This window comes from Pinus tabuliformis, chromosome 2_2, assembly GCF_031772625.1.
Source record: "Pinus tabuliformis cultivar Carrire ecotype Pingquan chromosome 2_2, CPIR1, whole genome shotgun sequence".
Classification (NCBI taxonomy): Eukaryota; Viridiplantae; Streptophyta; class Pinopsida; order Pinales; family Pinaceae; genus Pinus; species Pinus tabuliformis.
Window position 1 is genome coordinate 1,272,236,406 of NC_142300.1, and position 288,358 is coordinate 1,272,524,763.

A 288,358-nucleotide genomic window follows, 5' to 3' on the forward strand; every position below is an offset into this window, starting at 1 on the left:
TAGAGCTAAGAAAGTTCATATCATTTTTGGCATTTCCTGTGCTTCGCCTCTAAGTTTACCAAACCCCCAGGTTGACAATTAAGTGTTGAGGAGTCTGCTTAACTGTAAGTCCTGCAACCAACATTTTGGCATCTTTTCCGGGGAGGCGATTTGAAATTGGTAGGAACTTTCCATTTTATGCAATAGGAGTAAGTCTGCTATTATTTTTTTTGCAGTATACTTCTATTTTTTTAAGGATTTTATGAATCCTGATTTTTTATTCTTTGCAACAATTGACAGATTATTTTCTTTGCAACATTTGAAATTTTTTTTTTGGGTTTGATTTTTAAAATGAATGCCTAAAAGAGGTAGGGGTTTGAAGCTCAATAAGGGCTGATGAATCACTGAAAAATCTAAAAAATCTTCCAATATTGGACCTTCTTTTGCAGGTAGAAAGTCCAAGAATACGCAGACTCATCACGCTAGAACAGTCCACTTGGATTCTGGAAACAGTGATTCAGGTGTGACACAACCCAAGAAGGGGAAGAAGGAGGATAACGGTGATCAGAAAGTCCAATTAAGAAATAGTCAACCTTCATCTTCTAGAAGTGTGTTGGCTTATACGGGTTTGACTCAGGTTCAGAGATGATTTAGCTAAGCAAATCCCGGTACTACTGGCCCTTTCGGCAATAGTCCGCAGAGCACAAACTGAGGTATCACCCGAAGTAGTATGGGAGGGTGATAGAACCAAGTTTCTGCACCCTAGAGATGTCTGATGGTTTTCTTGGTGGTCTGTGGTTTGACACTGTGTGCACGTCGCTACGCGCATCTATCAGTCCCTTGCAGCCTGCAATGCTGCCTTCGCGCAACCCTGCACAAGGCGTGATCCGTGTTATTACCCAAGTTCCTTACTATTAACCCGTTATTTCCTGATTACTTAACTTATCAATTATACTTAACAGTGTTCAGTATTCATATAAGTGCGTGCGATAAGAAAAACATTATAAATGCATAGAAAGTAATACAAAAGCATATACACAGTATTTGGAATCAAACTTCTCTTTATTATTCTTCTTCTTAGGTTACAAACTCGACTCCTCCCTATGCACTCAGTTGCAAGGGTCTGCGCACTCAGCTACAGAGCCTCTTCCTACTACTATGACCCAAGACACTTAGACTTCTTCTCTATCCGCTACTAGATCATTACATCAATCCATCGATTCCTATCCTTACAACTTAGAGCCTCGCTCTTATTTATACAATCCCATGGTCCACAGACCATGGGTAGGCTGACATGACATTACATTACATTACAAAACTTAGGGCGGACAACCCTATGACTCAACATACATTTCGTGCTCCGCGCCCACAATTCGCAGAGTCTTACAACATTATTTGACCAAAACTTGGGCTTTGAGCCCCAAAACATGTTGTGGGGGGATTCCATGCCCAATATGCCCCCAACACAAACATCGTGACTCACCCTTGAGTCACTCTGTCGGTGCAGCAATCTTGGCACAGAGTCCCTCCAACTGGTCCTGAACTACTCGGACGTCTGCAACGCACTACTCTGCGATTTGATGGACCTGCTTCATGCACTCTTCCGAAGCCTTTTTGTCAGGAGAAAATCCCTACCTTAGCACATAAATCCCCTGCATATGTGTGAGCTTACCTTTGATATCTGCCGTGATAGTGAAGGCCTTGTCAATCCATGGCTGGACGCACACTTTAAGAACTGCCTCTTTCTGTCGCACCGCATCCACCTGCTCCTTCAGTGCCTTAGCTTGATGCATCTTCGCAAGTTGTTGAGTGAGGACTATTATCTGTGCAGTTCCTCGAACACTATCATACTACTCCTAAAGTTTGCGTGCCTCTGTTTCCAAGCGTTGTATGTTGAGGTCCTCCTGCAAAGATGTGAGGACCGCAAACGCTTGTTCCAACATACCGGTACAGTCTTGTACTGCATCTCCAATTTATTCCAACCATGTTTGGATAGCACTAGCGCCCTATTCTCTGACTTCCAGGGGAGTGGAGAGCTGCGCCTTTAACCGCAGCTCGACGATTTGAAGATTCAGCTCTAGTTGAACCTTTGTCATTTCTGCTCTAGCTTCAGGATGTCGGTCGCCAACCTATGGATCCGCTCTGCTGCTGGTAGATCTGTTGGGATGGCCAACTCTGGGATGCATTTGCAAGCATTTTCTACCACCTGTTCCAACTACTAAGTCTGTGATACTAGTTCATCATGCTGCAGACTGAGTTGTTTGATGTTTATCTTTTGCTCACTTAGAACCTGTATCACACGGCCCTCCCTGGTGCAGATTTCTATTATTATTCCATCCTACAGTTGGTATAGTGTTTCTCACAAAAGGGCAGCCAAATTGAGGCCAAGTCCTTTGATCCTTCCAACTGCAACTCTGTCGATCTCATTTGCTGCTACTAGCGCTCCTTCCGGTAACACTATGGTATTGGCCATCCTTGTGCGTAGCATCTGTTATGCTGCTGATGTATGTGCTGTGACGAAGGTGGACAAGGTACCTTCCTGCAGGGGCCACACCTGTAGTTACTGCAGCTGTGCCCTTAGGGCCCCCAAAACAGTTTGTTGCTCTATCATAATTTCCTTGAGCGCTTCCTTGGTGACATCGTGAACCATCTCATTGATGTTGTAGAGGTCTCCTTCAGTTAATGTGATCAGGTTGATGGCCAACTTCGAGGCCTTGACCTTTTTCCATGGACCCAATCTCTCTGGGATGCATGGCCATTTGAGTTGGTTCAAAGTGGTTCCTGGGTCCACACCCTCTTCTGCAAGGTCTATGTCCTCTGCCTCCTGTCCTACAAACACTTCTTGGCCCTCCTTTGCCTACGTTGTTGCAGCCTCTGCTGTTTGCGTCGTTGCTGCTGCTTCAGAGGCCTCTGCTGTCTGCACTGCTGATGTTGCTTCGACGACCTTCTTTTTCTCCACAGATGCCTGTGCTACTTCGGGGGCTACCCTGACCTCGGCTGCCACTTTTTCGTTGCCCCTTTTCTCAGCCAGTTGGGTGACGCGTAGCTTGGCATCGTCCTTCCTTTTCTGTGCTGCTTTCTTCTACAATTTCACCAAATCCAGGGTGCACCACTCAAGAGGCCATGTCTTTAACACTGTAAAGATCATGTCGTCAGTGGCTATGAATGGGAGCTTTGTCCACTGCTGCGCCGGATCCTTTCACACCCTGATGTAAATATTGTGCATGTCTGCCTTGAAGTCTGCAAAACTCTGCAGACTGTTGTGCACTATGGGGGATAGGTGTGGCCTCCTATTAATCCACATCCAGATGCTCGCCTCCATGAGCACCCAGAAAATATTTGTATCGTGAATCCACTTCACATCCTTGGTAGCCTAGAGTGAAGCATACTTCACAGCCTCTAGTATGCCACGCTCAATGGTTGGGAACTGACTGTCCTCTGGCAGTTCTCCCGCTACCTACAAGATGGACAAGAGCAACCATGCGTAGTGGAAGGTATTACCCTACTCCTGGGCCTCCTTGTAGTTGAGCAGAAATTCTTCGCAGAGGAACTCGGCCCAGTTGAACTGGACCCCTTCCAAAAATTGTTCGACCAATACAACTACTGGCGCTGGTACTTCATCGCCGCGACATTTTTTCATTACTTTATTGGCCAGGAGTTGGGTGGCCACGCACACCCCTTTATCCTTGATATTTCTTATGATGTAACCCCTCTTTTTCTTCTCGAGCTTATATTTTTTCTTCAAGGCTTCCATGAGAGCCAAATCGCCACCTTTTCCTGCTATTGTCATGGGGTCCTTTCCCTTATGAGGAAGTTGAGAAATTCTGTGGATGAGATCTGCCATGATGGGAATAGGCTCCTCCAGCCATAAGTGCCAATCATGCACCAGACAAAGTAGTTGCCTGATGACGAAAATGGTGATAGGCGTGCAGTGAAAGTGTGGTATCCATAGCAAATGAAGCAACCTAGCTTTCTCCACACCACACAACCATTTTCGCGGTTGTAATGTGATCATTGGCCCCTTCATATTTTGTTTCATTAGGCTCTCCATCTCTAAGTGTGGGAACTTCTCGCTATCCATGAGGTCCCAGTCTTCAAATTTCAAGGTAGGCACATGTCCTAGGAGTGGACCCTCAAAGGTAATTCCATTGGGGAGGAGTGGGGTCTGGAGTGCACTCTTCATTGCATCCAGATCCTTTGGTACCTTAGCTTTCCCTTTTCACAGAGGGACATACTCGGGCAATTTTGCTGCAGAGTGCATCGGTTGGATGTCCACCTCCATGTCTTCTTCTTCCTCTACCTCGGCAATCAGAGCCTGTAAGTCCTCCTCCTCTTCATCTATCTCAATGGTGATAGCCTTGCCCTTTTCCTCCATTGATAGCTTACCGAACCACGGATTCCTCGGGGACATGCAGACTGGTCCCATTGCCTGCTTATATTTTTTCAGTCTTGGCGTTCGAGGTGATTTCGGGATTTCTGGCACAACCCCAGTATCTTCAGGAACATCGTGTACCATATGGGTCGGCACGGCCTCGCCGGTGGTTCCTTCTTCAAAGACCAAACCTCCCCTAGTATTCGTCGTCTTGTCTGTATTGTATGTGGTTTTTTGTGAACTTAGGGGCTCGAATATTGCTTGGCGCTCAACACTTTGTGCTCTATTCAACCACTCAAGTCTTAAGTGAACAAGTGTTTTCTCGTGGCTAGCCCCTGGACTTTCATAGAATTTAAATTCGACCATTCCCCCCAATTTTGGGCCATCAATGCTCTCTTGGCTACAGATTTTCCAAAATCTTGCCCATAACTGCTATCTTAACTGTCCGCCGCTCGGTCCATTTCGCCTCAAACCGGACATCCCATCATGAACAGTGATACCAATGGTCACTTCCCAGCCTGCCTGCATGGCAGCGCAACCCTCTGTGCATGGGTGCGAACCTTGTGACATGATGACTTTGCGCGCACCTCCCCTATCGCGCAGCTCCCAAGTAGATTCTTTTATAGCCCCGCGCTCCCTTTCAACTGCCTACAACGCTGAGACTGTTCTTTCTACGACTAGTCAAGTGGTCACACCACCCGTGTGGGGCTCCATTTTGCCCCTCAGGATAGTCTGTCAAAAACCCTTAGTTGTCTTCGTGAAAATCAGCGTCGCGCGCTCTACTGTTTGTAGTGTGCTTTCCTGATTACTGTGTTTGGTGATATATAGTCCTAGCCATGGCAACAGACTAATCAATTCTTGGCGATAGTCTTCTAATTCATTAGTATGATCATTCACAGCATGCCTTGCCATCCTTGGTTTATCAACAATACATGCTTGCTTGATCTCTTTTTCCAGCCTCTTGACCTTTGCGTCCATCAAAATGCCTTTCTTCCTTAGTCGTACTCGGTCTTTTTCGAGTTCGTGAAGTCTAAGGTTCCCTTGCTAAATGGATTCCTCAAGCCTTATGTGTTCTACCTCACGTAGTTGTGTGATTTCTTCGTCCTGGGCTGTGCACACTATCACACCTACAGATTCTCTTATGTGTGGATTCATCATTGCATGCCCCTCAAAAATTCCTACCCTATTCCTCAACCTTAGAATTGTTTTCGTGGTCAGGGTTTTGTACATGGTCCTATAGGCCCATCGAACCACTAGTATGCATAGGTCCCAATCAATACGTTTCACCTAGTGAACCCTGTTCAACACTTTGCACACCCAGTCAAATGCTTCTCCATTGATAGTCCTTAGCACGCTTCGCCTCTCCTGTTGCTGCGTTTTGTTCCAATTCTCCATTCGGGGAGTGGTGTGTGCTTGTGTAGGCTGCATGTCATATGTCTGTACCCATCAGGAAAGGTGGGTGCGCAATTTGTTCTGCCCCTAGCAACGACTCTCATCCTTAGCTAGGGTTTTCCAAATCGTAGGCACATCATCTTCTTGCATCTGCGCCAATCCTCAAAACTTCTGTAATGTGTACCCCACCATCTTGTAGGTGTCACGCGCAGTGCCCATTTCAGAGCATCAAACCACTGTGGTTCTAGTACGGCGCTTCCAAATTTGTTCACAAATTCATCCACCGTTGTCAACCCATCATACATAGGAAGATCCCTTGCCTCTGTTGTCACGCAACACAGTGATCTAACCATCATGTTGCAATTAAGTGTTGTTACTTCGTGCAGCCAATTGTGCCAGCGCTCTATTTCTTCATCTAAATTTGAAGTGCAGGATCTTATCCTACCATATGCAGTCGGGTTTAACCAATCTTGTTTGCGTGCAGTTATCTTGTAGATGCAATCGAGATCGTCATCACTATCATCGTTGCACGCCGATTCAGTGTATCGTGCTCCTTCAGTTGGATCTAGCAGTACTACTATGCATAGTGACATGTTCTCAAAAATCATTTTGCACTTCTTCAGATTTATGACTCCATTCATATCGGTGGCCCAGTATATTCCTAGTAGCAAGGGATAGGTATTGCTGTCATCAACAATCTCTATCACTTCAAAATTTGCCTACACGCTCACACCTTCAATATCCACTCTTACCCCTTGCAATCTTCCCATGGGCAAGAACTTTGGTTGATTCACCATTCACAACTGAATAGGAGACCATTGTTGCACGGGTCTTCCCATGTGTTCCCATGTTTGTTTCGGTAGTACATTCACGTACGATCCGAGATCCAGGATTACCTTATTCATTTCATACTCGCCAATTTGCGCAGTCAACCTCATTTCCCTTCCTATGCGCAAGGCATGCTTTCCAACTTTCCAGACCATGCGCGGTTCTCCTGACCCCGTGCACCTAGTGATAAGTTCTTGTAGTCCTTTTATTGCCTTGCTATCGCGTAGCAGTTTCATGCATGTCTCCAAAAAGGTAGTGAGCATTGAAGGATCCATCCTTGGTTCTAGTTGATCCTTACTACCTGAAGTGGAGGCCTCCATGAAGTTCTTCTTAGCTTCCATGAATGTCTCCTTCACGCGTTCTAAATCAAATTCGGGTTCCTTTGTAGGAGCCTTGTGAATCCATGCACTTTCTTTTGACTTCTTACCTTTATCATCACTAGTGGTCATACCACTCCTGAGAACTATGTTTACATTCGGATCTTCTTTGCGTGGCTCAGATCTCATCATCTACAAATTCTAAGTCGGAGGAGGCTAGAGTACCCCTTTTTCGTGCAGCCTCACTATCAATTTAGGGTAGTCTTTTGCCTCATGATCAAATTGAGTGCAATACAAACATGATGTCCTTGTTAGGTTTGTACAATCATGGGCATAACAAATTAGTTGTCCACGATCCCTTCCTAGTCCCATTCAACCTCGACCTTGTCCGCGCCCCTGAAATCCAATGTGCGCCATTCCTACATTTGGGTTGAGGGCTCGTGTTTCAGTTTGCACCCTGTAGCAGGAGTCTAATCCATCATTAGTTCGTATCTTTTGCAAGTGCATTCATCATGGCCAACTGACCTGCAAAAATTACAAAACAATTGTTGGGACGTCTGTGTATACTTCTGCAATAGATGACAATTATCCGTAGTGTGTTTTCCTCCTATCTGACAGATTGTGCACCATAGTGTAGGTGCCGCCCTTGGTTTTGCCTGTGCCTTAGGTCTTAACGGCATCGGCCCTCCTCCCGCCAAGTAATTCGCGAACACTGGACAATGGTCCTTGTCATGCCCCTAGCCTTTGCATTTTATGCACAATACCTCCTCGCGGGCCTCTGGTCGAGGTGTCCTATCTTGCTTCAAACTCTGCATCTCCAAACACAGCTTTTGTAGTTGCGTGTGGATTTGTTAGACTCCTAGACCAGGGTCTTGTATAGGAATCTCATGCAATCTCATTGCCATCTCTAAAGCTTCGGCCTTGGCAGAAAGATTTTGTTGTGACATCGCCATCCCTAAATGCGGTGTTAGTGACGCTACAAACCATGCACAGTGTTGTCCATCCGTCAAAGTCATATTGGCTTCACGAATCATACTCTTCAATCTTTGGTCCAAATCCTAAGGGGTCTTGCCTAGGAGCATCGCGATCTCCTTAAACCCGATAATTGATTATGTCTCTGACTTTGGCTTGCTAAATTCCCTATTTAGCGCGGTCTGGATTTCTACAATTCCTGCATTTGGATGGTCATTAGAATGCTTAATGTACCATGTTAATGCACGATCCTGCAACACGCTTACCAGTGTAGCCTTCTTGATATTGTCATCCATGACTCCTTGTGCTTCCCATACCACCCTTACCACAAACTAGAATTGGTCCGGATCTTCATTCCCTACTCCTATGAATACCGGTAGTTTGATCGCACTTGCCATACTGAACTAGGGTGGTGGCAGAGGTGGGGTGGGTGGAGATGGAGGTGTGGAGGGTGAGATGGGTGGCGATGTAGGTGGAGGTAGTAAGCACGGAATTTGTTGCCTTAATAGACTAACCGCGCTTCTCGGAGAAACTCTCACAAGCTCTTCCTCGCTTTCCCACGAGGGTGAAATTAATGGACTGGTTTCTAATTCTTCACTACCTCTGCTTCTGTAGATCTTCCCACTTCGATTAGTCCCAAACATTAATTTATTTTCATAACCCACCTTTCACAGAATAACATCTTAATCCAAGTGCTCAAAGATTTAATATACTTACCTTGCGGTCTGATCCAAATGGGATCCTAGAACACTCTCTATGTTTTCATGAACTCTTTAAAAATCATGCCAAATATTAAAAGTCTTATAAAGATCAAGCTACCAGAAGGAATCCTCAGATAGTTGCAATGGCGATCAATGTGGATCAATGAGGGTTGTCGATCTAGTGCGCAGAGCGGTGGACCGTGGTAACGCGTGTTGAAACCAACTAGCAAATGCAGGGGAAAATTTAAGCAGCGCAGGTAGTTTCCGATATGCGATTAGCAACAAGTCACTAATCGCATATCACAAGGAAAACCTCTTAGTGAAGAGAAGCCTCGAGCACCCTGACACAAAATAATTATAAAATGCGGAAAATATTGTTTTGGTTCTGTCGGAGTGGGATTCCACAAAACCCGCAGAATATCAGAGGGACTTGAAGCAGTAAGCGGTTTAGACCGAGTTCTGCCCGATGCCACACAACGATCACCATGTATCCCAAGGAAGAGAGAGAGAACCGCTCACATCGGACGGGTAAACATCATGTTACTTAGCCACCCGATATGAATGATGACTGTCAGATCTGGGGCCCCCAAATCAACGGCGGAGACGCGTTCCGATGGATGACCGGATTTGACAAGGTTATGAAGCGAGGTCACATAGGATTTGAAGTCCAATATGGATGATGCATTGGCAAAAGGTCATGTTTCGTGGGCATTCTTGGAGTTAATGGAAAAAACGGTCGTTTCAAATATGTCCAAGAGAACTGACACTCATCCGTTATGAACTAGGTGGCCACCTCCCTATGAGGCGTTATACAGTGACTGATTATGTAGGACAGAGGGATTCAAATGGACAGAGGCAGGGGAACCAGAAAGCTAGGAAGCAGAAATGAATAGTCAGGAAGTATATTAGCTTTAAAGCCACAAACTGGCAGAGAGAGAAAAAAGTTAAGAGCAGTAAGCAGTAAGCTGAAAGTAGAGAGAAGAAGTCGAGCTAACCTATAGAAGAAAAGGCAGCATCGAGCCAGAGTTAAGACAGAGATAGAGAGAGTCAAAGAGTCTGTTGGTTGAAGGGAAAGTACCCCTAGGGTCCTTTGGGCTAAGACTCTACCAGACTGAAAATTGCTTATTCAAAGAAACACACACACAGCCATCATCTTTACTTTTAAGCAAATTCTAATGTTAAGGGTACGTACCTAAGGTCCTACGTTCGAGAAGGCCTTTAGGGTCCAAACCCTTCTTGGAGTTCCCTTCTTCTTCCTTTGACCTGCAAGACAAACAAATCAAAGAACACAACAGTACATGTACAAATACTTATGTATAAACCATCTTTATGCTATAAAGTTAGTTATAAAAATCTTTAAGTAACCACTTGCATAAGAATTCAAAACAAGAATCTCATAAGCATAAAGAAAGATTGTTTCGGGAACAAAGACGTGTTTCTTTATATATAAAGGCAAATAAAGTACATATAACAAAAAGATATCACCTGAACACCTTCAGCAGGCTCCAAGCAAAGCTTCTTCCCGGATTCGTTCCAGCCTCAAGCCTCCAACAAGAGCTCCTTCCAAGTCTTACTCAATGATGATATCAAGGATGAATGATCACCAATACACATGGAAACAAGGGTTTCCTATGCAAAATGGGGGAAGTGCAGAAAGCACCAAGGACTTCAGACCTGGTCTAAGGGGAAAATCTCAGCATAATAATCTTGCTCTCTTTTCTCTCTCCCTTAGGCCTTCCCTTTGATGTCTTTTTATACCATCTCCAAAGTAGTTTTTTAGTTAGGAGTTGGTTGGGAACAGTTGGGCCACGGGCACTAACAGGTGATCAGTAGGTAAAACCTGCGATCTCTGCCCGAAAATAAGGAATTATTAATTTTTTTAAGTGTTTTAATACATACATGCGGGTTGGGTATACACAGACCCACGTGTACATGCGTTTAACTCAGGGCAATGTCGCGTATAGGGAATAAAACACTGTTTTTTAAATTTTAGGACTAGGTCTGGAAGGAGGGGTTGCCCTAGGCCATGAGTGCAGCATCAAAATCCATAAGAGTGAGATTTGGAGCTATAACATCTGGATCTTCTAGTTTGGATGTGGTTCCCTGTCAAAGGGATGGTAGTGGATGGCATCTTGTCATTTCCTTCAGATTGGTAATTTTCTGTTTTCCCCTTTTTCTGCATAAAAAGGGTAATTATTGGTCATCTTACGTTGCACATAAATCTTCTAGATTTTATCGTAATCTCTTGTCATATACCTTGTTCATGATGTAAAGAGGTTATGAGTTTTAAAGAAAAGATGAAAAAATAAATGATAATAACATACCTTATCTAGTGCTGAATAAGGGGGTGTTATTGTTTAACCCACATACACACCAAGGCATTGGATGTTTCTCTTAGATTCCCCTTATTTTGTTTGAAGTTGGTTAACATTAGCATCAAGTTGAAACTAATCATCATGATATTCCTCTTCTCAATAACATCTACTAGCTTTTCCATATACATGAGATAGAGTTAGAGGGTCACCTCATATGTAGAAGCCCCATTTATTATGAGATTCAAGGGACATTATATTTTCTCTATCAAGATTTGGATGGTTCATTGTCTACATTCTTTCAATACATGTCTAGCTCTTTTTATGAGGGGGGTCCTTGGATTTAGATCTTTATATAAGGCCTTATGTGCCATTACCCATTTGAACTCTTTTAAGTGGGTCACCTCCTTCCATGTTTCCTTGCCTAATTAGGGCCAAAATTGACAAACCAAGATTAAAACTTCTTCAACTATCAAATTGGTGAGGTCTCATACCTCATCTTGGCCCTTAATGTTACATATCTCTTCAAAGAGACTTTGAGGATTTCCCATTGAAAATTGTAGGTTGGATGTCTTAAGACATATTACCCCACTTTATATATGGGTTTTTAGAGGAAATTTATAAATTTTCATTGTCATCTTAGCCTCTGAGATTATTGTAACTCATGGATTTATCATTGGTTTGATGACACCTTTCCTTGGCTATCTAGGACCCTAGGTGTAGGAAGAGGTTGCTTTAGCTACTACATTTATCTTGATATGTATGATCCATGTGTATATGATATATTCAATGTTCATTATTTTTGTTGTGATCACTTAAATAATCTATTCTAACTCTTGATGGTTCGGCTATAAGCTCTAAGTTCAATTATCCTATGGTGTTTCCTAGTTGTACTCAAATAAGTGTGTCATCTTGATGATTTGGGAATATACTGTTTCCCAACTGAAAAAAAAAAAAAGACCTCCATGGGGAATACAGTGCATGTGTGAAAACACGTTGGCCTGTTAACATGCTTCTGAATTACGCAAAAGTTCCAAGAAACATTGGTACACCATACATCACTAACCCTGATAGCGGGGCTGTGGAGCCACTTCTCGCTCCTCAAAGAAAAGGATAGAGACTCTCAAGGCTATGTTGGAGGAGCCAAGGTGAAAACCCCTTCACATGTACAAATGAGGGGTATATATAGTGTTATAGCTCCAAATCTCACTCTTATGGTTTGTGATGCTGCACTCATGGCCTAGGGCAACCCCTCCTTCCAGACCTGGTCACAAATTTAAAAAACAGTGTTTTATCCATTATACGTGACATTGCCCTGAGTTAAACACGTGTATACGCGGGTAGGCATATACCCAACCCGCGTATATGTATTAAAACACTTAAAAATATATATAAAAATCCTTAATTTCGGGTAGAGATCGCGGGTTTTACCTGCTGATCACCTGTTAGTGCATGTGGCCCAACTGTTCCCAACCAACTCCCAACTAAAAAACTACTTTGGGAGAAGTATAAAAAGGCTTCAACGGGAAGGCCTAAAGGAGGAGCGAAGAGAGAGAAAGGTTATTATGCTGAGATTTTTCCCTGACCAGGTCTGAAGATTCTTGTGCCTCCTGCACTTCCCCCATTTGTACATGAAACCTTTGTTTCCTTGTGTGTTGATGTTCATCCACTACTTGTGACATCATGGAAGGAGTTTGTTAAAGGCTTGAGGTTGGACGAATCCGGAAGAAAGCTTTGCTTGGAGCCTGCGAAAGGACGACTCAGGTGAAATTATTCCTTTTCTGTACTTTATTTGTCTATAATAAAAGAAACACATGTCTTAGTTCCTGATATAAATCTTCTTCAAGTTTATGATATTCATGTTAGAATTCATATGTGAATGGTTGTTTAAATTTCATAACTAACTACCTTTCTTTATAATATGAAGATGGTTTCTTTATAAGGTTTTGTCCATATACTGTTGTGCTCTCTTGAATTGGTTGTTTTGCAGATCAAAGGAGAAAAAAGGGAACTCCAAGAAGGGTTTGGACCCTAAAGGACCTTCTCAAACGTAGGACCTCAGGTACATCCCTTATCATAGAATTTTCTTATAATAGCATAATGGCTGTGTGAATGTGTGTTTCTCTGTATAGACAACTTTCAGTCTGCTAGGGTTTCAACCCAAAAACCCTAGGGGAACCTTTCCCTTAACATATAGCCAAGGATGAGACTGACCCTTATGACTGTTTAACTTCCCTCATGACTATTTGACTTATATGACTCTTCAACTTTATACGTGGGTCTCATGGGCTTCCACATCACATTAAAATGATTACAATAGTATGGCCCACAATAGTGATGTGGCCGAGATGACTCATGACATGAATCGACACAACAATTGTTATGGCACCATTTACTACTCTTGGTAGATCTGATGCTTTGATTATGGCCTAGGGCGACCCTTCCTTCCAGACTTGGTCCAAAATCTAAAAAACAGTGTTTTATCCCCTATATGCTACTTTGCCTTGTGATAAAAGCATGTACATGTGGGTCAGCATATATCCAACCCGCATACATATGTTAAAACACTTAAAAAAATAAATTTCCTTAACTTTGGGTGTAGTTCACGGGTTTTACCTGTTACTCACCTCCTATTGCCCATGGCCCAACTATTTCCCAATTGAAAAAACTAATAAATGAACCTCCATTGTCAGAAAAAATTTCTCGAGGAACATTGAATTTAATAAAAATTTCACTAAATAGAAAATCAACAACAACTTTCTTAGTGGCAAAAGAAACAGCATTATCCCTACCCATTTAGTAACAAAATCAATGCAAACCAATATATGCTTTTCATTTAAAGATGCGGGGTTTATGGGTCCTACAAAGTCAATAGCCCATTTTTCAAAGGGCTCAATCATAACTTGAGGAAATAAAGGAATTTCATTGGCTTGAACAAGTTGACCCATCTGTTGGCAACAATCATAACACCTAACATATCTCTTCGCATCCTTAAACAAAGAAGGCCAAAAATAGTCAGTGCATAAAATTTTATATCTTGTTCATTTATTAGTGAAGTGGCCACCGCAAGGTTCATCATGGGCATATTTTAAGATATCAAACATTTCTTCCTCTCTCACACATCTACGAATAACAAGAACTGGCCCAGTGTAAAATAGGCCTCCCTGTATCCAAGAATACAAAGCAATTTTCTGAATGATATCCCACTTTTCACAAGCGAATAAGTGAGGTGGTGTTTTTCCAGTGACTAAATAGTTAGCTACATCAGCAAACCATAGGGATTTTGCTGACATAGCAAAAATATGCTCGTCAAGGAAATCATCATCAACGGGAATTACTTCACCAGGATTATTTCATCTAGAAAGATAATCAGAAACAACATTAGACTTTCCTGGTCTATCAATAATTGTAACATTGAATTCCTGGAATAAAAGTAGCCACCTAGTCACTCTACCTCTAGTTAAAGGTTTATTCATTAGATATTTTATAGCAGAATAATCAGTATGCACATAAACTTCATATCCTGTAATGTAATGTTTGAATTTATTAATAGCAAAAATAATGGCTAAAAAATCTTTCTCAGTCACTCTATAGTTAAATTCGACAAGTGACAAATTTTTACTGATGTAATAAATAGCATAGGATTGTTTATTCTCCTCTTGTCCTAAAGCTGTGCCAATGGTAGTGTTTGAGGCATCAGAGGAAATGTGAAATGGCAGGGACTAGTTTGGTCCTCTCAAAACTAGTGCATGTACTAATTTTTCCTTTGATGTCTCAAACGATTGTTGGAAAGCTATGGACCAGGAGAATTCACTATCCTTAGCTAATAATAAAAAAGGGGGGTAGAAATCTTTGAAAAATTCTCAATGAATCTCCGGTAATAACTAGCATGTCCTAAGAAGCCTCTCACTTCCCTTTGCGTTTTGGTTGCAGGCAGACAAAAAATAACTTCAACTTTAGCTGGGCCCACCTATATACCTTTTTCAGAAACCAAATGACCAAGAACAACTCCTTCTTTACACATTAATCTACATTTTTTATCACTCAAATCAAGATGAGCCTCTTGGCAACGTAAAAGCACTTTTTCAAGATTTTTAAGAGCTTCATCAAATAAGTTACCAAACATAGAAAAATCATCCATATAAATCTCAACACATTCAATATCAGCAAAAATAGCCAGCACAGCCCTCTGAAAGATGGCGGGTGCATTGCACAACCCGAAAGGAAGCACTCGATAAGAAAATGTACCCCAAGGGCATGTAAAGGTAGTTTTGTCTTGATCTAAGGGTGTGATCTAGATTTGGTTATACCCACTAAAGCCATCTAAAAATGAAAAGTCCTTTTTACCTGCAAGGGTATCTAGCACTTGATCGATGAAAGGAAGGGGAAAGTAATCCTTAAGAGTGGATTTTTTAAATTCTCGGTAATCAATGCAAATATGCCATCTCCCATCTTTCTTAGGGACTATCACTAATGGAGAGACCCATTAACTGTCAGAAATGGGATAGATGAAATTAGCATCTAAGAGTTTTTGTAATTCCTCTTTAACAATATCTCTTAGCATGGGATTCATTCGTCTCTGGGGTTGTCGGACAAGTTAGGCTCCCTCTTGAATATAGATATGATGAGTACAAGTCTCAAGAGGAATGCCTTTCATGTCTTCGTAACTCCAAGCGAATGCATCCAGGTGATCTTGCAACAAGGTAACAAGATGCTCTTGCTAAGATGAATCCAGGTCTGAGCTAATGTGTAGAGATTTTCCTAGACTAATTTCAACAAGAGTGGTCTTGGGCTCAAGAGTATAGGAAGATGATGCTATAGTATGGGATGAGGAAGGCTGGGAATCAGAATTTTCTTGAAAATCTAGACTAAAGATCTGATGAAGTGTGTCAAAGTTAGGCATAATGTCTAAATTGTTTAATAAATATCATAATTCAACCTCTTGGGTAGACTCGGTATGATGATGAATCAAAGAAAAAAATCGGGTCTCCTCATCACTACTGTCATAATCTAACCATAAAGTGTCCTTGAGTTCCAAAATAGATCTAGAAGTTGGATATAAGGTGACCTTTATCCTAGAGTCTCCATGTGAAATGTACATATCATCGGAGCGACATGCAATATAAGCATCGATCGTGGCAAGCCTTGGTCATCCCGATTATTGCAGGTGAGATCACCCTAGGGTCTTAGTTTGAAAACCCCAATAGAGCGGATGGAAAACAATAGCAAGAAATGCTCAAGCAATCAACCTAAATGCTTATTCTATTGAACTGTGCAAGGGTGTCCTTACCTAGAGGTCCTACGTTTGAGTAGATCCCACAGGGTGCAAACCCTCAGCTTCTCCTAATTTCATTGAAACCTGAAAATTATTCAAATGAAACATATACAATAGTAGAAACATAAAGCATGTTCATGATATTAAATTTAGATCATATAAATGAATGAACAATTATGCATCAATATAAGATTCATAAACAAATTACAACATAAATCAATGCATAAACATGTTTAATATTGGGAACTGAACAACATTTGTTTATTGAAGTAAGCTATAGGCAAGGTGGAGAAATACGACCTGAGTCCTTCTCTGGCTCCAAGCGGAACTGTCCTCTAGATTGTCCTTTCCCGACCTCAGCAATATTCCTCCATCACCAACATAAGGATATCTCAAGAAAGATTAAGGATATCTCCAACAAGGAAACAAGGGTTTCCTAAAACTTTGGGGAGTGCAAGAGGCATACGGATTTCGTCAGACTCGATCAAGGATAATCTCACTATAGTATCAATATCTCATATCGTCTCCCTTAAGGCCTTCCCATGGAGGTTTATTTATACTTCTCCAAATTAGTTTTTTCAATTGGGAAATAGTTGGGCCACGAGGTATAGGAGGTGAGTAATAGGTAAAACCTGTGAACTCCGCCCGAAATTAAGATATATATATTTTTAAAGTGTTTTAACACATGTACGTAGGTTGCGTATATGTTGACCCGCGTGTACATGCTTTTATCATAGGGAAAAGTAGCGTATAGGGAATAAAACATTTTTTTTTAGATTTTTTGACCAAGTCTAGAAGGAAGGGTTGCCCTATGCCATAATCAAAGCATCAGATCTACCAAGAGTGGTAAATGGTGCTATAATAGAAGGGGTACATGATGGGCGAAGTGTATTAAGTGTATAGATGGAATAATGTTGAGACCGAGGAGGAGTTCACTAGAATTTAGCCTGCCAAGCCAGCGAAAGAGATCAAAAAGAAAATGTTGTCTGAGGCGGGCATACCCATGCTTAGATATAGTAAAGCATGTCCACATGTCAAGTACAAAAGCAAATCCAATATGTATACAATTATAAAGGGAATGAAAAATACATAATGGATCATCTGATCATAATCAAGAAAGTACATGTCTGAATATCACACATAAAGAGCTGATCAATGATGCTGAAATATGAAGTTGATCACTGAAATCAAGAAATTGATCCAAATAGTACCAAGTCAACATGGTGGAATAAATGGTACTACATCGCAACTTGGGTGCCAACATATAGGATGTTGCTATAAGGAACTATAACATATAAGGTGGATGGTGTCAACTAGCAGAAATAGGAGCAACTGACAAGTGAACCAAGACATGCTGATGCAAACCCAAGGTATTCACCAACCGTTGTGGTACATTTCTACACAATGGGAATAAATGAGCTAAAGTCGACCATGTGAGAAATGTTTTGATTAGCAGTCATTGATGTATACTGTTAACAAATGTGAGGCTACTCACCGATAATGATAATGAGAGTCAAGGCACCCAGTACAATCTAACAAGTGCGAATAAATGAGTTGTAGTTGAACACTTGGAAGAATCTATCAATGAGGAGACAATGATGTTTTCCCACTGTCGATAGTGAAGGAATTTGCCACTGATGATTGCAAACCCTAAGGTACTGCCAAATGGACTATAGATCTCTTTCCCAGAGAAATGCACTGAAGTTGATGGGAAAAGATATGCTAGAAAAGGAATTAAGGCATCCTTCATCAATCTAGCACGAGTGTAACTTGTAGGTCAATAATGTGGAACGAATCAGACAAACAAATATGTAGTAACCCAACTGAAGCACATTTTTGGTGTACACAAGATGTAATTAGCGCACAATAAAAACCCTATGACTAACCAATAATGAAAGCTGACACAGAGGCGAGGAATCCACCAATAGGGTCAAATGGAAACCAAGGTATCCGAATGTGTGATAATGAAAGCTGATGTCAAACACAAGGGAAACCACTCAGTCAAAGACCCATGATACTGATCGATGTTGAGCATAAGGTAACCTATCAATAATGAAAATAGGGCTAGGGTGCGGCTCTAGATCTGCCCTCAGAGCAATTTGTCATAGTCGATAAGAGCAAGACCTGCTAGCAAGAAGTCAATGGAGACCTTCTCAAACTGGCACGAGCAAAGGACCAATATAGCTGATGTGATAACGAACATGACGCTGACAATTAGGGATGGCTGACTAAAAAATAGGTCAAGAGACACCGCAAAGAGGCCGACTCAGGTTTACTTCCCTTGAACAAAAGCACGACTCAACTGTGACTACATGGCAACATATGATAACTTTGTATAAGTTTTTCATGCAGGAGGCATAAGAAAACTCTCCATATGATTGGAAGAGATAACCAATCGGAGGAGTACTAACTCAATGACAAGGTTAAGGCTCTCCTAAGTCAAACTAAAGCCCATCCCAATGGAGGAAATACTTACTTTTGAGTGCTTTGTTCAAGGGCGACACAACTGACTCTAGCTGCCATCAAATATGGAAATAATGTCCCATTCCCGCTCTTTTTTGGGATATATATAATTTTTTTGTATTTTTCTTTTATATGAAGCCTAAAAAAAGAATAAAATAATGCTATTGTATATTGTAAAGAACAAGTGTCGAAAAAGGAGATAATATCGTTCCTAGGAGGGGAACATTCCTATGTGTAATGCAATGTGGCGAAAACTGGTCAATGACACTCAAAGGAATGTTCTTTCCACGGGTAAAAGGGGATGTCAAGTTGCAGAGGCTAAGTGATTGCAAGGTTGATTTTGTAGAAGACATGGTTGAAAAGTGGCTTAAACACAAGTCCAAGTGAAGCTGGCTCAAGGACAAAAGGTGCAAATAGTAAATATGCAATGCAGTAGTACAACTCAACACAAAGGAGCCTCTAGGGTATAAGGCTAGAAAATAGCACAGAAGAACGAGAATGAGTCTTCAATGCACAAGTCATGGTGAGACTAAAGAGGACTCCCGAAACTGCTCAATGTAGCAGCATGGGCAACAAATGTCAGTGAGGATCTAACAAAGATGCCCATGTAAAGGTTGGCTCTACCATCGCGTCATGATTTTAAGGTCGGCAAGTGAAAATGGTTTATGAATCAAGATATGATGGGGTGGACCCTATGGAAAAAAATATTGCAATATGGAGGCTAGGATACACAATGCAGCAAAGAGTGGTATTCCCAAAACCTATATGCTAGTAAGAAAACGATACTTGCCATGACGAGTCTGTGGTCATGGGACCAAAGTGATTTCTCTAAGAAGTCTCCAACATTTCCTGTAAAAATAACCCATTCTTGACACTCCAAACCAAAAGATCAAAAATTCCATAAGATAAAAATCAACTTTTGAAAAAATAATTTTTATTTTTCAACCTATATAAGAACTTTTGGACTCACATTTTTGTCATTTGTGTTTTGAGAAAGGATCCATGGAGAAAAAATCAAACAAACTTCCTCCATCAAATTCAATGTTCAAATTGCTCCAAAACTTCCAAGTAACCCTTTAATCATGATTTTAATCATTTTTGATACTTTTTAGATGTTTTTCCATAATTTTGACTGTAGGAAAATATGTTAAAAATTTCAACTCTGCGTACACGTGGGTTGAATACAGGTAACCTCGTATATAAGGGCCCTACACACAACTGTGTAAAAAGGGAACCCACATGTGCACGAGTAAAATATTTTAAACACGAAATTAATGACTTGAAGCATATTCTTTGGGCAGGATGACAATTACCTTGTGTGAAAGGGAGCACAGTGCCATTGATAACCAAGTGATGGAAGATCAAAATGCCTTAGATGCTTTGAGAGGTTGTGGTTTGTTAAAATTCTTTAAAATGCCAAACATGAAGGTGAATACTTGATTGCTTGAGTTGTTGATTCATTACTGGAGTGCAGAGGATGATGCATTCATGATTGATCAGATGCCCCTAAGGATTGAGATAGAAGATATTTACTTCATTACTAGTCTTTCTTGAAGGGGAGAGATAGTGCATTCTACTGGCAGGATGAGAGGTAGTCTCAGTGTAGAAGACTATGTCCACATATACTGTCCTGGTCATCCTGAAAAGGTTGGAAGTTAGATTCCAATCAAGCATGTAGAGAGTTTATCCTTGAAAATCCTACTATTTACCATTGCCAGGGTAAACGGTTCTGTTGCTTTACATCAGGCTTCACATGTATCCATGAGCCTAGTAGTGGAATGTCTCACTACTGTGTTTGATTGGTGCACACCTCTGCTGACCAACATGAAGAACCAACTCACCTCCATACAGAAGGGTCAGACAAAGAATTTTGAATATGGAACTATCTTATGCTCGTTCTTCTTTGAGAAAGTACCTAGGCTTCGACCCAAGGTATTATCGACCATCAGTAGCCTAAGGGATCCACGGATGGGCAGATGGGTTGACTTGATGAAATGCCTAGGGGGTGGTGAGGTCCCCAGGACGACTTTTGATGATGAGTTTTTCCTTTGGTGGGATCAATAGGTCATTGTAGTTGATGACTACCCCTATGCTGGAATGGATTTCTAGGGAGATTTGGATCTAGTATTGCCACCAGATGTAGCATGGGGTGCCATAGGTATAAATGATTTTTTAATTTTTTAATTTTTAAGATTTTTTTGGATTTTCAATATAAATGAATTAAAAATATTTTTTATGAGACAAGACACTTACAAAATATATTGATCATGTTTCAGATGTGGGACCAGTGAGACCTGGTGGATTTCCTCGACATAGGTCATGGAAGAGATACCGAAGGGGTTGCAGCTGAGACTGAGAGATTTCTCCATGTAGTTCAGAGGAAATTAATGAGACTAACTCGCCAAGCACCCATGATTTCCATAGAGGACTTACTAGAGGAGATGCAGCATTGCGTGGTAGGAGTACCATGGGACTAGGTGTGACTATTTCGACGTGTTGCCAATGTCATTGTTTATTTTCTAGCAGCTAATCTTGAGCCAAATAGATAGATGATCAGATATTTTTATGATTAGACATGATGATGGGCATAAGCCCAAATTTTGTAGGGCATTTTGTCTCGAATTTTTGTATATTATTTTGGACGTAAACACTCTATCTATATATAGAGATTTTATGATGATCATATATACAAATGATATTTTGATTATTTTTTATGTTTTTTAATTTGATGAATGATTTATATGCCAATCCAAAGCTTGATTAGCAATAGAATATGCTAAGGAATTTTATGATCGTGGAATGTGAACAAATGTGATATAACCAAATGATCATTGCAACAATTACATTCTCAAGGCAACACAAATAGGGATCTCGTACCCGATAAATGTTATTCAACTAAGATACCACTAGATGTGAATCTAAATAAACCATTAACGAATCAATATCAAGAGATATTGCTTCAGATAGAAAATTAATAACAACAGTATATTTGGCAATATTATTCAAAGCAGGACCGATACATACTCCTCTTGAAACCATCAACTGGCTTGATGGATAATAAATCACCCACGCCGCGGAAGCAAGGTTTCGGGTATGCCTACTCTCACCATTGCTGAACCCTAAATATATTGAATCATCCATCAATACCTTCCAAAGCAGATCAAAAACATCGACATCACTAAAACTGATAGATATATATGCATAAACATACAATATATACAAACAAGCAAGTGCTCGACTGAAGCCTAAGCAAAGTACTTCTTAAGGTAGAGCCCATTTCTGGTCTCCGCCAACTTGTTTCCTTCAAATTCAATCAATTCATATGCTCCATTTTTTAAAATTGGCTTGACAATAAAGAGACCGTACCACATATACTTAAACTTTCCTACCCACAAGGTGTCTTTGTCTTGATCATAGACTAGGACAAGGTCACCTTTAGAAAAATTTCTAGGATGTACAGCTTTATGGTATTGAGTTTTTAACCTATTTTTATGGGCTTCGTTTATTGTGGAAGCATCTCGACGTTGCTCATCAAGATGCTCCAAATGAATGAGGTACTCTTCGAGACTAGAAGTCTCTAGAAGAAGTTCAACAACTAGTTTAAGAGAAGGAATTTCACATTCAACAGGAAAGATAGATTCCAACTCGTAAACCAGTTGAAAGGGAGTAAAGCCAGTGGCAATCTTAACTGACATCCCATATGCCAAAAGTGTCGGATACAACATGATGTGCCAATTGTATCTAGTTCTGTTAATCGTCCTTTACAGGATGATTTTAAGGGATTTGTTCACGACTTCAACCTGCCCATTGGCCTGAGGATAATATGGAGATGAATTCTCCTGCTGGAAACCCAACTTGAGAGCCAATTCGGACATCAGTTGATTTTGGAAATGAATTCCATGGTCAGTGACAATCTCTTTAGGGATAACAAACCAAGAAATAACTTGATTTAAGAGAAACAAGGCCATTGTTTCACTGTCATTCTTAAAAGTAGACATGGCTTTAGCCCACTTCGTAAATTAGTCTACGGCCACAATGATATACTTGTGATTTCCTGCTGAAGGTGGATTACAAGTAGTAAAATCAATACCCCACTTCATGAAAGGATTGACATTAATAACATGGAAAATAGGAGCTAGATGTGCGCGTATTTTCTGAGTATAGACCTGACAAGGATGGATTCTTTTGACTGCCCCAATACAATATTTGAAGATCGAATGCCAAAAGTAGCCTAATCACATTTTTTTTTGGGTTGTTGCAAGCCCAGATAGATGACCGCCACAAGCTCCACTGTAGCAATCATTAAGAACTAACTCAGCTTCTTCCAAGGTTAAACAACGCCTAAGGATTGAATCAATCCTGCGACGATACAATGTGTCACCTATAATAACATAATTCTTAGCAAGGTGATGCAACTTTCTACACTCGTCCTTGGAAAAAGTAGGTGGAAAATTTGAAGTCTGGAGATATATAATGATATCCCCATACCAAGGATCTTGTGTGGAAATAAGAAATAAATGTTCATCAGGAAAGCTTTCCTCATGTATAATTTCTTCATCACAAGGCAGCTCTGATATCAACTCCACAAATACTAAAGATTTCTTAGACTTAGCTGACATGAATTCGAGATTGAATTCTTGCAAAATGACAATCCATCTATTATATTTGCCCCCAATCACTTGCCTACTGAGAACAAACTGAAATGGATTGACGACTGCTAAGACAAACATTTTTTGAAGCAGAATGTAATGCCAAAGCCGCTAGACAACATGGATGGCTGCCAAAGCTAATTTCTCAATGGGAGAATAGCGCAGTTCAAGACCTACCAAGCCTCAACTTAGATAGTAGATTACATGCTCACATAAGGCATCATCTTCCTGAACTAGAACCATACCTATGGTTGATTTTGCTGCAACGAGATACAAGAGGAAATATCTACTATAATCAGGTGGACTCAACAATGGGGCAGAGGTTAATTATTTTTTCAAAGCATCAAAAGATCATTGCGTGAAATCATCCCATACAAACGGGACCCCTTTCTTAAGAAAATGCATAAATCCTTTTGTGATCTCGACATAATTGGCTATAAATCTCCTCAAGAAATTTGCTTTTCCTTGGAGACTTTGAAGTTTACATATGGAAGACGGGGAGGAAACTAAAGTATTGCCTCAACCTTCAAGGGATCTACACAAATCCCCTCCATTGACATGATAAATCCTAACAACCAACCAGATGTGACTGCAAAAACACACTTATTCGGATTCAATCAGATTTTATAAAAATTACCACTCAAATATCAATTGAAGATGCTTAGGATGATCAATTCTCTTTCGAGAACGAGCAGCTAAATCATTCAGATATGCTTCGATAACGTGCTTCATGTCGTGAAAAGCATAAGACATGACCCGTTGAAAGGTGGCTCCCGCATTTTTGAGGCCAAAAGGAATCTTTTTGTATGCAAACATACCCTACGGACAAATAAAGGTTGTCTTGTGCTGATCTTCTAGATGAATAGTAATTTGATTATAACCAGAGAATCTGTCCATGAATGAAAAAATTGCATTACCTGCACATTCAACAATAAAGGGTGTGGGGTAATTGTCTTTCGAACAAGCCTTATTTAGGTCCCTAAAGTCAATGCATACTCAAATCGTTCCTTGCTTTTTGTCAATGGGGACTGGATTAGAGACCCACTCAGTTAAAGGAACGAGGTATATGAAACCCACCTTTAGCAACTTATCGACTTTAGCTTTGATAGCTGCTACTTTTCAAGGATTAACTGGTCTGAGTTTTTGACGAATAGGTTTAGCATTTTTGTATGTCTTGATCTCATGTTGGACTATAGATGGATCTATTCCAGGCATTTCCTCATAAGACCAAGTGAACACATCACGAAATGCTTTGAAGAGATTGGTATAAGTTTTAATTTCTTCAGGGGAATAGTTAGCTCCAATGAAAAAAATTTCAATTATGTTAGTATTCCTAGAGATGTTCACCGGTACAATTTGTGAGATAAAAGACATGTTACCTTCAGTAGAAAACTGTGCTGGGGCCAAAGGATTTAAAACTGTATGAACATCACTAGTAGAAGGACTGGACAAACTCGACTCAATTTCTTGCAAATGAGGGAGGAAATATGAATGATGATGTAGGTCATCCCATGGTCTATCAACACCCATCATTGCTTCTAGAATTTCTTCCTCAGATGGTAAGATAATATCTAAGCAATCCTAAGCCGAAGTTGAATTGAGGGTCCAGGTCAGAGCCACATCTCCATCTAACTCTTATGGTGAGAAAGGAGTAGGATGGGAGTCTGCAGAGTTAACAATAGAATGATAAGAAATTTCTACTGTAGACATAGGACATTCCATTCCACCTACCTACACTCCATCTAATGTGGTGGTAGATGAGGGTAAAGGCCAAGGGTTCAAAAAATAATGAGTTCAAAAAAACTCTCTTTGAGAAGGTCCCTTGGAGGATAAAATAGCATTGATTCTAGCTATAGGAGAAGGAAGATCAAAAGTACCCATTAAGGAAGAGTACATTCCAACTCCTAAATTCTCTATAGGTTGCTTGGGATTATCCACTAATGGAACAATAGACTTAAAAGATGCATGGGAGTCACCCAGAGAATAATCCATTTGATCAACTTTTATGATCCTCCCTTCATGAGGAAAACAAAGGATGTGAAATAATGATGATACTATGGTATCCATCTCATAAAGCCAATTCCTTCCTAAAAGGAGGTTGTAATCCAGATTGGAATCAACTATTTCTACCTCAATATTTATCCCATTTCCCCCAACACGGATGGGAAAGGCTGGAATAATCCCGTGCGGCCTATGAGAATGTCCATCAAATGCCGTCAATAGAGTAGGTGAAGGAACAACTTGAGGTGATCCAATGGCCTTCCAACATGACATGGACATCACACGTGTGGAAGCTCCCTCATCTATAACAGTTTGAAAGATGTTCGTCTTTCTATTTGTGGACTTTATCTGGAAATCCATATGATGCGGGAGTCTCTTTTTGACATTTGACATATCAAAAGTAAGCACAAGATAATTTTTTTGGTCTAATACTCCAATTTCCCAGAGTAATGCACTCCTCTAAGCAAGGCATGACTAGAGTACCTCTAATGCTGACATAGTACAAGCACTCTGAGCTAGATCTTCTACAATCAAGTAGCTCTGGGCTGCCCTAGAATTAGGGTTAATGGTCCAGCACTTTGTGGAGCCTTTCAGCATCCAAGGTATAGACTCAACAGAGGGCCTCTCAATATGGAGCAGCTCTGAAGCATCGAAAGTAGACTTAGCCTTAGATGATTCTGATTCACCGTAATCATGCAATCGTGTAGCAACGTCAATATGTGAACTCATAATGTAGACATTTGATGAATGATCCCCTTCTTGATTGCCCCCTGCGAGGGTACCAGTATTAGAGTTTGAACCAGCAAGTAGTTTCTGCCCTTAGGGAAAAGGGTTAGTGAGGATAGCTTGGGAGATAGAGGACCCCTGCTGCACTAATAAGCACTGAGCGCCTTGGATCTTAGGGTAGAAATGAGTCAAATGATCTCCATTGCATAACTTGCATGGAAATTTTAATTTTTTCTTGGACTCTTTCCTACCCTCTCTGGCATCATTTCCGGGTTTGTTTGCCTTACCCTTCCCATCCTGGATCTTTTTCTTACCTTGTCATTTCTTTTTCCAATTATATTGTTGGTTTCCTTTGGGGTTAGAAGTTTGGATGACGTTTATAGACGTAGGTTGGGAAGGTGTAGATACAGATGATGATGCCTGCATAGAAGAAGCAGTTTGTAAAGACAACTGTTGCAATTGATTCAACAGGTTAGCCGTGTTAGAATCAATTGATCTGACTAACCTGTTGGCATGGAGACCCATCTTTGGTTTTACTATATCCCCCTTGGATCTAGGAGCATCAGGTAGAATTTTTTGAAGAACCCCAGACTGAGAATATATAAGTTCCAACTACTGGGCTCTGAAAATAGCTTGTTTTTTGGTGAAAACACGGAGAGAGACACGTCCTTAGAGATCTCAAGTTGTAACGATTTAAGAAACCATTCAAGAATGAATTCTTGTGGAATATTGGATTTAATGAGCCTCTTCCTCCTCCTCCATTCCTTGATATGATCCAAAATGTGAGTTGCCTGATCCTGATGGAAATTAGCCAAAATCTCAGTTCTAGCATCATATCGGACAGGAAATTGAAAATGGTTAAAAAATATACTAGCCAAATCACCAAAAGAAGTGAAGGTGCCCCCCCAAAAGTTCTATGTACCACTTAGCCACATTCACAGTTAGGGTACATTAAAATAATCTCAACCTGATTGAATTGTCTATCAGGGAGTTTGACGAACACCATAAGTGGAAAGTGGTTACATGGTCACCTAGATCTTCACTAGTTTTCCCTTCAAATTTAGGTATATCTGAGGGAAGTTTGGTTGGGACCAGAGGCCAAACTGGGTTATACCTAATCAGATCATTAGTCAATTTAGAAAGATCTGGCAAGTTTAACGTTGCTAGAAAAGGTAGTCGCGAAGGACCCTGAGGATTCCACCCAGTGTGGGCGGAACTCCCAACGTTATGAAAAGAATGGCCTGTATTTGTAAAGGCACCAAGTTTCCTAAAGTAACTCGTAGACCCAACTGAACCATAAGGAGCTCCTTGTGGTCCAGAAAAAATTGGAGTTTGACCAACTCCTACCGAAAAACTTTCGTAACTAGTAAAGTTTCCCCCTAGAGAAGTGTTAAAAGGAGAAGAGAGCCCTTGGTAAGGGTTCCATGCATTAGAATAGGGAGAAAATTTATGGAATGAACTGACAGAAGAATACAACATATTCCCTTGTTGGTCGAAATAAGATTGATTCCCGGCTCCTAACTCACTAACCACAGGGTTTTTCCAACCTTGAAATGGATTATAACTTTGACCCATAAAGGAAAAAGGTATTGATCCCGAAGATGGGTTGGAGTGTGGTATATGACCACCCCTAAACAGGAAACCTTGAAAATAAGTTGATCCACTTGCCATGGATGTGGAGGCAGCTGATGGAATACTTGATGAAACTGAAGGAGTCGCATTGGTCGGCATTCCAAAAGGGAAAAAGCTAATGCCAGAGGCAATAGCTTGAGAACTTCCACTCAAAGATGCAATGGAATTAGAACCAAATATAGCAGTTCTAGGAGTAAGGGAAGGTATATAAATTGTTCCTCCTCCTTGTACGGAAACCAGAGTTTCCATACTCATAGCACTTGTCATGGATGTCATACTTCCAGCAGTGTTCATCAAAGGAAAAGATCGATATAAACCAGGGCTGGAAGGCATGTTGGTTGGAGTCCCGATGTATAATAAATCGTCTAGATGATCAGGAGGAAGAGGAGAATTATGAGTCAATATAGACTCAGGGAGCTCCTTGACTTCAATAACGTCTTCTGACTGGAAGATGACTTGAGAAAGAACTGGAGTGTTTCTCTCCAACTCTCTACTTGTACCTGGTCTATCCTGTGAATTAATAACTCCAATTGGAGGATCAATCTCTGATGTGCCTGCTACCACTGATTGAAAACCATTGGTAGAATTTCTCCTATGCCTCCGAGGAGAAGGCTCAAGACTTGTATGTGAAAGCCCATGGAGTCTCCTAGATTGACAAGCCGGCTGATTAACCACTTTGAATTATTTTTAGGAAATCTACTTAAAGAATAAAAAAAAAATTGTAAAGTTAGGCCAACTAGTAGCAAAGAGAACTCTCTAAAAGTCCCTAAAGATACAGACAATCAAACTACTTTCAAGTATTTCTGCTCCGGGTGATTAGGACCAGACACCAAAATACAAGAAAGCCAAAATCAAGGGCCTTCCGAAAATAGTCTGGGGTAATTATGCCCTAGGCCTACTAGTGAAGGTATCAGAAGCAGTTACACTAACCTCCAGACAACAGCCTTTTCTGGTGCAAGCACCCAAGCTTTGCAAGGGTACCCTCCAGAAGTACTGTTGAATGTGATGCAACGTCAGCCTCAAGTGCCACGGGATTCCCCTCCGCAGCCACCTATGCGATCCATAGGAAAGGAAACTATGGATACCAACTCATATCAAAAGTTGGGTGGAACAGTCGTGAGGTAGGATCCAACAAGTAGGAGAGGAGGTATCTCTCTTCCTTGTCTTCACTCTCCCTCGTGCTTAACTCCCAGTCACGGAGCTTTCCTGGTCTTTCTAACGATATTGGATTTCGCTCATTATTCAACTTCTAAGTTTTATAATTTGAGCGGCCTTGGAGAGTTAACTCTCCACTCACCTATTCCAAGGCCCTAATGAACCTAAACTTGTTAGTGTTTGTTAATGACAAAAAATAAAATTTCTAGTTCATTTTATTAAATTACTTGATTTTATATAGTTGTTCTTTAAGTCAGGGGGAATTACGAGAGTGAAACTGATGATGTTTTATGACGCAAAAGAAACCAATAGAAAAATAACTATATGCATGCATTTATTTTCTTTGATGAAGAGTGATTTCTACTTGGGTTCTATGAAAACCTATATGTAAGCAAAATATTTTTCTTTTCTTTTCTGAAACAATCCACACACACCCAAAATCTAAAAAGACTAAGAATTCTTAAGATGCAAACTAACCTAATGCAAGTTAAAATGATGATGCAAGATCCTAAACAACACTCATAAGCAAATGTGGTTCTTTATAGAGTCAATTAAGTCAATCTTGGTAATGAAGAGGGAAAAAATTAAAAACAAATCTCTCTCCAAAGAAAGCAGAACAAATTGCAAAAGAAACCAATTGCTTCACAACAACAAAACAAAAGAAATTGTAAACCAAAAGCTTGGAAAAAGAAAAACAAAAGCAATGTTTTTGTGTTTTTTTCTTTTAAGGAAACAAAAGCAACTTTTTGAGGTCTCAAAAGCACTACTAAAATTTGAAAGATCAAGAAATAAGCACAAGGAGTCTTTAAATCTTGCAAGTTATAAAACTCATTAATAAATGAAACTTGAAACAAGAGAGACTACAAACTTGCACAAACTGATCCTGAGCAGTAGTGAAAGACTTCGGCATACCGATAAAATGTCTAGAAAGAAAAACTTTCAAAACTGCCAAAAAGGACTCTCAAAAAAGCACAAAAAGCAAGTAGGCCAATCAAACAAGGAAAATCAAAGCAAGGCAACTTGAAATTCAGGCTGCAAACGAAATCAAAACCAATTTCTTTTTCTGGAAAACCATAACATCCAAGAACCTAAAATAGAATTCTTGAACCCAAGACACAAACCAAAAACTTGCTTAAGAAGCAATCCTAGGCCAACTAGGCTTTTCAGTGAGGAGATTTTGAAAAAGAAAGCTTGCAGTAAAACTGAGTTCTCCAGACAATAGATGACCATACAACAACATAAATCACCAGGCAGGAGACCTAACTGGGCAAAGAGATTTGAAAAAACAATTCAAAAAATTGTATATGCGACTGTGTAAAGACACAGAAGCGTGCACATGCATTTCTAATACAAGAAACTCGCGTATACGTGAGTCTGCTTGAGGAAACCTGCATGTATACACGATTGTAATCCAAGAAAACAACATATACAAAGCTCAATTAGGAAAAAACAAAAATCAAGGTCTGATAAAAAAGATCAGACTTGATGCCTAGGACACTATTGAATCAAACAACACTGTAAAAGCAAGCAATCAAGAAAATGAACCCTGATTGAGAATAAACAACCCAAACCAGGAATAACAAGAATGTTATCCCCAGTGGAGTCACCAATTTTATTGCAGGTGAGATCACCCTAGGGTCTTGGGTTGAAAACCCCAACAGAGCGGATGGAAAACAACAGTAAGAAATGCTCAAGCAATCAACCTAAATGCTTATTCTACTGAATTGTGCAAGAGTGTCCTTACCCAAAGGTCCTATGTTTGAGTAGATCCCACAGGGTGCAAACCCTTAGCTTCTCCTAATGTCTTTGAAACTTGAAAATTATTCAAATGAAACATATACAACAGTAGAAACATAAATCATGTTCATGATATTAACTTTAGATCATATAAATGAATGAACAATTACGCATCAATATAAGATTCATAAACGAATTACAACATAAATCAATGCATAAAGATGTTTAATATTGGGAGCTGAACAACATTTCTTTATTGAAGTAAGCTACAAGTAAGGTGGAGAAATATGACCTGAGTCCTTCTCCGGCTCCAAGCGGAACCGTCCTCTAGATCCGTCCTTTCCCGGCCTCAGCAATCTTCCTCCATCACCAACACAAGGATATCTCAAGAAAGATGAAGGATATCTCCAACAAGGAAACAAGGGTTTCCTGAAATTTTTGGGGAGTGCAAGAGGCACAGGGATTTCATCAGATTCGATCAGGGATAATCTCACTATAGTATCAATATCTCATATCTTCTCCCTTAAGGCCTTCCCATGGAGGTTTATTTATACTTCTCCAAATTAGTTTTTTCAGTTGGGAAATAGTTGGGACATGGCGTATAGGAGGTGAGTAACAGGTAAAACCTATGAACTCTTCCTAAAGTTAAGGAAATTTACTTTTTGTAAGTGTTTTAACACATGTACGGGGGTTGGGTATATGTTGACCCGCGTGTACATGCATTTATCATAGGTATAAGTAGCTTATAGGGAATAAAACACTGTTTTTTAGGTTTTGGACCAAGTTTGGAAGGGATGGTTTCCCTAGGCCATAATCAGAGCATTAGATCTACCAAGAGTAGTAAATGGTGCTATAACGCCGACATCAAAGGATGTCCTCCCACTGGATTCTTTGGTTGAAGCACAATGAAATCTGCGGGGTATTCCCATGAATCTATAAAGACAACAACATCAGCCAATACTCCGTCAGACTTGATTTTAGATCTATCTGCAAGTTCAAGCACAGTGGGTGTAGGACAAATATGGTTGAGCCCAAGTTGTTCCATGATTTTCCTGGTCATAACATTGATGGCCGCCCCTGGATCTATTAATACATTAGAGACAAGGATATCACCTATCTGGAAAGAAACAACTGGGTTTCCAGGATATGTATATTTCTCCATTGATACGCATTCTCTCATTAACTCAACTGCTCTACCAACAAACTGAATCGTTCGAGGTTCTACTCTCTTCCTCCCTAGCTTTTTAAGACATAACTCCCTAATGATGTTTGTGTAGATGGGAATTTCTCTAATAGCCTGGAGTAAAGGAACATTTATGCAAATATTCCTTAACTCTGAAGCCAAAGTGGACTCAAGGTCACTCTTCTCCATAGCCAACCTCTCTGGATAGGGAGGCTGGTTTGAAGAAGATGGTGAATCTGAAGGTACAGGAATGGGCTAAATGGTGACATTGTTTTTTGAATGATCAAGAGTTGCCTCCTCATTTTTCTCCTTAATGATCACCATGGGTTGTTTTTGTTTTTCTGGTTTAACTACCCTTCCTGATCTCAATTGAAGCTCATTTATCCCAACTAGCAAGGTTTGATAGGTAGGAGAAGGGGACAGTCCAACCGAGTGAATCAGTTGTACTACCTTATTATTAGGATTCAGTACCAGTTGAGCAGGTAGTTGAGGTGGTCTAAATGGTGGTGGAAAAGGAAATGGTGGCATTGGTTGACTCTGCTGAGGTAGAGAGGGAAAAGATGGTTGTGACATATGGTGTGGTGCATATGAAGGAGGATAAGATGGCATCTGCGTAGGATAGGAATGATATGAATGTTTTGGCCCTCTCCATCCTTGTTGCCAAGTTTGAGAGGAATTTCCATGGTGAAAATGGTTTTCGTGTTGCCAATGTTGAGAGTGATTATTATTATTATGATAGGAATATGGAGGTGCATTATAACCATAAAAATGTGGTTCAGGAACCATACCTGCACTTACCTGTGGCTAGTTCCTTCATGCTCCCATGGCATGTAATGGCTTAGGTTTAGAACACTCTCCTTCAAATGCATCTTTCAATCCAGGTATGGAGGGGCATTCCTTGATGGCATGGTTCTTTGCACAGATCACACATTTATTAGCACTCTTTATATCAGCGAGACACTCTCTTAAATGATGCTTTTTCCTACATTTTGGACAAAAAATAGACAACGACTCTTATTCGTTTTCTAGTTTTTTGTGAAATTTCAAATATTCTATTTGTTTGCTAACAATATTCATTATTTCAATTTTCATATTTTCCATTTTATTCTCCAAGCCAACAATCATAGCATCTATAGATCTTACTTTTTAAATTTTGCTTCGACCTCCTCTAGTGGATCTATATTGATTTCGTGAGAACTTCCTGCACAAGTCACAAATTTGTTCAAAAATTTTCTGATAATGATCTCCTTATCCTAACAAATTCAAATTATGTCTAGAATCCTCAGTAAGCCCTCGTAGGAACAAGGTTCCAATGGTACTTAAATCAAATTTGTGTTTGGACCTTTGGAGTATATACAAAATTCTCTCTAAGTAGTCCTCAAAAGTATCATCATCACCTTGTATAATGGTGAATATCTCGTCTCACATTTCTATAGTTTTACAATATTCCTGATATTAATTAAAAAACACTCGCTTCATTTTCTCCCAAGAACTTATAGTTTTTCCTCCTAGTCCCATGAACTAGCGCAACGCTGAATTGTTGAGAGTTGTAGGAAAAAATTTTAATTTATGGGCATCTGAAGAACAATCATAACTCCTACATAGTATATCAAACTCAAAAACGAATGAATCTGGGTCTTCATGCACCTTACCATGAAAATGTGGAAGAGCTGAGGGTGAAATATTCTTCATTTGCACATTCTCTTCAAAATTCACTATTGGAAATCCAAAAGTAGACTACTCTTCATTTACCTAATTCTCGTCAGTCCCCTCTGCATGCTATTCATGATCATCCATTGTTTTTCCTCCATTTGGACCACTTTGTTGGGCATGGAATCCCCCCATAGCATGTTTTGGGGCTCAAAGCCCAAGTTTTGGTCAAATAATGTTGTAAGACTCTGCGAATTGCGGGCGCAAAGCGCAAAGTGTATGTTGAGTCATAGGGTTGTCCTCCCTAAGTTTTGTAATGTAATAAAATGTCATGTCGGCCTACCCATGGTCCGCGAACCAAGGGATTGTATAAATAAGAGTGAGGCTCTAAGTTGTAAGGATAGGAATCGATGGATTGATGTAATGATCTAGTAGTGGATAGAGAATAAGTCTAAGTGTCTTGGGTTGTAGTAGTAGGAAAAGGCTCTGTAGCTGAGTGCACAAAGGCCAAGTAGAGTCCACAGCTGAGTGCACGGACCCCTGCAGCTAAGTACACAAGGCGGAGTCAAGTATGTAACCCAAGAAGAAGAATAATAAAGAGAAGTTTGATTCCAAATACTGTGTATCTACTTTTGTATTACTTTCTATGCATTTATATTGTTTTTCTTATCATGCGCACTTATATGAATACTGAACATTGTTAAGTATAATTGATAAGTTAAGTAATCGGGTAATAATGGGTTAATAGTAAGGAACTTGGGTAATAACATGAATTGCACCTTGAGAAGGGCTGCGCGAAGGCAACATCGTAGGCTGCGAGGGACCGATAGATGCGTGTAGCAATATGTGCGCAGGGTCAAACCGCGGACCACCAAGAAAACCATTAGACATCTCTAGGGTGCAGAAACCTGGTTCTAGCACCCTCCCATACTACTTTGGGTGAGATCTCAGTCCACACTCCATGAACTGTTACCGAAAGGGCCAGTAGTACCGGGATTTGTTTGGCTAAATCATCTCTGAACTTGGATCAGGCCCATATAAGCCAACAAATGGTTCCATTGTCAAGACCAGTATCTACATAAAGGATTTCTAATGTCGTGGAATCCAACAAAGAAAGAAATTGAAGGGTGGTTGGACAAGAAGATTCACGAGTTCGCGGCGCAGGAAAACAGGAATCCACGAGTATCTAAGGAACAGTGGTTGGAGCGCTACTTATATATGGAAATCCACGAAATTTTCTTTGCATCCTTTCCTTTTGAGCTGTATGAGTGGATCGCGAAGCTAGTCGACAGTCAGGGAAGGTGTAGGATCGACAAGCCAATCATGTGGACTCCAGAATTAGTGCGTAGACTAGAAGTGTCAGGAGATAAGATCGTGCGAGCTATGGACCATTGGCTCGATCGAATTATAGGAGGATTTATCACTGAGTTCACGGTAGATACGATCATCAGCTACAATGAGGTAGAATGATGCTTCCTCAAGGGACCATGATCTGAATTGATCTAAGACAATTAATAAGGCATTAAAAACTCATGTGCATGGATGTGCCTATGTTAGTTTATGCAACGAATCGATAAGATTGCGAAATACAGAGGCAATGAAGCAGTTAAAGAAAACATAACAGGCAAACATATAAACACAACAAGTTTAATAAGGAGTTCACCCAATACTCCTTGGCTATGTCTTCTGGTGCAGCCTTTAGTGGTGGCCTCTCTATTATGTTTTCAAAGTAGAGTTTTTACAACAGTGAGATCAATTTGAGTCTCACTCAGCAAATACAAATCAGTAAGACTGTACTTGGATTCCCCAAGTCCCTGGAGTACACAGACTCTCCTCACTAAACTCTTGACCTCTATTGGTCACAGTAGTATGAGCCCAATCTGAGACTCATACATGACAGGCATTACAGAGGAGTGCACTTGAACCTCTCAAGCCTTCTCTAGAGTGCACAGACTCTCTGACTCTCTCTGTCTCTGTCTTAACTCTGGCTCAATGCTGCCTTTTCTTTTGTAGGTCAGCTCGGCTTCTTCTCTCTACTTTCAGCTTACTGCCTACTTCTCTTCGCTTACTGCTCTTAGCTTTTTTTCTCTCTTTTTCAGTTTGTGGCTTTAAATCCAATCTGCTTCCTAACTGTTCATTTCCACTTCCCAGCTTTCCGATTCCCCTGCCTCTGTCTGTTTGAATCCCTCTATCCTGCATAATCAGTCACTATATAACACCTCACAGGGAGGTGGCCACCTAGTTCATAACGGATGAGTGTCAGTTCTCTTGGACATATTTGAAATGACTGTTTTTTCTGTTAACTCCAAGAATGCCTGTGAAACACGACCTTTTGCCAACGGATCATCCATATCAGACTTCAAATCCTATGTGACCTCACTTCATAACCTTGTCAAATCCGGTCATCCATAAAAACGCATCTCCGTTGTTGATCTGGGAGCCCCAGATCCGATGGTCATCATTCATATCAGGCGGCTAAGTAACATGACGTTTACCTGTTCGATGTGAGTGGTTCTCTCTCTCTCCTCCCCAGGACACATGGCGATCACTATGTGGCATCGTGTGGATCACGGTCTAAACTATTTACCGCTCGAAGCCCCTCCGATATTCTGCCAGTTTTGTGGAATCCCACTCCGATGGAACCGAAACAATATTTTTTGCATTTTATAATTATTTCGGGTCTGGGTGCTCGGGGCTTCTCTTCACTGAGAGGTTTTCCCTGTGATATGCGATTAGCGACTTGTCGAAAACTACCTCCACTGCTTAAATTTGTCCCTACATTTGCTAGTTGGTGTCAGCGCGCATTACCATGGTCCGCCACTCTACGCGCTAGATCGACAACCCTCGTTGATCCGTGTTGATCGCCATTGCAACTATCTTAGGATTCCTTCCGATAGCTTGATCTTTATGAAACTTTTAATCTTTGGCATGACTTTTAAAGAGTTCATGAAAACTTATAGAGCGTTCTAGGATCCCATTTGGATCACGCCTTCCCACTGAAAAAGCTTTTGGACCACCAGAAGTTAATTTTTAAGCATCAATAAAGTGAGGATATAGATTCCTCGCTTGCCCAATTTCTATCCATCTTGCACTGCTTGGTTTTGAACCTTTGAGCCCAATCCTGAGGTACTCAACATCCCCTCTGCACGTAGTTCTCACCTTCCTATCCAGAATTGTATCTTCCTGCAATTCATTGAGATATTCAGGCAACAGATCATCAATAGAAGGAAATTGACTCTGCTCTTTGGGATCTTCAATCAATGAAGGTTCAAATAGTCTCAAGATTTTTGCATTAACTATTGAATAGATGTGCATGTAAGCTGGAAAATCAAGGAAAAAAGCATTCTCACCAATTTTCTCAAGTATCTTGAAAGGTCCATACCTTATTGGCTTCAACTTCTTACCTTCACCTTGCATTCTGTCTTTGCTAATATACAGCCAGACTTGATCACCAACTTGGAAACTATGCTCAATTCAATGCTTATCATGCCTTGCCATGTACTTGGCTTGGCTCTTTTCCAGTTGTTCCTATACTACCTGATGAATCTCTTGGATTAGTTCAATGAACTTGGTTTCCTTGTCCACATTACTGTGTCCATCAACCGTTATGTCTTTACCAAAGACAAAATCCAAGGGAGACCTTGGTATGAAACCAAAACAGGTCTCAAAAGGAGATCTTTGTGTAGAAGAATGTTTAGCTCGACTGTAAGTGTAGAATTTTCTCTGCAAATCAGCTAGCTCACTGATATCATGTAGAAATTTCACCTGCAGATCCAACTGATATATGCAATGTACTAAAGCATAATACTAGATCTACATCTACCATAAACTTTGCCGAAGCTTAATCAAACATGAGCAACATCAAGCATGAACACATATAACTGATAAGAAGGAATCAACACACATAATAGAGAATATATCACTAGGGAAAGCACCAGCATAAAACCCCAACACTGTATTATCAATCAAGTGGAGATCCTCAACAACATACAAAAAGAATCAACTCAATAGCTATCCTGCTCTCTCTATAATCAGAAGATGAAAATCATGGACTACCTAGGCCTCAGTATATAGGCTGTAAATTGGCCTAATCATACCTGCTGTCACCTCAGGTCCAACTACGTAGTCATAGAAGAAAATAGATTCCTTTCTCATGCAAGGAATACTTACTAGAAATATCCTAGCATCTGATAGTACACTGTCCCTCATCTGATCTCAACTGGGTCTTTGTCTGAACTGCCATGCATCAGTTATTCATAAGAGAATACTTAGTTATATGAAAATAATAGTTGTCACATGCATGCAAGCATTAACAAACTATATCTCATTATTTTAACAACTTGTTAAAATAATCTAACTGGACTTGACTAAGTTAAACTAAGTCTACTGATCCTCTCAATATAGAACCAAACCTTATCTCCTTTAATCAAGGGATAAATTCCTAAATCAAGAGATAAAATAATTGCATGATCTCACAAAGACTTCAAGTTTAATTTTCCATAACTAATTAACTCATGGAGATTAATTAATTAATATTTTAAACTGCCGGTAAGACCAAATTAGTTTTTACTTCCTATAGTTAGACCAGGGACTGCTAAAAATAGGAAGGGACCCATAAATGCTATTTTTAGAAGTTTTTATTTTTAGCAGTTTCACATCTCACCCAAGGTGGCCAAAATGCTCATTGGCCAAACTGCTATTTTTAGCAGATCTATTTTTAGCACTTTCTAAATTTAGCATTTCTTGTTGCACATTTTTCAACACTCCCTCTCAACAAGAAAGGCTTCCTCTCGAACCCAATATTGTAACTCTGGAATGTTCTACATGTAACACATCTACCAAGTGTGGTTGCTCCAGAAACACTCGGAACAAAAAATCTCCCAACTGACCACTATGTTGGGCTAGAACATACTCTGATGCTGAAGCTCTACCTGTTGCTGACAAGTACTCCCTCTCCGACCTTTGCGCTACTGCAACATCTCCATGCATCTTGCATCATTGCACCCTTCTTTGTGCTACCCTGCACTATGCAACACACTTGTGCCTCTTGCATTGCTGCAGCCTGCATGCTCTGTGCTGTCCTGGGATTCCTTGCACTGTAGCTCTCTCTACCACTCCATATGCATCTGTCTCTACCCAATTAGTCAGTTCCTGCTACTCCACATCGGGGCTCCAGTAGCAAGGTCTCATCCAAGAGGTTGGGTACCTCAAGGATCCTGCCCCTCTTCCTTAGGATGGTCACTCTATATCGCCCCACCCGCATGTGATCCCTCTGCCCACCTGGCTCAAAGTTTCCCCCTACTGGAGGTCTCTGCATGAGTAGATGTCTTTGCTCGATCTCCTCTCAGCTTCCCCTATTGTGGCTACTCCACAACCTCCTGAAGCTGCTGCACTAATCGTGACTCCTCCACAATCTTCAAAGACTTCTTTTGGCATTGCATGTTGAGAGGTAACATACCCTCCCTCTCAACCACCAAGTCTCCATCAGTTGCCTTGCTACTCAAGGTTTTGCATGCATCTTGAATCTCAAGAGCATACAGGTTCTTGACTCGTGAACCAATCTTCTTCACATGTCTAGTGATGATGTGTCTAAGGAAAACCTTTCCCTTACTGAAGACTACATCATAGCCTCTATCTTCTAGCATCGCGATCGACACCAAGTTTCTCTTCAATCCTGGTACATACTTGACATCAGTCAAGGTAAGGTGAGCTCCATGCTCCCTCTGAAAAATAATCGTGCCTACGCCTAAGACAATATACTTCTCATCATTACCCATCACTATGAATATCTGGAGTTCTTTCTCCGCCAAAGTACTTAACAAACCCTTGTTGTTGGTCATGTGGAAAAAAGCTCCACTATCAAGAAACCAACCACTTCCCACCATGGATGAAACCATGCATGCGAAGAGTGTGAAATTCAACTCAAACTGTGAAGCAAGTGCCTCACCTTCAAATCCTTCCCCGGATCCCTTCTTGGATTTCCTTTGTGGACAATTTGCAGCATAATGGCCCACCTCATGACAACGAAAGCATTGCACTTTCGATCTGTCAACCTTCTTCCCACCATTGGAAGAACTGGATTTGGAAAGAGAAACCTTCTCCTTCCCCTTCTTTGCCTTACTCGCTAAGGCACAGTTCTCCTCATCCCCCATGGATGAAGAACCGTCTCTAGTGCTTTGTCTGATCTCCTCCTGCATCAAATTCGACCATAGTCGTTCCAAATCTGGCAGTTTCTCCCTTCCATTAACCGAGTCTTGGTAGCCATGCCAGCTCTTGGGAAGGCCAAGGAGTGCTAGACTCACCATATCATCATCAACTGTCATGATCCCTACACTTGCAAGCTCATCCCTGCATGTGATGAGCTTGGTCAGATACATAGAGATTGTCTTATCCTTTTTACACTTGATCTTTTGAAGTTTGTCCTTCAGTGCTAGCTTCCTCTGATCACTGCTATTCTGATATAAATCTTTCAATTTTTTCCAAATTGCAAACAGAGTCTCCTTCCCATGGAGACTTGAGACAATGTGATCTCGCACTCCCTCCAAGAGAATTCTCCTTGCTCTAGCCACACACTTCTTCCATTTCGCCAGTTGAGTAGCATCAGTAGGCTTAGGGACTTCTTGATCAATGAAGTCCTTAAGGCCGTTATCTTCTAATACTTCCTCCATGCGATCCTTCCAAGCTATATAGTTTGAGCTACCATCAAGGGCATACTCAAGCCTTAAACCATAGAATGCCATCAGTGAAATAGATGTGATAAGAACTTGAGATCTATATCCCGAATAATAAACTTCGAATTCCTTCTTGTATATTGTTCTTCCTTGATCACCTGTGCTCTGATACCATGTAGAATTTTCTCTACAAATCAGCTAGCTCACTGATATCATGTAGAAATTTCACCTGCAGATCCAACTGTTATATGCAATGTACTAAAGCATAATACTAGATCTACATCTACCATAAACTTAGCGGAAGCTTAATCAAACATGAGAAACATCAAGCATGAACACATATAACTGATAAGAAGGAATCAACACACATAACAGAGAATATATCATTGGGGAAAGAACTAGCATAAAACCCCAACACTGTATCATCAATCAAGTGGAGATCCTCAACAACATACAAAAAGAATCAGCTCAATAGCTATCCTGCTCTCTCTGTAATCAGAAGATGAAAATCATGGACTACCTAGGCCTCAATATATAGGCTATAAATTGGCCTAACCATACCTGTTGTTACACTAAAATTTGTCACCATGACTATCTACAGTTAGTATGGCTCCATCAACTGTCATATTATCCTCCTTGGCAAGTCTCATACCTCTGCTCCTCATGTCAAACTCCAAGAAAGAGAGAAAGTCTTTAAAAATCTATATAACTCTGGGTACGCAGATTCTCTTAGCCTTACCTACGTGTACGCACCTCAAGTTCACAATACCTGCATACTTGTACACTCTGTCTGTAAAGGGGTGGGTGCATACTCCTGTAAAGGTCAAAAGGCGCAAGTTTTACTCCAAAAACGTTACTTGTGGTCGATTCTAGAGCATTCTAGAAGTTTGTTTGACGTGTATTGAGCGCCTCCAGATGGTTCATGTATCCCTATGAAAGAGGAACTTATCCCATCAAGAAGGGAGCTATCCCATTCAAAGAGGGGCTTATCCCATTGATGGTGGACCTGATTAACTTCCTCTAAAGCACTATAAATATGGGCATTGGGCCAGAAGGAGAGGAGGTTGAAAGCTGAACATTCCTAAGGGTAGATGCTGCTGGAATTAGGACTCCCTTATAGAGCTTGAGAGGAGAGATTCCCATCCTTTCTTAGCTTCATTTGGAAGTGGGTGAGCTAATCAAAGTAAAGGAGAACTCTTGCTGGACCATGGGAGGGACCTGCACAACACCAAGGCACTGGTTGTAATGGTTTCTTTTGTTTCCACTTAATACAATTAAGCTCATTTTTCTCAACAAGTTGTTATACATAATTTGTTTCATATACTCCTTGGTCTTTATGATGAATATGTTTTATTTTATGAGTTATTCAGGTGCTATGTAATCGTTTGCTTGTTATTGAATGCAGGTTTCGAAGAGAAGGAGGAGCTCATCTGGATCGGAGAGGCTGGACTGCTACAAACAGCGTGGAACTAAAAGTATGTTTTGAACACCTGATTACTTGTATTCTAAATGCATATTTAGGGAAAGATAGTGTTTAATTGTCTTGTTTGTCACTAGAAAGCCTTAGCTTCTAGGGAGGTCGGTTTTGTCCGCAAAATTGACTCTTTCCGCATGACAAAATGGCGACTCCGCTGGGGAATCCATGGATTTGATTGATTTCTCTTTTGTTTGATACTTTGATTTGAGAAAAGTCGATTTCTTTCTGGTTTTTGGCTGATTGACTGTGAATTTGGGTGGAATAGCTTAGGGTTAAGTTAGTTTTTTATTTTTCTTGGTTTTGCTAGCAGTACGCACCCTCTGAGTTAAGCACAGTGCGTACTTGTACGCACTGCAGCTTTGTACACAGAGCGTACACGCACCTGTGCAAACAGGTTGCCTGCGTACCCTGTCAAAAGTTGAGAAAATTTCAATTTTTCCTTTTTGCCTCTTAGATTTTGTTTATAATTTGTTTTTCCTGCCCAGATCCACTGGTTACCTGTCAGAAGTCTTCATCTAAGCTTGTTTCATTAGTATCAAGGGTTTTAGTGAAATTCATAGAAGTTCTAGCCCTAGGGTTTGATTTTTGCATTGGTCCTGTAGTGACTTTGGCTTTAGAAGTTGTAAAACCTTGGATATCCCTGGTCTTTTCAGTCTTCTTAGGAGTCGGACCTTTCATAAAATCCACCTGTGTGAGAAACCTACCTTTGTGTTGTCTCTTTGCGGAATTTCGACAAAGCTTGTTTGTTAAAGCTGTGAATTTCATTCTTAAGAAAAAGAACAAAAGATTTTGATTTTTGTTTTTGACTGGTTTATGATTCTGCATGAACTAGTCCTTTGTTGAATTGTAACTGAGTAAAACATCCTGGAATTATACTTTGTAGGCTTTTGCCTCATTAGGTTTGCTTTTAGGTAAATTTCTCATTAGATTTTCTTTTAGGTGAAATTGATTTGATTGTCATAGATTTTTAAATTTAATTTTTGTTAAGTAGTTTTACATGCTTTGTTAATATAGGAAAAAATACAAAAAAAAAAAAAAAAATCTCTTTTGAAGAAAAGTTTGTTTTAGTAGCATTTGAAGTCTTTGAAAAGAGAAAGGAATTTTCGTGAAATAATTAGTGGTCATGTGTTGTATGCTTTGGAAAAGATAAAGAGATTGTTTCTTTGATTTTCATTGCCAAGAAAGTTGTCTTTATATCAATTTTGCATTCTACAATTCTCTTAGCTAAGGAATTCATTGAAAAAAGAAAAATAGTATAAATCATCCTAGGTGCATCTTTTTAGTGGATTTGAGTCGAGTCTACACACCATCAGTTTCATCTCCACTACCTTTTGTCCTAAAGAAAAGCCATAAAAATTAACGCTTAAAGTAAAATCAACTTAGTAACTTTTTATTTACTAGGGCTCTGAAACACCAATATAGATCAGGCTAGTGTCTTGGAGTAGGAGAGTAATTAACTCTCCAAGACAGCAAAACCAAACAAGTAGCTCATCTTGTGGTAGGATAAATCCAGCTGTTACATTTATGCTCTGGGAAAGCTCCTCTTAAAGGAGAAGCACGAGACCGTGTCCGAACCAGTGAGGGGATCAATCCTCCTTCATTGGGAAAGACGCCAGATACGCACGTACTACAAATGGTAAACCTCGGATTATTGTCGAGGAGCCTGGGGTCACTTGTTGGTAAACCTTGGATTATTGTCAAGGAGCCGGCAAGGGGATTGAGCTTGTTACTCTGCCCTTGCGTGCTATCGGGTCGTAGACTGTTCCCCCTGGTATATTTGTTGTTGTTGGTGACCTTAGTGACCATTATCTTTAGGATTCTACCCAAGGTGATGGTGGAGGGAAAATCCCACTGTACCTGGAGCAGACATCGGCTAGACTCACTTGGATTTTCCGGGGGGTTCACTTCACTCAAGATGGTTAAAGTGGAGGACCTTGTGCCGGTCTATTCATTAAGTAGGTTGCCGGGGTAACTGTTCCACCCACCACTTCTGTACTGAATTCGGCGATGTTGGAATTCATCACCAACTAGTGTTTTCGGTCCGGAAGGCTACTGTTTGTGTATGGTTTGATGCCCTAGATTCTTTAGGCGTGTGATTCGAATTTGTTTGGTTCTTTAGAGACTTTAGGCGGTTTGCTTTGAGATTTTACTTTGTTTGCGTGTGCAGTAGTTAAAAGTTTTTAACTGTGGCTGAATTACCGAGACAGTCCCGTAGACTTCGGGGCCAGTCTCCTAAGATTGTAACCGTGGCTGATTTGTTGAGGAAGTCCCGTAGACTTCGGGGCCAACCTCCTGAAGACGTCCCGGGTCATTACGAAGGTTTGAAAGTCCTTGTAACTCCTAGTGGCAGTAAAGTAGGTTCACCTGAAGAAGGAGAGTCTTCGTTGGTAGTCCATCCAGATTACCAAGGTCTAGAAACAGGTTATAATCCTGAAGCTATTGCAGTGTCTGAGCTTGCTAGTAGTTTTTCATCTACTAGTGATATAGGCGAAGAACCTGAGATATCTGAACCTGTTACTCCAACTTCTAGTGCTCCTGATTCACCTAGGGTAGAAAGAGTCATCACCGAAAATCTTCCTTCTGGTTTGATAGCTATTGAAGAACTTGCTCCAGAAGAAGAAATAGGCGTCCCTATCCCTGAAGATCAACCTACTATTGATCTAAGGGAGCGTGAATCCATTTTTTACAGTCCTCCTAGAAGTACTACTTGGTATCTTTCGTTAACTAATTATTTGGACAACTCAGGGTCAAGTTTTTCTCCACCTCGTACTCCTTATCCACCTGGAGCTATTTATACTCCTGTAAATATGTCTGGTCAGTCGTCTATGTTTACTCAATCGCCTGAATCTTTTTTGTACGGCGGTCCTTCTGTTCCCTCTAGGTATCAGTCACTTTCTGGTACTTTTGCGGGAGCATCTCCTCAACCCATTGAACATGGGTTATTAACTGGAAACAATGGTAATAAACCGTTGGGTGTAGGAGACATTTACATGATGTCAGGTTCAATTCCCAGTTCTCAACCTCAAGGTGGCCAGTTACCGCCTGGGGGGCAGCCTCAATTAACGCCCGGGGGCAACCTCAAGGTACACAAATTGCATCTGGGGGGAAACCTCAAGGACAGTATGTACCCGTGGTGCAATACATTCCTCAAGGTCAACCCCAGCCTCAATATGTACCCCAAGGTCAACCTCAGTATCAATTTATACCTCAAGGTCAACCCCAGTATCAGTACTTACCTCAAGGGTATCTACCCCAAGGTCAGTACTTGAGTCAAGGTTATCAACCACCCCAAGGTCAATCTTATGTTCAAGGTACGGGAAATGTACCTTTCAATTATCAATCCTACCCTCAATCCAGTTATGGATCTCAATATCCTCAACCTGTTATGGGTCAATACATTGGAATGAACATAGTGTGGGATCCATCGCAAGTTCAACAGGTATTGCAGCCAAGTGTACAGTTGTCATCTCAAACTGGACAACCCTTAGTTTCTGGTTCACCCCAGCAACCAGTCCAGTCTAATATTCAAACTTCTGTAACTTCGGTAGTTACTCAGTCACCCATTGCACCTAGTACTCCATCTCAAATGACTGCTGCAACTACCGCAACATCTGTTCAGTCTACCGCACTTACTTCTGGAGTATCGACAGCTCCGGTTTCTACTGTCTCTGTAACTACTCCTCAGACATCTTTACCATTGTCTGGATCCACGATTCAAACTACGGTTCAGATGCGTGTAGGACAACCTGGTTTTAGTACGGTTGTCACTAGTCAACCACAATTCGCTTATCAACCGTACCAGGGACAGTACCAATACGGGCCTACTGTCCAGCAGCCAGTTTACCAGTATCAATCGTATCCTGGGTACACTTATCAACAACCTCAACAACCCTAGTACGGTCCGGTTAATCCTGGTTTTCCGGGAGGATACAATATCCCAAACGCGATTCCTATTCCCAGTTATCCTGGATATCCTCCTCCTGGGACTGGTCTTGTGACCCAGAGTTTTAGGGATCCTAATCAGCAATTACCGTTTATCGCAACTTTGGATTTACCAGACTTGTCGCGCCTAACGAATGATCTAATAAATTATCTTCCGTTTTGGCCGCCAATGCCAAATAAGTTGCCCAGTGACATACCCAAGTTCGAAGGTAAGTCTGGAGAGGACCCGTCGAATCATGTGATGACTTACCACCTCTGGTGTGCCTCTAATTCCATCTCGGATGATTCGATCTGCTTACGTCTTTTCCAGCGTACTCTCATTGATCTTGCGGCCAAGTGGTACATTGAGCTACCACGGGCCTCTTTTTATAATTTTAGCCAGTTAGGTACCTCGTTCTTAACACATTTTCAGTTGCCGGTCAGATATGATAATGGCACGGAGTTACTAACTTCATTAAAACAATCGACGTCTACTTATATTTCCGATCATATTCATGAATGGAGACGTCGAAGACGATTAGTGAAAGTTTTTATCCCAGACCAAATCTTAGCTGAATGGTTTGTTAAATCATTGTTACCGAAGATTACTAAAGACGTAGCTAAGGCCAGAGTAGTTACTGAGGAGCAAGTGATTGCTCAAGCACAGTACCTTGACTTGGTTTACACTCAGTCAGGTACGTTACACGAAAAGATCCCAGATCTTCCTAAGTCAAATCAAATCGTTGCTGCTCCTTCGGGGTCTCATGCCGTTGATGGCATGATTGGTACGGTGAATACTAAAAGCAAGAAGAAATCCTCAAAGAATTCTTTGCCTATTATAACCTTACCAGACTCCCCGACAGGAGAATCTTCTGCTGAAGTTTCCGCTGATATTCACGCTGTAGAGTCATCTACGGCTAAATCAAAATCCGGTGGAAAAAAGAAAGGTAAGAAGAAGAATAAAGCAGACAAAACTCCAAAGGAGAAAACAGAAAAGTCGGAAACCAATGACGAAAAGTGCAAACCTCGATATCCTTGTCTTATTTGTGAAGAGGATCATTTTACAAGAGATTGCCCTCATCGGGCCGAAGTTGTGAAAATCGTCAAGGGTTCCCCAACTCCTGCTGTTTTGAAAGATCCATTTCCAAAGCAGGAGAGTAAGATGATAGGTTCTTCCTCGAGTGCCAGCGAAGAACCCATATTGATGATGTCTCATGTAAGGATTGCAACTCGATCGCAAGATTATGGTAGTAAGAGTCCTGTTGATGGCAAAGAAGCAGAATCTTCTCATTCTAATCCATCAACCTCAGCTCCCGGTTCCGATCCACTACAGATCGAGAAACCTAACCCGGACTTAGTAATCAAACCGCCCGCCAAGGGTGTACTTCGAAGGTCTGCTTTCAATCCACATGCGAGAGCGGCCCAGAATTACAACATTATTGAGGATTTAGTTGTTTCACCCTCGGCAATGTCGGCTTTGGAAGTGCTACAATCATGCCCAACACAACGCAAGTTACTTTTGTCGGCTATAGGAGCTGTTGATGTTCAGGACTCGAACCTAATAATCTTTGATCTAGAAAATAGTACACCGCGTTTACCTCATCAGATGGCTTTCCAGATCCCAGTGATAGTCAAAAACAGGCCTATTCATCGGACTGTAATTGATGAGGGAGCTTCCACGTGTATTATGTCAATACAGTGCTGGAGATCGCTTGGTTCTCCTTCACTAAATCAATCCCCGACAATTCTTAAGGCCTTTGATGGCCGTGGGTTTCATCCGTTTGGAATTCTACAGGATTTACCTATAGGGGTTGAAGGAAAAATCGTTAGTCTAGATGTGGAGGTGGTTGATGCCCCTCTAGACTACAACCTTCTCTTGGGTCGAAGTTGGTCTTACGCTATGACAGCGGTCGTTTCATCGGTCTTCAGAGTAATAAAGTTTCCACATAATGGCAAGATCGTAACCATAGACCAGCTGGCTTACTTTTCATCCGACCCAGCCTCTTCAGAGAGTATCCAGCATGTCGGTAAAACGACTATCCCTTATAAGGATGTTGGAGTAGGATTAGTTAAAGATGCCGATTTACTGGGAACTTTTCCTTTTCCTCCAATCAACGCCGTGTCTTCATTTGCATCTATTCATATGATTACTTCAGACACCATTGTTTATGACGATCCTTGGATCGTTCCTTCTGAATCTGAGATAGACTCATTTGGTGATGCTATGCCTTTGAGTCCATATGAAATTGCTTATGAAGCCGTGCAGTCTTTTACCGACCCGAGTTCAACCAAAATCGACCAAATGAATGTGGTCCGTGAGGAATCACTTTTCACGTCAACCTCAGAGTTAATAGCGTTTCCCGAAGTTGTGTCATCTAATGAACAACTTTGTGAAGTCCTGTGTGTAGACGATTTACCATGGGAAGATCTCCATCACAGATCTTCGTTTTTACCTGAGGATGATCATTTTGAAAATGATTTTTCATCAATCTTTACAGCTGAATATGTCAAAGAAGCTCAGAGTCCAATGAAACATCCTGATTCAGAGCTGAATTTGGGAAATATTTCTCGCACTATTCCAATTGACATTTCAGTCAAGCCCGGAATTGTTGAGCACATTCATATAGGTGCCTCGTGTTCAGATGACGAAATTCAGACATACAAGGCCCTATTTCAAGAATTCTGCGACGTGTTTGCCTGGTCCTATGAGGAAATGCCAGGAATTGATCTCGCGATTGTTGTCCATGAGATCAAGACTTACCCGGACGCTAAACCCGTCCGGCAACGTTTGCGTCAGATTCACCCACGAAAAGCGGCTGCAATTAAAGCAGAAGTTGAGAAGCTGTTGAAAGCAGGTTTCATTTATCCGATCTCGTTAACGGATTGGGTATCGAATATTGTTCCGGTTAACAAAAAACAAGGAACAATAAGAATATGTATCGACTATAGGGATATCAATCGAGCTTGTCCCAAGGACAACTACCCAACACCCTATATCGATCAAATAATTGACGATTGTGCCGGCAGTGAAATATTTTCCTTTATGGACAGTTTTTTCGGTTACAATCAAATCAACATTCTACCTGCCGATCAACCAAAAACGGCTTTCATTTGTCCATGGGGGACATTTTCTTATTGCAAATTACCTTTTGGACTTAAAAATGCCAGAGCCACTTTTCAAAGGGCGATGTCTTATGCGTTTCATGACATCAAGCACATTGTGCAACTGTATCTTGATGATTTGCCCGCTCACTCCTTACATCGAGCTGATCACCTTGTCCATTTACGAGAAATTTTCATGAGGTGTAGGCATTATCGTATACGGTTGAACCCACACAAATGTGTCTTCTACATAGAAGTGGGACGATTGCTGGGATTTGTAGTTTCAAAAGCAGGCATACGCGTCGATCCCTCGAAGGTAGAAGCTATCATCAAATTACCTCCTCCTTCGAGTCTTCGCCAACTCCAAAGTTTGTAGGGGAAAGCAAACTTTTTACGCCGATTCATTCCTAACTACGCCGAGATTACAAAGGGTTTTACCTGGTTGTTGAAACAGAACGCTCAATTCTCTTGGGATGAGATAGCTCAGAAATCTTTCGATGCGCTCAAGCACGCGTTGACCCATGCACCGTTGCTGCATCCTCCCAACTACAACCAGGATTACTTTTTGTACCTCGCCGCTGCTCATTCCACCATTGGAATGGTCTTAGTTCAGGAAGACGAATTCGGAACAGAACATGTGATATATTACCTTAGTCGGATGTTAAATCCAACTGAGCTAAAATACTCACATGTGGAGAAATTGGCACTGGCAGCCGTTCAAGCTGTCCAGCGTTTTCGTCACTACATTTTACTCCGTAAAACTACAGTCATTTCGGATTGCAACCCTATGATCTACATTTTGACTAAACAATTGCTAGGGGGCAAGTACTCTAAATGGATCGTTATCCTACAAGAGTTCGACTTGGAATTTGAGAAATATAAGTCTAAGAAATCCTTAGTTTTTGCAGAGTTAATGTGTGACTTCCCGCATGCTGACACAAAAACTGTGGCAGAGGAACCCATTACAGACGAATCTTTGTTTCTCATCAGCACTTTAGATCCGTGGTATGGGGATATAATCGTCTATCTCCAAACCCAATCCTTTCAGCCCGAAGTTTCAAAGTCGGAACGTCGGAAAATTCGATTCCAGTCCCAACAGTACAAAATTATTGGAGATACTCTTTATCGCCATGGGGCAGACTTGGTTTTCTAACGTTGCTTAACTCACGAAGAAGCTGAAAGGGTTTTGAATGACTGTCACTTTGGAGCGTGTGGCGGTCATATGTCTGGGTATGCCACAGCCCAAAAGATATTGCGCGCTGGCTACTTCTGGCCGTCCTTGTTTAAATACTGTATTACTGCGGTCCGGAAATGCCACAACTGTCAAGTGTTTGATCGCAAGATGCGCGCACCACCTGCTCCTCTCCACCCTATAATTGCCGTTGGTCCTTTTGCCAAATGGGGTATCAATTTTATTACATGTAACCCTCACTCGGCCGGGGGGCATGCGTATATCATTCTTGCGGTTGATTATTTTACTAAGTGGGCCGAGGCGATGCCTACATTCGAGGCAGACAGCAAGACAGCTGCAATTTTCATATTCAATCACATTATTGCTAGGTTTGGTGTCCCACAAGCGATAATCACTAACCATGGGCGCCATTTTCGAAACGTTATGATGACAGAACTTACAGGCCAGCTTGGTTTGCGTCACGATAGCTCAACTCCTTATTATCCACAAGCGAATGGTCTGGTTGAGTCCATCAACAAAGTTTTAGTTATCATGATCTGACGAATCATTGGTATTCATCGGTCGAATTGACACAACATGTTATTTTCCGCGCTTTGGGCGTACCGAACCTCAGTGAAAACATCAACAGGGTTCACTCCTTTCCAACTAGTTTATGGTTTGGAAGTTGTGCTGCCCATTGAATGCGAAATCCCGTCACTTCAAATGGTTGTCGAATTACTTCCAGCTACTTCCGAAGAGGAGAAGCATTTATTATACTTAGCTCAATTAGATGAGACTCGACGTGATGCTGCATTGGCAATCGAGACTCACGCAAAACGTATGAAAGCTCAGTATGATCGGAATGTGACCCCTCGAAATTTTTCGGAAGGAGACCTAGTGCTATTACATGATCAAGCTAACGATAAATTACGTGCTAGAAAATTCGTTCCTATGTGGCATGGGCCCTATATTGTCAAGCGAAAGCTAGCAAAAGGGGCCTATGAGCTGGTTGACTTTGACGGGGACTCTTTGGGTAAACCCAGAAATGGACTTTACCTAAAGAGGTATTATGCTTAAATGATGGGTATGGAGATTTTAGTTAGGTCAGGTTTTTCTTTCTAGCTGGTGTGTTTGTTAGTTTAGACAGTGTGCTTAACTTAGAGAGTGTGTTTTTCGTCGTTATTCTGGCTTATCTTGGTTTTACTCTTGATATTGCAGATGTCGACGCCTCTCCAAACGTACATTGGATTCGCTGATGGTGCTTGTCGTAGTACATGGAATATCTCTTCCGCAGCTTGGGTTATCTATTCGCCCTCTGACGAGTTAGTTTCTATGCATGGGGTGAACCTCGGTCAAACAACAAACAACATTGCAGAATACAGTGCAGTGATTGAGTTATTGTCTGAATCTATTTCATTTGGGATTCGGAGTTTGATAGTGAGGTTAGATTCTGAACTCGTTGTATTACAGCTTAATAGAGTCTATGCCATTAGAAATCCAGTGTTATTAAGGTTATTTTTGAGAGTGCGTCTCTTGGAACGTGAATTTGATTACATTGAATATCAGCATATTCCAAGGTCTTTAAATACATTAGCAGATGCAATTGCTTCTCGAATGTTAAATAGACATTTGCGATAATCATACATGTAAATTTAAAAACATTTAATCACACATGTTTAACAAGATAAGCCGGTAATAATGATATATATAAATAGGAGTGTGTCAAAAAATACATCGTCTTCGATCATAGGTTGAAAAACACCTTATGATCGGCAAAAATGATAAGTACAAAAAACCAAAATGTCACATGTGTCTAAAAAAACGACCATCCAATCACTGGTGATGCTCTCTATACGACACCACTGCACGGGCTACCCTACACAAGAACCTTCTAAAAGGTCCTGGGACTCCGACTACATAGCGCTGAAGCCTGATAGGAATATCATCTATAGTAGTCTCTGGTATATCTGCCGTCAAACGCTCTAGGTCTTGTTCCAACTCAGCTAAGGTCTCTGTAGCCTCGTCCTGTGGGACCGGTACCGGTGCAACTAGTTGTCTCCTCTCGAAAGGCCGGAGATTGGCTGGACGCTGTGGGCCTACATCTGCATTTTGAAAATTATTACTGTCAGTTTTGAGACGATATAAAAACAAAAAAATAGATAATTTAAAAACTTGTGAAAAATGAATTACCTGTGTCGTCCCATTGTTCTCCCGGTGGAAGAACCATGTCCGGATCTCCACGAAAATCAACTCCGGCATAAGGAAAATCCTGTATCGAAAAGACCTGGTCCTCTAACCAGTGAAAGTACTCCGGTCTAAATCGGACAACCTCCGTGCCCTCGTCAGGATGACGGGCCATAACCGCAACCCATCGCATCAACTTAGGCTCTCGAGGAAGCCCAACCTCAACAGTGAGATGCTGTGGGATCAGCATCGGAACCCTCTCTAGAGCAAAACTCACAACTAAAGGCCCATAACCAAAAGTCTTTAGTTGCCTGTTTTTTTCCCTAGTCAGTTGGCCCTTTAAATTGGCCAACACAGCATCACACCAGTTGAAAATGGTGCCTCGATAGCAATCAATCGCCATCTGCATCTGGGATCCAGTGGCAATGTGCAAAGCGGCAGCCCCGCAAAGTCTGGTAACTGTAAAGGAAATTACCATAAGTTCAGGTCGGGATATAGTTTTGATCTCTATCCCCTTCTCCTGGTTCTGATTATTGCACCACTCTAGACAGAGACTAGTGATGGACTGGCCACCTGGCCTAGCCCCGTACAGAGTCAATTGTTCGCCCCTCTTGGGCAAACTAGTGAGAAAATAAATGTCTGAGGGCTCTATCTCGAGCTGGTGCCCTCCAATGTAAAAGCACTGATCCTGAACGTTCCACCTTTCAACCAGCCACTCTAGAAAGCGCACCTGGGCCCTCATGCCAGGTATGGCCCAGTATTTGTAAAGACCGCATGCCTTCAAAGCATCAATGGAAGGTTGGTGATTAATGGCGGCCAAATCAACATCTTCGTGTTCTCTCTCGTGCCAATCAAGCATGGTGGGCAATCTACACACCATAAAACATTTGTTAGAGTCCATAAAATTAAAATTTTTTGGTCCATTTTGGAGAAATGGGGGTTTGAAAATCCTCTCCGCGGTGTACGCGGCCCACCTTTAGAGACAGAGCGTATGTATGCAAGTTCTCTTAAGGCAAGCTGTGTACGCCCGGCATTTTCCCAACTGAGAAAATGTCGGGGTACGCAAGTCACCAGTGGAGCACCTGCGTACCCCGAAAAGCGGACCTTGAAACCCCAAAGTCTCCAAAAAAATGAAACTAGGGCCTAAAAACAAATTCTAAACGGATGGAAATGAAGAGGAGGATGTTGTAGAATACCTAATGAGACGGCGTTCAATTTCGACGGTCGGATTCTCCGCAATGTCCACAGGAAGTTTCTTGCCAAAAGCCCTTTTTCTCTCCTCAACAGTAAAATGGTAAAAATGAAATGGTAAAAGCCCTTTTTATAGGTTTTTTGAGTAAATAAATGTTAAATTTGTTTATTTTCCACCGTGAAAAGGTATTTTTCAAAGTATTTTTATCTATCTTTAAATAGGTATGAGTAATGTGTTGGTTTTTGTGCAGGATAAAGGATTTTCAGGGAAAATTGTCATTTTTCACAAACAAAAACATCAGAGTCATCTTTTAAGCCCTTTTCTGACTCCTAAAACATGAAAAGATTGCCGAGTGTTTCTTTTACACTCGTTAAAACGGAATTAAAAGACGGTCCCCTTATAGCCCTTTTCTGACCATAAAAACAACAAAATATTGCCGGATTTTTGTCGTTTCAAATTCGATACTGGAAATAAAACGACGTGTCCTTGATCGCTTTTTACTTTTCAGGTCAGAGACACTAATCATGAAAGTACTCCTTGGTCGTAAAAGATCAAGCGGTTCTCTCAAGTATTATTTTATACTTTTTCGGGCTTGGGAGACACAAATTTATGAAAAAGGTCAACCCTGGAGTCTTCTTAAGTTTTTCAGACTCTCTAAAATTGAAAAACGCCGAGTTTCTCCTATACTGGACTCGTTAAAATTTCACAGTAAAGGACCTGTTCGATTACAAACAGGAACGGACCAATCCTTCTTAGGGTTCGAATCTAAACTAAGTTGGACTCATCCGAAGGATGACCTTATAATCAAGCATATGTTATCCTCCTCAAGCTTGTAAAAAATAAAGAGGTACTTGCCAGAAATGGTGGGGGAAAAGAGAGGAAAATGAGCCTATTTGTTATCCTTTGTCTCAGAAGAAACCTTATCACCACTCTTGAACACGACACTTTTCATTCACCTGGGTTGGGAAATCTTTTGCCTCACAGTTGATCAAACCACATTGAAAGTCTTCAGCCGGGTATTAACTTTGGGTCAATTGTCACCAAGCCATCTGTTGTGTCGTTATGTGTTCAAGAGGTCACTGCAAATAAACCATTCATCTGCAAAATACCCGTCATCCATCTCGACCATCCCTGAGTCAGTCCTTACAGCTACATTTCTTCAACTTGATCTATGATTTCGTGTTGTGGGCTTGCCTGCAATGGGTCGCTTTCTATCGACATCAGCACATTATCTAGAAAGACGACCTAGAAGTCGTCAGTACCTTGAAATCTGCATGCATCAATGGCAGGTTTCTCGCCTTTGACAACAGTTTACATCATTGACTTTCGATCAAAGGATTCCGTGACGTGTTCGACATCAACTCATTCATTCACATCTCATGGATTGTGCTGGGTACTTTGAGAACCATTGACATCACTAGTGGTCTCTCTCACACTTGTTAACAGTTTACATCATCGACTGGTAATCAAGTGGTTTCTACCATGTTTGACATCAACTCATTTATTCGCATGGATAGAATCGTACCATTTCGGGAAGTAGGAATGAAGACCCTGGATCTAGTTTCCACCATCCAGGCTGCGAGGAGTTTTGTATTCATTATACAATAGACTAATCATAAGCAGATGGATGCGTCCATACTGTGTCTACATGAGTCTATGATTATGATGTACTGCGAAATCATTCCTGTATCAGAGCAGTAGTTAGTTTGTTAGTTAAAATTTTCAATCTGAGTATGGGAATGCCTACCTCAGCGATGATATGATCTTATATATGTATTTTGTGTTGAATATTTGCAGGTTCCGACTGGGCTCTCCACAAGATAATCCTTGAAATGATAAAGTACTTCACCCTTCCTAGATGATATGAAACCCTAATCTACTACAGGCTTCACACTTTAGGGGGCAATCTGTTACACTAAAATTTGTCACCATGACTATCTACAGTTAGTATGGCTCCATCAACTGTCATATTATCCTCCTTGGCAAGTCTCATACCTCTGCTCCTCATGTCAAACTCCAAGAAAGAGAGAAAGTCTTTAAAAACCTATACAACTCTGGGTACGCAGATTCTCTTAGCCTTACCTGCGTGTATGCACCTCAAGTTCACAATACCTGCGTACTTGTACGCTCTGTCTGTAAAGGGGTGGGTGCGTACTCCTGTAAAGGTCAAAAGGTGCAAGTTTTACTCCAAAAAAGTTACTTGTGGTCGATTCTAGAGCATTCTAGAAGTTTGTTTGACGTGTATTGAGCGCCTCCAGATGGTTCATGTATCCCTATGAAAGAGGAACTTATCCCATCAAGAGGGGAGCTATCCCATTCAAAGAGGGGCTTATCCCATTGATGGTGGACCTGATTAACTTCCTCTAAAGCACTATAAATACAGGCATTGGGCCAGAAGGAGAGGAGGTTAAAAGCTGAACATTCCTAAGGGTAGATGCTGCTGGAATTAGGACTCCCTTATAGAGCTTGAGAGGAGAGATTCCCATCCTTTCTTAGCTTCATTTGGAAGTGGGTGAGATGATCAAAGTAAAGGAGAACTCTTGCTGGACCTTGGGAGGGACCTGCACAACACCAAGGCACTGGTTGTAATGGTTTCTTTTGTTTCCACTTAATACAATTAAGCTCATTTTTCTCAACAAGTTGTTATACATAATTTGTTTCATATACTCCTTGGTCTTTATGATGAATATGTTTTATTTTATGAGTTATTCAGGTGCTATGTAATCGTTTGCTTGTTAGTGAATGCAGGTTTCGAAGAGAAGGAGGAGCTCATCTGGATCGGAGAGGCTGGACTGCTACAAACAGCGTGGAACTAAAAGTATGTTTTGAACACCTGATTACTTGTATTCTAAATGCATATTTAGGGAAAGATAATGTTTAATTGTCATGTTTGTCACTAGAAAGCCTTAGCTTCTAGGGAGGTCGATTTTGTCCGCAAAATTGACTCTTTCCACATGACACCTGTTGTCACCTCAAGTCCAACTAAGTAGTCATAGAAGAAAATAGATTCTTTCCTCATGCAAGGAATACTTACTAGAAATATCCTAACATCTGATAGTACATTGTCCCTCATCTGATCTCAACTGGGTCTTTGTCTGAACTGCCATGCATCAGTTATTCACGAGAGAATACTCAGTTATTTGAAAATAATAGTTGTCACATGCATGCAAGCATTAACAAACTATACCTCATTATTTCAACAACTTGTTAAAATAATCTAACTGGACTTGACTAAGTTAAACTAAGTCAACTAATCCTCTCAATATAGAACTGAACCTTATCTCCTTTAATCAAGGGATAAATTCCTAAATCAAGAGAGAAAATAATTGCATGATCTCACAAAGACTTCAAGTTTAATTTTCCATAACTAATTAACTCATGGAGATTAATTAATTAATATTTTAAATTTTTGGTAAGACCAAATTGGTTTTTACTTCCTATAGTTAGACCAGGGATTGCTAAAAATAGGAAGGGACCCAGAAATGCTATTTTTAAAAGTTTCTATTTTTAGCAGTTTCACCTCTCACCCAAGGTGGCCAAAATTCTTATTGGCCAAACTGCTATTTTTAGACATGCTATTTTTAGCAAATCTATTTTTAGCACTTTATAAATTTAGCATTTCTTGTTGCACATTTTTCAACAGCAAGCATGTTGCACATAACACAAATTTTCATCCCAAATCTTGGGATGCTTGCTACAATATCATCCAAGCAACTAGATCACTATCTTGTTGACCACCTCTGTTTGGCCATCTATTTGTGGATGAAAGGCTGTGCTCTTCTTCAATCTAGTGTCCATCAATTCCCACGGACTTGACCAAAACTTCTCAACAAATTGGGAATCTTGATCAGATACAATGGAAGTGGGTAATCCAAAATGAACCTATACATGTTGAAAGAACAACTTTGGTTTTTGTTCAGCTGTAATCTATTTTTTACAAGGTATTAAAATACACATTTTGCTGAACCTATCCACAATAACATATAAACAATCATGTCCTTTTCTAGATTTAGGCAGTCCCCCAACAAAGTCCATGGAAATACTTTCCCAAGGATGAGAAGGAACTGGTAGTGGAGTGTACAAGCCTAGCTTTCTATTCCTAGGCTTACTTTTAGCACACATGGTACACCCTCTTATATATCTAGAAATTGTTTCATTCATTTTGGGCCAATAACAAAATCTTTGTAGCTGTGCAACTGTTTTACTTACACCAAAGTGACCTGATATTAGAGAAGTGTGCGCTTCTCGAATTATCTTTACTCTTTCAGTTTGAGGAATGCATAACTTTCTAGAATGATACAAGATTTGGTCCTTAACATGATAATCCAATTCTTCTACTTGTTTGCCATGACTTAAAGTTGCATATACATCTTTAAAATCTATATCTTGAGCATACTGTTCAATGTAGCTTTCATGTAATACTGAATTATGCTTAAGTATAGTGGATGCATTTATGATTGGTCTGGACAACATATCTACAACTTTATTGTGTATTCCCTTTTTATATCTGATGACAAGATGAAACTGTTGTAGAAAACCCATCCACCTATAGTGTCTTGATTGCTGCAACTTAGTTTGTGAGTGTAAATATTGAAGTGGTTGATGATCAGTATGTATAACTGTCTCTTTGCCCATTAAATAATGTTTCCACTTTTTCACACTCTGTACTAATGCATACAATTCTTTATCATATGTGGGATAATTAACTACTGCAGAATTAAATGTCTCAGAATGATAACATGTGAGTTTACCGCGCTGCATCAACACTGCTCCCATGGCATAATCACTCGCATCCATTTCAATCTCAAAGGGTCTTTGAAGATCGGACAGTGCTAGTATTGGTGCTGTACTAATCTTTTCTCTTAAGGTGTCGAAGGCTTTCTTCTATTTGCCTCCCCACTAAAACACCTTGTTCAATCCTGTTAAAGCATGTAAGGGAGCTGCAATCAAGGAAAAGTTAGCAAAAAACTTTCTCCAATACTGTGTTGCTCCTAGGAAGCTTCTAACTTCTGTAGCAGATTTCCGTTTAGTCCAATTTACAATGAATACAACCTTAGGGGGATCTATCTTCAATTAACCACCCCCTACAATATGACCCAAATAATTCAAATATGTTTTGCCAAATTCACACTTTGATAGCTTAACATAAAGATTTTCTCTTTTTAAAACATGTAGAGTCTGCTTTACATGCTTCAAATGTTCTTCCCCGTGTTTTACTAAATACAAGAATGTCATCTAGATATACAATGAAAAAATCATCAATAAATGGCTTGAGTACATCATTCATTACTCTCATGAAAGTAGCAGGAGCATTAGTTAAGCCAAAAGGCATAACAAACCACTCATACAATCCCTGCTTTGTTTTGAAAGCAGTCTTCCATGCATCTTGCTCTACAACTCTAACCTAATGGTAGCCACTATGCAAGTCCAACTTGGAAAAGTAAACAACTTCTTTCAACTGATCTAATAGATCATCTATGCGAGGAAAGGGATAACGATTTTTTATCGTTATCTTATTCCGTGCTCGGTAATCAATGCACATTCTCCATGAGCCATCTTTCTTTCTCACCAAGACAATTGGAGACCCACATGGCAATGTGCTAGGTCTTATAAACCTTTTCTCGAGCAGCTCCTGTACCTACTTCTTGATTTCTGCATTCTCTAAAGCGGACAACCTGTACATTCCGATGTTAGGCAATGGAGCATCTTGCTGCAAATTAATATCATGTACTATTTCCTTTTTGGGTGGCAGACCTTTAGGTTCTTGAAATAATATATCATATTCTGAAACAAATTTTTCTAAATTAGCTTGTTGTTTAGCATTACAGCCTTCAAATACATTGGTTTTAGCAAGTTTCTTTTCCTTTACAACCATTAGTAAAAATTGTTTACATGAATTTACAATTCTTTTCATCTGCCCTGAGTTTATGAGAGTATAATTATTCTTGAGTTTATGAGCCCTTACAATATATTCAATTCCATCTTTAATGAGTTGATACTTTTTTTTCAGCTCTATAGAAAATGGCTTTTCTATCATACAAGTAAGGACTTCCTAAAACAATTCCAAATATATCCAAGGGAACAATATCTATCTCAACCTCATCTACAAATGCTGACCCAAAAGAAAACCTACGCTTACATTGTCTAGTCACTTGTACCTTTGCTTTATCACATAACCAACCCAATGGATATGGCTTCTTGTGAGGTGTGGTTAGTAACCCCAGTTTCTTTACAATTGCTTCAGAAATTAAGTTTACTTGTGAGCCGCTATCAAACAAAGTATCAATCTTTTGGTGCTTGGAAATAACTCTAATATGAAAAAGCTCATGTCTTTTCCTCTCATTTTCTTCATTATTAGTAGATTGTGCAGAATTACTAGTAGATGCTTCAGAATTTTTACCTTTTATACCTGTGGCTGTGATTGTTGTTTCATCCCCTAAGTCTGACCCCAAATCCTTCTGAATAGCTGCAGCAGTCTTCTTCTTTCTGGCATCGTACTTCTTGGGTTTCAGCTCCGGATGCAGAATCCTATAGTGTTCATCATCATGCCCATCCTTCTTGCAGTGAATGCATGAAGGTTTGGTATTTTGTACAACATTTCCCTTCCTCTCTTTCCATTTCTGCTTTCTCTTTTCCTTGTTCTTGTTTGCAATGGGTTTTGATGATCCCCCAACTTCTGGGTTCACATTCTTGCCTCTAGCCTCTAGATGTGTAACCTGAATAGATACCTCATCTATGCTAGTGGGATTAAACATGAGAATGGTATGTCTCAAATAACGGTATGTCTCAAATAACTATGTAGACCACCTATATACTTTAGCAAAGTTTCAGGTGAGTCTAAAGAAATTCCTAGAATCAAAGCTCTTTTTCTAGATTATTGGGTGTAACTTTGTACACTTTGCCCTTTCAATTGGTGAAGAGTTTGCCAACTCATCATAGCTTGCTGCATATAAGCTAGTTGATAGATTTTTTTTTTAATTGCATAAACAAAGTCATTCCAGGTAGAAAGAATTTTACCATGCTTCTTCAAATTAGCTTGTGTCCTGCCTTCCCACCATACCAGGGCAGTGCCTCCGAGGCGTAGGCTAGCCAGCTGAATCTTTCTCCTTTCTGAATGGATGTTTTGCACTCTACAATATACATCAATCTGTCTAATCTAGTTATCTAGCTTTTCTACATTCAATTCTCCATCATAAACTGGAAAATCAAACTTCACATCTAATTTAATCAAAGAAGGTTTCTTCTTTTTCTTTTCAAGGCTTTCTTTATGTGAAGAAGATGATGATGAAGGTGATGATGGGGGAGATGGTGGAGAGGGCTTCTCTTCCTTTCCTTTGCCTTCTGGGTAGGCAACTAGAAGAGGTTCTTCTACTCCTTTATCTTGTTTGGAGGTTGATGACTCTTCACCTCTACCTCTCTTAAATTCACTATACATTTCTTCTACCATGGCTCTCATGGTCATGAAACTGTCCATGAACTAGGAGTCTGATTCCAAGGGACATTCTTCTGACATTTTCCTCTTAGGATAGACTCTTCCAATTTCTGGGTTAGCTTCAACCAACTCTCCTAATTTAAGCTTTGATCTAGTTATCATTCACAAATAGTCCAGCACAAGTTTGTCTAACCTTAGCAACCTAAAGCTTTGATACCACTTGATTTGAATTGATCTAAGACAATTAATAAGGTATTAGAGACTCATGTGCATGGATGTGCCTATGTTATTTTATGCAATGGATAGATAAGATTGCAAAATACACAGGCAATGAAGCACTTAAAGAAAACATAACAGGAAAACATATAAATGCAACAAGTTTAATAAGGAGTTCACCTAATACTCCTGGGCTACGTCTTATGGTCCAACCTTCAGTGGTGGCCTCTCTATTATGTTTTCAAAGCATAGTTTTTACAACAGTGAGCTCAATTTGAGTCTCACTTAGTAGATACAAATTAGTAAGACTGTACTTGGATTCCCCAAGTCTCTAGAGTACACAGACTCTCCTCACTGAACTCTTGACCTCTATTGGTCACAGTAGTATGAGCCCAATCTGAGACTCATACATGACAGGCATTACAGAGGAGTGCGCTTGAGCCTCTCAAGCCTTCTCTGGAGTGCACAGATGTTATAGCTCCAAATCTCACTCTTATGGTTTGTGATGCTGCACTCATGGCCTAGGGCAACCCCTCCTTCCAGACCTGGTCCTAAAATTTAAAAAACAGTGTTTTATTCCCTATACGTGACATTGCCCTGAGTTAAACGCGTGTACACGCGGGTCTGTGTATACCCAACCCGCGTGTATGTATTAAAACACTTAAAAAAATTAATAATTCCTTATTTTCGGGCGAAGATCGCGGGTTTTACCTGTTGATCACCTATTAGTGCCCGTGGCCCAACTGTTCCCAACCAACTCCTAACTAAAAAACTACTTTGGAGATGGTATAAAAAGACATCAAAGGGAAGGCCTAAGGGAGAGAGAAAAGAGAGCAAGATTATTATGCTGAGATTTTCCCCTTAGACCAGGTCTGAAGTCCTTTGTGCTTTTTGCACTTCCCCCATTTTGCATAGGAAACCCTTGTTTCCATGTGTATTGGTGATCATTCATCCTTGATATCATCATTGAGTAAGACTTGGAAGGAGCTCTTGTTGGAGGCTTGAGGCTGGAACGAATCCGGGAGGAAGCTTTGCTTGGAGCCTGCTGAAGGTGTTCAGGTGATATCTTTCCGTTATATGTACTTTATTTGCCTTTATATATAAAGAAACATGTCTTTGTTCCCGAAACAATCTTTCTTTATGCTTATGAGATTCTTGTTTTGAATTCTTATGCAAGTGGTTACTTAAAGATTTTTATAACTAACTTTATAGCATAAAGATGGTTTATACATAAGTATTTGTACATGTACTGTTATGTTCTTTGATTTGTTTATCTTGCAGGTCAAAGGAAGAAGAAGGGAACTCCAAGAAGGGTTTGGACCCTAAAGGCCTTCTCGAACGTAGGACCTTAGGTACGTACCCTTAACATTAGAATTTGCTTAAAAGTAAAGATGATGGCTGTGTGTGTGTTTCTTTGAATAAGCAATTTTCAGTCTGGTAGAGTCTTAGCCCAAAGGACCCTAGGGGTACTTTCCCTTCAACCAGAATTGGCGACTCCGCTGGGGACAACACTCTTGTTGTTCCTAGTTTGGGTAGTCTTCAAGCCAATCAAGGCTCATCCCCTCTGTTTGTTGGCTCTGACTGTCTGATCTGTTCTTGAACTCTAAGCTTTTTCAGTTTTTTCAGTCTGTAATTTTTATTTTTCTTGAAAATCTTCAGACACGCTGTTTTCCTGGATTACAGAAGCATATATATGCAAGTTGTACTAAGTGAACCCGCGTATACGCGAGTTTCCTCAGTTACAGTCGCGTGTACACGCATTCTGCACATCACTGCAGGCGCGTATATTACATAATTTTCAAGATTTATAAATTTTGTTTTTGCTGAATGTTTGTCTGGTGGTTTGGGTCAGTTTCAAGCAGTCAATTTCAGTAACAGTCCTCTGTTTAACAGGGGGCATCTTGTTCTAAACTCTCTCTAGTTATAAGGAGTATTAGTCTTGTTTTCGTTGATTGCAAGCGTCATTGATCTTTGACACACAAGATTTCTGGTTAAGAATCTTGACTGCTCTGTTTTGGCAGAGTAGGAAGATTGGATTTCAAGCTTTGTGTTCATTTTTGTTTTGATGACCCTTTTGTTTGCTTAACGAAACCATTTTTGTGACCATTTGCTCCTTTGTTTCGGGAAAAGTTGTTTGTTGCCATTTTCTTGAAACTTGTCTTTTGATCTTTTGAACTTTCATTGCTGCTTTGATTGTCATGAGCGATTTCAAACGCATTTATTTTTGTTGGGTTTTCATCATTTGAAAGGTGTCAATTCACAAAAGTGTTTGGTTGCCTATTCATCAATCATTGGTGTCAGTATTTTTGAGAGCATTCTTTGAAAAAATACTTTTTGGTTTGATTGAAAGAAAATCTTTTGAAAGTTTTGAGTTTCGCTTTCTTGGACTTGCTTTTCATTTGATTTCCTTTTTTGCGAAGTGAAAGTGCTTTGTTTTTATCTTAAAACTTGTTTTTATTGTTTGGATGAAATGATTGGTAACACATCATCTTCTATCTAAGCATTTTAGTGGCAAGACAAAATTTGGTAAAGCAGCAACTTTCCTTCTTTGTTTTTAGAAGTAGTCTTTAAATCTTGCATCCACATATAGTTCTTGCATTAGGATAGATTTGCATCTCTTTTTAGGCATATTTAGTTTTGTTAGTTTTTGTGACTGTGGAGTTTGAAAAGAAAAAGAAAATTTGTTTATATTAGAAGTACCTCTGAACCTCATAGAAATTGCTCTTCATCGAAAACAAAAAGTGCATGTGCATGTAGCTAAGTTTTATTAATTTCTTTTGCGTCCATAAAAACACCACAAGTTTCATCACCATTACCTTGTGACTTAAAGAACAGCCTAATAAAATCAAGCGCTAAAGTAAAATCCACTAGAACTTTTTTGTTTTAGTCAGTTACACCAACAAGTTTAGGATTTTAGGGCCTTGGATTAGGCGAGTGGAGAGTTAACTCTCCAAGGCCACATAAAACGTCAAACATAAGAGTCTGATTAACGAGAGTAAATCCAATAGCGTTAGGAAGACCAGGAAAGCTCCGGATCTGGGAGTAAAGCACGAGGGTCTGTGAAGACAGGGAAGAGAGATACCCCCTCTCCTACTTGTCCAAACTTACCTCACGACTGTTCCGCCTGGCTTCTGCGACGAGTTGGTACCCATAGTTGCCTCTCCTAGGGATCTGCATAGGTGGCTGCGGAGGGGAATCTCGTGGCACCTGAGGTCGACGTTGCATCACTCTCGACAATACTACTGGAGGGCACCCTTGCGAAGCTTGGGGGCTTGCACCGGCGCAGGCTGTTGTTAGGAGGTCAGCGTAACTTCCTCTGATACCTTCGCTGATAGGACTGGGCCCTCATCATCCCAGACTATCTTCGGAAGGCCCTTTGATTCACTTTCTCGTATTTTGGTGTCCGGTCCTAATCACCCGGAGCGGAAATACGTGGAAGTTGTTTGACTGGCTGTATCTTTAGGGACTTTATAGTGTGTGCTCTGTGCTCCTAGTTGGCCTGGCTTTTAATTTTTTGAGTCTTTAGTTAGATCATAACAAAAATTCAAAGTGGCTGACCGATCTCCAAGACGGTCTCGAAGACTTCGTGGTCTCTCGCCACCTAGTTTAGAGCCTTCTCCTAGAAGGCGCAAAGGAAATACTACCGGTGGGGTCCATCCCACGCCGATTGACGCATCGGGGATTGATCCTCCTCTCGGGGACATTAGCGGCCAAGCAAGGCCTGGCACTTCTGAGCAAGAGAGGGACACTCCAGTCCTTTCTCGAGTTCACTTTCAAGCGGAGAATAACGTAGAGGTAGAAGAATTCTCAGAGTCGTTAGGGGCTCCAAATTCTCCACTACCATCTAGTTATCCAGACGTATTGCAATACGTTGGGCCTCCGTTACATAGACCATCGAGTCCAGGTTACGCTACGCGCTTACCATTTATAATCACTACTGGAAGCATGGCTTCTACGAGTGCTGCGACTATGCAAACCCCAACATCGGTGCAAGGGGGAGGAACCATTTCCATCCCCTCCGCTTCCTTGTTCGGATCTTTTGCTAGCACATCTTTAATAGGGTCTACCTCCATTCCGTCCACGAGTGGAAATGCCCAAACCAATGCTTTTGGTACTGGTTCCTTCCTTTTTGGCACCCAATCACAGGGTATTCCATCGGTTCCGTTTAGTGCCGCTACGTCCATGATGGGCGGATCGGCTTCATTCCAGGGTTTTCCTTTCGGAAGTGGTCATATACCACATTCCAACCCGACGGTAGGATCTATGCCTTTTTCTTCAGTAGGACAAAGCAGCAATCCTTTCCAAGGTTGGAATAACCCTGGGGTTAGTAGTGCGGGAACTGGGAATCCATTTACCAGCCAACAAGGGAGTAGGCCGTACTCCACGGTTAGCATGTTTCAAAGTATCCCTCCCCTTGCTTCGGCTTGGAATCCGTATCAGGGGTTATCAACTCCTTACCATTCTTTAGGGGGAAACTTTGCGGGCTATGGAGGTTATACGGCAGGAGTTGGTCAAACTCTGAATTTTACTGGACCACAAGGCTTGCCTTTTGGTTCAGCCCGTTCTACTGGTCACTTCGGGCAGCCTGGTGCCTCCCAAATCCTAGGACAATCTTTTCAGAACTTTGGGAGTTCTGCCCAGTCTGGGTGGAATCCCCTAGGTCCTCCTAGGCTTCCATTTCTGGCAATGTTAAACTTGCCAGATCTTACTAAGCTAACAAATGATCCTATCAGATACAATCCGGCCTGGCCTCCGGTCCCAACCAAACTCCCTTCGGATATACCGAAATTCGAAGGGAAAAGTGGTGAAGATCCGGGTGATCATGTAACCACATTCCATTTGTGGTGCTCATCCAACTCCCTCATCGAGGATTCGATTAGGTTGAGACTCTTTTAGCGCACCTTGACTGGTAATGCGGCTAAATGGTATATAGAGTTGCTAGGGGGCAGCTTTACATCATTCGCTGACTTAGCCAATATCTTCTTAAATCACTTCCAGTTGCCTGTCCGCTATGATGCCGGAACTGAACTTCTGGCCACCTTTCGTCAGGATAAGGCAACCCACATTTCTGATCACATTCAGGAATGGAGATGGAGAAAGAGGCTCATCAAAGCCGAAATCCCTCCAGAGTACCGTCTAGAGTGGTTTTTGAAGTCTTTGCAACCTGAGATCTCCAAGGATGTCTCCATGTCTGGGGTCTATTCTGAGGAGCAAGCCATTTTCAGGGCCCAGCAATTGGAATTGATCTACTCTCAGTCTGGGATCCTACAAAAGTACTTGCCAGATGCTCCTAGATCTAAGGTTGATTTAGCTAAGCCAAAGCCAGGTCCGCACGCGGACGGTATCGTTGGGTCAGTAGACACATCTACAGTGAACTTGTTGAATCAATTGCAGCAGTTGTCATTACAAACTGCTTCTAACAACCAAGTCACATTGTCTAATCCTCCCGCTTCCCAAACTTCTTCAATTAACGCCGTCCAATCTGATAACCCCAAAGGAAATCAAAATTCCAATGGGAAAAAGAAAGGATGTGGTAAGAAAAAGAACTCGGATGGGAAGCCCGATGCAAATAAATCCGGCAACAACGCTGGTGGTGGTAAAGGTGAGTCGAGAAAGAAAGTTAAGTTTCCTTGCAAGTTATGCACTGGGGACCATCTAACTCATCTCTGCCCTAGAATTGAAGACGCTCAGCGCTTGTTAGGACAGCAAGGGACTTCTAGTTCGCAAGCTGTGTTAACTAACCCGTTTCCCCAAGGGCAGCAACTTCTTGCTGGCGCGAATTCGAATAATGGGACCTCCTTAGGGGGCAACCAGGAAGGGGAAAAAGCATCAAATGTTTTTATGATGGGTTCAAATGTCCATGTGACTACTCGGTCACGTGATTATGGTGAAGCCGAAACATCTAAGGATAAAACTGTTCCCGGAGGTAATGACCTTCATATTGAGCGGCCCCCTGTTGAGACTATACCTAGGATACCGAAAGGTTCCGCCAAACGCGCGACGATTAACCCTAATGCTAGGGCCACCCAAAATTACTCCATTGTGGAGGATTTGGCTCAAAGCCCATGTGCTATGTCCGCTTTGGAAGTTCTCCAGTCGTGTCCGTCTCAGAGAAGTGCCTTACTCTCCGCCATTGGAGCAGTCGATCCAACTAACTCTTTAGTGCTTTCTTTTGACATGTCAAATGTCAAAAAGAGACTCCCTCATCATATGGCTTTTCAGATAAAGTCTACATACCGGAAAATCAATATTTTTTGCATCATTATAGATGAAGGAGCTTCCACATGTGTCATGTCCATGTCATGTTGGAAGGCTATCGGTTCAACTTTGGCTGTTCCTTCACCAACCACCTTGACTGCATTTGATGGTCATTCTCACAAGCCGCATGGGATTATCCCAGCCTTCCCTATATGTGTTGGAGGGAAGGTCGTTAATATCGAAGTTGAAGTCGTAGATGCTAACCTAGACTATAATCTCCTATTAGGAAGGAACTGGGTGTACGAGATGGAAGCCCTCGTGTCGACTCTGTTTCGTGTCATTTGCTTTCCTCATGAGGGGAAAATCGTTAAGGTTGATCAATTGGACTATTCCCCAATCGATCCTCAAGCAAGCTCTGACTCTACTGTTCCTTTGGTGGATAACCCTCGCCCGCCAACTGAGAATTTAGGAGTAGGGATGTATTCCTCATTGATGGGTACGTTGGATCTTCCCTCTCCTTTTGCAAGAATCAATGCTATTTCATCATCCAAGGAGTCTCCTCGAGAAGAGTTCTTCCGAACTCATTATTTTTCTGACCCTTGGACCTTGCCTTCACCTACGACCACATTAGTTGAAGGACAAGTTAATGGAATGGCGTTTCCTATATCTGCAGCTGAGCTTAGATATCAGTCTATCGTAGACTCTGCAGATAACCATTCCACTCCTTTCTCTGAAGAAGAGTTGGATGGTCATGTGGCTCCAGCTTGGAGCTTAGATTCTATTTCTACCTTGGATTGCTTGGATTCAATTTTACCTTCTGAAGAAGCAATCCTTGAAGCAATGATGGGTATAGATCAACCTTAGGAAGACTTACACCATCGTTCGTACTTTCTTCCTCCTTTGCAGGAAGTGGAATCTAGGTTTTCCGAGCTCTGTACTAGTGATGTTGATATGGTATCGAACCCTTTGGCTCCAGCACACATTCACGCCGAAGGTAATATGTCAGTAATTTCAAAAATAATACCCATCAACATCTCTAGGGACCCTAACATCATAGAGAATATCTTCATCGGAATTGAGTGTTCCCCTGAAGAAATTCAAATTTACACCGACCTATTCAAGGAATATCGCGATGTGTTTGCTTGGTCTTATGAGGAAATGCCCGGCATTGATCCTTCTATAGTCCAACATGAGATCAAGACGTACGAAAACGCAAAACCGATTCGTCAAAGGCTTCGGCCGTTTAACCCTAGGAAAGCAGCGGCTATCAAAGCTGAGGTTGAGAAGCTGCTAAGGGCGGGTTTTATATACCCTGTTCCTCTTATGGATTGGGTTTCTAATCCAGTCCCTGTGGACAAAAAGCAAGGAACAATCCGAGTATGCATTGATTTTAGGGACTTAAACAAGGCTTGTCCGAAAGACAATTACCCCACGCCATTCATTGATCAGATTATCGACGAGTGTGCGAGTAATGAAATTTTTTCCTTCATGGATGGTTTTTCGGGTTATAATCAAATCTCTATCTGTCCTGAAGACCAACATAAGACAGCCTTCATATGTCCCTGGGGTACCTTTGCATATCGAAAGATGCCTTTTGGTCTTAAAAATGCTGGAGCCACTTTTCAGCGGGCCATGTCATACGCTTTCCACGACATCAAACATGTCATCGAGGCATACTTAGATGATCTCGCTGCTCGCTCTTGAAAGAGAACTGATCATCCTAGTCATCTTCGATTAGTCTTTGAGCGATGTCGTTTCTATAAAATCCGGTTGAATCCCAATAAATGCGTTTTCGTGGTTACATCCGGTCGGCTGTTAGGGTTTATTGTGTCCAATGAAGGGATTCGGGTTGATCCCTTCAAGGTTGAGGCAATAGTTCAGTTGCCTCCCCCGTCCTCAATTCGTCAACTTCAAAGTCTTCAAGGGAAGGCTAATTTCTTAAGACGGTTTATAGCAAACTATGCCGAGATCACTAAAGGGTTCATGCGTTTGCTACGAAAAGGAGTTCCATTTGTGTGGGACGACTTTGTGCAACAATCGTTTGATGCTTTGAAAAAAGCATTAGTCTCTGCCCCGCTTTTGAGTCCACCGGATTATGGTAGAGACTTCCTTTTATATCTCGCTGCAGCAGAATCTACCATTGGTATGGTTCTAGTTCAGGAGGACGATGCTCTTGTCGAGCACGTGATTTATTATTTGAGCCGAGGCTTAATAGGTCCTGAACTCCGCTATTCTCCGATTGAGAAATTGGCCTTGGCAGCTGTCCATGCTGTCCAGAGGCTCCGTCATTATATTTTGCTACGCAAAACTTTTGTCTTAGCGGCGGTCAATCCATTTCAATTTGTCCTCAGTAGGTGAGTGATTGGGGGAAAATATAATAGATGGATAGTCATTTTACAAGATTTCGATCTCGAGTTCTTGTCCGCCAAATCTAAGAAATCTATGGTCTTCGCGGAGCTAATTTCTGAGCTTCCTTGTGGAGAGGATATTGTTTATGAGGAAAGTTTACCCGACGAACATATATTCCTCATCTCTTCACAAGACCCTTGGTATGGAGATATCATTGTTTATCTCCAAACTTCGAAGTTTCCCTCTACTTTCTCCAAGGATGAACGTCACAAATTACGTCACCTGGCTAAAAACTATGTTATCATTGGTGACACATTATACCGTCGAGGGGTTGATTCAATTCTTCGACGTTGTTTAACCTTAGAGGAAGCAGAGTCTGTTCTTAATGACTACCACAGTGGAGCTTGTGGTGGTCATCTATCAGGGCTTGCTACAGCCCAGCGCATCTTACGTGCCGGCTACTTTTGGCCTTCACTCTTTAAAGACTGTGTGGAAGCGGTCAAACGCTGTCACCCGTGTCAAATTTTTACTCGCAAGATGCGCGCGCATCCAGCTCCCCTTTTTCCCGTTGTCACCGTCGGTCCCTTCACTAAGTGGGGTATTGATTTTACAACTTGTAATCCGCCTTCAGCAGCGAATCACAAGTACATTATCGTGGCTGTAGACTACTTCACGAAGTGGGCTGAGGCCATGCCTACTTATAAGAACGACAGTGACACGGCAGCTTTGTTTCTTTTCAATCAGGTTATCTCAAGATTTGGTATCCCAAGGGAGATTGTCACTGACCATGGCAGTCATTTCCAAAATCAGCTAATGTCCGAATTGGCTCTTAAATTAGGTTTCCGTCAGGAGCATTCGTCCCCTTATTATCCTCAGGCCAATGGACAGGTCGAGGCGGTCAATAAAACTCTCAAGACGATACTCCAACGGACAATCGATAAAAATCGGTCCAATTGGCACATTATGTTGTATTCAACTCTTTGGGCATACCGAACCTCCGTCAAAACGGCTACTGGTTTTACTCCTTTTCAGTTGGTTTACGGGATGGAATCTATCTTTCGGTTGAATGTGAAATCCCATCCCTGAAGTTGGCTGTTGAGCTTCTTCTTGAGACTTCGAGTCTCGAGGAGCGCCTAGTTCATTTGGAACATCTCGATGAGCAGCGTCGAGATGCAGCCATGATGAATGAGGCCCATAAGAAAAGGGTCAAAACTCAGTATGATAAGTCTGTCCGTCCTCGAGTCTTTTCTGAAGGTGACCTTGTCTTGGTCTATGTCCAAGATAAGGATGCCTTGGGGGCAGGCAAATTCAAGCCTATGTGGTACGGTCCTTTCATTATCAAACGAGTTTTAGAAAAAGGATCGTATGAGTTAATTGATTTCGAAGGAAACAAGCTGGCGAAGCCCCGAAATGGGCTCTACCTAAAGAAGTACTTTGCTTAGTTCAGGCTGGGCGATGACTTCTTTGTATTTTATGTATATATTTATACATATATTGTCGAGCGTTTTCTGATATCAGTGCTTTTTGGTCTGCTGTGGCAGGTGCTGATGGATGATTTGGTCTATTTTGGGTTCGCCGATGGTGCTAGTCAGCACACTCGGAATCTTGCTTCCGCAGCTTGGGTACTTTATTACCCAACTGGTCAGTTGATGATATCGAGAGGCGTGTGTATCGGTCCTGCTTCAAACAATATGGCCGAGTATACAGCTGTTATCAATTTGTTATCCGAGGCAATCTCTTATGGGATCGACTCGTTGGTAGTATATCTTGATTCTCAATTGATAGTGTCTCAGTTAAATAACATTTATCGGGTTAGAGATCCATTATTATATCGCCAATATTTAAGAGTGAGGTTGTTGCAAAGATCATTTATTTACATTAATTATTTGCACATTCCAAGATCTCAAAATTGGTTAGCTGATTCTATCGCTAATCAAGCATTAGACTGGCATATCAATAATTCATCATCATAAAATCATGCATCAAAAAGTCAAACTGTATATATATATATATATATATATCGCAAAGCGTCTCGAGTGTACATATGTGTGTCCAAAAATATACAAAATTGGGACTCAAATGCCCATAATCATGTCAGGCATATCTAACGCCTCGGCTCTGGATGAGCAGCTAAATATGTAACTATAGCATTGGCCACGCGCCGAAAGACGCGAACCCAGTCACGTGGCATCCCAACCACATGACGCTGCATATCCGGAGGAAGGTCCTCTATCTCGGCCATCGGTACTCGGCAGCTCAGTCTCGCCAAGTGTCGTTGGACGTTGTTTAAGGTCCGTTCCGTATCCGCAGCCGCCTCTTCGGCTCCTCGGCCACGCCGTCCATGCCGCGGGAATCCATCTGGTCGTACGGGCCCAATGTCTGGAACATGATCATCATATTAGTCATTTGAATCTCATCAAAAATATTTTTCAAAGTTCATCATTATATTTGAAAAATCCAAAAAAAAATCATAAAAATAAAAAATCTTACCAATCTCGCCCCATGCTGCATCCGGTGGTAACGCTAGATCAGGATCTCCTCGGAAATCCAGCCCAGCATAGGGGTAGTCATCTACGGCGATGATCTGCTGCTCCCACCAGGCAAAAAAGTCATCGTCGAATGCATTCCTTGGGACTTCCCCACCCCCCAGACGTTTCATCAAGTCAGCCCACCGGCCCATGCGTGGATCACGTGGACTACTGATGGAAACTGCTACCCTGGGGCGGAGTGCGGGAACCTTCTCGAAGAAGAAAGTGCACAAGATGGTTCCGAACCCAAAGTTCTTGGTCTGTCCCCTCCTGATAGAAGTGAGTTGTTCCTTCATGTTGGCAAGGAGAGGAGTGCACCAGTCAAACACTGTAGTGAGACAGTCCACTGCCACGCTCATGTTTACCCGTGATGCCTGATGTAGTGAGGATGATCCGTTCACTCGAGCTATGGTGAACAAGATTATCCTGAGTGACAAACTCGCCACATGTGGGATAGAGATCTGACTCCCGACCTTTCGATGACCCGGGCAGTAAATCTCTACATAGTCGTCTACACTGAGGCTATTCCGTGTCCTGCCCCGGGAGTGCACTACCTCTCCCCTTGGGGAAAGGCCCGTGATAAAATATATATCTTCCACTTCTACCCTGAGTGGCATCTGATCAATGATGAATGCTTCCTCATCGACATCCCAATAATCAATGAGTCTTTCGAGCAAACGCGTGTTCGCTTTCATATTTGGTAATTTGAAGAATTTTAGCAACCCGCATCCCCGGAGGGAAGCTAATGCCTCATCATTGCCCATAACTTCATTATCCACGGCTGAGTGCTCTCTTTCACGCCATGTGATAGTCATCCTGGAAGAAAAAATCATTTTCATCCGTTAGTTTTGTTTATAAAATTAGTTCGCTGCGCACACGCGGGTTCATATATACACAGCTGCGTGTAGGGCTGTCGTATACGTGAGTTCAATATTGCCAACCCGCGTGTATGCCGCGAAGGAATTTTTTGCAAAAATCCAATGGTAAAACATCAAATAAACTTCCTAAAAACTATCACAATTAATTGCAAGACAAGTTTAGTGCTTACCTAGAAATTTTCGGCAAGTTTGAACGGTTGAATAAGTCACAGGGAAGTTTTCTCCTTTTGCTCCACAATTTTTGCTCTCCAAGTCAAACGGTGAAAATGGTAAGTCCAAAATTTCTTTTTATAAGTTTTGAAAATGCAAAATTTTTTCAAAATTTTATTTTGTTTGGTTTCATGTCACTTTTAACTTGGGAGCTTGGAATGTCGAGATTGGGTTGTTTTTCAGGACATTTTGGACATTTTTCGACGGCTCGAGACGGTTCCATGACTGTTGACCCGTCATGGCAGGTATCGTGTTCTCACTGGCATATAGGTTAGGGACACCATTTTTCCGTTGCATTATGCATACTAGCCTCCATATGACCGATACATCTGCCATAGGGTCGATCCCATCGTGTTATGGTTCGTAAGCCATTTTCGCTCGCCGATTCTTTAAATCATGACACGATGGTAGAGCCATCCCTTTACATGGGCATCGTAGTTAGCACCTCACTGACATTTGTTGCCCATGCTGCTTCGTTTTGAGTAGGCTCGGGAGTCCTCTGTAGTCCCGCCATGACTTATGCGTTGAAGACTCATTCCTCTTTGCTTCTTCACTTCATTCTGGCCTTATACACTAGAGGCTCCTATGTGTGTCGAGTTGTACTTCTGCATTGCATGTTGACCATTTGCACCTTTTGGCCTAGAGCCAGCTTCACTTGGACTCGTGTTTAAGCCAACTTTTGACCATGACATCTGCAAAATCAACCTTGCATACCTTTGACTTCTGCAGCTTGACATACCCAGATCCGTGGAAGGAACATACCTCTGAGTGTCACTGACTAGTTTTCACCTCCCTGCATTGAGCATAGGAACGTTCTTTTCCCAGGAACTAGATCATCTGTTTCACCGACACTCGTTATTTCCACTGTACCATAGCATTCTTTTATTCTTTTTCCGGCTTATCAGAAAAAGACAAAAAAATTAAATATTCCAAAAAAGAGCGGGAACAGGGACATTATTTCCATTTATTGTTGGCAGCTAGAGTCAGTCATGTCGCCCTTGAATAAAGCACTCAAGACAAAGTCTCCTCTGCATGGGTGGGAATTAGTTTGACTTAGGTACGCCATAACCTTGTTATTGAGTCAGTTCTCCCCCGATTGGTTATCTCTTCCAATCATATGGAGGGTTCGTTCGTGCCTCCTGCATGACGAACTTATACAGATTCATCATATGCTGCCACATAGTCACATTGAGTCGTGCTTTTGTTCAAGGGAAGTTAGCCTGAGTCGGCCTTTCTGCGGTGTCTCTTGACTCATTTTTCAGTCGGCCATCCCTGGTTGTCAGTGTCATGTCTATCATCACATCAATTATATTGGTCCTTTACTCGTGCCGGTTTGAGAAGGTCCCCATTGACTTCTTGTTGGCGGGTCTTGTCCTTATCGACGACGACACCTTGCTCTGAGGACAGGCCTAGAGCCGCACCCTGGCCCTATTTTCATTATTGATAGGTCACCTTGTGCTCAGCATCAATCAGTATCATGGGTCTTTGACTGAGTGGTTTCCCTTGTGTTCGACATCAGCATACATTATCACACATTGGGATTCGTGCAGTACCTTGGTTTCCATTTGACCCTATTGGTGGATACCTCGCCTCTGTGTCAGCTTTCATTATTGGTTGGTTCAGAGGGTTTCTGCCATGCGCTAGCCACATCTTGTGTATGCCGGAAACGTACTTCGGTTGGGTTACTACATCTTTTTCGTCCGATTCCTTCCACATTATTGGCCTACGGGTTACACTCGCGCTAGATTGATGGAGGATGCCTTAATGCCTTCCTTCTAGCGGATCTTTCCCTATCGACTCCGACTCATTGCTCTGGGGCAAAGATCTAGAGTCCATTTGGCAGTACCTTGGGGTTTGCAGTCATTAGTGGCAGATTCCTCGCTATCGACAGTGGGAAACCATCATTGTCTCCTGATCGATAGTTTCTTACAGGTGTTCGACTTCAGCTCATCTATTCACACTTGTTAGATTGTACTGGGTACCTTGACGCTCATTATCATTATCGGTGAGTAGTCTCGCGTTTGTTAACGGTATACATCAATGACCGATAATCAAACGATTTCTCACATGGTTGACTTCAGATCATTCATTCCCATGGTGTAGAAATGTACCACGGCGGTCGGTGAAGACCTCAGGTTGTATCAGCATTCATTGGTTCACTTGACAGTTGCTCCTGTTGCTGCTAGTTGATACCACTCCATCTTATATGTTGCAGTCAGTCATGGCGACATTCTATATGCTGGCACCTGAGTTTCCAGTGTAGTACCATCCTATTCCATCATGTCAGTTGGTACCTTTTGGGATCAGTCTTTGATATCAGTGATCCGTTGCATCTTTCAGCATCATTGACAGTCTTATATGTGATATTCAGACATGTACTTGCTCCTTATGATCAGATGATCCATTATGTATCTTCCAGTCATTTATACTTGTATACTTAGTGGATCCGCTTGTACTTGATATGCGGACATGCTTTACTTTTTCTGAGCATGGGTATGCCCGCCTCAGACAGTGTTTCTTTCTGATCTCCTTTTGGTGGCTTGGCAGGCTGAATTCTGGTGCAGTCCTCCTCGGTTTTTCGACAGAGTTCCTTTCCATGTACTTACATAATATATTTCGGCCATCATGTTCCCCTTCTGACCTCATATATTAGGGGGCATCTGTTATAGCTCCAAATCTCACTCTTATGGTTTGTGATGCTGCACTCATGGCCTAGGGCAACCCCTCCTTCCAGACCTGGTCCTAAAATTTAAAAAACAGTGTTTTATTCCCTATACGCGACATTGCCCTGAGTTAAACGCGTGTACACGCGGGTCTGTGTATACCCAACCTGCGTGTATGTATTAAAACACTTAAAAAAATTAATAATTCCTTATTTTCGGGCGGAGATCGCGGGTTTTACCTGCTGATCACCTGTTAGTGCCCGTGGCCCAAATGTTCCCAACCAACTCCTAACTAAAAAACTACTTTGGAGATGGTATAAAAAGACATCAAAGGGAAGGCCTAAGGGAGAGAGAAAAGAGAGCAAGATTATTATGCTGAGATTTTCCCCTTAGACCAGGTCTGAAGTCCTTGGTGCTTTCTGCACTTCCCCCATTTTGCATAGGAAACCCTTGTTTCCATGTGTATTGGTGATCATTCATCCTTGATATCATCATTGAGTAAGACTTGGAAGGAGCTCTTGTTGGAGGCTTGAGGCTAGAACGAATCCGGGAGGAAGCTTTGCTTGGAGCCTGCTGAAGGTGTTCAGGTGATATCTTTCCGTTACATGTACTTTATTTGCCTTTATATATAAAGAAACATGTCTTTGTTCCCGAAACAATCTTTCTTTATGCTTATGAGATTCTTGTTTTGAATTCTTATGCAAGTGGTTACTTAAAGATTTTTATAACTAACTTTATAGCATAAAGATGGTTTATACATAAGTATTTGTACATGTACTGTTGTGTTCTTTGATTTGTTTGTCTTGCAGGTCAAAGGAAGAAGAAGGGAACTCCAAGAAGGGTTTGGACCCTAAAGGCCTTCTCGAACGTAGGACCTTAGGTACGTACCCTTAACATTAGAATTTGCTTAAAAGTAAAGATGATGGCTGTGTGTGTGTTTCTTTGAATAAGCAATTTTCAGTCTGGTAGAGTCTTAGCCCAAAGGACCCTAGGGGTACTTTCCCTTCAACCACCAGACTAGAGCGTACAAACCAGGAAAAGGAAGAGGAGATACCAAATTGGCGCAAGAGAACGAGAAAGTGACTGAGAGCTAACAGTATGGCGAATCCCTCAGGATCCTCTAATCCTGAGGGATCGCTACCTTAACGATTCTCTGTATCATTGATATCTCCGCTCAAGTGATATAAGAAGGGGCAACATTGCTAGCTCGAGGGAGGACTATTGTTGTTTTTATGAAATTCTCCTTTGTACTTGAAACTTTGATCATCGACTCTCTCTAAAGAGCAATTCACTGTAACTCTGTTTTGATGTTTAATATATAAATCTTGTTATCGTTCCATCTTTTATTCTGGAGTAATTATAAGTAGTGCGTCCCTGGAGGCTAAGGGCCTGGCCCTAGTGGATCACTTGCTTCCTGTACCATTAATTCTCAATTTCAAGTCGTGTGTGGTTTGCTTTCTCTTATCTCTTTTGTTCAGTAATCTGTTGTTCCTTATTTCATGTATTAGCTCTGTTATATTTTGATTCCCATTCAAATAGTAAGGTTATTCTCTGTATAAAGATATTATGTGATTTGTCCTGAAGCTATATCGTGTTGCTGTTACATAACATTGATGTTCCTTAACAGATTGTCGTTGTTGTTTGATTATAGAATAACAGTACTATGTATACATGAATCGATATCACTATCTATTTATCTACAGTTTACTTTCAATTGAGATCTCTGTTCATTTGAACTGTTGTTCCACTGTGATTGTAGCTGTTGTTTCTTTATAACTGAGATTATTTATTATTATACCGAAACTCAAATTACTGTTCCTTTAACCTACAAGTGTTGTGTATAGCATTTAGTTTAGTTTGCTATGTATTTACATTTGGTTTAAGTTGTTGTTCCATATTTCATAGCTTCCTTTAATTTGTTGTTCCATTGATGTTTGATGTTTAGATCATTTCTAAGTGGAGATTGTAATTGTTGTTTATTTCGTAAGATTAAGATTTTTTGTTCAATTGAGTGAAATAGATTAATTGCTATTCCATTTCTTGCCATTTGAAATTTCATTTATTTAGTGTGTACAAATGATCTGAAATTGTAGTGAATACTAATAGTTGTTGTCCAGTTCCTAGGTTGATAATATTTTCCTTAATTTGCTTCTCAATTACATCAGTAAAAGGGATGAGTTATCACTACTGCACCCTTGACTGATATGTTGTTGTAGTGAATGATTTAGATCTCAGAGTGCTAAAAGTTTCTTTTTTTGAAAATAGATTTCATTTCAAGCATTCGTTTACTCTTGTATTCAAAAGCACTATACTACTAAGCATTACTCTGAAAAATGACCACCTCAAACTAAGTACACTCTTTGAGATAACAAATCATGCTTGGATTGACAATTAATGTAGGGTAAATAGAGGTGAAAAAGACCCTTTTTACTACTCGACATTTTGGCACTGTTTCTAGGGAAGAGTGTAGCCATTTGTTCTTTTTAGAGTTGTGTAAGTACCTACTAGGAGAGAATTGGGTTTTAAAAACGAATGGTAAGAACTTGCGTACGGAGCATGTAACAACCCTGCTCCTCTGCCCGCTTTCCTGCAGATTTGTTGCTGTTTTTGGGTAGAAATTAGCATTTGATTTGTGCGCATGACTAAGCAAAAAAAGCCTGAAAAGAATCCTAAACCACTACCCAAACCTGAAAAAGCTAAGGGGCTAGTGACCCTTGGCCGATCAACCTTTATAGACGAAATCCTTAAGAAAGTAGAATCTCAGCCTTCAGTAAGACTTAGAAAAGTTGCTTCTAGACAACCTACTAGTTCCCTTCAGGCCACAAGATCACCATCTGTAACCTTGGCTGAGGTGCATAGCCAAACTAAAGAGCAATATTTTCAAGAAATTGAGAATTCTAGCCCAAAATCATTACAAGAAGGGAACCTTAGCAACCTCTGCAAAGGAAGAGGAGAAATAGGGGAAACTGAAGAACCAAGATCTCCTCTTGGGATAATTTAGCCATTAAGAAGCCCAGATAAGGGAAGTGCTGTAAAGATCATCCAAAACGAAGAATCCCCCCAAACATTAAATTAGCAAGGAACTCTCATTATCCCAGATCAAGGAAGTGTTGTTAAGGCCACTCTTGCTCCTTATCGTCAGCCTAGGAATACCCTCCTAGACATCCCAGAAGGTTATTTGCATATATTTGACCAAATGGCCCATAACCAGCCAAACACCTAAACCTTCACGCTGCAATATCCCATTGTAGATACTGCAGCCAATGCATCTATGAAGGCCATACTACTCCAGCACATCCCTACATTCCATGGCCTTTCATCAGAAGATCCGGATGCATTTTTATTTTAATTTGATGTGTTGTGCAGAGGATATGACTATACCACCAATCCCCAAAAACTGAAATTATTTCCCTCTACATTAAAAGGGGCTGCTTTAAGATGGTTTATGGGGTTGGGTGGTGGTGTTATAAATAATTGGGATCAAATGAAAAATGCTTTTCTGAAAAAATATCAGGATTATTGTAGGTCTAGAGAGTTAAAAGATGAAATATTTCAGATGGTAGCTAGACCTAATGAAACATTAGAAGAGTATGTTGAACATTTTTAGTATAATCTTCAAAGATCTCCTTATGCATCATTACCCTTACCTGATAATGTATTAAAAACAACATTAATTAAAGGAATGAAGGAACAATGGATTGAAACACTAAATATTATGGGAAAAGGAGATATTTATCAGGAAAATTTTGCTGACATTATTGATTTATGTATCAGGAGTTCAAGAGGCAGCACAAGACTAAAACTAGTAGAACATGACAAGTTTACAAGAGACAACAAGATCTCTGCAGAAGGAGTAACTCGCGCAAAAATTGGAAATTTATTAGAGAATTTCAAAACTGATATATTGGGGACTCTGACAACATAGTTCAATATTATGCAAGCAAAACAAAAACAAGCAAAGGCAGAGCAAAATCTGGCAATCTTCTGTCCCAGATGCAGAAAGAAACACAGCCACAAAGAGTGTCCATTAGATGCAGTTCAAGTTTGCACCATTTGTACAAAAGACCACTCTATAGAGAGCTGTCCCTCACTTCTTGGTTTGAAAGCAGTATACAAAGAAGCAGAAGAAGAACCAGAACCGGTGTACCTACTTAATCAATGCCGTCAATGGCAGCCACGACAATCAGGTATGTTCCCTGATCCAACTTCTTCTTTTCAGCCTCCGCAATATCATGCTTAGCAATATAATACAATGTGGCAAAATCAACCTCCCTTCCCAAATTGGACACAACAACCATTTGCTTCATCCTCTCCATGGCCGAATCAAACAAGCCAATCTAATTGGCAAAATAATGTGTATCCAACACAATGGTCCCCTCCTACTTCATAGAGTCAAGCCTGGCAGACAAACTGGCAAAGACCGATGAATCAACCATAGGAATCATTCCCTTCCCTCAAACTACACTGCCAGCACTACAAAAAAACACCTAGTCTAATTTAAGACTGCAACTCCCAGCCCAACCCAACCCAAACCCAAATAACAGACCAGTTCAATCTATTCAAATAATTGAAACACCAAAACTAGAAACCGATCTAAGGGAGTGCAATGACCTTCAATTAAGATCTGGGCGCATTATAGAAACAAAGGGAGATAAAACTGTTCAAGTTGAAAATCAGTTACCTATAGAACAACCACCACAAGAAGAGGATGTGATTAGACAGCAAATTCATGATCAATCAACCACATCTTCTCCCCCATTCCCAGAACGACTAATTATGCCACATCCTATAGAACATCTTGATTTTGATATTCTGGGAGAACTTAAGAATTTGTACATAAAAATTCCACTCCTCCAAGCCATCTAAGACATTCCAATATATGCAAAGACCATTAAAGAGCTATGTATAAAAAAACCAAGGAGGAGAATAACAAATAACCCAACATTCCAAGTAGTTGGCACCTTATCTGACTTATTATCAGGACGAGAAACACCTATTAAGTATGAAGACCCAGGAAACCCAATAGTAATAGTACAAATCAATGGACAAACCTTTTCAAATGCCTTAGTTTATTTAGGGGTTGCAATTAATATTTTAACAACCGCCACTTGTCAAAAGCTGGGCATTACATCACTAGAACCAACTTCCACTTTATTAGAACTGGCTGACCAATCAATGGTTAGGCCAGAAGGGACACTACATGATGTCATGGTATCTGTTGATTCCTGGGAGTATCCTGCTGACTTTCTAATAATAAACCCTACAAACCAACTTGATGGACATCCATTGATCTTAGGCAGACCTTGGCTTGCAACCATTGATGCTTATATTGGCTGCTGACAAGGCAGCATGACTATAACTAGAGGGAGTAACATCAAGAATCTAGCCTTATATCCTCCCACCCAGCCAAGTGTCACAATAATAATAGCTAACAAACATCCTGTATCATACCTCACCGAAAATATTAGATCCCCATTAACCATAGAAGATGCCCTCGATTTTAAAGATCAAACAGAGGATGATGTTATTAACAACTTTATTAAGCAGATTGAATCCATATCCCACATACAATGTCACATGATAGAAGCAGCATTTGATAATGAATTAGAAGAATATCCTCTCAAAGACACTCACGATCAAATAATACCTACTACCTCTGTGTCAAATAGAAAAACTGTACAGATTGAGCCAGGAAAAAATTTAAACATTAATGGCAACCTGACTCCCGAACAAGAAGAGAAGCTAATCCAACTACTGAGAAAATACAAAGAAGCATTTGCATGGGATTATCCTGACATGAAAGAAATTGATCCCCAGTTATGTACACACCACATTTACACAGAAAAGGATGCAAGACCTGTTCGCCAACCCCAAAGGAGACTTAACCCTCATCTAAAAGACATTGTAAAAGCTGAATTACAAAAACTTTTAGATGTGAACTTTATTTACCCTATCTCCAATAGAAAATGGGTCTCTCCGCTTGTAGTGGTGCCAAAGAATAATGGAAAGTGGAGGATTTGTGTAGATTACAGAGAACTAAATAAAGAAACACAAAAAGACCACTTTCCCCTTCCATTCATTGACCAAGTATTAGATACTTTAGCAGGAAAGAAATTCTTTTTTCTTGGATGGCTTCAGTGGATACAATCAGATTTAGATTGCCCCTGAAGACCAAGACAAAACTACTTTTACCTGTCCTTGGGGAACATTTGCCTACAGAATTTTACCCTTTGGCCTATGCAATGCCCCTGCCACATTTCAAATGGCTATCCTCAGCATTTTTTTAGATTTAATAAATGAAGTGCTCGAAGTATACATGGATGATTTTACACCATATGGAGATGATTTCGTCCCAGCATTAGACACACTAGAAAGAGTGTTGCAGCCATGCATTGCCACCAGGATCTGTTTGAGCCGTGAAAAATGCTATGTGATGATGACTGAAAGACTTATTCTAGGCCATTATATCTCAGCAGCTAGAATACAGGTAGATCCGGCAAAAATTCAGATAATCTTGTTAATACCTACTCCTACCACACAGACAGAGGTACGCAGTTTTCTTGGCTTTTCTGGTTATTATAGGAGATTTATAGAACATTTTTCTCATATTGCTGCACCTCTATATGCACTGGCAGGAAATGTTGACTTTGTTTGGACAGAAAAATGTGACCGTGCTTTTGAGGATCTAAAAAAGCTCGTGTCAACGACCCAGTACTCAGAGGTCCAAATTGGGACTTGCCATTTCAAATTTCATCAAATGCTTCAGACACAGCTATTGGAGCAGTCCTTGGGCAGGAAGAAGAAAAAAAACCATACGCAATCTATTACATTAGCAAGAATTTGTCTCCTGCTGAGCTAAATTATACCATTACTGAAAAAAGATTTTTTAGCTATGATTCATGCTGTCAATAAATTTAGGCATTATATCATTGGATATCCTGTTTTCTTATATACAGATCACTTTGCCATAAAATATTTAGCAAATAAACCAATCACAAACAGTAGAGTAACCAGATGGCCGATTTTATTGCAGGAATTCGATATCACAATAAAGGACCAACCTGGAAAAGAAAATCCTGTAGCTGACTTTCTCTCACATATGCCAAAACCAGTGGACACAGCAGTGGTCGAAGATCAATTTCCAGATGAACATTTGTTCACTGTTACTATCAAAACACCCTGGTATGCTGATGTTGCAAATTATTTAGCAGTAGGCAAGTTACCAAAACATCTGACTCCCAATGAACGAAAGCAGATTGTCCAGCGTAGTACCCAATTTTCTTGGATTGGGAGCTACCTGTTTCATACAGGGGCAGATATGCACATCAGGAGTTGCGTCCGTGAAGATGAAATTTTTGACATTTTGAAAGCTTGTCACGATGGACCATGTGGCGGACATTTTGCAAATCGGAGAACAAGTCAAAAGGCGCTGCAAATAGGGTATTATTGGCCCACAATCTTCAAAGATGCAAAGAAGTTTGTTCAAGCTTGTGACAACTGCCAAAGAGCAAGATGCCCTGGACAGTCTAACGAAATGCCCCTGAACCCACAGCTAGTCATTGAACTATTCGAACGATGGGCGCTCGATTTTGTTGGTCCAATCAACCCATCATCGAACCAAAAAGCATATATTTTAGTAGCAACAGAATACGTCACCAAATGGGTTGAAGCAGAGGCATTGCCAAGAACTACAGAGGATTTCATTATTCAGTTCCTATTCTACATATTCGTGCGATATGGTCTCACAAGAGACATAATCACGGACAGAGGACCACAGTTTGTTGGTAATAAAATTGTTGCAATATTAAAAGACTATCATATTCAGCATAAAATTACTACTCCATACCACCCACAGGCGAATGGTCAAGTAGAAAGCACGAATAAGGTAATAGAAGCAATACTGAAAAAAACCATTGCGTCACACATACGTGATTAGGCCACAAGATTGCTGAAAGCCTTGTGGGCATATAGAACAACATGGAGAAGCACTACTGGATATTCACCATTGATCCGAATTGGATCCATAGAAAGACTGTCAAGAACCATGACTGAATCAGGTCGAACAAATCTCAAATGAAATCCAAAACAATATCAAAAACACCTAGAACCAGTGGCCATGGCAGCCGACATGGAACGATGAAGACCTCGGTCAAAGCGCGCTGACCGAGGCCCATGGAGACCGCGCAGGAGGCCAAAGTAGCCCCTGGGAGCCCCGGAATGGTTAAAGGGTGAAGTTATTGATGCGCAATTAGCGCTTATCACGCATCGCTAAGCAAACAGGGCCAAAATGGGAATGCTTGAGCACCCAGTTATGTGGGGGAATCGAAGGACCGCAGGTGGGAAAAGGTAAAAGCGCTAAACTACAAAGGTAGGACCCATGCTCTGGAAACCGACGGTTTTGATCGAGGTGCCCTTAAATGGTAAGAGGTTTTGGATAGGAGTAGAGCGATTCCATACACCAATCGATGCATGGCAGGCGGAGGTGAGAGAAAACCGTCGTTAATCACGCGTTATCGGTCAAGCAAGTCAACTGCGCGAAATGTGCATATGGTGTTGGATCTGGAGGGCCCAGATCGGACAGCAGAGATTGCGCTCGATGGAAAGAAGTGGAATCAACAGGGAATTAAGCGGCATTCTAAAGGGATTTGGAATATGTTTGACCGCCACAATGGAGGAAGAACGCATCCATGGCGTAACTGAAGAAATGAACCGACGAAGCATGCTAGCACCATTTAGAGGAGGACAAGTGGCCACTCCCTGAGCGTTCATGATGATGCCGAACATAGGGAACTCCAAGCGCAGCTGCAAAAGGTGAATCGACACAGGCGGAAGAGGAACCGAACAGGCATAGGGATCGAATGGCTAAAGCCATGAACAAAGACAGTCAAATCGAGGGGGAATCAGAATTGAGAAGAATCCAAGCAACCAAGAGAGACAATGAACAGTGAACCCTGAGAGGAGGACTGAACACAGAGAACAGTAAAGCCAACTAGAAGAGACAGAGGGCCGAGCTGACCACAGGCAGCAAGCATCAGAGAGATTGAAGGTTCAAGCCTTCCCATAGAGGAATCTGTCCGGACTGAGCATCACATTTGGTTCTTTCCACTGTAGACCAAGGGTCACAGAGCTGGTAGGAAGAAGAAGAGTCTGTGTACTCTGAGTGGCTTGGGGAATCCAAGAACCACCCTGCCAAGAAAAATCTACTTCAGGAGAACTCGTATTGAGTCCCTGTATTGTAATCTCTCTGCTGAAAGACACAATAAAACAAGGCCACCACTGAAGTTGGACTGGAGACGTAGCCTTGGAGAATAGGGTGAACTCCTTGTTAAAACTGTTTGTGCCTTTGTGTTGCTTACTGTATTTCTCTACTGTCTTTCCATTTTATTTTGTGTGTATTGGCAATCTAATCGATCCGTTGTTTCAATAACACAGAACACACACACCAACGCATGAGTCTGTAATACCTTTAGATCAATAAATCTTTAATTGATGGCACTCATAGGGTGAATATCAGATCAACCATATTAGCTAGTATTTGGGAAGGAACCCATTTTTCCAATAGATTTCGAAATACAGACCTTGAGAACAGCACAAGAAGTCGGTCTAGATTTAAACAAGGCCCAGATGAATAGACTACAGCAGATCAACGAGTTGGATGAAATAAGGCTCTCTGCTCTTCAACATACTATGGTAATCCAACAATAGAGAGCCAAATGGCATGATGCCCTCATCAAAAAGAAAGTCTTTCAAGAAGGAGATTGGGTGCTCCTATAGGATTCCAGGTTACAGGATTTTCCAGGGAAACTTCAGACTCGCTGGCTAGGACCATACGAAATCCAGAAGGTACACAATAATGGCACCATTACTTTAACCACCATCAATGGATCTGGACATACCTTTAAGGCAAACGGCCATCGAGTTCGATTGTACCACAAACCACTCACTCGGGAATCCTTCTACCAGCAACTCTGGGAAGATTCTGACATGCAAATTCTGGCTAAGGAAGCAAACTCTTCCTCACCTCTAGCTCATTAACTAATTTGATTGCTTTTAAATTTTGTACATAATTCTTTTGTGTTCTTTTCTGTACAGATTTCTGCATTTCTGCAATTTTTTCATTTTGCTATTCCTTTCGGATAAAACAACATTTTCACTAGTCTATTGTTCCTTTTCGAAGGAACAACACTTCTGCATTTTTTTGTTCCTTTTCGAAGGCACAGCAACTCCACTATTTTGCTATTCCTTTTTGAAGGAACAACGATTTTTGCATTATGTTGTTCCTTTTCGAAGGCACATCAATTCCACTTTTTTGTTGTTCCTTTCTGAAGGAACAACACTTTCATTTTCTGTTGTTCCTTTTCGAAAGAACAACACTTGTGTTTTTTATTGTTCCTTTCCGAAGGAACAATACTTTCATTTTCTTCTGTTCTTTTCCGAAGGAACAACACTTGCGTTTTTTGCTATTCCTTTCCAAAGGAACAACACTTTCATTTTCTGATGTTCCTTTCCGAAGGAATAACACTTGCATTTTTTGTTGTTCCTTTTCGAAGGAACTACACTTTCATTTTCTGTTGTTCCTTTCCGAAGGAACAGCTCTTGCATTTTTTGCTATTCCTTTTCAAAAGAACAACACTTTTTTTCTATTGTTCCTTTCCGAAGGAACAACACTTTCATTTTTTTCGTTGTTCCTTTCCGAAGGAACAACGTTTTTGCATTTTTTTTTTGTTTGCACTTGTTTTTTTTGCTATTCCATCCTAAAAATAACATTTTTTGAACAACACTTTTTTTCCGTTGTTCCTTTCCGAAGGAACAACACTTTCATTTTTTTCGTTGTTCCTCTCCGAAGGAACAACATTTTCTCATTTTTTTCGTTTGCACTTGTTTTCTTTGCTATTCCATCTTAAACATAACATTTTTTGAGTGCATTTTCTTCTTTGTGTGTTTTACTATTTCAATCATTTTCTAAGTTATGCTCAGCTATACATTCATGCAACGAATACAAAAACTAGAGGATACTGAAATTAGAAAATTACATAAAAATCGTTATCTTTACAAGAAATTGCTCTGAATTGCTAAGAGAAAAGAGGAAAGGACACAACTATTGATCACCTTGCTGTCATTATTCTACTAATATTGATATGATTGTTTATCTTTATCATGATGGTTCTTTCTAAATTCCCATAATCCTCTTTGATCATTATTAATGAATAAGAACAAAGGGTATATTTTTCTATTGAGATGTTAATACTTCTTCCACCATTCCTACTCTTAAGGAGTGCTGAACCACCCTCTGTGTATAAATAGGAAAAGTTCTTTATAAAAGAAAAAAACAAAGAAAATTGTTTATATGATCTGCTAACATGGTTTGTCAAATGAAGGATAGGGGGTCTCATCAAGAGCCATCCTACCATGATCATAAGGAAGAAAGTGAAGTGGCATTCCCATCATGGCCACCACACCAGGGATATGGTCCAAGAGGCACATTAGAAAAATAAAAAGTCCTTGGAACGAGAGGTCTCATCATGAACCGGCCTGCCCACCTTTCACTCCTTCCTGGTGAATGGCATTATGATTTATCTAGTTACCAAGCTAGCATAATGGCCTCCATTCTGAAATTGTACAACACTTTCCTAAGCATACACAAAGGATTATGGTTCCATGGGTGAAATAAACAACTCTATCAAGGTTATGGACACCTATGGGCAACAGAGCTCTGTTGATGGTATTGAAGTCATATTCCTTATACACCAATAGCAATTATAAAACCCTTCTTCTTATATCTTTGTAATGTGTCAAATGAGATTATGTACATAACCCCTCCGAACCTTTAATACATGAAAATCTAATACAATCAATTATGACGACAAAAGTCGATAATGATCACATTGACCTTTTATGCATGTCAGCTGTCCTATCCTCCAATTCTTGCATCATATCACAACATTCTCTTATTTATTAAGCGATTCTATTATACACCTCGATTTAGGCAATCCCCTCATTCTTGTAAACATGGCATCCCTGTGTACGCTGTTCCTTTATGACTCTGTACTATGGCAGCTCAAAACACTGCTCCTTCATTTGACAACCAAGGATGGCCTATCACATTGCAGGGGGGGAGCAAGTGACCTCATAATTTACTGGCGTATGTGTCAGCTTATCATTCAAAGAATTCTCATTCGGGAATGGCAAGGCTTAACGGTATATTGTTTTCCAATTTGCATGGTTTGCTGTTCCGAAGCTATTTCCATGTTATGCTCTACAACAATTAGCAATAATTCAAAATTCGAAGAAGCTTGCCATTTCGTCATTTTCTCTGTGTTTGCTAACAGCTTGAATAGCCTACTATTCCATTGTCATCTCTACGTTTTTTTATAGTGTGCTAAGCATGGGAGGAAGACCAATTCGTAGAGAACCATAGGTGTTGATGGTCTCTGATGCTGCACGAGAAATCCTAACAAGGGTAGGATGGATAGTTTATCTCAATCATCTACAACAATCCAACGAGACAGTGGTAATTGAATTTTTGCAGAACTTGCAAGAACATCACTCCATGGTGAGAGGGAGACAAATAGCTGTCACTGACGACATAATTGCAGAGGTTTCGATATTGCCAGCCACTAGACCTGTGTGGACTCTAAAAAAGGTAAAACTATGAGACGCCATAAAAATCTTCCAAGATGAAGGGAAAAACCTGACTGTATGAGGAAAGAGAGTTCTACTATCAGCCTTGGGAGAGCCGTGGGCGAAATTGGTGAGAATCATTCAGAGCTACATCACTTGTGAATGCAGGAAAGACGTGGTAAGACCATGCCACCTTAAACTTTTAGCCGTGTTAAAACAAAAACGCACTGTGAATTTGCCTGCGTTTTTAAATTCTTTATTACACGATGTTTCCCGAAGCATGAAGAAATCTCACCATGTGAAGTTAGTAGTAAGCCACCATGGGTTGATACGACTGATATTTAGCTATAGTCTTGCTCAGCAACAGAGCGGTTGGGAAGAACTAATTTTCACAATAGACGGGGGACTGGCTTTGCCAGCCCCAAAATGAAAACATGCTGCCAGTACATCAAATAGACCGCTGAAATGAAGGAAATCCATTAGATTGGCATGGATCAGAGGAAGGATGGAAAATTCCCAAGGGAACACCAGCCAACCGGTGGAAATAGATGATTCAGGGAATGAGCAAGCCCCACAATTAGAAGGAGAGGAGAATGAAAAAGAATTGGAGGAAAACGATGAAGGAGAAACAGAGGAAGAGACTGAGCAATCTGTTCGGGAGGAAGAGGAAAAAGAGAAATGTGGTGGAAGCCCATTGCAAAACCCACTGCAAGAAGATGAATTGGCCCAAATTCTAGCCAATATGGGTGAATATGCTCAACCTCTTAGCCCACTAAACCTCCACATCGAAGAAGGACCGAAGGAGCATTCTGCTCATGACAAAAATACATCTGAAGAATTGTGTGAAGAAGAAGAAGAAGAAGAGAATCACTCTGCCCATGATGAAAGTGTATCTGGAGAGAAAAGTGATGAAGATGAAGAAGAGGAATAATCTATTCCTAGCTAGCTAGAATACACTAGAGGAACTCCACGAAGAAGAAGGGGTGGAAGAAGAAGTTACCCAGGAGACAGTAGAGCAAGCTAGGGTTTCTACCACTGAACAACCTAATCAGCAGAACAATGAGGAAGCACCCCAAGAAGAAAATCAGCAAATTGGTCAAGGTGAAGATACAACACTAGAGGTACAAAGCCTAGGCTTGAGTAAACGAATGACTATTCCTTCCAAGAAAATGGAAGAAATCAAAATATTACGAAAGGAACAACAAAGACTGCTTAACGTGATAGCACAACTTCGACAACAAATAAGGGTTTTCAAAATGGGGAAGAAATCAAAAAGGACCTCGGTGGTAAAGCGTGCAACCACCCCGACGAAACCCCTTAAGAAAAAGATTAAGAGGACTTAAGTCCAGCCTGCCATTCAAAACCGAAAGGAACAACATCCGGTTGTTTCCCATGTCGAAATACAAACAGAGAATGTAGCGGCCTGTAATAAGGCAATCCAAACAGAGGCACAATCCTCTAAGGAAACTCAGACCATAAAATGCTATGACAAGAAGACCCAAGTAGATCTTCCACCTACAACTATTATGTTGGAAAAATATCCAAGGACAAAAACTCTGCGAAAATATTTGGCACAAGCCCAGCAAACAATAGAGAAACTCATAGAGCAGACTGTCCCTTGAGAAAAATATGAGAAATTACAACAGCAGCTGAAGGACATTAATGCATCAGAAACTCAGGCCTTTGAAGGATGGCGAAAAGCAGAAGAAAGAGTCACAAAGGTAACTCATAGGCTAGATGTAGTCATCAAACAAATGGATACCTTATGCTCTTTGTATACTGACGTGCTAGCATGTAGAGCACCTGCTAGGAATTACGCTTTGTTTTTAATGGAACAATATTTACAATTGAAAATTAAAGTTGTTAAAGCAAGAGTGCCCATAGAAATAAAAACCATTGATGACTTCATAAACTGTTGTAAGCATTACAGGGTGAAGGTTCAGAGATTATTAAGTGAATTTTATTTGCACAACCTTGTATTAGATGGAGAAACATAGCAGAATCCCAGCCCTTTCGTGGGTGATGTCCAACTGCAGGAATTCATTTCTTTTGGTGTTAATCAAATAAAGTGGCTTAAAGCCTACCATGCCTTTCAAAGACAAGAGAATGGATTAAACTTATGGGTGAGGGCTGAACCTAGAGACCCACTGCAGTTATGGAATAAGCATAGGAACCTAATGAGGACTCCAGGCATGATTGAGGCATTGGGACCTATTCATACAACAATCAATCGGCAAGGGATAGAATAGTTCTTTACCATCAAAGACCTTGCCATTGCAGCTGCCAAATTCCGATATCAGACTTCTAATCTGAACATCCAACACAGGGAACCATTTAATTATGAGAACTTTAAGCTAGCTACTGACCGCTTGGGTCTCTATGGTGACCTTATTTTGAGAGAAGGCCCATCTTGGTTAGGTTGTAGGTTTTGAAGTCTGGTCATTTGGCATCCTACACCAGGATACCAAGCCTTATATGAAATGCTTGAGGGTCAAACAGGACATATTTTTGAGCACCTATCTAGGCATCATGGCTGTAGACCACCTCATGAGATCCCGTCTCCAGCCTATTCCCTCACTTCCTTGCATGTCAATTACAATGTTTTCATGAGGGCATGAAAAAGGGTAAGCAGGGGGGTGCGTTGAGCACTAGAAAAGGTATGTTATTATCATTTATTTTGTCATCTTTTCTTTAAAACTCATAACCTCTTTACATCATGAACTAGGTATATGATAAGAGATTATGATAAAATCTAGAAGATTTATGTGCAACGTAAGATGACTAATAATTACCCTTTTTATGCAGAAAAAGGGGAAAATAGAAAATTACCAATCTGAAGGAAACAACAAGACGCCATCCACTGTTGTCCCTTTGACAGGGAACTGCATCCAAACGAGAAGATCCAAACTGGAGTGTACAAACCAGGAAAAGGAAGAGGAGATACCAAATCGGCGCAAGAGAACGAGAAAGTGACTGAGAGCTAACAGTATGGCGAATCCCTTAGGATCCTCTAATCCCGAGGGATCGCTACCTTAACAATTCTATGTATCATTGATATCTCTGCTCAGCTGCTATAAGAAGGGACAACACTGCTAGCCCGAGGGAGGACTATTGTTGTTTTTATGAAATTCTCCTTTGTACTTAAAACTTTGATCATCAACTCTCTCTAAAGAGTGATTCACTATAACTCTGTTTTGATGTTTAATATATAAATCTTGTTGTCATTCCATCTTTGATTCTGGAGTAATTATAAGCAGTACGTCCCTAGAGGCTAAGGGCCCAGCCCTGGTGGATCACTTGCTTCCTGTACCATTAATTCTCGATTTCGAGTTGTGTGTGGCTTGCTTTCTCTTATCTCTTTTGTTTAGTAATTTGTTGTTCCTTATTTCATGTATTAGCTCTATTATATTTTGATTCCCATTCGAATAGTAAGGTTATTCTCTACATAAAGATGTTATGTAATTTGTCCTGAAGTTATATCGTGTTGTTGTTACATAACATTGTTGTTCCTTAACAGATTGTCGTTGCTGTTCGATTATAGAATAACAGTATTATGTATACATGAATTAGTATCACTATCTATTTATCTATGGTTTACTTTCAATTGAGATCGTTGTTCATTTGAACTATTGTTCCACTGTGATTACAACTGCTATTTCTTTATAACTGGGATTATTTATTATTACGCTGAAACTCATATTACTGTTCTTTTAACCTATAAGTGTTGCGTATAGCATTTAGTTTAGTTTGTTGTCTATTTACATTTGGTTTAAATTGCTATTCCATATTTCATAGTTTCCTTTAATTTGTTGTTCCATTGATGTTTGCTATTTAAATCATTTCTGAGTGGAGATTGCAATTGTTGTTTATTTCATAAGATTAAGCTTTGCTGTTCAATTGAGTGAAATAGATTAATTGCTATTCCATTTCTTGCCATTTGAATTATCATTTCTTTAGTGTGTACAAATGATCTGAAATTGTAGCGAATACTGACACTTGCTCTCCAGTTCACAGGTTGATGATCTTTTCCTTAATTTTCTTCTCAATTAAATCAGTTTACAAAGGGATGAGTTATCACTACTGCACCCTTGACTTATATGTTGCTGTAGTGAATGATTTAGATCTCAGAGTGCTAAAAGTTTCTTTTTTTGAAAATAGATTTCATTTCAAGCATCCGTTTACTCTTCTATTCAAAAGCACTATACTACTAAGCATTACTCTGACAAATGACCGCCTCAGACTGAGTACACTCTTTGAGATAACAAATCGTGCCTGGATTGACAATTAATGTAGGGTAAATATAGGTGAGAAATACCCTTTTTACTACTCGATACCCCTCTCATTTGCATGAAATGTACCTAGCACAAATCCATCTTAGAGTCGAGGCCATGAAAAGATGAAGTCCAAGTAAACTGAATGTAGTGTCTATAAATAACCTCTCTAACAACGTGATGGAAGCATATGATAATAGAATTTACATTGGAGGTGTATATCACTTGAATTGTGTTACAACTTTAATCTCTCCCCCATGAAGATGTGTCATGCTCCTATGTGATGATTCATCAACCTTACTAGAGAACAATCTCATGATGTAAAAGGAAATTAAACACAATTTAACTTTAATAATGTTGCGCATTCAACCCTCGTATCACACTCATTACTAATTTGAGGTTTTTTAAAGTGTTTATGTGGATACTATCATTTTATCTGATCTTATGTACACAATGTTCTACATTGACACAATTGAGTTTTTTAAGCAAACAAAATATTTGTATCAAGGGTTCACTGCTTATGCATTAGGGCTAGAGAGGCCTTTTCTTTATGAGTGATCTATTGATTATCGACTCCTATATGGGAGAGCACTACAAGCTCCATCTCAACATGAAGTGTAGATATTGTGAGCAATTCAGACCAAGGCTTTGCAAATTATCCAGATAGGGGACATTACAAGGGTCATCTTGAATGAGGATAACCAAAAGTTGTTGGTTTCAATCTTCAAGGCAGAACCATGGGAAGCATCAAAGAGCATGGAACAATATAAGGGTTGAAGCTCAAATGGTTTCATGGGACACTTCTATAAATAGCATCAACCAATGGTGAGTAGATATCTTCTTCATTTTCATCCCCTAAACACATCCTTTCTTGCACTAAACCCAAAATAAATGAATCTTGTTGGTTTTGATAAGTGTCATTCAATGTCATTGTGCAATATTTCATATAGGGTCTCGACAAAAATCATTAGCAACCACTTAAAATTCCACTCAAGAAAAATTATCCCATAAGGAAAAATGGGATTTTCTAAAGGGAAGTATAATCCTATAAAACATTGTAATGGTCCAAGAATACATTCAAAGTAGCCAAATAGATGGAAATAGTGGAATGGCCATAAATTTAAAGACAATTTTTTTTTTCTTAAGTTTGGACTCTCTTTCTTATTTCTTTTGCTCCACCCATGCAACTCTTCTCTCAATTATGTAATAAATAAATCTAAATACCTCCCTCATAAAAAGAGCTAGATATGTATTGAAATAATGTAGACAACGACCCATCCAAATCTTGATAAAGACAATAGAACATCCCTTGAATATCATAATAAATGGGGCATCTACAGATGAGGTGATAAACAGATCCTTTCTTGCACTATTACCAAAATAAATGGATCTCATTGGTTTTGATACGTGCCATTTAGTGTCATTGTGAAATATTTCATATAAGGTCTTGACAAAAATTATTAGCAACCATTTGAAAGTTCACTCAAGAAAAATTATCCCATAAGAGAAAAGGGGGTTTCATAAAGGGAAGTATAATACTATAAAACACTGTAATGGTCCAATAATATATTCATAGTAGCCTAAGATGAGTTATAGCCAGTTCTTAGGTGAACATGGCATAGTCTAGTTGTAGTAGTCGTAACTTGGTCAAATTGTTGTAGTCGAGGCAAGACTTGGTTGGGTTCCCAAGTCCCAAAAAAAAGTAAGGGTAGATGTGAGGGCATGATAGCTAAGGAGTGCCAAGGCGTGCCAAGGAATGAAAAGGCTTTCTAACACATGCCAGATAGTGTCAATGCATGTTGAGGAGTGTTAGGGAGTGCCAAAACATCACAAGGGAGAACTAGGTCAAAATGTATGGAAATGAATGAATAAGAGTGTGTGCCAAGGAGTGTCAACGAATTCTAGGTGTCTCAAGGATAAAGTATGCTAGGATAAGGTCAGAATAAGACATGTACGAGGCAAGCCTATGGTTACAATAAGGGCCTAGACAATGTAGTTTCAGACAAATGGATACTTGGGTTAGGCACAATATTGTTTTTCCAATGTCTTGGTTGGGTTCCCAAGTCTCAAAAAAAGTAAATTTGTCTATGAGAGCATGACAACTGGGGAGTACTAAGGTGTTTGAGGGAATGCCATGAGGTACCTGTTTTTAACAAAACTAGTGTCTTTTCGATCTACTAGTACCACTAAGATGGGTAGCTATCTTAGAAACAAACAATCAAAGCAATTTGCGACTTCCTTTATGTATGATAGATAAGAGAGAAGTAAAGGAACCAACCTGGATCTTCCGCTTGACTCCTTGCTTGATTCCTCTCTCCCTTGATAGAGCTTGCACCTCTTCTCCTACTTATCCTGCTCAGTGAATACCTGTAGAGACAAAGTAACAAAACACCATCAAAGCATCTCAATCTATTATATCATAAACAATGCAGAATCAAAAATACATTGAACATACAGTGGCATTCACAAACAACAACATTCACAAATACACGATTGTATGGAGGAAAACTCAAAGAAATTTATTAATAGTAGACCGAAGGCCACCATGTGGCTCCTCCCAATGGCCTAGGCATGACTCAACATAGTGGAGAAAAATTTTGGTTGGAGGTCGAGTCGAACCCACAACCTCTGGCTTACCATCCACAAGTCTTAACCAACTCTACTACCACCATGGTTCTTACCCCATATGCTTTCCGCATTCATTTAAATTTTGACCATGTTGGAGTGGGAAGTTAGGAGGGCCAACCCTCCACATGTGATCACAAAAACACAAACCATGTTGTCACAGTTGCAGTTAACTCCGACGAACAATTCCAAAAACATTAACATTTGTTGTTACCCCATGTGAACGCAATTGCCATAACCTCAAACAGTTAACCACTCCGATGGCTCCGGCTCCAACGGTTAATGCGATATTAACACCGCATGTGAACACTACATCAAAACTGCCAGATGTTAAGGGTTTGGTTAACACTAATCGCGGGGTTATGTTAATTAATACGGGTTTAAAGCTAATAAGCATAGTTAAACACTAGTTAAATCTGAGTTTAGTTTGGCAGAAGTTTTGCGATGCCCCCAATTTTGGGCCTGCCTCCACATTTAGCATGCTAACTGGAGTCATTCCAGATTTAGCAGAACTTTTCTAGGAAAAGACTAACTGAGTCATAGAGAAGGAAATTTTCGACCAAATTGAGCTCAGGAAGAGGTGTTCTTGGCTAATTTGGACATTCTCAACACATTGGTGCAGGTATCAGGAGCCATAGAGATTTGTAAAACAACATTTTTCCATATTTAGCTAATACAGAGGCCCAAGCCATGGAAGTTGGACCAAGGAGATGTAGTCCAGGAGGGGTGAAATCCTTCATCAAAACACTGTGTTAAAGTGTCTCTTTGATGGTTTGATGTACTTTGAATGTCTGTTGTTCAGTATTTGTTTTTGAAGCTATTTTTCTGATGAATGTCATTTTAAACTTAAGGAAATTTACCTGATTACATCCAAAAACAGCTAATGAAACCTCAGTACAAGAAACAATAAGCAAGCATATGTTTAGAAATATGTAATTGATATTAGCATAGTAAAAACTAATCATTCAAAAATAGATCAGTGGCGGGGGAGAGAAAAAGAAACCGAGCAAGTAGAGAGAAAAGGCAGCCAAAGGCAGAGTCAACCAAGTAGGAAATAAGTGGAACTGGCAGTCTAGGTGCAGAGCATAGGATAAAAGGCAGAAGAAAGGATGGGAACGGGTTGGTGATTACTAGATATTGATGAACCAAGTGAGCCAAGAATCAATGCAGCCTTCCTGAGTTGTGAAAGGCGGGTACACCCTTTCTTTATTGGTCTCTGATCTGTGGGTTGGGTCATTCTTGTTGTTGATGATCAGGCTTCGAGCCTTCTATACTTATTTATGTATTTATTTCTATGAAGCATAATGAAAGAGACAGTTTGCACCTATGATGTATTGTTGAGTTCTATACTAGTTCTTTAAAATGTTTAAATATCTATATATATGCTATATGATTTCCTAAGGTAATGTGCGTAGAATAATGTGGTTGGATTACAGTAGGTGCTTGATTGCTATGATTTAAGATCAATTGCAGGTTGTAGTTCCCTTGGTGTCTCATTCTACCCCTTCACACTTCAGTTGCAGCATGCCTTGGTGAGACTCCTTACCCTCTCTGGGTAAGGTGAAAACGTCAACATTGTTCTAGACTACAATGAAGCCTTGTTGGCCCCTTGTACCTAAACCCAGGTCCTCTTCCATATTTCCATTTTCATGCCAACACATGCCAAGTCATGCCAAGCACTAAGGCATGCCAAGATGTGCCAGGTGTTAGGGTTTGATGCCAACACATTCTAGTGAGTGTTAGGGAGTGCCAGGAAACACAAGGGAGCACTAGTTTCAATTGCATGGAAATGAATGAAAAAGAGTGTGTGATAGGGAGTGTTAGCGAGTTCCAAGTGTGCTAAGGGGGGAGTGACAAGGTATGCTAGGTAGTGCCAAGGCATGCTACAGTGCTAGGGAAGCATGCAAAGATGTACCGAGTTCCAAGGTGTGCCAATTATTGCTAAGGAGTGTTAGTGAGTGTTAGGGAAACACAAGGGAGCACTAGGTCAAAATGCATGGAAATGAATGAATAAGAGTGTGTGACAGGGAGTGCAGTGAGTTCTAGGTGTGTTAAGGAGGGATTGACATGGTATGCTAGGCAGTGCTAAGGCATGCTAGAGTGCGAGGGTAGAATCCGACCAAGATGTGCCAGGTGTCAGGGTATGCCAACGCGTTCTAGGAAGTGTTACATAGTGCCATGGAAACACAAGGGACCACTAGGTCAAAATAATGCATGGAAAATTTGAATGAATAAGATTTTGTGACAAGAAGTGTCAGTGAGTTTCAGGTGTGCTGAGGGAGTGACAAGATATTCTTTGCAGTGCTAAGGCATGCTATAGGTCATGGAAATGATATGCCAAGATGTGCCAAGTGGCAGGGTGTGCCAATGCATGCCAGGGAGTGTTAGGGAGTGCCACGGAAACACAAGGGAGTGCTAGTTTCAAATGCATGTAAATGAATGAATAAGAGTATGTGACAGGGAGTGTTAGTGAGTTTTAAGTGTGTTAAGGAGTGAGTGACAAGGTATGCTAGGTAGTGCCAAGTAATGCTAGAGTGCTAGGGTGACATGCCAAGATGTGCTAGGTGTCAAGGAGTGCCATGGAAACACAAGGGATAACTAGCTCAAAATGCATGGAAATGAATGAATAAGAGTGTGTGATAGGGAGTGTCAGTGAGTTTCAGGTGTGTTAAGGAGGGAGTGACAAGGTTATATGCTAGGCAGTGCCAAGGCATGCTAGATATCTAGGGCATGTGAGGGAGTGATAGGGAGTGCCAAAGCATGTCAAGGAATGTAGGGGTGATAGCACTTGCCACATAGTGTCAAGGGATTGTTGGATGTGCCAGGTGTTAAGGCATGGCAAGATGTAAACTATTTTCTCAGTTTTTTTATGGCCATGGTTGGACATGAGCCTTGACATGGTAACTTGTAACTTGTTAATTGGATAAGTTGAAATTATACATGAGTAGCCTAGGATGAGTTATAGTCAGTTATTAGGTGAACAAGGCATAGTCTAGTTGTAGTAATTGTAACTTCGTCAAGTTGTTGTAGTTGAGGCAAGACTTGGTTGGGTTCCCAAGTCCCAAAAAAGGTAAGGGTAGTTGTGAGGGAATTATAGCTAAGGTGTGTCAGGGCGTGCCAAGGAATGAAAAGGCATGCTAACACATGTCAAACATTTTCAATGCATGTTGAGGAATGTTAGGGAGTGTTAGGGCATCACAAGGGAGAACTAGGTCAAAATACATGGAAATGAACAAATACATGTGTGTGCCAAGGAGTGTCAATGAATTCCAGGTGTCTCAAGGACAAAGTGTGTTAGGAGAAGGTCATAATAGGAATTGTAGGAGGAAATCCTATGGTTACAACTATAAGGGGTTGGTCAAAGCTGTTTAAGATAAAGGGAGACTTTGGGTTGGGCACAACATTGTTTTGTTAATGACTTGGTTGGGTTCCCAAGTCGCAAAAATAGTAAAGCTATTTATGAGGGAATTACAATTAGGTAGTGCCAAGGTGTGCCAGGGAATGCCAAGAAGTACTAACACATGCTAGATAATTCCAAGGCATGTTAGGCATGCTAAGACAAGCCAACTTCTAAGGCATTCTAGGATGTGCCAGGTGCCAGCGTGTGGTGTGAATGCATGCTAGGGAGTGTTAGGGTCAAGTGCTAAGGAAACACAAGGAAACACTAGTTTTAAATGCATGGAAATGAAGTGGCAGTGAGTTCCAAGTGTGCTAAGGAGGGACTGAAATTGTATGCTATGTAGCGCCAAGGCATACTAGAGTGATAGGGAAGCATACCAAGATGTGCCAAGTGCCAAGGTGTGTCAATGTGTGCTAAGGAGTGTTAGGGAGTTCCAGGGAAACATAAGGGATAACTACATCAAAATGCATCGAAATGAATGAATAAGAGTGTGCAATAGAGAGTGTTAGCGAGCTCCAAGTGTGCTAAGGAGAGAGTGACATGGTATGCTAGGTTGTGCTAAGTCATGCTACGAGAGAGTGACAGGGCATGCCAAGGAATGAAAAGGCATGCTAACACATGACAGACAATGTCAATCGATGATGAGGAGTGTTAGGGAGTGTCAGGGCAACACAAGGGAGAACTAGGTCAAAATTCTTGGAAATGAACAAATAAGAGTGTGTGCCAAGGAGTGTTAGTGAATTCCAGGTGTCCCAAGGATGAAGTTTTTTAGGAGAAGTTCAAAATAGGACTTGCAAGAGGCAAGCCTATGGTTGTGATAAGGCATGGACAAAGCAATTTCAGAGAAAGGGAGACTTTGGGTTGGGCACAATATTTTTTTGCTAATGAATTGGTTGGGTTCCCAAGTCACAAAAAAGTAAGGTTATCTGTGAGGGCATGACAACTAGGGAGTGCCAAGGTGTTCTAGTGAATGTAAGGTTCCAAAGTCATGGAAAAATGTAATATTGCTAGCTGTGAGGGCATGACTGCCAAGGTGTGTTAGGGAATGCTAGGGCATGCTAACATGTGCTAGATAGTCAAAGGCATGTCAAACAAGCTAAGATGTGCCATGTGCTAAGGCATGTCAAGATGTGAAAGGGTGTGACAATTATGCATGCCAGGGAATATCAAGGCAACAAAAGGGAGGAACAAGTTAAACTACAAGGAAATGAACACATAATAGGGTTAATAAGTTATCAATTTACCTTTTCCATGAGGGGAATGTGATCCAGGTGGATCTTTAGACACAATGGCATGGAAAAGCTCAAAATTAAAAGTGGTATAAAAGCAAGTATATTGACATTAGATTGAAGTGCTCATCGCCCTGATTCCAACAGTGTGAATGGCCCTCCAATCTGAGTCTGGATGATGAAGTTATCACCAAAAGAATCTGCCTTTGTTCCTTTGGAAAATGAGGCATTTTCTCTAAAAAAATTGGTTTTAAGCCTTATAAGGCAAATCACAATTGGAGGAGTCCAAGGGGTGGACCTAAGGCTGGGCGGAAGGAACCCTCGATCAACGACATGCGATATCAACGACTTAAGGCAAGCATCGGTGATCGGAGGAGCAGAAGGCATCGACCCTGCCAATCCGATACGCAAGGTGTGATATCAACGATCGGTGGATCCAAAGGAAAGAAGCCCCGGGCCGTTATAAGGGCCAGACCCAATTTTATATAATTTGAAGTCTGGGTAAAAGGCTTTCAGTCAGGTTTTTCAATGTTTTTGTGTATTATCGCTTTGAGTAGAAAAAGGCCATTTTTGGGGTTTTGTTGCGCCCACCAATCCTTCCATCTAAACGGCTTCTATTCTGAACAATCAACCCCCAATTTAAGTGGAAATTGTAACAAAGAAATGATTATAAAGCCCAATGAATGAAGAAAGTACAGGGGAGAGGATTTTTGGCACATAGTTCGAGGTAGAAGCAGTGCAGGAGGGGTGAAAGTGCATTTGGTCTGAATTGGACAAATCTTATATGTTTTCAGCCCCTCTCAATGCCACGAACGTAGTGGTGCTATCCATTTCTCCATCTTAGTTCTCCATTTCTTAGCCATTTTCCAGAAGGGAGGTATAAGACTCCTTTTATGTAACTGATGATGGTATTCTCTTCTCTTCATGCCATCTAATGAAAGAAGGCTTCCCCATTGATCGATTAGGGCCTGAAGACATAGTCCAAGTTGGACGAACTCCATTATCAAGTCTTGTTGTCTTCCTTTCATGCCTTATGTGTTTCTTCTTCTTATTTAATGTGCACATTAAATTTTTGTGGTTAAGCTACAATTTTCACATGTGATTCTTTTAATACATCTATAAGCAAAAGATCCCTGGATCAAGTGGTATCAGAACTAGTCTTTTTATATGTGAATTGCATGTTTGTATGCTAACAAGAAACAGGCTCCAAAGAGGTGAAGGGGAACTAGAGCCTTTCGATTCCGAAGTAGGGCATGCACATCAAAGGAGAGACATGGCAGAAGACGAGGCTCGTCTTGAAGAGGAAGTAAAATTCCGCAAGACCTTCTATACAATGGCAGATCATGTTGAGAAGCTATTCTCAAGACTTGAAAAACTTGAAAGTGTAGAGAAAAGAACTCCAGAAGGACAAGGTTTAGTACACGGAGATGATGGAGGAGATCCACCTCCTTCTCCTTCCACAAGTGAAAGTTATTCTTCCTCCCATCACCATCATCATAGGAATTCAAGGGATGCACACAAGAAACCTTTCTTTAAATTAGATGTCAAATTTGATCTTCCCATGTTTAATGGTGAAAGTAATGCAGAGAAGCTTAATAATTGGATTAGGCAGATTGAGATCTACTGCAGGATTCGGCAGATCGTGGAGGATGAGGAAATGATTCAACTGGTCTCTCTATGGTTGAGCAGCACCGCTCTCGTCTAGTGGGAGAGCAGATTTCAAAGCAATAAGAATGTGGGTAACCTTATTTCCTCATGGCCTAATTTCATTTCTGCATTAAAGGAAAAATTTTATCCCTTGGGTTACAAGCAGAAAGTATTAATGAATTGGCAGTATTTAAGGCAAGGCAAAGGTCAGGATGTTCAAAGTTTTACAGAGGAGTTTAGAAAGCAAGCACTTAACTTGGGTATTGCACTTGATACACCTGAAGTAGTAACTAAGTATATTGGATCATTACATAGTTACATTAGGAATTCATTATTATTGTTTGAACCTACTACCATTGACTCGGCCAGTGTAAAGGCCATTCATCTGGAAAATAGGGGAACACATGGACAAGATGACCACTCAAAGAGAGCCGCGACAGCTAAGAGAAGGGGAGCAAAGCCCTCTTGCACACATTGTGAGAAAGAGGGGCATGACAAAGAGAATTGCTGGAAGCTGCACCCTGAGCTGAGACCTGAGAGGAATGACAGAAAGGGGAAGCAGAAGGTCATCGCCACCATGCAACAAAGCCCAGATTCCAAGTCAAAGGAAGAAGAGAAGGTCACAGCTACAGGATTAGCATGGGGTAGGCCCACTGACTTGTGGTATGAATCTGGTGATGAGACGAAGTTTGTAGCCTTTGGGATCGCGTTAGGAGGACCCATAGAGTTGGGGTCTGATTTTGGCAATGAATCAAGGATTTCCACCAACATAATGAAAAGGACACTCCCCATAGCAGGATGCCAAGAACATGAGGAGATCAACCACCACACCCAAGTAGAGAATGCTGAGCTAAGGAGGCTTCTACAGGAGGCAAGGGAAGAAAACCAAAAATTATTACGCCAATTGCAATCCAAGGACGCGGCCTTGGAAAAGCTACAACGTAGCCATCTGGAGGTAAAAAGAGATTCTCTGATTTAATATGATTTTCATGATGATGAATTTGCTACCTTTGAAAAATATACTACAGAGATTGGATCCAAACTAATGAAGGAAATGGGATATCAAGGAAAGGGCCTTGGCATCAAAGGCCAAGGCATCATAAACCCCATCAAAGTCAAGGAATTGTTGCGCCATGCAGGACTCGGATACACTAGAAAGGAGCTGGGGGAAAGCTCCAATATAGCTAGTAACCAACCAACGACAGATGATGAAATTCCTTCCTCACAGTCCAGCGATAGCGAAGGCTCCCTGAACACTTATCGAAGGAACACCAGGGGAAAGTGCCCCAAGGCAGCCCCAAAAGTCTAGAGGAGAAAGAATCATTGTAGTCATTGCAACCAAGAGGGGCACCAACAAACCTCGTGTCCGATACTCCATGCTCTGGAAACATCGCTAGAGGAGCCGAAAGGTGAACATGTTCAACAGATAAATCCACCCCATTCACGGTGGTCTGCTTTATTAAGTTGGTTTTTTTGGGGTAGTAGCTTGTTATGGCCACCATTGTAAATCAGTAAATGTAAAAATGATGGTGTGTTTCCCATCACTTCAAAGATGAAACGATGATATTTTGGCCTTTCCTTATTAGTATTTGAGGCATTAATTACTTTTTATGTAATCCTTGGCCAATGAGTGTGTGTGCTATGAACTCTTGGCAAGGAGGGGTTGTTGAGTCATGTGTGGTGTGCATGATTGCAAGAATGTACTAGTTTCGTGTGCAAGTGATTGGAAGTGTGGATTGAAAGAACATGATAATTCTTTTTGGGTCCAAAAGCTCTTTAGTGAGGAGGATTGATCCAGGTGGATCTTTAGACACAATAGCATGGAAAATCTCAAAATTCAAAGTGGCAAAAAAGAAAGTATCTTGACATTAGATCGAAGTGCTCATCGCCCTAATTCCAATGGTGCGAACAACCCTCCAATCCAAGTCCGGATGATGAAGTTATCACCAAAAGACTGTGCCTTTGTTCCTTTGGAAAATGAGGCATTTTCTCTTAAAAAATGGGTTTTAAGCCTTATAAGGAAAATCGCAATCAGAGGAGTCCAAGGGGAGGACCTAAGGTTGGGCGAAAGGAACCCCTAATCAACGACATGTGATATCGGCGACTTAAGGCAGGCATCGACAATTGAAGGAGCAGAAGGCATCGACCCCGCTGAACTGATACGTAAGGTGCGATATCAACGATCGGCGGATTGGCATATTGGCAATCAACATATCAGCGATCGGCGGATTGGCATATCGGCGATCGACATATCAGCGATCGACAGATCGGCATATCGGCTATCGGCAGATTGGCATGTCGGCAATCGACGGATCGGCATATCGGAAATCAGTGAATCCAAAGGAAAGAACCCCTGGGCCGTTATAAGTGTGATATGCTGATGCGATCTACCGATAGCGATCAGCGATTGGTGGTTGGAGGTCCCCTGCTACAATGGCCATGGACAACGTGATATGCTGATAGCGATAAAGGGCCAGACCCAATGGGTTTATAAACCCGATTTATATAATTTGAAGTCCAAGTAAAAGGCTTTCAGTCAGGGTTTTCAATGTTTTTGTGTATTATCACTTTGAGCGGAAAAAGGCCATTTTTGGGGTTTTGTTGTGCCCGCCGATCCTTCCATCTAAACGACTTCTATTCTAAAAAATCGACCCCCAATTTAAGCGTTAATTATAACAAAGCAATGATTATAAAGCCCGATGAATGAAGAAAGTACAGGGGAGAGGATTTTTGGCACGTAGTTCAAGGTAGAAGCAGTGCAGGAGGGGTGAAAGTGCATTTGGTCTGAATTGGACAAATCTTATATGTTTTCAGCCCCTCTCGACGCCATAGATGCAGTGGTGCTATCCATTTCTCCATCTGAGTTCTCCATTTCTCAGCCATTTTCCAGAAGGGAGGTATAAGACTCCTTTTATGTAACTGATGATGGTATTCTCTTCTTTTCATGCCATTTAATGAATGAAGGATTCCCCATTGATCGAGCAGGGCCCGGAGACGTAGTCCAAGTTGGATGAACTCTATTATCAAGTCTTGTTGTCTTCTTTTCATGCCTTATGTGTTTCTTCTTCTTCTTTCATGTGCACAATAAATTTTTGTGGTTAAGCTGCAATTTTCACATGTGATTCTTTTAATACATCTATAAGCAAAAGATCCCTGGATCAGCATGCTAGGCACACCAACACTGCATGCCAATAGGTTTCAAGTTCCAAGTTTCAATGCATTCTAAGTGACAAATCTTACTCTGTTGCTTCTCATCTACTTTCCAATAATTGATCTCAAATAACTTTAATATTAAACCATGGTAAAGCATACCAAGTCATCTCAACGCATGACAAACATGCTAAGACTTGCCAAGTTCCAACACGTTCCAAGTGCCAATGTGTGTCAGGGAGTGTGATGCATGCTATGAAGTGGAAGAGCATGTCGAAGATTGATAAGGTGTGCTAGAGAGTGCCAATGCATGTTGAGGAGTGTTAGGGAGTACTAGGACAACACATGGGAGCACTAGGTCAAAATGCATGGAAGTGAATGAATATGAGGGTGTGTCACGGAGTGTCAATGAGTGCTAGTTGTCATGCCATGGAGGGAGTGACAAGGTATGCTAAGCACGGGAAATGCATGCCAAGGAATATCAAGGCATTTCAAGAAGTGCTATAGTGTGCTAGGTAGTTCTGGGGTGTGCTAACATGTGCCAAATAGTTCCAAGGCATGCCAGGTGCTAAGACATGCTAGGATGTGAAGGGTGCCAGACTATGCCAATATGCGTCAAGGAGTTTCAAGGAAACAAAAGGAATAACCAAGATAAAATGTAAGAAAATGAAAACATAAGAGGGTTAATAAGTCGAGACTTTATATTTTTCAAAAGGGGCATGCTAGGCACACTAATAATATGTTTCAATACATGCCAAGTGCCAATGTGTGCCAAGTACTAATGTTTGTCAATGCAATGTTATGCCAAGGTGTTCGAGGGCATGCTAGGGACTACAGGGCATGCCAACACATGCTAGGGGAGTGCTATGCTATGCTAGGGCATGCCAACATGTTCTTGGGCATCCTACTCATTGCAAGATCTTCTAGGTACAAAGATGTTCCAAGACATGTGAGGTGCCAAGGAATGTTAGTGTACTATTCCAAAGCATGTTAAGGTGTTCCATGAGTGTTGAGGAGTGCTAGGTCTCTCTCATTAATAGAATTGACAAAGCTTGATTATGTATTCAATAATATAGTTCCTATACACACTAGTGGAAGTATATATAAAGGAAATTTGCTAGATAATAAACCTAATAGTGATTAATCATGTGTTGACTCATACAAAAACTATATTCTTTTGACTTGAGGGAAATGATACACACTAATTACTTCTTAAAAAATTGACTGACTATAACCACTATGACCTTGGACAAATAATGAAAAGGACTCCACAACAATGGTCTTAAATCATTATCTTTTGGAAAAAAATATAGTAACAGGTACATAGTGTCATAAAAAACTCATTGGAATGATCAATGATGACGAAAAATTTTTGACCGTCACCAAAAGTAACCAAAAAGAGCATTGGTGAGGGTCAATAAAAGATTGTCACTAGAAGTGTCACCAAAGAGAGAATTAGTGATGGGCCTTTAGTGACCCTCACCAATAGTGTCACCAAAGAGAGAATTAGTGACGGGCCTTTAATGACCCTCACCAAAAGTGTCATTGAAAATGGCTTTGGTGACAAACCTTAAAGGACCATCATTATATACACTTACAACAACATTTTTTTAAGGACCTATTGAGCTAATTTATTGACTAAATTAACACAAGTATTTAATTATCAATCCGGGTTTGTAAAACTTGGAGGAAAATCCACAATATATGGACATCAGATATAATCAAACTTGAAAGACAAGTTTTCAAAAACTAAAGAAGTGCATATTACAAATATAGCCTACACTAACAATTCCAATTCACCTTGCAATGAAGGAAAGCTGAAATGGCTCTTAACTTAAGAGGTCTAATTCTTCCTCAATTATTACTTCATGAATAGAAATTAGAAACCATGAACTCTCAATAGCTTAAGACAGAAAAATCATCAATGAAGGGAGGCTCTTAACTTAAGATACCTTTGGTATTTCCTATCATAATTCATTCACCATAATACTATCAATTGAAGACTGAAAATACATAAGAAAAATTGCTTGCATGTAATCAAGGAAAAACCTAGTTTCAATCCACAAATTTAACAGAAGGAGTGTTCAACTTGAACACCTTGTTATTCCATCTTCCTAAAGTGATGAACAAACTAAGATTCTATAAAATAAATCATCACACATCAGCATAAACCAATCTGAAGCAAAGCAAATAAACAAGTTCTAAGATAACCAAATTATGGAAAATTAAACTAGTCTAACAAAGAAGTGTACTTAGCTTGGAGTGGGGGCCCTCCACCCTTGCTTTGCACACTTGAAGGTTGATATCAGAAGCTGAACCTTCAGTCACATATCCACATTATTGAATAAAAAAATAGCAGTAGAACAAGCTCTTCAAATTAATCTCCAATATTCAAATATCTCAGCATAAAGTTATATAAAAATTACATATCATAAGCCTTCAAAGTCTTGGCTTAAATAGAAGTTTATGAAACAAATTGATCTAAAGTCTCTCTAACAATAATATCTATTCATATCCATCTATCTAAGTCAAATTCATTCAATCCATCCCAAGAAATATGGACAATCCCATGAAATCACAAAACTGCCCTATTTCCTAGGGATTTTCTAGGTGACTAGTCATGTTTGACCAACCTTGACCGGGCCTAATAAAGCTTGTTTTGACCGAACCAAGTGGAATTAGTTCAGTCCTAGTTCCCAAGCTTTCCATTCATGCATCTAGCTCGAGCCCAAGTGTCCTGCAAATATGTCATCCACATAGCTATTATGGGAATTTTTTATTCTGTCCAAAATTGCACTTGAAACTCAATTTTCATAAAAACTTCTAGAAATTGCAAAATTAAAATTAAACACCTGAATATGCATAAAATACATCAAAATGAGATGGATGTGATGGAAAATGGATGGAAAATATAAGGATTAAGTAAGTTTCCTTAAGCAAAAATAGACCAAAACTGAGGGCCAACAAGGACCGTCACCATATGCGACATTGGTGACGAGCCTTAAAGGTCCGTCATAGGCATGACCCTCACCAATGACCTTTTTTCTTGTAGTGCAAGTACCTGCAATCATAAACAGAGGGAAAAAACAAATCAAAGAAAAATATCTATCTACTATAAGAAAATGGAATCGAAAGCATTTATACATATAATCATCACACATAGAGACAATAATATGGGAAAAGGTGTAAACAAATTTATTAAGTAGAAGGAAGAATTACAACCATGAAGTCTAATCCATTGTCACTCTTCCAGCTTGGGTTCCAACCAAAATCACATCAAAAGCACAATACTTCGAGAGTATAACAATACTTGTTTACAATCTCAAACCTCACACCAACAGTATCTCCTTACAATTTCTCAAAGTCTAGCCCCTGATCACTTAAATGAGTGCTCAATTTCTAGGAAAATGATGGTGGTTTGGTCATAAATGAGGGTATTGAATGGCCTTCCAAAATTAGAGTTAGTTTCCACGTTGGAAGGGATGAGAGGATAGGAGGTTACTTAACTCATTCCTCATCCATTTTCGAGTTCATAGGAGATGATAAGTGTGGGAATATTCTAGATGGCTCCAGAAGATAAGAATATTCCTAGAACCCTATGTGAATTTCGCTCAATCTTGCCCAGCATGGGTCAAAGTGGGCCTAATTGCTTTGGAAAGCACCATAACATGGGCCTACCTACACTGAAGCACACTTACCCCTGTCCAAGGCTGCTTTGGTCCTTCAAGGAGGCATTTTTGGAGGGATTCAGGCCAAGAAATTCTCAGGGAAGGAGGCATTCAAAGTGTTGACTTGTCTAGGGCATGTAGTAATTGAATTATGGTTTGATGAGCCCCAATAGTACTGATATGAATAATAGGAGTGACATTTAACCCTCGAGCTCAAGCTGCACAGAATTATAACATAGTAGAAGAATTGGCTCAGTCACCTTCTGCTATGTCGACACTCGAGGTGCTTCAAAATTGTCCCTCCAAAAAGCAGGCTTTGTTGTCAGCAATTGGTGGAATCAATCCAACTAATTCCAATCTTTTGGTTTTCAACCATGTGGGTTATATGCCACAGTTACCAATGCAATTAGCATTGTTGATTCAAGTAAATGCCTTGAATAAACTTGTTCATCGAACCATTGTTGACGAGGGGGCATCTACTTGTATTATGTCTATGAATTGTTGGAAAAAATTTGGCTCACCGCCTTTGTCATGTTCACCAACAACGTTAAAACCTTTTGACGGTCACACATATACACCTTGTGGAATATTGAGTAGTCTGCAAATCGAACTATGAGGAAAAATAGTAACTGTTGAAGTTGAGGTTGTTGACGGACCACTTGACTACAACACTTTGCTAGGAAGACCGTGGGTTTATGCTATGGCTGCTATGGTTTCAATGTACTTTCATAGGATTGCATTCCCTCATAAATGTGGAATCATAGTTATCAACCAACTCGCCTTATTCATCTCCAGTTCACAGGCTACTGGAAGCATTCCATTGGTACACAAACCCTCACTATCTCTTCAAAACATTGGTGTAGGTCTCTTCAAGGATCCTTCCCTAATGGGTACTTTTTCACTACCATCACCATCAAACTTGTCAGAAGTGGCAAAAGTTAAGACTTGCAACATGATATCTTCCACTTCATCTGACTTAAGGAATATTACCAATAGTTCTGAAGTTGATAGTAATAATGACATCATGCCGCTAAGCCCTATTGAGCTTGCATAGCAATCAGTCTTTCTCGATTGTGTGGCAAAACCAAATCCATCTTCACCAATTGTATGGGTAGATCGTTCATTAGAATATGCTGCTTCCTCCAATCCGTTTTCACATATATTTTCTACTAATGAAGGAATCATCCAATCGATGATGACGGAAGAAGAACCATGGGAAGATTATCATCATCGATCCCATCTTCCAGATCACATAGAAGATTAGTCAAATGAACTTAACCACCCTTCAGTTGTTGATTTCCTTTTGAATTTTGTTTTCATAGATACAGTAGATTCCGAGCGAAACTTGTCAAATATCAAAGAAACTATTTCTATCAATATTTCAACCAAACCTAACATTGTAGAAAACATTCATGTTGGAAAATATTGTTCTCCATCAGAACTTGATATTTACCATTCTCTCTTTCGTGAATTCCGAGATATATTTGCATGTTCATATGAGGAGATGCCAAGAATTGACTCTAGCATAGTTGAACATGAAATCAAAATGTATCTTGATCTCAAACCAGTGTGACATCGCCTCCATCCTGTTCATCCAAAGAAGGTTGTTTCCATTAAGACAGAAGTTGAAAAAATTTTGCATGCTGGTTTCATTTACCCTATTCCTCTTGCTGATTGGGTTTCCAATATTGCTCTTGTCTGAAGAAACAAGGGACAATACGAGTGTGCATCGATTATAGGGATGTTAATCAGGCTTGCCCAAAAGACAATTATCCCACTCCCTTTATTAACCAGATTATTGATGAATGTGCTAGATGTGAAATATTCTCATTCATGGATGGTTTTTCTGGCTATAATCAGATCAATATCCACCCAGAGGACCAATCTAAAAGTGCTTTTATTTGTCCATGGGGCACATTTGCTTACAAGAAACTCCCTTTTCATTTGAATAACGTAGGGGAAACATTTTAGAGGGCAATGAATTATGCCTTCCATGACATCAAACATATTGTTCAACCATACATTGATGATTTTCCTGCTCATTCACGAAGGCAGACTAATCACCCGCAGCATTTGAGAGCTATATTTTTATGGTGCCGACACTAAAAAATAAGACTCAATCCACACACGTGTGTTTTTTGTTGGTTCTGGTCATTTTCTTGGATTCATAGTGTCTAAGGAAGGAATTCGACTTGACCCACTTAAGGTTTAGGCAATTCTTCACTTGCCTCCACCTTCAAATCTACTTCAGTTACAGAGACTCCAAGGGGAGGCTAACTTTCTGAGGAGGTTCATTCCCAATTATGTTGAAATGGCTAAAGGATTTACTCATTTATTGAAAAAGGGGATACCCTTCCATTGGGATTACGTTGCGTAAGCTTCCTTTGATGCTCTTAAAGATACCTTGATTAGAGCCTCATTAATGTATTCCCTGAATTATCAAAACGACTACTTCCTGTATCTCACCGTTGCAAATACAACCATTGGAATGGTTTTAGTCCAAGAAGAAGATGGGATTGAACATCCGATATATTATTTGAGCCGCAATCTCGATGATACAGAAGTTAAGCACTCCTACATCGAAAAGTTAGCTCTGGCTACTGTTCAAGTTGTATAGAGATTTTGCCACTACATCCTGCTCTGAAAGACCACTGTCATTTCGGATTGCAACCCTATGACATATATTTTGTCACATCAATTGCTGGGGGGGAAATACTCAAAATGGATAGTCATTTTGTAGGAGTTTGATTTGGAATTCATCAAATCCAAATCAAAGAAATCTCTAGTCTTTGTTGAACTTCTTTACGACCTTCCCTTGAATACCATTGATTCAACATCAGAACCATCAATTATGCATGAGTCTCTGTTCCTAATTACATCATCTGACATGTGGTATGGAAATATACTAATTTATCTCCTAACCCAAACTTTCTGGCCTGATACCTCTCGCTTGCAACAACGACGTATCTGATACCAAGCCAAAGATTATCTTATTATTGGTGACACTCTTTATCGTCGTGGTATCGATATGATTTTACAAAGGTGCCTCACTCATGAGGAAGCCGAGAAATTTTTGAATGATTTCCATTCAGGTGATTGTGGTGGAAACTTATTTGGTTATGCTACCGCATAGAGAATTCTCTGTGTTGGTTACTTCTGGCCTTCCATATTCAAAGATTGCATTATTTCCGTCAAAAGTTGTCATGCATGTCAGATATATGACCGTAAAGCTAGATTACCACCTACACCATTGCATCCTGTCGTTGCTGTTGTACCATTCGCCAAATGGGGCATTAACTTCATGACATGTAACCCCACCTCGGCCAGGGGGAATGGGTATATTATAGTCACCATTGACTATTTCACAAAATGGGCTGAGGCGATGCCAATATTAAACAACAGTGGCAAGACAACTGCACTTTTCTTTTTCAACCATGTGGTTGCCCAGTTTGGTGTACCACAGGCTATAGTTACAGATCATGGGTCACATTTTCACAATCACATGATGCATGAGTTAACTTCCAAATTAGGACTTTCGCATGATAGTTCTACTCCTTATTATCCGCAAGAAAATGGACAAGTTGAGGCCATCAACAAAGTCCTGAAGCGAATGCTTCAAAGAATGATAGGGGTTCATAAACTAAATTGACATTTAATCATGTACGCTGCCTTGTGGGCATATCGAACCTTGGTGAGGAATGCAACTGAATTCACACCCTTTCAATTGGTGTATGGTCTGGAGGCAATCTTGCCAAAACAATGTGAAATTTCATCTCTCAACTCACGATTGACCTATTACTTGACACTTTTGATGAAGAAGCATGTTTCCTAGAACTCATTCATCTAGATGAAACCCATCGTGAAGCCACATTGGCTAATGAAGCACATAAGAAACAAATCATGATGCAATACGACATAAATTTCAAGCCTTGCATTTTCTCGGAAGGAGACTTGGTCTTGCTTTATGATTAAGAGGCTGATAAACTTGGAGCAAGAAAATTTGAACCACTATGGATGGGTCCTTACATTGTCAAGCGTGTTTTGGCAAAAGGTGCCTACGAGTTGGTGGATTATGATGGAATTCCATTGTCCCAGCCCCGAAATGGGCTGTACCTCAAACGTTACTATGCTTAATTGAGTCTAGTAAAATCACTGTATATATGCTTTAATTTCATATGTGTGTATCAATGTAACGAATAAAATATATAAATAATATAAATATAATGTAAAAGATAATAATCATAAATAATAGCTAGTTAAGCTAGTAATTAGGTTGAAGAGGCATGTCTAATAGGACATGACTCTTCATGAAGAGACACTTGCTTGGTATATAAGCAAGCCTCTCGTTCTCATTTGTAAATCATCATTCTTATTCGTATTCACATATTTAATATAATATTTTTATCCTTAATGGATAATTTGATATTCCAAGTCTTTTGGAGTAATTAATTTTAAGAAGGAACTTTGTTCGCTTCATGTGGTATCAAAGCCACGTTGGCTGATCACCAGGCCTTTGGCTATCAACCTATCATCAACTTCGTTGCTGTCATAATTGAAGCGTTTCGCTACATATTGGGAGATTCTCCATTTTTTAGGTCTTTGGCCATTATTTAAAAAAAATAATAAAGAATAAATAAGAAGGGTATATAAAAAGAAAAGAGGAAAGGAAATAATATATTCTGAACAAACAAACAAAAAAATTGAAAAAAAATAAAAAAATATATATATATATATATAAAGGGTTTTACATTATTGATAAAAGTGCATAATAAATATACGCGGGAATCTTTTGAAGTATATTTAAAAAAATTTACGTGGAGAAGCCCGTGGTTTTAGAAACCAATGGTAATTGCCTGTGGTTTTAGAAACCAATGGTAATTGCCTGTGGTTTTAGAAACCATCGGTAAGTTTTACATTTTACGTGGAGAACATTAACCGAGGTTTTTAGAAACAATTGCCCATGGTATTTTAGAAACCAATGGTAATTGCCCGTGGTTTTAGAAACCAGTAGTAAGTTTTACATTTTACATTTTACGTGGAGAACATTAACCGAGGTTTTAGAAACAACCCATGGTAATTGCCCATGGTATTTTAAAAGTGAAAGATATTTTGATAAGCATTGGAGAAAAAAGGTGTGATCTAAATAATTTTAATCGTTCAAATCTAAAGATTGTGACCGTACTAAGAGTCACGTCTCATCCAAATTAGTCACGTCTCATCCAAATTAGTCACGACTCATCCAAATTTTCGAAAAAAAAAAATATTATTATAATTATAAAAAAAAATACTATATAAGCCTTATATAGTTACATATGAAAGGAAAAGTGGGTGCCAAAAAAGTATATATAAATTTTATATAATTATAATTTTATAATATATATAAATTAAAAGTATATAATATATATAATTTATAATTATATATATTAAAAAAAAATTATTATTATATAACATTTTTATTAAAAGAGTGAACAAAAGAAGAAGAAGAAGAAGAGAATATTGGAAATATATATATATATATAAAGGGAGATAAAATAAGTTTAAAAAATAAAAAAATAAAAAAATAAAAAAATAAAATAAAAAATATTTCCATACAAAGTTAAAATGATGAAGGAAGAAAGGTTTTCCTATAATGGTCTTTCAATTACAGATCATAGAGTAATTACACTAAAAGGAAATATCCAAGGAAGAGAAGTTAATGTCGCCATCAACCCAAGCAATGATAAAAATTATATCAACATCAACTTGGCAAATCAACTATTAATTCCAGAGCTAAGCATTAGTGTAAAGAAAAATATTTTTGACCAAAACAAGTATAAAATTAGTGATCTACAAGTGACAATAGGTCATTATGACTACATATCTCAATTTCATGTTGTAAGGACAGATATAAATACTGACATCATACTCGGTCAACCCTGGTTTAAGGATCTGGGTACATTCATGTTAAACATAAAGAAACAAGTTTTGACGTTTCCTTATAAAGGGAAGATGGTCATGTTTCGAGACATAACAAGTAAATCAAAATCAATAAAATCTTCATTAGAAGACCTTAAGGATATCTCAGATTTGATGTTTCAAGATAACGAAAAAACTATATCAAAGAAGCAAAAAGAGCTTGAAGAAGTCATCTGCAGCAGAGACACAGAAATTTCGAGCCTAAGAGGTCACCAGGAAAAGCTACTCGAACAAGTCAAGAAGACTAAAGTCTCAAAGAAGGAACTCAAGGAGCACTTATCAGAACAAGAAGAGGAAACTTTGCGTTTAAAGAACCTTAGTAAAAATTTATTAGAACAAATCAAAGATCTAAAAGATGAAAATTTTAAAATTCAAAACACTGAAAATAAGGTTGATAAATCAGAAATCAAAGAACTTTTACGACTGAAAAACCATAATCAAAGTCTACTCACTCAAATTAAGAAGCTTAAGGATGATAAGAAAGCATTAAAAGATAAGTTGGAACAATTCGCTCAAGAAGAAGCATCAGAATCTCCAGTCGTAGCAGTCCAAGTTGAAAGTAAGGGAACGAATACCGATCCAGTGAATATGACAACTCAAGAAGACAAGCTAGTTGAAGAAACGACACACGTAGATGTTGCAGTTCAGACAATGGACATCCCAGGTGAATGTTCCATAACCAATTCAACAACATCTTCGCCAAAAGAAAATCTAAAAACTCCATATCGACATCCGAATCACGAGAGTAGACCAATCAACCATGCTACGTATCGGTACCATTCAGACCAGAAACAACAAATTGATGTTTCAGAGAATAATGACGTAAAATCAGTCCAGTCTTATGCTAACAAGTCGTTACAAAATTCCAGTGATCAGAATGCTATACAGAAGATTAATCTCGGATGGTCTGATCCCTTCTCAGTGCGACAATTTTGTTTGTCACTAAGAAGATCATATCAGCTTGTATCGACGAAGATGACTGTTCCAAGAGAGAAAAGACTTTCAAAGCCGAAAAAGAGATCAAGCTTTTTTTCATCGACAAGCTTTGAGGACAAAGCTTTTTGAGGAAGGAGGCAATGTAACGAATAAAATATATAAATAATATAAATATAATGTAAAAGATAATAATCATAAATAATAGCTAGTTAAGCTAGTAATTAGGTTGAAGAGGCATGTCTAATAGGACATGACTCTTCATGAAGAGACACTTGCTTGGTATATAAGCAAGCCTCTCGTTCTCATTTGTAAATCATCATTCTTATTCTTATTCACATATTTAATATAATATTTATATCCTTAATGGATAATTTGATATTCCAAGTCTTTTGGAGTAATTAATTTTAAGAAGGAACTTTGTTCGCTTCAATCAATGTGTCTTTAAGAGTTTTCATGTGGTTAAGTAATCTACTTTGCATTTGTTGCAGATGTTGGAATCTTCAAAACCATTTGTTGGTTACACCGATGGTGCTAGTCGCAGTACTCAAAACCTATCTTCTGCAGCATGGGCCATTTTCGCTCCAAGTAGCGAGTTAGAGAGTTTTCAAGGGATTTGTATCGGTCGTTCGACGAACAATATCGCTGAGTATAGCGCATTTATCGAACTTCTCTCTGATGCCATTTTTCACTTGGCATTCGCTGAATCATCATTAGGCTGGATGCACAACTCGTCGTACTGCAACTAACAAAAATTTATACCATCTGAAACCCAACAATTCTTCATATGTTTCTTAGAGTTTGCATTTAAAGACATTTTGAATACATTCAATATCAACATATTTCCATAAACTTTAACACATTAACCGATTCATTAGCAAACTATGTGTTAAACAGACATTTGCGACATATGTAAATGTAAATTTTCAATTCACATCATCAATTGAATAGGATTCCACATAACCATATATATATAAAGACTGTGAAATTAAAATAGATAGATGTTTTAAAAGTTTTTACAAAATTTGTGTCCAAGACACATTTGGTCATCTGACCTAAAAACTTGAAATGGATGCAAAAAACAACCTAAGTAGATCTAGTGATGCTCATGATAATAGGTCACAGCCTAAGCTATCATGCACAAGAGCCACATCCAATGGCCAAGAACACCAATAGTATGGTGATGTAGCCTCATAGGTAACTCCTTGATCCGGACATCTAGAATACTGAGGGTTAATCCCTCTACATGATCTTGCAACTCTTCAAATGTCTCGACCAAATCCAAATCCTGGAGAATTGCTCTCCCAACATTTCTCCACACTAGTCCACTTGCCTCCTGTTGGTGTCTCATAGGTCAAACAATACCCACATCTGCATGCATGAGAATGATTTTATTTTAGTCTTGGAACATCAAAACACAAAAACATGTAGAAACTGAAAATCAAAAAACATTTTGGTCAAAAACAATTTACCTATAGCACCCCATTGAGCACCTACTGGTAAACTCAACTCTGGATCTCCACGTGTCAATTGATACAACTGAATAATGTAGAAGAAAATGTAATCAATGACTGACCAGCATGTCTAGCCATCAATTAAACCCACCTCTGCATCCGTGGATCTCTAGGATCAGCTACACCCAGTGTTACATGCTGGGGTTGCATCAATGGAATTCTCTCTAAGGTAAAAGTGATTAAGAGTGATCCATAGCTAAAATTATTGGTCTTACCACTCTTTACCTTTTTCAGTTGTTCTTTCAGTGAAGAAAGTACTGCCTCACACCAGTTGAATAAAGTTGGCTCAAGACACTCAAGTGCATACTGCATGTATGATCTGTTCGCCAGATGAAGTGTCACAATGCCTACCAACTTTACGATGGTGAAAAGGATTGTTCTCAAAGGCAAATCACAAATATCCTTGATGATTATCTTTCTGTCCTTGCTAGGCTGTGTACTTGGCTGACAAAATTGTCGAACATAGTCCCTCACTGATTCCCCTCCACGGGAGGAACCTGAAAGAGATATGGGGGCACCACGTCTCGACAACCCTGTAAGAAAGTAAACATCATTGATGGTAATCAGGACCACTTTGTCCCTTATATGAAAATCTTGATTTGTTGGATCCCATGCATGAACTAGGAACTGCAATAGTTCTGATTGTTGCCTCATTCTGGACAACCTGAAGTATTTGAGCAACCCACAGTTTTTGAAGGCCTCAATTGTACCCAGATTATTTAGGCCAATCATGTCTTGTTCTTCATGATCTCTTTCTCACCAAGTAATAGACATTATGATCCGATGAAAGCCTAAAATCAAACCATAATATTAGTTAGGATCCTTTTCACGCAAAAAAATGAAGATATTTTGGGCCAAATTGGTGAAACAAGTTTGTGAAACTCGCCGAGTGTAGCCCAGGAAAGGAGACAGTGCACTGCAGTGCAGCAAACCTTCTATCAAGGTGCTCCTAATCTGAAATCACCCCTAGGTGACCTCAGGAAATTAATGAAGGTATTACAGACTCATATGCTAGTGTGTGTGTCTATGTTATCTTGTGCAACGGATCGACAAGATTGCGAAATACACAAACACTTGAAACAATAAGAGATCACAGTAAACAAACATAAACACAACAAAATTTAATAAGGAGTTCACCCAATCCTCCTGGGCTACGTCTCTTGGTCTAGCCTTCAGTGGTGGCCTTTTTATTATGTTTTTAAAGCAAAGTCTTATAATAAGGAGCTCAATCTGAGTCTCACTTGACAAAGGATGAACAGTAGGATGGCACTTGGAATTCCCAAGTCCTTAGAGTTCACAGACTCCCCTTACCGAATTTCAACCTCAATTGGTCTCTGTCTGCTCGATTTTGCCCTTACTCTGATGGTTAGCTCAGCTTCTCTGTCCTCTGTAACTTTGCCTCTCTTTCTGTGTTTCTTGGCCTTCGGCTTCTTCACTGCTTCTCTGCCTCACTGTTCCCCTGCTTCCTGTCAGCTCATGGATTTAAAGCCAGTTCGTTCCTCCGACTGTTTGTTTCTACTTCCAGCTCTCTCGATCACCTACCTCTGTCCACTAGGACTTCACTTCCCTGCGTCATCATCATTGTGTAACACTTCACAAAGAGGTGGCCACCTGTCTCTTTGCGAACTGAGTGTCAGTTCTTCCTGATGGTCCTTTTTTCCATTATTTCCGAGATGCCTACATGAAACAGATCCTTCTATCAATTCATTGGTCAAATCAGACTTCAAATCTTATGTGTCGTAGTTTATTTCTCCCTCGAGTCTGGTCATCCATCAGGTTGAACCTCCGTCGTTGATTTGGAGCCCCCAGATCGTACATTCTTCGCTCCTATCGCACGATTGAGTTGCTCGACCATTACTCCGTGATGTAAGTAGTTTTTCTCTCTCCCTGTCAGACACGCATCACTTGGTGTATGGAATTGCTGGGTCCTCGGCCAAATCTGCCTACCACCTGAAATGCCTCCGATATTCCACCGATTTTGAGCGCGGGACCCACCTTGTCGATTTTAGCGCTTTTCCATGATTTTTTGGTTTCCCTTGTGACCGAGCGCTCGGGGTCTTTCATTCTCGAGGGGTTTTTCCCAATGATGTACTAATCACGTATCAGAAACAACCTCCATTTCCAAATCTTAGCTTCCCAATTGCCATTTTTGCGCCATGAGCGGTCTCCATGGGCCATCGGTCAGTGCGCTTTGACCGAAGGTCCTCATTGCTTCGTGCTGGCTGCAAATTGCCATTTATTCAGAGGTTATTTCTGATAGCTATAAAATTTCTTGAAGTCTGTCATTCATTCTTAACAATCATGGAATTATTTGAGGATCCAATTCGAATCATGACCTTCCCACAAAAAAAGCTTTTGGACCACCAAAATTTGGTTTTCAAGCATCGACTAAGTGAGGATACAACTTTCTCACCTATCCAATCTCTATCCATTTTGCACTGCTTGGCTTTGAACCCCTGAGCCCAATTCTGATGTACTCAACATCTCCCCTGCGCGTTGTTCTCACCTTCCTGTCTAGAACTGTGTCTTCCTACAATTCATTAATATATTCAGGTAACAAGTCATCAATAGAAGGCAATTGATTTTGCTCTTCAGGATCTTCAATTAACGAAGGTTCAAATAGTCTCAAGCTGTCTGCATTGACGACTGATTAGATGTGCATATAAGCTGGCAAGTCAAGGCGAAAAGCATACTCACCAATTTTCTCAAGGATCCTGAAAGGTCCATACCTTATTGGTTTTAGCTTTTTACCTTCACCTTGCATCCTGTCCTTATTGATATACAGCCAGACTTGATCACCAACTTGAAAACTATGCTCCATCTGATGTTTGTCATGCATTGCCTTGTATTTGTCCTGGCTCTTTTCCAACTGTTCCTATACTACCTAATGGATCCCTTGAATTTGTTCAATGAACCTAGTTTCCTTGTCCACATCGCTGTGTCCCTCAACTATTGTGTCCTTACCAAAGATAAAATCCAAGGGAGACCTTGGTGTGAAACCAAAACAGGTCTCAAAAGGAGATCTCTGTGTGGAAGAATGTTTGGCTCAGTTGTAAGCATGCTGCACATAACACAAATTTTCATCCCAAAGCTTGGGATGTTTGCTGCAATATCCCCTAAGCAACTGGATCACTGTCCTATTGATTACTTCTGTCCGACCATCAGTTTGTGGATGGAAAGCTTTTCTTTTCTTTAGTTTGGTGTCCATCAGTTCCCATAGACTTGACCAAAACTTCCCCACAAATCTGGTATCTCGATCAAATATAATGGAAGTGGGTAATCCAAAATGAACCCATACATGTTGAAAGAATAGTTTTGCAGTTTGTTCAGTTGTAATATGTTTATTACAAGGTATCAAGATACACATTTTGCTCAACCTATCCACAACAACATATAGATAATCATGACCCTTCCTAGATTTAGGCAGTCCTCCAACAAAATCCATGGAAACACTTTCCCAAGGATGAGAAGGAACTGGCAATGGAGTGTACAAGCCTAGTTTCCTATTGCTGGGCTTGCTTTTAGCACACATAGTACACCCTCTTACATATCTAGAAACTGTCTTATTCATTTTTGGCCAATAACAAAATCTTTGCAGCTGTGCAACTGTTTTTCTTACCCCAAAGTGACATGATATTAGAGAAGTGTGTGCCTCTTGAATTATCTTTACTCTTTCAGTTTGTGGAATGCATAGCTTCTCACAATGATACAAGATTTGGTCTTTAATATGATAATCCAATTCTTCTACTCATTTGCCTTGACTTAAAGTTGCATATACATCTTTAAAGTCTATATCTTGAGCATATCGTTCAATGTAACTTTCATGTAATACAGAATTATGCTTAAGTATAGTAGATGCATTTATAATGGGTCTAGATAACATATTTGCAACTTTATTATGTATGCCCTTTTTATATTTGATGACTAAATGAAACAGTGGTAGGAACCCCATCCACCTGTAATGTCTTGATTGCTGCAACTTAGTTTGGGAGTGTAGATATTGAAGTGGTTGATGATCAGTATGGATAACTGTTTCTTTTCCCATTAAGTAATGTTTCCACTACTTCACACTCTGTATGAATGCATACAATTCCTTATCATATGTGAGATAGTTAACTACTGCAGAGTTAAACATCTTAGAATGATAACATATGGGTTTACCGTGCTATATCAACACTGCTCCCATGGCATAGTCACTGGCATTTGTTTGGATCTCAAATGGTCTTTGAAGATCTGGCAGTGCTAGTATTGGTGTTGTACTAATCTTTTCTTTCAAGGTGTCAAAGGCTTTCTGCTATTTGCCTCCCCACTAAAACACCTTGTTTAATCCTGTTAAAGCATGTAAGGGAGCTGTAATTAAGGAAAAGTTAGAAATGAACTTTCTCCAATATTGTGCTGCTCCTAAGAAGCTTCTAACTTCTGTAGCAGATTTGGGTTTAGGCCAGTTTACAATGACTACCACCTTAGAGGGATCTATCTTCAATTCACCACCCCCTACTATATGTCCCAAATAATTCAAAGATGTTTTGCCAAATTCACATTTTGAGAGTTTAACATAAAGTTTTTCTCTTTTCAAAACATCTAGTGTCTGCTTAACATGCTTTAAATGTTCTTCCCATGTTTTGCTAAATATAAGAATGTCATCTAGATATACAATAACAAAATCATCAAGAAAAGGTCTGAGCACATCATTCATTATTCTCATGAAAGTAGCAAGAGCATTAGTTAAGCCAAAAGGCATAGCCAGCCACTCATACAATCCCTGCTTTGTTTTGAAAGCAGTCTTCCATGCATCTTGTTCTGCAACTCTGACCTCATGATATCCACTATGAAAGTCTAACTTGGAAAAATAAACAGCTTCCTTTAACTGATCAAATAGATCATCTATGCAAGGAAGGGGATAATGACTTTTGATTGTTATTTTATTCAGTGCTCGGTAATCAATGCACATTCTCCACGAGCCATCTTTCTTTCTCACCAAAATGATTGGTGAACCACATGGTGATGTGCTAGGTCTGATGAACCCCTTCTCGAGCAACTCCTACACCTGCTTCTTGATTTCTAAATTCTCTAAAGTAGACAACCTATACATCACAATGTTAGGCAACGGAGCATCTTGCTACAAATTAATATCATGCACTATTTCCTTTTTGGGTGGCAGACCTTTAGGTTGTTGAAACAAGATATCATAATTTGAAACAACTTTTTCTAAATCATCTTGCTGTTTAGCATCACAACCCTCAAATACATTGGTTTTATTAGGTTTCTTTTCCTTTACAATCATCAGTGAAAATTGTTTTCATGAATTTACAATTCATTTCATCTGCCTTGAGTTTATGAGAGTATAATTATACTTGAGCTTATTAGCTCTTACAAAGTATTTGATTCCATCTTTAATGAGTAGATACTTGTTCTCAACTCTATAGAAAATAGCTTTTCTGTCATACAAGTAAGGACTTCCTAAAACAATTCCACATATATCCAAAGGAATTATATCTAACTCAACCTCATCTACAAATGCTGACCCAAAAGAAAACTTGAGTTTGCATTGTCTAGTCAGTTATAGTTGTGCTTTATCACTTAACCAATCTAATGGGTATGGTTTCTTATGAGGTGTAGTCAGTAATCCAAACTTCTTTACAATTGCTTCAAAAATTAAATTTACTTGTGAGCCACTATCAAACAAAGTATCAATCTTTTGATGTTTGGAAATAACTAGAATATGGAAAATCTCATGTCATTTTCTCTCATTTTCTTCATCAATAGTAGATTGTGCAGAATTACTAGTAGATGCTTCAGAATTCTTACCTTTTATACCTATGACTGCAATGGTTGTTTCATCTCCTGAGTCCGACCCCAAATCTTTCTGAATAGTTGCAACAGTCTTCTTCTTCTTGCCCTCGAACTTCTTAGGTCTCAGCTTCGGATGCAGAATCCAACAGTGCTCATCATCATGCCCATCCTTCTTACAGTGAGTGCATGAAGACTTGCTTTTCTGTGCAGTGTTGGCCTTCCTCTCTTTCCATTTCTATTTTCTTTTCTCTTTGTTCTTGCTTGCAATGGGCTTGGATGATCCTCCAACCTTTGGTTTCCCATTGTTTCCTCTAGCTTCTAGATGCGTAGCTTGAACAGATACCTCATCTATACTAGTGGGATTAAACATGAGGATAGTGTGCCTCATGTAGCTGTGTAGACCACCGATGTATTTCAACAGAGTCTCAGGTGAGTCTAATGAGATTCCTAGAATCAAATCTCTCTTCCTAAATTCTTGGGTGTAACCTTGTACACTTTTCCCTTTCAATTGGTGAAGAGTTTGCCAACTCATCATGGCTTGCTGCATGTAGGCCAGTGGATAGAACTGCTTTTTGATTGCAGAAAAAAATTCACTCCAGAAAAAAAAAGAGTCTTACCATGTCTCTTCATGTCAGCTTGGGTCCTACCTTCCCACCAAACCAAGGCAGTGCCCCCAAAGCGTAGGCTGGCCAGCTGAATCTTGCTCTTGTCTGAGTCAATACTCTACACTCTGCAATAAAAATCAATTTGTTTGATCCAATTGTCCAGCCTTTTTGCATTCAACTCTCCATGATATATTGGTAAATAAAATTTAACATCTAGTTTAATCAAAGATGTCTTATTTTTATGTTCAGGGCTATTAGGAGGCGTGAGAAAGTTTTCTTCTTTCCCTTTGCCTTTTGAGTGGTCATGGAGGAGTGACTCTTCTTCTCCTTTATCTTGTTTGGAGCCTGATGATTCCTCATCTTTATGTTTTCTAAAGTCCTTATACATCTCCTCTACCATGGATCTCATGGCTAGGAAACTATCTATAAATTGAGGGTCTGGGCCCACAGAACCTTCCTCTGACATTGTCTTCTGAGGGTAGACTCTTCCAATTTTAGGATTAGTTTCGACCTAGTCTCCTTCTCCTAATTTGAGCTTTGATCTAGTTAGAATTCAACAGCTAAATCCAACACAAGCTTGTCTAACCTTAACAACCTATAGCTATGATACGACTTGATCTGAAATCACCCCTAGGTGACCATAGGAAATTAAAGAAGGTATTATAGAGTCATATGTTGGTGTGTGTGTCTATGTTATCTTGTGCAACGGATCGATAAGATTGTGAAATACACATACACTTGAAGCAGTAAGAGATCATAGTAAGCAAACATAAACACAACAAAATTTAATAAGGAGTTCACCCAATCCTCCCGGGCTATGTCTCCTGGTCCAGCCTTCAGTGGTGGCCTTTTTATTATGTTTTTAAAGTAGAGTCTGACAATAAGGAGCTCAATCTGAGTCTCACTTGACAGAGGATGAACAGTAGGATGGCACTTGGAATTCACAAGTCCTTAGAGTTCACAGACTCCCCTTACCAAATTTCGACTTCAATTGGTCTCTGTCTACTTGATGCTACCCTTACTCTGATGGTCAGCTCGGCTTCTCTGTCGTCTGCAACTTTGCCTCTCTTTCTATGTTTCTCGGCCTTCGGCTTCTTCACTACTTCTCTGCCTCACTGTCCCCCTGCTTCCTGTTAGCTCGTGGCTTTAAAGCCAGTTCATTCCTCCGACTGTTCATTTATGCTTCCGGCTCTCTGGATCGCCTGCCTTTGTCTGTTGGGACTCCTCTGCCCTACGTCATCATCACTATGTAACGCTTCGTAGAGAGGTGGCCACCTATGTCTTTGCGAATTGAGTGTTAGTTCTTCCTGAACAGTCGTTTTTTCCATTATTTCCCAGATGCCTGTGAAACAGATCCTTCTGTCAATTCATTGGTCAAATCAGACTTCAAATCTTATGTGCTGTAGTTTATTTCTCCCTTGATTCTAGTCATCCATCGGGCTGAACCTCTGCCGTTGATCTGGAGCCCCCAAATCCTATGGTCTTCGCTCCTATTGCACGGTTGAGTTGCTCGACCGTTAGTCCGCGATGTAAGCGGTTTTTCTCTCTCCCTGCCGGACACGCATCACATGGTGTATGGAATCGCTGGGTCCTCAGCCAAATCCACTTACCACCTGAAATTCCTCTGATATTCCCCGATTTTGAGCGCGGGACTCGCCTTGTCGGTTTTAGCGCTTTTCCATGGTTTTCTGGTTTCCCTTGTGACCGAGCGCTTGGGGTCTTTCCTTCTCGAGGGGTTTTGCCCAATGCTAATCACATATCAGAAACAACCTCCATTTCCAGATCTAAGCTTCCCAATTGTCGTTTTTGTGCCATGCGCGGTCTCCATGGGCCAACGGTCAGCACACTTTGACCGAAGGTCCTCGTTACTCTGTGCTAGCTACAAATTGCATTTATTCAGAGGTTATTTCTGATAGCTATAAGATTTCTTGAAGTCTTTCATTCATTCTTAACAATCATGGAATTGTTTGAGGATCCAATTCGAATTAGCTCCCCAGTGCAGTTTTTGACATGGAAGACTGCGCTGATCCCAGGGCGAAATATTCAAACCCCGGGGGCCGTAAAAACCCTAAAAACTTACATGAAATGGTAAAAGAATGACAAGAAAAGAAATAGGAGGGGTATATCTCCTACCTGGTCCAGATGGCACAAGAAATGATCCATAGAATCTCTCACAATCAACTGCTGAAGATCGAGGTAAAAAATAGGGTCAGAGCACAAATTGAATGGTAAATATCAAATGGGGAAAATAACATGGTAAATTCTTGCTTTTATGTTTATTTCATGAGCATTAAATGAGTAAACTTTAGTATTTACCTATTTTTACCAATGAAACAGGTATGTTTAATCCGTTTGGTGTTGCTTTGAACATATTTATAGCTAATGTACTAAATTTTTCATGAACGATCGTGAATTGTACTTTGACCATAGAGCATACTTTTATCTCTTTTTTGAGCTCTATTAAACATCAAAAAAGGAATCCCTAGCGGAGTCACCAATTTGTTATGTGGAATTTTTCATCTACGGATAAACACAATTTCCCTAGGTGGGTAGCTACACCTAGAACAACATATTTAAAGTGCTTAACCTTTTTCTATAGAAGATAAATAAGGCAAGGGACCTACTTGTTATCTTTTGATTTCCCTTTGTCTCCTTTGTTTGGCTCCCATCTCTCCTTCTCAAACAAAATCGCTCGACAAGTAGCTGCAATCATAAACAGAGGACAAAAACCAATCAAAGCAAGAGATCTATCTATTATAAGCAAATGGAATCGAAATCATTTACACATATAATCATCACACATAGAGACAAGAATATGGGAAAAGGTGTAAACAACTATATTAAGTAAAAGGAAGAATTACAACCATGAAGTCTGATCCATTGTCACTCTTCCATCTTGGGTTCCAACCAACATCACATCAAAAGCACAACACTTCGGCAGCATAACAATACTTTTTTACAATCTCAAACCTCACACCAACAATATCTCTTTACAAATTCTCAAATTCCAGCCCCTAATCACTTAGATTAGTGCTTAATTTATATGCAAATGATGGTGGTTTGGTCATAAATGAGGGTATTGAATGGTCTTCCAAACTTAGAGTTAGTTTCCATGGAGGAAGGGATGAGGGGATAGGAGGTTACTTAACTCATTCCTTATCCATTTTCGAGCTCATAGGAGATGATAAGTGTGGGAATATTCTAGATGGCTCCAGAAGATAAGAATATTCCCAGAACCCTATGTGAATTTCCCCCAATCTTGCCCAGGACAGGTCAAAGTGGGCCTAAGTGCTCTAGAAAGCACCTTGACATGGGCCTACCTACACTGAAGCACACTTACCCCTATCCAAGGCTGCGCTGGTCCCTCAAGGAGGCATTTCTGGAGGGATTCGGGCCAAGAAACTCTCAGGGAAGGAGGCATTCAAAATGTTGACTTGTCTACCATGTAGCAACTAAATTAGGGTTTTATGAGCCCCAATAGTATTAATCTGAATGATGGGAGTGATGTGCCCAAATGGATCTATAACACATTGGTACTGCTACAACTACTGCTAACTATACAAAGTTCATTATCACTAGTTGGACTAGGAAGGAGCTCCAACTATGTATGTGGTGGAATTGGGGATGGTTGTGCAAGATAACACCCTAGTTGAGTTTCAAGGAAGAAAATGTCGAAAAGTAATTCTACGAAATCCATTGGTTCATTATGTCTATCCAAGGGAGTGAAAAGGTGTTTCATATATCTCTCTAATTCCACCCGGATCTAATTATTTATGCCCTTATACGGAAGTCATAGATGTGACTAGTCTATGGCAAAGTACCCCTGTAGCTTGCTAGACCAGTCTATGCTCAAGAATACTTTGTATGCTTACAAAATTTCCACAAACATGATGTTGATACATGTTGGAAATAATACTAAGAGGGGGTGTGAATCAATATTTACAGTTCAATAATATTTCATTTCCCAAACAGATTTATATACGCTACTTTAGTGAAGTGAACTTGTGTGTACACGCTACTATGATTAGAGAAACCAACGTATATCCAGAGAACTTAGGATTGAGTCAATTTATCACGTGTAGATCTTTAATCAGTGCTTTAGTAACTTATTATACATTAACTATGTGCAGTAAAGACATAATAAACCATCACACATAAGAAACACACATGAACACCAAGATTTAAGGTGGAAACTCAATATGAGAGAAAAACCACCTACTGCTGTCATCTCTATCTTCCTTTAATATAAAAAAAAATTGTTTACAATCTTGTACTAGTGCAGACTCATACTAGTACGCAGGCACCCACCCACAGAAGGCTACAACCTTCTCTCATTTTCTAGCTTCTAGTGGAAGGGAGCTACAACCCCCTAGCCCTTGCACTAGCCTATGTGTTTACTAGTACATAGGTGTCGGCCTACAGAAGGCTACAACCTTCTCTCTTCCTCCAGGGACCACGTTTCATTAATTTTCAGACTGGATGCTCCTGGTACACAACAATACAAATGAAGGCCTCGTTTCATCAAATTTTCATACTGGACCCATTAGAAACTTTGAAACTCAAACTGCATCAACCAACAATCAATTAATCTGAACAATCGGATCACTATCACCAAAACAATGTGTTGAACCCAAAAACCTGCATCATCATTCAGAACTAACTCCAACCTCAGAAATCATACATTAGAATGCATATGCTACTTTATTGAACCCAACTTGCGTGTATACGCTACTTCCTTTATCCAAACCTACGTATACCTTCAAAACTACTAAAACATAAAACTTTCTTAATCAAGTCTGTACCAACCAGCAATATACTGAACATCTACTGTCAATTTACAGAGCTCTAGATAGGAAGTAGCAGAGATAACCCTTCTCACCTAAATAATCAATCAATTAGACACCAAACTCCTTATGCATTCAGATTTACATCTAGATCTAAGAAGACTTCATTGACACACAACAGTAAAACAATAGAAATGATCAAATAGATCAGTCATTTTTGAAGAATAGCCTTTTCTTTTGTATACGCTACTTGGAAGAGTCGAACCTACATGTATATGCGCCTTTACCGAGGAAAACCAGTGTATAGATCTGCAAATATTAACTCACAACTTCACTGCTATTCTAGACTTTAGACATACCCAGATCATGAAATTTAAAGAATAAAACAAGTGTACGCAATCAGATCTAGCCCAAACAAAATCAGATCATTTAATGATAAGTCATTTCAGGTCTCATGATCCTAATCCAACATTGAATACAAGGTTCACAAAATATTTCATATCATATCACAAACATAGCCCCTGCAACATAAAATATACTTCAAATAGAAATATTTCTGAGAAACCCTTTCACTTGCACACATTGGCCCTTTGATCCTCTCCTCCTTATATAGTTTTTGGCCTATCCTAATACCTCGGACCAAAACCATACTTAGGACCTGTGGTATTCTTGGACAAGATCAAATATTCATTACTCTACTCAATATTGGGGGCTAATACCATGGTATTGACCCTTGGTATTCTTTACTCTTGAATTTCCTTGATTTTCCAATCTATACGCACTTTTCCTCTTGTGAAAGTGTGTGCATACGTATACACTCCTTTTGTTCTGTGAACCTACATGTATACGCTCCTTTGACAAAGTGGACCTGCGTATACATCTTAAACTGCTTTACACCATCCTTTTCCTTCAACTTCTTCATTCTGATTAGTGGACCTTAGTTCCATCTTCCTGTTATTTTGTACCGATACCCTATTAACTTTGAAATGATCTGTTACAGTGTGAGTTGCCTTTTATCAAAAATTGAATTGACTTGTGAGTGAGTTTCCATCAAGGACAACACTTGTATCATAATGCCAACAATCTCCCCCTTTGTACTTGATGGCAACCATGTTGGTGTTGATTACTGCAAGTTGTAGAAACTATTAAAGATAACAAGAAACACCAAAATACTCTCCCCCTTTAACATCAAGGACAAAGGGCAGACCAAGATAACCTCCCCCTTTTATATACATTATGTTGTCCATTCTCCCCCTGCGTACATGCAGAGTCTGCAGAGATATTTTTCAAAAGAATAACATGACTCTATAGCTCAACTAAGTGAGTATGATGTCCCTAAGACCAAAGACTCATACATACATCAATCTCCCAACCAAGTGGGGATACATCAAATTTAACTCATGCAGCCAACCAAGTGGGGATATACCAATTGTTTACACATAATTGAAATATAGGAATTATTACATCATCCTTCCCATGCATAGTGGGGATATAAAATTACATCATATGTCCAATAGGACTCATTCAAAAATAGACTATGACAGATAGAGACATATTACCCCCTAGATATTTTACATGACCTATGCATCAATTGATATGAATATCTGAAACCAGAGCTGAAATCAACAACCATAATGCCAACAATGTAGAATGTTTGTGAAGGCTAATGCTCCCCCTGAACCTGTGCTACCTGTGCATTGTCAACAAAACATTCATCAAGGCATCTTCATCAGTCAGATAAAAAACAATGAACAAAGCATATCGTCAGACTGTAATCATCAATATCAGACTGAGCACCCATATCAGAGTCTAACCCACTATTTTTCTATCAGAAAAACATATATGCTTCTGCAGTCACAGAAACCCATGCATATACATGATTATCCTTCATGACACCCACGTATATGAACCTTCTTTTGAAAAACTAGATTTAACAGCAATATGATGCAACAACTACTCCCAACATTTGTCTGAGATATTCAAATGTTTCTCTGGGAAGTGGTCTAGTGAATATATCAACAACCTGTTCTTTGGAGGGAACATACTCCAATTTAACCTTTTGTTCAAGAACTTGTTCTTGTTGAAAATGGTACTTAATGGTTATGTTCTTTGTCTTGGAGTGCATGACAGGATTTTTCAAAACACTGATGGCACTTGTATTATCACATAGAATGAAGATGGGTGGAGTACATGTGATCTGAATGTCTTGCAATGTTTGAATCATCCAAAGTAGTTGTGTGCAACAAGATGCATTAGCCACATATTCAGATTCAGCTGTAGATAAGGAAATCGAACTTTGTTTCTTGTTGAACCAAGACACTAACCGTGAACCCATATAGAATGCACCTCCACTAGTGCTCTTTCAATCATCAACATTTCATGCTCAATATGCATCTGTATATGCATGAAGAGTAAGATCTGTATCTTTAAGATACCATAGGCCATAGTCTTGAGTTCCTTCAAGATATTTGAATATTCTTTTTACTGCCTGAAGATGTGATTCCTTTAAATTTTCTTGGAACCTTCCAACTATTTCTACTACAATTATGATATTAGGTCTGGTACCTGTTAGATAAAGTAGACTTCCAATCATAGATCTGTAAGTTGGTTGGTTTACTGTTGGTGATTCATCGTTAGAACTGAGACTACATCCTGTTACCATTGGAGTACATACTAGTTTAGAATATTCCATTTCGTACTTCTTTAAGATCTGTTTGACATATTTGGTTTGTGAAAGAAAAATGCCATCTTTTGTTTGCTGTACTTGCAGACCAAGAAAATAGGTAATTTCACCAAGTAAGGACACTTCAAATTCTTGATGCATAACTGAAGCAAAGTTATGACTCATAGATTCTTCATTGTTACCAAATATGATATCATCAACATAAACAACAATAATTAGTAGTTTATCATTTTCAATCTTTGTATATAATTTGTTGTCTGCAGAACCTTTTGTGAAACCTTGTTGTTGTAGATATTTGTCAAGGTGATAATACCAAGCACTTGGAGCCTGTTTCAGACCATAAAGAGCCTTTTTGTGCTTGCATTTAAGTTTTGCATCATTTCCTATAATGAATCCTTCTAGTTGCTCAATATAAACTTGATCCGAATCGGATCCATAGAAGACTGTCAAAGAACCATGACTGTATCAGGTTGAACAAATCTCTAAAGAAATCCAAAACAGTGATCAAAGACACCCTGAACCAGTGGCAATGGCAGCTGACGTGGAACGACGAGGACCTTGGTCAAAGCGAGCTGACCGAGGCTCAAGGAGACCACGCAGGAGGCCAAAGTAGCCCCTGGGAGCCCCAAATTGGGAAACGGAGGTGGATTTTGATGAGTGATTGCCGGGAAAATAGGGCCGAAATGGAGGAAGCCCGAGCACTCGGTCGCATTGTGAACTGGAGGACCACGAGCGGAAAAGGAAAAAGTGCTAAACGTACAAGGCAAGACCCTCACTCTCGAAAACTGGCGGTTTTGATCGGGGCGCCTTTAAACAGTAATAGGTTTTGGATGAGAGCGGAGTGATTCCGTATACCAATCGATGCGTGGCAAGTGGAGGTGAGAGAAAATCTCCGTTGATCGTGCACTATCAGACGAGCAAGTCAACCGCACGAAACATGCGTATGGCGTCAGATCTGGTGGGATCAGATCGGACGGCTAAGATCGTGTTCGATGGAGGAAACGGAATCGACAAGGGAATACACCACGTTTTAGAAGGGATTTGGAATCTGTTTTGACTGCCACGATGGAGGAAAGATTCATCCACGATGTAACTGAAGAAATGAATTAACGAAGTATGATGGCACCGTTTAGAAGAGGACAAGTGGCCACTCCCTAAGCGTTCATGATGACACCGAACCAGGAACTCCAAGTGCAGCTACAGAAGGTGAATCGACAAAGGTGGAAGGGGAACTGAACAGGCATAGAGTTCAAATGGCTAAAGCCATGAATAGAGACAGTCGAATAGAGAGAAGTAAGACAACAAGAGTTGAAAGACGAAGTGGAAGAGTGAAACCAAAGAGGAGGACTGAACACAGAGAACAGTAAAGCAAAGCAGAAGAGGACAGAGGGCTGAGCTAACCAGAAGCAGCATCGAGCACCAGAGGCTTGAGAAATCTGAGTTGTCCCAGAGAAGATCACTCCGCGCTTAGCACCACATTGAGCTCTCCCTTGTAGACCAAAAGGTCACAGAGCTGGTAGGGAGAAGTAGTCTGTGTACTCAAGTGGCTTGGGGAATCCAAGAATCACCTTGCCAAGCATAACCTGCTTTAGGAGAACTCACATTGAGTCCCTATATTGTAATTTCTTTGCTTAAAGGCACAATAAAACAAGGCCACCACTGAAAGCTGGACCAGAGATGTAGCCCTGGAGAATAGGGTGAACTCCTTATTAAAATTGCTTGTGTCTTTATGTTTGCTTACTGTATTTCTCTGTTGTATTTCCATTTTATTGTCTGTGTATTGGAAATCTAATCGATCCATTGCTTCAATAACACAGAACACACACACCAGCACATGAGTCTGTAATACCTTGGTTTAATAAATCTTTAACTTATTTCACTCATAGGGTGAATATCAGATCAAGTGGTATCAGAGCACTAGGTTGTAAGGTTAGACAAGCTTGTGTTGGTTTATTTGTGAATGCTCACAAGATCAAAGCTCAAATTAGGAGAAGGAGAGTTGGTGGAAACTAATCCTAAAATTGGGAAAGTCTATTCTCAGAAGACAATGTCAGAGGAAGGTTCTGTTGGGCCAAACCCTCAACTCATAGAGAGCTTCCTATCTATAAAGTCTATGGTAGAAGAAATGTACAGAGACTTTAGAAAGCAAAAGGTTGAAGATTCATTAGGTTCTAAACAAGAAAAAGAAGAAGATGAGTCTCACTTCCATGACCACTCCAAAGGAAAGGGGAAAGAGGAAAGCTTTCTCACACCTCTTAATAGCCCTGTGCATAATAAGAAGGAATCTTTGATTAAGCTAGATGTTAAATTTGATTTTCCTATATATGATGGAGAGCTAAATGCTGAAAAGTTGGACAAGTGGATTAGACAAATTGATGTGTATTGCAGGGTACAGAACATAAACTCAGACAAGAGTAAGATTCAACTGGAAAGCCTATGCCTAGGAGGCATTGCCTTGGTTTGGTGTGAAGGCAGAACCAAAGCTGATATGAAAAGACATGGTAAGACCATCTCTGTCTAGAGTGACTTTGTTTTTGCAATCAAAAAGCAGTTCTATCCCTTGGCCTACATGCAACAAGCCATGATGAGTTGGCAATATCTTCGACAGTTGAAAGGGCAAAGTGTGCAAGGGTATACTCAAGAGTTCAAAAAGAGAGCATTGATGTTTGGTATCTCATTAGACTCACCAGAGACTCTTTTGAAGTACATTGGTGGTCTACACAGCTACATGATTCATACCATCCTCATTTTTAATCCCACTAGTATAGATGAGGTATCTGTACAAGCTACTCATCTAGAAGCTAGAGGAAAGAATGGAAATCCAGAAGTTGGGGGACCATCCCAACCCACTGTAAGCAAGAGCAAGGAGAAAAGACAACAAAAGTGGAAAGCAAGGAAGGCTAACACTGCACAGAAAGCCAAAGCTTCATGCACTCACTGTAAAAAGGAGGGGCATGATGATGAGCATTGTTGGATTTTGTATCCAGAGCTGAGACCTAAGAAGTCTGAGGGCAAAGTAGCCCCTGGGAGCCCTAGATCGGGAAACAAAGGTGGATTTTGATTACACATCGCTAGGCAAACAGGGCTGAAACGGAGGAAGCCCGAGCACTTGGTCGCATTGGGAATCGAAGGACCACAGGTGGAAAAGGAAAAAGCACTGAATGTACAAGTCAGGACCCACACTCTGGAAAATCGGTGGTTTTGATTAGGGTGCCCTTAAATGGTAAGAGGTTTTGGATGAGAGCAGAGCAATTCCATACAATGATCGACACGTGGCAGGCGAAGGTGAGAGAAAACTACCGTTGATTGCGCGCTATCGGACGAGCAAGTCAACCGCATGAAACGTGCATATGGCGTTGGATATGGAGGGCTCGAATCAGATATCTGAGATCACGCCCGACGGAGGAAGTAGAATCAACAAGGGAATACACCACGTTTTAGAAGGGATTTGGAATCCGTTTTGACTGCCACAATGGAGGAAAGATTCATCCATGATGTAACTAAAGAAATGAATCGACGAAGTATGCTGGCACCATTTAGAAGAGGACAAGTGGCCACTCCCTGAGTGTTCATGATGACACCGAACCAGGAACTCCAAGTGCTGCTGCAGAAGGTGAATTGATAGAGGTGGAAGGGGAACCGAGCAGGCATAGAGTTCGAATGGCTAAAGCCATGAACATAGACAGTCGAATAGAGAGAAGTAAGACAACAAGAGTTGAGGGACGAAGAAGTGGAATAGTGAACCTAAAGAGGAGGACTGAACATAGAGAACAGTAAAGCAAAGCAGAAGAGGACAGAGGGCCGAGCTAACCAAAGGTAGCATCGAGCACCAGAGGCTTGAGAAATCTGAGCCATCCCAGAGAGGATCTGTCTGGGCTGAGCACCACATTGGGCTCTCCCCTGTAGACCAAAAGGTCACAGAGCTGGTAGGGAGAAGAAGTTTGTGTACTCAAGTGGCTTGGGGAATCCAAGAACCACCCTACCATGCATAACCTGCTTCAAGAGAACTCACATTGAGTCCCTGTATTGTAATTTCTCTGCTTAAAGGCACAATAAAACAAGGCCACCACTGAAAGCTAGACCAGAGATGTAGCCCTGGAGAATAGGTTGAACTCCTTATTAAAATTACTTGTGTCTTTATGTTTTCTTACTATATTTCTCTACTGTCTTTCCATTTTATTGTCTGTGTATTGGAAATCTGATCGATCCATTGCTTCAATAACACAGAACACACACACTAGCACATGAGTCTGTAATACCTTGGTTTAATAAATCTTTAACTTATGTCACTCATAGGGTGAATATCAAATCAAAACTTCTTCTTCTAAATCTCCATTAAAAAAGGCTAATTTTACATCCATTTTATATACTTCAAATTTTCAAAAACTAGAAAGAACAAGAAACATTCTTCTAGCTTCAAGTCTGGCAACAAGTGCAAAAGTTTTTTCAAAACCTATACCTTCTTGTTGAGCATACCCTTTACAAACAAGTCTTACCTTGTTTCTAATAACCTCTCCATTTTCATTCAACTTATTCTTAAATATCCACTTTGTTCCTATAACATTTTTATCATGAGGTCTAGGAACTAATTCCCAAGTATCATTCTTTTCAATTTGGTCAAGTTCTTCATCCATGGCCTTAACCCAACATTCATCTTTGCTAGCTTCATTTACATTTTGTGGTTCTATGGAGGATAGTAATGCAAGATAACTTGAGGTCCCTGTAAGAGTTCTTCTTGTCTGTACTCCAAACCCTTTTTCTCCTAGAATTTGAGATTTTGGATGATTCTTTTGAACATACCTGGATGGAGTTTTTTCCCTGTCTATTGTATCTTCTTCTGGTGCTTCATTGGTTTCTTCCTCTATATCATTTTGATTTGATACAGGAAAGCATTCACCATCTTCCTCATTGTCATAATCCTCTGTTGATTTCATGTGTTCCAGATTTCTGCATGCTTCATCAATTACAACGTCAATGCATTCAACAATTTTTCGAAGTATTTTATTATAACATTTGTATCCTTTACTTCTAGATGAATAACCAAGAAGAATTCCTTCGTTTTTTCTGGGTTCAAACTCACCAATTTTTTCATCAGTCCTTTTGATGAAACATTTGCTTCTAAAAACTCTGAAGTGTTTTACAGTAGGAGGCTTACGATACCAAAGTTCATATGGAGTTTGATCGCTATTTACTTGAACATTCGCTTTGTTGAGAATAGTCACGATGGAAAATGCAACTTCACCCCAGAAGGTTGCAGGTGTTCCAGATTCATCAAACATAGCTCGATCCATTTTTTGAACTGTTCTGTTCATTCTTTCCACTATGCCATTTTGGTGAGGAGTTCTAGAAAATGAGAACTTCATTTTTATTCCATGTCATTCACAAAAATCAAAGAATTCATCTGATATGAATTCTCCCCCTCGATCAGATCTGAGACATTTGATTTTTCTATCTGATTCATTTTCAACTAAAGCTTTGAAGGCTTTAAGCTTTTCAAATGCTTCATCTTTATGCCTTAGTAGACCTGTCTGACACATTCTAGAAAAATCATCAATGAATAAAATAAAGTATTCTTCTCCACGAGGTGGCTTTTTCCGTATTGGTCCACATAAATCAATATGGATGAGTTCAAGAGACTTACTTTTTGATCATTCTTTTTCAATGAAATGAACTCTGGTTTTCTTACTGAATTGACATGGTGTGCATATGGTATTTTCTTGAATTCTAATATCTGGAAGATCATGGAGCGCCTTGAGCCTGCATGCTTTTCTTATTTGAGAAAATCTTAGATGCCCTAATCTTCTATGCCATAACCAATTTTCATCTGTTTTTCTTATATATAATTTTTGTTGTCCTCATTTGAGTATGTATAAATTGTTTTGAGTTCTTGTACCTTTGATTACAGTTTTTCCTGTATCAAGCTCACAAACTACACATCCATTTGATCGAAACTCCACTTCATTTCCTTGATCACACATTTGACTGACACTCAACAAGTTATGCTTTAAGCCATCTACATACATGACATTTCCATCTTTAACCTTTTCTTTCAATAAAATAGAACCTTTACCTTTAATGACAATTGGTGTGTCATTTCCAAATGAGACATTCTTTTCCTTTTCTAAAGAATAATATGAATGAAGTTTCTATTTATCACCTGTCATGTGTTTGGAGCATTCACTGTCGATGTACCACTGATTCTCTTGTCCTTCTACATATAGAGCTATGCCACATATTTCTGATTGAGATTCCTTCTTTCTCCATATCTTGGAATTTGATGATGTTTGCTCCTTCTGAAGTGTTGGCTGAAATTTTCTCCTGCATTCAAATTCTTCATCACCAAAGTTGTTACAAAACAAACATTCTATTTCATCTTCAAGAGGAGAAAAGTTATTATAGGAAATTTCCTTGATTCTTATTACACTCCTTTGATTTTGTGCTTCTCTAGTCATGATGCTTTTGTAAGCAACACCTTGAGCAACCTTATGTCCAAAGTTATGGCATGAAAAACATTGTCCATTAAAGAAGTTTCTACGATCATAGAATCTTTTGGCATTGTTTACCTATTGGTTGATGCTTCTATTGATGTTAACCCTTGGAGTAAATTGAGCATGATTTACCTGATGAGTACTTTTAGGCTTTTGCCGACGATTGACATATTTTTCACTGGTCTTTGCTGCATCAAGACAACTTCTGGTGGAGGCTGACGACTTTTCAGATTGGGATGATTGTTCAGTATATCCAAGACATGTCTTTATAAGAGGAGAACGCCGAACTTTGATGATTTCATTTAAAGTATTTGATCCTTTAGAAAATCTAAGATTAAAATATCTTGTCTTCTCAAGTTCTTTTCTTAGACCCACAACTTCGCATTCTAGTTTTTCATTGTGTTTTTCTCTTTCAGTGAGTTGATGTGTCAATGTATCTATGATCATATTCTTTTCTTCTAAACAAATTTTGAGTTTTGTGATTTCCTAAAGGAAGTCTTCCTCTTCTAAGGCATCCAAAAATTCATCATTGTCATAAGCCATGAGTATTTTATAATCTTGTTCATTTTCATCTTCATCACTATTAGATAAAACATCACTATCTTCATGAGTATAGTAACTCCTTCTATTAACAACATGTTTTCTGTTGTCTTTTGCATATTCATTTCTCTTTTCATATTTATCTTTATGAGGACATTTGGTAGCATAATGGCCAACTCTACCACAAGCAAAGCATTTGAATGGTAGCTTACCTTTGAAGCTTCTAGAACCCCGTTGAAGCTTCTTGACAAAATTTATCTCATCTTCTTCTTCTGAAATGTATCTTGGTTCATTGTGCTCTTCCTTTTCTTTTCCCCTTACTGAAGTTGTTGGAATTATGATACAAGTGTTGTCCTTGATGGCAACTCACTCACAGGTTAGTTCATTTTTGATGAAAAGCAACCCATAGTGTAACTGGTCCATTCAGATGTAACAGGGCATTGGTACAGAAGAATACGAAGATGGAACTAAATTCTACTAATTAGAATCGAGTTGAAGGTAAAGAATGGCGAAAAGTAGTTTAATATGTTTATGCAAGTCCACTTAGTCAAAACAATGTATACATGCTGGTTCACAGAACAAAAATCGCATATACGTATGCACGCACTTTCACAAGAAGAAAGGCACGTACATATTGGAAAATCAAGGAAATTCAAGAGGAGACAATACCAGGGGTCAATACTATGGTATTAGCCCACAATATTGAGTGGAGTAACGATTATTTGATCCCATCCAAGAATACCATGGGTCCTAAGTGGTTTTGGTCCAAGGTATTAAGAAAAGCCTAAAACTATATAAGGAGGAGAAGATCATAAGGCCAGAGTGTGCAAGTGAAAAGGGTTTCCAAGGAATAATTCTATCTAAAGTATATTTTATGTTGCATGGCCTATGTTGGTGATTTGATCTAAAATATTGTGTGCACCTTGAATTCAATGTTGGATCAAGATCATGAGACCTAAAATGACTTATCATTGAATGCTTTGATATTGGTTGGGCTAGATCTGATTTTGTACACCTGTTTTATTCTTTAAATGTCATGATTTGGGTTTGTCTGAATTCCAAAATAGCAACGAAGTTACGAGTTAATATTTGTATATCTATACACCGGTTCATCTCAGTAAAAGTGCATGTACATGCAATTTCTACTCTTCCAAGTAGCATATACAGAAGAAAAGCCTATTCTTCAGATCTGACTGATCTATCTGATCAGTTCTATTGTTTTACTGTTGTCTGTCAATGAAGTCTTCTTAGATCTGAATGTAATATTGAATGCATAAGGATTTTGATATCTGATTCATTGATTGTATAACTGAGAAGGGTGAACTCTGCTACTTTCTGTGTAAAGCTCTGTAAATTGACAGTAGATGTTCAGTGTATTGCTGGTTGGTACAAACTTGATTCAAATGTTTTATGTTTCAGTAGTTTTGAAGGTATACACAGGTTTGATTAAAGGATGTAGCATATACACACAGGTTGGGTTTAGTAAAGTAGCATATACATTCTGATGTATGATTTTTGAGGTTATAGTTGGTTCTGAATGATGATGTAGGTTTCTGGGTTCATCACAGTTTTCTAGTGACAATGATCTGATTGTTTAGATTAATTGATTGTTGGTTGATGCAGTTTGAGTTTCAAAGTTTTTGATGGGTCCAATATGAGAATTTGATGAAACGAGGCCTTCATGTTATTTTTGTGTCCCAGGAGCATCTAGTCTGAAAATTTATGAAATGTGGTCCCTGGAAGAAGAGAGAAGGTCATAGCCTTCTGTAGGCCAAGGCCTACATACTAGTAAACTCATTGGCTAGTACAAGAGCTAGGGGGTTGCAGCTCCCTTCCAGTAGAACATGGAAAAGGAGAGAAGGTTGTAGCCTTCTACAGGTGGGTTCCTTCATGCTGGTATGAGTCTGCACCAGTGCAAGATTGTAAACAGATTTTCTTATTATTAAAAGAAGATAGAGACGACAATAGTAGGTGGTTTTCACCCACATTGGGTTTCCACCTTAAATCTTAGAGTTCATGTGTGTTTCTTATGTGTGATGGTTTATTATGTTTTTATTGCACTGTTTAATAAGTTACTGATGCAGTGGTTAAAGATCAACACATGATAAATTAACTAAATCACAATATCTCTAGTTATACGCTGGTTTCTCTAATCATAGTAGCGTGTACATGCTAGATCACTTCATAGAAGTAGCGTATATAAATATGTTAGGGAAATGAAAAATTATTGATCTGATAATATTGATTCACCCCCCCTCTCAGTATTATTTCCAACAATTGGTATCATACCAGGTCCTTCAAAAGAAGCTTGATCACTTGAAGGAATATCTTTCAAGATGAATAATTGCAAAGGCATGGGATCCATCAAACCACCAATCTTCAATGAGAGCAACTTAGTATATTGGAAAGTAAGAACCAGAGCCTATCTACAATCACTTGGAGCCGATGTTTGGGAAATTGTGGAAGGAGGATATCAATTTCCAGCAGTAATTCCTACAGACTCTGCAAGTAAGAATTTATATAAAACCAATGCCAAAGCTATCAATACGTTATTTGGAAGTCTGTCAGAATCAAAATTTGTCAAATTCATGCAGCTCAATACAACCAAAGAGATATGGGACAAAATCATTCAAAGCCACGAAGGATACTCTCAGGTAAAACGTGCTAAGCTTCAAACTCTCAGAATTCAGTATGAAACTATTAAGATGCATAGTGATGAGAGTGTTGCTAGTTATTTTTTAAGTATAGATGAGATTGTTAACTGTATGAAGAATCTGGGTGAAGAGATAAAGGTAGCTACTTTAGTTGAGAAAATTTTGAGATCTTTTTCTTCTAAATTTGAGTCAAAAGTGTCTACCATAGAATAAAAACAGGATCCTCAAACTATTACTATGACTCAACTCCATGGAATCCTAACTACCTTTGAAATTAGAAAAGGAGGTCCATCAAATATGAGAGAAGCCACTTTTAAATCGTCAGCAAAGGGAAAATAAAAGTAAGTGCAAAATGAATCAGAACAAATTTCAAAAGAAGAAGATGAGGTAAACTTTATCAAGAAGCTTCAACGGGATTCCGGAAGATTCAGAGGTAAGCTACCTTTCAAATGCTTTACTTGTGGTAGAGTCGGCCATTATGCTGCCAAATGTCCTTATAAAAATAAATATGAAAAGGAAAGGAATATGCAAGAGGAAACAGAAAACAGGTTGTCAATAGGAGTTACCATACGCATGAAGATAGTGATGGCTTATCTAATAGTGATGAAGATGAAACTAACCAAGAATATAGACTACTCATGGCTTATGACAATGATGATTTTTTAGATGCCTTAGAAGAAGAAGAATTTCTTGAAGAAATCACTAAACTCATAATCTATTTAGAAGAAAATAATATGATCATTGATACGTTGACACACCAACTCACTGAAAGAGAAAAACACAATGAAAGTCTAGAATGTAAAATTGTGGGTCTAAGAGATTTTGAGAAGACAAAATCTCTTAATATTAGATTTTCTAAAGGATCTGAAACTTTAAATGAAATCATCAAAGTTCATCTTTCTCCTCTGATAAACATGGGTCTTGGATATACTGAAGAATCATCTCAACCACAGAAGTCATCAACCTCTACTAGAAGCTATCTTGATGCAGCAAAGACCAGTGAACAATATGTAGATCACCAGCAAAGGCCTAAAATTACTCATCAGGTAAATCATACCCAATTTACTCTAAGGATGAATATCAGTAGAAGCTTCAACCAACAGGTAAACAATGCTAAAAGATTCTATATCGTAAAAACTCCTTTAATGGGAAATGTTTTTCATGTCATAACTTTGGGCATAGGGCTGCTCAATGTGGTGCTTACAAAACCATCATGACTAGAGAAGCATGAAGGAGTGTAACAGGAATCAAAAAAAGTTCCTATAATAGCTTTTCTCCTCTTGAAAATGAAGTAGAATGTTCGATTTGTAACAACTTTGGTAATGAAGAATCTAAATGCAAGAGAAAATTTCGGCCATCACTTCAAATGGATAAAACATCATTAAATCCCAATATATGGAGAAAGAAGGAATCTAAATCAGATTGATGTGGCATAGCTCTGTATGCAGAAGGGCAAGAAAATCAGTGGTACTGATCCGAGTTTACTCAACTCCCAGATTTAACCAAGATCTTTTGCTTTCGTGATGTTGTTAAAATTGCATTTAAAAGAGCATAAAGGAACACATATGCATGTTATAAATAACAGGGAACATGACAATAATCGGCAACATAAAACACAAGATGTTGATAATGAATTTCGTCCAGGAGGGACTAAGTCTCCGGGCCCCGGTGTCAAGGTGGTGTAGGCCACTGCATTAAGTGCTGGAAAGAGTGATAATGTACATGAATGTGTTTTCTCTATCATGCAAGGAATATTCCCTCACACAGGAGTGGCTCCATGAGATGTTCCTCTGCAATAACTCTCCTTCACAAAAGGACTCCTATCAGCGTGACATAATTTCACGTATGTTAATAATGAGCATCCCGCCAACATGGCATCAAAGGGATCTCAATTCAAACATATATGGTGACACATGAGTATCCCATCAACATGACGACAAAGGGATCTCAATCAAAACATGACAATAAGTATAAGAACAAAACAAAATCCCACATCAAACATCAAACAGGGATCTATGCAGCACAATGCATCTCAAGAAAAGAGATAAAGAAGTACATGATCACACTGTATATACCTCACATCAAGGAGTTATTTAAAGAAGAGGATGATAAACTGTTGGATCTGGCTGTACCATCAATCTTGTGGCATCGAACATCATGGAAATGACTGCTCGCATGTTGAATGTTGACACCTACACTCCACTTTGAAAAGTGGCCAAAAAATGGAATGATCAAATGGAAAATTTGATTACACCATCGGATTCATGGCATCGAATAGTGTAAAATCAGCTGTCAAATTTCTAAATTCTGACAAAGTGAAAATCCAGGGATACAGGAATCTTTTAGATTCCCCCTAGATTCCCTCCAGGTCATCTGAAGATCTATTTCTCAAATCAAAATTTTGTCTTTGCCATTAGGTTTGTGCCGCTGAGAGGTGTAGGATCAACATAATGTTTGTCCAATTTGGACACTAGAAAAATTTCACCCTCCTAAAAGTTGGGCTCAATTATGGTTCCACCTACCTCTGATCCATGCTCATGGTTCCACCTACAATTAATTAAAAAATGTCTCAAAAATCGTGTCATGGTTTTGCTCCTAGTTCCATCGCTCATGGTTCTGTAGTGCGCCGCTCGGCCTCACGTGCCCTTCCTCCTCCGTCAAATGGAAATGTATAAGTTTAAATAAACATGGGCAGCGGATTAACCAACAAGAATAATTAGTGTGTTGGTTAGGGCAGAGTAATAGAGGAGGGTAGGTCGAGGGATCAAATCCCAACCCCTCTATGGTGAAGTAAAATTATGATTGTGGACATAAACAATTCCTCTAGCCTAATAATGGGTCTAGCCACAACTGATACATTCTATGGAAGATTTCCTTAAGTTAGAACCAATTAAGAGGGCCTACCTCTTAGTAATATTATCTTGTTTGGTGATGACCTTGTTTGTTCGCTCCAACTATCTCTTGTTTCCTTCTTCGAACACCTGAAAGAAGTAAACAACAGCAAAAGAAATTGTGATAATAGACAAATTGTAATTCAACGTACTTAACAAGTCAAGAAACATTAAGCCATAAACATGTGAGATGACACATTATGTAGGAAATCAATCGATAGTTTCATATATATTGAATCAAGAAGAGATTACAACCATTGTCTTGATGTTTCTGTTCTCCTCCAACAAGACCAGGTTCCCACACACTTTCGTTAGCATTCCATGATGGCCTCAACAATGATAGTTTTAAGGCTCTTCCCTTTAGGTTTCACACTAAACCAAATTCACACTTCTCCCTTACACAACTAGAGAGATACAACTATGAATAGCTTGTTGTTTACTCCAAAATTAATTAGCACTAGCACACCAACATTAACACTAGCTTGTGCTTGGGAAAAATGGAGGTGTATATAGCATGAATGGATGGGAGATGGTTCCTGTTCTCATGGGAGAAGGTCTTATCTCTTGAGGTAGTTCCATCCTTATAGGGGAAAGGAGGCCAAAATGACATCCTCGATTCCATCCGCTCAACCATTTACGAGACTTCCGTTACGAAGCTTCTATAGCTGGAAGCTTCGGCTCCTTATTTAAAAAACTTTCCAAAAGAGGATCAACGTGACTGAAACAAAGCTTAGTCGCTCCGTTCGACACTAGGGACAATGTTAATCCCTGCATATCAGTGCGAGGAAGACAAGTGTCATTAGCGTCAGTCTTGTAAACTGGGAAAAACAAAATATTTTGGGGAAATGGTGCAAAAGGGAATTGTTCAACTCATGAAGAGGGACACAATGGGAGTTTCTTCGTGAAGGGAAAGCATGTATGGTTCACTGTAGAGGTGTTCCAAGATCAAGGAATGGGTAGTACAGGGGTAGTGACAAAATGTTGTGTAACAGATGCCCCCTAAAGCATGAAGGCCGAAATAGAGTGGGGGATGAAATGATTTAAGAATTAGTGCGAGGAACCGCAGTCTGTCGTCGGAAAACCTGAAATCAAGTACATATACATATACATAACTGAAAACCCTATCAAATGATACATGAATCGTTGTATGGACACAACCATCCAAAGAATGATCATAGAAATGGATCCAGGCATGGGCGCAACCATCCAATAAAGAGGATCATATTGAAACTAAGGTGTGGTCGCAGCCATCCAATAATGAGAAGGATCACATATGGTAACTTATGGTATGGTTGCAACCATCCATATGAAAGAGACATGTATATCAACATAATCATGTTACATCAGTTCGCAACCTCGACTTTTGTGATCCGAGCCCAGGGTCTTGTGCTCCAACATGACGCAATGAAAGTACAAATTCTAACATTTGAATAGATGTGTTGACGTCGAACATGCGAGAAAATCGCTTGATTACTAGCCAATGATGTGAACCATTAACAGGTGCAAGAGAAACCAACAATAATGACAATGGTCCTCAAGGCACTAGCAACATAATCCACAGAATGTGAATAGAGGAACTAAAGTCAAACACCCGTGAAATCACTCAATCGAAAGCCAATGATGTGAACTCATCGTCGAGTGTGCAAAACTTGCCATTAAGGCATGCAAGCTCTAAGGTACTAGAAGGGAGTCTCTCGGTCAACTTCTTGGATAATGAGCTGAAGTCAACAGAGAGAGACCATGTTGAAGGAGGGCCATAATGTATCCCACATCATCGACATGAGACAAATGGATGCAAAATGATTTTGGATGATACAGAGAATCAAAGGTAAGTGCAACTGTAGAAGGAAAAGACTTGAACATATTAGCGACACTACTGGAATTTTGGCAGTTTATGGATCCATAGGATCGGTGGTCATGATGTCATGGAAAAGATCAAATGCAAGGCAAAAATGAGTAGCCCAACCCAGGAAGGTCAATGATACAAAGGAGGATATCCCAACCTGACACGAAACAGAAAGTGTCATGTTCAAGAGTGAGCTGCTGACACAACTGATTAGATTTCCAAATTTTCCCCCACCATTTCTGGAAAGTACCCCAATTATATTTTAATTACAATCTTGAAGGGGATAGCATATGCTTGCACTATAAGTTCATCCTTTGGACGAATATGACTTAGTAAGTTTAACGAGCCCTAGGAAGAAGAAGCTCATGTTCATCATGGTGACGAATCCGATGTCGTTTAATATTTTAACGAATCCGACAAAGGTGTAACTCGATATCCTTTTCATGTTTAGAGAGTTTGAAAAAGACACGGAAAAGAAAACTCCACATGGTCCCTTTTCATACATTTGTGTCTCTCGAGCCCGAAAAGGTAGAAAATGATACTTGAGAGAACCGCTTGACCATTTCAGTCAAGGAGTACCTTTTTCGTAAATAGTGCATCCCAGTCCGAAAAAGGGGTAAATGTATACTGGGCGCACGATGTTTCGCATCCATTAACAAGTTCGAAATGACAAGGGCTCGGCTATCTTTTCATTTTTAAAGGGTCGGAAAAGAGATTGAAAGCAGACCCCCCATTTTATTCTCTTTTACAAGTCAAAAGGGAAAAATACTCGACAATCTTTTCATATGAGTTTTACGAGTTGAGAAAAGAGCTAAAATGTGACTCGACATCATCGTCGAACATCCATCACTTGTTGTTGCACAAAAAGGTAAAGTGCATTATCCAATTGTTGAGGAGAAATAGGTCAAAACATTTACAAAACCTAATATTTCATGAAAAACTAAATAAAAGGGAGGAAAAGTAAATATGTTTTACCATTTACCATTTTACCTTGTTGTGAAAAACTTTTCACCCACTTTGCCCTAATTGTTCTAGAGCAGATTGCGAGAGATCCGAGAGGTCATTCGCCAAGCCGCTAGTTGCAGGTAAGAGCCAAATACTTAAGCTCCATTTCCATACCATTTATTCTTGTTTTCATCCATTTTTTTTATTTTTGAGGGAGGTTTTGTAAAAAAAAATTCGCCCTTAGTCGGCGCGAGTTCCGATCACAAAATCGCACCAGCCGAGGGTGATTAAAACGTCCTATCGCGCCATCAACGCAACTATTTTTAAAAAGGGCGCATCAATGCCGTGAATAAGGAAAAATTCATTTTCCCTTCAAAACCACCATTGGAATCCAAATTTTATTGGCCAAAAATGATTATTGACTGAAATATATGGTTTTTGCAGGAAAGAATCGTCGAAAATGGTAGACTGGAAAGAATGTGAGAATGAAGATGTGGACACCCAGGCACTGGATGATCCAAATTGCCTGAATTCTTTGAGGAACAATGGGCTCCTCAAGTTCTTTCTTGCACCAGGGATGTGGGCCCAACCTAAGCAGCTTTCGATACCTAATTAGTCTCTGGGACATAAATTAGGAAATATTCATCATTGGTGACCAAGAGCTGGAGTTAGAAACCTCAAACATATATTTCATCACAGGACTGTCCCGGAGAGGGGAACTAGTTAACCTATATGGGTCACAACTGATTGGGGAAACCATATCCATGTTCCTTACTGAACATTGCCCTTAAGCCCTCAAATCCAAGAGCTGTAAGATTGAGATTGCCACCGTGCAAGATATGACACTGAGAGTGCTACTGTTGACTATCAACAAAGTGGCGAGGTCCCAAGCAGTGCACGAGACTAACATGTCAAAATTTCTATATGCCATTGACTTTACAACACTAACGATCTTCAATTGGGCGGAAGTCATGAAGATCAATATAAAATGCCAACTAACAAAAGCTAAGGCTGGGAATTTGAAGAAATTTTGCTTCAGATCTGTACTAGTGACCTTTTTCTTGGAGCAAGTGCCACTGTTCCAGTACCAGTTGACTTAGGTAGATCCTTCGATGCCAAGAGACCCACAGATGGCCCGTTGGAGTCGTTTGATACCTAGGATCACTGTGGGCCAGCATATGTCTTATAGGCCCGCCTTCTTTTCATGGCTACGACGACAACTGATCATCGTGGAGGATTGGCCATACAGTGGAATTGACTTCCATGGAGATCCAGACATGCCACTACCAGATGGGGAGGATTTTGACAACAAAGGTAAAAAATCAATTTTTTAATTTTGTGATTTTTTAATTGTTTTTGATATATATGTATTTATAAAATTTCATTTTGACAATGCAAATTTTGGACTAGAGTGTCCTACTGAGATATCCCCGATAGCCAGGTGCATCGCCAACCAGTTTGATGTCACTCCTTAACAGGAGGGGAGTGACAACAAGGAGAAGATCACGAGGAACCTTGAGGGGTTGACTCGTGGTATCCCAGAGTATACTGGGTGGGATACATTCCTCGCCAATACCAGAGACACACGGTGGGAGTATCAGATCGGATCTGACGATTGCTGACTCATGTTTCACGAGTTGTTTCATGCTACCACGATCACCATGTTGATTAGTTCCTAGGTCCAACATTTTACATTTTTGAGGCTTGCGTGCCACGGATATATGAGGCATGCGAGCCGCCGATGTTATTATATTATTTTTTGGGGTTTTGATGTATCAAACATTATCACCATATATATATATATATATGTGTGTGTGTGTGTGTGTTTGTGTGTCTGCATTGTATTTTCTTGCTTACTATGGTATAAATGTCTTTTCACATGTTCCGTAAATGTCTATCCAACACATAATTAGCTAATGCATCTATCAATGTATTCATGCTTCTAGGAATATGATGATATGTAATGTAATCAAAATGCCTTTCTAGTAGACGAATACGGAAATACATTCTCAATATCTAAGGGTTTCTGTCAAAATATTGTTCATTGAGTTGAAGGAAAACAAGTTGTGAATCCACGTTGACAACGAACTCCCAAATGTCAAAAGCAATGGCTTCTGACTACAGTTTGATGACAGCACTGTATTCAACAATGTTATTAGTTGTGCGACCTAAACAAACACATTGAATATCAATCAACTTACCGTGAGGGTCATAAATGTGTACTATGACAAGCACCATCAGTGAAACCAATGTGAGGAGTCATAAACATCTGCAAAGCAGGGAAAAGCATAGTCAACAAGAAATTTGTTTGAAAACTAACACACTGTTGTGCTGTACAACAACCCCCCATTTCATAAAAAATTTCTTTAAAAATCATAATATGAAATGGGTCCCTTTTAAACATAGATGTGTGAATAAATTGGTATTAACTCATTATTAGAAAAACCCTCATCAAAAGGTCCGACTGAAATGTGATATACCTTTCAAACAATGATAAAATAGGTTTTTTAAACAAATCATAAATCTTTTTATTATTACGATAAAGATATCGCAAGATCGCATATCGCAATAATAAGAAAAACATATATAAAGACCCCTTGAATTACCCCGTTCCAAAAAGGGAAATCGCTATCGGATATCGGGGAAAGGCAAAGCACATCGTGTATATAAAGCACCCCCCCCATTCCTCCAATGTGATAAAAGGTATCGCTATCGGCAATCAGCTATAGCAATCAATTCATTAATTGTGACACCTTCAAATATTCTGATGCGATAAGGCGTATCGCCATCGACGATCGGCAATTTCGCAATAGCGTATGTAATCTGACCCGAGCCCTTTCCTGACTGTGATACATTAAATCAAGGCATGTGTTTCTAAGAATATTAAATATTGGCATGCATTATACCACCTTTGGTGATTGAACGATATTTTGGACTATTATTAAAACCTTTCCCTTTCACGTCACCAATCATCAAATGCGATTATCCGCCAAAAATCTAAGCCATGCTTGAATTGATTATTCACCATATAGATGTTATGATGGATATTTAAAAGCTCCCTTATCATGATTGACAGGTGAAGCAGCCAATTAATGAAGTAGTTATGCCGAGATTTTCCACTTAGATTCTATTTGCGGCAATTTCACTATAATCTTTGATTATTCATTAATAGATATAACTCTTTCATATTTGGCTCATGTTATCTGTTTCTCTGTATCACGCTGGTTTCATTCCTTGTGCAGAATTCAGTCGAAATAACAAGTTTTAAGCAAATGGGAAAGAAATCCAAGAGGTCCGCAGCAGCAGCGGCCCCTGCAGTAACAGTCCAGTCCACCAGTGACCCAGGACCAAGCAAAAAGGGCCTAATCTTAGACACTACATGTCTCGGCCTTGGAAATACAAGTTGGCAAAGCATCTATAATTTAATTGAGGCAGAAGAACCGGAGGAAGTGTCAGAAGAAGCTACTGCAGACTCAACTAATAAATCAGACGCCTCCCTGAAAGATTTAGCCGACTCATTTTTGCATAGTGTTGACACCTAATCCTCAACGGATGGGTGAACTGGACAGTCATCAAGAAGATGAACTGATACGTCATATTTATGTATATAACTAATAGTTAGCTAATGAATAAATCAATCAGTTTTTTCTTCCGCTCATTCATTCTGGAGTTACCCTGGCCTGACATGGTATCAGAGCACAGGTCCCAGGTTCTAAAAATATTTGTAACTCCTATGTCTGTCCTAAGACTGCGCCCTCTGTCCTGAGACTGCGCCCTCTGTCCTGAGACTGCGCACTGTCCTGAGACTGCGTCCTCTGTCCTGAGACTGAGCGCCTTTGTCCTGAAGACTGCGCACTATCCATAATTATGCGCTGCTGAATGTGCGTTGTTCTCAGATCATGAGCCATTGTGGTATCAATCAAGGTAATTGTTTCATTTTCCTTGTCTGCCTTGATACGAATCTCTAATTCACCTCCATCTTCACTCGGCTCTTCTTCCTGCCTGAAGCCACGAGGTTTGGCAGAAGTCCCTGCACGTATTTCCTCAACTGTTGAGAAGTGTCTGCGCCCTGTGGGCTTGCCCTTGAAATTAACCTAATGGTTTCCTCAGAAAGTTCTTTGGGTATGGACTCGGATTTAATTTTCGATACAAAACCATACTCGTAATCTCTTTTCAAGTACCGGTGAACTGGGTCATTGGGGTCCTTGCCTCTTGTGAGCACGCTGCTCCTTTCGTCCACCGTCCCGTCAGGGGCTTCACGCAGGCTTTTTTTTCCATCACCGGGTGCCACACCCACTAAACTCCGCCAGCGCTTTGCTGGAATCCGAGTGCTTTCCGGTCCTGGGACCGTTGTGATCATGCGGGCATGAAGCTGTTGCAGTTGCTCTATGTGGGTACAAGCCTGCAAAACAAAAGCGAAAGCGTTGGGATTGATGTTCCTGGAATAGGGTTGACGTTTGCCAGAGACGGCAATGGCAGAAGCAGTGTGATGCAGAGGTTCGGCACTTGTATTCTGAAGCGAGAAGAGTGTATTGGTTTGATTGCTTAAGGTCGTTTTTCATACATTCGTTGAAACACGAAGCTGTTTGAATAGTTTTTGAATGCGCTGTTTTGAATGCGCTGTTCAAAATACTTCAGTAGTAAAGCAGTTCATAGAAATGAGATTTTCCCGTTTCATTCTCTATTTCAAAGTTTTTCCAGTAGTGCTCTTCATCTATTTCAAGTGAAATGTTTTAGAGCCTTTGATGTATGAAGGAAAATGGAACACCATTGAATCTGTTCTCAAGTAAAACACTGTTTTTAAACAGATAATTACATAACTGATGCATTGTTACATACAGAGGTTACATACAGAGGATGGAGTCAAATATGGTTGTTGTGGGAAGATTGTAACATCTGGCGCTGTATGGTAACAAAACTGTGTTTAGTAGTTCAAATAGTATTGCGCAGTTTATATATATCATCCAAAGCATTCATATAAGCAGTTTTCAAAGCATTCAAAGTTATATCAGTTAGAGTGTTTATATATCAAAGCATTTGTAGTATTGCATGATATATTTTAATATATTGAAGTGATATATTAATAGAATGAAGTGATATATATTGAAGTGATCTATTGCGCATTTTTCAAAACATAGTGATATTGCAGTGATATAAGAAATGCTGATGCTTCTATCGAACGTTAGAAGAAAATAAAGTGCATAAGGCTGTGGCATAAGAATTTTTTTAGCAGAAGTTTTTTATCAACAGAAGTTTTTTTTAGCAGAGATATTCTTTTACAGAATGCATTCAATCATTTCTATGGTAGGAATAGTTCTCACTGGCAAGGAGAACTATTCTGAATGGTCTCGGATGGTAAAACACACCCTCATCTACAATGAGTTGTGGAAGGGAGTGTGTGTCAGAGAAGAAGACAAAGACCCTGTGCAGCCTACATCAGACAAAGAACTCGCCATTTGGGAAAACAAGAACAGCAAAGCCTATGCATTGATCGCAGCATCTGTAAATGAAGAAGTAAGTCATCATATTTCATCCTATTCCACTGCCTTTGAAGCTCTACAAAAGCTGAAAGAACTCTATGATACACATTCTGCACTAGAAGTTGTTCAGCTCATGATTAAACTCTTCACTCTTGAACTGAAAAATAATGATCCTCTTGCTCTTGCATCTGAAATAAAGTCTATAATGCATGATATTAAATCCACTAAGGTTGAGCTGGATATCTCTCTTATTGCCTTTCTCAAAGCACTCTATCCTACCTACTCCAATTATCTTGAGTCTTTACAAGCAAATGGAAATCTTAAAGACATAACCTTTGAGTCTCTTGTGAAAAAGTTTGTTGAAAGAGAGAAAGCCTTTGGAAAGAAAACAGTCCCTGAATCTTCTGAAGAGACTGTTTGCCTTGCTTATAAAGAAAAGCATCCTGCTCAAGATTCTACAAGAGGAAGAGGTGGACGAAGAGGAAGAGGAAGATACTTCAGAGGCAGGGGGGGCAGACATTCTCAAGTAGAAAAGGCAGATCTGCATTGCATTCGCTGCAAACGAAATGGATCACATGATGCTTCTACATGCAAGCTACCATGGGACAAAATTGAGCAGAGAAGAAACCAGCAGAAAGGTAAAACTGTTGACACAGACAAAGGTAAAGCACCTGAATCCGCTCACTATATTGAGGCACAATGTAACATTGGAGTAAATGAAGATTTGTTTAATGCTTCACTTGCTTCTTCGAAAAATGATTGGTTGCTTGATTCAGGAGCAACCTGTCATATGACTCATAGGAAAGATTTTTTTGAAGATTTCACTGACAATGTTGATGGAGCAGTATACTTTGCAGATCGGTCAAAAATAAAGCCATCAGGGCTTGGCACAATCAGGCTTAAACTGCCTAGTCTTCCAGACTTTCTTCTAGATCATGTTCTATATCTCCCACAGCTCAAGAGAAACTTGCTGTCCTTGGTCCACATCCGCCAGCAAGGTCACTCCATTCATATGTTTGATGGAAAGCTTGAGGTAAGAAAGGCATCTGACCACTCACTTGTCATGAGGGGTATAGAAGAAGAAAGACTTCTCAAACTGCAAGGAACTTCTGCTTATGCACAACATTTCTCATATATTTATTATCATGAAGAAGGTACACTTCCATCAAGTTTATTATGGCATGCTAGATTTGGACATTTAAACTATGATAGTCTCCGCTTGTTGAAGAAAAATGGTGTTGCTGGTTTGCCTACAATTCCTAGAAAACATAAGCAATGTGATGCTTGCATTCTAGGAAAGCATAGCAAACAGTCTTTTCATGATTCATATTCAAGAGCACATAGGAAGCTTGAACTCATTCATTCAGATTTATGTGGTCCAATGCCTGTTCCTTCTGCAAATGGAAATAAATATATCATGACATTTATTGATGATTACACCAGAATGTGTTGGGTTTATTTATTGAAGAACAAATCTGATGCTTTTCAAACATTCAAGAATTTTCATAAGTGGATTGAAAATGATGCACAATCTCATATTGGGTCTATTCGCACTGATAATGGAAAAGAATATACATCAAATGAATTTGAAAACTATCTTTGCCAACATGGGATCAAACATCAAACAACTGTGCCTTATAATCCCCAACAGAATGGTGTAGCTGAAAGAATGAACAGAACAATTTTGAATATGGTACGATCCATGCTTTTCTTCAAAAATGTAAAGATAATGTTTTGGGCTGATGCTGTTCTATGTGCTGCATATATAAAGAATAGATGTCCATCTAGTGCTATAAGAAACAAAACTCCTTATGAATTGTGGTATGGACATGTTCCTTCGGTAAAACATCTCAGGATTTTTGGTTCCACCTGTTATGCTTTAATACCAAAGGTACATAGAAACAAACTTGGTGCTAGAAGTCGTAAGTGTATCTTCCTGGGGTACTCAAACACCTCTAAAGCATACCGTCTCTATGATGAAGTAAATAAAAAGTTTGTTGTATCTAGAGATGTCATTTTTCTTGAATCATCCAAATCTGACAGTGTTGTTGAGCGGCAACTTGATCGCTTGGATAGATTCACAAAACCGAAATCATTCCAAGAGTTTGATAATCAGATTCCACATCTTGAAGGGGGGATTCCTATACTAGATCAACATGTGGAATCTTCTTCTGAAGAACAATCTCCCCTGCATGACACTCCAACAACGGATGATGCTTTAAGTGATGTAATTGATAGAATTGGGAGACTCAATCTTGATTCAGACCCAACTCAATCAACAGAGCAGCTTGGACCATCTCAGAAAGGTCCCCCAAAGTGGCTGACAAAGACACTTGAAAGTGTTCATCCTGATGAAATTGGAAAAACAGGAACCAGAAATACAAACCGACAAGATGGAGGTGATGTAGATAACTCTAATTCACCTGTTGATATGGATGTTACTTATGATTGTGAATTGAACTTGTCTACAGATTTTGAACCAACTTCCTTCAAAGAAGCTGCTTCTCATGATGAATGGAAAGAAGCGATGCAGAAGGAGTATGATGCCCTCATAAAGAATGGCACTTGGAAGCTGGTTGATCCTCCATTTGGAACCAAACCAATTGGCTACAAGTGGGTCTACAAGAACAAATACAAAGCTGATGGCTCACTTGACAAGCACAAAGCTAGGCTTGTGGCAAAAGGTTTTGCACAGAAGGAAGGGGTCGATTATGAGGAAACTTTTTCCCCCACAGCAAAATGGGCCACCATCCGGACACTCTTTGCACTAGCTACTCAGAACGGTTGGAAAGTCCATCAAATGGATGTAAAAACTGCATTCTTGAATGGAGATCTAAAAGAGAATGTTTTTATGTCCCAGCCTGAAGGATTTGCTATGAAAGGACATGAACATAAAGTATGCAAACTTGTGAAGTCCTTGTATGGCCTCAAACAAGCACCACGAGCCTGGTATGAAAAACTAACTGAGCATCTTCTGAAACGCAACTTCAATCATTTTGATCTTGATGATGCAACTTTATTTGTCAAGAAAGTTGGAAAAACAGTTGTATATCTTGTGGTATATGTAGATGATCTTTTAATGACAGGGAACAATGAAAGCTATATTGCATCCATAAAGAAAGAATTAGGAAAAAATTTTGAAATGACTGATTTGGGCTATGTTCATTACTATCTTGGCATTGAAGTAACCCAACATCCAAAGTCCATATTTCTTTCTCAAAATAAATACATTGGAGATTTGTTAAACAGATTTGGCATGACAGAGTGTAATCGTCTTTCTACTCTAATGGAACAAAACTTGAAGCTCACATCTATTGAAGGAAAGGAATTTGAGGATGCAACAAAGTATAGACAGCTTGTAGGAAGTCTCATCTACCTCACTACTACCAGACCAGACATTTCATTTGCTGTCGGAATCCTCTCCAGGTTTATGCAAAAGCCTTGTGAGGGACATTGGTCTGCTGCAAAAAAAGTTCTAAGGTACTTGAAGGGAACTCAAGACCTTGGAATCAAGTATACACAGGTGGACGACTTCAACTTGATTGGATACTCTGATTCAGACTTCGATGGAGACAAAGAAACTGGGGTATCTACTTCAGGATATGCTATGAGTCTTGGATCAGGAGCTGTCTCCTAGAGATCACGCAAACAATCAGTACCAGCAGATTCCACAACAGAAGCAGAATATGTGGCAGCAGCTGAAGCAACGAAAGAAATTGTGTGGCTCAAGAAAATTCTTGAAGATTTGCAGGTAAAACAAATACAATCAACTCCACTCATGATTGATAACACCTCTGCAATAAAGTTGGCCAAGAACCCAAAGTTCCATGATCGTACTAAGCACATCAATACTAAATATCATCTGATCCGACATCATGTTGAGGCAAAAACAATCCATCTCCGTCATTGTTCCACAAACGAGCAAATTGCAGACATCTTCACCAAAGCGCTTGGAAGAGAAAAGCTTGAAAGATTCAGAACGATGCTTGGACTCACCAACATCCCTTCAGATTAAGGGGGGAATGTTGACACCTAATCCTCAACGGATGGGTGAACTGGACAGTCATTAAGAAGATGAACTGATCCGTCATATTTATGTATATAACTGATAGTTAGCTAATGAATAAATCAATCAGTTTTTTCTTCTGCTCATTCATTCTGGAGTTACCCTGGCCTGACACATAGGATAGCAGCTCGGGAGAAAATTATTCCATACACTGATGTAGTCAGATGGGTGGTCGAACAAATTCCAGTTTCTAATAGGACATTTTGCACAGTTGACGGAAGAGTTTTTGGTTCATTTTAGCCTGACAACTTGAGGAAATTGTATCATTTGCCCGAACCTAAAAAGAAATACAACAAAGCCTTTCTGGAGAAATTCACAGAGGAGAATGAGACGGAATCAGCCCCGATTAGACAATGGAGACAGAACCCCGTAAAGCACAAACATGAATCATCGTAAGTACTCCGTGGATTCCTTGGCATCTCCTTACTGTTACGCTCGGGCAATGATGTGTAGGATATGGGGAATGCATCACTCAACAAAATTTACTATCAAAATGGTTCCTTTAATGGAAGCGGCTGTTAGTAGTTATGTCATGGATTGGGCGACTATATTGTCTGATAAATTAGCCTCTGCAATTCTTGATTTTAGATTCAATTCACGCAAAACCACCAGGACTATTCCCCCCTTCTATTACAATGCTTATGTTATGGATATGCTTTGCTTTAATTCCAAATACCCGATACTTGGGTGGAGGTGGACGCCACAGGACCCTAAGCCAATCCACATTTATCACCAAATGTTATGGAAGGCACATTATAAAGACCACTTGTATCAAATCTGTAACAGTTTCATGTTGCCTATCTATTATGCCATTTTTGATAAGCCTACCCCAAGGATTTTCAAGGAGGAAGAAGTTGACTTGACTGATGTGGGGAATTGGTTCAGGGAAGATAAGTTCACATATATAAGGGTGTTTGGTAGCCTCACAAGACCCCATGTCCTCCCATTGTATGTACCTGATAGACTGTTGGCACGAGAGTTAGCTTACCAAATAACAACCGCTGGAACATCCAAAACTCTTAGGACTTCTAAAAAGCAGTCATGGCCTATATTCCCTTTGAGATGTGGTGTTTATACTCTACTTGATTACAAACATGCTGAGAAGGAGACAGGAAAAATAAATATTTTCAATCTTGCGACCATCCCTACCAGGCAATTTGATCCCTGGAAGGTTGCCTATAATGTGCTTGAATAGGCCAAACTTACTAAGTTTGACCATGAAAAAGATGAATTTGACGACCTATTTTCTTTAGTAGAATCATTGTCTCAGGTTAAAACATTGGCCAAGATGAAATATAATGATGAAGGACTGGTGGAATTCAATAGGCTCAGAGAACATAGGTTGCAAACTCTGCCTCTGGACTTATTGGCTACTACGCCAACAACTAAGTCAAGCGAGCCTGAACAGAAGATTATTGACGAGCCTCCTGCTACAGAGAAAGTTCCCAAAAAGGGAAAAGAGCCAGAGAAAGGATAAGAGCAGGAAACAGAGCAGGAGAAAGAGAAGAAACAGGACACTGAAGTTATTGATCTAGATGCTCAAATTGATCCCAAGCTCCTCAAAGATTGGCAACAATTTGACTCTATTATAAGCAATCCTGAGACTTCATAAGGATTAGGCACACCCCAAGTAACAGTCAGTCAAGAAACAACCACGACTACGATTGCAATTGAAGGGACCAGCGGCCTACCCATTAGCAAAGATGCGGAAATAATTCCTAAAGATCCATCCGATCAGATTGTTTTGCAGATAGAAGACATACCACCATTAGATGTCTTCTACAGTCCCAAGCACAAGGCTGTGGTGAAAAGACAGAGGAAAAGGAGGAGACTTGATCAATCTTCCCTTTTGCCAGATCAAACAGAGATGGCTAATGTGGTGTGGAAGGAGGAATTTAACCCTTCTGATGACCTTACAAAACTTTCTCAGTATGCCGAAGCTTATTCGGAAGCCACCATGGATAAAGCCTCGGAAGTAAGCAATCTCCTTAAGGAAAAAGATCAAATAATTGGTTCATTGCAGTCACAAGTGTCTGAAGCACATCGAAAAATTGAACAATTAGAACAACAACTATCAATACAGCGGCAGACAAATAGTCAATTAAATGAGCAATTGCTCAAAGAGAAACAGAGGATAGACTTGAGCGCAGTACAAAAACAAAAGGAATTGTCCGAAGCATTGGCCAGATTAAAGGCGATGAATGAACAAATGAGCAAGACTAAGGATGAGAAAATCACTCAACTGTCACAAGAAGTAGAAAAGTTCAAGAGCCTTCATAAAGTAGTAGAGTTCAGAACCGAAACTCTACAAATCAATAAAGCATTGATTACACAGCTAAAACTGCTATGTCATAACATTTCTCTAGTTGAGCCTCTTTGTGAGATTACTACATCAATAGTTGATAAATCAGTTGAAGCTATGCAGGATTTAGAACAGGCTAATGAGACCTTAACCAGCTTTCTTGCTTGGCAAGACTCCCATGAAGGACAAGCTACAGATTTGCCCAAAATTATAGAGTCACACAAAGACATCCTTTTCCTAGAATGGCAGTCGCAACTAATGAAGGCAGAAAGAGAAACCTTAAGATGTCGATTATCTACTAGCAATTTAATTGAATTGGTCAATGACACTCTTTATCTGTCTAACATGATTTCATGGTGTAATCCAGGTAAATTGACATCGGCCAAAGCCTTGGAACAAACATGCAATCAAGAATTGGAAAAAAATGGAATACTAATCGCTGTCATCCAAAGTTTAACTTGGGATGCCTTTTGGTTTTTCTTAATTAAGCCATACAGTCAGAGGGCCACACTCAAATGTTTAACTAATGCCATCAGTTGCATGATTCCTGAGATCCAAGATGCCACATATTCAGCCCAACTGTATTCTCGTCTAAGTCACCCTCCAGAATTGCAACCGATGCTAGATATCTGCCAACTCAAGCCTAAGGGAGATCATCCGAAACAATGAATCATGCTGCCGACTGAGGACAAGCCGATTTTGAGGAGATATTCATAATATAGTTATACCAATTAAATAGCACTTTTATTTTATAATTAGTTAGCATAATTAGTATTTATAGGCCCTTTCATGCATTTAGAAAGGGTCCTCAATTTTTGTATAAACTCAAATCAGTAAGTCAAACTATTGTGCTTCTGATCTATTATTTTATGAAGACTAGGCCAGTATTCTGAATTTTGACGAAGAAAGCTTTGATGACATGTGCACTATTGCCTTTTGTGGAAGTGTTTCTAAGTTAAAAAAAAGGAATTTGAATACAATTGATATCGGGAGTGATCCAAATAACATATGGTACTATTATATATGCTCTTGTGTCATTCTTTTATGTGAATCGACATTTGTTTAAATTTTGCTATCATTAAATATATGTATGTGGTTTTAACAGCAATCCTTGTACTTTTCACTATTGAATTTCTAAGGACTGTTATTCTTTCAATCATATCTATGCCTATGATATATATGAGAAATAGTGTAATAATGTTTGCTTGATTGCTTTGTTCAACTATTTGGGCTTAGTAATTATCATATGAATAAATATCTTTGTTTACCAACAAGAGTCATCTATATGCCTGTTTGTGGATGAAGACCATCAAAAGTTATGCTAAAAGCAGCAATTTCCTGGGATAGGATAGTTGTTTATAATTTTACGTTTAGATTAAATCATTCATCCATTATCATTATATATTAGAGAATCAATCGTTTATCCATCCTATTTACCAATCATTGGGAAACTGGTCCCATTATATCCAGTCGGAGCCACCACACCAAACGGAAAAGGAGCTGCCTTTAAGGTCTGGACCGGGTGGTTATCCCCGATGTTGATGCAGCGATTTTCGAGGCATCAACATTTTTGGCGCTAGAACGAGGGCATGAACTGTGAATGGTGAGCAAACCCAGACCTATAACCCATTCTAAGAGTAAATCTCCTTCCACCTCACCTCGTACCTCCCGTTTGCATGCTGGAACTCCAGTATTCAAGCGAGAAGAAGAGGAATCAACTACCACTGCTCAAACCCACCATACTTCAGAACAATTAAGTCCTGAGTCCCCTAAAGTTCAGTCTCTCATCCATAAACTTCAAGGCTTTTTGATATCACCACAGAAATCTGAGGTATCTCAAGGCAGTGAGACTTCGCAATTCAATCTACCTCACCCTCTCACCAAACTTCAGAGCGGAAAGCTCGGTATTGAACCTACTAAGTTGCCTTTACCTAAAAGGAAAAGGGCAAAAAAGAATACTGAAGGAAAACTTTCTCATCATCAACTTCCATCTCATCTCCCCAGCGCGAAGTCAGCCATCCACTCCTCCATTACATATTGTTGTTCAACAAGGATCAGGAACTTCAACATCCCAACCCATTCAATCCTCAATATCAACTCCTTCCCAAACATCTGGAATTTCATCAGCAATATCATCCACTACTGGTTTTTCAATGGCTCAAAATCCATGGAATAGTCCTGGTGCGGTCACCATGCCTGCACCATTACACCCATTGCCTGATTATCCTAAAAAATGGTTACCCAAGTTTAATCCAGATGTTGTAACACAAGCCGAAGAACATATTAATAATTTCATGTTATCAGTTAATTTGAAAGGAGTGACAGAGGAAGATGTTGTCATTAGCCTTTTCCCTTATACTTTGCAAGGATCAGCTGGGTCTTGGTATTTTTCCCTGCCCTCTGGATCCATTACTAGTTGGAACATTTTCCAAGAACAGTTTCTTACTAAGTATGGCAATGATAGATCTTTAGCAACATTAATCAATGATCTCTCCAATCTTAGGATAGAGTCTAAAGAACCTATTAAGGAATTCAACTCATGATTTAATAAACTCTTGAATAAGATTCCAACCGCCTCTAAACCAAGTGAGCAAATCAGAAGCGAATGGTATATAGCTGCCCTACCTTCAAACATAGCTATTTTCGTAGACAGGGCTACAAAACCAACTTTAGCTGAAAACATGAAAGAGGTGCTTGCTGTAGAGAAACGTATTATTGCTTTAGAAAAGAAAGCTGCTCTTGAAGATAGAAAATCCAAAAAAAATTCTTTCAAGGATGATTCAAAGAAGAAAACCCCTAAAGATCCATATGATATGGAAGGTTTACAAAAAGTCCTCAAGACTATGTCAAATGAGATGGTCGAAATCAAGAAGCAAGTAGCTGAAACCTCAACAAAAAGGCCATTTAGAAATTTTAAGAAACGTGAATCAAAACCACCAAATGCTATATCCAACACAGATTCAGATCCTGAAGAAGAAGAAGAAGATGAAACAGTCTTGCCATCTGAGAAACCCGAAGAAGAGGAGACTGTCGAATGTCATGGTATGTGGGATTTTATTTTACCCAACTCCGATACAGAAAATGAACAAGAAGCTTTCCCTGTGACTACCAGGAGTAAAGGTACTCCAGAACCTGTTCAGTCAACTTCGAAGAAAAGGAATGCAGGTTCCACTACTACCAAAGAAAAGATTCCTATAAAGAAAGCTTCAGCAACACCATCCCAAAATCAACCATCATCTTCAAATCTACCTTCAACATCTAAGACATTGGTAGTGTCAGATTCTATGGACTACAATATTATCGAAGATATGAAGAAGACTAAGGCCAATATTACTATGTTTGAACTTAGCAAACTCAAACATCAACAGAAGTTACTTCTTAAGGAATTAAATGCCGTTCCTTCTTCACCTCTTCCTAATGCTGTATTTTCCAAAGCTGCTAATGATTCAGGCCAACCACCTCCTGGTAGAGTGGAAGCTACTGATGCTGTCTTAATTGGGGATAGATCAAATTCTCATACTCCTCCTTTTCTCTTAACTTATGAGATATATAATAGAAATCTACACAACTATTTGATTGACTCAGGGGCTTCTTCTAATATAATGCCAGCTTCAGTTTGTTCAAAACTGAACATTGAACCCAAAAAGTCTGCAATTCATATTGTACAGTTGGATAGAACTAAGGTCCAGGTTTTAGGGGAGATCAACTCAGTGACTATCAGGTTATCAGTTGATCCTAGAGTGGTTCAAAGAATTGATATTTTGATCGCTGATATACCTGAATTCTATGGGTTGATTTTAAGTAGAGATTGGTCTGAAAAACTCCATGGTTATATTTCCACCGATTGGTCCCATATGTGGCTACCTTATAAAGGAAAGCCAAATAAAATCAAAATCGATCGGGAGAAACACATGACCCATACTGTTACTGAGTTTGAACAAGAAAATCAACCAATAGCATTCAATAACAATATTTTGGGGAATTATTCATCTGAATCATTCTTTGGAAATTTCACTGCCCAACCATCTCTTTTCCCAGTCAATAATTTCACATCTCAGATCGAAAACTTTTCACAAACAGATAGATCAAGATGTGTTAATGTTGCTGAGGAAACTGTAAATAAAATTGTTGATAATTCTTTATTTTGGTCACTATATTTTGACGGGTCTAAGTCTAGTGAAGGTTCAGGAGCAGGATGTATTTTAGTTAGTCCTCAGGGAGAAAAAACTATGTTATCATGCAGATTGGAATTTGAATGCACAAACAACACAGCTGAATATGAGGCCCTAGTTCAAGGACTCTACAAAGCAATTGGCCTCAAGGTTCAATATCTGAAAGTGTTTGGTGATTCAGAAATTGTTATTAAACAGGTTAGAAATTCAATTCATTGCCTTTTTGGTCATCTCAAACACTATCAGTCTCTGGTACAGGAACTCATCTCTCAATTTTTGGCATTCAATATTTCTCGCATCCCTAGGTCCCAGAATGCAGCAGTAGACCTGCTAGCTAATGTTGCTTCCAGAGTCCTACCATCCGAAGATTACAGCCCGGATAGATTTTTAGTAGAGTTAATTTTTAGACCATCAATTCCCGATAATGTCACCAATTGGTGAGTGTTCAATCATGATGAAGACATTTTAAACTTCTTGACTTCTGACAAGTCCTACGATGACCAGATCATTGATGAAAGTGATCATGACTTTCAGATGAAAGAAAAGCAAGAGGAAAACTCAATACCAAAACCAGTGGTCAAGCTTGAATATCTTTATGATATTAAAGGCAGGTTTAAACGAGTGACCAATTCAAAACTCCAGAGTTCCACTTTAAGATTTGAATTGATAAACCTAGGTACTGAGGAAAACCCTCAAAACATAAATTTGGGACTAGGACTTTCTTTAGAAGAAAGAACAACATTCATTAGGCTGTTAACAAAAAACAAATATGTCTTCGCTTGGAAATATGATGATTTGAAAACATACGATGCATCAATCATTCAACATACTATTCCAATGCTTTCTGAACAAAAACCAGTACAACAGAAGTTAAGAAAGATTCATCCTAACCTAGAGAGTCAAATAAAGGCTGAATTAAATAAACTCTTGAAGGCTAAGATAATTTTTCCTGTGAGACATTCAAACTGGGTCTCCAATATGGTGCCAGTTAGGAAAAAGAATGGCGACATTAGGATTTGCATCGATTTCAGAAATCTTAATAAGGCAAGCCAAAAGGATAACTTCCCTTTACCTACCATGGAGCAGACACTCCATTCGGTAGCTGGTTCAGAACTAATGTCCTTTTTAGATGGTTTTTCAGGATATAACCAAATTCTAGTCCATCCTGATGACAGGCTTAAAACTACCTTCAGAACTAAGTGGGGAACTTATGCCTACCAAAAAATGCCTTTTGGACTTATCAATGCAGGAGCTACATTTCAGAGAGCCATGGACATAGCATTCAAAGGATTGCTCAATAAATCAGTAGTTGTCTATTTAGATGATATTACTGTATTTTCCAAGAAAAGGTCTAATCATTTACATGATTTAAAACAAATCTTTGAACATTGTAGAAGGTATGGTATATCTCTTAATCCAAAGAAGTCCTTTTTTGCTCTTAATCAAGGAAAACTTTTTGGCTTCATTGTTTCAAAAGATGGTTTCTATATTGATCCAGACAGAATTAAAGAGATTTCTGAAATTCCATTCCCTCATAATAAAAAATCCATGCAGTCCTTTTTGGGTCAAATTAATTTTGTTAAAAGGTTCGTTCCATATTTTTCCCAGATTATTTTACCATTACAAATGATGATTAAGAAAAATTCGGTATTTAAATGGGGATCTGCAGAAAAAGAGACATTTGATTCCATTAAACAATCAATAATTAATGCCCCTGCTTTAAGCACTCCCAATTTTCCTAATCATTTCATACTATATACCCTCGCATCCGCTTCGTCATATGTAGCAGTGTTGACTCAAATTAATGATCAAAACTTGGAAGCACCAATTTCGTTTTATAGCTCAAATCTTCAAGGTGTTGAACTAAATTATTCGGAAGTTGAAAAACAAGCCTTTGCTGTGTACAAAGCCATTAAACACTATAGGCCCTTCCTCTTAAAAGCTCACACAAAAGTTATAGTTCCTTTTTCAGTAGTAAGACAATTACTAGTTCAAAGGGAATTAGGAGAAAAGAGAGCAAATTGGGTCACAACATTACAAGAATATGACTTGGAAATCACGCCAGCAAAGATTTTCAAAGGCCAAGGTTTTTGCAGGTTATTAGCAGGAGCATCCAACATTCAAGAACCTGAAAGTACAAAGGATATTGAAGAAATCAATCAGATAAGTACCACGGATCCTGAATCACAATATGCAAATCTGATTTTCTATTTAAAAAACGGGTATGCTCCTTCTAATCTCTCCTATAAAAACAAACGTGCCATTAGATTGAAATCAAAAAGCTTCACAATTGTAGATGATGTATTGTTTAGGCGAAATTATGATTCAATTTTATTAAGATGCCTAGAAAAACCTGAAGCACAAAAAGTTTTGCAGGAACTACATGATGGACCAGTAGGATGACATTTTGGAGCTGACACAACAGCTCACAAAATCATTCATGCTGGGTATTATTGGCCCACCTTGTTCAGAGATACTCATGAATATGTAAGGAAATGCCAAAGTTTTCAAACATCCAGTGGAAGACAAAGAAAGCCAGCTTTCCCTTTGCAACCAGTCAACATTGAACAACCCTTTGAGCAATGGGGATTGGACATCATTGGAGAAATCACTCCACATTCATCTAAACAGCATAAGTATATCCTTACTGCCACTGACTACTTTACTAAGTGGGTTGAAGCAATTCCTTTAAAGACAACAAACTCTGACGCAATTATTGAATTCATAGATCAATTCATTATTACCAGGTTTGGTGTCCCGAACACTCTTGATTCTGATAATGCATCTTATTTCTCTGGAAATTCTATATTTGAGTTCACTATCAAAAGGGGATTTAAATTGAGGTATTCTGCAAATTACTACCCTCAGGGTAATGGTTTGGCAGATCCACCAATAAAAACCTTATTAGAATTATTAAGCGAACTATTGAGCAGAATCATAAAAACTGGCATAAATCTTTGATATTGGCACTATGGGCTGATAGAGTAACTCAAAAAGCTTCTATAGGCACTTCTCCATTTAATCTAGTGTATGGAAAGGAAGTTGTCATACCAGCCAATTTAGTGCTTCCATCCCTAGCTTTAGTGCAATTTATTGAAGAAAGTCCCTCATCTTCTATTCAAGTAAGACACGATCAAATTTTGAAACTAGAAGAAGAAAGGGAAAGAGCTAGAATTATACATGCATAACATCAGCAAATTATCAAGTCATCATTTGATATAACTTCAACCAGTTAAAAACAATTACAAGTTGGTGATCTAGTTTTGAAATGGGACAAAGCCCATGAGGATAAAGGAAAACACACAAAGTTCCAGAAAATGTGGCTCGGACCATTTCAAATCAATGAGAAGATAGGCCCTTCTACTTTCATATTGCAAGATCTATCAGGAAAGAGAGATTCTCTTCCTGTTAATGGCCTTATCTTGAAAAAATTCTTCAATTGAGGAGGTAACCCCTTCTCCCTTTGTAAATATTCAATTTTCAGCTAAATTTCTGTACATAGCTTAGATTTTTAGGATTTTGGAAAAATAAAGTTAGCCTTCCATTGGTCTTTACTATATTGAAAAAGTTTCTCAAAAGAAATAGTTATGATATTTGCTTTTGAAATGGAAGCCTTAAAACAGAGAAAGATTTCTAGGAAATTAGGTATACATAGATTCTGAAACCCCATTTTATTTTTGTGAACTCTTCTCAAGGATTAAAAGTACTGTAAATCATTTTAATGTTTTTAAGCAGCCTGAAAACGGTTATCAATACAAAACAGATACTGATTCAATCTTAGCATCTTCAACTCTTATCCTATCATCCATCTTCTCTTAAGGAGAAAATTGTTCATCCCATTCATCAAGGGTTATAATTACTCAGAGTGTAATTCTAAAATATATTTGATATAAAAGATAAGAGGTCTTATTACAAGCCTGCTTACCATGATCATAGGGAAATAGTTCAACTGACATTACCAATACTGCATATCAAAATAGGGTAATGGCTTATAATTATAAGACAAGGGGTCTCATCACGAGCCAGCTTGTTCAGTTAAATTACAACCAGTGAATGGCATTGTCAAAAAGTTGGCTACCAAACAAGGACAATGGCTTTTTATCTTACAAAACAAGGAAAAAAAAATGATACAAAAATATGAAAACATATTTCTGGATTCATTCCTTTTAATTATACTCTGAAATGGATGGGATAATAAATGATCAAATGGTTAAAAGGTATCCCTGTCGAGACTATAGATGTTTGCTGGCAGCAGAGGCTCTACCTATGACAAAGGAGTCATTATAAGGCTAAGTTGGAAAAGTTTTTTGTTTTATCATTAGCAACCAATTAAGGCTAATTTTAAACATAGAATGTATTTAATTGTAACATGAGAAGAGAATAGCAGAAATAGTTATCATTACATTCAGAATTTATGTTTGCCTAGTTATATTAGAATTTTTCACTTTGATAAGATTTTCAGATTTAAAAAAGTTTAAGTATTTTAACATTTCCTAGAGATAACTGTTTCTCCCAGCAAATCGCCAATTGTTGTGCTGTACAACAACCCCCCATTTCATAAAAATTTTCTTTAAAAGTCATAATATGAAATGGGTCGCTTTTAAACATAGATGTGTGAATAAATTGGTATTAACTCATTATTAGAAAAAGCCCTCATCAAAAGGTCCGACTGAAATGTGATATACATTTCAAACAATGATAAAATAGGTCTTTTAAACAAATCATAAATCTTTTTATTATTACGATAAAGCGATCGCAAGATCACATATCGCAATAACAAGAAAAACATATATAAAGACCCCTTGAATTACTCCGATCCGAAAAGGGAAATCGCTATCGGATATCAGGGAAAGGCAAAGCGCATCGTGTATATAAAGCACCCCCCATTCCTTCGATGCAATAAAAGGTATCGCTATCGGCAATTGGCCGTAGCAATCAATTCATTAACTGTGACACCTTCAAATCTTCTGATGCGATAAGGCGTATTGCCATCGGCGATTGGCGATTTCGCAATAACGTAAGTAATTTGACCCGAGCCCTTTCCTGACTACGATACATTAAATCAAGGCACGTGTTTCTAAGCATATTAAAGATTGGCATGCATTATACCACCTTTGGTGATTGAACGATATTTTGGAATATTATTAAAACCTTTCCCTTTAACGTCACCAATCATCAAATGCGATTATCTGCCAAAAATCTAAGCCACGCTTGAATCGATTATTCACCATATAGACGTTATGATGGATATTTAAAAGCTCCCTTATCATGATTGACAGGTGAAGCGGCCAATTAATGAAGCAGTTATGCCGAGATTTTCCACTTAGATTCTATCTGCGGCAATTTCACTATAATCTTTGATTATTCGCTAATAGATATAACTCTTTCATATTTGGCTCATGTTATATGTTTCTCTGTATCACGCTGGTTTCATTCCTTGTGCAGAATTTAGTTGAAATAACAAGTTTTAAGCAAATGGGAAAGAAATCCAAGAGATCCGTAGTAGCAGTGGCCCCTGCAGTAACAGTCCAGTCCACCAGTGACCCAAGACCAAGCAAAAAGGGCCTAATCTCAGACACTACATGTCTCGGCCTTGGAAATACAAGCTGGCAAGCATCTATAATTTAATTGAGGCAGAAGAACCGGAGGAAGTGTCGGAAGAAGCTACTGCAGAGTCAACTAATAACTCAGACGCCTCCCTGAAAGATTTAGCCGACTCATTTTTGGACAGGATAGTAGCTTGGAAGAAAATTCTTCCATACATTGATGTAGTTAGATGGGTGGTTGAACAAATTCTAGTTTCTAATAGGACATTTTTCACAGTTGACGGAAGAGTTTTTGGTTCATTTCAGCCTGACGACTTGAGGAAAATGTATCATTTGCCCGAACCTGAAAAGAAATACAACAAATCCTTTCTGGAGAAATTCGCAGAGGAGAATGAAACGGAATCAGCCCCGATTAGACAATGGAGACAGAACCCCGCAAAGCACAAACATGAATCATCGGGTAAGTACTCCGTGGATTCCTTGGCATCTCCTTACTGTTACGTTGGGGCAATGATGTGTAGGATATGGGGAATGCATGATTCAGCAAAATTTACTCTCGAAATGGTTCCTTTAATGGAAGCAGCTGTTAGTAGTTATGTCATGGATTGGGCGAATATATTGTCTGATAAATTAGCCTCTGTAATTCTTGATTTTAGATTCAATTCACGCAAAACCACCAGGACTATTCGCCCCTTCTATTACAGTGCTTATGTTATGGATATGCTTTGCTTTAATTCCGAATACCCGATACTTGGGTGGAGGTGGACGCCACAGGACCCTAAGCCAATCCACATTTATCACTAGATGTTATGGAAGGCACATTATAAAGACCACTTGTATCAAATCTGTAACGGTTTCATGTTGCCTATCTATTATGCCATTTTTGATAAGCCTGCCCCAAGGATTTCCGAGGAGGCAGAAGTTGACTTGACTGCTATGGGGAATTGGTTCAGGGAAGATAAGTTCACATATATAAGGGTGTTTGGTAGCCTCACAAGACCCCATGTCCTCCCATTGTATGTACTTGATAAACTGTTGGCACAAGAGTTAGCTTACCAAATAACAACCGCTGGAACATCCAAAACACTTAGGACTTATAAAAAGCAATCATGGCCTATATTCCCTTTGAGATGTGGTGTTTATACTCTACTTGATTACAAACATGCTGAGAAGGAGACAGGAAAAATAAATATGCTCAATCTTGCGACCATCCCTACCAGGCAATTCGATCCCCTGAAGGTTACCTATAATGTGCTTGAACAGGCCAAACTTACTAAGTTTGACCATGAAAAAGATGAATTTGACGACCTATTTTCTTCAGCATAATCATTGTCTCAGGTTAAAACATTGGCCAAGATGAAATATAATGATGAAGGACTGGTGGAATTCAATAGGCTCAGAGAACAGAGGTTGCAAACTCTGCCTCTGGACTTATTGGCTACTACACCAAAAACTAAGTCAAGCGAGCCTGAACAGAAGATTATTGACGAGCCTCCTACTACAGAGAAATTTCCCGAAAATGGAAAAGAGCCAAAGAAAGGAAAAGAGCAGGAAACAGAGCAGGAGAAAGAGAAGAAACAGGACATTGAAGTTATTGATCTAGAGGCTCAAATTGATCCCAAGCTCCTCAAAGAGTGGCAACAATTCGACTCTATTATAAGCAATCTCGAGACTTCACAAGGATTCGGCACACCCCAAGTAACATTCAATCAAGAAACAACCACGACTACAGTTCCAATTGAAGGGACCAACAGCCTACCCATTAGAAAAGATGCGGAAATGATTCCTAAAGATCCATCTGATCAGATTGTTTTGCAGATAGAAGACATACCACCATTAGATGTCTTCTATAGTCCCAAGCACAGGGCTGTGGTGAAAAGATAGAGGAAAAGGAGGAGACTTGATCAATCTTCCCTTTTGCCAGATCAAACAAAGATGGCTAATGTGGTGTGGAAGGATGAATTTAACCCTTCCGATGACCTTACAAAACTTTCTCAGTATGCCAGAGCTTATTCGGCAGCCACCATGGATAGAGCCTCGGAAGTAAGCAATCTCCTTAAGGAAAAAGATCAAATAATTGGTTCATTGCAGTCACAGGTGTCTGAAGCACAGTGAAAAATTGAACAGTTAGAACAACAACTATCAATACAGTGGCATACAAATAGTCAATTAAATGAGCAATTGCTCAAAGAGAAACAGAGGATAGACTTGAGCGCAGTACAAAAACAAAAGGAATTGTCCGAAGCATTGGCCAGATTAAAGGCGATGAATGAACAAATGAGAAAGACTAAGGATAAGCAAATCGCTCAACTGTCACAAGAAGTAGAAAAGTTCAAGAGCCTTCCTCAAGTAGCAGAGTTCAGAACCGAAGCTCTACAAATCAATAAGGCATTGATTACACAGCTAAAACTGCTATGTCATAACATTTCTCTGGTTGAGCCTCTTTGTGAGATTACTACATCAATAGTTGATAAATCAGTTGAAGCTAAGCAAGATATAGAACAGGTTGATGAGACCTTAACCAGCTTTCTTTCTTGGCAAGACTCCCATGAAGGATAAGCTGCGGATCTGCCCAAAATTCTAGAGTCACACAAAGACATCCTTTTCCTAGAATGGCAGTCGCAACTAATGAAGGCAGAAAGAGAAACCTTAAGATGTCGATTATCTACTAGCAATTTAATTGAATTGGTCGATGACACTCTTTATCTGTCTAACATGATTTCACAGTGTAATCCAGGTAAATTGACATCGACCAAAGCCTTGGAACAAACATGCAATCAAGATTTGGAAAAAAATGGAAGACTAATCGCTGGCATCCAAAGTTTAACTTGGGATGCCTTTTGGTTTTTCTTAATTAAGCCATACAGTCAGAGAGCCACACTCAAATGTTTAATTGATGCCATTAGTTGCATGATTCCCGAGATCCAAGATGCCACATATTCAGCCCAACTGTATTCTCGTCTAAGTCGCCCTCCAGAATTGCAACCGATGCTAGATATCTACCAGCTCAAGCCGAAGGGAGATCATCTAAAACAATGAATCATGCTGCCAACTGAGGACAAGCTGATTTTGAGGAGATATTCATAATATAGTTGTACCAATTAAATAGCACTTTTATTTTATAATTAGTTAGCATAATTAGTATTTATAGGCCCTTTCATGCATTTAGAAAGGGTCCTCAGTTTTTGTATAAACTCAAATCAGTAAGTCACACTATTGTGCTTCTGATCTATTATTTTATGAAGACTAGGCCAGTATTCTGAATTTTGACGAAGAAAGCTTTGATGACATGTGCACTATTGCCTTTTGTGGAAGTGTTTCTAAGTTAAAAAAAGGAATTTGAATGCGATTGATATCGGGAGTGATCCAAATAACATATGGTACTATTATCTATGCTCTTGTGTCATTCTTTTATGTGAATCGGCATTTGTTTAAACTTTGCTATCATTAAATATATATATATGTGGTTTTAACAGCAATCCTTGTACTTTTCACTATTCAATGTCTAAGGACTGTTATTCTTTCAATCATATCTATGTCTATGATATATATGAGGAATAGTGTAATAATGTTTGCTTGATTGCTTTGTTCAACTATTTGGCCTTAGTAATTATCATATGAATAAATATCTTTGTTTACCAACAAGAGTCATCTATATGCCTGTTTGTGGATGAAGACCATCAAAAGTTACGCTAAAAGCAGCAATTTCCTGGGATAGGATAGTTGTTTATAATTTTACTTTTAGATTAAATCATTCATCCATTATCATTATATAGTAGAGAATCAATCATTTATCCATCCTATTTACCAATCATTGGGAAACTGGTCCCATTATATCCAGTCGGAGCCACCACACCAAACGGAAAAGGAGTTGCCTTTAAGGTCTGGACCGGGTGGTTATCCTCAATGTTGATGCAGCGATTTTCGAGGCATCAACACACACCAAAACACACTACATAAAAATGAATGACACACTAATGTACACATGTAACCATGCAATATGACCTAAGAATAGTACTTTTTAAGATAAAGCCTGTTTCGGGGCTTGTCCAAAGGATTTCCTTCATAATCAATAAGCTCATAGGCCCCTTTTTGCAAAACATGTTTTATAACGTAGGGTCCATGCCACATGAGCTCGAACTTGCCTGCCCCCAGCTTATCATTAGCTTGATCGTATAGTAAAACCAAATCACCCTCAGAGAACGCGCATGGGGAGACCAACCAATCGAAATGGGACTTGACTCGCTTATTTTGTGCTTCGATAACCAAAGCAGCGAGACAATGAGTCTCGTCCAACGATTTTAGATATAAGAGAAACTCTTCCTGAGGTGATATTTTGGGGAGAAATTTGACAGCTAGCTTGAGTGAAGGAATTTTGCATTCAATCAATAACGTTGCTTCTAGACCATAGACAAGCTGGAAAGGTGTGAAACTAGTTGTGTCCTTGGTCGAGGTTCAGTAAGCCCACAGAGTTGAGAAGAGCATGAGATGCCAATTTTACTTGTGCATCCTAATAGTACGTTGAAGCATTGTAAATGAAACTTTGTTCATAGGTTCAACTTGACCATTGGCCTGAGGGTAATACGTGGTTGAGCCATCATGGCACAAACCCAACGTAGAGGTTAGCTCAGCCATCATGTAATCTCAGAAACGGGAGCCATGGTCTGCGACAATGGCTTAAGGTACGTCGAGCCTAGAAATAACGTGATTGAAAAGAAATTGAACTGTTGTTTTACCGTCTACATCGCTTCGGCCCATTTGGTGAAATAATCCATAGCAACGATAATATAACCATGCCTCCCAGTCAAACGAGGGTTACATGTCATATAGTCAATGCCCCATTTGGAAAAAGGACCAATGGTGACGATCGGGTGTAGGTGAGCGGGTGGGGCACGCATCTTGCATTGGTAAATTTGGCATTCATGGCACTTGCGAATAGTAAGGATGCAGTCCTTGAAAATAGACGGCCAGAAATAACCAGCACGAATTTTGAGCGGTAGCATAGCCAGACATATGATCGCCACATTCCCCAGAATGGCAGTCATTGAGAACTCTCTCAGCCTCCTCGAGAGTAAGGCATCGGCGAATAACTAAATCGACATTGACACGGTATAAAGTATCGCCAATAATACGGTAGGGTTAGGAGTGATGCCAAATCCGTCGGCATTCATCCTTAGTAAATGCAGACTGGAACGTGGACGTCTGGAGATACACGATGATACCACCGTACCACGGGTTAAGGGTGCTGATCAGGAAAAGAGTCTCGTCCAAAAGCTATTCATCTGCACCAGTAGAGAGAGACGTAGAAGGAAGGGAACAAATTAACTCAGCGAAAACTAGTGACTTCTTAGATTTGGCAGTGGTAAACACCAAATTAAATTCTTGCAAGATGAAAATCCATTTAGAATACTTCCCCCTAGCAACTAACGAGTTAGGATGTAGGTCATGGGGTTGCACTCAGAAATCACAGTAGTAGTGCGTAAGAGAATGTAGTGTTGAAAGTGTTGAACAGCCTGTACGACAGCCAAAGCCAACTTCTCGACATGGGCATAACATGTTTTGGTGTCGAGGAGATTACGACTAAGGTAGTAGATAACATGTTCATTGCCTTCATCATCGTCTTGGACCAAGACCATAGCAATGGTGCTAGGGGTTGCAGCTAGGTAAAGGAAGTAATCTCGATGATAATTTGGGGGATACAACAAAGGATAATTTACGAGGATAACCTTGTGGTCATCGAAATACTTTTGGGCAACCTCATCCCAGGCAAAGGGCGTTCCTTTTTTGAGCAACCAGGTAAATCCTGTAGCTAGCCCAACATAATTGGGTATGAAACGATGGAGGAAATTTTCCTTTCCTTGCAAGCTCTGGAGTTGGTGCAATGAAGATGGAGGGGGTAAATTTACAATGGCCTCAACTTTAAGCAGGTCAAGTCAAATATCATCCTTGGAAATGATAAATCTAAGGAGTCATCCAGATTCTATGCAGAAAACACATTTATAAGGGTTTAACCAAATTTTGTAGTGTCTACAGTGAAGAAAAATCTTCCGAAGATGGTCAGGCTGATCTTGGTGCTTATGAGAATGAGCAGGAAGGCCATCTAATTAAGGCTAAATGATGTTGTGAATATCGTGAAACGCATAGGACATCACCCACTGAAATGTAGCCCCAACATTTTTTAGGCCGAAAGGGAGCTTTTTTGTACGTGAAAGTACCCCATGGATAGATAAAAGTTGTCTTTTCTTGATCAGCTGGTGCAATGTTAATTTGGTTGTAACCAGAAAAACCGTCCATAAAGGAAAACATTTCTCTCCCAACACATTTGTCGATGATCTGATCAATGAAGGGAGTAGGGTAGTTATCCTTAGGACAGGCACAGTTGAGATCACGGTAATCAACGCAAATGTGGATCATGCCTTGTTTCTTTGTCACTGGGACAATATTTGACACCCAATCTATAAGAGGGATCAGATAGATGAATCCAGCTTTGAGAAGTTTTTCAACTTCACCCTTGATAGCGGCAACTTTCCTAGGGTGCACTGGGTGGAGCCATTGGCAAACAGGCTTCGCGTGAGGATAAGTTGGTATTTCATGCACAATGATGCTAGGATCAATGCCAAGAATTTCTTCATATGACCATGCAAACACATCACAGAATTCTTGAAACAGACGAGCATAGGTCTTGATCTCATCTGGAGAAAAATTCACCCCAATATGGACATGTTCAATAATACCAGGCTTGATAGAAATATCAATTGGCATCGTTTGGGTAATATTACCCAAATTCCATTCCAACCATACTTCATGAGTCAGGATCGATGCCGGAAGCGGGAGGAAAGGAAATAGAGAAGAGAACTCTTCAAGATTGGTAGACATGACCGCCAGGCGAGACAAGAATGAGGAACGATGATCAGTATCATTCCAAGGTGGTTCCTCGCGAGACATTACTTCCATGATACTTTCATCATCAAGAAAAGTCTCGGCTAAGGGATCAGGAGATTCCAAAGTGCCAAGCCATGGGGATTGAGAATACGTATCGAGAGAAGTCCTCGAAACAGGAGAATCAAAGGATACAGAACTTGAGGCCGAAACAATCTCCATGTAATTGATTTCGATAAGACTAAGTGGCATAACCTCACCCTAGGTATCAACAAGATCTGGTGAAGGTACGACCCAAGGATCAAATTTGACTGAGATCATGTTGATAGAGGTAACATGAGGAGTTGGGAGCATAAAAATTCCCATCAAGGAAGAATCTTTAAAAAGACCTGCCCCCACACTCTCATAAGGAGCACCAATGTGTTTGACATACGGAACATTTTCATCCAAGGAGGAAAAGGCGAAGAAGGAAAGCTGGTCAATAGTGACAATCTTCCCTTGATGGGGAAAATGAGTCATGCGGAATAGGGAGGAGGCTATAACATGCATGGCATGGGTCAAGCTCTGTCTGAGTAGAAGATTATAGTTGAGATTAGCATTAGCAATATCTACCTCGACTTGTGCAGTCTTGCCCTCCAAAGTAATGGCAAGGTTAGGTAAGACACCAAAGGGTCGCAAATCGCACCCGTCAAAAGCTTCCAAAGTGTTCAAGGATTGGTTCAAAGTAGGGGAACCAATGGCCTTCCATCAAGCGATTGACATGATGCAGGTAGAAGCACGTTCATCGATGACAGTCCTATGAATGGTTTTCTCATTAATGATTACTTGAATGAGAAAGGCAATCTGATGAGGTAGGTGCGAAACATGGTTCTCTAGATCAAAACATATCAAATTGGAATCGGTAGGATCAATACCCCCAATAGCTAATAGTAAAGATTTCCGCTGAGACAAATAGCTTTGGAGAACCTTGAGAGCCGAAATAGCTGGTAGTGCCTGAGCCAAATCCTCAACAATATTATAGTGCTGAGTGGATCGAGTGTTGTGATTGTACAAGGATTTCCTGAGCACACCTCAAGAGGGTGGCCGAATGGCAAAATCAGGGTTAGGGCGCTCGATATGAAGAGGGCCAAAACTCGGGGCAGAAGAAGAAGGGATGGCCTCTTTCTCTTTCCTGGATGTTGGAGCAGGAGTTTGGTAATATTTTGATCTAGTGGCCACATTAATAGACGTACTCATCAAGAACACTTGAGATCCTGAGGAAGAAAATGATTGAGGTTGGTCTACCATTTGAGTCTGCTGAGATGAAAATGGATCTTTCAGGAAAGCTGGGGTCCCTTTAAGAAAATTACTAACTTCAGACCATCAAGGACGATCCTTGGTATAGTGATCCTCCTCACAAATGAGGCACAGATACTTAGGCTTCCATTGTGAAGAATCACCAACAAACGACTTAGGAGGACCTTGTTTTGGGGCATCGACTTTACCCTTGCCTTTGCCTTTCTTCTTGCCTTTTGAGGATTTGTTCGCTGTGGTAGACTAGACAGCGTGGACCTTTGAGGTTTTACCAAGGCTAGGTGGATTCTCGAAGGAACTATTGGAAGCAGTGTTTGAGACCGACTTTTGTTTGAAAGAAGATTTAGCAAGGGTCTGGGACATTGAACCAATTACTCCATCAACAGGAGGTGTAGCCTGCGACTTCGATGTTGTGCGATTAGATGATGGTCACGGAGCATCAGGTAATAACTCATACAAAGTGCCAGACTAAGAATAAACAAGATCTAAGTACTAGGCATGAGCAATGGCTTGTTCTTCGGTAACGCATCCACCCATAGCTATATCGCGAGAAATTGGAGATACGAATGACTTAGTGAACCATTTAGTGAGAAATTGATTAGCAATCTCAAATTTGATCAGGCGCAGTCTACATCTCCATTCATGGATGTGATCGGAGATGTGTGTCGCAGTATCTTGATTAAGATACATGAGAAAATAGGTGCCAGTTTCATAGCGAACTGGAAACTGGAAATGCGTGAGGAAATCCATGGCTAAAGAGTTGAAGTCATGGTAAGTACTTCAAGGAAGCTTGATGTACCACTTGGCTACAGCACCTATGAGTGTTCGTTGGAAAATATGGAGATGAATAGAATCGTCAACGTAAGAATTCGAAGAGCACCAGAGGTGATATGTCATCACATGGGCTTGAGGATCTTCTTTTGCTTTCCCATCGAACTTAGGACAATCACTCGAGATCTTGGACAGAACCAGAGGCCAGTATGGTGAATGAAGAATTGGATCATTAGCAAGGCAAGACACATCTGGAAACTCTAGTGTGGCCAAGAATGACAATTGAGTATCAAAAGGCATTGGAGGTCGATAAGTGGGTCCAACCGGAGGGGTCCATCCCTGCTGGTAAGGATTTTGGCCGTATGGCATTTGATTCTGCCCCCATTGTGGGTTACCTTGGCCATAGGGAGGATTTTTACCTTGAACACCTTGGAACTATCTGATAATAGGTTGTTGATAGGCAACATACAAGTTAAGAGGCTATTGATTCTGTTGACCTTGGACATATGGATATTGTACATGTTGTCCCTAAACATACGGGTTTTGAACCTGTTGTCCTTGAACAAGAGGATTTTGGACCTGTTGTCCTTGCACATAAGAATTGTACACTTGTTTCCCTTGGACATAGGGATTATGTACCTTCTTCCCTTAGGCAAAGGATTTTGTACTTGTTGACCTAGGACATTAGGATTTTGGGCCTGCTACTGTAGGACTTAACCCAGGCCTTGTCCTTGCAAGGGTTGACCTTGTTGATATGTATATAAGGGTTGTTGCTACCCAGGTTGGCTCTTCTGTTGCAAGGGTTGACCTTTCGGCTACAAAAGCTATCCCTGGGGCTACAGAGATTGGCCCTGTGAAGACATAGGTTGGGAGGTTTGCAAAGCATACTACATCTGCTACTGCATGGTTTGCTGCAATGGTTGTGAGGGTTTCCCCTGCAGTTGTTGCAGTTGACGTTGCTACAATATCATCTGGCCTTGCTATTGCATGGATGACCCTTGCTGCAAAAAAGGTTGCCCTTGTTACCACAGAGGCTATCCTTGCTGTTTCAAGGGTACTTGAATAGTGACTGGAAAATTTTTGAACTCAATCTAGCCATAGCCACCCTGAAAAGTGGATGAGCTAGGCTGAACATACTACCCACACTAAAGGACGTAAGGCAGATTGACCATTCCTTGAGAACCATATGGAACTTAAGGAGTTTGGTACTGAACTTGAGCCTCATAAGGCTACTAATACTGGAAATTGCTTGACCCAGATGGACCAACGAGATTTTGAACTTGTTGGTACTGGACATTGCTTTATCTAGCAGGATCTACGAGGTTTTGAATAACGCCAAAAGAAGGTTGGTTCATGCCAACCATGTGAGCCTGTGAGCTACTCACATTGGTGGCACCTGACACCATAGAAACACTTAGATTCTGCCCCCCAGGCAGTGGTACAGCTTGGCCACTTACTGGAGGGATCGAAGAACTGACAGTAACATTCTTTGATACCGATGGTTGAACTAGACAGGTGACTGGGACGGACGAAACAAGAGGGTTCGAAATGGTGGATTGCACCGGGACTGAAGTAATGGCCTGTTGGGAGGTCAGGTTCACAATGAATGGACCTGTAGTAGGCATGGCTCCAGACATCCAAACAGGGCTATGGAAAAGTGTTGAAGCACTAGGTGTACCTGAAACCAATTATGCCAAAGACACATAATTAGGCATCAATTCCTAATACACACTGATGGAAATGCTCCCTGTATAGGGGAAACCTTCGGGAGGAAATGGATGTTCTTCCTCCTCGACAATGTGTGGAGTTGAAACTTCTAACTCAACCAGAGAGGTGACTGGAGCATCGCCTTCGGGTTCCATAGCTGGGAACAAATGACTGTGAACGACCGAAGAGGTATGAGGGGAAAATTCCAAAGGAACAACCGACTGATCGTACGTGTTCAAATTATGCACAGCAAAAAACTAAATAAATTCACACACAGCATAAAACATGAGACAGCATTTAACGTGGTTCACCCAACCAATCTAGGCTACGTCCACCAAACATAGGTATCGGCTTATCAATTATTCAACAAGAGATTACAACAATAGATTTCCTCTTCCTCACACCTCACATATACATTTGCCTCTACAGGCTTACAATTTATAGATGTAGAGAAGAAACTGAATAATAAATTCTATCACAACAAAATAGGATAGAATATCTCCTCATCAGGATTTGATGCAATCAGTTTAGGAACAAATCCTATTGTTGGCATTATCCATGAGATTTTAGCCAAATTAATATATACAAAATCTCAACAATCTCCACCTTGACAACAATTAGCCTGATACCTCATTCCTGTTTATTCTTTTCATTTTCTTTGCAAGCCAAGAGAAGCCAGACACCATCATAGCTTCTCTAATAAAACTGGTTTCGTGAACATGTCTGCACAGTTTTCCTTTGTATGCACTTTTTCAAGAGAGACTCCCCATTTAGTGATAACCTGTCTTACAAAATGGTACTTTATAGGTATATGCTTTGATTTACTATGATAGGCTGGATTTTTAGCCAAGTGAATTGCACTTTGACTATCACAAAATAACTTAATGTTGTCTTGTAACCTACCAAACTCACCAAACAAACCTTTCAACCAAACCGCTTCTTTGCAAGCATGTGAAGCAGCTATGTATTCTGCTTCTGTAGTGGATAAAGCAACAATGTTTTGTAGCTTTTACATCCAGCTAATAGCTCCACCTGCAAGAGTAAAGACATATCCTGACGTTGACCTTCTCTTATCCAAATCACCTGCAAAATCGGAATCAACATATCCGCAAACAAATTCACTACTTCTATTATAAGTGATACAATAATCACTTGTGCCTCTCAGATACTGAAGCACCCATTTCACTGCTGACCAGTGTTCTTTCCCTGAATTTGCCATATACCTGTTGACAACCCCAACTGCATGTGAAATATCTGGTTGTGTACTAACCATCGCATACATCAAACAACCTACTACATTGGCATATGGAATTCGAGACATATATTCCTTTTCTTCATTTGTGTTAGGACATAAACTTGAAGAAAGCTTAAAATGGGAAGCTAAAGGGACTGAAACTAGCTTCACATTGTTCATACCAAATCTTAAGAATATTTTCTCAATATACTTCTTTTGTGATAACCACAACTTACCATTGCTCCTGTCTCTGAAAATATCCATGCCCAAAATCTGTCTTGCTGCTCCTAGATCTTTCATATCAAACATCCTAGCCATCTGAGCCTTTAACCTGTTGATCTCACTTATGCTTTTGCTTGCTAAAAGCATAACGTCAACATATAATACTAAGATAATGAACATGTCATTACTTAATTTCTAAAAGTAAACACAATGATCATATTCACTTCTTATATAATTTTGGCTCATCATGAAAGAATCAAATTTCTTGTACCATTGTCTCGGTGACTGCTTCAAACCATACAATGATTTCTTGAGCCTGCAGAAAAATTTCTTGTTGTGATTTTGAACAAACCCTTTAGGTTGTTCCATATAAATCTCTTCATCTAAATCTCCATGTAAGAATGTAGTCTGAACATCTAGTTGTTGTAATTCTAAATCAAGTAAAGCAACTAATGCTAAGACAATCCGAATTGAAACAATTTTAACAATTGGTGAAAATATCTCATGAAAGTCAATTCCTGATTTCTGAGAAAAACCTTTCGCAACTAGCCTCGCTCTGTACCTATCTTCTTTATCATCAACACCCCTTTTCAATTTGTAAAACCATTTACATCCTACAAATTTTCTGTCACTAGGAAGTTCTACAAGGTCCCATGTGGCATTCTTGTCTAATGCCTTGATCTGATATTCACCCTATGAGTGACATAAGTTGAAGATTTATTAAACAAAGGTATTACAGACTCATGTGCTAGTGTGTGTTCTATGTTATTGAAGCAACGGATTGATCAGATTGCCAATACATAGACAATTAAATGGAAAGACAACAGAGAAATACAGTACGTAAAAACAAGAAACAAGAAATTAATAAGGAGTTCACCCTATTCTCCAGGGCTACATCTCTGGTCCAACTCCCAGTGGTGGCCTTATTTTATTGTGTCTTAAGCAGAGAATTACAATGCAGGGACTCAATGTGAGTTCTTCTGAAACAGGTTTGCTTGGCAGGGTGGTTCTTGGATTCCCCAAGCCATTGGAGTGCACAGACTCTGTTTGCTTGCTAGCTCTGTGTTCTAGTCTACAATGGAAAGAACCCAATGTGGTGCTCAGCCCGGATAGATCCTCTCTGGGATGGCTTGGATCTCTCAAGCCTCTAGTGCTCGACGCTGCCTTTGGTCAGCTCGGCCCTTGGTCCTCTTCTGCTTTTGCTTCACTATCTTCTTTCTCTGTGTTCCGTCCTCCTCTCAAGGTTCTCTGTCCCTCTCTATCTCTCGACTGGCTGTGTATTCTGTCTCTGTTCGTGGCTTTGAAGCCATTCATTCCAAGACTATTCGGTTCCTCTACCACCTCTGTCAATTCATCTTCTACAGCTGCGCTTGGAGTTCCCTGTTCGACGTCATCATCAGCGCTCAGGGAATGGCCACATGTCCTCCTCTAAACGACGCCAGCCTACTTCGTTGGTTCATTTCTTCGGTTACATTCATGGATGAAGTCTTCCTCCACCATGGTAGTCAAACGAACTTCAAATCCTTCTAAATCGCAGCTCATTTCCCTCGTTGATCCTGCTTCTCCATCAGGCGCAATCTCAACCATTAGATCTGGGGCCTCCAGATCCGATGCCATATGCACGTTTCATGCGATTGACTTGCTTGACCATTAGCACCCGATCAATGGCAATTTTCTCTCACCTCTACTTGCCACACGTCGATCGTTGAGTGGGATCAATCCGCTTCCATCCAAAACCGCTTACCATTTGAGGGCACCCCGATCAATACCGCTGGTTTCCAAAGCACGGGTCCCGCCTTTTTCCTTTAGTGCTTTTCGCCTTTCACCCACGGTTCTTCGGCTCCCCATGCGTCTGAGTGCTCGGGGTTACTCCATTTCGGCCCTGTTTTCCCAGCGATGCGTGATTAGCGCTATGCGCTAAGCACTAATCACGCATCAAAATTCACCTCTGTTTCCCGATTCGGGGCTCCCAGGGGCTAATTCGGCCTCCTGCACAATCTCCATAGGCCTCGGTCAACGTGCTTTGACCAAGGTCCTCATCGTTCCACGTTTGCTGCCATTGCCACTGATTCAAGGTGTTTTTTATTGTTGTTTTGGAATTCTTAGAGATTTGTCCCAACCTGATACAGTCATGGTTCTTTGACAGTTCTTTATGGATCCAATTCGGATCACGGCCTTCCCACTAAAAAAGCTTTTGGACCACCAAAAGTTGGTTTTCAAGCATTGACGAAGTGAGGGTATTGCTTTCTCACTTATCCAATCTCAATCCACTTCACACTACTCAGCTTTGAACCTTTGAGCCCAATCCTGAGGTACTCCACATCTCCCCTGCGCGTCGTCCTCACCTTCCTATCTAGCATTGTGTCTTCCTGCAACTCATTAAGATATTCAGGTAGCAGGTCATCAATAGAAGGAAATTGACTCTGCTCTTCAAGGTCCTCAATCATTGAAGGTTTAAACAATCTCAAGCAATCTGCATTTACGACTAAGCAGATGTGCATGTAAGCTGGTAAATCAAGGTGAAAAGAATTTTCACCAATCTTCTCAAGTATCCTAAAAGGTCCATACCTGATAGGCTTTAGCTTTTTACCTTCACCTTGCATCCTATCCTTGCTGATATACAGCCAGGCTTGGTCTCCAACTTGAAAACTATGCTCCATCCAATGCTTGTCATGGCTAGCCTTGTACTTGGCTTGCCTCCTTTCTAGCTGTTCCTATATTGCCTGGTGGATCTCCTGGATCTGTTCAATGAACCTAGTTGCCTTGTCCACATCACTGTGTCCATCAACCATGGTATCTTTACCAAAGATAAAATCCAAAGGAGACCTTGGTGTGAAACCAAAACAGGTCTCAAAAGGAGATCTCTGTATAGAAGAGTGTTTGGCTCTATTGTAAGCATGTTGCACATAACACAAGTGTTCATCCCAAAGCTTAAGATGTTTGCTGCATTAACCTTTCAATAACTAGATTACTGTCCTATTAACTACTTCTGTCTGGCCATCTGTTTGTGGATGAAAAGTTGTGCTTTTCTTTAGTTTAGTGTCCATCAGTTCCCATAGACTCGACCAAAACTTCCCCACAAATCGGGTGTCTCGATCAGATACAATGGAAATGGGTAATCCAAAATGAACCCATACATGTTCAAAGAACAATTTTGCAATCTATTCAGCTGTAATTTGTTTATTACAAGGTATCAAAATACACATTTTGCTGAACCTATCCACAACAACATACAAATAATCATGACCTTTCCTAGATTTAGGCAGTCCTCCAACAAAATCCATGGAAACACTTTCCCAAGGGTGAGAAGGAACTAGTAATGGAGTGTAAAAGCCTAGTTTTCTATTGCTGGGCTTCCTTTAGCACACATAGCACACCCTCTTACATATCTAGAAACTATCTCATTCATTTTCGGCCAATAACAAAATCTTTGCAGCTGTGCAACTATTTTACTTACCCCAAAGTGACCTGATATCAGAGAAGTGTGTGCTTCCCTAATTATCTTTACTCTCTCAGTTTGTGGAATGTAGAGTTTCCCATAATGATATAAGAGTCGGTCCTTCACATGATAGTCCAATTCTTCTACTCTTTTGCCTTGACTCAATGTTGCATATACATCTTTAAAGTCCATATCATGAGCATATTGTTCTATGTAGATTTCATGTAGCACAGAATTATGCTTAAGTATGGTAGATGCATTTATAATGGGTCTGGATAACATGTCTACAACCTTGTTATGTATTCCCTTTCTATATCTGATGACTAATTGAAACTATTGTAGAAAACCCATCCATCTGTAATGTCTTGATTGCTGCAACTTAGTTTGGGAGTGTAGATATTGAAGTGGTTGATGATCAGTATTTATTACTGTCTCTTTTCCCATTAAGTAATGTTTCCACTTTTTCACACTCTGAACTAATGCATACAATTCTTTATCATATGTAGGATAGTTAACTATTGCAGGATTAAAAGTCTCAGAATGATAGCATATGGGTTTACCATGTTGTGTCAACACTGCTCCCATGGCATAGTCACTGGCATCAGTTTGGATCTCAAATGATCTTTGTAGATCTGACAGTGCTAGTACAGGTGTTGTACTAATCTTTTCTTTCAAGGTGTCGAAGTCTTTCTGATGTTTGCCTCCCCACTGAAACACCTTATTCAATCCTGTTAAAGCATGTAATGGAGCTACAATCGAGGAAAAGTTAGAAATGAACTTCCTCCAATATTGTGCTGCTCCTAAGAAGCTTCTCACTTCTGTAGTAGACCTGGGTTTAGGCAAGTTCACAATGATTGCCACTTTAGAGGGATCTATTTTCAATTCACCTCCCCCTACTATATGACCCAATTAGTTTAGAGATGTTTTGCCAAATTCACATTTTGAGAGTTTAACATAAAGTTTTTCTCTTTTCAAAACATCTAATGTCTTCTTAACATGCTTTAAATGTTCTTACCACATTTTACTAAAAATTAGAATGTCATCCAGATACACAATAACAAAATCATCAAGAAAAGGTCTGAGTACATCATTCATTAATCTCATGAAAGTAGCAGGAGAATTAGTTAAGCCAAAAGGCATAACCATCCATTCATACAATCCCTGCTTTGTTTTGAAAGGGGTCTTCCATACATCTTGCTTTGCAACCCTCACCTGATGGTATCCACTATGCAAATCCAGCTTGGTGTAATAAACAACTTCCTTTAATTGATCTAAATGATCATCTATGCGAGGAAGGGGATAACAATTTTTTATTGTTATCTTATTCAGTGCTCGGTAATCAATGCACATTCTCCATGAGCAATCTTTCTTTCTCACCAAAATGATTGGTGACCCACATGGTGATGTGCTAGGCCTGATGAACCCTTTCTCGAGCAACTCCTGCACCTGCTTCTTGATTTCAACATTCTCTAAAGCAGACAACCTGTACATCCCAATGTTAGGCAATGGAACATCTTGCTGCAAAATAGTATCATGCACTATTCCCTTTTTGGGTGGCAGACCTTTAGGTTCTTGAAATAAGACATCATACTCTGAAACAACCTTTTCTATATCAGCTTGTTGTTTAGTGTTACAACCCTCAAATACATTGGTTTTATCAGGTTTCTTTTCCTTTATATCCATCAGTAAGAATTGTTTGCATGAATTTATCATTATTTTCATCTACCCTGAGTCTATGAGAGTATAATTATTCTTGAGCTTATGAGCTCTTACAAAGTATTCGATTCCATCTTTAACAAGCAGGTACTTGTTCTCATCTCTATAGGTACTTGTTATCATACAAGTAAGGACTTCCTAAAATAATTCCACATATATCCAAAGGAATTATGTCTAACTCAACCTCATCTACAAAAGCTGACCCAAAAGAAAAATTGAGTTTGCACTATCTAGTCACTTGTAGTTGTGCTTTATCATTCAACCATCCTAATGGGTATGGTTTCTTGTGAGGTGTAGTTGCTAATCCCAATTTCTTTACAGTTGCTTTAGAAATTAGATTTACTTGTGAGCCACTATCAAACAAAGTATCAATCTTTTGATTTTTGGAAATAACTCGAATATGGAAAAGCTCATGTCTTTTTCTCTCATTTTCTTCATTAATAACAGATTAAGCAAAATTACTAGTAGATGCTTTAGAATTCTTACCTTTTATACCTATGGTTGCTATAGTTGTTTCATCTCCCGAGTTTGATCCCAAATCTTTCTGAATAGCTACAGCAGTCTTCTTCTTCCTACCCTCGGACTTCTTTGGTCTCAGCTCTAGATGCAAAATCGAACATGCTCATCATCATGCCCATCCTTTTTACAGTGAGTGCATGAAGCTTTTCTTTTCTGTGCAGTGTTAGCCTTCCTTGCTTTCCACTTCTGCTTTCTTTTCTCCTTGCTCTTACTTACAGTGGGTTGGGATGGTCCCCCAACTTCTAGATTTCCATTCTTTCCTCTAGCTTCTAGATGAGTAGCTTGTACAGATACCTCATCTATACTAGTGGGATTAAACATGAGGATGGTATGCCTCATGTAGTTGTGTAGACCACCAATGTACTTCAAAAGAGTCTCTGGTGAGTCTAATGAGATACCCAACATCAATGCTCTCTTTTTGAATTCTTGAGTATACCCTTGCACACTTTTCCCTTTCAACTATCGAAGAGTTTGCCAACTCATCATGGCTTGTTGCATGTAGGCCAATGGATAGAACTACTTTTTAATTGCAACAACAAATTCACTCCAGACAGAGATAGTCCTACCATATATTGTCATATCAGCTTGGGTTCTGCCTTCCCACCAAACCAAGGCAGTGCCTCCTAGGCATAGGCTTGCCAGCTGAATCTTACTCTTATCTGAGTCTATGTTCTGTACCTTGCAATAAACATCAATTTGTCTAATCCAATTATCCAACTTTTCAGCGTTTAGTTCTCCATTGTATATAGGCAAATCAAATTTAACATATAGCTTAATAAAAGATGCTTTCTTATTATGCACAAGGCTATTAGGAGGTGTGAGAAAGCTTTCCTCTTTCCCTTTTCCTTTGGAGTGGTCATGGAAGTGAGACTCATCTTCTTCTTTATCTTGTTTAGAACCTGATGAATCCTCAACCTTATGCTTTCTAAAGTCCCTATACATTTCTTCTACCATAGACTTTATAGCTAGGAAACTTTCTATGAATTGAGGGTTTGGCCCCACAAAACCTTCCTCTGACATTGTCTTCCGAGGATAGACTCTCCCAATTTCAGGATTAGTTTCCACCAACTCTCCTTCTCCTAATTTGAGCTTTGATCTAGTGAGCATTCACAGCTAAACCAACACAAGCTTGTCTAACCTTACAGCCTAAAGCTCTGATAACACTTGATCTAATATTCACCCTATGAGTGACATTAGTTGAAGATTTATTAAACAAAGGTATTACAGACTCATGTGCTGGTGTGTGTTCTGTGTTATTGAAGCAACGGATCGATCAGATTTCCAATACACAGACAATTAAATGGAGAGACAACAGAGAAATATAGTAAGAAAACACAAGACACAAGAAATTAATAAGGAGTTCACCCTATTCTCCAGGGCTACATCTCTGGTCTAGCTCTCAGTGGTGGCCTTATTTTATTGTGTCTTAAGCAGAGAATTACAATACAGGGACTCAATGTGAGTTCTCCTAAAGCAGGTTTGCTTGGCAGGGTGGTTCTTGGATTCCCCAAGCCACTGGAGTGCACAGACTTTTTTTTCCTGCCAGCTCTGTGACCTTCTGGTCTATAATGGAAAGAGCCCAATGTGGTGCTCAGCCCGGATAGATCCTCTCTTGGATGGCTTGGATCTCTCAAGCCTCTGGTGCTTGACGCTGCCTTTGGTTAGCTTGGCCCTCGGTCCTCTTCTGCTTTTGCTTCACTGTCTTCTTTCTCTATGTTCCATCCTCCTCTCGGGATTCTGGCTCCTCTGTCTCTCAGGGTTCTCTATCCCTCTCTGTCTCTCGACTAACTATGTATTCTGTCTCTGTTCATGGCTTTGAAGCCATTCGTTCCAAGACTATTCGGTTCCTCTACCACCTCCATCAATTCACCTTCTACAGCTGCACTTGGAGTTCCCTGTTCGGCGTCATCATCAACGCTCAGGGAGTGGCCACATATCCTCCTCTAAACAGCGCTAGCCTACTTCGTCAGTTCGTTTCTTCGATTACATTCATGGATGAAGTCTTCCTCCACCGTGGTGGTCAAATGAACTTCAAATCCTTCTAAATCGTAGCTCATTTCCCTCATTGATTCTACTTCTCCATCGAGCGCAATCTCAGCCATTAGATCTAGGGCCTCCAGATCTGACGCCATACGCACATTTCACGTGATTTACTTACTCAACCATTAGCACACGATCAATGCGGTTTTCTCTCACCTCCGCTTGCCACGCGTCGATTGTTGAGTGGGATCGCTATGCTTCCATCCAAAACCGCTTACCATTTGAGGGCACCCCGATCAATACTACCGGTTTCCAGAGCGCGGGTCTCGCCTTTGTCCTTTAGTGCTTTATGCCTTTCGCCCGCAGTTCACTAGCTCCCCATGCATCTGAGTGCTCGGGGCTACTCCATTATGGCCTTGCTCGCCCAGCGATGCGCGATTAGCGCTAAGCGGCGCTAATCACGCATCAAAATCCACCTCTATTTCCCAATCCGGGGCTCCCAGGGGCTAATTCAGCTTCTCGCGCAGTCTCCATGCGCCTTAGTCAGCGCGCTTTGACCGAGGTCCTCGTCGTTCCACGCTGGCTGCCATTTCCACTGGTTGAAGGTTTTTTTTATCGTTGTTTTGGAATTCTTAGAGATTTGTCCTAACCTGATATAGTCATGGTTCTTTGACAGTTCTTTATGGATCCAATTCAGATCATGCCTTCATTTCTTCCTTCATAGCTTCTTTCCACTTATCACTGTTAGAACCTTCTACAACTTCTTGATAGCATAAAGGTTCATCATCATTAACGGTTAAAGCAACTGAAGTAACATAATCATCATACCTTTTAGGACGATATCTGATTCTCGTGGACCTTCTTAAAGATGTTTCTGGTTCTTCCACAATTTGCTGATTATTATCTGTAGGAACTTCTTCATGATCTTAATCTGAAACTTGTTCATCTTTACTATCATCAGTGTTTGAACTGGTTTCAAACTGAATATGTTGAAACTTAGGTACATTTTCTTGTTTCAATTTAATATCTACATCTGGATTATCGAGTGAAGATTCATTGAATTTAACATCTCTGTTAATGATGATCTTGTGAGTAGTAGGATCCCACAACCTGTATCCCTTAATCCCAACACCATATCCAAGAAAGATATATCTTTTTGATTTAGGATCTAATTTAGAACGCTGATGTTTCGGAATTAGAGCATATGCATCACAACCAAAAACTTTCAGTTTAGAATAATCACAAGGATGACCTTTCCATACCTCTTGAGGAATTTTGCATCCTATTGCAGTTGATGGTGATCGATTTATCAAATAACAAGTCGTAGATACTGCTTCTATCCATAATTCCTTCTGCAAATTGGCATTACTTAGCATACTTCTTGCTCTTTCTAAGAGAGTCCTATTCATGCGTTCAGCAACTCCGTTTTGCTGAGGAGTATAAGCAGTAGTTCTATGTCTTTCGATCCCAACTTCCTTGCAATAATTATCAAATTCCTTTGAAGTAAACTCACCACCATTGTCAGTTCTTAAACATTTAATGGTTCTTCCAGTGATATTTTCTACTAATGCTCTAAACTGCTTGAAAACTGTGAATACATCAGACTTTCTTTTCAACATGTAGACCCATACTTTCCTAGAGAAATCATCTATAAAAGATACAAAATATGATGATCCTCCATATGAGGTTGTAGGAGATGGACCCCAAACATCAGAATGGATATAATCAAGGATTCCCTTACTAGTATGTTTTCCAGTTTTAAATTTCTACTTGCTTTGTTTCCCATATATACAATGTTTGCAGAAATCTAACTTAAAAGACTTTAAACTAGGAAGTAACTTACGATCAAATAAAATTTTTAATCCTCTTTCGCTCATATGGCCCAACCGTTGATGCCATAGTCGAATAGAATCACTGTCGTTTTCAGATACAATTGAAGCATGATCTAACTGTATTCTTCCTTCTAACTGAAAAAGATTTCCAACCTTCTTTGCTTTCATTGCTAGTAGGATTCCTTTATAAATTTTCATTGCTCCACCTTGAATAAAAATTTATATCCATTTGTGTCTAGAACTCCTAGAGAAATAAGATTTTTTTTGAGTTCAGGCACATGTCTTACATCAGTTAAGATTTTAATTTTCCCATCAAACATTTTAATTTGGATGCTTCCAATTCCCACAACACTACATGAGACATCATTTTCCATGTAAACTACTCCATCATTGATTGATTTATAAGATTTAAACCACTCTTTATGAATGCACATGTGATTGGATGCACCAGAATCTAACAACCAATGTTGATCATGATTTAACAAATTAACTGATAAAACTTCATCACTTATACCTAAACCGGATGCCGAACCTGTTTCTGTCTTGTTTTCTTCTTTATTTTCTATTGAAGAGTCTCCTTTGGATGTTTGCTGTCTCTTCCAACAATCCTTCTTCAAATGTCCCGATTTGCCGCAAAACCAGCATTTTAGCTTACTCTTCTTCCCTTTTGATTTTGACCGAGAGTTGTTTTGCTGACTTTGGCATCTTTCTTTAGATCGACCTCTAACCATCATTGCTTCTGATGTAGAGGTTTCTAAATTTGACCTTTTTCTAGTTTCTTCAGACAGCATAGCTCCAACAACATCATCAAATTCAAGGGTTTCTGATGAACTAAGACTTATAGAAGTAACAAAATGATCCCATGACTCAGGCAACGAGCATAATAAAGTTACAGCTTTATCTTCTGAATCAAATTTTACTTCTATGCTATCTAACTACACCAAGAGAGTATTAAAAGTATTCAAATGATCGGTTATTGTTGTACCTTCCTTCATGCGCAAGCTATACAACTGTCTTTTCAGAAGAATCCTATTTGTTAAGGATTTAGTCATGTATAGTTTTTCTAGCTTTGTCCATAGACCAGCGGCTGTTTTCTCTGACACGATGTTAAATAAAACATCATCCGCCAAACACAATCATATGCCGCTTAGTGCTCTATCATCGATGTCACTCCATTCATCATCTGTCATGGCCAAAGGTTGTTTGGATTTTCCCAAAAGTGCCTTCGCCATGCCTTGTTGCACGAGTAAATCTTGCATCTTGACTTTCCAGATTTCGAAGTTATTCCTCCCATTAAACTTTTCGATCTCAAATCGAGCACTTTGAGTTTTTGCCATGTTTAATTTAACTTCTTCTCTATGGTTCCTTAATTGCCTTTTTTAATCAAATTAACAATTTGATAAAATTCCCCTTTTCAAACATGCAATTATTAATAATTGGATACCATTTCCAGGCTTCTTAAACAACAATGATTTCACCAAATTATGCAGCCACAAACTGTAAATTGCAAATACCATTTGCAAATACCACCAAATTTCTCTTAGCACCTGATTGTTAAATAGCCAGAAATAAATATTGCCTAAAAAACTTAATCAATCGATTATTTTAAAAACATTACGAACCGGCATTACCTTGTGTTCCACCGATTAGATTTTCCACGTGAACGGTCACTCATCAACAGATATGGAATGCAGGAAGTGGCATATAAAACAATCTACATTAAGTCACTGTGTACAAACTTAACCATTCTATAATCTGCTTCTCTGTGATCTGAATGCCATTGTAGATTTATTGCTACAGATCTGCTCAGATCTGGCCAACACTCTTCCTATGTGCTCAACAAATTCCAAACACCAAACAAGCTGCTCACCTAGTGATCTCAGTTTACACTTCACGCACCATACAAAACCAGAGATTTGCACCAGCTCTACAAATAAATTTGCAGAGATTTGCACTTAATAGCTCCACTTCACGCAGAGATTTGCACCAGCTCACAGTGCTCCTCTCCACACAGCATATACTCAGCAAGCAGGCAGCGTATACAATGCTCTGATACCAATTGTTCAGATTATGCACAGCAGAAAACTAAATAAATTCACACACAGCATAAAACATGAGACAACATTTAACGTGGTTCACCCAACCAATCTGGGCTATATCCACCAAACAGAGGTATCGACTTATCAATTATTCAACAAGAGATTACAACAACAGATTTCCTCTTCCTCACACCTCACATATACATTTGCCTCTACAAGCTTACAATTTATAGATGTAGAGAAGAAACTGAATAATAAATTCTATCACAACAAAATAGGATAGAATATCTCCTCATCAGGATTTGATGCAATCAATTTAGGAACAAATCCTATTGTTGGCATTATCCATGAGATTTTAGCCAAATTAATATATACAAAATCTCAACAGTACAGACTATATCGATGCTGCGATGATATCACAATAGGGTTGAACAAAGGATTTGGAAGATATATAACCATTCCAACTTGACCCTCAGTAGTCAACGAACTCTCATGAGTTTGGACGGGATTGTCCGTAGAGTCCGGGCCAGTATCAGCAGGTGACCCAGTTCTGAAGTAGGGGGAGGATGAGATGACAAAGGTTGAATGCTCAAAAAAATTCCGAGTTCAATACCTTGGTCCTCGAGTGACTTTGGTAATTTAGGAAAAGGCTCCTCAGACAATCTTTCAGACGGAGGAGAGGAAGAGGAACTAGGTGAACCAGATGGTTCAGCCACGATGACCTTGTCTTAGTTAACAGGAAAAGAGAGAGATAAACTTCAAGGCTTTAAAATTTTCTTTAGGGAAAACTCACGATTTGGTCTAGAAAAGACTAACAGGATGTTATAAGATCATGGGCAATCAATTTTTTAAGACACATAAATAGACTGGTGCTCTTTCATATTTTAAGAGTCGAGAAAGAAAAAAAGACGACTCTATCACTTTTGATTGGAAATGAGCTTGAAAGGACAAGTTCTCGAATGATATTTTAAGTTTAATGAGTCAAAAATATCAAATGACTACTCTGGATGATCTAGGTAAAAAGGATTACCAAGCAACCGTGAACTGCAGAATACCTCCCGGAAAACCAAGAAGTACAGGCAGGCAATCTCCCCGAATGTTGTGTTCGGCGTATCATGTTTGTAAGGCAGCCAACTCGGCTTCCTATGGATAAAGGATTGTAGCCTAGAGGGGTCTCCCGTTATATACTCAACAATACGGTGAGCACAAATCTGTACTAGTGATGTCTAGTGCCAAAGCTAACAACAGCTACTAGGTTTAAAGATGTCGGAACATGTCTTTAGCCTAGACCTTCTAGATCTGATTGTTATGTTTCAAATGCGCCTTAGGTTAATTGAGTTCATTTTAAAGTTTATCTTGAGTTATGTCTCAGTTTTCAGGCCTTAGAGATGTGACTCGAAAAACCTTAAATGCAGCTAAATAAGACAAGACCATTTCAATTCGATGAATTGTCTACACTAGAGAGGGTAGAAAACACACAATCGAATGCAAACAACCAAGCAACCGAAAACAAAATGATTTTTCACTACTTCACTTTTTGAGAAAATAAACTAATGAAAAATACATTCCAATTCCTAATTTCCTGACAAGTACACTTTAACAGTCCTTTCAAAAGCAAAGAGAATTCTTTTTCTTTTCAAATGCCAATGCAATCCTAGTCTTCAATGATGCTAACTACCATAACATATTGATGCAACAAACTAGAATTTTATACTTTTCATGAAATGACAAAATGAATTTTCTCATAAAACACTTCAATGAAAAAGTTTTCGAGACAATTAGCTCTCAAGCAAATGAAAAACACGAAAAGGGATCTCTTTCAATGTAATGAAACAACGACTTCACCAAAAAAACAAGACAAGCAATGTGATCCATGCCAGAAAAGAAATGTTTAGACAAGCAAATGAAAAATTTTCAAACTTGTGTAATGGAGGTCAAAGCCGTAGAAGGACCATAAACGAAATGCAAGGAGTAAATGCACCAACAACTTGACTTACTGAGTTCACAATCAGCTAAATGGATGACAACCTAGATGCCCTAGTGCCACTAACCATCCAATGACCCAAGAAATCAAGCGAAAAGATGACAAATCAACAAGCAAACAAACCAAATGAAAAGCAGCTTTCTAGTCAGGGAGAAGATGGTCTAAAAAACTTACAGGGTCGAAATCATGAGAGAAAAACACATTGGCCAAGATTTGGGGCAAACCATAATCTTCACTTACAAGCATCAGCGCAACTGTATAACTAACAACAAGTGCCAGAATGGGGTCAACGCAATTGTTTCTCATCATATCATGTTGATCGGCATGACTGTCAGTGAATTAAGTGCACTGAGGGAGGATAGTAAGAAAAAAAATAAAAATTTCCAAAAATTGAGACCAAACTTGCTAGTATGAATTTCCAACCTAAACCAGTAAGCAAAGGAAAACAAAGAGAACTAAAGGGAAACAGTGAAACTAGAAAAGTTCACACAAAACCATGAAATTCCAGCAAACAAACAGAAGGATTGGCTCCCCAACGGAGTCACCAATTTGTGGTGAAGTAAAATTATGAGTGTGGACACAAACAATTCATCTAGCCCGATAACGGGTCTAGCCACAACCAATACATTCTATGGAAGATTTCCTTAGGTTCGAACCAATTAAGAGGGCCTACCTATTAGTACACTTATCCCTTTTGGTGATGACCTTGTTTGCTCGCTCAAGATATCTCTCATTTCCTTCTTCGAACACCCGAAACAAGTAAACAACAGCAAACAACAACCGTGATAATAGATAAATTATAATCCAACCTACTTAACAAGTAAAGAAACATTAAGCCATAAACATGTGAGATGACACATTATGTAGGAAATCAACTGATAGTTGCATATATAGTGAATCAAGAAGAGATTACAACCATTGTCTTGATGTTGTTGTTCTCCTTCGATAAGACCAGGTTCCCACACACTTCCATTAGCATTCCATGATGGCCTCAACAATGATAGTTTTAAGCCTTTTCCCTTTAGGTTTCACACTAAACCAAATTCACACTTCTTCCTCACACAACTAGAGAGCTACAACTATGAATAACTTGTTGTTTGCTCCAAACTTAATTATCACTAGTGTTAACACCCAGGTTGTTCCCTTTGACTCCTGAGGGAATACGGTCGGGGTAACCACTAACCAAGCTTTGGATTACAGGTTCTAGCCTACCTGTAATCAGAGAGGGCTCTCTCTTTTTAGTTTTAACTTTGTTTTTTGAAGATTTTAGGCTAGTTATGAGGTGAGAGTTTTGTTTGAATTTTGGTTGTCAGCTATTGTTCAAAGAAGGGCATGCAAGTATCAAAAAGCGTTTAATCCATTGGGCATGTGGAGTCCAAAAATGAATAGCATTTGATATATGTGATAAAGAGAGGTTCACTGCAGGGCCAGATGGGTATTCATAATACAAACTTTGATTTTTAGACAAGAAACAGTATACATTACACCAGTAAAAGGCAATTAAGAGTTCTTTCACTGTGCAACAGGTAACAACAGACAAATCCTAATCAGCAGCAAAAGAGAATTACTGAATAAAGACTTATCATTTGATTAGAGAAAATAGGAGCATTTAAGAATTCCATTGTTGCAACTAACCCTGGAGAAAACATATTTAGTAGTAAAGATTGAGTTTAGGGTGTTCTTAGTGGACAAATCCTGAACTATTCTTTTTCTTTTCTACCAAGACTAATCACCATACATCACAGATAAATTATGCAAGGTATGAAACACAAATACAGTTAGAAAACACTTATTGTATCACGCCATAACATGGGAATCCTGCAACAGTCAATAGTTTCATCACATCACGTCCAAGCCAAACTCATTCTTTTGGAAACCAACAGCTCCTTTGCATTATATCTTTCAGAGGATATACAGCCGAGTTCTCTTGAACAACTGAGCAACAACAACCCCCAATAAGCTATGCGGGGGTGCATATATACAAAATATCACAAAAATATCTCAACAATGAGTTATTGCACAATAACTGCTCTTACCAACTTTCTAAGATATTTCTTACAAAATTAAAAGCTACTTAAATAAACATACAACAGCTGTTTGTTGTTTGTCAGAAATTCTTGACTTTTGGGTTTATGGGCCATCTGAGCTCCTTTGCGGCGATTTCAATTGTCTTTGCCTTTATGCTACCGTGTCAGGGCACTGCTGTATTCGGACAGCTCATCTGTGATGCTCAAGCTGTGCATAGCCACTGTCCACCTCATTCAACTGTTTTCCTGTTGCTGTGAAAAACTTTTAGACCAAAATTTAGACTTGATTTAAAGCAAAGTTTTAATCATATTCGTCCACCACTCTTCAGTGGGCATTTGATGTCTCTGCATCTTGATTAGGGTCTCATCTGCCTCTGTATACTTATAATAATTAGGGGGCACTTCAAAAAGGTGCTTAATCTCATGTTCAATGAAGAATAAATTCTCTAATTTATCATAAATCTCTTGCCCTGATGGTGGCCCAACTCCTTCTGGACTGCTTGCTGTAGCTGTCAACTGATTAGCTGCATAATTGTTGACCCTTTTAGCATACTGTTCATGGGACAACAGTCTTCCTGCACTGGTCACTAGGCTGGGAAGCCCTTTGCCATGCAATGCTGTGATTTTGGTGGCAAAAGCATTGATCTCTACTTGAATATCTTGGAACTTTCTTTCTAATGTCTGCACATAGTTCCTGAGGGTGAGCACCCTTTTGATTAACAAAATTGTATCAGTCCTATCCCTGATACCCATTGTTGCCAATTGAAGGCAAGTTCTATTATTCAGGACATTGATCATCCTAGTAGCAATATCAGGCATACTTCCCAGAGAGGCTCTGGCCCTTTGACTTTCAGCATGAGCCCTGTTCAGCAGATCCATTTGCTCATGAATTGTCTCTATGTATTGCCACTGATCTGTGATTGACTGGCCAATCTTAGCCCACAGGATCTTCTTGACCTCAGTTATGACCTTGCTCATGGTGAGCTCCTTTTCAAGCTCTTTTATCCTTCTTTCTAGTGTCCTAACTTCCCTGGTCTTTTCTGCCACTTGCTGCTTAGATTTGTCATATTTCTCGTCCAGCTGCGCCAGCTTTTCTTTGGCATCCTTCAGCTCAATCATTTGGGTTTCAAGAGCTTGCAGCTCCTTCATCATATCTCGCATACCGAGGCCTAGGACTTGCTCTGCTGCTGCTTCCTTTTCTGCGGCTTGAGGCCCAACAATTGAGGCACTTGCTTCTGTTGTTTGTACCAGGGGAGGACTTATAATTTGAGGAGGCTCCTCAAGATTTATTACTGGCTGAGAGGGCTGAGGTATCTGCTGTCCTTGTTTTTGTTTCAGGGCTGCCTCTAATGCACCCTCTGTTGCTACCAATCGTCCTTCTGTTTCTACCAATTGTTTGTGTAATGTTAACAGCATGGCCACTACATCTTGATCCTTTCTCTGCTGAGCAACATCTTCTGTTTGGGGGTGAAGGGTTGCTGGAAGTTTGACCATCTTCCTCAAAGCTAATATATCTTCATCTTTTTTCTTCATTAGCGCCTCCACAGCTTTGGGATCACTTGGGTCATTCCCAAGCTCTATGATGATATCTTCCAAAGACTTAATCCTATTGTCTTTGGCTTGAGAAGAAGCTTTCTCCAATTCTAGTTGGGCAGTAGTATTATGGAGAGAATTTTGCAGTTTGTGTGCTAGAAGTGTTTTATCTGCAAGAGTAGAGTAGACCATCTCACCTATTTGCTTATGTAGCTCTATTTGATCCATTGGGTGGATGTCTTTTGCAAACACTTCTAGGTTGGTTCTGATGTAATCTGCAGCTGACTGTGGCTGCAGTATGGCAAGCATAAAATGGCTCATAGTCATCTTCCCCTCTGCAATGTCATATGCTGACATGAGCCTCTGTTGATTGGTGGGAGCCATCTTGAGAAAATGATTGTAAAGCTGGATTCTAACTGGCTCATTCGTAGCTTTTATATCCATAAATTGTTTTTTGATTCCAGACTCTGCCCTTCTTTGCTGGCTTGAGGAGCTGACCTCTCCTCCAAGTGGTCTCTCTTGTTCCGGCTAGAAGGAACTGGCTGACGCTTCCATACTAGGGGGGGCCATACCCATGGATGGTCCAATAGGCATCTCTTCTTCAGAAAAGGGTTTAGTCTTTGCCTTTTCTCCCCTTGTTGACTTGCTGATGCAGTAAGGGGAGTCTCTTGCTGTCTGTCCCTCTTCCTGGCTCTCTCTTCATTCATCGGGGTTTGGAGCACCGAGGTATCCACTGCTATTTCCTGCCTTGGAGGCACACTTTCTTGACCCTGTTTCTCTGTGGATACAGGGGCCTCAGCCATTTCTTCTTGTTGTTCTGCTTGTTCTTTCTACTGTTCTGCTGTTGGGAGTGTCTGATCCTGCTCCATTTCTTTCCCCTTATCTGTGCTAGCTGCTAGAGTAGTGGTTTGAGCTGCTTGCTGGGGAGCTGTAGAAGATGAGGCAGCTGCTCCAACTTGAGTATGAGGAAGAGAAAAAACCTGCCGACAATATTCCAAGTCAGCTTCCTTCTCAAGTTTCTTTGCTGCTTTTTGTGCTATTTCCTCTTTAGAACTTGCCTCTTCTAGGGTGCCCTCTTTCCATTCTAATTGATTTGCATATTTTTCAATATGTGGTAACCTGAGATTATCATAGCTAGCCAATTTATATTTGACCCTTCTAAGACTAATGAAGTGATTGGGGTCATAGGGTAACCAGAGGAAACTGGTTTGCAACTCGAGGCACTTCAAGATCTTATCTGCTTCTTGCCATGCCTCTTCTCTTTTGTTATAAATAAATGGGCCTAGCTGGTTTTTGACTTTGAGCTGTGCCTTTTTATTTTTGCTGTGGAAATGGATCATGTCTGCATTTCCAAATTGTCTGAAATATTCTAAAGCAAAAAGTCTCATAGGGACATATCTTGGTAGCCTGTATGGGGCTAACTCACAACCATATATCCTGATCACTGTATGGTGTTGGTAAAAGTACCAATCCCCAATGCTGTAGGATTCTTTGCATCTCATCTGTCAATCTTGGAGGAGGAGAACTCAACAGCAAGGACATGGCTGGATGGATGAAAAGGTCTATGAATTCACAGTAGCTATATGGTGAAAAAGATGTGTGATGAAAGATTGAAGACCAAAATACCACAGACCTTTGGTTCCCCTGGGCATCAAACTTCTTGAGAGTAATAGGGAAGCTGTCAAGCTGATTAAATAGGAACAAGTGATAGATGTAAGAAGTGTATCTAAATATCCTTTCCCTCTCTAAATTCATCAATTGCTCGTGAATTTTGTTGGCAATGAATGTAGCATAATCATAGTGAACCGAAGGAGGCTTTCCAGGGGAGAAGGCAGACATCATAACCAGAATGGTTTCATCAACATCCTTAGTTGACCTGTAACCTAGGATATAACTGATCATATCAACAAGAATCCTGCCCAACTCATTGAGATATACATTTCCAATAGGAGGATACCTCACAGTTTGAGAGCCTGATTGAATGAATAGTTGATTAATCTTTATGATTTGGGCGCTGGACAGCTTGCCTCCTTGGCCTATCAAGTGCATCATGGATAGAGGAGTCAATGGCTTTGTAGTATGAAAGTGCAGCATTTGATTTATAGCCTCAGGGGTGACATAGAACAAGATTGAGCCTGAGGGACTGAGGACAGCTCTCTGACATGGATCGTAGTTGGCACTGCATCGATGGATTAAATCTGGGAGGACATTGACTTGAGGAAGATTGAAAATGGGCAAATAGGAGTCTCAAATCCCTAGAATATCAGTTCCATTTAGATGTTTGGCTTTTAGCTCATTGATTAAATGAATATGGTATCTGCTGTAATCTGGGATTACTTCTACCATCTGGTAATCTCTATCAGTCAGGGGCAGCCATTCTAGCTCTCTGTGTGGGGCATTTAAAGGTGGAATGTTTAGAGCTACCGGTGTCTCCATGTGTTTGGTGCTTTTCAAGCAGAATTTCACTTAGGAATGTAGGCAAATACGACTTTGCGCGGCGAATTGAGGTAAAAGGGATTTTCAACGAAAACAGGGCAGTTCTGGTGTAAAAAGGGGCACAATTGGTCACTCTTGGAAGAAATTGAATCACTTGCAGGACGAGGAAGCTTGAGTTTTTAGGAAAAAAGGCAGTTCCGGGCGTTTTTTATAGCGAAGAACCAACTAAACCAGGTGCAGGAAGAATTTGTAAATACCTGGTCACGGCGCGATGGGTGGAGGCTTATCCAAGCTGAATTCTGGGCGGCCACGACTCTGAATCAGTTTCTGCAGGTTGGCGGCAAGAACGACGTGAAGTTTCATGCAGGAGGCACAACAAACTTTTTTACAAAAAATGCGAAAAAACGTGATTTTGGGCGAAAATATAGAAAATTTGGCCTTTGCGCGCTTTTGTCGGATGACGTCAGCATGACGTCATAGGTGGGGTCATGGTACGGAATGATGACGTGGCGGCCTGTGAGTGGTCCACGTGGACGGGGGACGTGGCGGACAGCTCGGAGCAATGGTGGGTCGGGCGCTGATGTGGTGCTGACTCGGCAATGCAGTGGAGGTGACGTAAAGGTGACTTGGCGGGCGGTAAACAAAACGCGGTAAGCAATAATATCGGACCGCTTAAGGTACGGGCGCGGTTTTGGCAGGAGGCCGCCCGATGCAATTAAATTGTGACGTGTGTCCAGCGCCCTACGTCATCATTCTGACATTTTCGGGCGCTAAAGTACCGCCATCGGAGGCAACCCGATATTGCAGAGGACCGTTGGATGGGAGGGCCCAGATCCGACGGTCGACGGGAAGCAGACGTGATCGGACAATATGGCGGGGCCCGAAGAATAAACAAATGATATTTCTGGAAAGGCGCGCCAGGAACAAAACTTAGGACAACGGTGGATTTGCGGGTTTTGCAATGTTTTTAGAACAAACGTGTTTTCATGTATTTGTTGGTGAAATGCGCTTGGGCTGTTAAATCAACCAAATGTTGATTTAATCCCGAAAATAGACCATTTAGCACGCTTTTGCCTTAGCGCTAAACTTCTTTGTGCTCCGACCCTTTGGGACTTAAGGCTATATTGCCTAGGGGGGAATATACATATTTTTTGGGCTTTTTATATACAATAGTGATATAATGATAGGGAAAAGGGGAACATAGGGAGTTAAGTAATAATAGAGTTAGTAGTTAGTATTGGATGGGAGATATGGAAGAGAGGGAGCAAACACTAAGTTTTTTAGGGAACAAACTTAGTTAGGAGAGTAGATCAAAATGAAAAGATTTTTACACAAGAAATGTGGCTCTTTTATATAACAAGAATCAAAAAATAAGTTTGTTTTCTGTTATGAACAAAGGTGATAGTGGGATGTTAGAAAGAAGTTTGATAGGGAATGATTGGGAAATTAGACATGCTTCACTTTGTTGCTACAAAATTGCTGAATAGGAAGATCTGCACTGGCCACCATGTGTTTCCTTTGCTTAGGCCAGTGATATGAAAGAAATCATGCTTCTGCAACCCCATCTACCTACCCATTCTATTGCCTAGCATTTTTTATTACTTCAGGGAGGGTGCACTTAGACTGGCAAACCCTCAATTGCTCTCTTTCTTTTCTTTTTGCATTTTCTTTTGATTTTCTATCTAAGGCTAGCCTTATTACTTCCAAGGCCCCAGATTAAGCAGTTGGGAACCTTCATTCTCTACCTAACTACTAATCTTCCAAGATTGAACAGTTTGGACAGATTTCTTTCTCTAATCTACAACAAAAATTGAAATATGGCATGACCCAGTTTAGACTGTTGGATCACCCATTAGAAGTAGGACAGTATCAAGCAATTGTAGATAGGTGTTTTCCACAAAAATATGAGATCTTTGCATCACCAAAGTAGAGCATATTTGGAACTTCCCCTGCCAATCATGAAAAATGAAACCTATTGGTATAGGTAGCTAACAGTGGCTCCACTTGGGGATGGTTTTTCTACTCGAAAGACCAAGAACAGCAGGTCAGAATGCCTTGGCTCTTGACTTCTTATCAAAACTTGAAAGCTTTCTCCTTGGATTTCAAAACTGGAATCTTCCACCATTGTGGAACTTCTAAAGTAAAAAGAATTTTCCTGCTTATTTACAAAACTTGTGAAGTTGCAGTATCTATATGCTGAAAGAAAATACTATATACAACTAATAATGTACAGGGCAAAGCCATGTTATATACATGGAAAGTAGTCAAAATAATGCTTTAACATCCAGCCATTCACAGGGCCCTCTTTAGCTTCAGTATCATCCAAATTCTTCAAGAAATAAGTGTTATTTCCTTGTACTGCTTGAATTACAAAGGGTCCCCTCCAAAGGGAGTCAAATTTTCCATGCTTTCCCTGGTCTTCTCTTCTTGAATCCCATTTAAGCACTTTATCACCAATGAAAAAATCTTCGGCCTTTGATCTTCTATCAAAGGCTTTCTTCAGCTTCTCTTGCAGGACTTGAACTCTGCTGTACACTTGATCTCTAGTTTGCTGTAAACAAATTATCTGGTTGATTCTTCTTTGCATGTTATTTGGTTCAGCCTGACTTTCTTGTAGTAACTTCATGACAGGGACCCCTAATGATGAAGGGAATTTGGCTTCCATTCCATAAACCAACTCATATGGGCTGACCCCAATAGATCTCTTGGTTGTTAGCCTGTCTGCCCATAAGGCATTTACAAGCTTCCTATGCCAATTTTTCTTATTCTCTTCCAATATCTTCTTAATGATGTTAATAATACTTTTATTAGATGATTCAGCTAAACCATTTCCTTGAGGGTAGTATGCAGTATAATGGCCCAAAGTAATATGGAATTTATGGCAAAAGTTCACCATCTTCTTGGATCTAAAAGCAGCAGCATTGTCTGTGATAATCTTGTCAGGACAACCAAATCTGGAAAGAATATTTGTTTCAAGGAACTGAATGATAGTAGAATCATTTGCTTGTCTGCATGGAACAGCCTCAATCCATTTAGTAAAATAATCTGTGGCTGTTAGGATCCATTTATGTTGGCCTGAAGATGAAGGATGAATTTCCCCAATGAAATCCAAGCCCCATTGCTGAAAGGGCCTTTCTGTTGCAATAGGATTTAAGGGAAGTGGTAGTAACTTTCTTTTTCCCTCAAACATTTGACACTTGTGACATGAAGTGGTAAAATTTTTAACATCAGAGAATAGAGTGGGCCAATAGTAACCTGCCCTTAATATCTTATCCCCACTGGACTTCCAGTACAAATGTCCACCACAATCACCTGCATGAAATTCTTTCATAACATTCTTAGTTTCATCCATATTCAAACAATTCAGCAATATACCTTCATGATTTTTCCATAGTAAATTACCATCTATAACACAAAATCTTGAAGCTTTCATTTTTAAAAATCTAGATTTGGTTCTGGACAATCCTGGGGGAGCACACAGGTTTTGCAATACATAACAGATATCAGAATACCAAAGGGATTGTTCAAAGGCTACATTGATCTTTGGAGTCGCCAGCTTCGGTTCATTGTCTAGTTGGTTAATATCCAAGGCTTGGAAGTTTGCTTCAGACATCAATTTAGCCAAACCTTGCCCTTTTATTAGTTTTGTAGGTCTTATTTCAATGTCAAATTCTAAAATGTTAGCAATCCATTTTCCTCTTCTGCCCTATAAACTTTCTTGAGTCAATATGTCTTTCACAATGGCATTTGGTACATAAGAAATAACATGGGAGTATAGGATGTAAATCCTAAAGTCTTTGATGGCTTTAACCAAAGCATAAGCTTGCTTTTCCATGATCTGATATTTCAGAGGTGCATCTCTAAGGGCTCTACTAAAGAAAGCAATGGGTTTTTCATTCCCTTGGTCATCTTTCTGCAATAAGACAGCAACAATGGTATGCTGGGAAGCAAAAGAGAAAATGATAAATTCTTTGTCAAATTGAGGATTTGTTAAGACTGGGGTTTGGGTAAGGGCCAATTTGATACCTTCAAAAGCTTGATTTGCTTCTACTGTCCACTTCACTTTTGAATCCTTTTTTAGCATGTTGTTTAGTAATCTGATCAATTCTGCTAAGTTTGGGATAAATCTCCTTAAAAAGTTGATCTTTCCCAAGAAGGCTTGTAATTCTTTAATATTTCTTGGATGGGGCATTTGCAAGATGGCCTGTATTCTGTCTAGATCAATTCTAATGCCATCCTTTGAAATGATATGACCCAATAGCTTACCCTCTTCCAAACCAAATAGAGACTTCTTAGGATTTAAGGAAATTCCATATTTCCTACATGTTGTGAATATTTGTCTCAAGTGTTTCAGATGTTCTTGGTCAGATTTTGAAAAAGGTGTGAGATCAACTAGGTAAATAACAAGGAAATCACGAATCTCTTTAGCAAAAGCAATATCCATTGCTCTCTGAAATGTAGCTCCTGCATTTTTCAACCCAAAAGGCATTTTGACATACTTTAAAGTTCCCCATGGGGTTGTGAATGTAGTTTTATCCTGATCATCAAGGTGGACTAGGATCTGATTAAAGCCTGAAAATCCATCAAGTAATGAGATTCTTGAAGCCCCCACCACTCTTTGGAGAATGTGATCCATTTTGGGTAAGGGATAATTGTCTTTGAGGGACACTTAATTCAAATTCCTTAGATCAACACAAAGCCTAATCTCACCAGTTTTCTTTCTTGTGGGGACCAAATTTGAAATCCAGTCTGAAAACCTGATTGGTGCTATGATGCCAGCTTTAAACATTTTTTGTACCTCTTTTTCAATTGAAGGGAGAAGCATAGGATTGATTCTTCTTAATTTTTGCTTGAATGGCTTTTGATTAGGCTTGAGAGGGATGGTGTGTTGGATGACCGAGGTGTCATAGGATTTCAAATCCTCATAACTCCATGCAAACACATCTTGGAACTCTTTAAAGAGATCAACGTATTTGGGCTTCTGGTCGGGAGGCAAAGATGTAGACAATTTTATTATCTTGGGTTTTTCAGTAGTTCCAATGTTGCATTCTTCAATGGCAGCATTAAGGGGTTGCATTTTTGGTTTCCTAGGAACATCATTTGAGTCAAAAATGTCCTCCAACGGAGTCAGGCCTGTTGGTAAAAAATTGTCTTTTAGCTATATGACTTCAGCCTCTGCACCAGCTATTTCATCAAAATGTAATTGTTTGAGTTCTTGTATATTTTCCTTGTCAAAGGTTGTTGGACAAAGTATTTGATTTGCTGTTTTGGGCGATATAGTTGTTTGGTCCTGTTCACTTAGTGGTTGTGTGTCTTTCACAGAATCAACATCAATGTTTAAACCTGAAAATTCATGCTGCAAGGTCAAGAAACTATTTATCTGTGTGTCATCCTCAAATACTTGCCAATCTTTAACATTGTTTGGGATAGAAGGTCTGTGTTTTATCTCAGCTGTAAAACAATGGTTGGGTTCAAAAGGAAATTTGCATGTACTGGCAAATGTAGCTAAACTATGTGCATGAAGGTTGTGGGTTCTAGATATTTTGGTCATTTGAAATTCAGTGAAGGCCTTGAGTATTTCAATAGCAGCAGACCTGTATGATCTTAGTCTTTTGTCATTGGTGACAAAATTGCCTTTCACTTGTTGAATAATGAGGTCTGAGTCTCCCAGGATTGAAACTTTTGTGGCCTGTAAGGATTTTACCAGTTTGAGGCCTAGCAAAAGAGCCTCATACTCTGCCACATTATTAGTACATCTGAAATTAAGCCTATAGGCTCGACCTTCTGCATGATTGCTTTGTTTGTTATGAATCCACACTCCAGCTCCTGCCCCTAATTTGTTGACTGATCCATCAAACTCAAGAAACCAAAGGATTTCTTGATTTAGGGGAGGTTTAACAGCCTCTCTATGACTTGGAATTAAAAGCTGGAGGTCTTGTTTTTCATCTGGTTTGTCTTCTAGAACGGTCTCATCAATTGATTTCTCAACCTCGATTTCTTGAGAACTTGATTGCTCATTCATATGCAGATCTTGTTCAAGTATGATAGATTTGTCATCACTTATTGGACTTATATCATCATTGAACAGAATGAAGGAATCCATGTCTGAATGGACTGCATAAATAGGGAAATTTTGAGGTTTTTCTTCACTGCTCACCATGTATTTCATGAGTGATTCTCTGTATAGCCTCTTTGGTTGCCCAAAGACAGAGATGGTGGCATATGACATGTCCAATTATAGGGAACCTTGGAGTTTAGCTCCCCATGATCTTGATAACAACATTCCATATTTAGGTGGGATATCAGCAACCACAACATCCATTAAAATTGTTTTATTTGGGTACTGGACAAGGGAAACACGTAGATCTTTTATCAAGCCTAAACACTTAACTTGGCTGGATTCAAATGAAAATAGGTCTTTATATGGTCTTGTGATGTCTAGATTCAATATCTCCATTACTGACTTAGGCATAAGGTTATGAGAGGTGCCTGAATCAAACATTGCATTGTGTAATATCTTATCATGAATATGCAAGCTGACATAAAAAGGTAAGATTCCAGTACCTCCTGTCTTTCCATCAACTTCTGGACCGAAGAGCAATTCTGGGGTATCATCCAACACATTGACATCATCCTTATTGTGGGTCAGTTGAAGGGACTTCTTGATTTGTTGTTTGTAAATGTTATGTTTAGCTAGCTCTGAAAGAGGAATGGCTATCTTTAATTTACCAATTTCAGCTTCTAAGTCAAAAGGTTTTTCAGATTGGATCTTGGTGTTCTGATTAACAACTTTTTCTTTGTCAATTGACTTTTTAGGGGTTTCTTCTTGACTTTCTATCTGATCTTGAGGTTTATCCATTTTTCTCACCTTTTGAAAAGTGTTACTTGGATTGTGCTGTAAAGGCGGTGTAGCCAATGGCTGTTGATTTGAGGGAAATGCTTCGGTTACCTCTTCAACTTTTACTTCATTTGTAATTGAATCGGTTTTGTCAATTGGATCTGTGATAATGACCTTCCTGGGCTGTTGGCTATCTTTTGTTTTCTCAGGCTGTGTCACGTTTATAGTTCTGCTTCTCAATTTGTATTGTTTATGAACTTCAAAAACAGCTGTGTCATAGCCTTGTTTGAAATCAAATGATTCACCTGATTTAGTTTGGAACTGATTAATGTCATCATCCTTATGATCTTCTTGACTCAGAAAAACTTGTTGATCATCATTCAGGCCCATCAAATTAATGTGGGTATCATCTATCTGCTCACTAGAAGTGGATGCTTCAGCATAGTTTTCTTGGAACGGAGGTCTAATCTCTGGTTCAGGGCTGGCCTTGCCAACATTAGGATTTTGATTTCTTTTAAAATTGGGATTCCTAATAGGATTATTCTGTGGTGCCTCCCATGATGATTTCCTCTCAACTGATTCAACTCTGTCACCTAATCTGTGCATACCAGTGATTATTGCATCTAATTTCTAACCCCAACCTGAAGGCTCTTCCTTGAAGGTAGTCTTTCTTTCAGTTCTAGTCCTATTTCTCCTAGCTATCAGGTTGGCTTCTACACTAACTGCTATGTCTTGCATCTCAGCTAAAGTTCGGGGAGCTCTTTCTCTCAATTGGTATGCCATATCTGAATCAAACCCATCAGGAAAGGTGTATAGGGCCAGATCAGGTGGGGGTCTCAGATTTTGGGGAATAGCATTGTACACATTGTTGAATCGAGCACAATAGTCCAAGACAGTTTCTTGGGGACCTCTTTTGATAGCATTGTATTCAGATAAAATATGGAGTGGATCCTTTTTCTTCTCCCATCTGTTGATAAAGGTTTGATACAGGGCTTCGGGGTCAGCTATGGAGTTTGCTGGGAGTGACCTGAACCATGATCTTACATCTCCGGTTAGACTTTGCACAAAAATTTTCATTCTAACCCCATCATCATCTATCTCATAATTTTCAAAATAATCCTGCATTTTCTTAGTATGTTGAAGGGCTGAATAAGAGCCAGTACCATCAAAATATGATATCTTGGTTTGATAATCTTGAGGCATAGGCCCTGGATTGGCAGGTAACTGCAGTGGAGCATATCTATTAGCCATGTTTGGTGGGACAATAGGGATAACAGGAATGAATGGGACAAGTGGAGGAAAGGGGATGAGAAGGGTATGTGTAGTTAATGGAGGGGTTGAAAGGACACCTTGTGAAGTGGATGAAGAACTAGGAGAGTGTGGAACAGTGGTATGAGGATGTAGAGAAACCTTAGCAGGGGTTGGAATATTAGTTTGAAATCCTGCCTCAGAACTTGAATCTGATAAAGTCTCTTCCGATTTTTGTTTCTTAACGATTCTTGGAATCAGGTTTGGATTTTGGAACTCAGGTGATGGATCTGGATCCGGGTTAGATCTTGTATAACGAGTTTTCTTCTTAGGAGCCAGCTTCTATGATTTCCTTTGGGAGAATTTTCTAAGAAATATTAATCTTTGAAGAGGTCTGAAAAGGTCTGATCAAGTAAAGCACAACTGTATGGAACTTAAGACTGAATAAAGATTAACTGAGGCAGCTTTTATATACTCCTGCAAATGCAAAGCAGAGGCAGTTTCTAAGGCTGTTTGGCTGTCACTCAGGCTTTATCTACACTATTAAGAATCATACAGGGGTTTAGGATTTGGGTTGTCCCCAGTGGAGTCGCCATTTATGTTAACACCCAGGTTGTTCCCTTTGACTCCTGAGGGAATACGGCCGGGGTAACCACTAACCAAGCTTTGGATTACAGGTTCTAGCCTACCCGTAATCAGAGAGGGCTCTCTCTTTTTAGTTTTAACTTTTTTTTTTGAAGATTTTAGGCTAGTTATGAGGTGAGAGTTTTGTTTGAATTTTGGTTGTCAGCTATTGTTCAAAGAAGGGCATGCAAGTATTAAAAAGAGTTTAATCCATTGGGCATGTGGAGTCCAAAAATGAATAGCATTTGATATATGTGATAAAGAGATGTTCACTGCAGGGCTAGATGGGTATTCATGATACAAACTTTGATTTTTAGATAAGAAACAGTATACATTACACCAGTAAAAGGCAATTAAGAGTTCTTTCACTGTGCAACAAGGAACAACAGACAAATCCTAATCAGCGGCAAAAGAGAATTACTGAATAAAGACTTATCATTTGATTAGAGCAAATAGGAGCATTTAAGAATTCCATAGTTGCAACTAACCCTGGAGAAAACATATTTAGTAGTAAAGATTGAGTTTAGGTTGTTCTTAGTGGACAAATCCTGAACTATTCTTTTTCTTTTCTACCAAGACTAATCACCATACATCACAGATAAATTATGCAAGGTATGAAACACAAATACAGTTAGAAAAAACTTATTGTATCACGCCATAACACGAGAATCCTGCAGCAGTCAATAGTTTCATCACATCACGTCCAAGCCAAACTCATTCTTTTGGAAACCAACAGCTCCTTTGCATTATATCTTTCAGAGGATATACAGCCGAGTTCTCTTTTACAACTGAGCAACAACAACCCCCAATAAGCTATGTGGGGGTGCATATATACAAAATATCACAAAAATATCTCAACAATGAGTTATTGCACAATAACTGCTCTTACCAACTTTCTAAGATATTTCTTACAAAATTAAAAGCTACTTAAATAAACATACAACAGTTGTTTGCTGTTTGTCAGAAATTCTTGACTTTTGGGTTTATGGGCCATCTGAGCTCCTTTGCGGAGATTTCAATTGTCTTTGCCTTTATGCTACCGTGTTAGGGCACTGTTGTATTTGGACAGCTCATCTGTGATGCTCAAGTTGTGCATAGCCACTGTCCACCTCATTCAATTGTTTTCCTGTTGCTGTGAAAAACTTTTAGACCAAAATTTAGACTTGATTTAAAGCAAAGTTTTAATCATATTCGTCCACCACTCTTCAGTGGGCATTTGATGTCTCTGCATCTTGATTAGGGTCTCATCTGCCTCTGTATACTTATAATAATTAGGGGGAACTTCAAAAAGGTGCTTAATCTCATGTTCAATGAAGAATAATTTCTCTAATTTATCATAAATCTCTTGCCCTGATGGTGGCCCAACTCCTTCTGGACTGCTTGCTGTAGCTGTCAACTGATTAGCTGCATAATTGTTGACCCTTTTAGCATACTGTTCATGGGACAACAGTCTTCCTGCACTGGTCACTAGGCTGGGAAGCCCTCTGCCATGCAATGCTATGATTTTGGTGGCAAAAGCATTGATCTCTACTTGAATATCTTGGCACTTTCTTTCTAATGTCTGCACATAGTTCCTGAGGGTGAGCACCCTTTTGATTAACAAAATTGTATCAGTCCTATCCCTGATACCCATTGTTGCCAATTGAAGGCCAGTTCTATTATTCAGGACATTGATCATCCTGGTAGCAATATCAGGCATACTTCCCAGAGAGGCTCTGGCCCTTTGACTTTCAGCATGAGCCCTGTTCAGCAGATCCATTTGCTCATGAATTGTCTCTATGTATTGCCACTGATCTGTGATTGACTGGCCAATCTTAGCCCACAGGATCTTCTTGACCTCAGTTATGACCTTGCTCATGGTGAGCTCCTTTTCAAGCTCTTTTATCCTTCTTTCTAGTGTCCTAACTTCCCTGGTCTTTTCTGCCACTTGCTGCTTAGATTTGTCATATTTCTCGTCCAGCTGGGCCAGCTTTTCTTTGGCATCCTTCAGCTCAATCATTTGGGTTTCAAGAGCTTGCAGCTCCTTCATCATATCTGGCATACCAAGGCCTGGGACTTGCTCTGCTGCTGCTTCCTTTTCTGCGGCTTGAGGCCCAGCAATTGAGGCACTTGCTTTTGTTGTTTGTACCAGGGGAGGACTTATAACTTGAGGAGGCTCCTCAAGATTTATTACTGGCTGAGAGGGCTAAGGTATCTGCTCTCCTTGTTTTTGTTTCAGGGCTGCCTCTAATGCACCCTTTGTTGCTACCAATCGTCCTTCTGTTTCTACCAATTGTTTGTGTAATGTTAACAGCATGGCCACTACATCTTGATCCTTTCTCTACTGAGCAACATCTTCTGTTTGGGGGTGAAGGGTTGTTGGAAGTTTGACCATCTTCCTCAAAGCTAATATATCTTCATCTTTTTTCTTCATTAGCGCCTGCACAGCTTTGGGATCACTTGGGTCATGCCCAAGCTCTATGATGATATCTTCCAAAGACTTAATCCTATTGTCTTTGGCTTGAGAAGAAGATTTCTCCAATTCTAGTTGGGCAGTAGTATTATGGAAAGAATTTTGCAGTTTGTGTGCTAGAAGTGTTTTATCTGCAAGAGTAGAGTAGACCATCTCACCTGTTTGCTTATGTAGCTCTATTTGGTCCATTGGGTGGATGTCTTTTGCAAACACTTCTAGGTTGGTTCTGATGTAATCTGCAGCTGACTGTGGCTGCAGCATGGCAGGCATAAAATGGCTCATAGTCATCTTCCCCTCTGCAATGTCATATGCTGACATGAGCCTCTGTTGATTGGTGGGAGCCATCTTGAGCAAATGATTGTAAAGCTGGATTCTGACTGGCTCATTCGTAGCTTTTATATCCATAAATTGTTTTTTGATTCTAGACTCTGCCCTTCTTTGCTGGCTTGAGGAGCTGACCTCTCCTCCAAGTGGTCTCTCTTGTTCCTGTTGGAAGGAACTGGCTGATGCTTCCATACTAGGGGGGCCCATACCCATGGATGGTCCAATAGGCATCTCTTCTTCAGAAAAAGGGTTTAGTCTTTGCCTTTTCTCCCCTTGTTGACTTGCTGATGCAGTAAGGGGAGTCTCTTGCTGTCTGTCCCTCTTCCTGGCTCTCTCTTCATTCATCGGGGTTTGGAGCACCAAGGTATCCACTGCTATTTCCTGCCTTGGAGGCACACATTCTTGAACCTGTTGCTCTGTGGATACAGGGGCCTCAGCCATTTCTTCTTGCTGTTTTGCTTGTTCTTTTTGCTGTTCTGCTGTTGGGAGTGTCTGATCCTGCTCCATTTCTTTCCCCTTATCTGTGCTAGCTGCTAGAGTAGTGGTTTGAGCTGCTTGCTGGGGAGCTGTAGAAGATGAGGCAACTGCTCCAACTTGAGTATGAGGAAGAGAAAAAACCTGCCCACAATATTCCAAGTCAGCTTCCTTCTCAAGTTTCTTTGCTGCTTTTTGTGCTATTTCCTCTTTAGAACTTGCCTCTTCTAGGGTGCCCTCTTTCCATTCTAATTGATTTGCATATTTTTCAATATGTGGTAACCTGAGATGATCATAGCTAACCAATTTATATTTGACCCTTCTAAGACTAATGAAGTGATTGGGGTCATAGGGTAACCAGAGGAAACTGGTTTGAAACTCGAGGCACTTCAAGATCTTATCTGCTTCTTTCCATGCCTCTTCTCTTTTGTTATAAATAAATGGGCCTAGCTGGTTTTTGACTTTGAGCTGTGCCTTTTTATTTTTGCTGTGGAAATGGATCATGTCTGCATTTCCAAATTGTCTGAAATATTCTAAAGCAAAAAGTCTCATAGGGACATATCTTGGTAGCCTGTATGGGGCTAACTCACAACCATATATCCTGATCACTGTATGGTGTTGGTAAAAGTACCAATCCCCAATGTTGTAGGCCTTTGAGAGCTAGAGGATTCTTTGCTTCTCATTTGTCAATCTTGGAGGAGGAGATCTCAACATCAAGGACATGGCTGGATGGATGAAAAGGTCTATGAATTCACAGTAGCTATATGGTGAAAAAGATGTGTGATGAAAGATTGAAGACCAAAATACCACAGACCTTTGGTTCCCCTGGGCATCAAACTTCTTGAGAGTAATAGGGAAGCTGTCAGGCTGATTAAATAGGAACAAGTGATAGATGTAAGAAGTGTATCTAAATATCCTTTCCCTCTCTAAATTCATCAATTGCTCGTGAATTTTGTTGGCAATGAATGTAGCATAATCATAGTGAACCGAAGGAGGCTTTCCAGGGGAGAAGGAAGACATCATAACCAGAATGGTTTCATCAACATCCTCAGTTGACCTGTAACCCAGGATATAACTGATCATATCCATAAGAATCCTGCCCAACTCATTGAGATATACATTTCCAATAGGAGGAGACCTCACAGTTTGAGAGCCTGATTGAATGAATAGTTGATTAATCTTTATGATTTGGGCACTGGACAGCTTGCCTCCTTGGCCTATCAAGTGCATCATGGATAGAGGAGTTAATGGCTTTGTAGTATGAAAGTGCAACATTTGATTTATAGCCTTAGGGGTGACATAGAACAAGACTGAGCCTGAGGGACTGAGGACAGCTCTCTGACATGGATCGTAGTTGGCACTGCATCGATGGATTAAATCTGGGAGGACATTGACTTGAGGAAGATTGAAAATGGGCAAATAGGAGTCCCAAATCCCTAGAATATCAGTTCCATTGAGATGTTTGGCTTTTAGCTCGTTGATTAAATGAATATGGTATCTGCTGTAATCTGGGATTACTTCTGCCATCTGGTAATCTCTATCAGCCAGGGGCAGCCATTCTAGCTCTCTGTGTGGGGCATTTAAAGGTGGAATGTTTAGAGCTACCGGTGTCTCCATGTGTTTGGTGCTTTTCAAGCAGAATTTCACTTAGGAATGTAGGAAAATGCGACTTTGCGCGGCGAATTGAGGTAAAAAGGATTTTCAACGAAAACAGGGCAGTTCTGGTGTAAAAAGGGGCACAATTGGTCACTCTTGGAAGAAATTGAATCACTTGCAGGACGAGGAAGATTGATTTTTCAGGAAAAAAGGCAGTTCCGGGCGTTTTTTACAGCGAAGAACCAACTGAACCAGGTGCAGGAAGAATTTGTAAATACCTGGTCACGGCGCGATGGGTGGAGGCTTATCCAAGCTGAATTCTGGGCGGCCACGGCTCTGAATCAGTTTCTGCAGGTTGGCGGCAAGAACGACGTGAAGTTTCATGCAAGAGGCACAACAGACTTTTTTACAAAAACCGCGAAAAAACGTGATTTTGGGCGAAAATATAGAAAATTTGGCCTTTGGCGCACTTTTGTCGGATGACGTCAGCATGATGTCATAGGTGGGGTCATGGTACGGAATGATGATGTGGTGGCCTGTGAGTGGTCCATGTGGACGGGGGACGTGCCCGACAGCTCGGAGCGATGGCGGGTCGGGCGCTGATGTGGTGTTGACTCGGCAATGCAGTGGAGGTGATGTAAAGGTGACTTGGCGGGCAGTAAACAGAAGGCGGTAAGCGGTAATATCGGACCGCTTAAGGTATGGGCGCGGTTTTGGCAGGAGGCCGCCTGATGCAATTAAATTGTGACGCATGTCCAGCGCCCTATGTCATCATTCTGACATTTTCGGGTGCTAAAGTACCGCCATCGGAGGCAGCCCGATATTGCAGAGGACCGTCGGATGGGAGGGCCCAGATCCGATGGTCGACGGGGAGCAGACGTGATCGGACAATATGGCGGGGCCCGAAGAATAAACAAATGATATTTCTGGAAAGGCGCGCCAGGAACAAAACTTAGGACAACGGCGGATTTGCGGGTTTTGCAATGTTTTTAGAACAAATGGGTTTTCATGTATTTGTTGGTGAAATGCGCTTGGGCTGTTAAATCAACCAGATGTTGATTTAATCCCGAAAATAGACCATTTAGCACGCTTTTGCCTTAGCGCTAAACTTCTTTGTGCTCCGACCCTTTGGGACTTAAGGCTATATTGCCTAGGGGGGAATATACATATTTTTGGGGCTTTTTATATACAATAGTGATATAATGATAGGGAAAAGGGGAACATAGGGAGTTAAGTAATAATAGAGTTAGTAGTTAGTATTGGATGGGAGATATGGAAGAGAGGAAGCAAACACTAAGTTTTTTAGGGAACAAACTTAGTTAGGAGAGTAGATCAAAATGAAAAGATTTTTACACAAGAAATGTGGCTCTTTTATATAACAAGAATCAACAAATAAGTTTGTTTTCTGTTATGAACAAAGGTGATAGTGGGATGTTAGAAAGAAGTTTGATAGGGAATGATTGGGAAATTAGACATGCTTCACTTTGTTGCTACAAAATTGCTGCATAGGAATATCTACACTGGCCACCATGTGTTTCCTTTGCTTAGGCCAGTGATATGAAAGAAATCATGCTTCTGCAACCCCATCTACCTACCCATTCTATTGCCTAGCATTTTTTATTACTTCAGGGAGGGTGCACTTAGACTGGCAAACCCTCAATTGCTCTCTTTCTTTTCTTTTTGCATTTTCTTTTGATTTTCTATCTAAGGCTAGCCTTATTACTTCCAAGGCCCCAGATTAAGCAGTTGGGAACCTTCATTCTCTACCTAACTACTAATCTGCCAAGATTGAACAGTTTGGACAGATTTCTTTCTCTAATCTACAACAAAAATTGAAATATGGCATGACCCAGTTTAGACTGTTGGATCACCCATTAGAAGTAGGACAGTATCAAACAATTGTAGATAGGTGTTTTCCACAAAAATATGAGATCTTTGCATCACCAAAGTAGAGCATATTTGGAACTTCCCCTGCCAATCATGAAAAATGAAACCTATTGGTATAGGTAGCTAACAACTAGCACACCAACATTAACACTAGCTTATCCTTGGGAAAAATGGAGGTTTATATAGCATGAATGGATGGGATATGGTTCCTCTTCTCATGGGAGAAGGTCTTATCTCTTGAGGAAGTTTCATCCTTATAGGAGAAAGGAGACCAAACTGACATCCTCAACTACATCCGACTCAACCATTTACTAGACTTCGGCTACGAAGCTTCTAGAGCTAGAAGCTTCGACTCCTTATTTAAAAAACTTTCCAAAAGAGGATTGGTGCGACTAAAACAAAGCTCAATCACTCCGGTCGGTGCTAGGGAAAATGTTAATCCCTGCATATCAGTGCGAGGAGGATAAGGGTCATTAGCGTCAGTCTTATAAACTGGGAAAAACAGAAGATTTTGGGGAAATTGTGCAAAAGGTAATTGTTCTGCTCATGAAGAGGGACAGAATGGGAATTTCTTCATGAAGGGAAAGCATGTATGGTTTACTATAGAGGTCTTCCAGGATCAAGAAATGGGGGGTACAAGTACAATGAAAAAATGTTGTGTAACAACCTCCAAAAATACATGGTGAATTTTTTAAATTTTGACGCAGCATGGAACCGTTATATATATATATATATATATATATATATATATATATAGATAGATATACACCATGTGGTTGTATTGATATGTTACATGGTTTTTGTGTGAGGTTTGGGTTGGTTACGTTGATGTGGGCACCCAAGTGGTGGGTCGGCCGTTCCGTCTAGGCGGGTTCAAACCCCGTTGCCCACGATTTGAATTGGGACAACTGTTGTAACGGTGGGGGCGTGGGTTGGGTCCATCGGAGGTGGCCCACCCACCCCAACATATTCATTGTTTAAATATTAATGTAATACGGTTGGTTGGAAGTTAGGGGTCTTGTGGGGTCATGGTCGCTGACCCATTTTTAATCAAAAACGTTTTTAGTTTTGGGTCCGATGGGGGTGGCAGGGATCATGGCCTGCCACCTAATTAAAATATATAATTTTTTATTTTTATTAACCATGTTCATATTTTTCGATTTTGTCTAATATAAGGATTATTAGACAAATTATGAATCCAACAAATTCTCCTGCTCCTCGTGAGCCAGATTCCCTGTCCAGGACTCGGTCAATTTGTAGGACACTTAAACCTCGCCCACAACCCAACTTTGACCAAAAATTTCACTGGCTCATTCTCCCTCATACAAGCTCGGATTTGAGTGACGTTCACACCGTTGGAATCAAGGTGATGAGCACTTCGATCTGGTGCTAGTTTGGGAGTGATCTGACCACTTTTAATTTTGACCCTCTCTGAGTCCTCTTGAACTTCTGCCTGTGTCTGAAGTCACCTAGATCATTCCTCCCCACTAAGGAGCTTTTGGTCCTCCAAAAGCATGAAAGTAATCTGCCACTTCTTTGTACCCTGTCTACACTTACAAATGTCTGATAAGTCACCCTTCCTTCTCCTTCACCTTTGTCCTTTGGAGCCATAAGTGGTGAGCCTACACCTGCAACCTCTACATACCTGTAGTACAATATTGAAAATTACATGTTGAATTTACATGACCAACAAATGACCGAAGCATCCCATACTTTCCATGAGTTTATAACACATACATGGTGGTCAAGTTTACATCCAAATGGAAACAACACCCAGCTATGAAAACAACGCCAAAATATCATTGTTGCTTCAACAAGTGATGGAAAACACATCATCACTGCAACACATGGTTTAGAAGAATAAGGCCAAACATTATTGTTGCTTTGACAAGTGATGGAAACACAACATCACTTTCACATTTTAAAATGCATCACAAAATAAGACCAAACATCATTGTTGCTTAACAAGTTATGGAAAACACATCATCACTTTTACAATTTAAAATGCAACACATGATTGGGAAAAAAATAAGATCATGACATTTTGTCATGCCTAGAAGAACCATTTCTCACTTATCAAGGTGAATGGGTTGCCTCCTTGTGGCACATTCGCTGGTCGAACAACCGTTTCATCTGGTTCGTGCACCAATGCTTTGCCTTTAGGTGCTCTGAATGGAGACTCTAACACATGGATCTTTGATGGCCATTTCTGTCACAATGACTACAATAGGTCTTCTTCCTCCAGATCTACTTTACCTTCTTCTTTTCCTGTTGTTGAGAGGGTCTTTCACGCCTCATCCTTTTTCGTGCTGCCATTCTCTTCCAACACTCGGAAAATACATGGTTATGTAAACCACAAAAAGTACATGTTTTTCGATTCCATGATTTATGTTCATCTTTAACAACTTGATTGTAATTGAAATGAACATTCGAATATCGAGACTGGTTATACCTTTCCTTGTTTCCTCTGGTGTCATTATGGCAATGAGAGCTTGCCTCAACTCTTTCCCTACAATGGGCACTGCCATGGGATGATGGTGATGTGTTCCCATCATTCTCTTTCCTTGATGATTTCGACAATGTCTCAGAAGAATCTGACACCTTTGAGCATTCTCCTTCGGTGTATCCCAAGCCTGCAAATAGAGTTCTATGCACAAACTCCAATGGTTGAGTAATGCCTTGGCTATTAGCACCAAGTTCTTCTTCCTCCTTGTACCTCATCCAAGTAAGGAGCCTCATGTTTGGTAATTGGTATCTCCACATTTCCAATATAAATCATACTATGTGAAGATGAATCTGAAGGGAAATCAACATATTTTACCTTCACTATCGATTTGGAAATAACTGATGAGGGCTTCTCATCATCTATTGTTGGTGGTTCATTGGTTGTCCTGGTGCAATCCCCAAATTCCTTTCCAACATACCCAAGTCCTATTCGACAGGGTAATTCTTCTACTTTGATGAGGTTGACAATGCCTTGGCCATTAATGCCCAAGCATTTTCCTTCATACCCCATTTTCCTCAACAGTTTGGAGCCAATTCCTGTGGTATGATTTTCAAAAACAACGAAATCATCATTAGGATACATACATGAAATCGGAGAATGTTGTAGATTTTCCAAGGCCTCGTCTTTAGATTTCAATTGTCATAGCAAAATTTGTTTCTCCTCTTTCTCTTCCTGAAGAAGCATCTTCAATTCAACGTTATTTGCTTGAAGACTTTGGTTGTTGTGCTTCAGTTCTTCTAGGGCCTCTTTTGTGGTTCGCAACTGAAGCTGCACTCACTGCTTTTCCTCTGTCTCTTTTTGTAGAGCTTCATACATTATTTCCACCTTTTTGGAAATTTTGAGCATGGTCTCGTACATCGCTTTGTCATCCTCCATCATTGCACATTCCATTGTTCACGCTCACAATTCACATCCATGCAAAGACCGCTCTGATACCAAACTTGATCCGAGTTGACTCAACTCCCAGATTTAACCAAGATCTTTTGCTTCCATGATGTTGTTAGAATTGCATTTAAAATAGCATAAAGGAACATATATGCATGTTGTAAATAAGAGGGAACATGACAAGAATCAGCAACATAAAACACAAGACATTGATAACGGAGTTCGTCCAGGAGGGACTACATCTCCGGGCCCCGGTGTCAAGATGGTGTAGGTCACTGCATTAAGTGCTGGAAAGAGTGATGATGTACATGAATGTGTTTTCTCTATCATGCAAGGAATATGCCCTCACACAGGAGTGGCTCCACGAGATGTTCCACTGCAGGAACTCTCATTCACAAAAGGACTCCTATCAGCATGACATAATTTCACGTATGATAATAATGAGCATCCCGCCAACATGGCATCAAAGGGATCTCAATTAAAACATACATGGCAACACATGAGTATCCCGTCAACATGAAGACAAAGGGTTCTCAATCAAAACATGACAATAAGTACATTGCACATCAAGAACAAAACAAGATCCCACATCAAACATCAAACAGGGATCTATGCAGCACAATGCATCTCAAGCAAAGAGATAAAGAAGTACATGATCACACTGCATATACCTCACATCAAGGAGTTATATGAAGAAGAGGATGATAAACTACTGGATTTGGCTATACCATCAATCTCATTGTGTCGAACATCATGGAAATGATTGCTTGCACGTTGAATGTTGACACCTTCTCTCCACTTTGAAAAGTGGCTGAAAAATGGAATGATCAAATGGAAAATCTGATTACACCATCAGATTCATGGTGTCAAATAATGTAAAATAAACTATCAAATTTATGAATTCTGATAAAGTGAAAATCTGGGGCTTCAGGAATCTTTTAGATTCCCCCTAGATTCCTCAAAGATTCCCTCCTCCGGGTCATCTGAAGATCTGCTACTCAGATCAAAATTTTGTTTGTGCCATCAGGTTCGTGTCGCTGAGAGGTGTAGGATCGACATAAAGTTTGTCTAATTTGGACACTAGAAAAATTTCACCCTCCTGAAAGTTGGGCTCAATCATGGTTCCGCCTGCCTCTACTCCACGCTCATGGTTCCACCTACAATTAATTAAAAAATTGTTTCAAAAAATGTGTCAGGGTTCTGCACCTAATTCCATCGCTCATGGTTCTGCAGTGCATCGCTCGGCCTCACATGCCCTTCCTCCTCTTTCGAATGGAAATGTATAAGTTTAAATAAATATGGGTGGTGGATTAACCAACAAGCATAGTTAGTGTGTTGGTTAGGGTAGAGTAATATGGGAGGGTAGGTCGGGGGATCAAATCCCCACCCCTCCAAATATACATGGTGTATTTTTTAATTTTGATGTAGCGTGGAACTGTTATATATAGATATATATATATATATATATATATATATATATATATATATATATATATATATATATATATATATATATATATATATATATACATATATATATATATATATATATATATATATAGATATATATCATGTGGTTGTATTGATATGTTACATGCTTTGTGTGTGAGGTTTGGGTTGGTTATTTTGATGTGAGCACCCAAGTGGTGGGCTAGTTGTTCCATCCAGGCAAGTTCAAACCCCGCCGTCCGCGATTTGAATTGGGACAATTGTTGTAACGATGGGGGCGTTGGCTGGGTCCATCGGAGGTGGCCCACCCACCCCAACATATTCATTGTTTAAATATTAATGTAATACGGTTGGTTGGAGGTTGGAGGTTCGACGGGGTCATGGCCATCGGCCCATTTTTAATAAAAAAAAAAATTGTATAGTTTTGGGTCCGATGGGGGTGGCGGGGGTCATGGCCCTCCACCTAATTAAAATATGTTTTTTTTTTAATTAACCATGGTCATATTTTTTTTATTTTGTCTAATATAAAGGTTATTAGACAAATTATGCATCCAACAAATTCGCCCACTCCTCGAGAGCCAGATTCCCTGTCTGGGATGGTCAATTTGTAGGACACTTAAACATGGCCCATAGCCCAACTTTGAACAAAAATTTGACTGGCTCTTTCTCCCTCATACGAGCTCAAATTTGAGTGTCATTTGCACCATTGGAATCAAGGCGACGAGCACTTCAATCTAGTTCTGGTTTGGGAGTGATCTGAGCACTTTGAATTTTGACCCTTTCTGAGTGCTCTTGGACTTCTGCCTATGTCTAGAGCCACCTGGATCAGGTACATCAACAACGGATGCTCCAAACACATGACAGGTGATAAAGAGAAACTTCATTCATATAATGCTTTAGAAAAGGAAAAGAATGTCTCATTTGGAAATGACACTCCAGCTGTCATTAAAGGTAAAGGTTCTGTTTTCTTGAAAGAAAAGGTTAAAGATGGAAATGTCATGTATGTAGATGGTTTAAAGAATAACCTGTTGAGTGTCAGTCAAATGTGTGATCAAGGAAATGAAGTTGTGTTTTGATCAAATGGATGTGTGGTTCGTGAGCTTGATACAGGAAAGACCGTGATAAAAGGAACAAGAACTCCAAATAACTTATACATACTCAAAGGAGGACAACAACAATGCTATCTAAGCAAAACAAATGAAAAATAGCTATGGCATAGAATATTGGGACATCTAAGCTTTTCTCAAATAAGAAAAGCATGCAAGCTCAAGGTAGTTTGTGATCTTCCAGATATCAGCATCCCAAAAAACACCATATGCAAACCATGTCAAGTCGGTAAGCAAACCAGAGTTCACTTCAATGAAAAAGAAGGATCAACAAGTAAGCCTATTGAACTCATCCATACTGATTTATGTGGACCAACAAGGAAAAAGTCACCTCGTGGAGAAGAATACTTTATTTTATTTATTGATGATTTTTCCAGTATGTGTTGGATAGGTCTACTAAAGCATAACTATGAAGCACTTGAAAAGTTTAAAGCCTTCAAATATTTAGTTGAAAATGAATTAGATTGAAAAATCAAATGCCTTAGATCTAATCGAGGGGGGGAATTCACATCAGATGAATTATTTGACTTTTGTGAAAAACATGGAATAAAGAGGAAATTCTCCATCGCAAGAACTCCTAAGAAAAATGGCGTGGTGGAAAGAATGAACAGAACAGTTCAACAAATTGCTCAAGCAATGTTTGATGAATCTGGAACTCCTGTAACCTTCTGGGGTGAAGCTGCATTTGCTGCCATGACTATTCTCAACAAAGAAAATGTTCGGATAAATTGCAATCAAACTCCATATCAACTTTGGTATGGTAAGCATCCTACTATAAAACATTTTAGAGGGTTTGGAAGAAAATGTTTCATCAAAAAGACTGATGAAAAATCTATTAAGTTCGAACCTAGAGCAGGCGAAGGAATTCTTCTTGGTTACTCATCCAAAAGTAAAGGATACAAATGTTATAATAAAATACTTCAGAAAATTGTTGAAAGCATTGATGTTGTAATTGATGAAGCATGCATAAATCCAGAAGATATGAAATCAATAGAGGAATATAACAATGAGGAAGATGGGGAATTCTTTCCCGCATCAAATCAAAATGATATAGAAGAAGAAACCAATGAAGTACTAGAAGAAGATACAACAGGCAAGGAAAAGACTCCATCCAGGTATGTCTAGAAGAATCATCCAGAATCTCAAATTCTAGGAGAAAAAGAGGTTGGTGTACAGACAAGAAGAACTCTTACAAGGACCTCAAGTTATCTAGCATTACTATCCTCCACCGAACCTCATAATGTGAATGAAGCCTACAAAGATGAATGCTGGGTCAAGGCCATGGATGAAGAACTAGACCAAATTGAAAAGAATGATACTTGGGAATTAGTTCCTAGAACTCATGATAAAAATGTTATAGGAACGAAATGGATATTTAAGAATAAGCTTAATGAAAATGGAAAGGTTATTAGAAACAAGGCAAGACTTGTTTGTAAAGGGTATGCTCAACAAGAAGGTATAGATTTTGAAGAAACTTTTGCAAAGGATGTTTCTTGATCTCTCTAGTTTTCGAAAATTCAAAGTATATCAAATGGATGTAAAATCAGCCTTTCTTAATGGAGATTTAGAAGAAGAAGTTTATATTTAACCTCCAGAAGGATTCATTCTTGGGAAATGATGCAAGAAGAAGTTTATATTGAATAGCCAGAAGGATTCATTCTTGGAAATGATGAAAAACTCATATGCAAGCTCAAAAAGGCTCTCAATGGTCTAAAACAGGCTCCAAGGGCTTGGTATTACCGCCTTGACAAATATCTACAACAACAAGGTTTCATAAAAGGTTCTCCAGATAGAAAATTATACACAAAGATTGAAAATGATAAACTGCTAATTATTGTTGTTTATGTTGATGATATCATCTTTGGTAGCAATGAAGAATCTGTGAGTCAAAATTTTTCTTCAGTAATGCAACAAGAATTTGAAATTTCCTTACTTGGTGAACTTACTTATTTTCTTGGTCTACAAGTACAACAAACAAAAGATGGTATCTTTCTTTCACAAACCAAATATCTCAAACAAATATTGATGAAATACAGAATGGAAGATTCTAAACTAGTATGTACTCCAATGGTAACATGATGCAGTCTCAGTTCTAACGATGAATCACCAACAATAAACCAACCAACTTATAGATCTATGATTGGGAGTTTGCTTTATCTAATAGGTACCAGACCTGATATCATGCATGCAGTAGAAATTGTTGGAAGGTTCCAGGCAAATCCAAAGGAATCACATCTCCAAGCAGTCAAAAGAATTTTCAAATATCTTCAAGGAACTCAGGACTTTGGTCTATGGTATCCTAAAGATACAGATCTTACTCTTCATTCTTATATAGATGCTGATTAGGCAGGAAATGTGGATGATCGAAAGAGCACTAGTGGAGGAGCATTCTATATGGGTGCACAGTTGGTGTCTTGGTTCAGCAAGAAACAAAGCTCAATTTCCCTATCTACAGCTGAAGCAAAATATGTGGCTGTTGCATCTTGCTGCAGACAACTACTTTGGATGATGCAAACATTACAAGACATTCAGATCACATGTACTCCACCCATCTCCATTCCAAGTAATAATACGACTGCCATCAGTATTTCAAAAAATCCAGTCATGCACTCCAAGACCAAGCACATACCCATTAAGTACCATTTTATACGAGAACAAGTGCTTGAACAAAAGGTTAAATTGGAGTATGTTCCCTCCAAAGAACATGTTGTTGATATATTCACTAAACTGCTTCCCAGAGAAACATTTGAATATCTCAGACAAAATATAGGAGTAGTTGCTGCATCATCCTGTTGTTAAATCCAGTTTTGAGAGGAAGATTATTATACATGGGTTTCATGAAGTATAGTTGCGTATACACGTGGGTTTCTATGGCTAAAGGAGCGTATATGCTTTTCTGACAGAAAAACAATGGGTCAGACTCTGATATGGGTGCTCTGTCTGATATTGATGATTATAGTATGACGATATGCTTTGTTCATTGATTTTTATTTGACTGACAAAGATGCCTTGATGAATGACTTGTTGACAATGCAGGTAGCATAGGTTCAGGGGGAGCATTAACTTTCACACACATTCTGCATTGTTGGCATCATGATTGCTAAGTTTAGCTATGGCTTCAGATACTTATATCATTTGTCGCATAAGTCATGTAAATATCTAGGGTGTGATATGACTTCTTTTGTCATGGTCTATATTTGAATGAGTCCTATTGGACATATGATGTAATTTGTATCCCCACTTTGCATGGGATGGATGATGTAATAATTGTTGTATTTCTGTCATGTATAAACAATTGGTATATCCCCACTTGGTTGGGTGGATGAATCAAATATGGTGTATCCCCACTTGGTTGGGTGATTGATGTATGTATGAGTCATTGGTCATAGGGAGGTCATACTCACTTAGTTGAGTTATAGAGTCATGTTATTCTTTTGAATCATATCTCTATAGACTCAACATGTACTCAGGGGGAGCATGGACAACATAATGTATATCAAAGGGGGAGAATAGATTGGTCCACCCTTTTCCCTTGATGTCAAAGGGGGAGAGTATTTTGGTGTTGCTTGTTATCTCTAACACTTTCTACAGCTTGTAGTAATCAACACCAGCATGGTTTCCATCAAGTCCAAAGGGGGAGATTGTTGGCATTATGATACAAGTGTTGTCCTTGATGGAAACTCACTCACAAGTCAGTTCAGTTTTGATGAAAAGAAACCCATAGTGTAACTGGTCCATTCAAATGTAACAGGGCATTGGTACAGAAGAACATGAAGATGGAACTAAAGTCTACTAATCAGAATGAAGGAGTTGAAGGTAAAGAATGGTGAAAAGAAGTTTAATATGTATACATAGGTCCACTTTGTCAAAACAGCATATACACATTGGTTCACAAAACAAAAAGTGTGTATATGTATACACGCACTTTCACAAGAAGAAAAGCGCGTACATATTGGAAAATCAAGGAAATTCATGAGGAGACAATACCAGGGGTCAATACCATGGTATTAGCCCATAATATTGAGTGGAGTAACGGTTATTTGATCCCGTCCAAGAATACCACTAGTCCTAGATGGTTTTGGTCCAAGGTATTGAGAAAATCCTAAAACTATATAAGGAGGAGAAGATCATAAGGCCAGAGTGTGCAAGTGAAAATGGTTTCTAAGGAATACTTCTATCTTAAGTATATTTTATGTTGTAGGGGCTCTGTTGGTGATTAGGTCTGAAATATTTTGTGAACCTTGAATTCAATGTTGGATAAGGATCATGAGACCTGAAATGACTTATCATTAAATGATCTGATATTGGTTAGGCCATATCTGATTGTGTACCCTTGTTTTATTCTTTAAATGTCATGATCTGGGTTTGTCTGAAGTCCGAAATAACAGCAAAGTTATGAGTTAATATTTGTAGATCTATACGCTGGTTCGTCTCGGTAAAAGTGTGTGTACACGCAGTTTCTACTCTTCCAAGTAGCGTATACAGAGGAAAATCCTATTCTTCAGATCTTACTGATCTATCTGATCAATTCTATTGTTTTACTGTTGTCTGTCAATGAAGTCTTCTTAGATATGAATGTAAAACTGAATGCATAAGGATTTTGATATCTGATTGATTGATTGTATAAGTGAGAAGGGTGATCTTTGCTACTTCCTGTGTAAAGCTCTGTAAATTGACAATAGATGTTCAATATATTGCTAGTTGGTACAGACTTGATTCAGAAGTTTTATGTTTCAGTAGTTTTGAAGGTATACGCAGGTTTGATTAAAGGAAGTAGCGTATACATGCAGGTTGGGTTTAGTAAAGTAGCGTATACATTCTGATGCATGATTTTTGAGGTTGCAGCTGGTTCTGAATGATGATGTAGGTTTCTGGGTTCAGCACAGTGTTCTAGTGACAGTGATCTGATTGTTCAGATTAACTGATTGTTGGTTGATGCAGTTTGAGTTTCAAAGTTTCTGATGGGTCCAGTATGAAAATTTGATGAAACGAGGCCTTCATGTATATTGTTGTGTGCCAAGAGCATCCATTCTGAAAATTTATGAAACACCATCCCTGGAAGAAGAGAGGAGGTTGTAGCCTTTTGTAGGCTAGCGCCTACGTACTAGTAAACTCATTGGCTAGTACAAGAGCTAAGGGGTTGTAGCTACCTTCCAGTAAAAGATGGAAAACGAGAGAAGGTTGTAGCCTTCTGTAGGTGGCTTCCTTTGTACTGGTATGAGTCTACACCAGTACAAGATTGTAAACAGATTTTCTTATTATTAAAAGAAGACAGAGACGACAACAGCTGGTTGTTTTCACCCACATTGGGTTTCCATCTTAAATCTTGGTGTTCATGTCTGTTGCTTATGTGTGATGGTTTATTATGTTTTTACTGCATTTTTTAATAGGTTACTGATGCACTGGTTAAATATCAACACATGATAAATTAAATAAATCACAAGTTCTCTGGGTATACGTTGGTTTCTCTAATCACAGTAGTGTGTATGCTAGTTCACTTCACAGAAGTAGCGTATATAAATCTATTTGGGAAATGAAAATTTATTGATCTAATAATACTCATTCACCCCCCCTCTCAGTATTATTTCCAACAGAAGCTTTAAAAGTGGATTCTATCATATTTGATGGACCTCCTTTCCTCATTTCAAAGGCAGTTAGAATTCCATGGAGTTGAGCCACAGTAATAGTTTGAAGATCCTATTTTTCTTCTATGGCAGATACTTTTGACTCAAATTTAGAAGACAAAGATCTCAAAATTTTCTCTACTAAAGTAGCTTCCTTTATCTCTTCACCCAGATTCTTCATACAATTAACAATCTCATCTACACGTAAAAAATAACTAGCAATACTCTCATCACTATGCATCTTAAGAGTTTCATACTGAATTCTGAGAGTTTGAAGCTTAGCACGTTTTACCTGGGAGTCTCCTTCATAGCTCTGAATGATTTTGTCCCATATCTCTTTGGTTGTCTTGAGCTGCATGACTTTGACAAATTATGATTCTAACAGACTTCCCAATAAGGTATTTACTTCTTTGGCATTGGTTTCGTATAAATTCTTACTTGTTGAATCTGTAGGTATTGCTGCTGGAAATTGATATCCTCCTTCCACAATTTCCCAAACATCGGCTCCAAGCGATTGAAGATAGGCTCTGGTTCTTATTTTCCAATATACCGAGTTATTCCAATGAAGATTGGTGGTCTGATAGATCCCATTCCTTCGTGATTTTTCATCTTGGAAGATCTTCCTTCAAGTGATCAAGATTCTTCTAAAGGACCTGCTCTGATTCCAATTGTTGGAAATAATACTGAGAGGGTGGGGGTGAATTAGTATTTACAGTTCAATAATATTTCATTTCCCAAACATATTTATATACACTAGTTCAGTGAAATGAACTTGTGTGTACACACTACTGTGATTAGAGAAACCAACATATATCCAGAGAACTTAGGATTTAGTCAATTTATCATGTGTAGATCTTTAATCAGTGCATCAGTAACTTATTATATAGTAACTATGTGCAGTAAATACATAATAAACCATCACACATAAGCAACACACATGAACACCAATATTTAAGGTAGAAACCCAATGCGAGAGAAAAACCACCCACTGTTGTTGTCTCTATCTTCTTTTAATATAAAGAAAATTTGTTTACAATCTTGTACTGGTGCAGACTCATACCGGTACGCAGGCACCCACCTACAGAAGGCTGCAACCTTCTCTCATTTTCCAGCTTCTACTAGAAGGAAGCTACAACCCCCTAGCTCTTGCAATAGCCGATGTGTTTCTTAGTATGTAGGTGCCGACCTACAAAAGGCTACGACCTTCTCTCTTCCTCCAGGGACCACGTTTCATTTATTTTAAGACTGGATGCTCCTAGTACACAACAATACAAATGAAGGCCTCGTTTCATCAAGTTTTCATACTAGACCCATTAGAAACTTTGAAAATCAAACTGAATCAACCAACAATCAGTTAATCTGAACAATTAGATCACTGTCATCAGAATGCTGTGATGAACCTAGAAACCTGCATCATCATTCAGAACCAACTGCAACCTCAAAAATCATACATCAGAATGCATATGCTACCTTACTGAACCCAACCTACGTGTATATGCTACTTCCTTTATCCAAACCTGCGTATACCTTCAAAACTATTGAAACATAAAACTTTCTGAATCAAGTATGTACCAACCAACAATATATTGAACATCTACTATCAATTTATAGAGCTCTAGACACGCAGTAGCAGAAATCAACCTTCTCACTTAAACATTCAATCAATCAAACACCAAACTCCTTATGCATTCATTTTTACATCCAGATCTAAGAAGACTTCATTGATAGACAACAGTAAAACAACAAAACTGATCAGATAGATCAGTCATTTCTGAAGAATAGCCTTTTCTTTTTTATACACTACTTGGAAGAGTTGAACCTAAGTGTATACGCACCTTTACCAAGGTGAACCAGCGTATAGATATACAAATATTAGCTCAAAACTTCGCTACTATTCTAGACTTTAGACAAACCCAAATCATGACATTTAAAGAATAAAATAGGTGTACGTAATCAAATCTAGTCCAACCAAAATCAAATCATTCAATGATAAGTCATTTCAGGTCTTATGATCCTGATCCAACATTGAATACAAGGTGCACAAAATATTTCAGATCATATCACAAACATAGCGCCTACAACATAAAATATACTTTAGACATAAGTATTCTTGAGAAACCCTTTCACTTGCACACCCTAGCCCTTTGATCTTCTCCTCCTTATATAGTTTTTGGCCTATCTTAATACCTCGGACCAAAACCACACTTAGGACCTGTGGTATTCTTGGACGAGATCAAATAGTCGTTACTCTGCTCAATATTGTGGGCTAATACCATGGTATTGACCCCTGGTATTCTTTACTCTTGAATTTCCTTGATTTTCCAACCTATACATGCTTTTCCTCTTGTGAAAGTGTGTGCATACATATACACTCTTTTTTTCTGTGAACCTATGTGTATAGGCTCTTTTCACAAAGTGGACATGCGCATACATCTTAAACTGATTTACAACATCCTTTACCTTCAACTTCTTCATTTTGATTATTGGACCTTAGTTCCATCTTCCTTTTCTTCTGTACGAATTCCATGTTACCTCTTAAATGATATGTTACAATGTGAGTTGCCTTTTATCAAAAAATGAACTAACATGTGAGTGAGTTGCCATCAAGGACAACACTTGTATCATAATGCCAACAATACATTGGTGGACAAGTGCATCAGATGATAAGAAGATGATGACATATCTGACTTCACCAATCGTATGGACATGAGTTTTGTCCAACTCAATAATCTGTGCATGTATTTTGTCCCATTTGGTATTGATTTTCCTGGAAATAGATAATGGCATTACATTCACCGATGCACTAGAATTAACCAAGAAATTGTGTACATTGAAATTAAATATTTCGAAAGTTAACAAGAAAGGTGGGAAAAGAGTATTCAATCCATTGTTAATGCATTAACTACATATTTGAGAGAACTAGGAGACTTATCAGATCCCTTGTTAGAATAGGTAGCACTACCTATAGAGGTGTGCCCATGTGCCCGTAAGAAGATGTCCTTCTGGCTCATGATTATTGTTAATTCAAACATTGAAATGTTCACATGAACCTTATTCATGTCATCAACTATGTTTTAGTCCACAGTGGGAAGAATGGTCGAAGTGTCTGGGGATGTAACTTGATTTGTGGTTTCTGGAGTGATGGTTGTGTCCTCACTTCTCGCAAATGCACTTTTCATTGAGACTGCTTTCCTCGAATTTCTCTGAGTGTCCTGCACTAAGTTGACCAGTGGGTTGATTTTCCTTAACATATTTTCTTTTAGTTTCTACTTCAACAACTCAATTGTAGTGGTAGACCTTGGATTCTTAGGTTGTACCGGTTGGTCTGCTTCTGGGCCAAACCATCACTCAGAGGCTTCTTATCGACAATACTCTTTTGGGTTGTGAGTATACAGTTAAACATGTTTACTACATGCCTGACACTTAGAGTTTCATCGGCTGCAACAACTTCTTCCTTTTCTTCTGTAGGCTCAAGCTGCTCTTAAACCATTACTGAATCAACAATCTACATAGCAAGTATGCTCATGGCTTGATTCCACTGTGGGCACATTTTCTCTGAATGATGTTCTTGATGATATGAACAATATTGATAACAATATTGATTTGTGCCCAACTTTTCAATGTTTAATACAAAATTGGAGCTCTATGCAAATTTTGTCGGTTGGTTGTTACTACTGCTAGAAGTTGCAGTCCTTCTGAACAAGCTAAATCCGGGAGACTTTCTACTCATGGTGGTCTCGCTTGACCTCTCTTTTAGCTCTTCCATTACATTAGACATATACTTTATGAGATGAATCAAGCTTTCAAGATCAAATGATTCTCTCTTTGGCCTTGCTCATAGAGGCTCGAGACCTCTTACCTGTGTCTTTGGAGTCCTTTGTTAGTTCATCATCTGAGATTAATCGAATTGCACACAGGTCCTTCTCAACAGCGATAACCTCTTCATAACTTTATGTTATTGTTTGTTTCACAATTCATTTTAAAAACTACCCAATTCTTGCTAGCAAGATAGAAGTGTAGTAATCTATTGTGATGGAGTAATGAGGTTTCATTTTTTCCAAAATAAATTCAATATGCGATTGAACCTCTTATTCAAATCTTTCACTTTTTCCTTTTTCTCCATCTTAAGATTACCCATCTCTTTCAACAACATTACGGGGGTCTTATCATTAACAAAATTTTCATAGAAGATCATATTAAACCCCTTCCAATTCTGGATGGATTTTGGAGGAATGATGTCATACCATACTTCTTCTCTACCATCCAAGGTACATGGGAAAAGTCTACATGTAACATCATTGTAACTTTCCTCAAGTGTTTGCAGATGTTGGTAAAAGTTGTCCAGATGGTCTTCAACCTTCACTATTTTATCAAGGTCATACTTCGTTAAGAGCTTCTCTGAATGCCTTGAGATCTTGTGTAGAACACCCGAAAGTGTGAGTGGGCCCTGAGTCATCCAATATAGATTTTGGTGTGCCATATCTTCTTAATCATTATCCTCCTTGTTTTTGTCAGAATCTGATGGCTCTTATTCCTCTTCCTCTTCTCCACCTAACTCGCAAAAAATTGTGTCCAAGAGTAGAATGTTGTCTCTGTCACCACCATGAAAGAGTGGAGGCTCTTATTTTTTAAGTTTTCTAATTCTTCAAGATTCAAAAGAACCACATCTTCAAGAGTGGAAATACTATCCCCATGGGGGTTGTCTTATTATTCTTTGGAGAATATGGAAGACCGATTACTCCCGGGATCAATCCAACAACTTTTTCAAATTGACGAGTTATAGGGCATATGGCCTGAATCTGATCATATGGGATTTCATGTACAGGCTTGGGCTGAGAAGAGTCACCAACTTCAAAAGCACGAGTAGGGGAGGTGCGATGAACATTGTTGTCTTGACCAGAATATGGGATAATGGGGTTGATGGGTTTATCAGCCATAAAATATTGGTTTCCCTCCTTCTAGCACTATAAATGTTGACGGTGATGGACCCACCAACATTTAGGGTATCTCCCCGATGTGAAGTCCCAATTATACCTCACACCATTTGGTGTAGGAGTCCCATCCGGTATAAAGGTTGAATTTCCAAATTATTAAATTTTTTCCTTGGCTCTAGCTATCAACATGAGAGAGGGATGAAATGGTGTCTTCAAAAATCTATGGGGTGTGCCTAATGAGTGTTCAGTTGCAATTGTTTCAAGTTTATTATACTGCAAAGAGGGGATAAAAGTGAACCTCTAAGTGAGAGGTAATAGTACCACCCAGGAAGAGACACATGTGAACCGGAAAGGTTCATCTAACATCCAGTAGAATAGTCCACAGTGGATGTCATGGTCATTACAACCAATGAATGAAGAAATATCTTTCCACTATCCCATAGAATATTCCATAAGGATGGGGCAGCAATACCAACCAATGCAACACATTCTCAATAAGATAAACACTAAAATAACTGAAATAGTTCAACTATCTTAGTACATGTGAAAGAAAACATTAAATACAAACATCAGCATAATAGTCTTACAAACATTCATAATCCATGCATGAAGAATGTGCTAGCCTTGAAGTCTTATGTTATTAATTAAAAGTTCCAAGACACATGTTTACAATGTACATCACTAGCTCCAATAGTGGAGTATTGGAGCCACTCCTTGCTCCTCAAAGAACTAGATTTTCTCTCTAATGCCTTGCAGGAGGAGCCAAGGTGAAAATTTCTTTGCTCATACAATGAGGGAGTACATATAACCAAGGGCGACTCTTTAACTACCCTCATGACTGTTGGACTTCCTATGAGTTTCCAAATTACATGACTCTTTACATTCCATGTGTGTCCTTTGGACTTCCACTTTACACTACATTTGAATACAATATACATGGTCCAAAATAATGATGTGGCATATGTCCACTCATGACATGACATGACATGACATTACTGATATGGATTTATTGATGATGTGCCAATTTCAACTCACTGTTGCTGCTAAGTTTTGGATGTCTTCTTGAATATTCTTTCTCTTCACCTCTGCATGGTTTGGTGATGCAGAATCTTCAATGATCTTTAGTCTTGGATGGTGGTAGCAAACTTGTGTCCCTTTACTTTCTCTTGGTTGATCAACTGGTGAGTTCATCAACAAGAGAGTCTTTAGGCATGTTTCCCTCCTTATTATCCTTCCCCATCATATTTCCATGACATGATATTGTACCCGTTCCTGCAATTCACTCATGACAAGATGACATCAATCTAAAAACCCCCTAGTCTAAGATGATGCATTATGATCCATCAACTGAGCTCGAGACAAGTGATAGGTTAGGAAGAGGGACTTGGTGACTATGCAGTACGCAGTTCCAAAAGCCAGAGAGAAGCGCTTGAGCTCTAATATTGCACAGTGCACATCTCAGGGAGGCCTAAAGGACAAGACTGTGATGTTTCTGGAAATAGTGGGGGTCAGGCTAAGGGAATAGACACTAGGAAATCCAATTGCACATTTCTGGATGTTAAGGGAGGATGGGATTCTACGCATTGTGCAATTCCAGGAGCCATTGGAAGATATTGAGGCTTGAAGATGTGAAGTGTGTAGTTCAAGGCAGGCTAGGGGACATAACTGCGCAATTTTGGGGGTCAAGATCAATAGTCAAACACGGGAATATCATAGTGCAGTAGCCCAGGGTGACAGAGACTGTGGATTGCACAATATCAAGAAGAAAGGTCACATCCTAGAGGGATTAGATTGTGCATTGTGCAGTTCAGGTGGGGCCCGGTGAAGCTAAGTTGATTGGTGGGGAAGATTTTCTGAAAATAGCTAAGTGTGGGATAAGTGATGATCTATGATGAAGCTTGACTGTGATCACACTCTTAGCATACTTTGACAACATGAAATCATAGATCATCCAAACACATGAACAAATAATTTCCCTCCGTGTGACTGCCTTATGACAAGGTACGACAAGTGCGATACTTAAGATAGACTTTAGGACGACCACGATGACACTTGTGCAACAATGTTCAAGACTTTTTGTATTTGTGAAAAATATGTTTACATAGTTAGAAAAACTCATATACACAAGGAAAAACCTTTGAAACCATCAGAATAGGCTTACAAACATTGAGCGACAACCAAACATGCCAAAAGATGATAATTAACCTGACATGCAAAAGGGACCAAAGCACTACAAGAAAGCTCATGAAATGAGCTCAAGTGTTTGCGATAATAATGTGAAATACCAAGGAAGGATCTAAAATTGAGTGTAAGGAAAAATTTTGGAGGGTGTTGCAGCAGTTACAACAATACCCAAGAGGTAAATATTTCTCATTTACTATTTATATTGATGCCAATTGGGCAGATGATGTGGATGATAACAAGAGCACAAGTGTTGGTGATTTCTTTATTGGTGCAAGTCTAGTTTCATGGTTGAGAAAGAAGCAAGCTTCCATTTCCTTATATACAACTGAAGCATAATATATTGCAGTAGCTTCTTGTTGCACCCAAATTTTGTGGATGAAGCAAACTTTTCAAGATGTGCAAGTGATCTATGAGTAGTCGATCCCCATCATTTGTGACAACACAAGTGCTATAAGCATGTCAAAGAATCCAATTTTTCACTCCAAGACCAAGCATATTCCCATCAAGTATCATTTCTTGAGAGAGCAAGTTGCATCTCAAATTGTGAAGTTGGAGTATGTACCTACCAAAGAGCAAGTTGTTGATATCTTCACCAAACCACTTCCTAGAGAATAATTTGAGTATTTGAGGCAAAGGTTGGGAGTTGTGTCTCTTGCCTCCCTCCACTATATCTTCCTTTAAGAGGAAGAAAGTAATTTTTTGCATCATCAACATACCAAGGAAAAGTTGCCAGGTCCAGGGGATACACATGACAAAATAAGATAGTTGAAAGATGGATCATGGTGATAGCGGGAGCATAATTGTGTCTTTTGACATTGATGTCAAAGGGGGAGAGATGAAAAAAAAAAAAAATGGTGGAGTGATCTAATGATCATGCATAACAACAACACCATCAACAGATACCACATTAGCAGAAACCAGTAAACAGGTGTGCATTCCAGGGACAATAGGACTTAAATGACTTACGAGATTGAAAAAAATGTTTTGTTTGGAGCAAAAAGTGTTTTGATTTTGGTGTTTCCATCAATGCCAAATGGGGAGCATGTTGTAAACAGGTTGTCATTGATGTCAACAAGTGGCAGTAGGAGGCACAGGAGTCAAAGAAGGTCTAAAGGAGCATACTAATGGGGCAACATAGTAGCAAAGAGGTGTAGAGGTTTTGGAGCCAATTTTGGGGAGGAAAATCATATCAAGAGCTGATACAAGCCACTTAGATGGATAGAGATATGAAATAGCTTTCCAACAGTATACAGAATTCCTGAAAGGCCTCCTAGATCAAAAGATATAGCTAGTCAATGGTTTTTGACCCCAAGTCCTCCATAACAGAGTTAGCAGAGGTTTTGGACGACCTTTGGTGCACAACCAAAGTTAGCACAAGTGCTAAGAAAAGAGGAGCCTCTAAGCGAGATCTCCAGGTAGACTTGGCAGATACATTTTGCAGTGATGAATTTTTTCATTAGCTAGAGGTGGAGCCCAACTGATAGGCTGGCCTGGAGGCTTTACCCCGACGAAATGTTTTAGTGCCCAAGTGTAAGTGACTGAGAGGAAATAGCCAGGACACAACAACTACATATTGTCCAATAGGGAATGGAAGGGTGGAGCCCACTTAATGGTAATACCCTAGAGGGTGCACCCCAGAGGTTTCAATTGAGGCACAAAGTTATAGCGTCAGGAATAATTGAGTGGGTGGAGCCCACCCAGAAGTGTTAGCCCAATGAGTTCACCCTGGTGCTATTATTTGGCACACAAAGGGGTTGAGCCAGGTGGTGAACATCGAGCCACGTGGCAGCATTTTGACAACACTTGAGATAGTCCAATAAATGACCTTGGTGGTCTCAGGGAGTGCTTTCCCAAATAACTAATCACGTGGATCAATGGTGAAAATCCACCCCTGGGTCACCCCTCTAGAAACCACAATCCACGTAGGAGTGGTGTCAAGGAAATTTTTGAACCTAGAGGATTTTTAAAGAAAAATAAAAGAAAAGGCCAGTAAGGTCAAAAGAAAAATAACAAAGAAATTTCTTGCCAAAAAAGGCCTCCGAGGTCATTTTTCTCTCTTCTCTAGGAAGACAGGTGGAAACACAAAATTTGCTCGACAAACAATTAAGGATGATGTCAACATCAACTAATAGGAGGTGGACACGTAACATGTAGATATGGCATTTTTAGGCACCCAAGTGGCCCTTTTGTGGGTGAAAAGTGTCATCACTTAGAGGTAAACACATGGTAGGAGTGACAGCATGGTGGTGTCATCTCAGAGATATGATCTTAGTGGTTTAAACAAGGTGAAAAGAAAAAGTGATGGGTTACAGGGCATCAGGACATAGTGGAAGTTAACAGAGCATCATCCAATGAAAAGGGCACTGGGTGAACCCCATTGAGATCTCAACCCATATGATAAGAGCCTGTAAGACTCTTTGATGTGAATTTTATGATGGCGCCAAGAAAAAGGGACTGGGCCATGTAGGTAGAGCGACAACCAATGAAAAGAGGGTTGTGTGATCCCCACGGACATGTCAAACTAGCGACAATACCCTGACGGGTTATTGAGGTCACAGGTGCACATTAGTGAAAGCATCGAGAGGAAGGGGGCTACGAGCTACGCGCCGACATAGGGTCCCTTGTAGTTTTTGGAAGACCATGGGCGTAGCAATTGAAAAGAGCTACGGAGGTTCTAGGAGCAGCTAAGCACTAGCCTCGTCAATTGTTTCGTGTAGAAAATAAAGGGGTTGGGAAACAAAGGAGCTTTAGCCTTTTGGTTGGTCTTTGGTCACCTTGCGTATAGGTGTGACCAATGGCACAAATCCATTAACACGGGGAAATAGACCCATGAAAAGAGTTAAAGTGGCTTAGCACCCAACAACTTAGGTTGTGGTCACAGAGATCGGTCCTATGGAAAAAAGCAGGTAAAGGGCTGAAAGGAAAGGAGATTAAAGACAAAAAGGTAGAAATACCAATTAAGAGCTAGTTTTGGTAGGTAAGCCAAAATAGAACTATAGTTAAAAATCAAAGGAACACCGCTAAAACCTGTAAATTACCAAAATTAATAGAAAAACTCAGTTTAAGTGGCAGAAAAGGTAGACAAGGCCATTTTAACTTAGAGATGGAGCCCAGAATAGAAAACACAATCCAAGAGACAAAAGAAGTAGGAAAAAGGAAAAAATAAATACTTCATGCATAAATTTAAAGCCAAAGATAGAAAAAGAAAATATATAAAAGAAGGCTTGATCAAGTAGAATGTATCAATTCATTTTGAGACAAAGCTTCTGGAGCAGTGAGGTGTTTGTATGGTGAGGTGGTGTTTTTCATAGTAGTTAGAGATTCATGTAGGTGATTTTTGAGGGGTGACAGGGATAAACGATTTGTTAGAATAGCCGAGAAGGCATTCATGGTCCTAGTATGAAAATGGATGAAAAATGGAGCAGTGAGTGTCAAAGCAAGTTTTAGCTTGTTGATTAGAGGTTGGTGCTCCTTCTAGTGGGTGCTGGAGAATATGTGTGGTTTTACCTTCATTCAGTTGCAACTAATAAACCAGGAAGTTGTAGCTTCCTACTGGTTGAAGTTGTAACTTTGTAATTAGAAGTTGTAGTTTTCCCTATGAATGAATTGAAGAACAGTTTTGAAAGTTACTTGTTCTTGTGTGTCCAATTTTGATTGTTGATATTAATCTCTATTATGGTTATTTAATTTATTTCTTAAGTATTCAATGATGTGCACTAAGTAAAATAAATTTGTAAATTCGTAAAATTGTTACAATATTGATTCACCCCCCCCCCAGTATTGTCCTCGTTTCCAACATAACATGCCTCTGCTCCCTCCGTCTACTTAGCGGGATAAAAGCACTTCAATGTGAACTTGGGAGAATCCCAAGTTTTTTCGAAGATACTCTAATGTATCACATGGTGATGGTTTGGTGAATATGTGAGCCACTTTCTCCTTTATCCCAATATATTCCACTTTTATGTTCCTTTCTGCAACCTTCTCTTGAAAAAAGTGATACTTGATAGGAATATGTTTTGTTTTTTAATGCATGAAGGGATTCTTGAAGATGCTAATGGCACTAGTGTTATCAAAAAACATAGGAATGGGCTCATCAAATTTCACTTGAAGATCATGTAACGTTTATATCATCGAGAGGACTTTTGTACATGTCGATGCCTCGAAATTCACTACACCAACATGGGGATAAACCACCCAGTCCAGACCTTAAAGAAGTTCCTTTTCCATTTAGGATAGTGGTTGCGACTGGTTAAATTAGGTCTAGTTACCTTTTCCCAATCGCTATCAGCTTTAAATATGCCTTTAGCTGCTAATAGCTAGGGACATCAGATCGATTCTTCTAGATGATCAGGCAAGAAGAATGACCCTTAAGTTGTTTTTGTGGAACAACCAAACCAATCTAAAGCATTGCCTCAAAAATAAGACTTCTATCGACAACATGTGCAAGATTTAACTAGCGTGCAATTATGCTACCCTATAATTATTATTAACCAAGAGAAAAACTATTAATGAGAAAGGGAAGAGAATGTATTTGAATTTGGATTTAAAATATTTGCAAGATACTAAAATAGTTCAATGTCTTACAAATGATGAAGACAAATACGCAATGAAAAGATGTTAACAAATAGTTGTATAAAATATTTTATGCATATATCCAAATTCTTAACTTAGCATGAATTCATTATGTGATTTATATCGAGTGAGGGAAATAGTTCTCCAAACTCAAGATAAGTTAAATCAAGACAGATTTGTAAACAATTAATAAATAGTTATTTATTATTACAAATAAATCTCCATGAATTCTCCATAATCTTGTTTAAACCAGTGAGATTCCTGCAAAGATAACTTCACAAAAATAAACAATTTAGCATAAATCGAGTAAAATTAACAAAAGTGCTAACAATACTCATTCATACCGATTGTACTGATTAAAAATAGAATAAGTAAAACAAATAATAAATTTGTAAAACGATTACAATAGTGCAATTGAAAAACAAACTTATCATTTATTGAAATTGCTTTTACAGTCCTTGATGCCTAGAATTTATTTGAAGAGAAAACTTCTACAATAGTGTAAGAAAATCTCCCCTGTAAAGAATCTTTGACTCTCGGCTATTCTTCAGGGCTCTCCTCCTTCCTCCTCCTTTTCTTCATCTCAAAGCTCTCCATATGTGTAGAAGTGCTACTATTCGAAGCCTCTTTAAGTAAAAGAAAAAGAATTCAGATCCTATCATTCTATTAAAAAGACTAAGAGGTACAATAGTGCAAGCCTCAAAGGCTTTCTTTTTCGAATTCTGGACCTCTATTCGATCCATTAAGTGGGTTTAAATAGCAATACAATTTTTTAAAAAATAACAAGTCTGTGCACAACGCTGAGGAAATTAACGGAATCCCTTAAATCTTGAAAAAATAAAAACAATTTTCAAATATAATCCTTTTAATTTCCATTCTGACTTATTAGCCTTGTAGTTCGATCACGATATCCTCACATTTATAGATTATATGGAATCGATCTGCCTTTTTCACTGTGCAACTTTATCCTCTTCATTTTCTTCGTTGTCAAATTCTTTGTTTATACTTGGAAAATGATAAACCATGGATAAGAAAACATAAATAAAAACTGTGTTTTTAAGAAAAAGATAAGATCAAATGAAAATATATGGGCCATTTATTTAAATCACAATCGCATTGGAATCAGGGACAGAGTCCATCATTACAATCAGAATCGGGGGTGGTCCAATCAGAATTGCAATCAAATGAAGAACATTCCAATCAGAATTGTGAAAGTGATCTGTTATGAAACCATCTCACAAAAAGATAGAAAAGATAGATCAACTCCTTAGAATTCAGCCTCTTCGAGGGGGCAACCTCCTTTACATTACACAAATGAATGATTCTTTGATGATTCAAATGACAAAACCTCCTTTCTATATATAGGAGTCTAAGGAGTCACAATATAACCCAGACGACCTAACAATAATAATATAAAGGCACAAAAATAACAATAGAGGGATTCTATGGGGCACAGTAATAACAATATGGGGACAATAGGGGCACAACAATATTAATAAGGGATACAACTACAATAGTAATGGGGTAATCACTAGTATTATAGGGACCTAACATGCCCATCTCCTTCAAAAAAGTGTTGTCCTCAACGCTTGAGTAGTTCTGGATGCTTCTGCATAAAATTCTTATCCTCCCATGTGGAATCTTCAGTGGATAAGTTCTTCCACTTGATGAGATACTCTGAAATTGATCGATTTCGTAGCTGTTGAGTTCTTGTTTCTGTGACTGCTTCCGGTTCCAATATAATTTTTCCTTCCTCGTCAATTTCTGGCACTATTGTTTGAACTGGGAGCTTGTCACCTATAACCTTCTTTAAACATGAAACATGGAAAACTGGGTGCACTCGAGAAGCTGCAGGAAGCTCCAATTTGTGTGCCATAGTACCAATCTTTTGCAACACCTTATACGGACCATAATAATTTGGTGATAATTTATTATCCTTCTTAGCTTGCTCGAGGGACATTTGTTTATATGGTTGTAGCCATAGGAATACCCAATCACCTACATCAAAACTTCCTTCGCTGTGATGTTGATCTACCTGTTGTTTCATTCTATTCTACGCCAACACAAGGTTATCCTTTAAGAGTTGGAGGACTTGTTGTTGATGCTCGATGTGATGTTCCACTGCTTGAACCTTAGAATTTTCTCTTAAATATGATGTGATGGATGGTGGCTGATATCCATAAAGTGCCATAAATGGGGTCATTTTTTTGTTGTATGGAAGGAAGTGTTATACCACCATTCAGCCAGAGGCAACCATTTGACCCATTGTATCTGTTTATCAGATACAAAGCAACGAACATATCCTTCCAAACATTTGTTTACTATCTCAGTTTTCCCATCAGATTGAGGATGATAAGATGAGATATGAGCTAAAAGAGTACCGAGACAAGAAAATAATTTTGTCCAAAAATTTCCAGTGAAAATGGGATCTCTGTCACTTACAATAATCTTTGGGTTTCCATGTAGCTTTTGAATTGTTTCCATAAATGCAGTAGAAACTGTACTGGCTTTAAATGGATGTGATAATTCACAAAAGTGTGCATACTTGGTAAGTTTGTCAACTACCACCATGATGACACTCTTTCCCTCAGACTTGGGTAAACTTGTGATAAAATCCATTGAAACCTCCTCCCAATGTTGGCTTGGAATGGATAAAGGTTGTAATAGACTCGGGATCTTAATTGTTTCAACTTTATTTTGTTGGCAAACCAAACATTCTGCCACAAACTTTTGAATATCCGATTTAAGGCCATCCCAAAAAAAATTCCTTCTTAACCCTGTGGTAAGTTTTTAAAAATCCTGAGTGCCCTCCTAAGGGAAAAGTGTGCAATTCCATAAGAATCTTTTGTTTGAGTTGGGAATTCTTATAGAGGTATAAGCGATCTTTATACCATAATGAATCATTTTTCCAGCTAAATGTATCAGATGTACTGGAATCTTGTTGTAACTTTCGAATAAGTGCCCACACTTCTTCATCATTCTTCCATTCCTCCCTTTCTTTGTTTATCCAATCTGGTTGGATAATAGAAATGGCACACAACAATGCTTCCAATCCTCATCCTTTCTTGAGAGTGCATCTGCCACCACATTTTGCTTCCCTTTTTTGTAGATGATTTCAAAGTCATAACCCAACATCTTTGTGACCCACTTTTATTGCTCTTTAGAGGATAATCTTTGTTCTAAAAAGTATTTAAGGCTATCATGATCCGTTTTTACCTTGAAGTGTCTTCCCATTATGTAGGGTCGTCATTTCTTAAGTGCATGTAGTATTGCCAACATTTCCTTCTCATAAATAGCTTTGTGTAGAAACTTTCCCTTGATTGGACGACTTTCAAAAGCAATGGGTCTTTCATCTTGCATTAAAATAGCACCAATTCCATTTCCTGAAGCATCACATTCCACAATAAAGGTTTTTGTGAAGTCCAATGTAGCTAAGACCGATGCTTGGCACATTGCCTCTTTAAGATGTTTGAAGGCCTTTGTTGCTTCTGGAGTCCATGAAAATGCATCTTTCTTCAATAATGTTGTTAGAGGTGCTGCTATTCTCCCATAATTCTTAACAAACTTGCAATAATACCCTATCAACCCGAGAAATCCTTGCAGATGCTTTATGGATGTGGGGATTTTCCATTTCTTAATGGCTTTAATTTTGCTAGGGTCTACATTAACTCCTTCATGAGATACAATATGACCCAGATATTCCACCTCTTGTACTCCAAAGAAACATTTGGATCTTTTTGCATATAATTGTTTCTCCTCCAATAGTTGTAGCACCCTGTTAACATGTTCAACATGATCCTTCCAAGACTTGCTATAGATTAGTATATCATCAAAAAATACTAACAAAAATTTTCTAAGGAAGGGATTGAAAATGGAATTAATCAAACCTTGAAATGTAGAAGGTGCATTGGTAAGGCCAAAATGACCAAAAATTCATAATGACCCTCATGAGTTCTAAATGTTGTTTTTGGAATGTCTTCAGTCTTCATTCTGATTTGATGATGTCCTGAACGAAGATCCAACTTGGTGAAGTAAATTGATCCATGCAATTCATCCAGTAATTCATCAATGACAGGAATGGGAAACTTATCTTTAATAGTGAGCTTGTTGAGCTCCCTATAATCTGGAAACATGCGCCATGATCCATGCTTCTTGTGCACCAATACTACTGGAGTAGAGAAAGAACTTAGACTAGGTTGAATTATACTAGCCTCTAGTATTTCTGCAACCATACGTTCAATTTCAGTCTTTTGGGCATAGGGATATCTGTATGGCCTGATGTTTGGAGGAACACTTCTTGGAATCAGATGAATAGCATGATCATGATCACGAATAGGTGGGAGACCTTCGGGAGTCTCAAATACCTTGGAATGATTGTCCAAGACTTTTTGGAGATCTAGAGAAATAGATGATTTTGATGTGGAAACATCTAGCGAACATAATTGTGCAATTACACCTCTTTGTTCCTTTTTTGGAAGCTTTGTCATACCATTAGAGCTAATTATCTTTCCCAGTTTCCCTGCAATACCTCTTAATTCAACTTCCTTTCCTTCTGCAAAAAAATTAATGAAAATTTCTTGAAAATTAAAAGCTATTGTACCCAAGGATTGTAGCCATTGGACTCCTATTACAACATCAACACCTCCCATTGGAATGGAAAGCATTGGGCTAGTCAATACATATTCTCCCATGGATGCTTGATATTATGGCACTTTCTAGAGCAATTTATTGTTCCTCTATTTGCAACCATCACTTAACACTCTGGTGCTGGATATAGGAAGCAATTCAATTCTTTTGCTACCTTACAATGAATAAAATTGTGGGTACTTCCTGAATCAATCAACACTATTACCTTTTTCTTCTTGATTTCTCCTTCTATCTTGATTGTTTGAGGAGTGGTAATTCTAGCCAATGCATTACAAGATATGGTCGGATTCATTTCTTCTTTATCTAGGCTTTGTTCCTGGAGTATATCCTCTTCTTTTGACCTTTCTTGCTCCTTTTCTTCTTCCTCTTCACAATCTATGTAGAATAATTTCTTCTTAGCACACTTATGACCTTTAGTGTATTTGCTATCACAACTGTAACAAATCCCTTTTGCTCTTTTTTCTTCCAATTGTTGTGGTGTCAACCTTATAGGTTGTGGAAGACTAGGGGCAACAACACTTCCATCTTTATAGTTGTGAGTGGTATGCTTCTTGGTTGCCATAATTTTGCTTTCCAATTTTCTTGCTAACCTGAATGCCTTCTCTAATGAATCAGGTTCCCAAAGGCAAACATCATGTTGGATATTATCCTTTAAAGTCCCTATGAACACATCAATCCTATGCTCCTCTGGAATATTTTTTACCCTTATGTTCAATTTTTAGAACTCCTCAATGTGCTCCATTATTGAACCCTTTTGTTTGAGACTCATCAATTGGCTAAAAAAAGTGTTGCTTTTTGTATCCTCATAATTTGCTATCAATTCTTCCATAAAATTTTCCCAAGTGATAATTTGTTTACGAGAGCAACCCATTGATACCATACAAACTGATTTGGTTCCAAATATAAAGTTGCAATACGTACCTTTTGTGTGTTTTTCACATTATTGAGATCGAAAAATTGCTCCATCTGTAATATCCATGTTGCGGGGTCCTTGCCATCAAACTTCCTCATATCAATTTTTGGAATATGGTGGGTCTTCAATCCAACATTAGATTCTATGAAATCATGATTAACATTTCTTTTGTTTGCATCATGAGTTTCCTTTACTACCCTTTCACCATTAGTAAGTATTTCTTATAGAAAATTTGTCAAATCTGTCTTCAAAACTATCTTCAAATCCTCAATCTTAGCTTCCACGCTCTTTATCTTAGATTCCACACCATTTATCTTACCTTCTGTTACCTTTTGTGAGAGTGAAATTTGTTGCACTTGGTCTTGTAATTTTGATACATCATGTAGCATTTCTTCTTCTTCTTCATGAATCATGCTAGATATTTCAGGTTGCTTACTAGGTGTTTTCATTTTCTTTCCTCGGGGCATCAATTACCGATAATAATGCTCTACTATGCCCTTTGAATTCCTTCAAAATAAATTTTCAAACCAAGCTTAAGAAAAAATTTAAAAAAATCTACACACCTTTTTTCACTTTGTAGGAGCTCGATATTGCCTCTAATGTATCTCTGTAATTTCAGATCATCCAGTTCTGAAATTGCGATCTACAGTAGCACTCTGTGTCCTCTTTCCAATGCCACTAGTCTGACCCTAATTGGATTCTCCAAGGAAGAGTTATGCCAAATCTCCCATAGTGACCTGATTATAGACTAGTTCAGCAGAGAGAACTTGTACGACATGCCACATGTCCCTGTTTCGACCTTTGGCTTTGAAAAATATATAAAAGAAACTAAATTCCATCCTCTTTCTATACCACCTTATGAAATTTCAATCCGATGCTCAGAGAGAAAGTTATGACGATTTTCCTCAGGTCACCTGTTTGAAATGTAATTTAGGAGTCTGCGAAAAGACCAACTTCCTCAAATCATATATCCGCAAATATAGTGTGAAAAGCTCTAAAATTTGGACCTGAGGTTCAGTGCAATTTCATCTCAAATGGCTTTTTTTTTCACTTCTGAAATGTCGCAGGAAAAAAATTTATAGCGAAAATGCCACGATGACCTATTTGGAGTAGCGAAACCCTAGAATCCAAAGCTCTGATTCCAAATGTTATGAAACCAGCTCACAAAAAGATATAAAAGATAGATCAACGCCTTAGAATTTAGCCGCTTCGAGGGGGCAACCTCCTTTACATTACACAAATGAATGATTCTTTGATTATTCAAATGACAAAACTTCCTTTCTATATATAGGAGTCTAAGGAGTCACAATATAACCCAGTTGACCTAACAATAATAATATAAAGGCACAAAAATAACAATAGAGGGATTCTATGGGGCACAGTAATAACAATATGGGGACAATAAGGGCACAACAATATTAATAAGGGATACAACTACAATAGTAATGGGGTAATCACTAGTATTATAGGACCTAACAAAATTACAATCACTATTTGGAAGCATCCCTATCAGAATCATATCACAATCACAGTGAAAGGGATCGAATCACAATCGCAATTAAATTGGGAGAAAAAATGGTGTGAGGCCCATGAATCTCACGATTGTGATATCACAATTGCGGAAGGCCGGGGATAGGGTTGATCGCAATCACATAGACAAAGTGGCACAACACTAACAATCCCAAAATACTTGCGATTGTGATTTGTGAAATGATGTGGGGGATGACATGATTGATGATGTCACTAATGACGTGGTAGATCACAATCACAATCGGTATGGGTCGGGAGTCATGGATTTTGATAGCCACAGATGCAATATATTTTAGACTGTGGTTTATAACCTTGACGGGTCCAAAACAAATTGCAAATCGCATCGTGGAGGGGCAGAGAGGGGTCAAGCCTGTGGTTCTTGCGATTGTGTGGACGCGGGGGAACTATGAAATGGAGTGTATGACCCATCAGGTCCGGGCAATCACAATTGCAAAAGGGATAGGATATGGGACTTGGGCTATTGGATTTGTGGTCTCTGTGGATGTGAGATCTTTATGAAGTGGAGTTCATGACCCCGTCGGGTCCAGGAAATATCGCAGATTGAAATCACTGATGTGGAGGGATAATGGGATCAAACTCATGGATTTTGCGATGTGATGAATATGACAGATTATAAAATGGAGTTAATAGTTCCGTCGGGTCTGGTTTATTGCAATCGGCTTGGTGTCAAGGTTGGGACTTAATCTTGTGGATGTCACAATATTCCGAACATGATAGTTTATATATTATCATTGATGTTCCCATCGGGTCTGAGCCATATATTGTAATCGCAATTGGCTAGGCCTTTGGGGCTCTTAACCATGATTCTATGCAATTTGCGATGCAGGGAGTATTGGTCGGGTTTTAGTTCCGAAAGTTGGAAAAAAATAAAACTCTGATTTATTATTTCTTATTTTTAAATAACCCATATGTGTTTAATACTTTAAGGCTTTTAAATCCTAAGTATGAGCTTTGGTCTCGAGGGCTATGGAATTTTGATTTTTATGAAATAAATTCCAATGGTTTAAAACAAAAAAAAAATTGTTTTATTATTTTTTATGAAAAATAAAAATTGTTTTATTCAAAACATTTTTTTTTGTGTTTTAAAACTTAAAAAGTGTCCCCTATTTTTATATAATTAATTTCATAGGAAATTATTATATAAAAATTGTGTGTTGTTGAATAGTACAACAATACAACAAGTTGTGACTACTATGTACTATACTTACATTATGGACAAGGAGATTGAAGACTACTTTTTGCTCAACCATAATACAAGACAACCACCTAGGTAGAAAGTTGCTCCACTAGTGCTTTTACGATTATCAACTTTGTCTGCCAAGTCTGCATCTGTATAAGTTGTGATGTTTAAGTAATTTCCTTTTAGATACCATAAGCCAAAATCTATTGTTCCCTTGAAATATCAAAAGATTCTCTTTACTACAGCAACATGGAATTATTTTGGTGCTTCTTGGAAATGTGCCACATGTCCAACTACCTGCATCACATCTGGCCTAGAAGTTGTCACATACAATAGACTACCAATAATTGATCAATACATCCTTTGATATGCATCTTTGCATATGTCATCCATGCTCAACTTGAAACCAGTCACCATTAGGTTTTTGATCAGTTTGCGATCCTCCATCTAAAATATCTTCAACATTTATTTGACATACTTGGTTTGAAAAATGAATATACCCTTCTATTCCTAAGATATCTGAAGTCCCAAGAAGAGATTTGAATCACCAAGCAATGATTCTCGACCTCACTCTGCATATCTGAGGCGAACTTCTTGCTTAAATTGTCATCATCACTAAAAAACATAATGTCATCCACATATACATCAATGATGGTCAAATTTTCATGCTCAACCTTCACATAAAGGTTGTTATCAACATTTCCTCTCTTGAACCATTGTTTCTACAAATTCTTATCAAGATGAGCATACCAAGCTCTATGAGCCTGTTTGAGACCATATAATTCCTTCTTCAATATACAAACATAATTCTTCTTTTCAATGAGCAGAAATCCCTCAGGTTTTTCTATGTGGACCTCTTCTTGTAATTCACCATTCAGAAAGGTTGATTTCACATCCATCTTATACACTTTTATCTTCCTCAAACATGCATAGGCCAAGAACATCTTGATGGCTTCTATCATCGCAATGGGAGAAAATGTTTCTTTTAAATCTATTCCTTTAACCTATGCATGCCCTTTGCATATCGATATTTCCTTGTTCCTAGTAACCTATCCATCCTCATTTAACTTGTTCCCGAAACCCATTTTGTGCCAACAATTCTTTTTCCTTTGGTCATGGAACCAACTCCCATGTGTCATTATTTTCAATCTAATCCAATTCCTCATTCATAGGTCCTACCCAATGTTCATCATGACTAGCCTTTTCAAGACTGCTTGGCTCAAATATGGCAAAGAGTGCAAGATGTGATTATTATGGCATTCATACTTATTGATTTATTTTGGTTCCTATGCCTTCATGAATGTCCCCAATTATTATCATGTGAAAACCATACACTTACCTATATGCATTAGAAGACACTCGAAATCAATGATCAACACATACAAGGGTGACATTTTCAGTTGGAAGCACCTTGAAGGCCAAAAATTAAAAGATTTCCTATGGTTCAAGTTAAAAAATTAAACAATTTGGGTGCACCATTATTGGAAATTAACAATCGCGCAACTATTTTCTTCGATAGTCATGCGATCATGAAAAATCCATTCAACACCTCAGATCGTGAACTTGCTTAAGAAACACTTCAAATATTGACACGATGGGATGAAAAAATTGATCCTTGAGCCTCGAGAAGCCTTTAAGGAAAGAAGATGGTAGCTCTCATCTCATTTATGAAGTGAATCACCACATTGATGAGCCAAGGAGAGGAGTATCCAAGAAACTCTATAAATACAATTTCAAGGAGAGCTAAAAAAGATGACGTAAATCATCATTCCAATGCCAAAATTTCTCCTTAGAAATCAAGCATTTCATTGAGAAGAAGATTTCATCATTGAGAGTGTCTTTAATACTTCTATGAGAAAGAGAGAAAGCTTACAAGGAGATTGAGAAAGGAAATTCTTTGTTAAGTATTTTTTAGCACCCTTTCTCAACAAATTCTCTCCAGGTGTCTTTTATTCATCTATTGTATCTCTTCTACATTCATCGGCCAATGAAGGGAACCATTTTCCATTACTTTATTGATGTGTTTGCTTCATTAAGCATTTTTCATGTGTTCTCTAGTGTATTTTTTAGTTTATGTTTATCTATGCATTGTTTCCATTAATTTCAATGCTTTGTTTATTTATGTTTGTCCACTAACAACAACCAATTACTTGTATGTTCCTTGTAGGTAAAAGACAACTCCAAGGAAGGTTTATTTGATACTCCCTAGCAACAAACACACCCTTACAAGATGGCGACTCCACTTGTTGCCTTTATTTGATCTAACGCTTGTTTTTGCAGGACCTTTCTCTCTGCATTTCCACTCCATTGTGCCTCTGTTATTTCTCTAGAATTTTGTGTGTCTGTGTATAGGACAACTCGTGCAGGTTACAGAGCGTTGCCAAATAGTTGTATTTTTTCTTTCCTAAGTGATAGGAAACCTTTAGTGAATTTCCTTCACCTCTGCAATTTTTTTACAATTAGTTTAGATTGTTTAATTTCTTTTCTAATCAATATTAGTAGGGTAGTTACTTAGTTTTTACTTTAAAAAATTGCATGTCATACATAGATTTAATTAAGGGGAAGAGTAACTGGCCATAATCCATACATATTTTTCAACTTGTTTTTTTATTTTTCACAAGTCATATAGCTTAATTAGGATAAGAGTAAGTGGACATAATCCACACATCGTTTTGACTAACAATAGAATTTTTACTTCATTAGTATTGGGACTAGGACCAAGTGCTATTAAATAAAGGGATTAGCCCTTGCTTCCCTTGCTTCTTTCATATGATATTGGGCTTCCATATGAAAGCTTTCTTAAAACATTTGGTTTTTCCATCTCTATTTTAGGCACACATAGTGTAATAAGAAGGAAGTAAGTAGCCCACTATCCACATATTATTTATTTTCATGCAAGGAACAAGCACAACTTAGTGTAAGTAGGAAATTTTGTAAAGGATCATCACATATCCACATCTTTACACACTTTTTATGCTCATTTTTTCACTTGCACACACATTGCACTCCACACACTAAGCTACTCTAAGATTTGTACAAAGGGAATCCAGTTTCAGGAGATTTTGTACTTAGTTTATTTTAGCTTAAATTTTCACACCATAAGTGAAGTAAGACTCCCTAAAAGCAACCATAACTTGAACAAACTAAATTTCCCCACAGGGGCCACAAAAGAATTTATAGTTCAGGTTAGGACCATTGGGGGTAGGCATCCCATAAGTCGTCATGGTCATGTTACATTTTGAAACATAGAAGTTGACTTTTAGGGTGCTTCAAATCCTTCATCATCCCACAGAAAAGACTACCCGATCATGTCAGAAGCCCTAGTAAGAGGGGGTTCAACTTAGGTCTTAGTGTGTGCGGTATTATATGGGGCTACCTAATACTAGTCACTGGTTACCAAGAAGCTAAAGATTCGACTACCCCCGTGGGATGAAGGTATCCTAGTGGCCAATTTTAGGGCATCTTTCCTTATAGGTGGAGGTGCACGAAGCACTAAAGCCTCATTCATTACATTGAATGATTTGTTTGGCTACTAGAAGCATCACCAATTCTGGGACATAACCCCAATACCCATAAATAAATATACCTCCATAAGGCCTAGTTACTTTGAGAGTGGAAAGGATGAATAGGTTTTCATAGGATTTTTTATCATACACAAAACAAACAAATACTTTTTCTTATTTGATTATTCACATAGCATAACTTAAAGGGAAAGTAACCACTCATTTTTCACTTTGTTTTATGTATATGATTTACTTTCTCTAATACATATCCCTCCCTCACCACATAAGTAACACACAATCCATTTGACACCACTGGGGACCCCACAATACTTTGTAGCTCTAGGCGCTTCCAAAATATCCCCCGTTATTGGGAGGTGTGTTAGCTCTCTCACCATTTAGGCATAAAAGACATCACAAAGAAACTATTATTGGTTAATCCTTTATTAGTGCAACTTTGATTGAGACCCCTCCCCCTAAAATTACTCCTTTTACTACCCCTTAGGGGAGCCCAGACACCACGCCTCAGGGGAGTCCACGCACAACCCACCCAAGTAGCCCATATCACACTTCCCTACAGGGAAATCCATTGCACATTTGAAGTTCAAAATAATTTTTTTATGGTGAACAACACCAAAATATGGTTTCTAGATTCCTTAAATCTCCTAGATCTAAGCAACTTTACAAATGACCCCATTGCGTATGGTTAGAATTTTTCCCCCACGCCAACCAAGTTACCCTTGGATATACCCAAGTTTGAAGGGAAACAAGGTGAAGATCCAGGAAACCATGTAATGACCTTTCACCTTTGGTTCTCATCTAACAACATAAAAAATGACTCTTTTCACCTACGACTTATTCAACGCACTCTCACAGGGCCTGCGGTGAAATGATACATAGGCGAGGCCTCTAGTTCCCATGGGACCTTTGACTCTCTATCCATGATATTTCTCATATTCTTCTAGCTCACAATTTTCCACAATTCAAAATTGGAGCTACTCACCCATTTTAGGAAAAATTTGGCCATTCATATCTTGGACCATGTCCATGAATGACGGAAATGTCGTAGCTTGTGTAAGGTACACTTAAACAAGGACCTTCTTGAATTATTTTAGAGAGCTCTTACATTAGAAATATAAAAATATGTGGCTTTCACATTCCCACAAACCAAGTAAGAGGCTATCAGCAAAGATTAACAATTTGACATCATATATACACAGTCTGGATACCTCTATCATGTTTTACTAGATTCCCCTCACATATTATCTTTCAGACCAAAGCTACCAAGAGCATCGAGTGCTTCAAAAGTTTTGATTGGAAACATAGAAAAAAATCAACCCGGAAACACTTTCCAGTAACCTGCAAATGTGTATAGTGGCCCAATCACTTACCATCCATATGGTAATACACTAGCAGTACGACCACCATCCAGCATAGGTTATTATCTGATCCGAATTGGATCCATAGAAGGCTTTCAAAGAACCATGACTGTATAAGGTCGAACAAATCTCTAAAGAAATCCAAAACAGTGATCAAAGACTCCCTGAACCAGTGGCAAAGGCAGCCAATGTGGAACGACGAGGACCTCAGTCAAAGCACACTGACCGAGGCCTATGGAGACCGCGCAGGAGGTCAAAGTAGCCCCTGGGAGCCCCGGAATGGGAAAAGGAGGTGGTTTTTGATGCGCGATTAGCGCTTAGCGATAATTGCGCATCTCTAGGCAAACAAGGCCATGAAGGAAAATCCAAAGCACTCGATCATGTGGGGGAACTAGAGGACCACGGGCAGAAAAAGGAAAAAGTGCTGAAAGTACATGGCGGGACCTGCGCTCTAGAAACCAGCGGTTTTGATTGGGGCACCCTTAAATGGTAAGAGGTTTTGGATGAGAGCGGAGTGATTCCATACATTGATCGACACGTGGCAGGTGGAGGTGAGAGAAAAATGTCATTGATCGTGCGCTGTCGGTCGAGCAAGTCAACCGCGCGAAACATGCATATGGCGTCGGATCTGGAGGGCCTAGATCGAACGGCTGAGATTGCGCCCGATGGGGGAAGTGGAACCAACAGGGACTTAAGCTGCATTTTAGAAGGGATTTGGAATCCATTTGACTGCCACTATGGTGAAGCAGGCTGGCGCTATTTAGAGGAGGACAAGTGGCCACTCCTTGAGCGTTCATGATGACAGCGAATAGGGAACTCCAATCACAGCTGCAAAAGATGAAGAGATAGAGGCGGAAGAGGAATTGAATAGGCATAGGGATCGAATGGGTAAAATCCATGAACAGAGACAGTCGAAGTAAGTCAAAGAAGAGACAGAAGTCGAGAGACAAAGAAGTGGAATAGTGAACCCAGAGAGGAGGACTGAACACAGTGAATAGTAAAGCAAAGCAGAAGAGACAGAGGGCCGATCTGACCAGCAGCAGTATCAAGCATCAGAGAGCTTGAAGATTCAAGCCATCCCATAGAGGAATCTGTCCGGACTGAGCATCACATTTGGCTCTTTCCACTGTAGACTAGAAGGTCACAGAGCTGGTAGGAAGAAGAAGAGTCTGTGTACTCCAGTGGCTTGGGGAATCTAAGAACCACCCTGCCAAGCAAACCTGCTTCAGGAGAACTCACAATGAGTCCCTCTATTGTAATTTTTTTGCTTAAGACACAATAAAACAAGGCCACCATTGAAATCTGGACCGGAGATGTAGCCCTGGAGAATAGGGTGAACTCCTTATTAAAATTCCTTGTGTCTTTGTGTTGCTTACTGTATTTCTCTACTGTCTTTTCCATTTTATTGTCTGTGTATTGGCAATTTGATCGATCCGTTGCTTCAATAACATAGAACACACAACAACACATGAGTCTGTAATACCTTAGTTTAATAAATTTTTAACTGATGTCACTCATAGGGTGAATATCAGATCAAGTGGTATCAGAGCTCTACGCTGTAAGGTTATACAAGCTTGTGTTGGTCTAGCTGTGAATGCTCACAAGATCAAAGCTCAAATTAGGAGAAGGAGATTTGGTGGAAACTAATCCTAAAATTGGGAAAGTCTATCCTCAAAATACAATGTCAGAGGAAGGTTTGGTAGGGCCAGACCCTCAATTCATAGAGACTTAGCTATAAAGTCTATGGTTGAAGAAATGTACAAATACTTTAGAAAGAAAAAGGTGGAAGATGCATCAGGCTCTAAACAAGAAAAAGAAGAAGATGAGTCTCACTTCCATGACCACTCCAAAGGAAAGGGGAAAGAGGAAAGCTTTCTCACACCTCCTAATAGCCCTGTGCATAACAAGAAAACATCTTTGATTAATCTAGATGTTAAATTTGATTTTCCTATATATGATGGAGAGCTAAATGCTAAAAAGTTAGACAACTGGATTAGACAAATTGATGTGTATTGCAGGGTACAGAACATAAACTCAGACAAGAGTAAGATTCAGCTGGCAAGCCTATGCCTAGGAGGCACTGCCTTGGTTTGGTGGGAAGGCAGAACCCAAGCTGATATGAAAAGACATGGTAAGACCATCTCTGTCTGGAGTGAATTTGTTGCTGCAATCAAAAAGCAGTTCTATCCATTGGCCTACATGCAACAAGCCATGATGAGTTGGCAAACTCTTCGACAGTTGAAAGGGCAAAGTGTGCAAGGGTATACTCAAGAATTCAGAAAGAGAGCATTGATGTTGGGTATCTCACTAGACTCACCAGAGACTCTTTTGAAGTACATTGGTGGTCTACATAGCTACATGAGGCATACCATCCTCATGTTTAATCCCACTATTATAGATGAGGTATCTGTACAAGCTACTCATCTAGAGGCTAGAGGAAAGAATGGAAATCCAGAAGTTGGGGGACCATCCCAACCCATTGTAAGTAAGAGCAAGGACAAAAGAAAGAAGAAGTGGAAAGTAAAGAAGGCTAACACTGCACAGAAAGCCAAAGCTTCATGCACTCACTGTAAAAAGGAGGGGCATGATGATGAGCATTGTTGGATTCTACATCCAAAGCTAAGACCTAAGAAGTCCGAGGGAAATAAGAAGAAGATAGCTGCAGCTATTCAGAGAGATTTGGGCTCAGACTCGGGAGATGAAACAACTATAGCAGCCACAGGTATAAAAGGTAAGAATTTTGAAGCATCTGCTAGTAATTCTGCTCAATCTGTTATTGATGAAGAAAATGAGAGAAAAAGACTTGAGCTTTTCCATATTCGAGTTATTTCCAAAAATCAAAATATTGATACTTTGTTTGATAGTGGCTCACAAGTAAATTTGATTTCTGAAGCAATTGTAAAGAAATTGGGATTAGCAACTACACCTCACAAGAAACCATACCCATTAGGATGGTTGAATGATAAAGCACAACTACAAGTGACTAGACAGCGCAAACTCAAGTTTTCTTTTGGGTCAGCATTTGTAGATGAGGTTGAGTTAGACATAATTCCTTTGGATATATGTGGAATTGTTTTAGGAAGTCCTTACTTGTATGATAGAAAGGCTATTTTCTATAGAGCTGAGAACAAGTATCTACTTGTTAAATATGGAATCGAATACTTTGTAAGAGCTCATAAGCTCAAGAATAATTATACTCTCATAAATTCAGGACAGATGAAAAGAATGATAAATTCATGTAAACAATTCTTACCAATGGTTGTAAAGGAAAAGAAACCTGATAAAACCAATGTATTTGAGGGTTGTAATGCTGAACAGCAAGCTGATATAGAAAAGTTTGTTTCAGAGTATGATGTCTTATTTCAAGAACCTAAAGGTCTGCCACCCAACAAGGGAATAGTACATGATATTCTTTTGCAACAAGATGTTCCTTTGCCTAACATTGGGATGTACATGTTGTCTACTTTAGAGAATGATGAAATCAAGAAGCAAGTGCAGGAGTTGCTCGAGAAGGACTTCATCAGGCCTAGCACATCACCATGTGGTTCACCAATCGTTTTGGTGAGAAAGAAATATGGCTCTTGGAGAATGTGCATTGATTACCAAGCACTGAATAAGATAACAATCGAAAATCATTATCCCCTTCCTCACATAGATGATCTTCTAGATCAATTGAAAGAACTTGTTTATTTCACCAAGCTGGATTTGCACAGTGGATACCATCAGGTCAAAGTTGCAGAGCAAGATGCATGGAAGACTGCTTTCAAAACAAAGCAGGGATTGTATGAATGGCTGGTTATGCCTTTTGGCTTAACTAATGCTCCTGCTACTTTCATGAGATTAATGAATGATGTACTCAGACCTTTACTTGATGATTTTGTTATTGTGTATCTGGATGACATTCTGATTTTTAGTAAAATGTGGGAAGAACATTTAGAGCATGTTAAGAAGACATTAGATGTTTTGAAAAGAGAAAAGATTTATGTTAAACTCTCAAAATGTGAATTTGGAAAAACATCTCTAAACTACTTGGGTGATATAGTAGGGGGAGGTGAATTGAAAATAGATCCCTCTAAAGTGGCAGTCATTGTGAGCTGGCCCAAACCCAGGTCTGCTATAGAAGTAAGAAGCTTCCTAGGAGCAGCACAATATTGGAGGAAGTTCATTTCTAACTTCTCCTCGATTGCAGCTCCCTTACATGCTTTAATAGGATTGAATAAGGTGTTTCTGTGGGAAGGAAAACATCAGAAAGCCTTCGACACCTTGAAAGAGAAACTTAGTACAACACCTGTACTAGCACTGCCAGATCTACGAAGACCATTTGAGATCCAAACTAATGCCAGTGACTATGCCATGGGAGCAGTGTTGACACAGCATGGTAAACCCATATGTTATCATTCTGAGACTTTTAATCCTGCAGTGGTTAACTAGCCTACATATGACAAAGAATTGTATGCATTAGTTCAGAGTGTGAAAAAGTGGAAACATTATTTAATGGGCAAAGAGATAGTAATACATACTGATCATCAGGCACTTCAATATCTACACTCCCAAACTAAGTTGCAGCAATCAAGACATTACAGGTGGATGGATTTTCTACAACAGTTTCACTCATGAAAGCTACATAGAACAATATGCTCAGGATATGGACTTCAAAGATGTATATGCAACTTTGAGTCAAGGCAAAAGAGTAGAAGAATTGGACTATCATATAAAGGACCGACTCTTGTACCATTGTGGGAAACTATGCATTCCACAAACTCAGAGGATAAAGACAATTAGGGAAGCACACACTTCTCTGATATCAGGTCACTTTGGGGTAAGTAAAACAGTTGCACAGCTGCAAAGATTCTGCTATTGGTCGAAAATGAATGAGACAATTTCTAGATATGTAAGAGGGTGTGCCATGTGTGCTAAAAGCAAGCCCGGCAATAGAAAACTAGGCTTGTACACTCCATTACCAGTTCCTTCTCACCCTTGGGAAAGTGTTTCCATGGATTTTGTTGGAGGACTGCCTAAATCTAGGAAAGGTCATGATTATCTATATGTTGTTGTGGATAGGTTCAGCAAAATGTGTATTTTGATACCTTGTAAACAGATCACAGCTGAACAGACTGCAAAATTGTTCTTTGAACATGTATGGGTTCATTTTGGATTACCCACTTCCATTGTATTTGATTGAGACACCCGATTTGTGGGGAAGTTTTGGTCGAGTTTGTGGGAACTGATGGACACCAAGTTGAAGAAAAGCACAACATTTCATCCACAAACAGATAGCCAGACAGAAGTAATAAACAGGACAGTGATCCAGTTACTGAGAGGATATTGCAGAAAACATCCTAAGCTTTGGGATGAACACTTTTGTCATGTGCAGCGTGCTTACAACAGAGCCAAACACTCTTCTACACAGAGATCTCCTTTTGAGACCTGCTTTGGTTTCACACCAAGGTCTCCTTTAGATTTTGTCTTTGGTAAAGATACCATGGTTGATGGACACAGTGATGTGGACAAGGCAACTAGGTTCATTGAACAGATCCATGAGATCCACCAGGCAATACAGGAACAACTGGAAAAGAGCTAGGCCAACTACAAGGCTAGGCATGATAAGCATCGGATGGAGCATAATTTTCAAGTTGGAGACCAAGTCTGGCTATATATCAGCAAGGACAGGATGCAAGGGGAAGGTAAAAGGCTAAAGCCCATCAGGTATGGACCTTTTAGGATACTTGAGAAGATTGGTGAAAATGCTTTTCGCCTTGATTTACCAGCTTACATGCACATCTACTCAGTCGTAAATGTAGATTGCTTGAGATTGTTTGAACCTTCAATGATTGAGGACCCTAAAGAGCAAAGTCAATTGCCTTCTATTGATGACCTGCTACCTGAATACCTCAATGAGTTGCAGGAAGACACAGTGCTGGATAGGAAGGTGAGGACAACGCACAGGGGAGATGTTGAGTACCTCAGGATTGGGCTCAAAGGTTCGAAGCCAAGCAATGCAAAGTGGATTGAGATTAGACAAGTGAAGAAATAGTATCCTCACTTAGTCGATGGTTAAAAACCAACTTTTGGTGGTCCAAAAGCTTTTTCAGTGGGAAGACTATGATCCAAATTGGATCCATAGAAGACTGTCAAAGAACCATGACTGTATCAGGTCAAACAAATCTCTAAAGAAATCCAAAACAGCGATCAAAGAGACCCTAAACCAGTGGCAATGGCAGCCAACGTGGAACGATAAGGACCTCGGTCAAAGCACGCTGATTGAGGCCCATGGAGATAGTGCAGGAGGTCAAAGTAGCCCCTGGGAGCCCTGGAATGGGAAAAGGAGGTGGTTTTTGATGCTCACATCGCTAGGAAAACAGGGCCATGAAGGAAAAGCCTGAGCACTCAGTTACGTGGGAGAACTGGAGGACCGTGGGCGGAAAAAGGAAAAAGCGCTAAAAGTACACGGCGAGACCCGCGCTCTAGAAACCGGCAGTTTTGATCGGGGTGCCCTTAAACAGTAAGAGGTTTTGGACAAAAGCAGAGCGATTCCATACACCTATCGATGCGTGGCAGGCAGAGGTGAGAAAAAACCATCGTTGATCGCGCGCTATCAGTCGAGCAAGTCAACTTCACGAAACATGTGTATGGTGTCGGATCTGGAGGGCCCAAATCGAACGGATGAGATCACGCTCAATGGGGGATGCAGAACAGACAGGGAATTAAGCCACATTTTAGAAGGGATTTGGAATCCGTTTGACTGCCATGGTGGAGGAAGAATGCATCCATGACGTAACTGAAGAAACGAACCGACGAAGTAGACTGGCGCCATTTAGAGGAGGACAAGTGGCCACTCCCTAAGTGTTCATGATGACGCAAAACAGGGAACTCCAAGCGCAGCTACAGAAGGTGAAGAGATAGAGGCGAAAGAGGAACTGAACAGGCATAAGGATCGAATGGCTAAAATCCATGAACAGAGACAGTTGAAGTAAGATGAAGAAGAGACAAAAGTCGAGAGACGAAGAAGTGGAACAGTGAACCCAGAGAGGAGGACTGAACACAGAGAACAGTGAAGCAAATCAGAAGAGACAGAGGGTCGAGCTAACCAGTGGCAGCATCAAGAACCAGAGAGCTTGAAGGTTCAAGCCATCCCATAGAGGAATCTGTTTGGACTGAGCATCACATTTGGCTCTTTCCACTGTAGACCAGAAGGTCACAGCGCTGGTAGGAAGAAGAAGAGTCTGTGTACTCCAGTGGCTTGGGGAATCCAAGAACCACCCTGCTAAGCAAACTTGCTTCAGGAGAACTCACATTGAGTCCCTGTATTGTACTTTTTCTGCTTAAGACACAATAAAACAAGGCCACCACTGAAAACTGGACCAAGATGTAGCCTTGGAGAATAGGGTGAACTCCTTATTAAAATTGCTTGTGTCTTTGTGTTGCTTACTGTATTTCTCTGTTGTCTTTTCCATTTTATTGTCTGTGTATTGGAAATTTGATCGATCCATTGCTTCAATAACACAGAACACACACCAACACATGAGTCTGTAATACCTTAGTTTAATAAATCTTTAACTGATGTCACTCATAGGGTGAATATCAGATCATTATCCCAATTAGCCTACACCCATGCAAGACCCTACTATGTAGGGCAACCAATATCCTCCCAGGAAGGGTGTTCAATACCCTCCCATGCAAGGTGTTCAATACCCCTTAGGCTGAAGAGGTGGTTTCCAACTCCCAAATCACTTATGCCAACCCATGACAAGGGAATATTTCTTCCCTTTTACAACACCCCAACCGAATAACCCACCAGTGTAGCCTAACGCTGGTGTTAATTTCATTCAACCCTCTTTCTTGCAACAACAATAGTATTTTGAGCAACTGAATATGGAAAATACACCAAATTCCACTAAGAAGAGAGGAAAAAACAAGCATAAATGGGAACTTGGATAGGGGGAAACATCTAGCAATGACCTTCATGGGCATCGGCTGGGGGCAAACCCCCTAACCAGAACCAAAACCAAGGTCAAACCAACAACAACCCACAAAACCATAAGAAGAACCCTTTTCTAAGGACTAATCATGCTTGTGCTATTTGTGGGGAATATGAGCATTTCACTCAACATTTCCCTCAACTCCCTGAGTTGAAGAGGATGAAATATGCCAGGGGGCAGGGGGGGCCAAACTAACAACCTGTAGTAATGCAGGATCCCTTACTCCACTAAAGAGTAGTAAATACTCAGCATGAACCCTACCAGTAGTAGTATCAGAATCCTCTTGGAGGAAGTTCCAAAAATACCACCAATCATGATATTTTCATGGCAGGGGAAGATGTTCTCCTGCAAATGTGAAACTAAGATTACAGAACCCTTCTAGAAACCAACTCTTTCATAATAAACATCGTGACAATTGGATCGACTTTGATGATACTTTGACCCCTGGTAGAAACCATCCCACGAATGGTAAAAGGGCCACTACATCAAGTAGGACATAACTCAAAGGCTTCTCATAGTTACAACATTGTAGATGACCTAGCTCAATCCCCATCAACTATGTTAGCATTGGAAGTTTTACAAACATTCCCAACTCAACGAAAAGCCTTGATTTCCACGTTAGGTGCAATCAGCCTAGTTGATTCTTGATGTCTTTCGATTTGGATAACGTTACTTTGCACCTACCATCGATAGTCGCCTTCTATATTCTGGTCACCATTCAGAACATCAACATCCATCATTGCATAGTTGATGAGGGAGCATCCACATGTATCATGTCCAAAATAGTTTGGCAGAAACTAGGATCCCTTGAGCTCAAAGCATCACCCATCATGCTCAAAGCATACGACAAGCACCCCTTGACCCCCATAGACCTTTTCTAGGATGTTATAATAGAGCTCACAAGAAAAATTATTCTCATAGACATAGAATTCCTGGGTGCCTAGCTGGATTACAATATCCTTATTGGTCATAGCTACATGTATGTGATAACTATAGTAGCATCTCCATTATTTCTTATCATGATGTTCCCCCATGATGGGAAAATCATTATGATTGATCAACTCACGTACTATGAGAAAACGATGTCCACCACCCCTGATGGTGTATTACCTTTAATAGGATTCCACACTGATACAATCACATCTTTTTACTGAAGTAGGTTAAGGTATGTTCAAGGCATCATCACTCCTTGGTACATACTCTAGAGACCCACCTTTTATAGAGGGCACCCCAAAAACCCCGGTGTGCATGATGACTTCATCAAACACTGCCCAACCTTAGGAACCAGTTCTATACACCCCCATTGTTATGATTTCTGACTCAATGTTCCTACCCTATGCTATCATTCAGACAACTTTCTTGTATCCCCCACCTAGTTTTGTCTTGCACCAAGTCATGGCAACACTAACATTGCCAAATATGGCTTTCATGATACTTGTCTGGTATCTAGCCCCATAGGCCATGTCAGCAAACTCGGTTTTTATCTCGACGAGAATCATTCCTCTAGCCACCCATCAGGAAACCACCCCAAAACAAAGTTATGCCTACGTCGACACTAGTAAGTGCCAACAATAGGGATAATAAAAAAGGAAAGAAGGTAGAAACCTCAACCACTTCCTCATCTAGGGTACCACTGCCCTGTGCATTATGTGAAGTATCAGGGCACCCCACCAACTTGTGGATTGAGTTAGAGGAGTTAAAACATCTTCTTCTTGCCCCAAAAATGCCAGTAACCCTACTTCCACCTTCAAGAGAAAAGGCCACACCAACACGTAATAAGGCATTATACACCAACCATTCATGTGCTATATGAACAAAGTATGGACATTAAACTCATCATTGTCCCAAAATACCTCATTATCAAGATGCGTTGGGAGCCCTCACTCAAGTCAATATTATGACACCATCACTTCCCACCACTCTAGTGGTATATGGTGGGTCCAAAACAATTTATTGCCATTCTACCTCTCACCCATGCACCTGTTTTCATTCTACCTCTCACCCACAGTTAGTATCCAAAATAATGGCAAGTCTACCTAAGGAAATGTTGCCAAAATATTCCCATTCTTGTGCCCTATGCGACAAAACAGGCCACTTGATTAATCAATGTTGAGAATTGAGAAAAATTAGATATGTATTTCTCTTGTTGGTCCACATTCCCCGACCTACTCACTCAAACCAGTCTAGACGCTTGCGCAATCATTGTCGCATTTGTTCCCAAGTTCATCATACATGGAATTGTCAATACCTTCCATGATTTCGAACAACAAGAGTAGCCTTGCATCAAATTGAAATTGGGGGCACAAATCCTTCTCACATCGCCGATACTAAGATCCAGAGGTGGTTTACACCCTTAAATTCCCCACCTCATGATATCAACCATGCATCGTCATCACGAACTACGAGAATTCTTATACACACACCATTTATTATGTTAGCACAGATCTTGCATCATTTGTAGTAGACCCATCCAACATTTATCCCAACCACTTTCATAGTTTTGAGACATGTCCTATGTTATGAATATTTGGATAGCATAGAATATGACACCGCCCAATTTACCAAAACCTTGAACAACATCCTCTTATAGAGGAAGATGCCTTGGCTCCTGTTATAGACATATTTGGGCACTGCAACCCGAATCACATATGTCCATAAACCAAGGGCTTCTAAACCCCTAAAAGTGTTGTTTCATACCCTAAAGGAACAAGGTCAGCTGATTACATGATCTCCCAGAAGTTCTCCATGAAAAACTACTCAGAACTGGTCAAAACAGGACCATACAGACTACTCCATCCATAGCGTGCGATGCATCTCACCTATTACACACGGGGGTTGCGATGCATACTGGAAAGCCCTTCTGTAGGGTGCAATGAGTGAGAGTAGACAAATGGCATAAGCAATTTGCTAGGTGGAAACCCAGAGAATCTTTTAGAAACTGCTCATATGACACTTGCCTCTCTGAATTCGCCCAGGGATGAGTAAGAGATCTAAAATCTCCAAGTGGAACCAAGAACTATCAGTGAAATGACACTAATCAAAATCCCAGAAGCTGAATCACTCTCTTGTAAACATCTATATATGGATCCCTCATCCTAGAGATCCAAAGGCTGGAATTTTGTAATTTGCAAGGAAGTGTTGTTGGTTTCTCTTTGAAGACATTGTTGGGTGATCTTTCTTTGTATGAGGTGAAGAGGGCTTTCATGCTGGGAGGATGATGTTGGATTAGACAGCCTGGTTGTAATCCTCTCTTCTACTACTTCTATCAATAAAGTTATTTGAGTTTTCCTCCATATCCTTGTATATCTCTTAATCTTGTTTGTGTATGCATTTATATGGTTAATGTACATCTGATCCTACATTATTTATGGTTATAGATCTCTATGCTTTGATGGTATTTTGCTGCCTTGGCTCTACAGGTGTTCTTTGAAGTGGGATAAGTGAGAAAGGAGTGGCGAAAGCTCTATCAAAGGAGAGAGGAAACAAGCAAGGAGACTAGCGAAATACTGAGGTTGGTACTCTCTGCTTCTCTCTCATATATCTCTCATAAAGGAAAACACAAGTGACTTTATTTTGTTTGTTTCTAAGATAGCTACCCATCTTAGTGGGACTAGCAGCTCTGAATGGACACTATTTTTCCCGATAACAAAATGGCGACTCCACTGGGGAGCGAATAGTTTGTTTGTTTTGTTACTATTGTTTGTTTTATAAACTACAGACTGAGCCTGAAGTTAAGCCAACTAGCCTTCGCACTGCTTTTGCTATGCAACTGCAAGGTAGATCAATGTTGCTTCAGTTAATCTCCAGGTTAGTTTATGAACCGAACATCTAGCTTGCAAACATCCTAAGTGCCCTGGTGGTAGCTCAAATAACCTCATTAGATCAGCCCATATACTTTGTGTTTAATGACAATCATTAGCTCAGCCTAAATCCCTGAACTTAGCTGCAAACTGTGAATGAGAACCAAGCTCAGTCTCATCCCTGGACCATCGCACTGTCTCTTCTTAGAAACCTGGATGCATCACACCCCCGTGTGTTGTAGGTGAGATGCATCCCTGTTTCCCTGTGTTACAGGTGCAATGATTGACTAAGACTGTTTCTACCTCCAGATTTTGGTTTTTTCTTCATTGTCTTCAACTTTATTCAGTAGTTTTGTTGTCTGTGATCAGTATATCTCTGTTGAAACCATCTTCCTTTACATTATTCAGCCTCCATCAGAAGGAATTTTGAATGTTTTTTATGTATTTTTCATCATTTACAGTTCTCCTTTGCAAATAGTAGCTTAATCGAATTGTCGTCTTTTGATTTGAAAGTGTTGCAAGTGTCGTTTTTAGTCAAGAAAAAGAGTGTCACAAAGCATTCCTCTTTTAGATAGTCGATTACAATTTTTCCATTGTATTTGATTTGAATCATTAAGTATTTCAAGTGTTGAAAGAAATTTTAAATTCAAAATCGCAAAGTGCTGTCTTGGCTTTACTTTCGTTTTTTTTGAAGAGAAAATTGTTAGTACTATCGCTTTGAAAGAAGATAGTTCAGATCTATACTTTGTTTTCTTTTTTTCATTCTCACATTAAGGAAATTGAAAAACAATACATGCATGTGCATTTGAATTAAGACTGCATGCTGAAGTTGATTTGGGAAAAGTGCATCTAGTGTGTGCTCTCTGCTCTATGTTGAAAGAATTTCATTTCTCTTTCCTTAGTAGCTAGGATTTTCATTGCAAAAAGAAAGTAAACAATTGTTTATCATCTTGGATTGCTTATTTAGGAATTGTATATCTACATCATGCAGTGAACCTTAAAGGAAAACTTCTTAAGAAATATCAACTGTAAAATAAACTTCAATGAACATAAAAACGCTTTGGAACCTAACGCACAACATTTAGAAGTTTAGGCTAGAGACGTATTCCGATGTCGTAAAGCCTAGTAACTATCACTTTCATCATAGGTTGGGTGATTCCTCCTCTTTGAGATGACAAGTGCCAGTATGGCTTGTGCTCCCACATACCGTCGAGTATATATTGGGAGACTAGAATAGGCTACATCCTTTATCCTTAGGAAGTCGTGTCTGCTGCCCTATCGATTGCAACGTACTGAACACAGCATTCGGGAAGATTGACTGTCGTACCGTAAAAAGTATTTTGTAGTTTTGCGATTGGTTTGGTAATCCCTCTATCTAGATTTCCAGAGTAGTCACTTTCATTCTTTTTCAGACTCCTTAAAAGAAAAGGTCCATCTGAGCAATTGTCACTTCAGGCTCATTAAAAATCGAAGGCAACTAAATTCATCTTTAGCTTTTTCTCGACTCTTAAAAATTGAAAAAGAAAGTTGTGTCAAAGCGTCATAAAATTTATTTTAATCGGAATAATGTCAATGTTCCCTCGTTGGTCTTTAGGTTGAGAAATGGAATTTACCAATCAAGGATTTCCCCTTGGGGGAAATCCTAGTCCCTTCTCTTCTTGGGGAGATGTTGGTGCTCCACATATGGCTACATTGTCACTTCCAGGACTCACAATTGGCCTGCCTGTATGGCTTTTCTTGACCTCCATCGTTCAAAACACTACAATTCCTCAGCAATCAAATCAGCAACCAGATGAAGTTGCTCCCCCACCTTCTACTTCGTTTGTTTCTCCCTCTCCTTCTTCCTCTTCACTTGGTGAAGCTAGTAACGCTAAAAACCAAGTAACTGAGAAGAAGAAGAAAGGGAAGGAGAAGAAGAAGAAGAAGAAGAATCCAACAGCAAAAGGGGGCAACCGTGCATCATCTGGTGAAAATCCACACACTGCACCTTCCAAACCTAAATCTCCATGTGTCATTTGCAAGGGAGACCACTATCATCGAGATTGTCCCTGCATCCCACGGATCTTGAGGGACTGGTCTCCTCACTTGCACAATCCGGTGTCTTCAACCGTTGATGATCATGTTGAGAGCACACCATCAACTAGTGAAAACAAAGTCAATGGAAAAAAAAGAAGATCCAAATTTCCTTGTAGACAGTGTGAAGGTGATCATGCCCTCCACCATTGTCCCTTCCTAGACGAAGCTAAAAGATTCTTGGATAACCATCCTACGTCACTGTAGCGACTTCCTCTTGGATACAAGAAACTCTTGCTGAGTCCATCGCTAGTTGAAAATCTGACTAACACACCGTTGTTGTCGGTCGAAGCACCTATCATTGAAGATAAACCCTCTGAGTCCACACCGGACCAAAGTCAACAGGTCGAGATGGCAGTCGGCCCAATCTTGTCTCCGGAGGGCCCACCTTCAGATGATACTATCACCAAAGAGAATGAGAACAACACCGTTCAAATTCTCTTTGTAAACACAGACTCCAATGGACATGGGAGCAATCTACCCATTCCTTTACCGCAAGAAGGAATTTCGTCAGAGATGTATCCAGCCGTTTATTCGGTCCCACCTCCAAGCAACCTAGTTGTCTCCTTCGATTGGAATCTACTAGGCAAACCCCGCTTACCATCTAATGTATCATTCCGAATCATAGTACAAGCTTACAGAATGATCATGGTTGGTACTATTATAGATGAAGGGGCTTCTGTGAGTATCCTTTCCTCAACTGCTTGGAAAGCGCTTGGTTCGCCATCGCTTCTGTCTAAGATTTGAAATCTAACAGGCTTCAACAAAGGAACCAGTCAACCGTTAGGGATCCTTCCAAATTTGCCTATAACTTTGAGAAGGAAAACTGTTCATCTAAATGTGATGGTAGTCCAAGGACCTCTAGATTACAATCTACTCCTTGGGTGTGACTACATTTATAACATGGGAGCTATTGTTTCCTCACTCTTTCGAGTGATTTGTTTTCCACATGAAGGCAGAGTGGTCCAGCTCGTAGACCAGCTTTCATTCCCTGGTTCAAACATAGATATTAGTCAAATGCCATCCCTAATTGGTCTTTTTTCACAAGGAATGTCTAATCAATCTCTAGTCCATCCACCTGATGATCGCAAGTGATTCAGTGATTGTGACTGAAACCCAGGAGGCATGTGCCCTAGTCTGCTTCGGCAGAAAAAACCCAGATATAAGGTAGGTTTCCACGTAGGAATATGACTAGTCTGATACCCTTGTCCATTTAGGAAAATGGATTTGGACTGGAAAAATATTCCCTCGTCAAAGGTTATGTGATTGGGACTGACAACAGTCACCTTTTTCTATTTCGATGGACATTGCCAAGGAAGTGTTTTGTCTGCGACGTGGGTGGAACAATTTTGCTAATGCAAGAACTTCCATATGGTGACCTAGAAACTCTACTTTATACCTGGGGGCATGCAAACCTTTTTGTACGCAAGTGAAAAGCGACCAGCGTAACTCTAACCCCGTAGTTTTACTAACTTCAACTGCTTAAGTTAGGTGATTGGTCTGATCCACCATTCACCTTTGCCAGGACCAACGGAAATGGCAAAGCAAAGGACACTGTTTCCCACTAAGAAACTATCCAACCTAACCTTAGTATTTCTTTAACCCTTAGGATAGTAGTTGGTCGTTCCTAGCTTGCATACAAAAAAGGCTCCGGAGAAAAGTTGCACATGGGGCAAGCTCCATAAAAAATGAACCTACTGATGAGACATCCTTATTATACGACTGGCACGAGTAGTTTTATGCAAATTTCAAGCTCGTTAAAAAATAAAACTTGCCATGAGAAGTTTTACACGAAGTTCAAGCTCGTCAAAAAATAAACCTAGCAATGAGCAAGTGTTCCCATAGAGTTTAAGCTCATTAAAAAATGAACCCCACCTTCGGTAAATAACCATTGCAATCACGTAATTATCAGCTTTTGAACCTTGGTCATGTTCTTACCATCACCCCCACTCTTTTTTAGCCGATCATATGCCTCCATTTGATTGTTTACCCTTTTGAGGAACAGTTGTGATGAGTGATTCTGTTAGCCACCTTCTTTACACTACTGTGATTGAAAAGTTCCAACCTTACCTGGAACTAGTTGTTATCCAAAAACATCACTCGTTCCTCAAAAAACGAGTCTCCTTTAAGCTCTTTTCATCTGACTCATAAAATATGAAAATATTTCCAAGCAATTGGCCTCTCTAACTCGTTAAAGCGGCCAGAAGTGCCATCCCTCTTCTAGATTTTAATCTTTTTGGACCTAAGGGATTATTACACAAAAAGATCGAGCGCTTGTCTTGTTTGGCTCGTTAAAACTATCGAAAAGTCATCCCTTTTGTATTATTTTACACTTTTTCAGACTTAAGGGATTACATTACAAAAAAGGACCACTGGAGTTGCCTTTACGTCCCTTTTTAGACTCTCTAAAATTGAAAAGGACCGAGTTATCTTTGTTGTTAAACTCGTTAAAACAATAGCGACAAACTTGTCCATGTAGACAAGAGCGAGTTTCACTGTCGCTAGGCTCATTAAAACATAGCGACGGGTTTGCCCGAAGGGAAAATTATAGAACAAGCATATGTTATCCTCCTCAAGCTTGACAAAAATAAAGAGGTACTGGTCAGCAATGACTGGGGAAAAAGGGAAGAAAACTTGAATAGCTTCATTGGTAGCAGGTCGCTCTTGAACATGACACTTTCACTCCATCACCATGATTGAGTCGGGTTGGGTTATTCCGTTCACTGATCATATCACCATTGGTCCACCGTACCATCCACCTTGGGGTTAACGCTACCAATCCATTTCAGTGTTGCCGGTATGTTCAAGAGAAGTCGCTCAAAGAATTCACCAACCTAGCTAATGTCTCATCTGCTGCAATACCTTCACTCTCCATTTTTTCATGACCGCCACCCTGAACCTTATATCATCAGATCGTTTTCACCTCCACAAAATCATTTTCTCCATTCCACATCGTAGATGTGGGATTCATTAAGGCCCTCCTACGATGGGTCACTTCTTGTTGACATCAACTCATTATCCAAGAAGTTGACTTAGGAACAACCCTTTCAGTACTTTGAAGCTTGCATGCCTCAATGGCAAGTTTCTCACTTCTGGCAACAGGTTTACATCAATGGCCTTCGACCGAAAGATTTTACGTGGTGTTCGACATCAACTCATGTATTCACACCACGTGAATTATACTGCAGTACCTTGAGGGTCATCATCATTATCAGTGATTCCTCTCGCGCTTGTTAACAGCTTACATCATTGGCTGGTAATCAGGCGATGTCTTTCCATGTTCGACGTCAGAACATCTTTTCACATGGATCGACTTGTACTTCGGGTGAAGATTGAACGAGTTTGAAGACCCCGGATCTAGTTTCATCCATCCGGGCTGTGATATATTCAGGAAAATAAAGACATCAAATGTACATCACAGTTGCATAGATAATCATCCAAACTAAAGGATGATGGCTCTACCAGAATCATCAGTCTGCCACACAGATGATTTTCTGTCTTATGTACATGAATATGAATTTATAAAGCTGAGCATGGGAATGCCCGCCTTAGCTAGATCATGAAAATATTATGAAGATAATGTATTGTATTGTATCTTATTACAGGTCACCTTGCAGTTCGAAAAACCTCGGATCCTCATTATAAAACATTTCACCTACATCAAAAGATTTACGACCTCATGCTTTAGGGGGCAACTGTTATAGACATATTTGGGCACTACAACCCCAATCACATATATCCATAAACCAAGGGATTCTAAACCCCTAAAAGTGTTGTTTCATACCCTAAAGGAAGAAGGTCAACTGATTACATCATCTCCCAGAAGTTCTCCATGAAAAACTACTCAGAACTAGTCAAAATAGGACCATACAGACTGCTCCATGCATAGGGTGCGATACATCTCACCTATTACACATGGGGGGTGTGATGCATACTGGAAAGCCCTTCTGTAGGGTGAGATGAGAGAGAGCAGATAAATGGCAGAAGCAATTTGCTGGGTGGAAACCCAGAGAATCTTCTATAAACTGCTCATATGACACTTGCCTCTCTGAATTTTCCCAAGGATGAGTAAGAGATCTAAAATCTCCAATTGGAACCAAGAACTATCAGTGAAATGACACTAATCAAAATCCTAGAAGCTGACTCACTCTCCTGTAAACATCTATATATGGATCCCTCATCCTAGAGATCCAAAGGCTGGAATTTTGTAATTTGCAAGGAAGTGTTGTTGGTTTCTCTTTGAAGACATTGTTGGGTGATTTTTCTTTGTAGGGCTTTCATGCTAGGAGGATGATGCTGGATCAGACAGCCTAGTTGTAATCCTCTCTTCTACTACTTCTATCAATAAAGCTATTTGAGTTTTCCTCCATATGCTTGTATATCTCTAAATCTTGTTTGTGTATGCATTTATATGGTTAATGTACATCTGATCCTACATTATTTATGGTTATAGATCTCTATGCTTTGATGGTATTTTTCTGCCTTGGCTCTACAAGTGTTCTTTGAAGCGGGATAAGTGAGAAAGGAGTGGCGAAAGCTCTATCAAATGAGAGAGGAAACAAGCAAGGAGACTAGCGAAAGACTGAGGTGTTACTCTCTACTTCTCTCTCATCTATCTCTCATAAAGGAAAACACAAGTGACTTTAGTTTGTTTGTTTCTAAGATAGCTACCCATCTTAGTGGGACTAGCAGCTTTGAATGGACACTAGTTTTCCTGATAGCAGCTCCTAGGATTCCAATGTTATCTCAGGAACCTTATCCCACTTATCATTAGACTGCCATCATGGAAATTCTCCTGCCATCTGGTGTTGACAACATGCAACATCAGATACAATTAATTTCCTTAACCTTACGAACCCTTATTCATGTCATCTACTCAACATTTCTTGGTATCGAGACTGCTACACCGACCACCAAGGTGGTACCACCACCAACTGTGTATACCCATTTAATCTAGACATCGCTAGCATTGTCTAGTTCTATGGAAACAACATCCGAGTCATTCTCTTATTTGTCAGCCAGCACTGCTAGGTCCCAATCCCATCCTCATGACCTCGCATAAACTATATCACCATTAGGCATGTTGAGAACGCAACAAGATGATGGAGCTTAGTGGAAAGGAGTCGCCTTCACTAAGTGGGCCCGCAGGGTATTTATTGCGCAAAGTCTATTTTTAGACTATGTCTATTTTTAAACATATGGATCATGGTCTATGAGTTGCAAGATGCAGTTTGTGGATGATTGGTCATGTTGGAAGAAAATAGATGGACTTCTATTTTTGGATCACAGCAGGAGTGATCAGAGTCTATTTTTAGACTGCTAGTCAAAAATAGAAAAGTCAAATATTATTGTCTCATAATAATATTTAGACTATAAACTTTATCTTATCCTCTTGGAGCACTTCAATTTGAGCTACAGATGTGGCACATGCAGCAGTCAGAAGGAAATACACTTTTCTTATGAGTCAGTTGAGCTATTTCATGCATGACATCAGTTAGAACTCATGCATGTGAGTTCTGTGGAGTTGGATGTGGAGTTGATGGAGTTGTGTTCAGTTTGACTTTGTTAAACTAGTTGTAATTAGTCTAACTACAAATAGACTAGTGATGAGTGATGTGAATTAATTGATTAAATTAATTCACTAATTATTAACTCATAATGCAACTAAAGAATACATTAGTTAACTCAGTGCATGTACAGTTCAGTGGAGACAGGTGTTAGAGGTTGAGATTGCTATCAGTTGTGACTATAGTTGTGCATGAGATCTTGCACAATCAATGGATTGAGTATGCCCATGAGAATTGCACAGTATATGCCCAGTGAAATAGCCTGTGCTCACGTGATTTCCAGGGTGAGTGATTTTCACTTGGTATTGTGTGCAATAGAGGCAGGCAAAGCAGCGGAGGAGATTTGAACCTGTGACTTGTTCGGATCTGAGCTAGTTTTGTGTGTAACAGGTGGAGATAGTGCTGGATACTTGTGAGGAGTATTGTACTATGTATTGTTACATGTTCTCAATCATTAATATACAGATAGTGTGGGGTTTTCAGCTGTAAGCTTTCCCTGGGTTACATACTGTGTTAATGTGTGCATGCGGTTGATGTTTCATTGTTTTTTATGCTGCTAAATTGATGATCAACATAGAGGAGGTTATGTATTATGCATGTATTCCGAAATAGTGTATAATCGGGATAATCTCTGTGAATAAGTGTCATATTATTCAAAATTTCTATATGGAATCGAAGCTGTTGATCATCAGATCTATTATTCAAAAAGTGTTTACATTTTATTTCTTCAGGCAGAGTCTGTAATCGGGCCAGGTAGCCTCTGGATTCATCCTTCTTTTGGAAGGTAAAATATCCGGTAAAATCCCATACAGTCAATCTATGTACTAGAAATACTTTGTTCTCACGAATTCTAGATCAGAGGTGGTTGAGTTTTGAGCTGGTGGAATTCGAATTTGCAGCAGTTGTTATAGACATTTTTGTGCCTCGCGACATAGAGCATGAAATGTCAATAATTACAGGGATCCTCAGTCACTAAACATGTTGTTCTTACCCCTAAAAGAACAAGGTCATCAAACAACAGCACTTCCAATCAGTTCTCCACCTGAAAACACTTCAAAACAGGCTAATTTTGGATCATGTCAGCTGCTCCACTGAGCAACTGCGCTGAATGTCAACTGCTCCTCTTTGTACCTGCGCTGGAAGTCAAATCTAATGAAGGCTACCTGCGCTGGGCGAGATTGGCCAAGTGGCACAGTCATTCTGCAAGGTGTCAACTGCCCAGGAAGCTTCCAAACTGACACTTGGTTCATGAGATTCGCCCTGTGATGAGTAAGAGGTACTTGATCACCATGTGTAAGCAAGGATCTCCAAGTGGACTCAAGAACTGAAGATTAACTGAAGAGGGAGAGGACACAAGGCAGCTTCATGTCAGTCTCAAGCTGACTCATCCTTTCTTCTTCTCTCCTATATATAGAGCTCTTCTATGAGGTCTATGGAGGCTGGAATTTTGTGTAAAGCAAGGAGGTGCTGTTGGATTACAGTTAGAGCTATTGGGTGATTGTTTTACTAGAGGTGAAGAGGAGAGTTCGTGCTGCTGGGGAGGTGCTGCTGGATTGGAACCATCATTGGTTGTAACCTTCTCAGAACCCTGTTACTTCTATCAATAAAGTTTTGCATGTTCTCCTATATACTTGTATTACATTGATGGATTGTATTTACTTGTATATTTGATTCACTCTAATCCATGCATCAGTTATGAGTACTTGTATCTTGTAGTTTTCTCTCTCGTTTTGTGCAGGATCTGTGTGTAGCTGGACCGGCAAAGAGAGCAAGGAGCTGGGAACAAGAGACAAAGAGAGAGGACAAGGATCGACTAAGCGAAAGACACCAGGTTGGTTGACCTTTCTCCATTCTCTCTGTACTTTCATAAAGGAAATCATCAAAACTTTACTTTCAGTTGTTGCTAAAGACTGTCACCTTTAGAGTAGGGATAGGGTCATCCGCATCGGATACTTTTCCCCACAACAAACTGGCGACTTCGCTGGGGAGCCTAGTATCTTGTTGGTGTTTGTAGTATTTTGCTATTCATTTCTTGAAGAAAAGAGTACCAAATCGAAAAGCTTTTGACTATATCAAAAGCGAAGTAGAGGGACTGCTACTCTTGCTCATTTGTTGAGCAAATTCAAGATTTGAAGAGCCTATCTACAAAAGACTCTTTACTCTTTGTGATAGATCTTCATCCTCTTGATCATCCCTTAGCCTGTACTTGACCTATAGCTTTTTATTTCAGCAAAAACAGTGCATTTTTGAGCTTTTTATGACCCGGAATTCTTTGTAGACGAAACTCTCGTGAGTCAGTGCAGGTTGTCCACAGGCAGTCTGCATTACAGCGCAGGTACTCCCTTCGGGAACTGCGCTGAGAGTCAAACTGGCAGACTAGAACCTGCGCTGGTCCAGTTAGCCTTTGTCTTGCTCAGCTTTTCCTTTGTGTCTTGGCCCTGTTTTCACTTAGTTTTAGCTGATTGCTTGCTGGTCATTGTACTTGCTGTAGACCACTTCTCCTTGACATTATTCCGCCTCAGTTGTGTGATGAAACTGTGAATGTTCTTTCAGTATTTCTTGTTTCAGTTACAGTTTCCCATTGTGAAAAGCGAACCAGTATAGCTGTGACCTCTTAGATCCTGAACTGTAAAAGTGTCTTTGAGATCTTATGAGCTAGTTTTATTACTGTTCGTGGCTGTTTGAGTTTGTTTGTTTTTCACTTTATGGTTTGAATTCATATATTTTGAGTGTTGAAACAAGTACTTGTAAAGCATCTTTTCATTTAGACAAAGCTTGTTTGTTTACGCTTCAAATTGAATTCGAAAGTCATACAACAGTTTTCCTTTTGTCTACATCAACATTAAAGGAAAAGAAAAGAAATACATGCATCTTGCATTTGCATTTTTGATAAGTTTGTGTTTCTGATCTAGGAGAAAGTGCATTAGTTTGTGCTTTGTGCTCTGTGTGGAAAGATATTTTTTTTCTCTCCCCTCAGTAGTTAGGATTTTCAAAGCTAAAAAGATTGTGAAAGCTTGCTTATCATTTTAGCTGCATTTAGGAATTTGTACCAATACATCTCGTGGTGATCCTGAAAGACAAACTGATAAACAAGATCAACTTAAAATATATTGAATGAATCTAAAAACGCATTGTAACATAACGCTCACAGTAGAGGTCTAGGTAGAGACGTGTTCCGGCGTCGTTAAACGTAGTGACTGTCGATCTCTACGAAGGTGGGTGATTCCTCCTGAGGGACGATAGCACTAATACGGACTTGAGCTCCTGCGTACCGTCGCGTATATTGGGAGACCCCTATAGGCTTTTATCCTTTATCCTTAGGAAGCCGTGTCGACCGCCCTACTGATCGCGATGCAGTGAACACAGCATTCACGAAGATCGACCACCCGTACCGTAAAACGTATTCTGTGGTTTCGCGAAAGGTTTGGCACACCCTCTGCCTAGATCTCCAGAGCAGTTTCTTTTGGCCTTTTTCAAACTCTATAACTGAAAAAGTCCAACCGAGCATTTGTCACTTCGGGCTCGTTAATACATCGAAGGCGACTAGAGTCATCTTTAGCTTTTTCTCGACTCTTAAAACATGAAAAAGCAAAGTTGTGTCTAAAAGCGTCTAATAAAATTCATTCAATACGGAAACATAATCCCCCTTTTTGTATTTTAGTTGATCAAGTAATCCGCAACCATGGAGGAAAGTCAATTAAAACCCCGTCGTTCAGGGAGGCTTGCGAGTCAACCGCCTTTGTCTCCGGAACCGAGAGTAGTACGGACGAAGCGAACTCGCTTGACCAGGTCAAAATCTCCTTTTAAAGTTAGAACGGAAGTTCCAACAACATCTGAGATTCTGGTCACTCCCAATATTTCTGGAATCCCTGCCTCTATTGAAGAAGTTCAACAGCAACAGAAGGACAGTGGTACTGATCCTAGTCTGAAGACAAGTACTTGCATAACTGAACCAGTTCCATCTGAAACCGGTCCAGAGAGTCTTGTTTTTCAAACGACTGTCGCTGTCGAAGCAACCCCTTCTTCGGCACCAGAAATCTTTTACGGACCTGACGGTCTGCCTCTTCCTCCTGGTCTAATTGCAATAGAGGAAATCGTAGAGGACCAGCAAGCAAATACTCCAATTCATTTTGGAGTAGGTACCCCTCTTTTTCCTTCTGCATCAGAAGTTTGTCTATCGCCACCAGAAGTTCCTGAAGAATCGTTAGGAAGTTTATTGGATAGACTTAAAATGTCTGAACAACCGTCGACATCTAGAACTGTGCCAAACGACACAGCGACAGCAGAAGTTCCTGTTGCCAATCCAACGATGTTTGTCGGCATACCAGCCGTCCCGACTAGCTCTCATCAGCTAGAAGGAGTCCACCCAGGGACTATTATGACAACTTGGTCTGTTCCAGTTTGTTCTTCCGGTATAATACCCGGTAATTCTTATGTTGAAACTAGACAAATTGATCCCTTTGGGAATCATTTTGGGCCATCCAGTCCTCAAAGGCCATCTATACCCTTGAGCTCCGGATTGTTACCGTATGGGGGGCAATATGCCCTTTCACTTCCCCTTTCGGGGGATACCCATACGGCAGTTTTCAACCACATTCAGGTTTGACTGAAGTAACGACGAATGGTTGGGTACCTATGTTACCCCAACAACCAAGAGTTGTATATTCCATGCAACAATGTGTACCTATGTCTAGTATCCCGACGACGCCAGCAATTGTAACCGTGTCGCAAGTTCAATCGATGCCTGTTGTATGTCAACCCCAAGTTGTAATGCAACAGCCTATTGACCCTGCAACACAACCACAATCGCCAACTGCCGGGACGACACAGATACAAACGGGAACCATAACACCGCATCTTGGTCCGTCGGTTAGTGTCGCACAACAAAACATGGCTTCACAACCATGGATGGTGCAATACCAACAACCTCAGTTTCAACAGGTGTACCAGGGGTCTGAGCAACAGATCTTTGCAAATAGTGGGCAACCCTATATTCAGAATGGGTTAAACCAACCACTTTACAGTGGCCAAGCCCACCAACCATATCAGTCATATCAACATCAGTTGCATTATACTGGTGTGCAAAGACCTACTGCTCAGGCGATTCCATCATATCCTGGGTACGCCTCGCCAAACCTGAATCAGCAGTTGCCATTCGTGGCGACCTTAGAATTACTAGATTTACATCGATTGACGAACGATCCAATCGCCTATGCCCATTGGTGGCCAGCGATTCCTCACAAACTTCCTTCGGACATTCCTAAATTCAATGGAAATCCAGGCGAAGACCCGTCGAATCATGTGATGACATTCCATCTGTGGTGTTCGTCGAATACCTTGAATGATGATTCGATAAGGCTTCGTCTTTTCCAGAGGACATTGACTGGTCCGGCGGCTAAATGGTATATTGAATTACCTAGAGCCTCTTTCGACAATTTTAGTTCCCTAGCCACGACTTTCTTAACACACTTTCAGTTACCTATAAGGTACGAAACTGGGACAGAGATCTTGACCAATTTCAAGCAGACAACAGCCACACATATATCTGATCATATACATGAGTGGCGTCGTCGTCGCAGAATGGTAAAAACCTATGTTCCAGATCAGCTATTAGCTGAGTGGTTTATAAAGTCGCTTCTGCCGGCAATAACAGAAGATGTGGCCAAGGGAGGTGTCGTAACAGAAGAGCAAGTGATTGCTCGTGCTCAATATTTGGACTTAGTGTATACTCAGTCGGGCACGCTCTATGATAAGATACCTGATGCCCCCAGACCAGAATTTTCAATCCCTCCTCCTCCCGGATCGAATAGTGACTCTCATGCCGGTGATGGCGTGATTGGAACTGCAAACGCTAAGTCGACAAGGGATTCAAATAAGAAAGCCCGTAAGACTTCGAATCAAAAAGCAAATCAAGAGATTCTTGCTTCGGAGGTAAATGTTGTATCTACGGATAAAGACAAAAACTCCAATCAACCAGGAAGCAAGAAGAAACAAAACAAAGGGAAGAAGAAGAAACAAGGTGGGTCATCCCCTCAAAAAACTTCTTCAAACCCTCCTGGGCAAGGGAAACAATTTCCTCCATGTCAAATATGCGATGAAAATCATTCAACAAAGAACTGTCCGTTCAAAGCTGAGTTAAAAAGGTTCTTTAAAAGTTCCCAAACTTCAGCTGTGTTGACTGATCCATTTCCCACCCCAGGTCAAAATATGGTTGATAGTGGAAATGCTTCTCCGTCTCAAGTGCTTATGTTGTCGGTTTCTAAGCAAAATGATGCTTTGATCTCGACTAGGAATAAAGATTATGGGAATCCGCCGGTGTCGAACGACAAAGGGAAAGATCAACCCAGTAGTTCGACAACAACTTCGGCAGAAGTTGTACCCCCCCTCACGCATGAATTAACAATAAAGCCGCCTAAGGGAGTAGTCCACAAGTCGACATTCAACCCTCGCGCCAGAGCGGCGCAACACTATAATATAGTGGAGGATTTGGCCCAATCGCCATCTGCTATGTCGACTCTTGAGGTACTACAAAATTGCCCATCCCAAAGACAGGCATTGTTATCAGCAATTGGTGGAGTGGATCCTAAAGATTCCAATCTTGTATCCTTTGATCACAAAGGATATGATCCTCAGTTACCAGCGCAATTAGCTTTCCTTATTCAAGTGAAAGCACTCAACAAAACTGTTCATAGAACAATTATTGATGAGGGCGCATCAACATGTATCATGTCGATGAGTTGCTGGAAAAATCTTGGATCTCCAACCTTGTCGCGATCTTCGACGACATTGAAAGCATTTGACGGTAGGTCGTACACTCCGTACGGTATCCTAAATAACTTTAAGGTTGAACTAGGAGGAAAAACAATAGAGATTGATGTTGAAGTCATTGATGGCAATCTTGACTATAACATCCTACTGGGAAGACCATGGATATATGCCATGGCAGCTGTAGTGTCGACATATTTTAGGAAGATCGCATTCCCGTTTGAAGGAGGGATTACGATCGTCGACCAACAGAATTTCCTCCCTAATGGTTCACAAGTTACTGGAAGCATTCCCCTGATCCATGGGAGCGACCATTCAATAAAAGATATAAGAGTAGGCTTGCTAAAAGATCCCACAATGATGGGAACTTTCACGTTGCCACCTCCTTTCCATGAAGGGAATATCCCGTTTGTAGCAACATGCAACATGGTATCTTCATTGAAGGTCGCAGAAGACAAAGTCGTCATGGATCATCAAGTGGTATTGCCACCTAGCCCTATTGAAATATTGTAGCAATCAATGTTTCAGGCATGGGAGGCGAGCCCAAATGAACGCTCGTCAAGCGTTTGGGTAGATAGGTCCAAAGAATATGGTACCCCATTAGATCCATGGTCAAAAGTTCATGGGACTGACGAAGGAATCTTACAATCAATGATGATTGGGGGGGCACCATGGAATGATCACCACCATCGTTCCCTTCTTCCAGAGTGTGAAGAAGAAACTCATCACGACCTATACCACCCTTCAGTGTTTGAATTCCTAACAAATACTGTAAATACGGTGGATTCAGAGAGAAACCTATCCAATATTGAAGAAACCATAGCCATAAACATCTCGACAAAATCTGATGTTGTTGAGAACATTCATGTCGGCAAAAGTTGTTCCCCTTCAGAACTTGAAATATATAGTGCTCTCTTTCGCGAATTTAGAGATGTCTTTGCATGGTCATATGATGAAATGCCAGGCATTGACTCGAGCATAGTTGAACATGAGATTAAAATGTATCCTGATGTCAAACCAGTAAGACAACGGCTTCGGCAGGTACATCCGAAGAAAGCCGCTGCCATTAAAGCAGAAGTTGAAAAACTTCTCCATGCTGGATTCATCTACCCGGTTCCTCTAACCGATTGGGTATCGAATATTGTCCCTGTTATGAAAAAACAAGGGACGATAAGAGTGTGCGTCGACTATAGGGATGTAAACAAAGCTTGTCCAAAGGACAACTACCCTACACCCTTCATCGACCAGATAATTGATGAATGCGCCGGATGTGAAATCTTTTCCTTTATGGATGGATTTTCCGGGTATAATCAAATAAATATCCGCCCACAGGACCAGTCTAAGACTGCATTCATCTGTCCGTGGGGCACATTCGCTTATCGAAAATTACACTTTGGTTTAAAGAACGCAGGGGCGACGTTTCAGAGGGCAATGAATTATGCCTTCCATGACATCAAGAACATTGTTCAACCTTACCTCGACGATCTTCCGGCTCATTCGCGGAAGCGGACTGATCATCCGCAGCATTTGAGAGCAATATTTCTACGTTGCCGACATTACAAGATAAGACTCAATCCGCACAAGTGTGTGTTTTGCGTCGGTTCTGGTCGTTTACTTGGCTTTGTGGTCTCTAAGGATGGGATTCGTCTCAACCCTTGTAAGGTTCAGGCAATCATTAATTTGCCTCCACCTTCAAATTTGCTTCAGATTCAGAAACTCCAAGGGAAAGCAAACTTTCTGAGGAGGTTCATTCCAAATTATGCAGAACTTGCCAAAGGTTATACTCGTCTTTTGAAAAAGGATATACCTTTTGTCTGGGACCAGGTTGCGCGAGCTTCCTTTGACGCTCTAAAAGATTCTCTAGTAAGAGCATCATTAATGTACGCCCCGGACTATCAAAGAGATTTTAACCTGTATCTAGCTGCAGCGGATACGACCATTGCGATGGTCTTAGTGCAAGAAGTCGATGGAATTGAACATCCTATTTATTATTTAAGTAAAAACTTAAATGACACAGAAAGTAAATATTCCTATGTTGAAAAACTAGCGCTTGCTGCTGTTCAAGCGATTCAAAGGTTTCGACATTATGTCCTCTTTAGGAAAACTACCGTTCTGTCAGATTGCAATCCCATGACGTATATACTGTCGCGACAGTTGCTTGGGGGCAAATATTCAAAATGGATAGCCATCCTTCAAGAGTTTGATTTAGATTTTGTAAAATCCAAATCGAAGAAAGCTCTAGTTTTCGCGGAATTATTATGCGATCTCCCATCGTCGTCCAACGATGAAACATCAGAAGAGTCAATCGTGGATGAAAATTTGTTTCTGATATCAGTAAGCGATGAGTGGTATGGAGACATCATTGTTTATCTCCAAACCCAAAAATTTAGGCCTAATACCTCACATTCGGAACGGAAACGTATACGATACCAATCTAAAGACTACATGATCATCGGTGATACACTTTACCGTCGTGGCATCGATACGGTTCTGAGGAGGTGCCTTACCCATGAGGAAGCCGAAAAAGCCCTGAATGATTGTCATTCAGGCGCGTGCGGGGGGCATCAATCTGGATATGCAACAGCACAAAGAATCTTACGAGCAGGATATTTCTGGCCAACTATGTTTAAAGATTGCATAATAGCTGTCAGAAGTTGCCATGCATGTCAGATCTTTGATAGCAAAACCAGAAGACCGCCCGCACCCTTACAGCCAATAGTTGCTGTTGGGCCCTTCGCCAAGTGGGGCATCGATTTCATGCAATGTAACCCCACCTCGACCGGGGGGCATGGGTATATTATAGTCGCTGTTGACTATTTTACCAAATGGGCCGAGGCGATGCCTACATTGGATAACACTGGTGAAACAGCTGCCCTTTTCTTTTTCAATCATGTAGTCGCCAGGTTCGGCGTTCCGCAAGCTATAGTGACAGATCATGGATCGCATTTTCGCAATCACATGATGATTGAATTAGCTGCCAAACTAGGGCTATCTCACGACAGCTCTACCCCATATTATCCACAAGCCAACGGACAAGTTGAGGCAATCAACAAGGTCCTGAAGCGTATGTTGCAAAGGATGATCGGGGTTCACAAGAGAAGATGGCATCTAATCCTGTACTCAGCATTATGGGCTTACCGAACCTCGGTAAAGAACGCCACTGGGTTCACACCATTCCAATTGGTGTATGGTCTGGAGGCAGTCTTACCGATCCAGTGTGAAATTTCGTCTCTTAAACTCGCAATTGACCTCCTCCCCGGAACCTCAGAAGAAGAGGCTCGTTTCCTGGAATTGATCCAGTTGGATGAAAACCGTCGTGACGCCGCTTTGGAGAACGAGGCCCATAAGAAACGAGTCAAAGCACAGTTCGACAAAAATGTCAAACCTCGCAACTTCTCTGAGGGTGACTTGGTTTTGCTTTACGACCAAGAATCCGACAAATTAGGAGCAGGAAAATTTCAGTCCTTATGGATGGGTCCCTATATTGTTAAAAGGGTGTTAGCAAAAGGAGCCTACGAGTTAATGGATTATGACGGAATACCACTGGCGCAACCCCGTAACGGGTTGTATCTCAAGCGTTACTATGCCTAAACAGTAACCTGAGTGCTTTTGTTGTATTTTGTTTTCGCTAAAATGTTTGTTTCGGTTAAGTAATCCACCTTTCTCGTTTGTTGCAGATGTCGAATTATTCTGATACATATGTGGGATATGCCGACGGAGCAAGTCGTAGTACGCGGAATTTGTCCTCCGCAGCCTGGGCCATTTTTGATCCAAGCGGCGAGTTAGTGAGTTTCAGAGGTATGTGTATTGGACGATCAACGAACAATATCGCTGAGTATAGTGCGTTGATTGAACTTCTCTCTGATACCATCGCTCATGGTATACGCCGACTAATTGTCAGGCTAGACTCACAACTTGTGATACTACAACTCACTGGTATATATTCAGTCCGCAATCCAGCTATTTATCGTATGTTTCTAAGAGTTAAGATTTTGGAAAGAGAGTTTGATTCAATTCAATACCAACATATTTCCAGAAACTTGAACACATTAACAGATTCATTAGCAAACTATGTATTAGATAGACATTTACAACATATATAAAAAGAGAGGCATCGGTGCTGTGTAAGTGGATCACAAATAAACTAAAATAAACTCCGAAAATCAAAATATATAAAGCTGTTTATAGTTTGTACATAATGTGCTGTAATCAAAACAAAATCGGTCATATGACCTAGAACTCAAAAAGATGCTAGGGGGCACCCTAGCCTAGTGGTGCTCATGAAAGTACGTCACGGTCTGTGCGATCATGCGCAAGAGACGAGTCCATCGTCTAGGCACGCCAATAGTGTGCCGCTGCAACTGTAAAGGTAACTCGTCAATCTGTACATCCGGAAGACCACGAGTAAGGCTCTCAACCTGCTCCTGCACAGCTGCAAGTATCTCAGTATCACCAAGGTCACGAATAACAACTCTCCTAGCAGGCTCTGCTGCTGGGGCAGCAACTGGCGATCGTGGACGAGCTACTGGACGAACAGGACCAACATCTGCATGCACCCAAGAGTTTGATCAGTTTTGAATAGTAACATCATGAATAAAAACAATAAACAGTGATATGGTCAAAGTTTTTACCAATAGCGCCCCATTGCTCGCCATCCGGAAGCACCAAGTCCGGATCACCTCGGTAGTCCATACCCACGTATGGATACTCAGAAAATGCCATCTCCTGACGCTCGAACCATCTAAAGAAGGACTCAGTGAAAGTAATTTGAGGTTGACCAGCATGCCGGGACATATGGTCAACCCACCTCTGCATGCGTGGCTCGGTCGGAGAAGGCAAGTCAAGTATGATGTACTGAGGCTGCATCAATGGGATTTTCTCCAAGGCAAAGGCAGTCAGGATAGAACCAAAACCAAAGTTCTTGAGCCTCCCGTCCTTTACCTTGGTCAATTGACTTTTCATCTGAACAAGTACTGCATCACACCAGTTAAACACTTTCGATTGGAGACACTCCAAAGCGTGCTGCATATAAGATCTGTTGGCAACATATAAAGCTGCGCTACCGGCCATCCTACCAATAGTAAACAGAATGGACCTAAGAGACCTGTCAGTGATGTCACGGATATTGATCTTGCCGTCTTTGCTCGGCTGTGAACCTTCCCGACAATACTGACGGATATAGTCTCTGGTGGAAGTAGTCCCTCGAGCCGTACCTGACAAAGAAACGGGGGCACCCCGCCTTGACAGCCCAGTCAAGAAGTACATGTCCTCTATGGTCAAGGGGATGGTTTTCCCCCTAATCTGGAATACTTGGTTAACAGGATCCCAAGCATCAAGCATATACTGCAGTAAAGAAATCTGTGCTCTCATGCTAGAGATACGGAAAAACTTCAGTAGGCCACAATTCCGAAGCACGCTCACCGTGACCGGGTCATGGAGTGCAACCATGTCCTCTGCTTCATGTTTTCGTTCTCGCCATGTAAGGGACATTTTGTTCAAAGTTCCCTGCAAGCAAACAAGAGAAGGAGTAAGTTCCTAATTTTGATGAAAAACTGGCGAAAAATCATCAAAAAACACATGCAGGATCAGTCTTTCTAGGCCCAACACAGGCAGAGAAGTTTCCCCTTGCGCTGAGAGGCAGTCTGCTTTAAGACCACCTGAAATACAGCGCAAGTTTCGAAAGGGAAACCTGCGCTGATGCCAGGGCGCTCTAATGAAACCCCTGGGGCCCAGAAACCCTGAAAAATGTGCATGAAACTGAAAAAGGAAACCATGAAAGTAAAGGGCTAAGGTTTAGCTCCTACCTGGTCCAAACGGCGCCGAAAATCGTCCACAGAATCTCCCGGAATCAGCTGGTGAAAATCAAGGAAGAAGAGGCACCTCCAGAGCTCCAACAAGCAAAATGCAAATGAAATGGTAAATGAGAGGTAAAAACACCTTTTTATGACTTTTTACACAGTTTAAAGTTAAAATATTAGGGTTATAATCTCCTTTTCATGCAAATATTGTCCATTTCTAACAAAGTTTGTTGCAGCAATTGAATGCGAAGTACTACATTTGAAAAGAGAAAAGCTAGCAAAAGTAAAAAAAAAAAATCAAATTTGACCATGATTCGAGCAGTTTTACCACGGAATTTATGCTCGTTAAAAAATAGAAAAGTGTGAGCAAAAGTTCCCACCAGAGTTCAAGCTCATTAAACAATGAACCTATCTCGGTAAATAACCATTGCGATCGTAAATTTATCAGCCTTAAAAACCTTGGTCGTGTTTTCATCCATCACCTCCATTTCATTTGGCCGGTCGTTCACCCCCATATGTGTGTTTACCCCTTTTGAGGAACAGCTGCAAAGAGTGATTTCACCTAGCCATCCTTGTGACACTACCGTGATTGGAAAATTCCAATTTGTACCTGGAATCTGCTGCTATCCCTGTTTATCACTCGTTCCTCAAGAAACGAGTCTTCTTTGAGCTCTTTTCACTGACTCGTAAAATATGAAAAGTTTGCTGAGTTTTGGCCTTCTAGCTCGTTAAACGACCGGAACGCTATCCCTCCTCTAGATTTTAATATTTTTGGACCTGAGGGATTATTACACAAAAAGATCGAGCGCTTGTCTTGTTCGGCTCGTTAAAAGTACCGAACACCCATCCCTTCTGTATTGTTTTATACTTTTTCGGACTTAAGGGATTAGATGACGAAAAAGGAATTATGGAGTTAACTTTCTGTACCTTTTCAGACTCTCTAAAGATGAAAAGGACCGAGTCTTCTTTGTCGTTAGACTCGTTAAAATGATTAAATAGCGACAAACTTGTCTTTAGACGAGAACGAGTTTCCCTATCGCTAGGCTCGTTAAATCATAGCGATGGGCTTGCCCGAAGGGCAGGTTATAGAACAAGCATATGTTATCCTCCTCAAGCTTGACAAAAATAAAGAGGTACTGGTCAGAAATGACTGGGGAAAAATTGGGAGAACATCAAAGCTTAATGGTAGCGAGTCGCTCTTGAACATGACACTTTTCCTCCGTTCCACATCGGGTTGAGTTGTTTCATTCACCGGTCTCATCACCATGGTCCTCGCCAAACCATCCACTTTTGGGGTAATGCTACCGATCCATCGCATCAGTGTCGTTATATGTTCAAGAGAGGTCTTTCTGAAAGTGTCAACCGTGTCCCATCCACTGCCATACATTATACTTCATCCATTCATGATCGCCACCCTGAATCATATGTCACAGTTTGTTTTCACCTCCACTAAAGTCATTAGCTCCGTTCCGTGTCATTGATGTGGGATTCATTAAGGCCCTCCTTTGACGGATCGCTTCTTGTCGACTTCAGCTCATTATCCAAGAAGTTGATCTAGGAACAACCCCATCAGTACTTTGAAGCTTGCATGCCTCAATGGCAAGTTTCTCACTTCCGGCGACAGGTATACATCAATGACCTTCGACCAGAAGATTTCGCGTGGCGTTCGACACCAAGTCCTTTATTCACGCCACGTGAATTGTACTGCAGTACCTTGAGGGTCATCGTCATTATTGGTGATTCCTCTCGCGCTTGTTAACGGTTTTCATTAATGACCGGTAATCAAGCGATGTCTTTCCATGTTCGACTTCAGCGAAATTCTCGCATGGATCGACCTGTACTTAGAGTGAAGATCGAACGAGTTTGAAGACCCCGGATCTAGTTTCATCCATCCGGGCTGTGATACATATTCAGGAAATATAAAAGCATTTGTCATGTACATCATTGCAGCAGATGATCATCCTACTCAAAGGATGATAATTCCAGCAGAGAATTATCGGTCTACCATCAGACGATCGTCTGTTCTATGTACCAAAATGTATTTATAAAGCTGAGCATGGGAATGCCCGCCTCAGCTAGATCATGAAAACAAAATGAAAAATAATGTATTGTATTGTATTGTATTACAGGGCGCCTCCTCAGCACTGGAATGAACTTCGGACCCTCTAGATAAAGCATTTCACCCGATAAACGGCCTCATACTTTAGGGGGCAACTGTTATAGACATTTTTGTGCCTCGCGACATAGAGCATGAAATGTCAATAATTACAGGGATCCTCAGTCACTAAACATGTTGTTCTTACCCCTAAAAGAACAAGGTCATCAAACAACAGCACTTCCAATCAGTTCTCCACCTGAAAACACTTCAAAACAGGCTAATTTTGGATCATGTCAGCTGCTCCACTGAGAAACTGCGCTGAATGTCAACTGCTCCTCTTTGTACCTACGCTGGAAGTCAAATCTAATGAAGGCTACCTGCGCTGGGCGAGATTGGCCAAGTGGCACAGTCATTCTGCAAGGTGTCAACTGCCCAGGAAGCTTCCAAACTGACACTTGGTTCATGAGATTCGCCCTGTGATGAGTAAGAGGTACTTGATCACCATGTGTAAGCAAGGATCTCCAAGTGGACTCAAGAACTGAAGATTAACTGAAGAGGGAGAGGACACAAGGCAGCTTCATGTCAGTCTCAAGCTGACTCATCCTTTCTTCTTCTCTCCTATATATAGAGCTCTTCTATGAGGTCTATGGAGGCTGGAATTTTGTGTAAAGCAAGGAGGTGCTGTTGGATTACAGTTAGAGCTATTGGGTGATTGTTTTACTAGAGGTGAAGAGGAGAGTTCGTGCTGCTGGGGAGGTGCTGCTGGATTGGAACCATCATTGGTTGTAACCTTCTCAGAACCCTGTTACTTCTATCAATAAAGTTTTGCATGTTCTCCTATATACTTGTATTACATTGATGGATTGTATTTACTTGTATATTTGATTCACTCTAATCCATGCATCAGTTATGAGTACTTGTATCTTGTAGTTTTCTCTCTCGTTTTGTGCAGGATCTGTGTGTAGCTGGACCGGCAAAGAGAGCAAGGAGCTGGGAACAAGAGACAAAGAGAGAGGACAAGGATCGACTAAGCGAAAGACACCAGGTTGGTTGACCTTTCTCCATTCTCTCTGTACTTTCATAAAGGAAATCATCAAAACTTTACTTTCAGTTGTTGCTAAAGACTGTCACCTTTAGAGTAGGGATAGGGCCATCCGCATCGGATACTTTTCCCCACAACAGCAGTGTTTTCTTGGTGTCAACGTGGCAATGTCTTTCAACGGATTGCAATTGGAGTATGCTCTTGAGGGAAGCTCAAACTATATTGCATGGAAGGACAGGATGGAGGCAGTGTTAGATGATAACGGGCTGAAGGAGTTCATAGAGGCTGATGTCCCAAAGCCTACTGATACTGCGCAAGTTGATGCTTGGCAAAAGAAGACAGCAAAGTGTCGAAGGATTCTGTTGGAGGGCGTGAAGGATCACATTGTGTCCAACCTGCATGGAAAGGCTTCTCCATACTTGATGTGGAAAGCGTTGACAGGTCTATTCCAAAGCAAGAGTGATCAAAGGAAGCTGGTGCTCAAGGATAAACTTAGAAACATTAAGTGTGAGAATGGAGACAGTATGCCCAGGTATCTCACGAAGTTCACCCAGTGCAGGGATGAGCTGGGAAGTGTGAGGGTGACTGTCGATGATGAGGACTTGGTGAGCTTGGCTCTCCTTGGTCTTCTGAAGAGTTGGCATTCCTATCAGGACTCTGTCAATGGTCGGGAGAAATTGCCAGGATGGGAGAGACTTTGGTCAGATCTTGTGCGGGAGGAGATTAGGCAGAATACCAGGGACGGATCTTCATCAAAGGGACCTAATGAAGAAAATTGTGCTTTGGCTGCCAAAGAAAATAAGGGGAAGAACAAGAAAGCTTCTCAGTCTGGTGCAAAAGGCAAGAAGCAGGACATGTCCAAGGTGAAGTGCTTTCACTGTCACCAGCATGAACACTATGCCACTAATTGTCCGCAGAAGAAGAAGAACAAGCAAGCTGCTGGATCTACAGCAGGAGAGGCTCTAGCCTCGTAGTTTGAGCTTGATTTTCATTGATCGCATGCTTGGTTTCAAGTGTGATGGGATCGGTGTGGTTCTTGGACAATGGTGCATCTTTTCACATGACAAGAGATTGAGATTTGTTTTTGATCTGGAGGACAAAGATCTTGGAGTGCACATCGAGATGGGCGATGATGGTAGATACAGTGTGACCGGTATCAGTACCATTTCTTTTGAGAGGGAGTCTGGTAAACCTTTCGTATTGAAGGAGGTGATGCATGTTCCAAGATTGAAGAAGAATCTTATCTCTGTGGCGATGTTAGAAGACAAGGGATATGTTGTTGTTTTCAGTGAGGGAAAGGCTTTCCTGTGCAGCAAGACAACTGGAGAAACCCAGAAGATAGGGGTTCGAGTGAGGAACCTTTATCAGTTGCATGTATATGGATGCACAGCAATGGCATGCAAGGTAGAAGGATTGGTGAGCCGGGGTGATGGGGAGCTGTGGCACAGGAGATTGGGTCACCTTCACCATGGAGCCTTGAAGATACTGCAGCAGATCACTACAGGGCTTCCTAAAGGCACTCTTGCGCAGTCAGATCAGTGCAAGGGGTGTACTTTGGGAAAGTTTGTGAAATCCACCTTTCACGAGAAGGATAGTCGCGCCACGATGATCCTTGAGAGAATTCACACAGACGTGTGTGGACCTTTCTCAGTATCTTCAACATCAAAACACTGGTATTATGTGATCTTTGTTGATGATTTCTCTCGTAAGTGTTGGATCTTCTTCATGCAGAAGAAGAGAGAGACATACTCAAAGTTCTGTGAATTAAAAGCACTAGTTGAGAAAGAGTCGGGGAAGAAGGTGAAGGCTCTTAGGAGCGACAATGGTGGTGAATACATCTCTGGCGAGTTCAAGGATTTCTGTAGTGCAGAAGGGATTCGAAGAGAGCTCATAGCTCCCCATAACCCACAGCAGAACGGGGTTGCTAAGTGGAAGAACAAAACAATCGTGGGTCTTGCACGGGCGATGTTGCATGATCAGGGCCTACCCCTTCACTTGTGGGTGGAAGCATGCAATACAGCAGTTTATGTGCATAACCGTTTTCCTCACAGGATACTTGGCATGAGTACACCCGAGGAGGCTTATTCTGGTAAGAAGCCTGATCTTTCTCATTTGAGGATTTTTGGTTCTAACGTTTACATGCATGTGATGAAGGATGCCAGGAAGAAGTTGGAGCTGACCGCAGAGGTTGGGATATTTGTGGGGTACACTGATACACCCCACAACTATCGTGTGTATTTTCCAGACAGTGGCAAGACTGTTGTGCGACGGGATATAAAATTTCAGGAGGAGAAAGCCATGAAGTGTTCGCTTGAGAGGGAGCTACACTTGCATGCAGATGAGGAGCTATTAGTTCCTAAGGATGAGCTTCAGGACGTGGATCAGCCACAGTACGAGGTTCATGGAGT